Below are 288,358 nucleotides of genomic sequence, written 5' to 3'. Positions count from 1 at the left end.
GAACCAACTCAGTAATGGCGATCTTGAATTTGGGTATCAGGAAGCTACATCAGGAAGCTACGTGAAAACTTAAAAGATGCCCAACCCAAGTTTGGAGAGGAAAGAGTCTAAGGATACATATTGAATGCCACAGAGTAGACCTAAGGGAATTTTATACAAATCCTGAAAAGCAAATATTTCTCCTATTTTCTAGTCAAATGTATATTTTAAGGAAAAAGAAATACTAACAAAATCTGCTATAAATCTGATATCTTTTTTTCTTCCCTTTTCTTTTCTTTTGGTCTTGAGAATGAGAGGGTTTCTTTAAGACTAAAAAAAACAAACCAAACTATAATAAGGCACCTGTGGAAAATAATTTATAGAACAATACATAGAAGCAGGAGAGTTTTCCAAGGAGAGGGGAGTAGTCAAGAAGGAAATGAAGTTAAAAGGAGTTCTTCCCAGGAGACCAGTTAAGTAAGAATGGTAAGTGTGTCACAAAATCAGTCATATTGTGATTCTGCTTTGGGGATCTCATCCATTCATTCATTTTTCCTTTATTTATTCATCAAGTGCTTAGGTAATGTGCTGGGCACTTGGAATGTAATAAAGGGAAAGACACAGTGTCTGCCCTGCAAGAACTCATCATCGAGTGGAAAGACAGCCAGGGTCTGAGCTAGCGCTGTACCTGACTGAGGGCTCGCTGTGTGCCAGGCACTGTGCTGAGCACACCAGCCCCATGAGACAGGTACCATTATTATCCCTGTATCACAGATGAAGAAACTAAGACTTTGGGAGAGTCCATAACTTACCCAAGTGCTATGATCTGAATGTTTCTGTCCCCCCCCACAAATTGATATGTTGAAAATCTAACCCTCATTATGACGGTATTAGGAGGCAGGGCCTGTGGTTAGAATCAGATTAATGTCCTTATACAAAGATCACAGAGAAATCCCTCGCTTCTTCCTCTGCCATATGAGGTTATAGGCAAGAAGAAACAATCTGTGAGGAAGTAGATCCTCACCGGACAGTGAATCTGCCGACGCCTTGATCTTGGACTTCTCAGCCTTCAGAATTGTAAGAAATAAATTTCTGCTGTTTATAAGCTCCCCAGTTTATGGTATTCTGTTAGAACAGCCAAAACAAACTAAGGCGCCAAGGCTACCCAGCTAGAAAGTAGCAAGTCTGGCTTTCAAACCCAGGTCAGTCTTCCTCCAGAGCCAGCATCCTCCAGCCCAGTCCTACACTACACCCTGATGCAATGTGCGGAGTGGGAATGGAGACAGGTGCAAAGTACTGTGGTCTCTGCTACTCACGGACATATCCATACTCATGAAGATGCACCTGTGAAACTGCAACCAGAGTACATTCCAAAAGCTGGAAATAAATGGATGGGTATCGGGCATCTCACCGGAGCTCAAAAGAACTAGGTCCTCTTCTGTGGATTCAAGGCCATGGCCTCTGGCTTCAGCAGAATCTGAAGTTGGTGTGTGTAAAACTACCCAGGATGTGGTATACTGCAACTAGACTATGGCCACAGTGGGACCAACATAAAACACTTCAGCTGCTTCAGATTCTCTGCTGAGCTCCGAAAAGAAACACACACACACAGACACACACACACACACACACACACACACACACACACACACACACCCTCCATTGCCACAGCAATTCCCCCAGAGAGGAGTTTATTCAAAAAGTACCCTCTTCTTCCCACCAAAACAGAAACAATATTTTAAACATGTTTGAAAACTAAAAATAAATAGAATGAGGGGGAAAAAAACCCTCTTCCTGAAAGTTAAGACCCCAGGAGACTGGGGGAAGAAGACTCTGAATAGTTCGGTGGCTGTTTGGTCCTCCTGGGCTGACTGAGCAGCTGCCAAACTCAGAGCACCCAAGAGGAGCCTAAGGGCCACAGCCACAAAGAACTGTAAAGCTTCGGGGGCCCTGGGAGGATGCTTCAAGCTCGGTGGGACCACAGCCCCGCCTGCTCTAATGCCAGCCTGAGGCCCTCATGGGAGACCTGTTTTGAATCATAACACCAGTGTAGAAGAGGTTTTGCTTCTTTACTTTATGGCATCTTCTCATCTTTTTCTGTTAGTTTTAACCTAGTAAGACATAAAACCTTCAGTGTCCTATGAGGAGAAGACTTGCCTTCGAACAAGGGCAAAGGAAAGATTTTTGGCTGCAGTAAGGTGCTAGAAATACCTATCCCACCAGCATTACCTCCTTTTCTCAAGGCCACATTAAGGATTGCCTCCTAGGCATTATGCGAGGAAACTTGTCTTATTTAAGCCTCACAGGTCTTGAGATATTTTTAATCATTTTTAGAGGAGAAAAACAGTGGTGAGGCTCTGGACAACACTAAATCATTTGCTGAGTATCACACAACTAGTCACTGGGGCCAGACCTAAAGGTCTAACTGACACCAATGACCAGGAAGAGGATCCTTTCTGTGGAAAGCGAGCAGTGAGAAGAAATCCTAAAGAAAAGATGAAAAATTAACATCTTTATTGTTGGTTTGTTTAATTACCTATTTATTTGAATAGGAATTACATGCACAAGGAAAACCTTTTAAGCTTTATAAAAAGGCATACAACTGAGTGAACTGATGAGGATGATTATAATTTTTATGACTTTCTGTTTGAATAAAAAAAATAAAATCCCACAAGGACTCAGAGGCAAAAATTATACAAATCAATTTTCACTGCAAAGTAAAGGAGCTGTTACAGTGGAGGATTCCTGGACTGAATGTCAATATTATGACATAGTATGAGTGTGTTTCGTGTTTGGTAATTGCAATCATTGTTGCTTTTGTTGTGGTCATCCATTTACAATGCTTGGTGTCAGTTTATTTATCTCTTGTGAAAATAAAATACAGTGTGTGTGTGTGAAAAAAAATAACAGGGAAGAGTGTCAGAGCAGCAAAAAAAAAAGATTGCATTTCCCTTTTTATATTTTCTTTTTGAGATTTTTTTCAGGTTATATGATATATTCGTCTTTTATTCTTCCCTTGCTTCACAGTTGGAGTATAAGACTTAATCATCCACAAAGGAATTTGTGATCTTTTGATTAAAAACCTTATGAAAACAAAACAAAACAAAAGGCATAGAGTGAAAAGTAATACTCTTTCCCTCTCAGTTCTCTCTCAGCTCCCCGCTTCCTTCATCAGAGTCAACTGCTGATAATAAATCAAGATAGGTTACACATACACAAACATACACACGTGTACATACACCCCCCCTTTCTTTTTTACATTAATGGCAGCATTGTCCAACCCTTCTTAGATACCTAGTATATCTTGGAAATTTTCCATATTAGTACATATAGACCTGCCTCATTCTTTTAACAATTGTTAAAAGAATCTATTGTATGTATGTGCGATAATTTAACTAGCTCCCTATTAAATGGACATTTAGATTGCTTCGAATCTCTTGCTATTGTAAACAATGCTGTATAAATATATATTCGCCCTTGAACACATATGCTGCTATACTTTGGGGATACATGGTAAGAGGCAAAATTCCTCAGTCAAGAGTATCTGCATTTTAAATCTTGGTAGATAGAATCAAATCGCCTCCAAAACAGTGTGCACCAATTTACAGTCTTTAAAATACATACTCATGTCTGCTCCCCCACTGTCTCCAAAACAGTGTTCCATTCTGTGCTGAAAAGAAAAGCACCCATATGTTCACTTGCTCCTTTGAAAATCACATACTGCCTTCCAAGTGAATAGGGGAAACCTATTTGTTCAGGCCTGGGCATTAGATTCCCGGAATAAAAGAAGATTTTTCGAGCCCCTTAAACTGCAAAAGATGTTAACTAAAAGCATCTGGTCCTTACCTAGATGATGCTGGCAAAGTAGGAAAATCCCTGAAAATAAGCAATTGGCTGTGACAAATCGGCTCAATCCACCAGGGTACTGTCAGAGCCACACACATCACCTCTGGGTATCCCAGTAACCCCACCAGCCTGCTGCCTAAAAAGGCCAGGGTGAGCTGTGAGCCAGGAAGAGGATGCCTGCCACAAGCAGGAGCATTCAAAATCTACTCTTTGCCCCTGTTTCTTGGGGGAAAAGAGCACGAGGGAGGGACAATACACCAGAAACATAAGACTAAAGAGAGGCTGGCGAGTATTAAACAGCTTCCTAACTACTGAAATGTGGGGGAAATGGATAAATATAGTAAAAACCCTATAGTTTATTTTCCAATATAAAAATTTTCTAGAGTGAATAAACCCCTAATGGATTTGCAACACTAATATCTCCATCCAATGGTGCAATCCAATCAAAACTATAGGATCCGGGCAGGAATCCTGGGCTTCAAAGGCTGAGAGAATGAGCCACACACTTTCCCTTTGTCTTAATTTTACTTATTTGAATCTGCTAAAAGTCTGGGTTCGATGTCCTTTCAGGATGCATTACAAAATGTTTCTCTGCTACTTGGCAATCACCTTGCTGAAGTGTTGATTGTCAACACCTGGGGAACAGATCCTGCTGGCACCATGGCCTGGAGAGGACAGAGAGGAAGGGCAGCGGCTTAGATGAGTATTGAGGGTAAACTGACATGGGAGGAACTTTATCTCTAGAGGAGGTGATGAGGTCTCAAGAGTGGTCATATAAACGACCATTTGTAGCTTGTCTTGATTTGAGCTTTTGCACAGATATTACACGAACAAGTAAATATGTACTGCTAACACCACCTGCCAAAGATTTTTAAACCAGGTGGTTGTCCAATAGAGCTGAATATTTTAACCATCTAGGGAAGGAGCCCCCCAGCAAGCAACAGAATGCCTTCTAACTATTACTTGTGCTTTTTCCCAATTAGCAACTAACAGCATACTGTCATGGAGGCATTGTTGGGAGTTGTTTGCCCAGTGCAGATGTATGCAGATACTTAAATGTAGGTTTCTAGGCTTGATACATATTATTATAGAAATTTCAAGGCTGAAGAAAACTATTTCAGATGGACCTGTTTCAGTCCATCGGATATGAAGTAATCTCTAGGTCAGCTTCACAGGCAGTTGGAGGCTGCTGGATAGAATTTGCTGTTGCCCAGCCCGCATCCTGTCAGCAATACATACAAGTTAACCTGATTTGCCATTGTTGGCTCTACTCCTCTGAAATCTCTCCAAATCAGTCACTAATTCACTTTCAAGTATCATCCATCACCACTCAGATGAGCTTCACTCCGTCCTCATTGATTGAGTTTGATTGATTGATTCCCTTATTATTCTGTCAACTAGACAGAAAAAAAATAATTTGGAACATCCATCTTCAAATTGCATTCCAGGTATCATTTAGCTCAACATGGGTTTCTATGATTATCTCTCGTCCTCCATTCTGCTGAGCCTTTTCTCTATTATGTACCTCTGGTATAGAGAAAGTTTCCATGAGCAAGAATGAACAAGCATCTAAGAAAAACAGAAAGATGAAGAAAATGTAGAATCCTGAAAAAAAGAAATAATTAAGTTGAAGTTCAAATTTTACCTAAGAAGACTGGTCTTCCAAGTTTTAGGTGGAATATGTTTTGTTTTGTTTTTTTAAATGCACATACACTCTTAGCTCTCCTATGTTATATACCTTGAGATGACTCTGGGAAAATGTAAGTGAACCTCTGATAATAAAGCAATTCAATACCTAAATTGAATCTATCAAAATGTTATGCTTAAGGATTTCTGCCCACCAACACTTAGCGAAAACTATCGATTATAGTAGTCATATGAAAGCTAAGCATGTAACTACTTAGCAAGTCGTTCTACGTTCCTACAAACAGGAAATCCACAGGTCACCTAGAATCTATCCCTGCCCACCAACAAACAGCCTTTAGAGGTGCTATTTTTGCCTGCATGTCCTTTAAATTAAATTCTGTTTCAGAGAGGTTTTAATCAAAACAGATAGTAGGAATGTTTACTAAAATGAAAAGTAGACCTCAATCAAATATGTCTGCACTAAACCTCACAAATTATACGAATTTGGTTGATTTAAGTAGTGATAACTCTTGGGGTAAATTGATGAGTGACTTGAAGAGATTGCAAAAGGGTAGGGCTAACCATCTCTTGTAGAAATTTCCTCAGAGGTCAATTCATCCATCAGGGTCCTCCTACTGTTTTACCTAGACTCATACAGGTAGGTAGGTGCAGAGCCAAGACAAAAACTCAGGCCTTCTAACTCCCAGTTTATCTGTGGCAAACTAATGGGGCTAAAGGAACCATTTTATAGGACTCTGGACAGTTTTCATTAATTCAAATTAGATAATTAATGCAATTTTTAATAGACTCTATTTTTTGGAACTTATTTATTCCTTCCTTCATTCATTTCCTCTGTTTTCCCACCTTGGTCTAAAAAGTGATCTGAGGTTGTTTACAGAGGCACATGCCATGCAACAGGGTAAAGCATGCATGTCAATCTAAGAGAAAACACATTTTCTAACACTTTGGGAATATTCACTTGGCACAGGAAAACACACTCCCATTATAAGACATTCTGACAATAGTTTTACTAAGTAAGAATAATCTGCTGGCACTATTCACAATAGCTAAGACATGGAAACAACCTAAATGTCCATCCACAGATGAATGGATAAAGAAGATGTGGTACATAGGTACAGTGTAATACTCCTCAGCCACAAAAAAGGAATGAAATAATGTCATTTGCAGCAACATGGATGGAACTAGAAATTACCATACTAAGCGAGGTCAGAAAGAGAAAGACAAACACCATATGATATCACTTACATGTGGAATCTAATACAAATGAAACAGAAACAGACTCACGGACATAGAGAACAGGCTTGTGGTTGCCAAGGGGGAGGGGGTTGGGGGAGGGAGGGAGAGGTTGGGGTCAGCAGATGTGACCTATAGTATAGAGAATGGATAAACAACAAGGTGCTACTGTATAGCAAAGAGAACTGTACTCGATGTCCTGCAATAAACCGTAATGGAAAAGAATATAAAAGAAAAAAAGAATAATCTGCTAGTTCGTGAGGCTTTATCATCCTATTTTGTGATGAGATTTTTGAGTTCTTTTTTATTACTATATTCCTGACTCTCATTTCAGTTTCTACATAAGGTTGAAATCCAGACACATTACTAACACAAAAGCATACTATAGATGAGTTCTAGCCAAGATATGAATGTTAAATGCATAAGTAGCTTCTGCAATAAAAAGTCAGTAGCTGACCCAAGACCCCTGCCTGATCCAGGACAGGCTCTGACCTTCAAGCTGCCCAGTCAATAAGTGACTGCTCTGAAGGGTTCCAGAAGCCCTGGAGGGGTCTGGCACATCTTACATCTAGTTAAGTTCATGAAACTACACTTATTAGGAATGTGGCTTTGTTTAAAACTTGTTATAATTTAGGAATGCAACAGCATATTTGTTCCTCAGTCTTTGACTTTCTTCTGATGAGCTCACTTCTTAACCTTAGAAGACCAAAAGAACAGTATTTATCCTTAGAAGACCAAAAGAACAGTATTTATCCTGCCAGTAGATGAAATTGGTGCCACTGACAGCCATGTGAATAATGTTTATAATTTGGGATCACAATTTTGTTTTCATATTAAATGCCTCAATTTAAAATTATAAATGCTCATTCCGTGTTCAAGACTTAGTTCATATACCACCTCCACTGAAGCCCCTAGGCAGATTTAGCTGCATGTTTTTTGTTTCTCTATTATTCTATTCTCCACACTACATTGTAATCACGTAATTTATTTGTCTGCCTTGCTTCCCTGACTATAAATTTCTGAAAGGCAGGAGACAGGGCTATTTGCCTTTTTTTTTGATAGACAGTAGACACCCAGTAAGTATCTAATGGAAAAACAACTATCACCATTTTGATAAAAATCTATACAGTGCTTTAAGCTGTTTTCTTTAAATTGGACTATGGTAGGATCAGGAGATAATTCCATCAGAATCTGAGGATTTCTTCTGGTGTAAGTCCAGGCTTTGGAATCTAGCTTCAAGGTCAGAGAAGAAGGCAGCTGGAATAGGGGAGAAAGATTAAAAATCAAAGTGTTCAGTGTCTCCTCATTTCCTTATGCCTTTTGTCTTCCTCATCGGTTTCTTGAAGCAATACAGAGTAGTGTGGTAGACATCTGCTGTTTTTGTCCACTCTGCTTCCTTTCTTCCTTCTTCCGGTAATAGCATCCTGATTTTGCTTTGGAGGAACTGCTCCATCAAATACAGGCAAGTATGATTGCAAATTTACATGCCCTGCCCTCTAGCTAAGGGTTGGGTACCTGGCACAAGCAAAGCTTATCAGATTCCCCTCTCTGGAATATGAACAGGGACGAGAGCAGCAGTCCCTGCTTTCCAGACTCCCAGGGGCCATAATTCCTGGCCCTTCTAAGCCTCTTGCCCTGACTTTCCTTTTGCTTGTTTGAGCGTCCCTGCTTCCAATAAATTACTTCTCTGATTCAAGCGGCCAGCAGTGACTTCTGTGATACCAGCCAACAATGGTAACTGACAGAAACAGTGAATTGAAGATTAAAATTCTATCTGATTTATCCAAAAATCTAGCAAGAAGGAATAACCCTGGATCTCTCCAATCTATCCCCAGATTCAGTTTACCTCACCCACAGTCCAGGTAAGTAATCTGAGAAATCCAAATCCTCCTTTCAAATATGCATCCTGTTCCTAAAGTAACCCAGTTTTCCTATCCACTCCCCAGGGAAGCCCCAGTATACCATGTTCAGTGAAGCAACCCAGGGGGCTTGAAGACCCCTGAAGTCCTCAGCCCTAACCTGCCAGTGTCCTGCTTAACCACCCACCCACTTTGCCACAAAAACATAGGCACTGTTTCATTATTATGAGATTTCCAAGTCAGCCATATGTCATTAGCACACTCCCAGTTAGTTGTTTCACGGCTGGTTCACCAGCAATCACAAATGGGGAGCCTAATTATATGACTTCTTATTTAACACATTTATAGTTCTGACTCTGTACCAGGCATTATTCAAAGTGCTTCACACGTTTTAGCTCATTTAATCCTTACCAACAACCCTCATGAGATAAGAACAAATAGGAAAATGAGGCATAAAGATCTTTAGTAGATTGCCCCAAGTCTCAAAGCCCATAAAGATCAAAATTAGGATTTGAATGCAGGCAGTCTGGCTCTGAGTCTGTGCTCTGAACCACCGAGCCATGGTTTGGGGATGATGAGTTTATTACACGGCCAATTAAAGGGAAAGGCTAATCATATTTTAATCTGCAGCAGCTGACAGGGTACATTGACATGGAAATAAGATTAGTCTCCACATGTCAAAAACCTAAAAATATCAAGTCAATTTAGCCTGCCCTCCAGGCCTCCTTCTTTCTTAAACTCCATGGAAACAAGCCAAAACAATTCTACAGCAGTTTCCATTCACATTGAGAAAATTCTAATACCTTGGGTGGAAGGTACCTTTCTTCTTTAATTGGCCTGAAACAGACATGTTAATTTTCTAGAAAGTTTGGAATGTAAATCTAGTACTAAACTTTCCTCCTTGTTGTAGCCGCCCGTTTCACCACCTCTGGGGTGGTAGGGAGTTGCTACACAATCACTCTTGTGCCCCATGACTGACTTTCTAACCTCTCTCTTTGGTTCAGGAAAACAGAGGAAGTGACAGATCTGCCCACGGGCATGGATGGTACACTGAGGTCTAGTGGTCAAATCCCTCCCGGACATGAGGCCCCTCCTCTCTCCAGCAGATTGTTAAACCATTTATAAACCATGCTGTAGGTGATTTTTACCATCTTCTTGGTATTTCAAATTGCAATTAAACCTTATTGTAGTCATGATAGTCTTATTGGATTATATATATAGTCACTTTTCGTGAAATTTTAAAAGCTTTCTAGAAGAGTATCTAAGACAAGAATTTGCATATTGAGTATCTCAATTTACCCGTGAAGCCCTAACTCCAATAACTTGTCCCACTGATTACTGCAGTCTAAATAGAGTAGGTTCCACGAACATTAAACACCCTGTGCTATGCAGAACACTCTTGACATAATGACATATAAACAAAGTGTCAGTATAAATTTTCTAATTTTCTTAAATCAGGGTGAAATATAACTGAAGGTTAATAGTGGGTATCTGTAGGAAGTGAAATTATAAGTGAATTCTTACTTCTTATACTTTTTTGATTTTACATATCATCTACAAAAAAACATATATTTCTTTTATAAATAAAGCAGTGTTAGCAAGAATATTAAGCTTTATCTATACATTTATTATGCTTGTAGTATCACGGTCATACTGTGATAGTTACTTTTTTCTAATTTGTCATCAATAAGAAAGTCAAATGTCAAAGACAAAAATCTTTGTCTTATTGTAATCAATAAGAAAGTCAAACACTCTGCTCTTTATTTTAAAAGTAATCAAGAAATATGTAAAATTTTACTACAATAAGTAAAAAACTAATTTTCATCCTAATTCCATAGTTATATTCAGACAATAAGAGAAAAGAATCATTTTTACCTAGGAAGGCAGTCTGGTGTCAGAGGGCCTAGAGTGTGAATGATAGATCTGCCTCTGACTGCCCAGGGATGGTTACATCACTTCCTGTGTCTCAGTGTTCTCAACTGCAACACGGAGATAATAATGTCTAGGTCACAGGGCTCTGAAGGCACCCAGGATAGGTTGTGGCACAGAACAGCCATCCAATAAATGTCCATTTACTCATTCAAAAAGCTTACTACAGGCCTTCTCTGTGTTAGCACTTGAAAAGAAGAGGAAAAAATAAAATAGAAAATAAAGACTTAGTGTCTTCCCTCAAAGGGCTTCTGATCCAGAGAAGCAGATAAGGAATCGAACATTTATGATGCAATAGGGAAGAATTTGAAGTCCTAGGAATATTTATTAAATATTTTAAAATTCTAACAAAAAATTTCTACCATGGAGTTCCTGTTTCTCCAGGTTACAGAAACTGAATCTCAGTCAAATTGGGATTCTGCCATTTCTCAGGGACGGGTTGGGAGGGTGTGAACATCAGGTCCAGGTATTTACTGAGCTGTCCTCCAACTGGTCTTCAGGAGTTGGTCCATGTAGGACACTGCTGATTCTGTCCATGTTCTCTATCTAAAGTACCTTGGGGCCCAAACCTCTTTAACTCCCTTGCCCCTTTACAGTACATGGGACAATTTGGTGTTTCCCATACCACACTGGGTCCCAGGAAATGTAGCAGGGCCATCCTCAGTCCTTCACCACCTGCATGCTCCTCTCAGAGCACAGGATGTCAGCCTCTGCTCCCACGCCACGCCACACTCTACGGAACCTCTGCGAGCTCCCTCAGTCCTGTGTACCTGGGTACTCTGTGCCGCCATGTCCACTCTGGGTTCTTCCCACCTTGCTGAGCTCTATCCAGGAAAGGAAACATGGGTTCCCTCTGGGCTCAGATTCTGCACATCTCTGGGGGATCTCTGCCACTCTCCTTACTCCTGTGCTGAGCTCAGGTAAAGGACCAAGAGGACCAGGCAAAGAGCCTTGCACCTTTGTCAGAGGCCCACAGTGTCTATAAACCCCTTGCTTCCTCCAGTCCAGAGAGCTTTCTCTCTTATTCTGGAGCATGGGAGCTTTACTTGCTCAGCATGTCTTCTTGTGGTGATTGGTTTATCTATGTACATGTACCTTCTCACTCCCTGAAGGGGCCAGACTTTTGAATGTTAAAATCCAAGAAAAGACTGTGTCATTTCATCCTCCTTCATGCATCAAAGATGAAATATCAAAGCTGAGTCTGGGGTGACAAATAAAAGTTATCGGGTAATAGTTTAAAACTCTTATCCCACCACATAACACAGGGGCCAAAATAGTTCAAAGGGAGAGAGATCCTAACTGAGCTGGGGTAACCAGGAAAGGCTTCACCTTGAAAGCGCAGCCAGAGCTAAGTCTATGTGGATGAGTCAGGGCTCAGCTACACAGTCAGACGAGGGGGGAAGGTCATTCCGCATAGAGGGAACAACATGTGCAAAGTGACACTGTTACATGAGTCAGGATTTAATTTTATCTCTCACAATTGCCTTTGTCATATAAATCATATCTCATTTTGAGAATGGAATAAGCACAGACAAAATTGTTTGAGCTGGAAGTTACTTTAGGAATCATCTAATCTAATCCTTGCATACAACTGACAAGAACATTGAGGCCCAAAATGATGACTTTTAATCCAATGTTCAAAAACAAATGAGACTAAGGGATGAGGGGAAGATGGCGGAAGAGTAAGATGCGGAGATCACCTTCCTCCCCACAGATACACCAGAAATACATCTACACGTGGAACAACTCCTACAGAACACCCACTGAACGCTGGCAGAAGACCTCAGACCTCCCAAAAGGCAAGAAACTCCCCCACGTACTTGGGTAGGGCAAAGAAAACAGAATAAACAGAGACAAAGAATAGGGACAGGACCTGCACCAGTGGGAGGGAGCTGTGAAGGAGGAAAGGTTTCCACACACTAGAAGCCCCTTTGCGGGCGCAGACTGCAGGTGGCGGAGGGGGTAAGCTTCGGAGCCGCAGAGGAGAGCACAGCAACAGGGGTGCGGAGGGCAAAGAGGGGAGGTTCCCGCACAGAGGATCGGTGCCGACCGGCACTCACCAGGCCGAGAGGCTTGTCTGCCCACCCGCCGGGACGGGCGGGGGCTGGGAGCTGAGGCTCGGGCTTCTGAGGTCAAATCCCAGGGACAGGATGGGGTTGGCGGCGTGAACACAGTCTGCCGGGGGTTAGTGCACCACGGCTAGCCGGGAGGGAGTCCGTTGAAAAGTCTGGACCTGCCGAAGAGGCAGGAGACTTTTTATTCCCTCTTTGTTTCCTGGTGCTCGAGGAGAGGGGATTAAGAGCGCTGCTTAAAGGAGCTCCAGAGACGGGCGCGAGCCACGGCTAAAAGCGCGGACCCCAGAGATGGGCATAAAACGCTAAGGCTGCTGCTGCCGCCACCAAGAAGCCTCTGTGCGAGCACAGGTCACTATCCACACCCCACTACCGCGGAGCCTGTGCAGCCCGCCACTGCCAGGGTCCCGGGATACAGGGACAACTTCCCCGGGAGAACGCACAGCGCGCCTCAGGCTGCTGCAACGTCCCGCCAGCCTCTACCGCCGCAGGCCCGCCCCACACTCCGTGCCCCTCCCTCTGCCCCGGCCTGAGTGACACAGAGTCCCCGAAGCAGCTGCTCCTTTAACCTCGTCCTGTCTGAGGGAAGAACAGACGCCCTCCAGCGACCTACACGCAGAGGCGGGGCCAAATCCAAAGCTGAGCCCCGGGAGCTGTGAGAACAAAGAAGAGAAAGGGAAATCTCTCCAGGCAGCCTCAGAAGCAGCGGATTAAAGCTCCACAGTCAACTTGATGTACCCTGCATCTGTGGAATACCTGAATAGACAACGAATCATCCCAAATTGAGGAGGTGGACTTTGAGAGCAAAATTTATGATTTTTTCCCCTTTTTCTCTTTTTATGAGTCTGTATGTGTATGCTTCTGTGTGAGATTTTGTCTGCATAGCTTTGCTTCCACCATTTGTCCTAGGGTTCTATCGGTCCGATTTTTGTTTGTTTGTCTGTTTTGTTTTTTCTTAATAATTATTTTTTATTTTAATAACTTTACTATATTTTATCTTACTTTATTTTATTTTACTTTAACTTCTTTCTTTCTTTTTTTTACTTCCCTCCTTCCTTGCTTCCTTCCTCCCTCCCTCCCTCATTTCTTTCTTTCTTTCTATTTCTACTAATTCTTTCTTTCTACTTTTTCTGCCTTTTATTCTGAGCCGTGTGGATGAAAGGCTCTTGGTGCTGCAGCCAGGAGTCAGGGCTCTGCCTCGAAGGTAGGAGAGCCAACTTCAGGACACTGGTCAACAAGAGACCTCCCAGCTCCTCATAATATCAAACGGCAAAAATCTCCCAGAGATCTCCATCTCAACACCAGTGCCCAGCTTCACTCAACGACCAGCAAGCTACAGTGCTAGACACCCTATGCCAAACAACTAGCAAGACAGGAACACAAAACCAACCATTAGCAGAGAGGCTGCCTAAAATCATAATAAGGCCACAGACACCCCAAAACACACCACCAGACGTGAACCTGCCCACTAGAGAGACAAAATCCAGCCTCATCCACCACAACACAGGCACTGGTCCCCTCCACCAGAAAGCCTACACAACCCACTAAACCAACCTTAGCCATTGGGGACAGACACCAAAAACAACACGAACTACGAACCTGCGGCCTGCAGAAAGGAGACCCCAAACACAGTAAGATAAGCAAAATGAGAAGACAGAAAAAAACACAGCAGATGAAGGAGCAAGATAAAAACCCACCAGACCTAACAAATGAGAGGAAATAGTCAGTCTACCTGAAAAAGAATTCAGAATAATGATAGTAAAGAAGATACAAAATCTTGGAAAAGGATAGACAAAATGCAAGAAACATTTAACAAGGACCTAGAAGAACTAAAGATGAAACAAACAATGATGAACAACACAATAAATGAAATTAAAAATACTCTAGATGGGATCAATAGCAGAATAACTGAGGCAGAAGAACGGATAAGTGACCTGGAAGATAAAATAGTGGAAATAACTACTGCAGAGCAGAATAAAGAAAAAAGAATGAAAAGAACTGAGGACAGTCTCAGAGACCTCTGGGACAACATTAAATGCACCAACATTCAAATTATAGGGGTTCCAGAAGAAGAAGAGAAAAAGAAAGGGACTGAGAAAATATTTGAAGAGATTAAAGTTGAAAATTTCCCTAATATGGGAAAGGAAATAGTTAATCAAGTCCAGGAAGCACAGAGAGTCCCATACAGGATAAATCCAAGGAGAAACACACCAAGACACGTATTAATCAAACTGTCAAAAATTAAATACAAAGAAAACATATTAAAAGCAGCAAGGGAAAAACAACAAATAACACACAAGGGAATCCCCATAAGGTTAACAGCTGATCTTTCAGCAGAAACTCTGCAAGCCAGAAGGGACTGGCAGGACATATTTAAAGTGATGAAAGAGGAAAAGCTGCAACCAAGATTACTCTACCCAGCAAGGATCTCATTCAGATTTGATGGAGAAATTAAAACCTTTACAGACAAGCAAAAGCTGAGAGAGTTCAGCACCACCAAACCAGCTTTACAACAAATGCTAAAGGAACTTCTCTAGGCAAGAAACACAAGAGAAGGAAAAGACCTACAATAACAAACCCAAAACAAGAAAATGGGAATAGGAACATACATATCGATAATTACCTTAAATGTAAATTGAATAAATGCTCCCACCAAAAGACACAGATTGGCTGAATGGATACAAAAACAACACCCATATATATGCTGTCTACAAGAGACCCACTTCAGATCTAGAGACACATACAGACTGAAAGTAAGGTAATGGAAAAAGATATTCCATGCAAATGGAAACCAAAAGAAAGCTGGAGTAGCAATTCTCATATCAGACAAAATAGACTTTAAAATAAAGACTGTTAGAAGAGACAAAGAAAGACACTACATAATGATCAAGGGATCGATCCAAGAAGAAGATATAACAATTGTAAATATTTATGCACCCAACATAGGAGCACCTCAATACATAAGGCAAATACTAACAGCCATAAAAGGGGAAATCGACAGTAACACATTCATAGTAGGGGACTTAAACACCCCACTTTCATCAATGGACAGATCATGCAAAATGAAAATAAATAAGGAGACACAAGCTTTAAATGATACATTAAACAAGATGGACTTATTTGATATTTATTGGAAATTCCATCCAAAAACAACAGAATACACATTTTTCTCAAGTGCTCATGGAACATTCTCCAGAATAGATCATATCTTGGGTCCCAAATGAAGCCTTGGTAAATTTAAGAAAATTGAAATTGTATCAAGTATCTTTTCCGACCACAACGCTATGAGACTAGATATCAATTACAGGAAAAGATCTGTAAAAAATACAAACACATGGAGGCTAAACAATACACTACTTAATAATGAAGTGATCACTAAAGAAATCAAACAGGCAATAAAAAAATACCGAGAAACAAATGACAATGGAGACACGATGACCCAAAGCCTATGGGCTGCAGCAAAAGCAGTTCTAAGAGGGAAGTTTATAGCAATATAATCCTACCTTAAGAAACAGGAAACATCTCGAATAAACAACCTAACCTTGCACCTAAAGCAATTAGAGAAATAAGAACAAAAAACCCCCAAAGTCAGCAGAAGGAAAGAAATCATAAAGATCAGATCAGAAATAAATGAAAAAGAAATGAAGGAAAGGAAACAAAGACCAATAAAACTAAAAGCTGGTTCTTTGAGAAAATAAACAAAATTGATAAACCATTAGCCAGACTCATCAAGAAAAAAAGGGAGAAGACTCAAATCAATAGAATTGGAAATGAAAAAGGAGAAGTAAAAATTGACACTGCAGAAATAAAAAAGATCATGAGAGATTACTACAAGCAACTCTATGCCAATAAAATGGACAACCTGGAAGAAATGGACAAATTCTTAGAAAGGCACAACCTGCCAAGACTGAATCAGGAAGAAATAGAAAATATGAACAGACCAATCACAAGCACTGAAATTGAAACTGTGATTAAAAATCTTCCAACAAACAAAAGCCCAGGACCAGATGGCTTCACAGGCGAATTCTATCAAACATTTAGAGAAGAGCTAACACCTATCCTTCTCAAACTCTTCCAGACTATAGCAGAGGGAGGAACACTCCCAAACTCATTCTACGAGGTCTACCATCACCTTGATACCAAAACCAGACAAGGATGTCACAAAGAAAGAAAACTATAGGCCAATATCACTGATGAACATAGATGCAAAAATCCTCAACAAAATACTAGCAAACAGAATCCAACAGCACATTAAAAGGATCATACACCATGATCAAGTGGGGTTTATTCCAGGAATGCAAGGATTCTTCAATATACACAAATCAATCAGCATGATAAACCATATTAATAAATTGAAGGAGAAAAACCATATGATTATCTCAATAGATGCAGAGAAAGCTTTCAACAAAATTCAACACCCATTTATGATAAAAACCCTGCAGAAAGTAGGCATAGAGGGAACTTTCCTCAACATAATAAAGGCCATATATGGCAAACCCACAGCCAACGTCATCCTCAATGGTGAAAAACTGAAAGCATTTCCACTAAGATCAGGAACAAGACAAGGTTGCCCACTCTCACCACTCTTATTCAACATAGTTTTGGAAGTTTTAGCCACAGCAATCAGAGAAGAAAAGGAAATAAAAGGAATCGAAATTGGAATAGAAAAAGTAAAGCTGTCACTGTTTGCAGATGACATGATACTATACATAGAGAATACTAAAGATGCTACCAGAAAACTACTAGAGCTAATCAATGAATTTGGTAAAGTAGCAGGATACAAAATTAATGCACAGAAATCTCTGGCATTCCTATACACTAATGATATAAAATCTGAAAGTGAAATCAAGAAAACACTCCCATTTACCACTGCAACAAAAAGAATAAAATATCTAGGAATAAACCTACTGAAGGAGACAAAAGACCTGTATGCAGAAAATTATAAGACACTGATGAAAGACATTAAAGATGATAAAAATAGATGGAGAGATACACCATGTCCTTGGATTGGAAGAATCAACCTTGTGAAAATGACTCTACTACCCAAAGCAATCTACAGATTCAGTGCATCCCTATCAAACTACCACTGGCATGTTTCACAGAACTAGAGCAAAAAATTTCACAATTTGTATGGAAACACAAAAGACCCTGAATAGCCAAAGCAATCTTGAGAACGAAAAAAGGAGCTGGAGGAATCAGGCTCCCTGACTTCAGACTATACTACAAAGCTACAGTAATCAAGACAGTATGGTACTGGCACAAAAACAGAAAGATAGATCAATGGAACAGGATAGAAAGCCCAGAGATAAACCCACGCACATATGGTCACCTTATCTTTGATAAAGGAGGCAGGAATGTACAGTGGAGAAAGGACAGCCTCTTCAATAAGTGGTGCTGGGAAAACTGGACAGGTACATATGAAAGTATGAGATTAGATCACTCTAATCTTTCTTCGGCTTTGTGACCGCCTGGAGGGGTGGGATAGGGAGGGTGGAAGGAGAGACTCAAGAGGGAAGAGATATGGGAACATGTGTATATGTATAACTGATTCACTTTGTTATAAAGCAGAAAGTAACACACCATTGTAAAGCAATTATACTCCAATAAAGATGTAAAAAAAAAAATGAGACTAAATTCAACCTCCCACCTACAGCAGGAACTCTTATTCTCAATTTACCTTCCCAACCATCTCCTTAGAACCAAAATTAAGCAACAGTTATGTCAATACTTATAACAAGCTTGGCAGTGAGTTCTCCTTTATCAGGGTTGGGAAAAAAAGTTATTCTCCAATAATAGTATTGATGCTTCTAAAAGATAACGTCCTGGATTCTAGAAAATTATCACAATAAGATAATTTATGAAGAACATATTATATGCTTATGTCAGAGTGCTATACTTATATTAGCACCCTTCATATTTATATCTCCAAAGCATGTACTATTATTTATACCAATATTTATACTAATGTTACAGATGAGGAAACTGAGGTAAAGAAAGTTAAGGAACTTGTCCCTAGGTTAGTAAGTGGTAGGCAGGTAGTGGATAGCAAAACTCTAATATCCATGCTTTTAACCACTACAATACCACATTTCTCTTCATGCTATTATTCAGCATGCAAATATATTATAAATATACTTGCACAAATGCACAAGTACACATATACAAGCCTTTTCACTGCAGTAGGGTTTGTTTTTTAAAAGACTAGAAATAACCTAAATACCTATTAGTAGGGAGCTAATTTAATAAATTACAGCATGTCTTCATCATATGGCCAGAAAAAAGAATGGGATAAAGCTGTATGTGCTGATATGGACCAATTTCCAAGAAACAAGACATAAGTTAAAAGTAAAAAATAAGAATAAAAACAAGGTATATATAGTATTTTCTATTTGGGTTTTTTTACGGGGGACTATATAAATAATATTTAAGTTTGATTATATAGGGAGTGTTTCCATAGGGCACTACCAAGAAATTAGTAGTGGTTGCCTCTGAGAAAAAGAGAGACAAAGGAACTGGGATTGTAGGATGGGAAGGAAATTTGTTTTTCACCACACACCTTTTGTAATGCTTGCATTTTTACCATGTGCAAATAAGATTTATTCAGATTCTATAAACTAATTGCATTTTTAAAATTATCAATAATGGAATTTTTTTAATCCTAAAATAACTATTCAAGCTTAAGTTTTTAAACACTCAAATTATCATGTTTGTATTTACCTACAAAACAGCTCTTTGAAAAGACCAGCGTTCTTAACTCCTTGCCAGGATATTGATTCATTTCTGACTCACAAAAGAAAAATAAAGAAATAACCAGATGTGTAACTAGCCTGATGCCAGTTGGTATGTGGGAGCTTAGGGCAAGGGATGTGGGTAGGGAATGAAGGGAAGGGAAGGGAAGGGAGAGAAGGGGAGGGGGAGGAGAGAAGTCACCAACAATGTAATTCCTAGTGCTGCTAAGATCGCTGCATTATGATGTTCCATCTCTATCGTCATGACAGAGACTCAAACTTCAGAATGCATGATTTACAAGACATAAAAATACCCTTCCAAATGGACTCTTAAAAAACCGCATGCCACCATCAATACCCACAAATCATGCTTAGAGACTGGCCCTCATGTAAGATGCTCCAACTTCTTTCTTTCCACACTGTTTTCTTGTTTGTTTATTTCATTTTGTTGCATATCTACTGACTAGATTTTTACAAGCTCAATAAGTGTTCATGAAATTTCACCTCTGTTTGTAACACCCATCAAATCCCCCTTACTTAAGAGGATATGTGCTTGGGTAGAGGTTGGAGTGCCCTGAGGGAGAAGGGGACTTCTCCCCTTCTGAATGCTTGTGTCCCCCCAAAATTCATGTATTGAAGTCCTAACCTCCGATGTGGTGATATTTGGAAATGGAGCCTGTGGGAGGTAATTAGGTTTAGATGAGGTCATAAGGGTGGAGCGATGTGATGGGATTAATGCCTGTATAATAAGAGCCACCCACCGGAGAGGTCTCTCTCTCTCTCTCTCTGAGGACACAGTGAGAAAGTGGAATAGTTTCTTCATGGTACAAATAGTTATTTCAGCTAAAATGTAGCACAATGGTTTCAGGCAAATCTCACATAAGAAGAAACTGTTCTATGTTTCTGGCCTGAAGATCACTGTTTTATTTTTTTTTAATTTTTTTAACATCTTTATTGGAGTGTAATTCCTTTACAATGTTGTGTTAGTTTCTGCTGTATAATAAAGTGAATCAGCTATATGTATACATATATGCCCTCCCTCTTGAGCCTCCCTCCCACCCTCCTATACAACCCCTCTAGGTGGTCACAAAGCACGGAGCTGATCTCCCTGTGTTATGCGGCTGCTTCCCACTAGCTATCTATTTTACATTTGGCAGTGTATATATGTCCATGCCACTCTCTCACTTCATCCCAGCTTACCCTTCCCCCTCCCCGTGTCCTCAAGTCCGTTCTCTACATCTGTGTTGAAGGTCACTTTAGAATAGACAATCAAGTGTCCAGAGATCAAAGTGTACTATTCCTCAGAGAGTCTATTAAACAGGAAAAAATAAGTTGTTGAACTGTCATAGACAATGCACATCCAAATAAATACAACTAGCAAAACATTTATACCATTTAGGGTAATTTAGTTAGGAGAAAGGAATTCAATACTAATAAAATAAATACCTACAAACATGAAGATGCTCAATGCAATGTTATCTATAATACACATCTATATTTCTAAAATATAAGCTATCTAAGGGGCCAATAGTAGAAGTCAGCAAATTAAGATAGATAATATGAAATATTATGCAATCATTTAAAATAGCAATTGTTAATATGATAAAAAATCGGAAATTTTAATGTTGAGAGACAGAATGTTACATTAAAAAAAGCATAATAGGGTTTCCCTGGTGGCGCAGTGGTTGAGAGTCCGCCTGCCGATGCAGGGGACACGGGTTCGTGCCCTGGTCCGGGAAGATCCCATATGCCGCCGGAGCGGCTGGGCCCGTGAGCCATGGCCGCTGAGCCTGCGCGTCCGGAGCCTGTGCTCCGCAACGGGAGAGGCCACAGCAGTGAGAGACCCGCGTAACGCAAAAAAAAGAAAAAAGCATAATATAAAATAGTGTGGTTATAAATATCATAAAACACATAGGCCTATGAAAAGAACTATAGAGACTATTATGCAAAAATATGTATCATTGAATGGGGAAATGTGATTATGAATTGCTTTTAAATGTGTGTTTATATTGTTGTTGACCTTTATTAAAAATCACAGGGATTTATGATTCAAAGGTTTGTAAGTGTAATCTAAATACAAAGGGAAAAATAGCCAACTTTCCAAAATACAACAAGCTTCAATTATTGAACTTGATATTTATCTCTTTCCATTTTCTTTGTTTTAAAGAATTCATTGAATATTCTTATGGTACAGCAAATTCTCATGACATGGCATATGCTTTCAACTACAGAGACTGACTTCCTAAAACCCTGCTCTAAATTCTGTAGCTACTAATTACTCAACTTCAGCAACCCATTATGGTAAGGATGGCTCCGAAGTTGTTTTCCTCACCAAAATGTTTGCTTTGATCATTGTCTTTTATTTACACAATGAGGGACTTGAGAGCCCAGGCCCAGAACCCAAGCCCCTTGTGTTATCATGAAATACCTCTTTATTCAGAAGGAAGATTATAAATTTCAGTCATTCTACTCCTTTTTAATATTTGCTTTTGTTGCCTAGAAGAAAGGAGAAGGATGTGTGTTTTCACTTAATATTTATGACTTTTCATCATATGTTCTTTAGAGCAATATGTCTAGAGCAGGGATACTGAATAACACTGAAGATAGAATCAGTTCCAAATAGAAAGGCGACAATTTGACAAAAAGTTCTTTAACATTTTTCTTTACATTTTTATTCTCAGCCTTTTGCCTCAGGGTTCAAATTGGTGGTTTCCAACTCTGAAAAAGTAATCCTTGAACAGCTGGGCCTATACTGAAAACAAACCAACCTGACCTAGGGCGTGGTTGCCCAAAAAGAGACAAGCTACCCAGCGGACAGTGGATATTCAGTGCTGAGCCGGGGAAGGAAAAGGGCGCCCAGACATCATCACTTCTTGCAAGACAGTTAAGGCAAGAAGCCAATTAGAGAAATAAGATGAAGTTCCAGTCCCCCTTAGCCTGTTTTCAACATAGATACTCAAAACAAGCAGATTTAATGTGACAAACTCCCAAAAGAGAAAAGGTTCTTTTTAAAATTTTTGTTCACATGGAAATGAGACGGTGTTTCATTCACCTTGAAGGGATCACTTAATCCATGAAATAAACATGCAGGCACTTGCCCAGAGAATAAAGCAATCTGGCAGTGGGCTTAAAAGCAATCCATCCAAAAAGCAATACCTCTCTGCCTCTTTCCTCCACATGGCTCAAAATCTTCCCCTTTTGCCTGGTGAAACTCAATACTTTGAAAACTCTATTTCTTCTTCTTTTCCATATTTTTTCTTCAGTTTGCGTTGAATGGGAATTGCTTTTATTCTCTTGACTTGGTCAATTAGTTGGCCTCTCGTGGAAGTAGAATGCATGCGAAACTGGAAATCTGAAAAATTGTGTTCAAGTCCCTAGTCAATCACTAACTATATAATTATTGACAAGCCAGATACTTCTTCAGACCTCTATTTCCTCTTCTGTAAGATAAGAAGGGTGGACTGCACAATTGCTAGGATACCATCAAACCCAAAATGTTCTGTAACTAAGAGGAAAAAATATAGATGGTGCCAAAAAATCCTGGAGGGAAAGAATACATCTTTAAAAGCAGACAAAAAGTACAGTAGAGGTGGGGAAAATCTTACATTACATCTTCACCTGGTTTGATTTCTCAGAATTGAATTATCTCATGGAAGGCACTACTCAGAGCTAAAAGACATATAGATCCAAACAAAACTCTAAAAATAAAAGATGAACCTATGTTAGGAAGAGTTGACTGGGAGCCAGTGAAGAAATTCCTGCCGGAAGAATTTCTTACATTCTTTAAGACCAAAGCAAACAAGTAGGAAGGAGAAATTTAGGTGCCCATTTCAGTGCAGTTTTTCTTCCTGGCAGATCACTTTTTAGGGATTAGCTTTCATTTCACCAGTTCTGCAGCCTGAAGGAAAAGTTATCCTGGGCCAATTTATTTTCTAAATCTGCATTGGTTTATCACCGTATAGGGCTAAATCATGAGCAAGTCAGAATTAAAGAATATGCAAACAAGATACAATGAGAGTAAGAATAAGCGTAATCCATAAATAATTCGCAAATCCCACACTATGAAACAGTTTCAGCTCCCTCCTTATTCACGAAACTTTTCCTCCTAGAAATGATAGTAAGTCACTAAATTTGCTGGTGTGACCTCTGTCTTTCTTTCTCCTCCATCTCAGAACCAAGGTACTAAAAGCTAAAATATGTCTTCTCACTAGCCATTTTGTATAGTAGTCAATTCTTTGGTAGCAAGCAATAGAAAATATCCATATTAGTCTGCTTGGGCTGCCACAATGAAATACCATTGACTGGGTGGCTTAAACAACAGGAATTTATTTCTCACAGTCTGGAGTCTGGGAAATCCAAGATCAAAGTGCTGGCCAATTCAGTTCCCAGATGAGGGCTCTCTTCCTGGCCTGCAGACAGTCACCTTCTCACTGTGTCCTCACATGGCAGAGAGAGAAAGGAAGCATGCTCTCAGGTGTCTCTTCTTATGAAGACACTAATCTCATCATGAGGGCCTCACCTTTATGACTTCCTCAAAACCTAATTATCTCCCAAAGGCCCCATCTCCAAACACGATCACATTGGAGGTCAGGGCATCAACATATGAATTTAGAGAGCACAATTCAGCTCAGAGAACTATATAACCTACAAAAGAAACGAGTTTCTTAAAGGATGTTGAATAGCTCACAGAATCAAAAAGAAATCTAGAGAACCAACAGGGTAGCTCATGGTGGGTAGGTAGCAGGAGTCAACAGTTAATTCATTCATGGTGTTAATACTAGAAGGAATTAGTTCCAACAAACTTTTCAATCTTTGAGTCTCTCCATGCAAGATTCAAACAAATCAAAGAGAATGTGATTATCCTAGCTTGAGTCCTGAGGCAGGGTAACTTGATTAATAGTTTTAAGGCCACATCACAGAATAGGGTGGGGGGAGGGGGGTAGGAACAGGGGGACTAATTCTCCAGAAAAGAGAGAAATGAACACAAGTAGCCAAAAAGCAACAAATATCCAGTGTTCTCTGTTAAGCAAAGACTTAGAAGAAACTTGGGTTTCAATGCTGGCTCAGCCACTCATTAACTGGTCATTTTAGGCAAATTTATTAGACTTTCTGAACCTCAGGTTTTGCATTGTTCGAATAGGAAAAGTAATATTTGTCTAATGGCAATAATGTGTTGACTAAATAAGTTATTCACAGAGCAACTAATGTGTCCTAAATCCTCAGTAAATGTTAGATCCCTCCCTTCTCTCTCTTAAATATGGCAAGACAGCTACTGAGTCACTGTGTATGTCCGTGCACACATAGGTTACTTTTAAAATACAAAATAAAATACAACTTGTGCTATGTGGACATGTTGTACTGCTACAAGTGTTCTGTATATTAGCCAACATCAAAGGGATAACAGACTTTGAGTCAGACTTAAATCCTCTAAGGTAAGAAGGTCAAGTTTTGACATTAGAGGCCCGGAGAATAAACAATCTCAGTGACAATACTGCTCATCATTTCTAAGAGCCAAAAATGAGCCTTCTGTTTGCTAAACACAAATGGACATGTTCCCCATTAGAGTCTCCTGCCAAGTGGCTCGGATATGGGATTTTAACTGAGATTTCTGGTCTTTGAACCCTTGAAATTATATGCAAAACTGAATGTGTGTGTGTGTATGTGTGTATAGGTTGAAAACCAAAGAGAGGGCAAATAAACCCCTAGGAGCCACTCCAAAGAGCAACAGCCACTTTCAAAACTCTCTTCCCTTAAAAGAGTGGATATATGTATACATATAACTGAGTCACTTTGCTGTACAGCAAGAAGCTAACACAACACTGTAAAGCAACTATACTCCAATGAAAATTAATTAAAAATAAAAACTAAAATTAAATAAAGCAGGATAAACTTCCCCCAAAAAAATAAATTAAAAATTGTAAAAAAAAATTCCCTTCCCTTTCAGATGGACTCAATATCCATCATCCTACAGTGTATCCTACTAACATCTACAATAAAAGTGTGTAACACACCAGAAAGTAAACAGCTATGCCAGGGATAAAGCTTATTAAGTTCAGCACTTTAGCACTGGAACTTTTTTCAACAAATATCTTCCCTGAAACCAAGTATGTAAAACAGATTTTCTAGACAAATAGGTTTTACAGGCAGTTTACATCTTCACTGATTTACAGAAAAGACTTCTCTTGTTTTGCAGAAAACCTGAAGCACCTGTGAGAGTCCCTAGAGTCACTTAGAAGACTGCTTACATTGCTGAAATACTGGTGAGCAGCCCTTTTGCAGATGCACGTTCTCCAAACTCAGCTGCAGCTTATCTCTAGCTGGCTTCCTTCCCCTTCCCCACAAAGGCTGTCTCAAAATTCTTCACTCAAGCCCTACCTACTCCCCACCCCCTCATTCCCTGGAGAGCATATGGACTCCTTCACCAAGAGGGTCAAGCCCAAACGTTGGAATTGCTGAGACTTCTTTCCTCTAATGCTCTATAGCCCCACTCATTCTAAGCTCCTTCTCTATTATCTTGGTGTTTTCTCCACTTTAGGCATTCAAATATCACCTTCATAATTTTTGCCATATAATATTTTTGCCACATCTATACTAGTATTACTTAATAGTGTTCTTTATATCAGTTCATTTTATTTACTTATATACATTTAAACTTTTTTCATTAATACTTTTTTACGGAAAACTTAAACATATACAGAAATAGAGAATAACATAAGGAGCCCCTATGTACTCATGAGCTTCAACAATTATCAATCCATAACCAGTCATTTCTCCATTTATACCAACCCGCGTCCCAAATATTTTGAATCAAATCCCAGTCATCATACCATTGCATCAATAAATACTTTAGTATTTGCCTCTGAAAGGTAAGGAATTTCTTTAGACATACTTTTTTCTAAAATTAGCAGATCAGTAAAAAGGGCAGGTGCAAAAGTACGTAGTCCAGAGAGAAAAAAAAGCATCCAAAGTGAGAGAAGGGACTAGAAATGAGAGAGATAGGCAGAGAAAAGTAGGGCAAAGGCTGGCCAGCAAAGACTCCAAAGACTGAGACCCGCCCCAGTGCCAGGAAAATGGTGGGTGTAGGTGAGGGTTCTGGTGCATGAAGTACTGGCAAATCTGGGGTAAATGGGAGTTCGATTGGCAGATGGGAAATATATCCAGGAATAAGGAGTTGGGGAACCAGTTCAGGCCTAGGGACTGATATGGGGTGCTAGATGAGTGACCCTGCAATTAAAGAAACACCAAAGAGAACAGAGAGGGGATGGAGACAGCAAAGGAGAAGAAAGTGGGAGCTGATAGAACAGTGAGGCTGGGAAAGGCACAGCTGGGGACTGAGATTAAAATGGGATACTAGTTTGAGGGAGGGTTTGTTATTAGGAAATGTACGGTAAGCTGGTCTTGAAAAGGGACACTGGGAGGGTTAAGAGAAGCACAGTTGAGGACTGGGTGGGGACAAAGGGACGAAAGCTGTATATTGGATAGGGGCTAAGGAGAGGTATAGGGTATGTGACTGTCCACCCTTAAATGGGTCATGATCTTGGCCTGAGGCAAAAGAACTTCTACACACCACCAATGAATTCCTATCTGTGAGACCCAGTGACCCTTAGCCCTCACTCTACTCTTTTCTCTGCAGCATTTCACTCTCTTGATCACCACCATCTCCTTCCTTTGCATCTTTGAGTTCTATGACCCTCTAATTTTCTGTCTTTAGATTCTCACTCTACCTCTCAAAATCCTTGAGTGGGTCTTCCTTCTCTTCTCTCTGCCCTTCAGAGGCAACGTTCACCAGGGTTATGTACCTCCCGATCAACCTTATCCATTCCCACATCTGTATATTGGTTCCCAAATATACATCTCTAGCTCTACCTACGATCGTGAACCTGGGATCCAAATTACTAATTGCCTATTGTATAACTGTCATCACACTGATGTGCTATGGATATCTTAAATTCCATGTGTTTGAGAACAAACTAAATTTTTTAGCCCCAGAAATCTATTCTTCCTTCCAGTTTCCTGACCTTAGTCACAGTATCTCTAATCACCCATTTGCTAAATGAGAAACCCTGGAGTCAGTTTTGAGTCCTTCCTCTCCTTCTCCACCTGGAGTAGCCATGTTTGTTGCCACCAGTATCTTGTGATCATCCATTCCAAATCTGAGAAATTCCTCAAACCCCCAAAGGCAGAAAAAGCAGAATGTCCCTTTCCCTGCCTCCCTTGCAGCCGGGATAGAAGCTTTTGACCCAGTGAGGAAACCAGAGCTGTACAGTATCACATTCATGAGGTTGAAGGTAGAGGTATGCAGTTTGGAACAAGCAGTCGTGGAGGTTCTGGTATCCCATGCCCAGCATCAGAGTTTACCTGTGGTGTGATACACAGTGCCCAGTGGTGCCAACAGTGGACTCTTCACTATAGGAACCCCATGGTGTGGTGTGACATGGTTCTTGGCTGCATGGCCCCCAATCCTGACTCTTTGGATCTCTTGGAAATCCTGTGACCTAGGAAATATCTTTCCATAATTCTTTTTCTACTTCAGTTAGCTGAGGGTATTCCTTTGCATGCAACTAAGAGTCCTGACACCTAAGTTGCTCCACTTTCCCAAAATCAGTGACTAAGCTTTATCTCCTAGACTTACAGAGTGTTAATCTAATGTTAAGTCCCTCCTTCCTATTCCCATTGCCTCTGTCTTGGTTCTGGCTTCATCAGCTACCTAGACTCCAGGCCCCCTTGCTTCAGCACACCTTGCAATATATATACCTTTGCTCACATCTCCTATGGAACTCATCACTCCATCATCTGTACCTTAAAGATACCTCCATTATAGCACCAACCCCACTCCTTTGGAGTCATTTGTTTAAATCATTGAATTAGTCTATCAGGCAGCTATTTAAAAACATACCACAGACTGGGCAGCTTATAAACAACAGAAATTTATTTCTCATAGTTCTGGTGGCTAGAACTCTGAGATCAAGGTGCCAGCATGGTTGGGCGAGGGCCCTCTTCTGGGTTGCAGGCTTCTTGTTATATCCTCACATGGGCCAAAGGCTGAAAGAGCTCTATGGATCTCTTTTAAAAGAGCTCTAATCCCATTCAGAGGATTGAAAATTTTAGAAAATACATGAACTCATGAACAAATTCTGTTTTTACTGTTTCCAATCCCTACCTTTTTTCATTTAGCAAAAGCCTACCTAGCTTTCAATATCCACCACAAATTGCACCCCTTTTACAAAGCCGTTCTTACTACCCCCAGTCAGAATTGATCATTCTTTCCTCTGGATTCCCAAAGCTCTTTGTTGATAGCTGATAAAGAACTCATCACAAGGCTCATGACTTGATTTATAGTTATTTACTTATTTATATGAGCATCTCTCTAATTAAACATATATTTATTGAGGACAAGGGCCTATAGTACTTTCCCTTATAATATGCATAGTACCCATAACGGTTAATTTTGTGTCAACTTGGCTAGGCCACGGTACACAGATTTTTGGTCAAACACTAATCTATATGTTGCTGTGAAAGTATTTTTTAGATGAGATTAGTATTTAAATCAGTAAATTTTGAGAAAGGCAAATTACTTTCCATAATTTAGATGGGTCTCATCCAATAAGTTGAAAATGTTGATAGAAAAAAGACTGACCTCCCCCAATGAAGAGGGAAGGCAGCCTCCAGACTGCCTCAGACTTGAGCTGCAACATCAGCTCTTCTCTGGGTCTCCAACCTGTCAGCCTACCCTGCATATTTTGGACCTGCCATTCTCCATAATCCAATTTCTTAAAATAAATCTAAATAGATTATGGCCAGATAGATAGATGGAAAGATAGACTGATCAATCTGTGAGTGTGTGTGTGAGAGAGAGAGAGGGAGAGACACTGAACAGGTTTGAACTGTGCAGGTCCATTTATATGTGGAGTTTTTTCAATAAATCCATACTACAGTACTACACTATCTGTAGTTGGTTAGATGTGGGACCTTGGATATAAAGAGCCAACTGTAAAGTTATACATGAATTTTCGACTGTGCAGGGGTCTGTGCTCCTACCCCCCCCCATGTTGTTCAAGGGTTAACTGTATAGATACATACATACATACATACATACATACATAAATAATCTACCTATATCTATATATATAAGTGCTATATCATATATAGGATATCCTATTAATTCTGTTTGTCTGAGAACCCTGGTGAATACAGTATTTCTCCAGTGTGTGTCCTCCCATGGTAAGTGTTCAGTAACTGCTCCATGAATGGGTGAGCTGGAAGTGAACAGATGAAGTGAATAAGAGAAAATGAAAACTGCTGAAGAATGTGAGGCAATTGAGCACGGCGACAAGGAGAGTGGGGAAAGTCCCGGTGGGCGGAACACCATCCTGAGGGTGAGGACTCACGAATCCCACCTCTTCTCCAGTTTTCCTAGGCAAGGCCCAGGGCAGACATTGCCTGTTCAGTAATAAAAGCAGTATGTGAGGCCAGAGATTCTTTTGGCTGAATCTCTAAGAGACCAGGGTTCAGATAGGGTAACAGTAAAGAAAGTCCCCAACAGTGAGTCAGTGCCCAGTAAACGCTGCTGCCTGACTAAAACAATGACACGATTCTTATCTAGGCTACACCTAAGTTCAGTGGCAGAGGCCAGCCATGGACCTCTGTCCTTTCGTACAGTGCTTCCCCTTTTGGCTCATCAAACCTGTTGTGATGCCTACATCTTCCTTCACACTTTCCCTGACAATGTTATTCCCAGAGCCCCTTATCTCTCAGCACCTTGTACCAGCTAGATGGCCTGTCAGCTCCTTTGAGTTTCCCAGCATTGCCCAGCCAGGACTGCGTTTAAAAGCCATCTCACTCTCTAGTCTCTGCAAATACAGGAACTGTGTAAGCAGGTTTTTTAAAGGGGAAACTATAAAATGTGGACAGTAAATTATATCGCTGTTTTCCCCTCCCATTGAAAAATGGCAGGCTGCTAAGTGGTTTGGAGCTCAGTCAGAATTTCAGATTAAAGGGAGTCGAATCTCAACCTCACATTACTTCTAGAGCATGAAAAAGAAAGCAGCTTAAATAGTCCCCATAACTGACAGGGGAAAAGGGGGGTGACAGTCATGATTGCTATTTTTGTATTTGTAGATGGATGGAAGGTCTCTGGAGCTTTTTTAAGCCCAAGTATGCCCATTTTAAAGCAAGCCAATTTAAGAAAATCCAGGGTAGCAAAGCAGATGAATTGGAACGTAGTTCTTCGTATCACAAAAGAATTCTTCACTCCAAAAGCAATTAAGACAATCTCTATGATTATTAATGGCTTAAAAGTCTACCACAAATGGGTCTCTAATGATCCATCAGCAAAGTATTTCCCTTACTGAAGGTCCTGGTAATTATTTAGAGACTATAATGAGCCATGTCCATGTTGCATTATTTAAAACCTGTATTTACTGGAAGCCTAAACTGAGCAAAGGGTTTCCTACACATACACAAATGGCCTCTCTTGTCAGATTGAATTGCAAAAGGAAAATTAAAAGTAAATAAAGAATGTAACCTTAAGAACGAGATTACTTGAGATTCAAAATAATATCGTTATGCACTCATTTTTACACAGCATTAACTTTAAACAAAAGATTGAGTACCTAATATTATAGAAGCCTTGATTACACTATTTGTTCATTCCACAGATATTTTGATTAACTAATACCTCTAAAGCAATGTGCTATTCCCTAAAGTGGATACAAAATGACGGTGATGTTTTCCCTCCAAGAAAGTTGAAGAAATATGCCATTCATATGAACCACTGAAGAAATAAGGTCAAAAATTATAGAGTGCCATGTGAAAGAAACAGATCGTAAGCAAAACAAGAATGGGGAGACCAATATGGGCTGAAGTGGTGAGAGATATGAAACTTGAGCTAGCTGCTGAAGAAGAGGTAGATGAGAGGAGGAAAGACAAGAATTTGCCGGCTCTCAGGCCCTATTGTTCAGGCTCTCCCTGTTCTCGGGATTCACACTGAAAGGGTAGACTACAACTCCACAGTGTCCAAGTGACATTCAAACCTGTTTTAATGATGAATCTAGGCTAGAACTCACAGAGCAGTTTTCCTTCTTCTCTCTTCATTAATCTGCCAGCACTAGCAGTTTTCTGCCACAAACGCTTAGCCAAGTGTTAACAGGAATGTAAGTGTTCCCACCTGTTCTCGTCCTCATTACACCCTTATGACGTGTTCTATCTCTATAATAGATATCCTTAATACAACCCCTGACTCCAATGAATTCCCCTCCAATGGTTGGAAATTTTGTCCATGACCATCCCAGGGACAATAGGTGCTATTTCATTACATTGTAGTAAGGTCAAAGACTTGGAGAAAGATCTGCAGGTTAATTGCCCTAGAATTAAACCTTTGAGTCCCACAGCAGGGACAGAGGTAAGAATCATCTGGCACAAAGAGAACTCCCTCTCTGGCACCAGGCCAAGGGACTGAAGTGTGTGTGTATACACACACACATACACACACACACATTCATATTTTATATATATATATATACACACACACACACACACACACACTATATATGTACTTTGCTATACATCTGAACCTAACACAACACTGGAAATCAACTATACATCAATAGAAAATTTAAAAATCCAGGGCTAGAGGGTAGAGGGCAATCCACTTCATATACCAAATATGCTAGTTATATTTCTAGATCATGACATCTTTTACTTCCATAGATGGAACTAAAATTTACACTTTACACTTTAAAAATTTCTTTCCCTTACTTTATCTCATGTTCTAAATGCTTTCAAATAAAAGATGCTTCAAAACTAGAAAGTATTAGTTTGCTTTATTGTGGTGTAACATATATACAATGTAGAGCCCAAGTCTTACGCATACCGCTCAATGAATGTAACCACCACTCAGGATCATGGTATATGTCATTTCCAGCTCAGAAGACTCTCTTCTGCTCCTCCTCTCAATAATTTTTTCCTTCATAGCGTTGAAGTTTTTTTAAATTACAATTAAAATTGGAAACAATAACTCTCAGCTATGCTCAATCCACTGATGTTTGGGGAAGCTGATTTGATTCACTGATGTGCTTTCAAAGTTCCAAGAAACAGTGATGGAAAAGAAAAAATAAATTACCTGTGTTCCTGGTTTACATCAAGAAAAAGTGTACTACCCCTCACATCCAACCCCCGCCTTTTGAAATCACTCATTAGGGATTTTTTAAAAAATATTTTTAGAAGAATATCATATCTAAGAAATATTGACAACAGGAATAACAAGTACCAGAAGACAATTACTAGCCTTTAAAAATTTTAAGTCAGAAATATATCCCAATATATAGCCATTACCAACATGTGAGGTCAGTGCAAAGAGGATAAAGGGAGTTGAGCAAAGGGGACACCTTGCCTGGCTATTTTTTGGTGATGTCTTTTCTAATTTTTATGCTTTAACTTTATCTCACTTAGCATGGAAATAAGATACCGGCATAGATGTCACTGAGGGCAAGAATCAGAAGCAAAAAGCAATTCCCAGAAAAGGGAATATCACACCTTCCTGAGAAAGTTAGACTGGGTTATTTCAGGAAACTATAGACCTACGACTATTTAAATAGCTAAGCAGGTGACTTTTTTCCCCTGTAGGCAACATAACACAAACCACAGACGAGAAATATCCTGGTGAAAATCAGGCAAAATGAAGAGAAGTTTCACAAATGCTATAAACTATAGACAGAACCGGGAGACTTCACCACAATAACTACCGCCATGGTCAGGGTTTGAAGCACATTCTGTAATTAGTGAAGGTTAAAGTTTTTCAATTTAATTATCATCTATTTACTGAAAGTACAAGACTGAAATCTTTATGAGAGCCGCAATTACATACTTCTGCCCATCTTTCAACAGCTGTCTGCAGTACTCTAATGCCAACTTTATTTACAACATGATATAACCGAAATTAGCTTTGAGTAAAGAAACTTAGATACAAGCTTAAGACTCTCCCTGGGCTTATGAGGGTCTGTATCTTTCTCCACTCCCGGACATAATCTCTATTCAACATTCACTACTGTCCATGGCAACAAGAGGCAAGGACACCAAGCCTGGCTTCCAATTACCACCTGGTTGATAGCATTAAGAAATACTAGAGTCAAAGCAGAAGAAACTATTGTCCCTCTGCTACCATTTTCTTTCTCATTCTCATGGTCAATAGGACACACAAATCTATGTCACTTAAAATTCTTTAACTGCTAATCCATCCCAAAGGAGTTAACAAGTTAAATTACTCCCTCTCTCCATCAGAGGATAAACCACAATGACCAGTAGACTAGCTTTCTTACAGGTAAACTTATGAATGGATCATGTACTGCTTGGGAGCCCCTTACACACAGTCTCACATACTCAGTTCAGATGTATTGGGAGCCTCCAGCAAACACTTACCATCTTGTGTTCCAAAAGCCTTTCGAACAGCATAGTATAGCAGAAGGCAGAATGATGAACCTCCAATTCCAACTTCAGTGCTAACTACCTGTATGAAATTAGCAACATATCTCACTTCTCTGTGCTTGGGAATGACATGTAGCCACCCCCCAGGTTGCTAAAAGGAGTAAATAAAGTAAGGCATGTAAAGTACCTACTGCAGCCCCCAACTAAATAAGACCACACATCAGGATTGTATATTGCAGTACAGTTGTGTGTACTTCATATAGAGTCTCTGATCTTTGCTGATCTACCCGAATAAGACATGGTATGACTTGTGTTCCCTGGGAAATGGACTCTGAGATGGCTGTTGCTATGCAGGAGAGTTCTTGAGAAATGCACTCAGGATCAACAATTACAGAGGAGTAAAGGAAATAGGAATGGGCATAGAGAGGAGTTGAACTATATTGCAGTTGTAACAAAGGACTCAGCTAATCCCACAGGGTTCTCTGGAGCTGGGATGGTCCTTCTGATTTGTACCACTTGAGTCAAGGGACTGAGTTTTATAACCCCACAGTGACGAGTCATTCAACACAGGCCATTTCCCAGGGAGAGGCATAATATCGAGGTGGCTCCCTTCAGCTGAAAGTAATGTCCAGACAGGGATTCAGCTGAGAACTATCAGCCCTCAACAGTCCAGCAACTGAGTGCCTCAGTTTTGAAGAGAAGAATCTCAGCAGTGCCCCACATCCACTACAGCCCAGTACTTGTGCCACTTGTATCCACTGGCTTCATATGATATGCTCTAGGGAAAATCCTCCAAGATTCTGATTGGTCTCTTTTTCTGAGGATGCTGAAAGAGGTTAGTGGGACAAACTCACTGCAGCTGGTCTTGAGGCTGTCATTGTATCCCTCCTCTATTACCCATTCTAGATTCTTCTTACCCTCAACTAGCAGCTCTTCTGGTGTAGGTTGTTTAATTTATGGGGTGACTCAGACCTCATCCCTGAAGGGACTGAGTTTCTAGTCATCATGGCTTTCTCAGGCCATGACTGATATATTTTTCCATTGACTATTTTTTTTTTTTTTTCCGGTACGCGGGCCTCTCACTGTTGTGGCCTCTCCCGTTGCGGAGCACAGGCTCTGGATGCACAGGCTTAGTGGTCATGGCTCACAGGCCCAGCCGCATCCCCTGCATCGGCAGGCAGACTCTCAACCACCACGCCACCAGGGAAGCCCTCCATTGACTTTTAAATTGGGCAACAAGTACTAAAAAATCCCCCAGTGGATCACCTAAGGGCCAAAGAGATTTTTCCAGACCTTACTAATGTAGCAGCAGGGTCAATTACTCCTGCCAGGAGGTCGACTCCTTTTTCATAACTGCTGGTCTCTTGGCCTGAGGAATCTGAAGTGATGGAGTTTCAGCATAGCTTAAAGCTTAACAGGATGTAATACTGTTCTTTGATGGAAGTGCTCCTCTTCTGGGAAACAGGACCTCTAAACCCATAAATCCCTGAGTTGTGCGGACAGGAAGCCCAAATTCCCCACTGAGTGGGCCACTGAGACAGGTGGTAAATGAGGCTGTTCCTACTTCCAATTGTTGGTCCCTGGGTCCATGTATTCTTCCTCTTAGACACATGAACTATATAACGATGGTTGACTGAGGGGACATACTGCACTTACACCCCATCTTTAAAGGTTATCATCTCTAAGCTGGCACCTCAATAGTGCTTTCACAAGGTCATTCTATCACTCTACTAAGCAAGCAGCTTCTTGATGGTGTGGTATTTAATAAGGTTAGAGAATCCTACGATCACGTATCCACTTCCACACATCCTTTGCTGTAGATAGGGTACCTTGGTTTAATACAGTGTCATGCAAATCCTCTGCTGGTGGACCAAACACTCCCTAGCTCCAGGATAGTGGTGTTCATTGACGTCCTGCAGGAAGGTAAGGCAAACCCACACCCAGAACCTATGCTGATTCCAGGGTGAAAAGAGTTCAATGTAATTAAGCTCTCACTAATTACTGGTAGGTATTCTTGAGGGATGGTGCCATACAGGGGACTCAGCATTGGTCTCTTATAAATTGAATGCTTTTGTCCCCCCAGTATGCATATGTTGAAACCCTACCCCCACCCACGTGATGATATTAGAAGGTTTGATGATACTAGGTACCTTTGAGAGGTAATTAGGATTAGATGAGGTCATGAGAGTGGAGCCCTCATGAATGGGATTAGTGCCCACATAAGATCCACAAGAGCACTTGCTTCCCTTCTCTGCTCCCCACCATGTAAGGATACAATGAGAAGCTGGCAGTCTGCAACCTGGGAGAGGGCCCTCACCAGAACTTGACTATGCTGACATCCTGATCTCAGACCGCCAACCTCCAGAACTGTGAGAAATAAATTTCTGTTGTTTATAAGTGACCAAGTCCATGGCACTTTGTTAAAACATCCTGAACTAAGACAGTATCTATTGCTGAAATTTGGCCATTCAGTAGCTGCAGTAACTAAATGAACGTTGTAAAGGAGAGCTCATACTGTTGGGCCCATGTGTAGCCTCCATCACAGCCATCATGGCTATTCCACTTATGTTCCTGTTATGTCAGCATTGAGATGACCAAAGACAGAGACTGGGTAACATCAGCTAAGTCATTTTGAGACTGGCTGAGGCCTGGGACCTGGGACCCTTTACTGGAGCACTTGCACCTGGACAAACGTCTCCTTGAGCAACAGAATACAAAGAAACTATAAGAGACTAAAAATAACTGCATGCATGTGCAGTTGGGGCAAATTATGAGCAATAAGGTAAGAAAAGGCCAAAACCCAACTGCCACTTCTGAGGTGCCAAGAGCAAAAGCAGGGTTCTGCGCATGATCCCTGCACACAGCGCCACCAAGGAGGTGCAAGCAACGGAACCTGTTTCTTGTTCTCACTCCCTCATGCTAGAGCATGAGTCCCAATAAAGCCTTGCCTGAATTTCTCATCTGGCCTCTTAGCAATTTCTGTTGATTAAAGAGTCCAAGGACCCAGGCTGGTAACAATTTGGTCTACTTGGTTGTTTAGTTGCCCTTCCACTATGGATGCTCTCTGGTGGAGATTAACATGTGATATAAATATCTTCACACTATGCCCACTCCCATGTGTCCATCTATATGCTCCTCTCCAGACCTCCTCATCCCCTATCTTCTAATCTTTCTCCTTCCAGTCCCCTAGCTAACCAGATAAACCATTTTCCACAGTCTATGAGTTTATAAATATTCTTACTTCAGGCTACTTCTCTTTCTACACACCATTGCCAGCCATCTGCACTAACCAAGGTCCAAAATCCCACTTTACAGCAGCTTCCTCAGAGCACTTCTGTTACCAAATCTCTTAGGTCTGTTTCCCTGGGAAACAGATTCTGAAGGAAATTTGAGTGCAGAAAGTTCATTGAGGAAGATCCTTGGATCCACGCCTTTGGGGGCGTAGCTGTGGACAGAGAGAAGAGTTGAACTTCAGTGCAGTCGCAACAAAGGATTCAGCTGTCACACTGTGAATCTCTGGAGCTGGGATGGCCCTTCCTCAAAGCAAAGAGACTGAGCCTTTAGTCCCCTGCCTGACCAGTCATTGTATGTAGGCTGCCCCTGGGAAGGTGGTACGATTTGCGTGAGATAAACCTTGGCCTGAGGGCAATTCCCAGAGAGGGATTTAGCTCAGGGCCCTCAGCTTCCAACTTTCCCAGTTACTAGGGGAATTAGTGACTTGGTTCTGAAGGGGAGATCTAGGTAGTACACCATAGCATCCACTATGTAGTATAAACCCTACAATACACATACACACCTTTATTTTTTTAATGAGACCTAGGATAAGGTCAAGTAACAATGCATTTTTTGCTAGATATTTCTAAGAAAAGTAATGCTCCCCACCCTTCAAAATGCGTAAGACTATTCTTTTACTACAAGGAAAGTACACAAATGATTTATAATAAATCAAGGACAAGGTCAAGAATTTAGATGCTCTTGACACAATGAAACCATAATATAACATCTAACATAGATAAATGTCAGATCAAAATATTTAATTGCACAAACATAGACCAAAGGAGACCTGATAGGATAACATTTCACACAGAAAATATGCAGGGGAGTTAGTTGCTCCCAAGCTTAATATGTGTCAAGAGTATAAGGGCAACTACCAAGAAAGCAAATGTATTTAGTCTCTATTAATAGAAATGTAGTTGCTAGCAGATGTTATGGTTCTGCTGTATGTTCCATAATGGACAACCACATCTGGAGAGATACTCAGTTCTCAACCTCACATTTTAAAAGACACAGTTCAAAACCAGACTGAGTCCTAAGAATAGCAATCAGAGGTCTGAAAATAATGCCCTATGGAGAAAAGCTGAAGGGTATGGGAGTGGTTATTCCAGAAAGAAGAGGCCTCCATGAGGAGGAAGGCAGTCGATTGAATATATTGGGTCTGGGTTTTTCCAGAAAGAAGGACTAGGATTTGTGGGTATAAATTACAGGGAACAGATGTCAACTCAATATAATGAAAAATTTTCAAGCAATTAGAACCGTTCAACACCAGAGCCAGCAGTGATTGGCCCTGCCCTGAAAGTATCCAAGTCAAGGCTCCCCTCAGGGATGCTGGGAGCCCCCCTACCCCACACCAAAACATACACTTTAAAATCTTATTTTTCTAAGGTCAGGGGTTAAGAACTATGACCATACCAGGCCAGAGAAGAAGTAAATTTCAAAAAAAAAGAGGCTAATTTTCCTTTACTCCTCCTTACACACACACACACACACACACACACACACACACACACACACACATATAACTCTTCCAAGCTCAGCAAGAGGGCAGGAATCCTGCTTCTATTATTCCCTTTGCCAAGAGAACAGAATCACGGATAAATAACATCTGAAAGATGAAATGGCTAACAGCTCACTAACAAACCAATATAACTCAGATGTTTTTTATCTCTTATCTAGATATGTCTATCCATACTCTTTCTTAAGAACTCCTCAATAAAACTAGTCATTGTGTGAACTCAAGTAAATTGTCACCTCCTTGGGGCCCAGTTCCCCATTTGGGAATAAATACAGGAGTTGGCACTAAGTAATGCCTCAATCTCTTTCAGCCCAAGAAGTCTCATAGCCCAAGGGAAGGAGTATTGTTTTTATTACGAATGACTTAAAAGTTATTAGTTATCCAGAAGCAACTTCTTTTTTTCTGGCTACACAAAGTAGTCATAGAAGATCTGTTTGTTGTTAAAATCTATGACTTAGTAAAACACCCGCAAAAGTGCAAAAGATAAAGAACTCCCAGGAAGAAAAATCTCTAGAATAATCAGAGATGTTTGTTTGGTTTGGTTTTTCACTCATTTTTATTTTTTCCTGTGAGTTCACAGAAAAGTTTCAAAAATCAACTGCTCTGGGCTTCCCTGGTGGCGCAGTGGTTGAGAGTCCGCCTGCCGATGCAGGGGACGCGGGTTCGTGCCCCGGTCCGGGAGGATCCCACATGCCGCGGAGCGGCTGGGCCCGTGAGCCATGGCCGCTGAGCCTGCGCGTCCGGAGCCTGTTCTCCGCAACGGGAGAGGCCGCAGCAGTGAGAGGCCCGCGTACAGCAAAAAAAAAAAAAAAAAAATCAACTGCTCTACATTAGGTATACGTGACTAGGGGAAGTCAGCTGACTTTAGGGACTCTGTGTGAAAAAGAATATCCACCTAAAAATGATGCTTTTTTTAATAAAAAGAGAGGACATTGGGAAACTTTTTTTTTTTTTTTTGGTAGAAAACATTGTAGAATACTATTAAGATAGGAACAGAACTGACTGGGATTTTTTTAAGGAACAGGTATGTTATGTTACACATGTGTTTCAGGAGATTTGTATAATATTTTAAAAGCTTATCATCTTATATTTGAATCAAAGTTCAACAAAAGAATTAAAATATATATTATATGACATTATTAAAATTATTTAAAATATAATCAAGGTATTATTAAATAACTTTTCATCTGAATCCAAAAAAGGGAATTCCCTGGTGGTCCAGTGGTTAGGACTCCACGCTTTCACTGCCTAGGGCCTGGGTTCGATCTCTGGTTGGGGAACTAAGATCCCACAAGCCATGCGGCACTGCCGAAAAAGGTAAAAAATGTATTTTATTTTCTTTCCATCTAGGAGCAGCATTCTAGATAGCAGAGTGAGGAGCTGACTAGAAGGCATACCTTGGATGGTAACAAAAGGCACATCCCTCCTTAAATATGTACCTCAAACCTAACACAGATCTGAAATATTTATATTTGCTATTACCGTGGGTTCTGGTACTCTGGTCACTGCTAAAATACACTATACTCTCTGAAAGAACAACACAACTTAGTAACATTTATTTTCGGATAATCAACAGATTAGTCATCTTAAATGCTAGTCACAAGCAGCATTAAAAGTAAGTGTAATCTTAATCTATATTAATAGAAGTGTAAGTTCATAATGAAGAAAATAAAACCCAGGGAAAGAAAATGTCAGTATAATCTGGGAGAGGGGTGGGAGTAAAGAAGGTGAAAGAAGGTCAGAAGGTGGAGGTGTCCAGATGGGAGGACCTAGTGAAGGAGCAGCAAAGTGGGAGAGGGTGTGGGAATTCTGGAGGTAGCACTGAGTTTCTGGGCCTTGGAGCTGAGGAAAAAGATGCGTGACTTGAAGGATGGGTCATGCACCCAAGTTTAAATGAGGAATTAGCTAATGTTTGTGAGGTGCTTTGCCCTTTACAAAGTACTTTCATATTGTTGATAGTATTTAATCTATCCACCATCTGAGTTAGCATCTATCTATTATTCTCATCTTAAAGATAGAAACCAAAGCTGAGATGAAATGATTTGCCCTGATTCACATGAGGTCTTTAAATTCCGATCTCACACACTCATCACACACCAGAGAGCAGCTTCAAGATGGTTTTTGGTTTATTTTACCAACTTTGCAGATATTAGATGGAAAATGGACTAGTTAAAAATAAATAGTACTGAATATACCACACTTTATACACTTCAAAGTGCATTCACATACAGTCTGTTGTTTAGTCCTCGGGAACTGTTATCTCCATTTTATAGATTTAGGAAATTGTGACATAGAATAACTCAAAATTCTATAAGAAAGCATTGATGTTGCACTACAAGTAAAGTCCACCAAGTCTGGCTTTTCCTATACTATCATGCTGGATCCCTTTTCTGGTGTGTGGCCTTTGCAAAGCTGATATCAGGATGAGTGAGACCATGATGAATGAGACTTATAGAAAAGAAGACTGGAAGGAGAAGCAAAATATTCACAGAAATCGAATAGGATTCCATATTCAGAAGTTACATTAAACTGGTTTGAAAAAACCTACAAGTTAAAATATTAATAGCAACAACAATAATAAGTGCTTTGGAAAGGAAAAAACAAGGTCTGTGCTAAAAATCACCACACAGGTCTCCTATAACTGTTGCCCACACCACCAAGAAATGCAATATGAAAGATCAATGTACATTAAAAATAAACCACAGGGCTTCCCTGGTGGCACAGTGGTTGGGAGTCCGCCTGCCGATGCAGAGGACACAGGTTTGTGCCCCGGTCCGGGCAGATCCCACATGCCGCGGAGCGACTAGGCCCGTGAGCCATGGCTACTGAGCCTGCGCTTCCGGAGCCTGTGCTCCGCAACGGTAGAGGCCACAACAGTGAGAGGCCCGCGTACCGCAAAAAATAATAATAATAATAAAATAAAATAAAAAAATAAACCACAACAACTGAATAGATAAGAGGCATGATGATCCCCATCTGAGCTGCCAAAATAATTGTGTCTAGTTTTTCTAAAGCTGTACTGCAGGGGGGAAGGCATCTTGATATCACAGATGGGGGAAATGATTTTACTGACTAAGCTCATCATATATGTGATAGACAATCAGTAGGTATTTTACTTTTATAGGGCAGTGGGTAAACATTCCCAGGAAAACTGAATAACATTTGAATAAGATTTCATTTATTGCAGCTGACATATTTCCTTTTTTGAGCTCCCTGTTTTGTACTATTTCATCTTCAATAACAGATGAAAATGTATTTGTGAAAAGTCGTAAGTGATACTAATATTCTGCTGATACTCTTCTTCAAGACGAAGACTGCTTATGTCATGTTGCAGTTGGTTTACTGATTTTAAAAACTGCAAAATAAAGACCTGAGAAATAATTAGCTCAGCAATTCCTGACCTCAATTTAGTAATGCAGTTTTCTACCCATCGCACACCAGGATATCTGCAATTATTCCAAAGCCTATTATGGATTTTTTCCAAAAGTCTCAAAATAAACCAAAAATAATAAGTTGAAAAACTTTTAGGAGATAAGGTGGCAAAAGAGCGTCACAAAATTGCATTACAGGTACTGAATACAAGTCTAAAAAGAAATCTGGAGATCAATTAGATCACAAGTCTAAAAAGAAGTCTGGAGCTGAATTAGATCAGTGGTTCTCAACCTTAGCTGAACAGTAGAATCCACTGGGAGTTTTTTTTTAAAACACCTCAGATGAATTACATCAGAATATTTGGGAGTAGGACATAGGTATGAGTATTTTTTTCAGGTTCCCCAGGAGATTTCAATGTACAGCCAAGGTTGGAAACAACTGGAATAGAACCATTAAAAGACTAAATCCTTCAAATGGTGCTATCTTCTGTTAGGCTTAAGCGGGGTGGTGGGGGGATTATGTTAAACAAAGTGAGAGCTGGCTGAATCACTGCCTAACTCCATGCCTAAGGCAAGTCTTCAATTCTATGAGTCTCCAGACTTCCTCAAAGGGCCTGCCACGAAGAAGAAACTAAATGAGAGAACTTCCTCAAAGGGCCTGCCACGAAGAAGAAACTAAATGAGAGAACACGTGAAAGCACCTAGCCCACTAGGTGAATAAATCAGCCCACTAGCACTGAATAAATCTCCCTTCCCTCCCCTTCCATCCCTCCAAGGGTTTTAGGTAAACACTACTTCTGACCAAATGGATTATAAACTAATAGATCTAAACACAGGGCACAACTGTTCCCAAAGAATTTTTCTTTTTTTAAATTTATTTCTTTTTATTTTTGGTTACGTTGAGTCTTTGTTGCTGCACGCAGGCTTTCCCTAGTTGTGCTGAGTGGGGGCTACTCTTCGTTGTGGTCACGGGCTTCTCTTGTTGCTGAGCATGGGCTCCAGGTAAGCGGGCTTCAGTAGTTGTGGCACACAGGCTCAGTAGTTGTGGCTCACGGGCTCTAGAGCGCAGGCTCGGTAGTTGTGGCGCATGGGCTTATTTGCTCTGCGGCATGGGGGATCCTCCCAGACGAGGGCTCGAACCCATGTCTCCTGTGTTGGCAGGCAGATTCTTAACCACTGTGCCACCAGGGAAGCCCCTCCCAAAGAACTTTTAGGCAAATACAACTACAGCCATTCTTTGGCCAATAATGGAAAAGAAATATGCAGAGTCTTCAATTCACTAATGAACCTCATGCCAAAAGCTCATCTAAAAATTGGTTGGTTGAAGCAAAAATGGGATGTCATATTTTGCCAGTTAGCTAAGCCAAAAGATTTGATAATCACCAGTGTTGGCAAGAATGTGGAAAAAGAAGGTTGTGGAAATGTAAATTAGTACAAACTTTTTTTGGAGAGCAATTTGACAGTATCTATCAAAAATTTAAATGTACATACCTTCCATCTAACTAATCTGTTTCTGGACATCTATCCTAGAGACATACCTGCACATGACTACACAAAGAGATATTATTATGTTTTTGTTTTTGTTTTTCTTTCACGGAATTTATGACTTTGTCAAATTCTTTCTTTGTAGTCCATCTTTGTACTAGAAGGTAAAGCCCTGTGGAAAGAGGTTCTTCAGCCTTGTTCACCAAGTGAGAAGGGCCGGGCTTGTCAACAGGGCCCATGTTATGCTAATATTTGCTGCCCACAATGTCATGCTGCTAGAAATACACATTTCTTTGGTTTCTGATGCACTATCTCAATCAATCGATTCATGGCTCATTTTATTTACTTTATTTTAAATGATATATAAACACTCATGAATACCCCATCGAACCTAAACAATGATATTAACAATAACTAATATCTATTTATATGCTCTCCCCATGACGTCCTCTGTGTGCCCTCCACCCTCACCGCTTCAGGGGTAACCAACCACTATCCTGAACCTTGTGTTTATTATTCCTTAGCTTGTTTTTCAATGTTACAAAAATGGTATTGTACTATATATAGTTTCCTGGGATTTTCTTTTTTCACTAACATTTTGTGACAGATTCATCCAAGTGTCATGTATATTTGTACTTTCATTCATTGCAAGTAAATATTACATTGTGAGAATTAACCACAATATATTTATCTATTCTCCTATAGTTGGCATTTTTGTGTTTCCATTTTGTGCACACTCTTCCTGACATTTTTATAGCACCAGGTCGACTTCTGGCAGGAAAGCTGGCTGACATCACACTAACCCTATCGCCTATAAGAATCACTGATGGGCTCCCCTAACAGGTTTAATTTTTCTCCCCACTCCCTCCCCCAACCAGACTGGTTCAAGAGAGGGAACCCATAAAACGGGCAACACTCCTTTTAAAAGGCAGCACTTGGCAGCAAACATTTATTGGTATAACTGGTCCCTTCCAGAACTATTCTGTTACCTCCAACCCCAGGCTGGCTGCTTACTTTGCCCACCTGCCAGAATTTTAAAGATATTTTAATTTGAAAGACAAATTCCTAAACAGTTTGATATCAATACTTTATTCCCATCTTTGCAGTCAACTGCAAAGAGAATTTTAGCTACTGTTATTAACTCCAACAGATATTCTTGTTTAGCACTAATACTTGACATCAAATGCCAAAAAATGCACAGAGGGGCTCCTTGACTGGTAAACACACACACGCACGCACACACACAAACACTAGCCTGAATAAAAAATCCAGTAACAGTAGCTACATATACCCCATTTTATTTCCTCTCACTAAGATATGACATACAAGATTTAAAGCAATTTAGGAAAAGAAGAAAGAATAACCTATGCATTGTCTTGTAACTATATATTTTTTAACTTAATTTAGAATAGTGCCCAAGTTGTTTGTAACGCCTGTATAAATACTGCTTTGGTCTCATCAGTATCTTATGATCTTTTCTGGTGTTCCCATTGTCCAAAGACCTCAAATTACAGAAATCATTTCTTTTTAATTAGGTTTTTATTTAATTTTTTATTTTTTGGCCATGCCACGCAGCATGCAGGATCCTAGTTCCCCAACCAGGGACTGAACCCGCGTCCCCTGCAGTGCAAGCACAGAGTCCCAACCACTGGACCACCAGGGAAGTCCCTAATTAGGTTTTCTTAAAGTTGCTGCCTCCACCCAGGAAAGTGAAAACAAGAGGGACCACCAACTAGGGACCATCAAACTAAAAATAGCCATGTAGATAACCACAGGCCTCACCCTGCACCTCTCTGTTCAGATTACAGGGGTTAAGTGTTAGGGTATGTGTTTTGCTAAAACCATGGCCTCAAATTCCTAAACACACACTCACCAGTCCTGCTCTCTACCATGGCCTACATTCTCTGGATCAAGGAACAACCGTCCACCTTGCCTCCCCGTCAGCTTCTGCACACACCCAGCCCTGCCCTTCCATAGCCCCTCAGCCCCGTCACTTCTGATAGCCTCTTCCTCAGTCCTGCATGGCTGCAACGGGGAACACTGGTGGAGGACATCCAGCCAGCAAGCTACCTTCAACCCCAGCAGGAACTGGAATGCTACTCAACAGTCCCTTCTGGAGCCCATTTGTGAGCAACTAACTGTTCCTGGCCCCCCAAACAGCTAAGTAAAACCAAGCCTTCCTAACCTTTTTGCCCTGTGGCCAGCGCCACTCTTCCCAAAGACTACTGAGATCATCAGTGTGAACTTCCTCAACATCTCACACCTCTCCAGCCCACGCTTTTACCTATTTTTATCCGTATCCATCTGTGCCAGCTTTCCTCTCATTCCAAAGGAAGTGGCCTCCCTTTTCTGGTTTCTGGCTAATTCCTTCACCTGTGCTGGCAAATTCTACCCCTCCCACATAGTGTAGAATCACCCTTATTCTTTCTCTCTCTAGTTTCGCTACTTTCCCACACACCCAAGAGTTCATTCTTAAAACCAACAAACAAAACTCCACCATCCCTATTTTTCCCTTTCCCCTCGCAAAAAGAACAGAGGACAATTCCAGCCCAGGTCCACTTCATACCTCCTGTCCACTCTTCCACAGACTGCAATCTGGATTCCAACCCTACCACTCCACTCAAGGGGCTCTGGCAAGACTGTAACACCACCCTCACACACACACACACACACACACACACACACACACACACACACACACACACACACACTCACTCACTCCCAGGTGCTAAATCAAATGCTTTTTTTCTTTCCGTGAAAACCTTAGCTGACCTCTTTGTGGCAGTTGACGGTATTAACCACTCCCTTCCTCCTGAAATTTTCTTATCTCTTGGCTTATAATTCTTGCTTCTCCTCTTAACATATATGACTATTGTTTCCTTTTCTCATTCCCCTTTTCTTGCCTCCTGTTCTGTTGCCGTCCTCTTAAAATGCTCATGTTCCCTATGGCCCTAACGTTGGCCTTCTACTCATTACTCTGAGCATATGTTCATTAGAAAGTTCCACCTCCCTAATATCCATTCTGAAGCCGCCACTCCTCACAGAGCTATAGACCCATACAGCCAGCTGTCCTCGGGGCATCTCAAGTGTAACAAGTCTCACACTGACATATTTCCCCTCATTCCCAACCTACCCACCCCCCAAACCAACAACCCAACCCTCCTGATTTCTCTTTCTAAGTGAATGCGAGCACCATCTGCCTAATTCCACCCAAGTGGGATCCCTGAGAAGTCTGATGGCAGCTCCTCCACGTTCGTTCAGTCAGTCCCTGAAGCTTATATAATCAACCTCCTTAACATCATTACCATCTACTCTCCCCTTCTTCATTCCCATTGTTTCTGCCTTAATTCAGACTCTTTTCATCATTAACATTAATAAGAACTACGTTTACTGAGAGTACTGTATGCTGAGAACTTCACATACATAATCCTCACAACGGAAAATAGGTATGGAGGTACTGTTACCCATATTTTTACAGATGAAAAAAACTGACATCCAGAAAAGAAAACCAGACTCCCAAGTTCACTCAGTCAAGAAGTGGTACAGCCAGGGTCTATCCAAATTTAAGTCTTCCTGGCTGCAAAGTTTGCATCCTCTCCTCCATTTTAGCAACCTCCTGTTGCAATAGCTTTCTAACTGGTTTCCCTATATTTTGTCTCACATGCCGAGTCTAACCCAATCTATCAGACAAAATAGGCTTTCCTTTTTTAAAAATCATTTTTATTGTGAAAATAATACACATTCAGAAAAAGTTCATAAAATAAGGATAGCTTAAATTATTATAAAGTCATCTTTCTAAAATGCAAATCTAATCTTATTCCTGACATTTTCCTAACCTTTTCAAAGTCTCCCCACTGCCCTTCGGGTAAAGTTAAACCTCAGCAAAGTGCAGAGGGTCCTCTGGCATGCAACCTCGGCCTGCACCTCTGCCTCATCTCCCGCCAGGCCACACGTCCCACCCTATGCTCCAGCCTCACAGACTGCATCTCCATGCTCTGGGCTTTGATCTGACGTGGCTCCCAGCTGAGCATCTGGGGTGTGTTCTTCTCCACTCCTTGCTATACCCCCTCCATTGGATACTTACTTCGCTTTTCGGGAACCATGTCTTACTGTTCTTTTCAGAAGATGCTGTGTCTAAAGAGAAAAGGACTCTTGGCATCACTGCGTGGACAAAGCAGTGCAGCTTATAAAAGACTCTGCTGTTCACATGGATCATCAAAACCAGTGAAATTCTAACATACTCAGGACATGTTTACTCTGTCCCCCCCAAAAAAAGTGGAGATTTGAGGCAATCATTGTTGGTCACTTATGGTGAGTTGGAGGAAGGACTCTACTTTGACTAAAGACTACACTTCAGTAATTTCCACTCATAGCCCCTCACCACCCCAAAACTCAGGTCAAAGCGGTTATAATGTTAATTATTATTGCCATTATTTTATGCAACCCATCTAGCTATATAAGCTAGAACCCTCAGACACATCCTTGACATTTCTCTCCTTGCCCCCTCAACCTATCACAATGTCCTATTTTGCTTCCTAAACCATCTTTCGAAACTGTCCACACCCGGTGATGCTGGTTATCTCCAGCATCACTTTCCTCATGCAAGCTACCCTTGTGTCTCAGCCGGAGCACCTGGTTAGCTTCTTAGCTGGTCCACAAAATACACTCTGGCCTCTTCTCATCCATTCTCCATTTTGGAGTTAATTTTGCAAAGCAAAAATATGATCATATCACCACCCCACCCTTTAATCCCTGCATGATTAAACTTTTTAATGTCTTTACTTATACAACAAAGCCAATGCTCTTTAATATTTCCAGCCTCTAGAACAAGATTTGGCATACAGTAGGCATTCAATACGTTTTAATTAAATGAATAAATGAATATAACCTTCATCTATATTCTTCCTTTCTCTAATTCAGAATTCCAGAACTGACTTTCTTTCAGATCTGTGTTCCCTCTAATCACTTGGCTTTTCCCTCTGTTTTTCACTGTCTGTCTTTCCTCCTTCTCCAAGTTAATTCCTACCTTCTTCCTTCATATCAGAATGTAACCATCATGTCTCCGGAGCAGCCTTCCCTAACCAACCTGTCTAGTCCAAAGTCCTCCATACAGGCTTTCATTGCATCATGAGCCTCTTCTCCACAGTGCTCATCACACTTGCAGTTTTATGTGTGCTTGTGTAATGACTTTACTGATGTCCACTGCCCTGCTAGCCTGTAGCACTATGAAGGCAGGACTGTGTCTGTTTTCCCTCATCAATATATCCCAGGTACTTAGCACAGTGTTTGACATTCAGGAGACATTCAATAAATAGTGAACTGATTAATAGACACATTATAAATTAATGTGCAGAGTGCCCACCCCTTTTACAATTGCATTTTAATATAGATCTGGAACCTAGAAGCTCATTTGCGAGTCAAATCACAGAAAACGGTTCTCTTTCTACTCTCTTTTCTTTGAAAGTCCTTAATGAAGTCAAAAGTACAACTTCTGAACTCCCAGGACACAATACTTTTAAATATTATTTCACTTGAATAGTTACAGGACAATTGTCCTTTTTTAAAAGATACTTTTCTGAGTTTTGAGATCCCAAAAATAAAGAAGGAGGCAAAATTTGCAATAATTAGCCTGAATAAAATAAAAATCTCTCTAACCTAAAGCAAGATCTTTCCTATTACCAATGAAGTATAAAATTTTTTCTGGACAAAAGAAACCTATTTAGGTTTAAATACAAATAAGGAGGCTCGATGCTTCTTGGGGTTTACTGGTGTGCATGCAGGATGTTTGTTTTTAAAGAAATCACAATGTTTTAAGCATCAATTCATGTAGTTTGTCATAGTCCTGACATTTCTAGCAAAACATTAAACCATTAAATCATACAGTTTTTAAAAGACTGATGCTAATATGTTTTTATAGGAACTATGTCTTATTAATCTTTTGGTAAGATGCTTTGCCAAAACGAAAAGAGGTCTTTTGCCACATGGCAGGCCAAAGGCAGTGCCATCCATTACAAATCCTGCCACTTGCACGGGAACGAATCATCGGAAACAGAGAAGTCCTAACACTCTTAGGGCATATCTTTCTTCTCTGAAATGGAGATTTGATGCCATCATTTTAATTTTTGGATAATTTATAGTGATGTGGAGATGGAGTATAGAGTCCTCTCTGGTTAAAGGCTACACCAGAGCTGTTCCCACCTCTGCCCCACAACTCAGGTGTAGAACTGAGTTAATAATACTCATGACACTCTGGCCTAATAGGTTGGTGCTATGTCCCTCCCTTGTATTTAATTCTTTTAGTCATGATTCCCTCAACCATTCCTCTCCCTATGGGAAGCGCTCACTCTAATACGTTTACTATCTAAGTCATTGGATATATATACGTATCTTTATAAAGTACAAACACTGGCCTACAAGGCTATCCATGATCTGGTGCCCACTAACTCTGACTTTGTCTCCTCCCATTCTCCCACATCTCATTCTACTTTAGCCACTCTGGCCTCCTAGCTATTTCTTGAACTTAACATGCACACCTCAGGGCCTTTGTCCTTGCTGTTTCTTCTGCCTGACACACTTATTGATCAATCCACATGGCTCACTCACTTCCTTCATGTGTTTGTCCAACTGTCGCTTTGTTTTTAAAAAGGCAGAGGGAGATCGTCCTATTTTAAAGAGTAATCCCCCTTATCACTTTCTGCCTCTGTACCTTGGTTTTACTCAGTTGTAGTTATTGCCACCTGAGATACTTTTTGTACCTATCTTTGCTTTTTGTCTTTCTCCTTCACTAGCATGAGAGGCAATAGGGCATCCTGGTTAAAAGGCAGACCCTAGAGATAGAGTTACTAGGCTTGCATTCTCACTCTACCACTTATTATGTGGTAGAGTGCACAGCAGGCAGCCCTATGCCTTAATTTCCTCTGCTCTAAAATGGGGATGCTGATAGTATTTACTTCATATGGTTACAATTTGATCTGCGACACAATCTACACTATTTAAGTATTACCTGCTATTACTATTTTACATTTATTTTTATTATTAGAATTAAGCTCCATGAAGGCAGGGACTCAGTTTTCTTTGTATTCCCGTTTACTCATTAAATAAATGCTATTTTGCATGTGCATAGTTTTTTAAAGAAAAAATTTTAGGTATAACATGCATATAGAGAAATGAACATGGTACATATACAGCTCAGTGAATTTTCACAAATAAACCCATGAAACTACCACACCTGTTAAGAAATAAAACATTACCAGCTCACCAGAAGCCCAGCCTAATAACTCTAACCTCTCCCAAAAGGAAACCACTATCTTGACTCCTATCATTATAGATTAATTTTGCCCATTTTTTAAATTTATATAAATAGAATCATATAGTTAGCACTCTATTGTAACAGACTTCTTTCATTAGTTGTAGCATGGAGCAGTCATTTATTCATTCTCATGACTGTATAGTATTCCAGTGAATACTGGATTCCATTACAGTCTTCCAATGTGGAAATACACCATCATTTATTTACCCATTCTCTAGTTGATGGACACTTGGGTGGCTGGTTTCCAGTTTGGGACTGTTATGAATGGTGTTGCTATGAATATTCTCAGACACGTCTGGTGCACATAGGCATTCATGTGTATATACCTAGAAGATGAGTTTACTGGGAAATAAGTCATGCTTTTGTTTAGCTCTAGTAGATCCTGCCCAAAAGTTTTCCCAAATGGTTTTACCAGCTTACACTCCTTATAGCATGAGGTCAAAGTTCCAGTGTTTATGTATTTTTAAGCAACATAAATATTATACAATAGATTTTATTCTCTTTCCCACTTTTTTCACTGAATACTACGCTTTTATGGTCTATATATGTTGCTGTACACTTATTCCCTCTAACTACTGCATAATATTTAGTATTATGCTTCCATCAATTGAATTCTTTTTCTGATTATTTGGAACGGTGCTTGTCAGTGTAGCAGGCTTTTGTCTGCCTGCCCAGTAACCATTCCCCTCTTCTTCCATCCTGACAACTAACTGTGCTCATTTACATAGACAAGTGCTCCAGCCCCAGCCCTCAGAGGTGACTCTTAGGTCATCCAAACAAATCCGGTACTTTTATTTCCCTTGTGACCCTCTTCTGGCCAATGAGACTTGAAGAGAAGTCTGTGCAGGATGGAACAGTGGGAAACAGGCTTCTTCTGCAAAGGTTCCTTACTTAGTTTTTCTACAGAAACACAAGGAAGATGTTCTCTTTTCTTACCTGGACATTGGTGTGAGATTGTGATAACCGGAACTGCTGCAGCCATCTTGTGACCAGGGAGGGAGCTGGATGAAAGATGAAAAAAAACTGAGTCAATCATTACAGCACTAAGCCAGGAGCCAGGCTACTTCCAGACTTGTTAGATGAGAAAATTATTTTAATTGGATTTTCTTACTTGCAACCCAAATGGTCCCATTACAACAATTAAAATATTAGCATTGGCTTGTTCTTTAAAAGTTATTTTGTATTTAAAGTAGATTCATATAACACTATATCTCAGCCCCTTTACTTTGGTTTATATAATTTCAGTTTGATGCCCTTTATTCACCATGAGTTTAATTTTATGACACTGATCACCTAGCAAACAGTATCTCTTTCAACTTATTGTTCAGCATATGCAACTTTTTCATTTATAATTTTAGAACATAGTTGACTTTGAACATAAGTAAGTAAGGAGCTCCCATAAGTAAGGAGCAGGGCTGGAATTTGAACCCAGACCCATGAATTTATAAAACACATGCTTTTAGCCACTTTGCTATACGATTCATCTAATTTTTTACTGTGATAACTACATGCATATTTAACACCAGATGAGAGATGCTGTAATAAAGTTTTAGCCGTTTAAAGTAAGCTAAAACAATAATTATAATATCTAACATTTATTGGGCACTTCCTGTGTGCTATGCAATCATTCTGAATGTTTTAAACATATTTACCAATTTACTCTTTGCCAGATTTATCTTTAGATAAATAATGAATTATTTGAGAATAAACAGAGCAGCCTCAAGGAAAAGTAGGACTCAAATAATATTCTGATCATATTTAACATAGAAATAAACTGGAGGACAATTATTGTTTCATTATATCACCTAGGAACTTTTTCTCTTGTAATGGACCAAAAAAGTCCCAAATCAAACTGACTTAATCCAAAAAGAGACTATTGACTTAAAAAGAGACTATTGACTTATGTGACTGGGAAATCTCCAGAGGCAGAACTCCTCTAAGTAGGGATGGATTCTGGGCTTCAAAATGTCCCACAGCTCATTTTTTCCATCTTTTCATTCTATCCCTATCAGCTACCCCCATTCTGTTGGCTTCTTTCTCAGACTCTAGTTGGTGGTTCCTGTCACCTCCAAGTACTTCCCTTCTGATGGCAAGATAAGAGGCAGCAGCTCCCACCTCACATATATTCAAGTTCAAAGCCAGAGCGACTTTTCTAACAGTCCTAGTATTACTCTGACTGCCCTGGCTTAAGTCACTGCCCACTGAAACTATCCTGTGGCAAAGGAGATGCAATTCCCTTACTTTTGGTTACAAGTAAGAAGATTTTGGTGAGGACAGGGAAACTCACTGATTGCCTTAGGCCAGAGTCCTGGCTCTACCTCTAGGACCAAAGGGTGAGGCTTCAGCCATATGAACTGGGAATAGGGGCAGAGAGGTGGGTCCTCAGAAGAAAATCAGTGAAATGAATGCTATTGCAGATGGTCCTCCAATGAACCACACCTCCTGTTTTTCACACCTTTTGTAGTCCCCTCCCTTCAAATCTGGGCCCTTTGACTAGATTTTTTTTTTTTAATAGACCCTTATTTTTAAGAAAAGCTTTAGATCTATAGAAAAAATAAGGTCATAGTACACACAGTTCTCACATTGCCCCTCACCGAATTTCTCCTATTATTAACATCTTATATTTTCATGGTATATTTGTTACAATTAATGAAAACTTATTAATACAGTATTATTAACTAAAGTCCATACTAATTTATTCAGATTTCCTTAGCTTCTGCCTAATGTCATTTTCTGTTCCAGGACTGCATCCAATATACCACATTACATTTTCTTGTCATTGTCTCCTTTGTTTCCTCTTGGTTGTGACAGTTTTTCAGAATTTGTTTTTGACGACCTTAACAGTTTTGAGGAATACAGATCAAGTATTTTGTAGGATGTCCTTCTATTGGAACTTGTCTGATGTTTTTCTCATAATTAGACTGGGGTTATAGGTTTTTGGAAGGAAGATTACAGGAGTAAAGTGTCATTTTTATCACAACATATCAAGGATACATATTGTCAACATGATTTATCACTGTTGATACTGACCTTGATCATAAGGCTGAGATACTCTTTCTTTCCCCTGTTCTATTCTGTGCTGTTTGGAAGGAAGTCAATAGGAGCAGCCCACACAAGGAGTAGGGATTCATGCTTCCCCTTTTTGAGGGTGGAATATCTACATACATAAATTATTTGGAGTGCCACTTCAAGGGAGATCTGTCTCTTCTCCCACATTTACTTATTTATTTATTTATTTAATCATTCATTTATATCAGTATGGACCCAATGGATCCCTATCTTATATTGTGCTTTGGTTGATAATCCAATATTATGTATTTATTTTATTGCTCAAATTGTTCCTGCTTTTGCTGTCGGGAGTTACATAGGTTGGCACCTGTGTATGACTAGCTTTCTACTAACTGAATGAAACAAAAGTGATGCTTCCAAAGCTGGGTTACCAAAAGCCTTGCAGCTTCTGCAAGAGTCCCTTGAACCTTTACTCTAGGAGAAACAGCCACCATGTAAAAATTCTAACTACCCTGAGATTGTATTACTATGAGGAATCCCAAGCTAGCCATGTGAAGAGGTCATGTGTTAACAGAAAGAGAGAGAGACCACCTTCTAGCTCTTCCAGCCATACTAGCCCAGGAGCCAAATATGTGAGTCAAGAAGCCATCTTAGATGTCCAAACCACTCAAGGCTTCAGATTACTCTAGCTCAGCCACCATCCGACTGCAACCACATGAGAGGCTCCAAGCAAGTATTCCAAGCTCAGCAGAGCCCAGTCAACCTACAGAACCGTCTGCGATATCAATGAATTGCTATTTTAAGTCACTAAATTTGGTGACTGTAGTAAAAGATTACTTAAACAGATGCAAAAATCTATCAGCTGTGGTATTAACTCTCAAACTAGAACAAGTTTTATTAAGCAGCATATGGTGATGATTTTCTTGTTTTATCACCCAGAAGAAATCATTTAACCAGACATATGTGACAAAAATGTTAATGGATCTTTTTCTTCTCAAATAAAGTTATTTACCTTCTGGGGCTCTTGAGGTAACATTTTGATCAGCAACATTGTTCCACAGAGATAGTTAGGCTTTCTCAAAATAGTAATCTCAGTTCAAAACCAGTAATATTAGTCTTGAATAACTCTGTTGCCTGCCTAACAATTAGTCACAGCAAAGTAGATTTTGGAATAGAATTTTCAGGTGGCAGAATCTTTAAGAATCCAGAAACCTGAAAGGTTTCCCAGTGTCATTGTGATATTTATATTGTCATATTTCTACATTTGAGACAATCTAAGTTCTACTGGCACCTTTACAGGGGCATTCTACCAGAGGGCAGAACATGTTGCTTTTCTACACGAACTATACATTTCCAGGAGTTAAGGTCGGGGGGCAGTGGAAGAGATGGGTACACAGTGAGGAAAGAAGCCAAAATTACACTTCCAGAAGAGACAAGTGTCAAGATTAGATTACCAGATACAAGGAGGCTGTCGCATCTCTTTTTTTTTCTTCAAGGGAAGATAGATTGGATTTCTATTTTATTCCTGGTTCCCCTCCTCTCTTTATTGATATTTTCTGTCTCTCATTGAGAACAGTTTGCTCTCATTTTATTTGCAAATATATTTAAGCTTCATTACTATGTATTCATTATATCTAAATTTGAAATAATTTGACTTGGCTTGGGTTTAAGTTTATCTTGAGATAATGAACCAAGTATTTGCCTAACAAATTAATAGAATAAACAAGGCTAAGAAGAGTTTATTTCAAAATAGTTAAGATCAAAGTATCTCTCGTCTTAAATATTAACTGTGTGTCTACAAATACATATTGCTAATCTGCAAACAAGTCTTACCTATGCACAGGAGATTCAACCTGGAAACACATATTAATTAGTTTAAGTTGCCAAAACAATAAAAATATATTTCTTTTAAAATATTCACCAAGAGGGACTTCCCTGGTGGTGCAGTGGTTAAGAATCTGCCTGCCAATGTAGGGGACACGGGTTCGATCCCTGGTCTGGGGAGATACCACATGCCACGGAGCAACTGGACCCGTGTGCCACAACTACTGAGCCTGTGCTCTAGAGCCCGTGAGCCACAACTACTGAGTCTGTGAGACACAACTAGCCCGTGCTCTGCAACAAGAGAAGTCACTGCAATGAGAAGTCTGCACACAGCAATGAACAGTAGCCCCCGCTCGATGAAACTAGAGAAAGCCTGCACACAGCAACAAAGACCCAACGCAGCCAAAAATAAATAAATAAATAAATAAATAAATAAATAAATAAATATTCACCAAGAAGGGCCACTGGAGTCTAGAGAAAGAAGCTTCCCTGAGACCAGAGACAGAGCCCTGAACATGAAGCCTGGGCCTTAGGAGGCATTTAATAAATGTGAACTGAATGAATAAATCAAAGGTTCAGACTTCAATAATTGAAGTTTAGGGATTTGTTTAACAGAGATGTCTCAAATGGCAGTTCATGGGCCAAATTCAGTCCACATTCTTGTCTGGTTTGTCTACATATTGTTATATTTTGTCCTATTAAAAAGGTAGTAAATTCATTTGGTTAAAAATGGTATATAGCAGCGGTCCCCAACCTTTTTGGCATCAGGGACCAGTTTCGTGGAAGACACTTTTTCCATGAACCTGGAGTGGGGGTGGGGGGGATGGTTCGGGATGATTCAAGCACATTACATTTATTGTGCACTTTATTTCTATTATTATTACACTGTAATATATAATGAAATAATTATACAACTCACCATAATGCAGAATCAGTGGGAGCCCTGAGCTTGTTTTCCTGCAACTAGATGGTCTCATCTGGGAGTGATGGGAGACAGTGACACCTGAAGTGTGTTGCTTATGTCCAGTCTACTCCATAAGATGCAGCTTATCGGTGAGTGCACTTGCCACTCACTGATAGGGTTTTGATATGAGTCTGCAAGCAACTGATTTATTATGGTCTCTGTGCAGTCAAACCTCTCTGCTAATGATAATTTGTATTTGCAGCCACTCCCCAGCGATAGTATCACCACCTTAGCTCCACCTCAGATCATCAGGCATTAGATTCTCATAAGGAGCACGCAACCTAGATCCCTCGCATGCGCAGTTCACAGTAGGGTTCATGCACCTATGAGAATCTAATGCCGCTGCTGATCTGACAGGAGGTGGAGCTCAGGCGGTAATGCAAGCGATGGGGAGCGGCTGTAAATACAGATGAAGTTTTGCTCACCCGCCCACCACTCACCTTCTGCTGTGTGGCCCAGTTCCTAACAGGCCACAGACTGGTACCAGTCCATGGCCCAGGGTTGGGGACCCCTGGTATATAGTTAAAGGTCTCACTCCCACCTTTGTGTCTTATCTACCCACCTGCCCCCAGATTCTCTCAAGGTAATCTCTTTTATTAGTTTCTTGTGTATTCTTCTAGAGTTTCTTTAGGGCAATGGTAAGAAAGTATGCATAGATAATCTTAATTTCCCCTTTTTTACACAAAGGTAGAATGTTATACATGATGTTTTTATCATCCTTTTTTCACTGAATTTAGACTTGGAGATCTTTTTCTCTATCACCCTAAACTAGTCAATTTCATTCACTGCTTTCGTGTCCAGCCATGGTAGGCATTTGAGTTATAGCTAGAGTAATACTACCAAAGGCAGAGTGGGAGAAGAGACTTGTTTTGCCCAATTTGTCACATCAGAGTAGCTGAGCAGGAGTGGGGAGGCCACTACATAGTAAGATTTCTTAAACATAGGAAGCTCATCCTCCTATATGTGAGTTACAATGAATGAATTACAAATACAACATCCACAGATTGTTAGCTGCCCCACTTCCCACCTAACACACACACACACACAAACACACACACACACACACACACACACACACACACACACAGACCTGGAAATGCTAAATCAGTGACAATGTCAGAATTCCTAAGTGATAAAATCTCAACACTTCCCTCCCTTTTCTCTAAGTGCCCAACCCCTCTATGCCAACTCCCCACAACACACTTTCCAGAGGTGAATTCACCAGATGTAGTGTTTCCCAGACTCAAGAATTTTAGGAGTCTTGTTAAAAATTTGGATTCCCAGCCCTATCCCTTGAATATTCTTATCAAGGTTCTGAATCTTTGCTTTTAGGGAAGAATATTTTAAGATGCTAAATACGTACTCATGCCTGTGTTGAAACAGTTTTCTTAGGGACTAGTCATTATAATTAGATCCTGAGTACCTTATTAGATGTCTTTTCTAATGGCTATTTTAAAGAAATCGTTTAGAGAAGAGCTTCTCACAGTTTTTCACTGTGCTAACATAAAAAGTTAATACTTGTTTGGCACACTGAAGGCCACTGTCAGCCAGAAGCAACAGATCCAGGGGTTTTAGAAGAATGGCAAGATAAAAAGTGGTACTTCATAGGAAATGCTTAGGAAATTTTGCTTTAGAGTATCTTGAGGGGAAGGAGAAAGGAAATTGGTATTTGTTTAGCTCTTGTATGCCTGGTGCTCTGCTTAAAACTAAGGCTTTTATCTTGCATATAATCTACTAAGCATAGACAGATGTGTAATACTTCCTTCATTTTAAAGAAAAACAAACTAAGACAGTTGGTTTTAGATCAAACCTCTTCCAAAGGTAGAGTAAAGAACTAGAATTTGAACTGACATTTCTGGCTCCCACGTCCAAAACTATTTTAACATTGCCTCAAATGGTAACCAGTACATATCTCAAAGATTAAGGAATGTTCAAGACAAACTTAAATGACACAACCTCTCCTGGATATATTTTGGCTTCAACCCTAGTTGCTGGTACTCATAGCACAATTCTCTTTGGGGTCGCCAGTCTCCAAGTTGGCTCCCAGTGGCCCCTAGGGACCCTGCCTTTTGGTATTCATGCTCTGGTATTCCTCCTCCCACATTCTATCAGGATTGGTCTGTATGACCAATAAAATACAGCAGACACAATGATATGTGACTTCAAATGTTAGGTCACTCACTCTGGGAGAATCTAGCTCCCATGAGGTGAGGATACTTGAGCAGTCTCATGGAGAGGCCCACATGGTGAGGAACTGCCAGCAGTCATGGGAATGAGCCATCTTGGAATCAGTTCTTTCAGTACCAGTCAGGCCTTCAGATGACTGCAGTCCCAGCTGATCTCTCTCACTTTTTTTTTTTTAACATCTTTATTGGAGTATAATTGCTTTACAATGGTGTGCTAGTTTCTGCTTTATAACAAAGTGAATCAGTTATACATATACATATGTTCCCATATCTCTTCCCTCTTGCGTCTCCCTCCCTCCCACCCTCCCTATCCCACCCCTCTAGGTGCTCACAAAGCACCGAGCTGATCTCCCTGTGCTATGCGGCTGCTTCCCACTAGCTATCTATTTTACATTTGGTAGTGTATATATGTCCATGTCACTCTCTCACTTTCTCACAGCTTCCCCTTCCCCCTCCCCATATCCTCAAGTCCATGCTCTAGTAGGTCTGTGTCTTTATTCCCGTCTTACCCCTAGGTTCTTCATGACCTTTTTTTTATTATTTTATTTTTTCTTAGATTCCATATATATGTGTTAGCATACAGTATTTGTTTTTCTCTTTCTGACTTACTTCACTGTGTATGACAGACTCTAGGCCCATCCACCTCACTACAAATAACTCAATTTCATTTCTTTTTATGCCAGCTGACCTCTTAATTGCAGCTTCATGAGACACCGTGAGTCAGAGCCCCCCAGCTAATCTGCTCCCAGATTCTGACTCACAGAAACTGTAAGATAATAACATGTTTATTGTTTTAAGCCACCAACTGTTGTAGTAACCTGTTATACGTCAATATATAACTAGTACAGGTTTCTATTACATAGATTGAAAAACAAAACACAGTAGATATTTGCCTCTGTTACACTGATATATTCCATAGCCACTTGAGGGGAGAAAAAAAAAGCAAGATTTTTGTCTCTAAATAAATAAATAAATGAAATATTTTAAAAATATTTTTGTTATACTTTCCAAACACTGTTAACCTTTTATTTTGCTTTATCAAGGACTGGTACTGAAAATAGAACAAAAACCGCAGGGCAAGGTCACTTCAGCTAAATAGTGAGGGTAAATATCTGCATGAATTTGATGTTTGAACCAGTATGACTGAAAAATAAAATAACCTACCAAGTGGGAGGGAGAAGTGGTTTTGTAAATCCAGCTCAGTGCTGTGCCAGACTCTGGCATACAGCTTCTGATGACAAACTATGTCTGCAGGCTAAAGACGTAGTACATGTTTGCTCACTGGTTTATCAACTAGAAAACAAGGACCATCTGTTAATTACCATCAGAAGACCTGGAGAGAGAAAATAAATGGAACTGAATTTTCCTCCGTCCAAGGTGGTTTTTTTTTTTCTTTTTCTTTCTTTCTTTTTTTTTTTTTTGTCATGATCTGGGAAAAGAAAGCTATAATTAGGTCTAAAGAAAGTTCATGTAAATCTGCGATAACTTCTTGATCATCCATATAAAAATGTTTCCAAGGAAGGAATTAATACCTAAGTGAAATATAGCAAACAGGTCATAATGACATGATAAATTTTCACTGTATTATGGGGATACCAAATATTACCATGATACATTTATTTTTGCCAAGTATATTTTGTAATTATTTTTATCCACTACCTATCAAAGCAATATGGTATAATAGGTTAATACTCTAACTCACAATTTCTAAACGAGAGAACTTGGACAGGCTAGATAAGTACAAAAGTGGTTTCTGTAAACAGTAGGGCTAAACCTGGGTAATATTATCTAGCTCTTGGCCACTTGTCTTTCATATGGCAAGTCACAGAATGGGGGTGGAGGATGAAGGGGAAAAGAGGTGGTGAAGAGAACCACTTAAAAATAACCTCTTCCCCCTTATCCTCATCCCCAGGCATCTGGTATTCGTAAGTTCTTTCCATCTTGCCCTAAATCTTTCAAGGGACTGCAAATACTGTTGTTTGTTGTATATACCTATGACCTAAAGCCAAACTGTCCGCAATCCCATCCTACCAATCATTAACCTAAATGAGCCTGACCCAGCATGGGCCTCCAGGTTACTGTCTAACAGGCAGGTCCATTGCCCTCTATCCAGTAAATCTCAGGCATATGAGAGAAGCAGTTTACCCAGGTCTATCTCTAACATCTGTAGGAATGGAGCAAGAACACAAATGGAGGGCCATATTTAAAAGTTACGGATCACGATAACAAAATTGTTATCTAAAATATGTCTTATCTTCCCATCTTGACTATCTTATAACAACAAAAAAATTTTAAGTATGTGCAAAGCTATGGGTTTTATATGACTGAAAATCAGCAAAATAACAAGCACTACTAAATGTAATTATTGCACCTGTCTAAGTGATAGTTGGATGAGTAATAAAGATATCTATAATTAATAAAATATTATATATTTATTCTATAAAATACATTTTTCTTGCCTTTGGCTCACCAAAATTATTAATTATGTTGTTAAATCAAGATTTTCAGGGAATTCCCTGGCAGTCCAGTGGTTAAGACTTTGTGCTTTCACTGCCAAGGGCCCTGGTTCAATCCCTGGTTGGGGAACTAAGATCCCGCAAGCCATGGCAAAACCAAAAAAAAAAAAAAAAAAAAAAAGATTCTCACGTAATTTGAGTTCTGAGAGGAAATGCCAAATAAATGACTTTCATGTGTTGAAATTATTACATAGTTTTTATTAATTTCCTTTGGAAAAACCTTAGCTGTGCTGAGATAGTGGCAAATGGAATTGTCAGTAAAATTTTTAAAGCAACGTTCAGTTCAGAAGTGACCATTTATTTCACATATCATGCTCAAACACTGTAATGGGTTTGCATATGATAAATTATCATCTCAAAATAAATTACAAAGTACTTTAATTTCATCATATAGGTTGCTATCACATTGTGATTTTTCAGGATCTCTTAAGACAAGATGTAGATTCATATAATAATTCTTAATTCTTCTGCTTTCATAGTTTTCAATTCTGGAATATTATAAAAAATTAAAAATAGCATTGTTCTTCAATTTGTTTAAATCTTTCTTTGGTCTCTAATGGTCAGAAAATAGCCTTTATAGAAGTTAGTTTGGGGATTTTTTTTTTTTTTGGTATGTGAATCTTCTTTGGAGTCATGTGAACATTTTTATTTCTTCATTTTAATTTTATAATTTTTTTTGGATTGTCACATTTGCTGTATATTGTACATGTAGTTTCTTTCTATTTATAAAAACCACTTCTTTAAATTTTAAGTTTTTTCAATCCTTTTAAAAGTAAGTAGCCAAATTTAGATTTTTTTTTCTTTAAACTTTTGCTAATATTATTAAAATAGCAAATAAATATGTGGATAGACCTACTCAAAATTAATTTCATTTTCTGCCAAAAATCACAATTCACTATTTGAGAAGTTTTCAGCTATTTCACTTGACTGTCCTAGTACATTTTGAATCTTGTTTAAATCTAACTGCTTTAGCAGCATTTGATCAGCACTCCCAGTGTTTATCCATGAGTACCTATTAGGTCAAATTCTGTTTTTCTCAAGATGTTCCACCTTTGGACAGACCCTGAAAATATTGTATATAATGTTTAAACTGTTCCAAAGAATTTCAACAATATCAACAGTATTGAGACCATGTCTCTTCGTAACAAATTCAAACCATGTACTGTAAATGGCATAAAGAATCCTTATGGATTTTTCACCAAAATCACTTTTGTTCTTATCAACCATGTTACTACCAGTATCATAGTTTTGCTCTCAACAATGTTTTAAATTAGAGCCTAAAATTGAAGTTGTTTTTTCAATTCTTCCTACAAGTAAAAAGCCGTACTTTTTACAACAGGTTTGAAACCAATGAAATATTCATTAGTTTAAACTTCCTTGCTTTCTTCTCCTGGTCACTCAACATATATGTAAATAAAGGTTATTTATGTAGTAATACTTTAGATCCTGGTACAACCAAGTTGAACTGAATAATTTTTCCTTTTTAAAATTTGGGAGATGACTTTTTATCTCACTTTATTATCTCTTAAATTAATAATTTCATTTTTAATTCCCCTTACTAGAGAATTATCATTTGCTTCATTATATTTTACCCATCTTAAGTTTTTGGTCATTCTTTCATCAAATTTCAAAATCATTTCTACATATCCTAGACACTTGCCATTATGTTCTATAAATATTTTGCTGTTCTTCCATGAAAGGCATCATTAAACTTGCCTGAATACTAGACACACAATTATTCTTTAAAGAAGATTATGCTCATGTACTAGTTTGACATTTACTTTTATTTGTGGAATATTATTGGTTGTTTGCTGGTTGTTTGATTACTTTTTCAGTTCTAGTAATTACATCTGTACTTTTCTGTGTGCAAAGGTCATTTCATAGTATTTTAATTGAGAATTTAAGTTTATTATCACAAATACATTCATTGGCTGAAGTCTATCATAAAGATTAGTTGTGAAATATGTTAACGGTGATAACAAAATAGTTTCTAAATAGAAACTATAAAAACCAGTTTCTACAACTTCCTTCTATTTGAAAGAAGTTTGGAATAAAATGAAATATAAAAATTCTGCCATGTTCATGTAATAGAAAATCGTAATCATTAATTTGAAACTGAATGTGTTTTACTAGCAATGTTCTCAAACTGTCAGAACGACATGGCGTCACCATTTCCAAGAACATCGTCCAGTCAAATGCTCTGGAGGATTTCTTCCTGTATTTGCTGATTTCAAGACCATTTGTTTCTCTAGCGTCTATAAGGTAGGCTAGAGTTACTTTTGTTGTTTCTGGGTTATGAAAGTGATATAAAATTGATTCTTTTTCATTCTCATTGTTTTAATTAGTAACTATATCTTCAATTAATGCAGAATATAAAGTTGAAAGAACTTTTTTATCTGACCTACTTACATTGTAGGTTTGATGAGAATAATGTTCTTGTTAATTTGCATTGTTTTGATCAGTAGTTAAATCCTAATTAAAAAAGAACTTGTAATCTCTTGTTTACAAATTCTATAAGGGTCATGCTCAACAGAAGTCTGCTCACTTCCATTGTTTCTATATTTTTATTTTAATTAAGTAGAACTCTTCTTTGAAAATTTTCTATTTCTTTTTTCTTTCTAGATTTTTTTCTTTTCTAATCTCTATTCTTGAATCCTTTATTTCTATCATAATTCCTTATTCTTCACCTGTCCTCATTTTCAATGATCTAAAAGATTTAAAAGTAAAATGTTATCGTATAAAGGGTATAAAATTTGGATATATTTTAATCAAAAATGTAAATTTAAAATTCAGAAAAATGAAAACTTTTCACGTGTTAACAGCTACTTTTCTTCTAAAATATACAAAATTATTAAAATTACAAGGTAAAATATAAACTATAATGAATATCAAATTATAAAGTGAAATTAAATAATGCTGGAATTTTTATTTTAAAATTTAATTAATCTTATTAAACATTTTTATAAAAATAAAACTATTTGCATTTCTAGCATTCAACATCCATCTAGTTGTCAATGTTAAGAACTGGTATCACACTTTAAGTATATTACATCTAGACACAGATGCTTACAAATTTAAGAGCTATATGATTGTTTAGTATTGCAAAATATTCCTCAGCCATCATATGCAATAATTTCAAATACTAAGAATATCTGGATAAGTCCAGAACCATGAATTGCTTTATGTGGAGAAAAGCAAGAAAATGGATACTCAGCACTAGTGGGAAATGAAACTTCATAATGCAAGCACCCATTGTATTCATGCTATGAGAAGGATTTGACAAGTTAATTAATCTATCTTTTCTCTTATTTAAGTGTTCTGCTCTTCAAATCCTCCCTGGATGGTTGAAGCTTTCTCCTTTTGTTATGGTGAGGGTAGCATAACCCATAATACTTCATAGCATTTGAATGCAACTGCTAATGAGTGTTAGGCACAAGCATGAATGTTTAGTGCCAGAAGTGCCTACTGGCACTTAATAATTTATAGTTTATGTGTTGTATACATTTGTGATTTGAGGGTCCTCTGAAGCACAGGGCCCAGAGCCTCTTTTTCCCAGTTCTAAGTATGGTACTGAGCTCATCTTTCTACATTTCCTCTCTTCCTTTCTTAGGCCACTGCGTCGGTGCACATCAAAATCACAGCCCCTACTCCCAGCCCAGTTTAAGGCCCTGACTAATTAATTTACTCTTTCAGCCATTCCATGATTTATTTAGAATTTGAACTGAAAAAGTTCTTCAGACTCTCACAAGTTGTACAACATTCTTTGTGAGAAGAGCAGAAGTCCCTCTAGTAAGGATGGGCTATCAAACTTTTGTACATGATGTTCCCTCACCTGAAACACTGTGCTCTCCTCTCCTCAGATATTTGACTCATTTAGATCGCAGCTCAATTGTAACTTCCACGAAAAAGCCTTCCTTGGCAGCCCCAATTAGTTCAAATCCCCTTTGGATATGTTTCCCTAGCATCTTGTTCTATGTAACAGAGAGAGGATTTTATATTTATTTCTGTAATTTGGTTAGCATTTGTCTCGCTCCATAGAGAGAACTGACACAAGGACCGTGTCTGAGTGTGTTTTGGCACACCATTACATCCCCAGAGCTTAGCCCATGTTGTACACGTAGAAGACACTGAAGATTTAATTAATTGGGAGCCATTTAGCTGCATCTTACATTCTGTTTTATTTCTTGCCTTTAGACATTAGTCAATCATGTGGCTAAAAACAAAATCTATTTGTCTTTTAGATCTCAGCTTAATAATGTCTTCTTGGGTAAGCTTTCCCACACCTAACTAATTCAAATCTCCTTGTTTTTTTATGTTGGAAAAAACTGTAAACTCCAATTGGCCTCCCGACATGATTTCACATCATGTGTTTACCCCTGAACACCTGTGCTCCAGTGAACTCTCCCCAAAGCTGTGAAAAATACTGTATTAAAAAGACTGGCTGTGTGGTGGGCAAAGTGCATTACAACACTCTTAGGAATATTTTCACTTGCTTAGCAAAACCTGAAGTTTGGCCACAGAGCATGGCCAATTTTAGCAATAGGTATATTTTCCCCAAATCAAATATTTTGAACACTGACTGACATGGGAACTAGGAAATACATTTTCTAACATGATCATATTTCTTTAGGTAGTTCAGGATTTATCCTCAGCATTCAGTTTTACCTGGACACCAAGCAGCCAGGGAAACACAAACAAATATTTCTGGAAAGTTTCTTGACTCCTTTTTTGCAAATTTTAACTTCATTACCATGAAATCATTTGTTTATTATAGAATGACTTTCATCCTGGTTCTGCTGAGAACTTGAAAAACTAGACAAACAAATGAATGATGGTAAAGTGTCTCTCTCCATTTTCTCACTACTCCCAATATTTAGTGGACACAGACCAAACTTTAATTTAGATCCCTGCCTCTTCTCCTTTCCTATACATGTCTGTAGGATATTTGGTCCCTGACTCTTTACACAATTTTCCTTGTACTTAAAAAAAAAAAAAAAGAAAGTAAAACTGGACTATAATAATTGGACACTGACATCACAATCCACAAAATAACTGTTGTTGAATTGAATCAGCAGTGAAAGTTCTTCACTAGATTTTTTTTTTTTCCCATTTGAGTCTTCATCTATTTTAAGCAATGGCATAATGGAAGTGGCAAATCAAGATGGACATAGTCAAAAGGGGTACCTCATTCTCATGAGTTATTGAGTGTCCATGTGGCCTGGGGGGACTGGCTAGGTTGTCTCAAACAGCTGAACTTTCTACCCAAAGTGACTGAAAGGTAGAGAAGGATTTTATTAAAATTAGTCAGTTGAGAGAAACATGGGAAAGCATCAGACTACACTCAAACTCAAATGATCAAGCTCTGGTTCATTGGCTCAATCAGAAGCTTTACTAAGTGAGACTCAGGAGCAAAATTTGTTAATGTGTTAAAAAATAAATTAGCAAAAAAATCTCATGCCAGGGCTTCCCTGGTGGCGCAGTGGTTGAGAGTCCACCTGCCGATGCAGGGGACACGGGTTCGTGCCCCGGTCCGGGAGGATCCCACGTGCCGCGGAGCGGCTGGGCCCCTGAGCCATGGCCGCTGAGCCTGCGCGTCCGGAGCCTATGCTCCGCGGCGGGAGAGGCCACAACAGGGAGAGGCCCGCGTACCGCAAAAAAAAAAAAAAAAAAAAAAAAAAAAAAAACCTCTCATGCCAGAAGGCCTGACCTCCATTTGGAATTATTCTGGCAAAAAAAGTGTACCATCAAGTTCTGAGAAAGCGTGTATTGCACACCCTAATTCTGTGGCCTTAGAAACAGGGGAGGGAAAAAGATCTACATTTTTTTCTACTCATACGAAAACAAGGCCAAAATTGCTTTGAGGTCGTCACTTCACACAAAATAGCATTAATCTTTTTTTTGAAATCAAGGTAATATGTTAGATGTAGGGAGCTTAGCTCATCTGTTTTTATCCGGCAATACAATGGAAATAGAGGTCCTAATAACTGTCTATTATCTTGCTTCTAGCTATAAGAGACATACATCAGTAGTTTTATCTGCTGTAAAAGAGCAGATGTTTCTCCTGAGATTCTACCTTCCCTTTAGAGCAAACAAAGCACTTTTCTTAGTGGTTGAGAAGAGTCAAGGAAGGAGTCCTACTGAAGCCTTGTCCAATACCCAGGAGCTCCAAATAGCACTGCCATATTTCCCACCTGGCCTCAACTGGGAAGTGAAAGATTATTAAAATGTTTCAGTCATTTTCAAGTGCTGGAATGTTTTAACTTTTTGCCTTTACAAAAGCATCATGTAAGTATGCTTTTCTTTCCTTTTCCCCCCTCCTTTGGATTAGTTGTTTCTCAGTTACTTTTTAACCATGGGTAAATAAAGAAATGACTGAACTTGTTAAGTGCTGGTCCTGATATAATATGAGTAGTAAATTGAAATCCTTTCCTTTAAAATAATAAAATAAACTTTGATGATATACTAGAGGTATAGATTGCTAAAAAATCACGAGGCAAATACCGGACAATCTTTCTGCAGTATTTTCAGTTAGTGTTAACTTTAGGGATTATGGTTTTAGTAAATACTTTGCCTCCAGTGGATGATAATAACTCTGTGGCTTTTGTTAGCTATTTCATTTCTTGGCTAAAATTACTCTGAAATAAAGGAAAGTCTGTGTTTATTTTGTAACGATTTCATTAGTGGGTTATATATTGCATTTTCTCATTGGTCAGTTTTATTAGGGGGAGACAGGAAAGTAATTTCCAAGAGATTTTTATCAAATATCCAGTTTCTAAGGTAAAGTTGGAAACAAAATTTCTTCTCCTTATCATGTTGCTTAAGTCTTATTTTTTATTCCTACCCTTTATTATTTAACTGGCCTGTTATACAAAATAGGATTGTAAGATTGTCTCATAACATTGCTATGTCCTTAAAAATTTCCATGACCCATATTTTGGATTATACCTTCAAGACTTTTAAATAGTGAATAATTTTATGCTTATCCAGGACCCAAACTTTCCATTACTGTTCCTGTTTTCTGTGTCCCAGTTCATAGGTTTTTAGCATAAAGCAGCCATAAGAAGAAAACATATTTCAGAGGTTCTGAAAGCAAGAGAGATTTGGAAACCTCAAATCCCCCCACTAGTCTTGAGCCTAGCTATAGTCTGATAGTATTAATTTGTTACTGGGCCAAGGTGAGAGGGGAGGCCCAAACAGCTTCCACAAGTGGTATTTCAAAGTAAAAAGTTAAGACTCTCATCAGCAAAGTGAAACCAAGAACATCATTTTCACCAAAACATAATGCCCTTCACCCTGACCCCACAAGAGTTATTTGTCAAGAGCCATCATAAAATCATCTAAATACTGACCCTTTAACCCATGTTTCACACAAATGATTAAACCATCATTTCCTACTTTATCTAGAGCACATCCTCCCCTCTGCTTACCACCATGGCTGCACAATCACATGGGAAGTAGTGTGGGAGATGCCTGGAGGGAAGAAAGGGCAAGAGATGATACCTGTTCTACCTCCTTCCCCCAGCTACCCTTGAACAGGTTGGGCTATATCTGAAAATTTTCCAGAGACTTCCTTCCACCATCACTATTGCCACATAGAGACTTGGTGATGGTTGGTCTGTGTGTCAACTCGGCTATGCTATAGTACAAAGTTATCTAATCAAACACTAATCTAGGTGTTGCTGTGAAAGTATTTTTGTAGATGTGGTTAATATCTACAATCAGTTGATTTTAAGTAAAGGAGATTATCCTCAATAATGTGAGTGGGCCTCATCAATCAGTTAGAAAGCCTTAAGAGCAAAAACTGAAGTTTCCGGTGGAAGAAAGAATTCTGTCTCAAGACTGAAACATCAACTCCTGACTGTGTTTCCAGCTGCCCTGCTTGTCTGCCCTACAGATTCAGGCTTATCAGTCCCCACAATCTCATAATTCCAATTAATTAATTAAACCCTGACTGGTACAGAACCTTATTCCATTCTTGCTCCTTTCTTATTGGGTTGTATATTGTGAATTAAGAGAAGGAGTCATGAACAGACAAGACTATTCATGTTGGAGAACTACAGTTCTAAAAACTATGCTTAATACTCGGGAGGATTCCTGGAGGAAACTAGAACAAAGCTTTCCCCCATGTTTGACTATGTATATGTGAGGTACTACTGCATTAGATGCCTTTCCTATACCTTTGTTTGCCTTGTTTTAAATATGTTATTGTATTTGCACTACAGGCAAGGTCTCACAATTCTGCCTCAATTTTTTGGCAAATGTTTACAATACAAATCAGTTATTTTTGTTATAAAAACCCATAATTCTTGACAGTATGACATATATTTTGGCATCTAAATATTTCATTTTAATAGTGTTTGGGTATAGATGTATTTGATCTAATTATATTTAATTAGATCATTCAAGTTAATTGAAAATCAGTCATTCTTTTAATATGAAAAGCCATTTCCTGGAAATTTTTGCACAAACTTCAAAAACTAACTGAATTGTGAAAGTGGAAAATACTGATCAACAGGGATCTTGTAAATAATACTAGCTTTAAACAACTGAAAGATAGGATTTTTTATGCACAAAGCTGGTTTCTTGTGGCATGCTTCTAGAACCCTAAATAGGGGGAGGCAGCTATGATTTTTTTTAATTATTGTTTTGTATGAAAAACTGTCATGTCAGCTAATCTTCCATCATAAAATGTTTAGGAACTTCAGAAAGTACACAGTTATACTGATAAAATTCTCTGCATTCATTCCATGATACTGAAGTTACTAATGATTCTTAGTTGAACAATCTCACTTGCTTCCCTGCTCTATACTGCATTATGAACATTCTAAATTTGCAATCATTTATAAAGAAACAGGAAAAAATACCAGATCCTACAAAATAGGATATGAAATTCTAATTTAATTAAAATTTAAATACATTTTAAAGTATAAAGTTCTGACTAATCTTAGAATCATCTAGGGTAACTGAATTAAATATCTCTCTTTTGAAAATAAATGTGAAACAAATGTAGTAACATACAAGACTAGAGGACTGATCTATTTACAACCATTTTACTTTTGAGATGTGTTGTAAATCTGCTCTTATTTTTATTGGCATTTAGTCTTCTTTGCTTTCAGAGCCATTTTAAAAAGAGAGAGAATATATACCTAATTTCTGAGCAGGTATTGGCTTATAATTGAGTCCAAAAAAAAAATCATATTATTTCTGATATGGGAGGCAACTTATCATGTCGTTAAGGCAACCAGACCTGATATAAATCCTAGCTCCACCACTTTCCAGCTGTGAGACTGCCAAATTAACTAGTCTAGGCTTCAGCTTCTTCATATGTAAAAATAAGGATAGTAATATCTTACTCGCCGAATCATTGTAATGACAAATAAATCTTTATACATATATATTTAAAAACAAGTAACTAGGGCTTCCCTGGTGGCGCAGTGGTTGAGAGTCCGCCTGCCGATGCAGGGGACACGGGTTCATGCCCCGGTCCGGGAGGATCCCACATGCCGCGGAGCAGCTAGGCCCATGAGCCATGGCCGCTGAGCCTGCGCACCCGGAGCCTGTGCTCCGCAACGGGAGAGGCGACAAGTGTGAGAGGCCCGCGTACCGCAAAAAAAAAAACAAAAAAACAAGTGACTATTCACACATACCCATTACATACATAAAGCATTTCACATGGTACTTGGCAAGTAGTATATGCTCAATAAATGGTAGATATCCTCCCAATTTAGAAATTGTCTGTACCCAAAATCATTAAAGTTCTATTCTGAGAAAATATATCTTCTTGTTCAATATATTTTAAAACTAAATAACATACAAAATGTGTGTTTAGCCTTAGTCATCACTGTGAAACATAAAACACAAAACTTTTTTGGTTATAAGCAACAGAAATGGACTAAAGTAGAAAATGAACTTCTGGAAGGTGTGATATACCCCCAGAAACCATGGAAAGATCAGGAATCAGGCAGTTCTGGAGGTCTAAACAGACTTTTCTTTTCCTCTTCAGGATTTTGCTGCTACAACAATTCTATTCCAATTGTTTCAGTCATTCTGTCACTCATGATTCAAATTCCTAACATCTAAGCACTCTAGACTGGTTGAAGCAAAATAGAACCTACACAGTCACATTTGCTTTGCTCCCCACGAGCAAAGTCCAACGGCTGTTCTATAGAAAGGACAAAGAGGTGCCAATGAGAAAACAAATGCCCTATATGTATAAAAGTATTGCCTTTTATTGTTTTTCAGAAATCACATGCCCTTATAGTTCACAATGATCACACATACTGGATAGATAATAAGGGTCAGAAACTATGTTATTTCTTTCTTCTTTTTTTTTTTTTTCGGTACGCGGGCCTCTCACTGCTGTGGCCTCTCCTGTTGTGGAGCATAGGCTCCGGACACGCAGGCTCAGCGGCCATGGCTCACGAGCCTAGCCGCTCCGCGGCATGTGGGATCTTCCCGGACCGGGACATGAACCCGTGTCCCCTGCAACAGCAGGCGGACTCTCAACCACTGCGCCACCAGGGAAGCCCCAGTTTTATTTTTCATTCATGCTATCTATCCATGTGACGTGGCAAGGGTTCTGCTCTTTGTAGAATGATGGAGCATCTGCTGTCTGAAACAAAAGTTAGTTGCCATGCAGGGAGAAGAGAAAGATGGCGACTTATGCCCTGACTCCTCCCTACAAGTCATGTGGCCATGACCTATTTCTTTTTGTTTTATTTTATTTTATTTTTGGCTGGGTTGGGTCTTCGTTGCTGCGTGTGGGCTTTCTCTAGTTGCGACGAGTGGGGCGTTGTGGAGCGCGGGCTTCTCATTGCAGTGGCTTCTCTTGTTGCGGAGCACAGGCTCTAGGCGAGCGGGCTTCAGTAGTTGTGGCACACGGGCTCAGTAGTTGTGGCTCGCGGGCTCTAGAGCGCAGGCTCAGAAGTTGTGGCGCATGGGCTTAATTGCTCAGCAGCATGTGGGATCTTCCCCGACCAGGGCTCGAACCCATGTACCCTGCACTGGCAGGCAGATTCTTAACCACTGCACCACCAGGGAAGCCCCATGACCTATTTCAAAGAAGAAAAATACAAACCTACCTTGTGCCCAAAGGAGGAGACCAGAATATTAGTGAATAGTCCTAGTGACTGTTAGGCACAAACACATAACTAGAAAGTTGGGGAGCAGGATTCAAACTCAGGCATCCTAAAAAAATGAGAGGTCTCTTAAGTTTTGTGTACCTACCAAGGAGAGTGAGTAGGAGAAGGCAGTCACATCCTTTAGAGAGTTCCATTCTCTCTTTGCAAAAGTTTTCTTTACCAGGTCTTGCTTAAATGCTATCACATTGGAGAAATTATAAAGTTTCAAGGCAGCCTTGCCCTTAGTACAAGTCATGCGGTTAGCAGTTACATTTTAATGCCAATGGAAAAAATGCAGAATAATCATTTTTATTTACTTTCTGGGGGTGAAATGCTCCTTTTGCATTGTCTAGGGATAACACAAATGGAACTCCTTTAGGAAAAGAAACTGGCTTTAGTATAATGAAGCATTCTATAACCTTGCATGATCAACAATAATAATCACTGACCTCCCTGGAGCATGTTTATGCTTACTTAATCTAAACAAGCTTCCTTATCAAGTAATTTGTGCTTGAAAGTAAGCAAATGAGGTTTGATTCCTTCTTTGTCTTTTGATAGTTGCATTGGATCTTACTGGTTTAGATTTCAAAATAGTTTTTCTGCACTTTTCCCTTGGTAGCCTCTATTGGGAGAAGATGAACATGCCCAAGTTTATACTTTACCGATTTGCAGAAGTGTGTTGGATGTTTACATATCTTCTGCATGACTCCAACGTAGGGAAATATTCTTTACAAATTTCTTGCAGAAGAAAAGAAAGATTAGCAAGGGGACTAAGTGCATAGATACCTACGTTTTCCACAGGGCAAAGTAAGGAAGGCTACACAGTACCAGCAACTAAATTACTTGGAGTAAACTTAAATAATTAACTTGGCTTTTATACTGACTTCAGGACTTTTCGAAACATGTATGTGGTTTTACTTTCTATATAAAATATATGTAGCCTAAATAAAATTTAACATAAATTTTTGTAAACTAGGAAAGTGAGACACATTCCACATTTTGTGGCTCAGCTTACATAGTCTGTGATCCATGTAAACAAATAAAATTAGTGCCTTAATCTCTAACCAGAGTCAAAAATTTAAGCTCTAGTCTAATTCTATTATGACTGAAGTAAATGCTAAGAGGGGACCTACTATTTTTATATCGTGTTTTCTTAGTATTTACAATAGCAACAAGCACACAGATCTTTTTTCTGGTGCCCCAAAGAAAAGATTTATTGACTCATAATAATAACATGAAGTGTTACATAACTACAAATTATTTTTAATATCAGCAACATCTTTAAGAACTATGAAAAAATGTGACCACAGTACATAAAAGTTAAGGAATTTATTACCACTGAAAATGGGTCAGTTAAGTTATAAAAAGTTCTGAGGAGGACCTCTTACTCTCTTATCAAAGGATTTACTTTGAGCCTAATTGACAGGAGATGAGAAAATGTTAAAGAAGGATCTTACTTAAGAGACAAAATACAGATAGAGAAAAAGAAAAACAAAAGAGTGTTGTCTTTTGGGACCTATCCCTTAATCAACCCTTAGGATCTGCTATTTGATAACATTTTGACCTTGGAATTAGTGCTTATCTACAGTAAGGAACATATTCCTCCCATTCCAACTATACTCATTAGGGAATTTAAAAGTTTTGAATTTTGCTTATCAATATTTGTCAGAGGGACTTCCCTCATGGCACAGTGGTTAAGAATCCGCCTGCCAATGCAGGGGACACGGGTTCAAGTCCTAGTCCGGGAAGATCCCACATGCTGTGGAGCAACTAAGGCCGTGTGCCACAACTACTGAGCCCGCGCACCTAGAGCCCATGCTCTGCAACAAGAGAAGCCACCTCAATGAGAAGCCCACACATTGCAACAAAGAGTAGCCCCCACTCGTTGCAACTAGAGAAAGCCAGCACACAGCGACAAAGACCCAATGCAGCCATAAATAAATAAATAAATAAATTTATTAAAACAAAAAATATTTGTCAGAGGTCCAGCCCTGGAAGAACTGTAACACAAACAGCTAAATCAAATCACCACCCAACTCTCAGAGAATATCACCTCTTGATCCCATTAAGGTTTTGCATTACCAAGGACACTCCCTAATAATTGATAAGACAGGGTGCAGCAATATTGACTAAAGTTCTAAGTTCCTAAAAGCTTGTAAGTTAAGAATTAAAAGAGAAGTTTAAGAGAAATTAAAGAGAAATTAAAGAGAAATTTAAAAAGAAGTAAAAGAAAAGTTAGAAAAGGAAAAATAACGATGGCCTCCAAATTTGAGACAGGACAAAAGCAAGAAGACAAATGACAGATGGCTGTGTGCAGGTGTGACAGAAATCATTTTGACAACAGAGCTGTGGGTCTTATGTACATGATACACATATAGGAAAGAGGAGATAAGTAAAATCTAGTGTCTGCCTTCAAAATGCTTATCAAGCTGGAGGGTACAAAATATAAAAGCTAGCGTGCTCTGGACTCAGGTTCAAATTCCTAATCTGCCATATACAAAGAATGAGTATAGCATTCTGGTTAGTGCTTGAGCTTTGGGTTTAGACAAATAGATCAGTCAGGTTTCAGTCAGAGAAACAGATGCAGTAGGAGATTTATATTAACAGATTTATTGCAAAGATTTGAGGACTGGCTAGGCAAGTCCACAGGGCAAACCATCAGGAAGGGCAGTCTAGACTCTCAGGCAGCTGAAGCTCCAGTCCACAGGCAGAATGTCTGGTTCAGGAAAGCTTCAGCTCTGCTCTTATGGCCTTTCACCTGGTTAAGTCAGACCCTCACAGATTCTCTAGGTCTCCCTTACCTTAAGTCATGTGATTATGGACTTTAATCACCTCTACAGAATACCTTCATAGCAACACCTAGACTGGTGTTTGAATGAGTATTACTGTGATGACCATAGCCTAGCTAAAGTGATACATTAAACTGACCATCAAAACAAACCTGGATTAAGTGCCTAATTACCACTTCCTAGCTACACGGCCTTGAGAAAGCTTCTAAATTTCTTTAAATCCTTATCTTATCATCTGTAAAGTATGGAGAGTTAAGAGTAACTACTCAGGGTTTCCCTGGTGGCACAGTGGTTAAGAATCCGCCTGCCAAAGCAGGCGACACGGGTTCGAGCCCTGGTCCAGGAAGATCCCATATGCTGTGGAGCAACTAAGCCCGTGTGCCACAACTAGTTAGTCTGCGCTCTAGAGCACACGCGCCACCGCTACTGAAGCCCGCGCGCCTAGAGCCCGTGCTCCGCAACGAGAGAGGCCACCGCAATGAGAAGCCCGCGCACCACAACGAAGAGCAGTCCCCGCTGGCTGCAACTAGAGAAAGCCCGCGGACAGCAACGAAGACCCAACGCAGCCAAAAATAAATAAATTAATAAATAAATCTATTTTAAAAAAAAAAGAGTAACTACTCACAGAATTGTTGTGAAGATTAAATAGGTCCATGTAAAGTAGGTCTAGCAATGTGCGTGGCGTATAGTAAATACTCAGAAAACTCACCCATCATCATTATCATCCTATCTGGGCGAATCAACCCCTGACTCTGAGTTTCAATTTACTCATTTGTGAAATCAGTATATTAACACCTACAATTCACAGAAGTGATATGAATGTTAAATGAATATATAGGAGGTGATTTTTTTTTAACTGTGCCAAAGGCAAATAAGCCACTTAGCAAATTGTAGAAACTTATACTCATTTTCCAAAACATGTTTTAGAAAACACAGTTTCTAAAAGTTCAACCAATAATTAGAATCACGGACTTTTAAAAATGAGGCCATTTTATAATGGTTTCTAACGTACCTTCAGTTTTATAAGTGGAATTTTCCCACAGTCCTATAGGTACAGTCAAATAACATCCAAATGCACACATGCACACATGCACACACACACACACACAAAATTTACGGATTACTTTTTTTTTTTTTTTTTTTTGCGGTACGCAGGCCTCTCACTGTTGTGGCCTCTCCCGTTGTGGAGCACAGGCTCCGGACGCGCAGGCTCAGCGGCCATGGCTCACGGGCCTAGCCGCTCTGCAGCATGTGGGATCTTCCCGGACTGGGGCACAAAGCCGTGTCCCCTGCATCGGCAGGTGGACTCTCAACCACTGTGCCACCAGGGAATCCTACGGATTACTTTTTTTTTTTAATTAATTAACTATTTATTTATTTATTTTGTCTGCACCAGGGCTTAGTTGCAGCACTCAGGATCTTCGTTGCAGCATGCGGATCTTCTAGTTGCGGCATGCGGACTTCGTAGCTGTGGCACGCAAACTCTTAGTTGCAGCATGTATGCGGGATCTAGTTCCCCAATCAGGGATCAAACCCTGGCCTCCTGCACTGGGAGTGTGGTGTCTTAGCCACTGGACCTCCAGGGAAGTCCCTGGACTACATTTTGAAAGATATTATCAAAACAGGACATGTGAGAAAAAATATTTTAGGCTATTATCGTAATATTAGCTTAATTATGCCTTTATTTTAAAAGCAATTTTACAGAAGTTATGGCTTAGCTGTATTACCCTAGAGTAAGTCCACATAAGTTAGAATCCTAGCTTTATTGCTTTCTAGCTGAGTGAACTCACGCAGGTCACTCAGCTTCCTTCCACATAAATCTCCTCATCTTTAAGATGAGGGTAGTAACAGTACCTCCTTCATAGGATGTTGTGAGGATTTAAAAAGCTGATACCTGTAAAGTGCTGAGAACTTTCTGGTATTTGATGTCAGTTCTCTGAAAAGATCATCTCATGTCCTCCTGGAAGGTCAATGGGATGGCTTCCTGTGTGAAATATTACACTCTTCCTCCAGATTAAAGAAAAAGGCTGTTAGATATTTACAATATCTCTTCCAAATTAAAATTTATTTGTTCCCTTACGAAGGACAATTGGCAGTAACTATCAAAATTCCATTTACATACATCTTCTTTTTCTGAGAATTTATCATACAGATATACTTGCATTGCAGTAAAAGATAGAAAACAAACCAAATGACCATCAGTAGGGGACTGGATTCTCTTTATTATGGTATACAGGCACCCTCCCACCTTTTTTTAAAATTTTATTGAAGTATAGTTGATTTACAACATTGCATTTAATTTCTGCTGTACAGCAAATTGACTCAGTTGTACATATATATATTTTTTTCCCATTATAGTTTATCACAGGATATTGAATATAGCTCCCTGTGCTATACAGTAGGACCTTGTTTATCCCTCCTATGTATAAGGCACACCTCTTTTTTACTGTGCTTCACGGGTATTGCATTTTTTACAAATTGTAGGTTTGTGGCAACCCTGCCGTAGAGCAAGTCTATTGGCACCATTTTTCCAACAGCATTTGCTCACTCTCTGTCTCAATGTCACACTTTGGTAATTCCCTCAATATTCCAAACTTTTAAGTTATTATTTTATTATTTATGGTGATCTATGATCAGTGATCTTTGATGTTACTACTATAATTGCTTTGGGGTGCCACAAACCACACCCACATAAGACAGCAAACTTAATGGATAAATGTGTGTGTTCTGATTGCTCCACTGACCAGCAGGTCTCACTCTCCTATGGCCTCCTTATTCCCTGAGACACAATGATATTGAAATTAGGCCAGTTAAGAACCATACAATGGCCTCTAAGTGTTCAAGTGAAAGAAAGTCACACCAGAGGCTCACTTTAAATCAAAAGCTAGAAATGATTAAGCTCAGTGAGGAAAGCATGCTGAAAACTGAGATATGCTAAAAGCTAGGCCTCTTGCGCCAAAGAGCCAAGTTGTGAATGCAAAGGAAAAGGTCTTGAAGGAAATGACAAGTGCTACTTCAGTGAACACACACATAATAAGAGAGCAAAACAGCCTTATTGCTGATGTGAGGACAGCTTTAGTAGTCTGGATAGAAGATCAAAACAGCCACAACATTCCCTTAAGTCAAACCCTAATCCAGAGCAAGTCCCTGTCTTCAATTCTGTGAAGGCTGCAAGAGGTGAGGAAGCTGCAGAAGCAAAGTTTCAGGCTAGCAGAGGTTGGTTCATGAGGTTTAAAAAAAGAAGTCATCTCCATAACATCAAAGTGCAAGGTGAAGCAGCAAGTGCTGATGTAGAAGCTGCAGGAGATTATCCAGAAGATCTAGCTAAGAACGTGAATGATGGTGGCTACACTAAACAACAGATTTTCAATGTAGACGAAACACCCTTCTATTGGAAAAAGATGTCCTGTAGGACTTTCATAGTCAGAGAGGAAAAGTCAATGCCTGGCTTTAGAGTTTCAAAGGACTCTCTTATTAGGGGACAAAGAAGCTGGTGACTTAAAGTTGAAGCCAATGTTAACTGACCCTTCCAAAGATCCTAGGGCCCTTAGGAATTATGCTAAATCTGCTCTACCTGTGCTCTATAAATGGAATAACAAAGTCTGGATGAAAGCACATGTGTTGACAACATGCTTTACTGAATAGTTTATGCCCACTGTTGAGACCTACTACTCAGAAAAAAAGATTCCTTTCAAAACATTACTGCTCATTGACATCTGGTCACCCAAGAACTCTGTTGGAGATGTACAACAAAATTCATGCTGTTTTCATGCCTGCTAATACAACATCCATTCTGCAGCCCATGGATCAAGAAGTAGTTTTGACTTTCAAGTCTTATTATTGAAGAACATTTTATAAGGCTACAGTTACCATAGATAGTAATTCATGGGATAAGTCAAAATATCAACATTAACAAGAGTTTGGAAGAGGTTGATTCCAACCTCCCTGAATGATTTTGAGGGGTTCAAGTCTTCAGTAGAGGAAGTAACTACAGATGTGGTGAAAACAGAGAACTAGGATTAGAAGTACAGCCTGATGATGTTACTGAATTGCTGCAATGTCATGAAAAAACTTGAACAAATGAGGAGTTGCTTCTTATGGATGAGCAAAGAAAGTGGTCTCTTGAGATGGAGTCTACTCCTGATAGAAGAAGATACTGTGAAAATTGTTGAAATGATAACAAAAGATTTAGAATATTACATAAACTTAGTTGATAAAGCAGTGGCATGGTTTGAGAGGATTAACTCCAATTTTTTTTTTTTTTTTTTTTTTTTTTTAGGTAAGAAGTGGATTTATTTAGAGAGAAACATGCTCCACAGACAGACTGTGGGCCATCTCAGAAGGCAAGAGCGGCATTGGGAGAAACACACTCCACAGACAGTGTGTGAGCCATCTCAGAAGGTGAGAAGAGCACCGGGGTATGGGGTTGTCAGTTTTTATAGGAGTGGGTAATTTCATAGGCTAATGAGTGGGAGGACTATTCCAGCTACTTTAGGAAAGGGTGGGGATTTCCAAGAATTGGGCCACCACCCACTTTTTGATCCTTATGGTCAGTCTTGGAACTGTCATGGTGCCTGTGGGAGTGTCATTTAGCTTACTGATGTGAGCGTATACTGAGGCTCAAGGTCTAGTGGAGGTCGACTTGTCCACCATCTTGGACCCATTTGATTCTAATTAGTTTGTCATGTCCTTGGGCTATGTCATTCTTTCAAAGGTTGTTCCCTGCCTCCTTCCCTCCTGTTTCATACCCCCCTCAGAGATTTTACTCCCATATTCTTATGAGAAGCAGAAAGGCGATGGTCTGTCTTCTGTAACTGTTTCAAGGCTGAGTAGGGTTGTCCACCCTGCCTGTCAGGGAGTAAAAATCTCTGGATGCCTGATCTAGGGGCCCTAAGGGCAGGGCAGCTCCTTGTTTTAAGTCAGTATGGGTTGGAATCCTCGCATAGCCATCATCGTGGTGTGGAACTGTTGTAATTGTTTCCATAGCCTTTCTATAATCTCTTTGATGATGAAGCACTTTTTGTAACAGCATCAGAGTACAAAAATATCTATAAATGACAAAAGACTTAAAAGGCATGGTTAAACGTCTGATTACAGTGTAACTGATAAAGAAACTTGGTTACAATAACCAAAATTATGAATGATTACATTTAATTCAACATACCAAATAATCCTAAGTATTTCTCTTTAAGATACCTCAGGGGACCTCTAAAGTACCCCAAAGTTAGCTGAAAATCAAAAGAAACTGAATTAAAATTTGATATATGGGAAGTCTGTCAAAAAGTTTTAAAACACTTGGTCAAATAAGATCATAGGTCACTATGAGACAATACTTATTCCTTAACCAAAGTTACAAAAGATCTCAAAAGCAAATAAAAGTCACTTAAAGGCAAAGAAACTCACACAATCTGTTGGAGGATTGACTCCAATTTTGAAAAAGTTCTACTGTGGGTAAAATGCTATAAAACAGCATTGTGTGCTACAGAGAAATTGCTCATGAAACAGAGCAACAATCAATGGGGCAAACTTCACTGTTGTCTTAAGAAACTGCCACAGCCACCCCAACCTTCAGCAACCAGCACCCCGATCAGTCAGCAGCCATCAACATCCCAGCAAGACCCTCTACCAGCAAAAAGATGATAACAGACTAAAGGCTCTGATGATGGTTAGCACTTTTTAGCAATACAGTATTTTTAAATCAAGGTATGTACCTTGTTTCTCTAGACATAATGCCATTGCACACTTAATAGACTACAGTATAGTGTAAACAAATTTTATACGCACTGGAGAACCAAAAAATTCATGTCATTTGCTTTATTGCAATATTCGCTTTATTGTAGTGGTCTGGAACCAAACCTACAATATGTCCAAGGTATGTCTGTCCAATGCAGCTGTAAAAAGGAATAAGGAAGCTTTCTATATACTGGTATGTAAATATACCCAAGATATATTAAATGAAAAAAGCAAAGCATAAAACAGTGTAAATGGGTGAGGATGGGGGCCAAGATTATAAAATTCATGTCTCTTTGTATTTACATAAAGAAACTCTAGAAGGATATAAAAGAAACCAAAAAAAATGGGCAATTTGTGGTGACAGGACGTTGATGGGACCTAGGTGAGTGGAGAACAGGGCTTGGAGCAAACATTTCACTGTACACTTTTTTATATTTTTACTTTTGAATTATGTGGGTATGCTTCCTATTTTAAAAATACATTTTGGGAGAAGTAAGTCAATGGTGCCTGTTGTATCAGTTTGTTGTCACAAAAGTGCTGTCACAGACCACGCCAAGACATAATAATCATTTATTCTTGAAGATCTACAGGTCGGCTGGGAGTCAGCTGATCCAAAATAAGCTCAATTGAGAGGCTCTGCTTCAGGCTTCAGTGCCCAGGATAGCCCTGATTCTCACTTGGATCTGTAAGTCTGCTCCCCGTATGTCTCATTCTCCTTGAACCAGCAGAAACAGAAGCACAAGATAACTGCTGGAAGTATGTAAAGCCTCTTAAGTCCTAGGCTGAAAAATGGCACAACTTCTGCCCATATGTCATGAGCCAAAGTAAGTCAAGTGTTGAGGAAGTACAGTTTGCCCACAACAAAGTCTTGACAACACTGTGGATGCAAGGAGGGGCCAATGATTCAATATATCACACCTGCTGATAACTATGGACATCCTAAAACTAGAACTGTGAATCACAGGCCTAAGGAGTAGCAAAGAGTGACATAACTTTGCTGAAGCTTGAACACTCTGTGAAAGTCAGTCACATTTTGTCTTGAAGATTTGTGTCATCCCCATCTATCTGGGTCACAAATGGAATGGAATGAAATGAAATGGAAGACAGACTTAGGAACTCACAGGACTAGAAGGGACTTTGGACCACACTTTACCCAACAACTTTCACAGATGAGGCAAATGAGGCCAGGATAAATTAAATAAAGTTAGGGTGCACAAGAAACTGTAAGATAAGTTGAGCAACAACAGGAAGCACTTAAAAAGAACTGTAAGCCCTAAAGCATAATTATTTATTTGGAATAAAGAGCGGTCATAAAAAGCTTAGGAGGTACATCAAAGATGCATAATAGGGCTTCCCTGGTGGTGCAGTGGTTGAGAGTCCGCCTGCCGATGCAGGGGACTCGGGTTTGTGCCCCGGTCTGGGAAGATCCCACATGCCGTGGAGCAACTAAGCCCGTGAGCCATGGCCGCTGAACCTGCACGTCTGGAGTCTGTGCTCCGCAACGGGAAAGGCCACAGCGGTGAGAGACCCGCGTACCGCATAAAAAAAAAAAAAAAAAGATGCATAATATAAGAGATCAATTGATTAAAGTCCAGGTGATTGGCTGACCGACGGAATAAAGCAGAATAAAGAGGGCGAACTACCGTGACATTAACTACAAACAGCACCCACAGTCACAAATATAAACAGATTTCATGCATACAAAGGAATTCTGATTTAGAGATAGATCTCAAACATACATGAATAATAACGTATATTACATATTTATTTTGAAATTTTTTATTACATTTTTTAAATTAAAAGATTTTAAGTGTACACAAAAAAGTAAGCCTTCTCTACCAAACACTGATTCCATCCTCTCCCTGCACCAGAGCAAAATACTGTTAGCTGTATCTTATGTGTTACTCCATAAATACACTATGCATTATAGGTTTATAGAGATAAATATAAAGACCTGGCATATTTCAATACTTATTTTCCCATAGGACTCTTAAAAGATAACAGGTATTTCTTTTTAACCAGCTAAAGTGTCAAATGGCATTAAAAACAATTTATAATTCACTAGGCCCACCAGCTTGAAAACTTATGCAATTCTTATATAATTCATCTTGATGTAAGGAAACTCAAAATATTTCATTTATATTAAAATGCAAAGGATATAGACTAGCCAACAATTTAGAAGAACAAAGTTGACAGAGTTACACCTGATTTTTCATACTCACAATATAGCTATAGTAATCAAGACAGTATGGTACAGTGTGGCATGGGCACAAGGACAGGCGAATAGGTTGATGGAACAGACTGTAACATATTCCTAGCAGATTCATCACATTAATAACTGTGATTGACCCGACAGTTCACTAAAGCCAATAAATTTTTTTCATATGGGTAACTATTTATCCATGCCAGCCTCATTTCGCCCAGCTGATGATTTGAAGCAAGTATGGGACTTTACATTTATCACTATTACACTTTGTTTTATTAGTTGTTACTCTTCTTTTTAGCCAAGATCTTTCTGGATTTTGAGTCTGTCATCTAACAGATTCTCTATCATCTCTTCATGCCTCTTACTGTCTGTGAATTTAGTAATCATGCTACTTAGCACTCTTTCAGTTATAATTAATAAAGATCCAATTAAAACTGACCTAAGCCAAAGAGGATATTTATTGGCTCACATGACCAAAATATCTGGTGTGGATTCAGATACAACTGTATCCAAGTAATCAAATATCACCTGAGTGCTCTCCCTCCCTCCACCTCTCAGCATTGCTTTCCTCTTTATGGCTAGAGCCTCTGTCCTAGTGATTTCAGCAAAAGACTTGGACCTATCTCCCATTGGCCTGTCTGAAATAAGTCACATGTCCTTTTCAGAACCAATCAGTGGAGTTAGGAGAATGTATTTCTCTGAATGTCCTGGTCTGAATAATCTGAATAACATACTCATGTCTGGAGCCATGAATGAGGTAAGCCTCCATCCAACCACATGGACTGGGGAGTGAGAATAGGGAAAGGTAATTTCCCAAAGAAAACAAAACGTTGTAACCAGGTTGTAGGGGAATGGACACCAGAGAAAGGAAAAATGAGATACTTACACTACAGCTGTCATTTAGGTTGTTGACAAAAAAAATGCTCAACATGGCCAAATGAAAGGATAAATAAGATACTTACAAACATAAAGATATTATCTCTAAAAATAATTTATTTTTATATTTGGTTTTAGAGTATGGTCCCAGGAAAAATGAATGAATGAGTGTTAGGTCTAAAGGAAGTAGGAGAATATCACCTCCACATGTTCAATAACTGCCTAAGGTTTAATTTCCTTAGTCTATTCATATTGAATCCCCAAACTGTAGAAGCTGGAGAAGGCCTGTGTCTTAGACAGCTGGGCTGCTATAACAAAATACCATAGACTGATCTGTGGCTTAAACAACAAACATTTATTTCACAGTTTTAGAGGCTAGGAAGCCCAAGATCGAGGTGTCAGCAGATTCAGTTCTTGGTGAGGGCAGTCCTGGCTTGTAGACAGCTGCCTTCTCATTGTGTGTCCACATGGTCTTTCCTCCATATGTGCTAGTGAGAGAGCTCTTGTGTCTTTTCTTATAAGGGCATTAATTCCGTCATGGGGGCACTACCCTTTTGACTTCATCTAAACCTAAATATTGCCCACAGGCCCCACCTCCAAATACTATCACATTGTGGGGTATGGCTTCAACACAAAAATTTTGAGGGAACACACACATTCAGTATATAACAACCAGCAAAAGAGCTGCAAACAAGTTCAAAAGTCAAGGGAATGACCAAAAGAATGAAGTTTATTTAACAATTATTCACACACTAAAAATCAACAGAACAGATGGTCAATTCAGTCTTGCACCCAGAAATGGTATTACTCTTAAGGAAGCTTAATCTGCACATACAGTGAGAAAAACATTCTCTGTAGCACTTCTAAGATTTCTCACTTGGATCAGGAACTAGTATAGAAGTCAATAAATCAAGGAAAAAGGCCTCAAAGGATTCTACAAATTAAACTATGTCCCATAGGCAGGAAGCCCAAGCAACAAGAGATTACAGAAAATGGAAGCAAACTGGTCAATTAATTAAAGAATATGACATTAAAACCATCTTTTACAATCCACAAGAATATCTGATAATTATGTGATTGAGGGAAACTGGAAGTGCAAGATATAAAATGGGTAATGCCAAATAGAGAAGAAAATTGCAGGTTATTATGCCAATTAGGGCTTTTAAAACATTTTTAAAGCTTAGATATTTAGCTATTGCAGGACTGTCATTTTCATTTGCTGGATCTACAGAGAGAAAACAAGGTTTGAGAGGAGCTTCCTGCAATATCTAGTTCTCAAAATATAAAAAGTGATTCTAAAAGTATAGAAAGTAGTAAGGAAATAAGTACACCTGCCTTAAAACTTGCTAGAGAGCCCAATGTAGGCACTGTAAGCTCACCATGGTTTTGCTTCAAAGTCAATCTTACTGTGCTGGGGTTTATGCCTGCAAGTTTAGTGACTGTTCTGATGACAGCAACAGTAAACAGCACATATCTTTGGTGCCCTGGGACAGTTGCACTCCTGCTCCTGGCATCAGAATCTTGATTTCTAAGCCCCACTGTACCAGTAGATCAGCAGATAAGTCACATAATTCCTATGAATTCAGTCTACCATTTAGCCAAACACATGGAAAAGAACGGGGGAGCTAAACGCTCAACAACAGATAGAGCAATATTTGAAGATGTGTCCTAGCCACATACGCCCACTGACCACCCCACCCCCAACTCATCCTACACAGCTTCCAAGGTGATCTACTCTTAGTGATTTAGGATGATTAAACGGGAGAGAAGAAGTGAACTTAAATAGTCATAATCCAAAACTACAGTAATCCACTGATGAAAAAAAAATGTTAGTCACTTAATCTTAAACATGGAGTCATTCATTATTTAAAATATATGTTTCCATGAAGAAGAATAAACTGGTAATATTGAATGATTCAAAATAGAAGACATAGATGTATAAAAAATATTTATTAACAATAATGCAATATTTTATCTTAATTGTTCTGAAAATCAATCATAAAATTAATTTTATTTTCTGTATATCTGGATGTTCATTAATTTTATACTATATTTAATATGTGATATAGTGCATATTATATTGTACTCTTTTCTTTGTTTCATCTTTCTTGTTTCTCCAATTAAATTTTTTGAGACTTTATCTTTCAGAACAGATTGACATTTACAGGAAAATTGTGAAGACAGAGTTCCTATATACCCCACACCCAGTTTCCTCTAACATCTTTCAATGGTTTATTTCAGTTTGAACTGTTTTTATTTCCACTTGATTTTTAATCAATATAACTGATATACTTGATAATATAATCACAGGGTACTAAAAAGCTGATAATCAAATTCATCAGACCCTGCTCTATTCTTCCCCATGAATACCTATTTTCATCTGTATAGCTATTTCTCTAGTTATTTAACCTTTGTGCTTCTAAGTAACCTATTTATACTGAAATTCCTTAGTTCATCAATACTAGAAATTTTGACAATTTTTTCCAAATGCTTCAGCAGATTTATCACAGACCTATCAACATTATTTTCTGAGCAGTCTAGTGTTATCAGATAATCCATCCATTTCATTTCTTCCCTACTTCCATTAGGGAAGTCCTACCCTCTTGCTCCAGTCTGCAACTGGTGGCTCTCTAGGTTTGATGCAAAGCTGAGACTTCCTTCACCAATCTCCTGTGTTGGATCCCGCGTTTCTTGGGCATTGGGACTTTATCTTTCTTGGGTTGTGCCCTCATTTTGTTGGGATTGACCTTCCAGTCACTTCCTAAGAAAAGGCTCAAGGGAGGTTAATTTTTTAAAACTTCACTTATCTAAAATTGTCTTTACCTTTACAATTGATTGTTCAGCTGAATATAAAATTCTAGGGTGAAAATCAATTTTTCTCAGAATTCTAGTGGCATTGCTTCATTGTCATCTACCTTCCAAAATTTCTACTAAGATGTACTATGCCATTCTATTACCTATGACAAATGACCTGGTCTTCCAGCATTTTCTCTTTAATCATAGGGTGCTAAAATTTTATGAAGACTTGCTTTATAAGGGTCTCTTTTCATTCACTATTCTAGGCACTCAGTGGGCCTTTTCAAACGGAAGACTCAGGTTCTAGCATCTTATTCTCTGCTATCTTCTAAAATGGTGTTGAAATCTCTCATCTATTAATGACACCATTCCCACATTTTATCAGAAGTCATTTGAGGTAATATTTTAAGTATATAGTCAACTCAATTATAACTCTAATAGCATGTATATTGTCTTTGGAATAGGGTCTAAAATTTTGGAATGTATAGCACTTCAAGCCAAATAATAAAGCTACTGGAAGAAAACCCAGTCACCTGAGTTGAAGTTATCCAGTTTTCTCATCTGCCTTCACATGTAATTACCCACATAGGACTGACTAAATAAATTATTACACATTTAGATAGTAGAACATCATGTTTTTATTGTTGTAAACAATTTGAGAACAAGTTGGAGACATCGTGCCCTTTACCACTAAATATTTCAGTATGTATTTCCTAAGAACAAGTCACTCTATCACATAATGCTTCTAATTTATGGCCAGTAGATTGAGGGAACAAGATATGCTCTTGCTAAAATTAACCAGATGCATAGGAATTCTGTGTATAATGTATCTACACTGGACATAGTCCAAAGAGATTTAATGATAACAATACAGCAGGGCCTTTTTGTAATGATTTCACCTTTTCTTTCTTCCTGTGACAGAGGGCCCATGCCAAGCTCTAGAGGATAGCAACGTGGTATAACCAGCCAACATCGAACATGTTTTCTAAAGCCAAAATCAACTTACATTTTATTACTTGTCTTTGATATGCAAAGAATTCTAATGTGCTATATTTAAATGTTGGTTTGTTCTGTATGTATGCCACCCCTTCTTCTCACTCTATTTTAAAAGCTGGAGCTGTCCTAATTTATGAGTAAGAAAAAAAAAAAAGATTACTGTATTTGGACTTGCTATTTAAAACGCCTGAATGTAATTCTCTCCTTCATATGTGTTTTAGAATTTTCCCCCATCAGAAAGTTTATCAGGGTCAAGGTCTGAGAATTGAAAATGTCCTATACAAGGGAAATGTGGTTTACTTGAAGCTTATAACGGTGGTCACTTAAAAACTGTTTTCTAGTCTTTAGCAAGAATTTGAGACAAATTCCATTCAGAAAAATTATTTAATTCTAGGTAAACAAACACCATCAACAACATTTAACTTATCAAAGAGGAACCACTTCTTAAATGATCTCTCTTAACTAGGACACTTGTGATTTTTATTGTGAAATAAACACAGTCTATGCAAGCAATCACAATGAGAATATTTACAAAAACTTGATAAAATTAAAAAATTGATATTAAGAATTGACACTGAATGTTAATTCAGTGAAAAGGTATTATATTACCATAAGAAAGATTAAGAGAGAATGAGTTAAATAGATCCCTAGAATATTTGAGATGGTTACAAAGATAAATAAATGCAGCAATATTATTAATAGCAGCTCTGCATTTTTGTGGCAAATGAAAGCCAGTGCTCCTTTCACTTAGAAGTGTTTAATAACACCTTACCAAATGCAGTGGACATCTGTTGTTTGTGTCTGCCCAGCATCCACTAGGCACTTGCTCCTCTTTCACCCCATGTGGATCTGGAGACTCTCAATCAGAGGGCCTCACTCAGCTCTGGCTTCATGAGCTGGGACAGTTCCTAGGCTAGCAAATCTTTATACCCTCTTCTGTTGTTCACAGAGGTTAGTGCAAAGGGTGAGCATATGACTAACACAGGACCAACAGGGTATCCTGATGAAATACAGTATATGGGATCTCTCTCTCTCTGATCTCGACTTATAAAGACCAGATAAGTCTAGAGGTGCCAGTGGCCATCTTTAACTACCACACACACAGAATCTGTCTGAGAATGATGCCAATACCCCGAGGAATGCTGAATTGAGAGACAGAGGGCAAGAGAGCCAGGAATTCTGTTGAGTCTCTAGATAGAGCTGTGCTAAATTCAGTTCCACACCTGGACTTTCTGGTTAAAGAGCCAATAAATTCTCTTTTTTGCTTGAGTTCACTTGAGTTGGATTTCTGTCACTTGTAACAAAGCATCCTAATAGACCAAAGCAAGGCCTTTTCAAAACACAATGTATAATTAAGGTATATATAAGTACACTTGAACAACACTTGCTCCTACCAAATAAAGATTATAGAGTTAAATGAATGTAATGTAATGTTAGCTTAATTTTCTTATAACTTTGCAAACAGTTCCACTACTCGCATATAAGCAGCCCCAGACTGTCTATTGACAAGAAGAGTAAATGAAGCTTGTGGAGGTAAAGAGGGGAGAATCAGAGGGGAACTTAAGACAAAGGAGCACAGACTCCCCTGGTCTGAAAAGCTTCAAAAGTCATAGGCTCAGTGTCTTGTACATTACACGAAAGATTATTAGGTTATTTAGGTTCAAGTCTGAAGGTGCTGTAGTTATAAAAGGATGTTCAGAAAATGTATTAGAGAATGTGACTCAGAATCTGAAAGGCAAGTCTTGGGAATGGGGGCATGAAGTTGATTTCTAGCAGATTCATGTTCCTGCAATATATTAAAAACATACTTCTTAACAAAATGTCTTATACTGTAGGTTTGCTCTTTGGGAAAACCTGATACATAAAAAATAGCCTTTATAATTTTCAGTGCAATAAAGAGAACTGGATACCCAATATCTGCTAAGTTCCTTATATAGTCCCAAGTGTTATATATCTTTCTCTTTTACTTTTCTTCGGGAAATAAACATATCTTTTTCCCACAATGTGAAAAAAAAAATCTCATTGTCCAAAGTTTGATTGCAACTGTATAGGCAGGAATTCCTGTCACACATCTGACGTGTGAATTCTTTCCTGCAGAGCATGCTCTGTAACCTGATACTTGGGTCATCTTCCCTCTTGCTTCATTCTCCTCAGCTAACTCCCCAGTCAAAAGAATGTACTTCTAGACCCAGGGAATCATAGAACTAGCATAAAATGTGCAACATAATCTTTTAATGATTTGTTTTCACATCCCTCTCTATCTGGCATCTTTGTCTTACCTTTGCTTGATAGTGCCTAACAGTGCCTGGCTCAGAGTGAGTACTCAAAAACTGTTGACTGAACGAGCAGATAGAGCATCCCAAGGAAAAGACATTAGAAATGAGCTGCCACATTATAATGGAAGAAAAATTGATGGTCCGAGATGTTAAGTAATGTTCCAAGAACACAAAGCCATTAATGGAATCTCAGGACTAAGTTTTTTTGATCCCTAATTTTCATCCTCTAAACAAGAGTTTTCAGCCATTTTTTAATAATATGTACCTGGGAGACATGTTCTCAGGGCATAGCCTGGTACATGGTCAATTCTAAAATATCACTATAGTCCCCACTCTAAGCATATCAAGTGTTTTGTTTTTATTTTAATGATCACTAGCAAACATCATTATGTGAATTCTTTTTTTTTTTTTTTTTGTGGTACGCGGGCCTCTCACTGCTGTGGCCTCTTCCGTTGTGGAGCACAGGCTCCGGACGCGCAGGCTCAGCAGCCATGGCTCACTGGCCCAGCCGCTCCACGGCATGTGGGATCTTCCCGGACCGGGGCACGAACCCGTGTCCCCTGCATTGGCAGGCGGTCTCTCAACCACTGCGCCACCAGGGAAGCCCGTGAATTCTTAATAATTATAAAATTTTAGAGATATGCCTTAAAACAGACGGTGACAAACTAGTGTGTTCAGACAGCAAACAAGCTGAAACCATTAAACTAGACTAGACTAATATGTACAGGTCATTTTCCCTGAAGCCACCCACTTGATTTTATCGCAGAGTCATTCTTCTTTAAGTCACCAGATCTTGAGTTGGTGTGTCCCTCTGTTTTATGCTCCTTGGTTATGTACATATACCTCTCTAGACTGTACTTAAAGTTGGAAATTACATCATTCATTTTCTTATCACCAGTGCCTACCCCAAAGCCACACACTCAGTAGATGTCAGTTTATAAAACAAGTGAGGATATTCACATGCAAGATGATGAACTTAGACACTCACCTCACACCATACATGAAAATTAATTCAAATGGATCTTAGACTTAAATATAAGTGCTAAATAGAAGAAAATCTCTAAGGTATTAAATTAGGCAAAGATTTTTTTTTTTAGATAGACAACAAAAACACAAAAAAATTGATAAATTGGACCTCAACCAACTTTAAAACTTTTGCACTACAAAAGACATCATGAAGAAAATAAAAAGACAAGCTACAGACTGAGAAAATACTTGCAAACACATATCTGATGAAAGATTTACATCCAAAATATATAAAGAACTCCTACAACTCAATAATAAAAAGACAAATGACTTCCTTAAAAATGGGCAAAATAGGGGCTTCCCTGGTGGCGCAGTGGCTGAGAGTCCGCCTGCCGATGCAGGGGACACGGGTTCGTGCCCCGGTTCGGGAAGATCCCACATGCCGTGGAGCAGCTAGGCCCGTGAGCCATGGCCGCTGAGCCTGCGCGTCCGGAGCCTGTGCTCCACAACGGGAGAGGCCACAACAGTGAGAGGCCCGCGTACTGCAAAAACAACAAAAAAAAGGCAAAATATAAGAGCTGATATTTCACTAAAGAAGATATGCAAATAGATAATGGCTAATAAAGATTTGAAAAGATGTTCAACATCTTTAGTCATTGGGGAATGCAAATTAAAACAAGTATGAGATATCATTCACACCCACTGGAATGGTTATAATAAATAAGGCAGACAGTAACAATTGTTGGTGAGGTGTATAGAAATGGGACCCCCTCATACATTGTTACTGGGAATATAAAATATAAAAAACAGTTTAGGGGCTTCCCTGGTGGCGCAGTGGTTGAGAGTCCGCCTGCCGATGCAGGGGACACGGGTTCGTGCCCTGGTCCGGGAGGATCCCACATGCCGCGGAGCGGCTGGGCCCATGAGCCATGGCCGCTGAGTCTGCGCATCCGGAGCCTGTGCTCCGCAGCGGGAGAGGCCACAGCAGTGAGAGGCCCGCGTACCGCAAAAAAAAAAAAAAAAAAAAAACAGTTTAGCAGTTTCTCAAAGCTAAACATAAGACTACCAAAAGAACCAGCAATTCTACTTCTAGATACCTACACAAGAGAAATAAAAACATATGTCTCCACCAAGCCTGACATAGAAATGTTCCCAATAAACAGGTGACTAGATATACTAAATGTGGTATATCCATATAACAGAATCCCATTCAACAAGATAAAGGAAGGAACTATCAAGACAAGCTACATCACAGATGAACTCAAAAACAGTAGGCAGAGAAAAAGAAGCCAGATACAAGAGACCACATATTGTGTGATTCTATTTATATGAAGCATCCAGAAAAGGCAAATTTATAGACATAAAATAGATTAGTAGTTGCCTGGGCCAGAGAATGGGAATGGAGATAATTGCAAATGGGTATAAGGGATATTGTTGGGAGGATGAAAATGTTCAAAAACTGATTTATAATGATGGTTGCCCCATTTGGTAAAGTTACTAGTAATCATTGAATTATACACTTGAAATGGATGAACTTTATGATATGTAAAATATATATCTCTATATTGTTTTTGAAAAAGACAAGTGAATGGATCACTGCTCCACTTATATCCCTTGAAAAGATTGTTCTCTTCACTGTCATTCAGTATTCCATTATACGGATATACCACCAATTACTAGAAGCTCTCTACTCTTCTTATCTTTAAGATTCTTACCCTTCCCCACCCCCCCAACAAAACTCTCTCAAAATCCCTTAGTATATTTTAGCATACTTGCCCCAGTCCTTCCATTCACAGGGAAACATGTGTCCTTTGACAATGGCTCAGCCACATTTTTATAGAGCCTCTCTATTCAGTACAGGTCTCTGGCCCCCAGAATGCTGACAGTTGGACAGAAAAGATAGGATTCGCATAAACAACTATGAAATAGTGGTTCTGAGGATGGCAAGATCCTACTGGATGTGGATGGGAGAAAACTGAGAAAGTCTTTCTGCAAGAGGTGTCATCCAAACGAGACATTGCCTGACAGTCAGAACTCCCACACCTGGAAATGAGCAGTGCAAGACCTCCTTGACCAGGGCCAGTGGCTGAGTACCTCTCTTCTGAGTGCTGTGAGCTACAGATCTTTGTTCCTGATCTTCCTCTTTTATTGCCCAACCATGTTCACCTGCTGTTGGCTCTGTTATCATGCCTAACTACTCAAACTCAGGCAGACAAAGAGCAAATAACTGAGCTTTCATTTGAGCCCTGTGATTGTTATCTCCACATCCTCAGTACATAATTGTGTCTTAGAAGGTACTATTTCACAAATGCTGTTTTTCTCAAATTTAAGCTCCTGTCTCCTAAAAAAGGTGCCACAGAGGGGAGGGCTAGAAGAGCAAGAGAAGGGGAAGTCCTGCCAGAACACAAGCACTAAAGCTCTGGAAAAAGACACCTTCTTAAGTGATAAACATGTCAGAAGGGTACGCTTTCCCCTGATAAATGTGAATCAAAAATCAGTATGTAGTATCTTATGTTTGACCATTTACAGAAAATGAATCCTGGCTTTAGTGGGAAACTCAATGAACCAGAAGTTTGACCCTTAGAGAAGCTGCTGAATCACTGTATGGAAAAATATTACTTAATTTGCTTCTTTGGTTATAAAGAATTCTTAGATTTTGAACAAAACAGGTAAAGTGTCACTGTTTTCAATATTTCTGTCCTTTACTATTTATCATGCAATGAACAAATTCAGTTATTAAGCAAATGCAGAGTACGCACAATATACCAGACACTGGGCTAACATTGACGAATGAGATATATAAGGATGAAAGATGTGTAAGGATTTCAAGTATAGTTCAGTGTTTATAAAAGTATGGCCAGTGGACCGATTGCATCGGAATAACCTGAAGAGTTTTAAAAGGCAGATTCCTGGACCCCTCTCAGGCGAAATGAATCAGAATCTTTGTGAGTAGAGCACAGGAATACACATTTTAACAAGCTCTACAGGTAATCTTTTTTTTTTTTTGAAAGCCTAATTTTTAATGAAATGCAGTACTTTATATACAGCACTGTAGAACTCAATAGTAATAACAATCAGACATGTGCCATAATAACAAGGTACTTATCACAAAATAAGAATCATTGCTGTGCTCCTAGAGAGACCCACATCACAAACAAACGTAACACAGTAGAATAAGGATGTCTCCATTAGGTTCATTGGTAATTATGTGCCAGAGTGCTCTTGTATAATATTTTCAGTCATGATAATTTTTACATATAATCTTCTAGAATAAACAGTCTCTAAAGAAACCACTATAAAATTATTGATATCATGAAAATAATGATCACTATTAAAGGAGGACACAAAGGAGGATGAAATTGATCCACCAGAGCCAGGAAAAGTATCATAGAGGAAATACTTGAGTTGGGTCTTACAGCTAGAACTTTAAGCTGGGTCAACCAGTTTTGAACCTTTGTCTTAGTCAGGATTCTCTAAGCATCACACTCAAGAACTGGATGAATCAAGTTGTTGTTGCCACTGCTGATCCTAAAAAGACTTGGCTTCTACCATCCACTCTGGAACCAGTAGAATGATGCCTTGTGACCAGGCTGTTTCCTCCCTTAGCTCACTTTTGAGTCAAGGTCTTCCTTGATGCAGCAAACTGGTATCATTCAAGCCACATATCTAGACACTAGCTACAGGGGAGAATGGGAAATGTACCTTTTTAATTTTGTTTTTATGCGACCTTGGGAAGGTGAAATTCACAATGGAGGGAGATATCAAAACATGGAGTGGATGGTCAAGAGATTTTGAGCTGCTATGAATGTCATATGTCTACCACAGAGTCTAACTCCAGAATCTAGGGTTTTAGCCACTCTGCTATACTGCTTCGTACTGTGGCCAGGGGTAAGCAGTACTCTTATTGCCCAGATCTGAGTCTTGCATAGAATGTAGGAGGTTGTCTTAATCTGTTCCAGTTGCTATAACAAAAATACCATAAACTGGGTGATTTACTAACAACAGACATACTACTTCTCACATTTCTGGATGCTAAGCCCAATATGAAGGCCCCAGCAGATTTGGTGTCTAGTGAGGGCCCACTTCTTGTTTCATAGACTGTCTTTTTCCCTGCATCCTCACACGGCTAAGGGATCTCTCTGTGGTCTCCTTCATAAAGGCACTAATCCCATTCAAGAGGGCTCTGCCCTCATGAACTAGTCATCTCCCAAAAGCCTCATCTCCCAATACTTTCACCTGGGGGATTAGGATTTCAATGTATGAATTTTGGAGAGGCATAAACATTCAATCAATTGCAGAAGTGTTTGGAATAGGAAGGGATGAGCACTTCACAGCAGATAGTCTAACCCCCAAAAAGACTTAATATAACTATTTCCAAAGTCCCCTCTCCTTTAATAATACCTAAGCAATCTGAACTGGCACAGTAAATGGGAATGCAAAAATCCTCCCCTTTGCTAACGACCTAAGACCACAAGAAGTAACTGAATCTGTTGATCAATTGCTTCAGAAATTAATAATCGAGTGTCATGTATGCCAAGACCCAAATACTCATTTTCCACCTACAAATTTTAGCATCACTCAGGTGGAAAATACTAAATAATTCAATAGGTCAACTAATGTAATTATCTGAGGTTATACCTTGAAGATAACTTGGCAGCCTTATCAGGCTGCAGACCAGCTCAAGGTAAAACATTGTACATGATTCATATTAAAGTTCTATAGAAGCATCAGGTAACTATTGATGCTTAACAATGGAACTTGTCTTTTCTGCTTGTGATATAAAATTTAGGAATTCAACACCATGCTTGTCTAAACATTTAAGCATATAAAACCCTATGTGGGGTGGGATGAGTTCCACTGGGGTGGGTGTTCTATTCTTATAAAATTGTCGACACCTACAAGCTTCATTTTTAGATCATACCTCACTCCTTCTCCATGCGCTTAAACCACACCTCCTTTGTTCTTGAGCTCATATCAATTGTCTTGCTCAGGTTACTGACATCCAAAAAGCTGTTCCAAGGGGTTGAACAATGGGAAGCTCTGTACTTTACTTTTGCTTCCAGAAAAAAAAAAAGGTTTCTTCATGGTCATTATAAGAATCAACCGTATGAAGAATATTTCTAACTTTTTAAAGTCCTTTAGAAAATATTGCCCAGTGTGGTACTTAACGTTCTTATGTGAAGATTCTCACATAAAATTACTCTCCCGATTGTAAAAATGTGTAGTCTTCTGACAGGCAAATACTCTTCCATTTATGACATAATGAAAGGTATATAGAACATGCAGTTTTCATTTTTTTATTATCTACCAGGAACCTTGAAGCTAAATTTAATGCTCAATTGCAATAATTACCTTTAGCTGTTTTGGGGGTTTTTTTGGTATAATTAATTTTTTCCTTTATTATTTGGTTCATATTCTCTTACTAGCGTGTTATTAATTTCAAAGTCTCAAGTTATTTTTTTCAGTTTATATTTCTATTGGTTAAATTTAACATAAAATTCACTCCCTTTAAATGTACAGTTTGATAAGTTTTCACAATTGCATATAATCAATTGCAGATTATTACCACAATCAAGTTATAGAACATTTCTGATACCGATCAGGGTTCTTGGCCTTTCCCAATCAACAGAAATTGATAAGAGGTGAGACAAGAAACTCAGACAAGGCTTTACTGGGGCCCCTGCTGTAGCAGAGGGTAGCGAAAGCAAGTAACACGTTCCTTTGCTAGCTCCCCATGGTGGGTGCAAGCTGGTTCCTTATATGGGGTGAGGATAGGGGTATGTCCAGGGGTCAGGCCAGAAGGGCTGGCTTAGGTTTGCCCACTTCTTTGCTGGTGTTGAGTGCAGGGGGCAGGCACAGTACCCTACTTTTGCTCCCGACACCCTGTTTTTGCTGCCAGTTCTTCAGTAGTGGCAGTTGGATTTGTGGGGGCTTTTTGTATCTTGTTGTCCATAATTTGCCCCAACTGCACATGCATGCAGTTATTTTTAGTCCCTTATAGTTTCTTTATACATTGTTGCTGGAGGAGACGTTTGTCCAGGTGCAAGCTCTGCAGCAAAGGGTCCCAGGTCCCAGTATGTCTCGTTTCCAGCACCCAAAAAAATTTCGTCTCTGCAGTTGATCCCTTCCCTTGACAACCAGCCTCAGGCAACCACTGATCTATTTTCCGTCACTACAGTTTTACCTCTTCTAGAATTTCATATGAGTGGGATCATACAGAATATAATTTTGTGACTTCTTTCACTTAGCTTAAGATTTTTGAAATACACCCATGTTATTATTATTATTATTATTATTTTGCGGTACACGGGCCTCTCACTGTTGTGGCCTCTCCCGTTGCGGAGCACAGGCTCCGGAAGCGCAGGCCCAGCGGCCATGGCTCACAGGCCCAGCCGCTCCGCGGCACGTGGGATCTTCCCGGACCCGGGCACAAACCCGGGTCCCCTGCATCGGCAGGCGGACTCTCAACCACTGCGCCACCAGGGAAGCCCCATCCATGTTATTTTGTACCAATATTCCATTCCATTTTTAATTACCAAATAGAATTTCATAGTATGGTTATACTACAACTTGTTTATCCATTAACTAGTTGATGGACAATTGGATTGTTTCATTTGAGACTATTATGAGTACTGGGGTTATAAACATTCACATACTCTCACGGTTTTTGTATGGACATATGTTTTCATTTCTCATGGGTAAGTACCTAGGAAGTAGGACTGCTGGGTCCTATGGTAAGTAAATGCTTATTGTATAAGGCAATGTCAAATTGTTTTCCAAAGTAGCTGAGCCACTTTGCAATCCCACGAGCGATGTATGAGAGTTCCAATTACTCCACATCTTTATCAACACTTGATATTGACAGGCTTTTTAATTTTAGTCATTCTATCAAATGTGTAGTAATTTGCTTTTCCCTGATGACTAGTGATGCTGAGTATCTTTACATGTGCTTATTGGTCATATTCTTACATTCTTTTTTGAAGTATCTGTTCAAATCCTTTGCCTATTTGTATTAGGTTGGTTTTTTTTTCTTATTATTGGTTATAAGAGGTTTTTTTATATATTCTGAATTCAAGCATTTTGTCAGATATATGTTTTGCAAATACCTCCTACCAGTCTGTGATGCCTTTTCATTTTCTTAACTGCATCATTCATGGAACAAAAGTTTTAAATTTTCATAAAGTCAATTGCTTCCTTTTATGATTCTGATTTCTTGTGATCTATTTGAGAACTCTGATTAACCCAAGCTTTTTCAACCTCTGTACTATTGACATTTTGGACCAGATAATTCTTTGTTGTGTGGTTGTCCTGTGCGTCATAGGACATTTATCAGCATGTCTGGCCTCTACTCATTAAATACCAATAGCATGCTCCCCACCCTAATTGTGACAATCAAAAATGTCTCCAGACATTGCCAAATGTCCCTTGAAGGACAAGTTGCCCCTGGTTGAGAACCACTGGCCTAACCCAATGTCACAAAGATTTTCTACTATTTTTTTAGAGGTTTTACAGCTTTAGCTCTTACATTTAGGCTTACAATTCATGTCAAGTTAATTCCTGTGTAAGGTTAATGTAAGAATCAAAATTCCTTTTTTCCAGACAGATATTCAATTGTTCTAGCACCATTTGTTAAAAAGATTATCCTTTTCCCCATTGGACTACCTTGGCACATTATTCAAAACTCATTTGATCTTATAATGGAGATCTATTACTGAGCTCTCTGTTCTGTTTCATTTCCGTATGTCTATCCTTATGCCAATACCACACAGTCTTGATTATTGTAGCTTTATAATAAATCATGAAATTATGTAGTCTAAATACCTCATTCTTCTTTTTTAAAAAAGTTTTGGCTAATCTAGGTCCTTTGCCTTTCCATGCATCTTAAAACAAGCTTGTCAATTTCTTTTTTTCTTTAATAAACTTTTTATTTTAGATTTGCAGAAAAGTTGCAAAGGTAGTATGGAGAGCTCCCATATATCTCTCACCCAGCTTCTGTTTCCAGATGTTACCATCTTACATTACTGTGGTACATCTGTCAAAGCTAAGAAACCAACATTGGTACATTGCTATTAACTAAACTAAACTCTTTATTTCGATTTCACTGATTTTTCTATGAATATCCTCTTTCTGTTCCAGGATCCAATCTAGAATACCACATTGCTTTCAGTCATCACATTTCCCCTCTCTCTTTTTCTCAGACTTTCCTTGTTTTTCACACATGATCTTAATGGTCTTGAGGAGTACTGGTCAGGTATTCTGTAAAATGTCCCCCAGGGCTTCCCTGGTGGCACAGTGGTTGAGAGTCCCCCTGCCGATGCAGGGGACAGGGGTTCGTGCCCCGGTCCTGGAAGATCCCACATGCCGCGGAGCGGCTGGGCCCGTGAGCCATGGCCACTGAGCCTGTGCGTCCAGAGCCTGTTCTCTGCAACGGGAGAGGCCACAACAGTGAGAGGCCCACGTACTGCAAAAAAAAAAAAAAAAAAAAGTCCCCCAATTTGGTTTATCTAATGATTTTCTCATGATTAGACTGGGGTTATGGGTTTTCAAAAAATGCCACAGAGGTTAAGTGTACTTCTCATCACATAATATCAGGGGAGACCTACTATCCACATGGCATCACTAATGATGTTAACCTTGAAGTCAATTTCCTTTTTAAAAGCCTGCTTTGATTATTTTTTATTTATTTATTTATTTATTTTATTTATTTATTTTTGGCTGCGTTGGGTCTTTGTTGCTGTGCGCGGGCTTTCTCTAGTTGTGGTGAGCGGGAGCTACTCTTCGTTGCAGTGCATGGGCTTCTCATTGTGGTAGCTTCTCTTGCTGCAGAGCATGGGCTCTAGGTGCCCGGGCTCTGGAGCACAGGCTCAGTAGTTGTGGTGCATGGGCTTAGTTGCTCCGTAGCATGTGGGATCTTCCCGGCAGGGCTCAAACCTGTATCGCCTGCATTGGCAGGTGGATTCTTAACCACTGTGCCACCAGAGAAGCTCACCTGCTTTGATTTTGATTCGGATTGCAATGACTCCACATGCCAATTTGGGGAGAGTTACCATCTTAACGACGTGGAGTTCTCCAACCCGTGGACATGGTTTATCTCTTTACTTATTTAGGTCTTCTTTAATTTCTCTCACCTCCTCTAAGAATGTATTTCTTACCAGGATCTGTCCGCTTCCGTTCATTGCCCTGTGCCTTCAAGTAGCTACATTATTATTATTATTATTACTCACATGTTCTAGAGTCTACCGTTGTTAACCAGAATAAGGTCAGTTCAGTAAGCTCTAACTCAGCCATTACTGAAAACAGAGCCCAACATTGCCTCAAATACTTTTTAAAGGTAGACAGGGAAAAGTGGACAGACAAATTTATATTATTATCCTTAAAATACCCTTATAATAGAGTCATAATCACAATCTGTGCTGACCCAACCTGCAATCTTAAAGTTCACCAACAATCAATAGATAGTTTGTGATCATGAAACAGACTTTTTCTCTGAGGCAAATGAATTTGACTATATGAAATTGATGGCTTTATACTTGGTTGAAATTTCAAATCCTAAAAGATCAAACATGGGAGAATAATATTAAAATCTTGGTAAAATTATTCAGTGCTGCCTACACTGTGGTAGAATGGGCATAACTCTGTAGAGTAATATATTTTTAATGGGAATACAGTCTGGTTAACTCTTTTGGAACACAAAAAGCATTAAAATTATTATCTTTGACCTAGTAATTCCACTTCTGACACTCCATCCAATGAAAACAATGTTAAATAGAGTCAGACGTAAGTGACCCTTATACAAATATTTTCGCTAAAACAGTTTTTTATAATGTAAAAAAAATGATACTACTTAAATGTCCAATAGGAAAAGAAATAATTATATTCACACAGCCATTTAATAATGATGTTTATGCAATTATTCTACAACAAAGGAGGCAAAAATATACAATGGAGAAAAGATAGTCTCTTCAACAAGTGTGCTAGGAAAACTGGACAGCTACATGTAAAACAATGAGATTAGAACATTTCCTCACAGCATGTACAAAAATAAACTCAAAATGGATTAAACACCTAAACGTAAGACCTGAAACCATGAAACTCCTAGAAGAGAACATGAGCAGAACACTCTTTGACATAAATCATAGCAATATTTTTTTGGATCTGTCTTCTAAGGCAAAAGAAATAAAAGCAAAAATAAACAAATGGGACCTAATTAAACTTAAAAGCTTTTGCACAGCAAAAGAAACTGCTGACAAAATGAAAAGACAACCTACAGAATGGGAGAAAATATCTGCAAATGATATAACTGACAAGGGGTTAATATCCAAAATACATAAACAACTCATACAACTCAATATGAAAAAAACAAACAACCCAATCAAAAAATGAGCAGAAGACCTGAATAGACATTTTTCCAAATAAGATGTACAGATGGCTAATAGGCACACAAAAAGATGCTCAACATTACTAATTATTAGAAAATGCAAATCAAAACAACAATATCACCTCATACCTGTCAGAATGGCAATCATTGAAAAGTCTACAAAAAACAAATGTTGGAAAGGATGTGGAGAAAAGGGGACACTTGGACACTGTTGATGGGAATGTAAATTGGTGCAGCCACTATGGAAAACAGTATGGGGGTTCTAAAAACTAAAAATAGAATTACCATATGACCCAGCAATTCCACTCCTGGGTATAGATCCAGAAAAAAAAAAAACATTAATTCAAAAAGATACATGCACCCCAATGTTCACAGCAGCATTATTTGCAACAGCCATGATACAGAAGCAGCCCATGTGCCCGTCAACAGACAAATGGATAAAGGAGATGTGGTATATAAATATACAATGGAATATTAGCCATAAAAAAGAATGAAATTCTACCATTTGCCACAATGTGGATGGACCTAGAGAATATCATGCTTATTTAGTGCAATAAGTCAGAAAGAGAAAGACAGATATTATATCACTTATATGTGGAATCTAAAAACTAATAAATGAATGTATATGCAAAACAGAAACAGACTCAACAGGTATGGAGAACAAATGAGTGGTTACCAGTGGGGAGAGGAAAGAGGATGGGGCAAATTAGGGGTATGGGATTAAAAGATACAAACTACTATGTATAAGATAGATAAGAAACAAGGATATATTGTATAGCACAAGGAATTATAACCCTTAACCTGTAATAACTTTAAATGGAGTATAATCTATAAAAATATTGAATCACTATGCTGTACACCTGAAATTAATACAGTATTATAGATCAACTATACTTCAAAAATAAATTAATTAATTAAATAAAAATGATTTTATGAAAAGCTTTCAGTATTATAATATTAAGCATATGTATATGCTATATGAGTTCAACTCTATTTTTTTTTAAGCATAGAACAAAAGACTAGAAGTTAATATGCCATAATTTTAATGGTGGATAGTGAGACTGTAGTTTTCTTCTTCTTCTTCCTATTTGCTTTTTTTTAATAGTGAGGCAAGAAAACAACAAAAATTTTTTCAATTTAAAAAAAATTTACCTTATTATTGAATTTCTGAGCTGGAAAAAACTTTAGAAAACTAGTTGACCCCCTGTACTTCATAGATAAGAAAATTTCCTTATCAATAGGAGGCACAGAGAGTTAAAAATATTTGTCTAAGTACACAAAGTGAGTTGGTAGTACTCTAAAACTGATTGTCTCCTGACTCTTTGGATATGATATCACATTCTGGTCATTTTTGTTGTGTCCCAGCCTCCATTTCTAGGGTTAAGGGGATGGCATGGTTCACAAGAGCAATATTTAATTAAAACAATTTAAAATTTATTAAATAAAACACCCCAAACAAGGTTAATTTTAATATAAATGCTCTAGAACCTGGGAAATGGAAGGAATTTTAGAGTTGTTTTTCCAATGACTATTTCAAATGCTAAGTAAAAGTGGAGTTTTATCCTAGAAAGCTTTTTAGTTTTGAGATTTAAGATGCCTAATAAAGAACCTATATTATATTTATTTCTTAAAAGCTCATCATTCCCTTGTTAGAGTTACTACTGTTTGTTTGCAATTGCCCAAACAGAAATGACAGGGTACAATGTGATCTTATAAATCAGGACTTTCTGTTATGAACTGGTTCACCTTTACTGTTCAGCTCTCATGAACTAAATGATACTGGGCCAGAATTACTAATAATTATCTACTAAATCATACACTGGACATAACAACTTTTAACTTGGTTTCAAATATCCCAAACAATTTTTCCTGAAGTCTTTCTAAATATAAAAACTAAATTTTAGTTTAACATTTCATACCATTGGAAGATAATCCAAAGGGAATGTATAAGGTTAGTAGAGTGTTTATCTTATCAAAAGTTGTCTGGTCTCTTTGGGTTACTGTTTGGATTCCAGCTAATCAGGCCTATTTACTAGTTTAAGAACTTTCAGCAATTAACAGTATTCAAACAGCACCTATCTGCTATGTTATTTCAGCTGGGAAAACAGCTATATGAACCAATACAGTTTCCTTACTAAAATTAAGTGATAACACCTTCCACTCACTGAGGAGTTAGTTTTTAAGTATGTCACACCGTCACACTGCATAACGAAACCAAAGAGTGTGAAATATCTCAATAATAAAAAACCCAAAAGACATGCCATGTTTTCAGATTTTAAAAAATAATAAAGTAATTTTGCCAACAAAAACATCGTTGCAGGAAGACAAAACAAATACAAAGTGAATTTAAGAGGTAGGCTGTGGTCCCTTTGCCTTCAAGAACCACTACTTTCCTTGTTTGTAAGACTGCTTGGTTTTATTAGCAATTTTTAACAGACAGTAGCTCAAATCAACAATTCATTTGCTCTTCAGACTTTGACACTTCCCCAGCTGCTAGGCCTGTGCTTAACTAAACAAGTACAGTAGAACAAGTAGAACATTTATGTAACACAGAAACTATAAATGTTCTTTGAGAAACAAAGAGGCCTACTCATTCTAGAAGATATGACAAAGGGCTAAGAGCATTACATTTTCAAACAGATTTAGAACTCCTGTGAGGAATATATCTCTTAAACTTGTTGTAGTTAAAAGCATCATATCACTTGTTTATTGAAAATAAAATATCCTTTCTTTTCTCTAAATAATTTTTTTAAATTAACTTAGCATCTATCTGGTGTTAGACACTGTACTAAGAACTTTACACGTATTCTTTCATTTAATCCTTGAAACAATCCCATGAGGTGTAGATACTAACATTTATCTTAATTTTGTAAATGGAGAAACTGAGACTTAAGGTCACTCAGCTATGAAATACTGGAACATGGTTTGAACTCATGAGGTCTGACTTCAGAGCCTGCGCTCTTATCCACTGTGGGCAAATCAAAATGACACTAAAGAATTTTTAGAATAGAAGATATATCAAAATACCTGAAATAAACATTACTGATAATAAAATCATAAAACACATCCTACCTATGGCCTTTCTTTTCCTGCTGACAGATATTTAGTGACTTCCCTTACCAGTGCTAATTCTTTCTTCCCCCTCTGCCCCTTCTTCTTCCATAACACACATGCATGCATGCACACACTCACACATTTACACACACACACACACACTCACACACACAGCTTCACTAATAGTACCTGTGGTACTTAAAAATAGGGCAGGAAAAAGTTAATGTTCTACTTCAAAAAATGGACTCAATGCTAAGTGGGCCTCAGAGCTTATGGGGTAGGGAGAGGAAGAGAGATCCTTATTTGAACAATCGATTAGCTGTTCCCACTTGTTTGTTTACTTCTAGGTAAACTCATTTACAGGTATATAGGAACAGGAAAAAAAGTCTCCACAGAACAGCTGGTTCCTGGATTGCCTTCACTTCTCTGTTCAAGCCAGAAGGCCTGCTGTTTACCTGACAGAAACAAATGTAGTGGGTTTTCCAGAACAGAATTAAAAATGAATTTTCTCGGGCTTCCCTGGTGGCGCAGTGGTTGAGAGTCCGCCTGCCGATGCAGGGGACATGGGTTCGTGCCCCGGTCCGGGAGGATCCCACATGCCACGGAGCGGCTGAGCCCGTGAACCATGGCCGCTGAGCCTGCACGTCCGGAGCCTGTGCTCCACAACAGGAGAGGCCACAACAGTGAGAGGCCCGCGTACCACAAGAAAAAAAAAAAAAAAAAAAAGGCTATAAATGATTATGCTTAGTGAGGAAGGCATGTTGCAAGCTGAGATATGCTGAAAGCTAGGCCTTTTGTGCCAAACAGCCAAGTTGTGAATGCAAACGAAAAGTTCTTTAAGGAAATTAAAAATGCTACTCCAAGGAACACACAAATGATAAGAAAGCAAAACAACATTTTGCTGATATGGAGACAGCTTTAGTAGTCTGGATAGGTTAAACCAGCCACAACATTCCCTTAAGCCATCGGTCCCCAACGTTTTTGGCACCCGGGACCAGTTTCGTGGAAGACAATTTTTCCACGCATGGAGGTGGCGGGGTGGTGGCGGCCGGGGCGGAGTGTGATGGTTCGGTAATGCGAGCGATGGGGAGCGGCAGATGAAGCTTTGCTTGCTCACCCACTGCTCACCTCCTGCTGTGCGGCCCATTTCTAACAGGCCGTGGACCAGTAACAGTCCATGGCCCGGGGCTTGGGGACCCCTGCCTTAAGCCAAACCTTAACCGTAAGTTAGCAAGGCCCTAACTCTCTTCAATTCTGTGAAGGCTGCAAGAGGTGAGGAAGCTGCAGAAGCAAAGTTTCAGGCTAGCAGAGGTTGGTTCATGAGGTTTAAAAAAAGAAGTCATCTCCATAACATCAAAGTGCAAGGTGAAGCAGCAAGTGCTGATGTAGAAGCTGCAGGAGATTATCCAGAAGATCTAGCTAAGAACATGAATGATGGTGGCTACACTAAACAACAGATTTTCAATGTAGACGAAACACCCTTCTATTGGAAAAAGATGTCCTGTAGGACTTTCATAGTCAGAGAGGAAAAGTCAATGCCTGGCTTTAGAGTTTCAAAGGACTCTCTTATTAGGGGCCAAAGAAGCTGGTGGCTTGAAGTTGAAGCCAATGTTTACTTATCATTCTAAAAATCCTAGGGCCCTTAAGAATTATGCTAAATCTGCTCTACCTGTGCTCTATAAAGGGAACAACAAAGCCTGGATGAAAGTATATTTGTTGACAACATGGTTTATTGAATATTTTATGTCCACTTTGAGGCCTACTACTCAGAAAATAAAAGATTCCTTTCAAAATATTACTCTTCATTGACATCTGGTCACCCAAGAACTCTGATGGAGGTGTACTATGAAATTCATGTTGTCTTCATGCTTGTTAATACATCCATTCTTCAGCCCATGGATCAAGAAGTAGTTTTGACTTTCAAGTCTTTATTATTTAAGAACATTTTATAAGGCTACAGTTACCATAGATAGTGATTCCTGTGATTAATCCGGGCAAAGTAAACTGAAAACCTTATGGAAAGGATTCACCATTCTAGGTGCCATTAAGAACATTAGTAATTAATGGGAAAAGTCAAAATATCAACTTAATAGGAGTTTGGAAGAAGTTGATTCCAACCTCCATAAATGATTTTGAGGGGTTCAAGACTTCAGTGCAGAAAGTAACTGCAGATGTGGTGAAAATAGTAAGAGAACTAGGATTAGAATTAGAGCCTGAAGATGTGACTGAATTGTTGCAGTCTCATTAAAAAAAACTTGAACAGATGAGGAGTTGCTTCTTATGGATGAGCAAAGAAAGTGGTTTCTTTTTTTTTGGTATTTTGGCCACTCTGTGCAGCATGTGGAATGGTTCTCTGACCAGGGGTCAAATCCAGGCCTCCACAGTGAAAGCACTGAATCCTAACCACTAGGCCTCCAGGGAACTTCTCCAAGAACGTAGTTTCTTGAGATGGATTCTACTCCTGGTAGAAGTAGGTTCTGTGGTAGAAGCAGGTCCTGGTAGAATAAGATGCTGAGAAAATTGCTGAAATGACAACAAAGAATTTAAAATATTACATAAACTTAGTTGATAAATTAGAGGCAGGTTTGAGAGGATTGACTCCAATTTTGAAAAAGTTCCACTGTGGGTAAAATGCTATTGAACAGCATTGCAATCTATAGAGAACTCATTTGTGAAAGGAAGAGTCAATTGATGTGGCAAACTTCATTGCTGTCTTACCTTAAGACAGGCATCAATATCAAGGTAAGACCCTCCACCAGCAAAAAGATTACAACTTGCTGAAGGCTCAGATGATGGTTAGTATTTTTTAGAAATACAGTATTTTTATTTTTATTATTTTTTAAAATAAATTTATTTATTTATTTATTTTTGGCTGTGTTGTCTTCATTGTTGCGCATGGACTTTCTCTAGTTGCAGCAAGTGGGGGCTGCTCTTTGTTGCAGTGCACGGGCTTCTCGTTGCTGTGCCTTCTCTTGTTGCAGAGCACGGGCTCTAGGCGCATGGGCTTCAGTAGTTGTGGCTCGCAGGCTCAGTAGTTATGGCTCGCGGGCTCTAGAGCTCAGACTCAGTAGCTGTGGTGCACGGGCTTAGTTGCTCCACGGCATGTGGGATCTTCTCAGACCAGGGCTTGAACCCATGTCCCCTGCATTGGCAGGCGGATTCTTAACCACTGAGCCACCAGGGAAATCCAGAGATATAGTATTTTTAAATTAAGGTATGTACCCTGACTTTTTAGACATAATGCTATTGCACACTTAATAGCCTACAATATAGTGTAAACACAACGTTTACATGCACTGGGAAATCAAAAAATTCGTGTGACTCGCTTTATTGTGGTATTCTCTTCATTGTGGTGAAATCTCTTAGGCATGCCTGTATTTTTTGTTTCAGGGGTTGTAAAGGCTTGAAAGTGATAAAATAAGAAGAGAAAATGAGAATATTGACCAAAAGTGGAACAGAGGAATTTATACCATACTCATACGTACTCCAAGTTTCCTAATAAGCACTGGAAACCTGCATTTATCCTAGTCTTGGGCTAGGAGACCACTAAATTGCGTTCTGGGGGTTGAAAAGAAAGTCAACAATGCAAAGGAAACCGCCACAAAAATAGAAAATGCTGCCGTAAACATTACCTTTCAGACTAGCCAAGTATGCCTCTCTCTCCTACAATAAAGAAATAACAAATAAAAATAATTTGTGGTTTAAATTATCCTTAGGAATGGTGTGTGGCTATAAAATGCACCATGGAAATCATCTCTTCATTCAGGAACTCAGCACAGCTGTGCCAATAAGGAGGCTGTGTATGTTCTGAAGCTAACTGAAATTGTGTTCAAGAATCTGCCTTTAGAACTAACAGCTCTGAAAGCAATGAGCAAAAAAATCTCAAGGATTATTGTAGCAAATGGCTTCAAATAGAAACATCTAGTCTGTTGGCAAGTGCCTTTTAGAAGGCAGGACTTGAATTCTCTTGAGACAAAAACACCAATCATTACTGTGGCCTGCTGCTTACAAAAGTTACAAAACATAGGTTTTTTGAGCTACAGCTGCAGATTCAAAAATTAGTCCCAGTAGATTTTGCTTTAGTAATATAAAAAGTAAAACACCCCAAAGAGAGCAGAAAGAATTAGCTAAGGATGTTAGAGATGTGAAAGAAGATAATGGTAGAAAAAAGCCACTTCAAACATCTCCAGACTTGAATTATAACCCAAGGTTTCTTTTGAATCTTACACCTACCTCACTCCCTGTCCCCACTCCAGGCCTTTCCCCCCACTTTCTTAATAGTAATATATGCCCAAGGCTTAAAAATAACACAAAAGTATGTAAGATAAAGTGTTAAAATCTTATAACCGCTATCTACCCTCAATCCTATTCCAAATACCTAGAACTTTTAAAAAATCATTGTCTAGCTCATAAAAGGTTAAAGGAACACTGTGTCCAGTGTGTAGCGAGTCTGTTTCTCCAGCCTCAGATTTTCTATTAGGGGCCAGTTGCATAAGCTAGAAAACAGGAGACAGAGAATCGAAAGATGGAGGCTCTACTCCTCACTTCTTCCCAACCATTTTTACACCTTTGAGCAAAGCACTTCCCTCCCTGGGATGCTTTTCCTTGTCTGGAAAATAAGGAAAGTGAAAACACTGGTTCTTGGTTCACTCTGAATTCAAACCTTCTGTACCAGCACTGTCTAACAGAAACACAAATGAGCTACAAATGTGAGCCAAGTTAGTAATTTTAATTTTTTTAATAACCACATTTAAAAAATAAAAAGAAACAGGTGAAGGTAATTTTAATAATTTCATCCCAATACAGTCAAAATATTATCATCTCAACATGTAATCAATATTAAAACATTAAAATTTTAACAATAATATTAACAGTTTACATTCTATTTTTCAAACTTAGTCTTCAAAATCTAGTGTGTATTTGACAAAAGACATCTCCATTCAGATTAGCTACATTTCAAGTGCTCAGAAGCCACATGTGGATAATTGCTACTGTTTGAGCAGCACAGTTGTATATCAGTGCTGGACGTTATTTGAAAAAAGCTCTATTTCAGTGAGTAGCTCACTTCTGCATCTCTATACTTGATTGCCGCTGTTGCCAACAAAACATTATTATTGATTATCATTTGTTGGCAATATCTAATTATCAACGAAAAAGTATTCAACCTACCTAGACTACAGATAGAGTTTCAGTATCAGAGCTTTGACTAATTCTAGTGCTGTTTCCCTATAATACATTTCGTCTTCAAGGGAATTTTTCTTGTCTGGTTAAGTCATTCCTATTGAATTTTAGATCACTTACCCTGAGCTTCACAGAACAATTAGGATACAGTATCATTGTTAATTAACAATTTGAAAAGTACCCTATGCTTTTAAAAGCAGATTAAATCACTCACTTGTATCCTATCAATAATGTTCTCCACCTCTCAATCCTCTTACTAAAAAAAAAAAAAAACCTAACATATTATAAAGCATATAGCATTACCAAGCAATGAAAGTCTAGCAAGTGAAATATCACTTAAACATTGTACTGTTTATTAATAAATTCAACAAATAACACTTGATTACCTTCCATAGGCCAAGACCTGTGCTTGGTTTTGAGGATTCCTACCTTGGTGGTTTAATTTCAAAGATTCCATCAGAGTAGTCCATTATCAGAGGCTTTGGAATTTATGTATTGGGGTAAGAGTGTAAGTTTGTATTCTATGGTATCTTTTCCTACAGACAAGCCTTCCACCACTCCCACCCCGCCCCCAGCCAAGTCAGACACATTTTTAAATAGAACCCTTTCTATCTCTCCAAGTCTATTCTGCCTATAAAACAAAATATGCTGAAATATACTATATACCACCTTGGGTGTGTGCTATAAATTTAAAAGTACTACATATTCATTGTAAAAGAAAATATTCAAACAACTCAGAAGTATATAAAGTAAAAAGTGAAAATTCTCCCCTCTCTTAATGCATTATTCCCAGGTGCACCCCTCAGAGGTGACCACATAGAGAATTTTACGAATATCATCCCAGAACTCTCCAAGCATATATAAATATGTATACACATATGTATACACAGAAATGTACATATGCAACTTTTGAGAAAGTATTTTTAAAGTAACACATGATTATGAAGAAAATGCCAATAATACAGAAGCATATAAAAATGGAGTGATCATATGCACATAGAATATTTGAGGGAGAATTTTAAAACAAAGTAACACATGATTATGGAGAAAATGCAAATTATGGTAAAAAGCAAGTTGTAAAATACAAAGTAAAAATTTCCCTATCACACAGTCCCACTACCCAAATATGGGAATAAAAAATGCCCATAGTTCTTTCCGTGTGTGTTTCCTTTGTGAAATTTTCTATGAATACACAACAATACACATACATATACACACACATATGCATATATATGCCCAATATACACTTGAATATATATAAAATATATATATGCTTAATGTAGATATGAAATAGGTTCTTATTGTGAAATCAGTATATACATAGATAAGTATACAAAACAACAAAGTGAACCCCCTTGCAATCACCACCCAGATGGAAAAGGCAAAACATTGCCAGCCTCTTAGAGGCCCTCTTTATGACTCTTAATCACTACCCTCTCCCACCCTCCATTTCAAAGACTTCCACTATCCTGACTTTTAGGGTAATCAATTCCTTGTTTTTCTTTTTAATTTTACCACCTAAGCACACATCATTAAGGACTATAACTTTTCCTATTTTCAGATTTTTAAATAAATGAAGTCATACCATATGTATTCTTTTGTGTCTTGTTTCTTTTATTTGCAATATTTTTTTATTTTTAGCTTAATACATCTTGGGAATCTTAGTCAATATATAGAGAATTACCTCATCCTTTTAATTCCATGATATAGAATTGAACAAATGGCCTGATAAATACCATATTATTTTCACTGTTTTTGATCATTATGAATAACATTATAAATAACACGTTGGGCATTCACTTTCACAAATCAACTACTTTAACTCAAAAAGTAATCTTACTGCTAATATAAAATGAAATGAGGTGGCATGTTAATTATTTCAGAATTCTTGAACAAATTTCAGTTCCAATACAATAAAATTTGCACAAGGGATGATCCTGTCTTCTAAATTCTAGACTGCTTTCCAAAACTTAACATTTTGCTTAGAGCACATTGGTGTTGTGTTTTTCAAAGTATAGTCCTAAATTGCTATCACCACAGTTACTGAAGGATCTTATTAAAATGCACATTTCCCAGCATTCAATATCTTTGGAGATGGGCCTGATAAATTAGTTAAGATACAGTCTAAACTGCTATAACCAAGAGACTACAAAATATAGTGGTACCAACAAGACAGAAGTTTACGTCCTTCTCATTTAACAGTTCAGTACAGCACAGGCTGGTCAATGTGGAGAAGGCAGCTCTATTCCACAAAGCTGTCCAGAGAATCAAATTAATGCTGTCTTGTTACTCTGCCAATCTTTGGGACATGGCCTTGCTTGTATGGTAGAAGCTGGTGCCTGACCATGTCCATGGGCTATCACATTCTCATCAGAGGGAAGGGAAAAGCAAGGAAGTAGAGGGCAAGCAATTTGTCAGGAAGTGCAGAAGTTGTGCACATTCCATTCCCAGAAAAATATGGCCACAGCTAGTTACAAGGCAAGCTGGGAATAGCTGGCTTCTGGCTCTACTGGCCACGTGCCCTCCTAACACTGGAAGTGGCAGGGTTTAATTACTAAGAGGAAGAAGAGGATGGATATTGGGGGTGGGTGGGTGTGCAATTAGTCTCTGCAGCACCTGGAAATCTACTTTGTTAGGTGCTCCAAGTCCTCTGTCCTCAAGGTGTGACCGGTCACTGGGCTGGAGAAATGCTCTTTTATATTTGGTTTAAGGTCACTTCTCCCAAGTACCCCTGGAACTTCGTGAGCTATCTACACTTACTAAGAAAACCAGGAATCAGTTTTAAAAAAAATTTTAAAAAGCTAATATCAATAAAGTGCTAATTATATACCAAGAACTTTACATGAATTACTTCATGTAATCATTACAACAAGTTTAAGGTACTGTTTACTACCCCCCGATTACAGATAAGGAAACTATGACTTAGGGAATTTCCTTGACCAAGCTGTACAATTAGTCTATAATTAGTAAGGGTTGGGACTTGAACCCAGAGCCTATGTGCTTAACCTTAGTCTGTACAGTGAAGCATTACATTTAAAAGAACATCTATCCTTTAAAATCTATATATGTTCAATATAAAATTTACTGATGTTAATAGTTTTGACAGAAAGAAGCAAAATTTGGGGCAATTGTTGGGAGATGATACCCAAGGCTGGCCCAGTCCTAATATTAATGATACTATTAATTGACACTGAGCATTTATACTCTGTAAGGCACTGTTCTAAGTGCTTCACCCTTGCAATGACCCTGAGTTAGGGCCTCTAATCAATCATCTTCAGTTTACAGATAAGGAAACTGGGGCATAGAGATGTTACGTCACTTGGCCAAGGTAACACGGCTGATAAGAGTAATATGCTTAACCACTAGCCTATACCACCAACATGAAAAGAGAAGCAGGCATAGTCTCTTGGGACTGCTGATAATTATGAGTCATATTTACCAAAGTTCTGATACATATTATCTTTTTTACAGGGTATTTCTTAGGTAACAAGTTTTCTGTGGGAAGTTGGAGGCTGTCTGATACACAGATAAAGCAATTAGCAAGTCCTCTGAACATTATGACAAACATCTTACTTCATCATTATCAATTAATATTTATCAATTTCTATACTAAATCCTGGAGCTCAACTGGGTGTATCTGGTTCTTATTTTCATCATGGCCCCTTTAAGTAAAATGATTCTCCCAAATTTGCATTTGACTTTGGTCATGCAAGGCACACTCCAGGATGAGTGGATGGTACTAGGACAAGGAATGTTCTATTTCCCTCCAATGACCAGTGTTATTTTTGCTCCCTAAGCTTCATCTTACCTCACTGGTTCAGTGAACTTGGAACTGCCACCTCATGGTTTGCTGCATTCTAGAGCCAATTCTCACTATAAGAAAAGAATAGGCATTATGATTATATGAATTACTGAGAATTTCCAATGTACTGTATACACCTTTGGGGAGCATGAATTAAAGGGGTAGCATGAAGAAGTTTCTCTGTAGTGAGAGAACAGTTCCATATCTTGATTATGGCGGTAGGTACACAGATGTATACATGGAATGAAATTGCATCCCATACACACACACACAAACACACACACACACACAAACACACACACACGCAAATGTCTGCAAGTATAAAATGATGAAAATGGAATCAAGTCTGTAGTATAGTTAACATTATTATACAATGTCAATTTCCTGGTTTTGATATTATATTACAATCTTATTACCTATTGTATTACATACAAGATGTCACCCCTGGGAGTTGGGTGAAGGGTACGTAGGAGTCTGTGAACTATTTTTTCAACTTCTTGTGAGTCTACAGTTATTTTCAAATAAAATGTTTTAATGGTGGGGGTGGAGAGGGTGGAAAAGTGGTTCCAAGACCAGCTCTGGCCATCAGCTGAGAACTTGGTAGAAAAACAGAATCTCAGGCCCTACCCCAGACCTACTAAATTAGAATCTGCATTTTAACAAGAACCTCAGATGATTCATATGTACATTAAAGTTGAGAAGCACTGCTATACAAGAAATAAAAGTCATATTCAAGTATTTCTCACTCTTTCAAAAAAGTTTCTTCATTTCAGTGTCAGAAAGGTTATTCCAGAGGTCCAGGCCTGCTTCACTGGTGTTCAACCAGTTTGGTCACACAGGGTACCAGCTCAGAAGACCCTCCTCCCTGCCATGAGATTTAATACTCTATGTTGAAATTCTTAATAATTTTATCTTTGCCTTTGTGTTTTTTAAGTGAAGTCCTATGAGACCACAGCCCATGCACTAGGAGCTTGGAGCCTCACCTTACCCACCAGCCCACTTCCCTGCCTCACTGAGATGGGTTCTCAGCTGCCCTGGCACTTTAGAACCCTCACCCCAACCCTTCTGGTCCTCACCCAGCTATTACTACTGAACTCCAGACCCAGCAGGGGTGTGAGCATAGATGGAAGGGCTGCATAGCTCCCTGAGACATCTCAGGGTGAGGCATGTGGCAGGCATCCCAGTCCCAAACTGGCAGTGCCACAGGGCGTTCACAATGTAACTGTGGGTGAAAGAGAGACTCTTACCCACCTCTGATCAAGGTATTTAGCAAGTTCCAGCACGGAGGTGGCACTACCCTCAGCGGTCCCCCGTCTGCCATGGATTCCCGTGGGCAGTAAGCCCAGGGGAAAGGGAGATATCTGGCAAGAATTCTCTGCCTCCTTCCAGGACATGGGTCTGTCCCATGGCTGGTGGAAGGGGGATGCCAGCAGCTGGTGGGTGGTATATGTGTTTAGTCACAGGATGGGACTCTTTCAGAATCTGCGCTTGCCAGGTTAAGCGTCCCTATGCCTGCAGATGTGAAACATGAAATAGCAAATAAAAACAACGTTACAAATTGGAAAGACTGTGGAAGAAAGAAAAAAGCTTTAGATTTTACTTTTCTTGCTTTTTGAACAGGGGCTCCACATTTTCATTTTGTACTAGGCCTGGCAAATTGTGTAATCAGTGCCGCAGAGGGATTAGGAATCAAAAAATGAACTTTCAGCACCTGCATGGTAAGTATCTGGGCCCAATGGTGAACTCTAATGGGTACCAAAAGCAGCCTTCATTGTAAGATGGCTCCAGGAATACTTTGGCAACATAAGGTGTGCTTGTCCCTCTCTTTAAAGAAGACTTTACAAAACGGAAAACATCAGCCAGCACCAAGAATCGTAAGCACAGCTCTCCCTATTCTTTCTGTGTATGCCTACTTCTGCCCAGGCACGCTTCCATATTTTCTAATTGTAAGAAAAGAAGACATAGTCAGCAGTAAATTTTCTTCCACTTTTAAAAATTAAAATTCCCAAGTGGAAGAATACAGAAAAAAAAAGTGGGATTTTGGAATAAGTCTGGGAAGAGAGAGAGAAAGAAAGGACTTAAGGTTTTAGAGACTATATTTATATGCCTATATGTTTAGTTCCTCCTTAATTCATTCAAAAACTAATTACTCATTGAGCCACGCCCTAAAAGATCACTAGTGAATTTAATTTCCTCTGAAGCATTTTTGGAATCCTGCACTTTTTCCGTAAATAAATTTAAATCCTTGCCTTTTTCAACTCTTCCCCATAATTTATTTATGAATAAAACAGTGATATTCAGAAATAAAACACATCATTTATTATTTATTGTCTTGTAGAAAGTTCTTAGTAATGGTTGTTTTAGGATATGGAACTACAGGTGATTTTAGTTTTCCTCTTACTATTTCCCCATTTGTCTGCAGTCAGTATTATAGAGGGCATTAGCAACATTACATGATAGGGCCATAATGCCTCTGATACTCATTATTCTTTGATACTAACTACTTGTTAGTATTTTGTTAATACTTGTTAGTATTTTTTTCAGAAATGTACTTTGATCTTTTGGATACAGCCATCCGTTCACTAACAGGAGTGATAAAGCTAAATATGAACTTCCCACATTCAAGGGGAGCTAATTCATTCAACAGCCCAATTGAGTCACCACCTGATAACCCAATTTATTACAACATATCAGACTCCAAACACCCAATTAATTAACTCCTCTGCTCTACATGAGCATACATATCCTGACTCTGTTAACTGAATCATGAAGTTTGGTTTTTTTTAAACCAGTGATTTCCATATTATGTTGTAGGGCAGTGAGTCAAAGCAGCCTAAAAACTCTTTATTATATTTTCAATTGAAAAACTGCCTGTCTTAGAATTATGGGGAAACTACCATAATAAAGTATATTCAGTATGTACTAACTAAACAATTGTAACTATTAATTTGTCCTACTTTCAACAGCTTTCAAATAACTTCTGTCTTCCCACAGTATTATTTAGATAGAACTTAAACTGTAAAATGAAAGGACAGGAAGCACAAGCATTTAAGATGGTAACACTGCTAATGAGGCTAGACTTTGAGAATAATCCAGTCTGGTGGTCCTCAATCCTCACTGCACCTTAGAGTCCCTTAAAGTTTTTTAAATATACAGATGCCTGAGCCCAACCCCAGATCAATTAAATCAGACTCTTAGAGAGGGGCTTAGGCATGGCAATCTATTTTATATACTAGTCACCATTCTGAATGCTTTTACACAATCATTTAATACTGCACCTCATAACATAGGTACAATTTATCATCATCTCCACTTTACTTGTGAGGAATTGAGGTTTAAGGAGGTAAACTGAAGTAAGCGACAGATCTAGGATCATTCCAGGCTGCATCACAACCTGAGTTATGCTATGAATTTCGCAACCCTTCAAGCTATCTTCCCAAAGACTAGAACGCTGCCATATAATTCTTACCCAGGATATATATACTCAGAAGAAACAGTCAGAAATGAATAAATGTATAAAATGCAGACTGACTTTAGGGAGAGCAAAAAGCACCAGTAGATTAGAGGCGATGACATAAATTTTGTAAAAGACACCTTGAAACAATGAAAATTAGGACAGCATAGTCTGGCTGGTGGTGATCAGGATAATGCTATCATTTACTGAGTGCAATTTTAGAGAAAAGAAAACTAAGGCAGAGAGAGGATAAGTAACTTGCCGAGGACCACAACTAGTAAGTGACAGGGCAAGGATCTAAACTGAGGAAACATGGCAGCCAAACCCAGGCAACCGGAAAACAGGGAATGAGAAAAACAAGCCAACTTAGTGATGAAGCTCACAAATATTTATTTAGGCCAACTGTGCAAAATGAAGCCTTCTTTCTCAAGAAGCTAAACTTGATTATTAATATAATTTCATGTTGAATAACAATGCATGAGTAAAATAGAAACTTCTCCCTTAAGAGGCTGACAATTAAGTGGGAGAGTTAAAGTAGAGCAAGATGAGGTTCAAAAATTAGGTAAGAGGGCTTCCCTGGTGGCGCAGTGGTTGAGAGTCCGCCTGCCGATGCAGGGGACACGGGTTCGTGCCCCGGTCCGGGAGGATCCCACGTGCCTCAGAGCGGCTGGGCCAGTGAGCCATGGCCGCTGAGCCTGCGTGTCCGGAGCCTGTTCTCCGCAACGGGAGAGGCCACAGCAGTGAGAGGCCCACGTACCGCAAAAAAAAAAAAAAAAAAAAATTAGGTAAGAGACAGGATTGGATGTTCTTTAAAGTACCTTCCAACTCTGGAAGACTCTATGAATCGCTCTTCTTTTTTTTGCAGTATGCGGGCCTCTCACTGCTGTGGCCTCTCCCGTTGCGGAGCACAGGCTCCGGACACGCAGGCTCAGCGGCCATGGCTCACGGGCCCAGCCGCTCCGAGGCACGTGGGATCCTCCCGGACCGGGGCACGAACCCGTGTCCCCTGCATCGGCAGGCGGACTCTCAACCACTGCGCCACCAGGGAAGCCCTATGAATCTCTTTTTTGCCTTACCAAAGTTGTGCTTTGAAAAGTTTCAGAAGGTACTACATAAACCACAAGCATGGGGCTTCCAAGGAGGAGAAAGAACCTCTGGCTTGGGTGTTATCATTCTGCAATCTGCAGAACTTTGTCTGAATTTGAACACCAAGTCAACAAATCTGATTCTTTTTGTTACATACAGGAAGAACCAATTTACATCATTATCATATTTATTTGTGCAGTTGCATTGTGTCCAGAAACTAGAAATTCTCCATCTTACTTAACTATCGTTAAAGGGAGGGGAAAATCCTAACCAAAATATATTCAAGCTGTTGGTGTGAGCAGATAGAAAGGATGCAGTGCTAGGTCTACAAAATACCTTGTGGAGAAGCTGGATTTTGATTGCTTGTGTTTGATGGGATTTTCAAATTACCTTCAAAAGTAGGTCATAAGTGCCTGCCTGAATTAGAGGAAGACTCTCTAGGGACTCCTGCTGTGTTTTAAGAAATCTCCTTTGGAGCACAGGCAGCCTTGTCCCCAGAAAGGAATATATGCAACAATGTCTATCTTGTCTCTAACATGACCAGAAAGGGTAGAGGCACAGGATTTAACACCCTCTGGCTATTGTCCAGGGACCAATTACTATATTCACAGCTAACTTAATGGGATCCTGAGCAACATCATTAAGGGCACAGTAGGCAATAAATGATTATTAAGAACCTTGTGAAATTCCCTAGGTAGCTATGCCTGGTCTACCTCTCTTATCTAATACCATCTGCGGATGCACAGATGACCTGGAAATGGAAGTTGTGTAACTAATAACTTCAAATTGAAAGAAATCTAATATAAGCTTCTGTATACTGCTCATTGCATGTTACATCTTAGTTCACACCTAGGCAATCCAAACTAGTATGGCTAACCGCTTTGGAACTCTGAAGATCAATCATTAGGTTTCATAACACCTACTTGTTCTAAGTGAAATAGTATTTTAAAAATTAAGTTGAGTGACAACAGTTTTTGTTAGGAGAATTTTGTAACTTCTTGAGAGATGACTCAGGGTGCCGAACAGAGTGAGGTTGTTAAAATGCAGATTCTTGGCCACTCCCCAGACCTGCTAAATCCAAACCTTCAGGGCTGGAGTCTAGGGACCTAAATTTTTAACAAGCTCCCCAGGGGATCCTTATATACTGCAAAGTTTGAGAACTTCTGCCCTAGGGTATCACTAAACCAAAGCTAAATATCACTTCTTACTACCAAATGCTATAAAATGTTGAACTTTTAGCACAACTTTAATTGGCTATAGAGAATCAGCACTTCTTAGTATTAGAAAAATTCCAGTCACAATTTGACTTTCTCATATTTAGGGGCATGATTCAGCAGGTAGCAAAGATGCCATCAGCATCCCTATAGAAATCTGGCCCATCCTGTAGAAGTCTGCTGCAAACAGGCTCCCTCCCCACCTCTTGACTGGTACTATGATCAGTATGACCCAAACTTCATCACTGTCTTTTTCCTTCATCATCATGCTCTCTCTGTTTCTCTAAAGTAAGGACAATGTTAATTTGGGGTATCACATAAAAGCCAGTACACTTTTCCCTTAATGATATTTAAAAGTTTTTCTTATATTGTTCTTTTCAGTATATTTACTGACTGAATGGCACAAAAACTTGTCCCTATGGTGGCAAAATCCTTTGCCCTCCTAACAAATATTCTGCTTTTAAATAATATTCATAAGTCTATCTGAGCTAACAAAATGACAAAAAACTCAAACAAACCAAAAAACCCAGGATTTTGGGTTCAGCAGCCTAAGAGAAAGACCATGTCCACAAGATATATGAAGCTATCCCCTCAGGCACATGAGAATTATTTCACCAAATTCAACATGTAATCCTATCGTGGGCAGAGAATTCTTTGCCTTTTGGAGAATATCAGAAGCCTGAAAACTTATAAAACTATTAAAGAATTGGTAACATGCAAGAACCTTTTATTACAGAAGTTTCCGTGTTCGTTTGTTTTTCAGGAAGAAATACAGCAAGTACAAACACTTGATGAAAACAACATTTATCTACCTAACTGAGCTCACACAGAAACTAGAAATTGAAACGTACCTGTCAAAAAAAAAAAAAGTTCAATTGCTTAGGCACTAGAAATCAAACCTCTTTCATAAAGAAAATTCTCCCAATCAGACACCATTCAGCATGGCTCTATTAGCGTCACTTCTCAAAAGGCAGAAATCTTAAATGATATGAATCATAACAGCTGGCTTCCACCAACTGCCACTCCACCAGACAGGAAGCTGGTTGTCAATTGGGTGGTAGGGTGTCACTGTCCAGGCAGCTCAGCCTGGGTGGTGGTAGGGCCCGTGAGAGGAGGGGAAGCCCATCTAGGGAAGTTTTGCAGGTAGTAGCTTAGTAAATGGTTCTTTCGCAAATTTTTGCATTTAGACTGTGATGCAGAGAAAGCTCTAGTTAAATGTCATAGTCCACTGGGGTCTTTTTCTATCCAGGGAAGGAATATAAAAAGTATGGCTACTGCCCATGCTGAATTTATAATCAATATATAAACTGAATGAAGACAGAAGACATTGAAATTGTTGAGAAATAATCCATTTGCTTAGATAATAAGATTTAAAAGGAAATTGACTAGAATGCTATAGAGAATTTGTTTCTTCATAGCAGAGGTGTTTAAAGTTAATTCTGTAAAGCTACAATAATCATGACAATGTATAGTATTGGGAAAAGGATAGACACATAGATCAATAAAGAGTCCAGAAATAGACTGACATCAATGCTATGGCCAACTGATTCTTGACATAGGTGCAAAGGCATTTCAATGGAGAAAAGACCACCTTTTTAAGAAATGGTGTAAATCTATTATGTGGGAAAAGAAAATGAACCTAGACACTTATCTCACATCTTTTACAAAAATTAACTCAAAATGGGCCACAGACTTAAACGTAAATGTAAGACATTTAGGGGAAACATATGGAAAATTTTCATGGCTTTGAGATAGGCAGAGAGTTCTTAGATTTAACACTAAGAGTATTGTCTTTTAAAAAAATTGATAAATTGGACTTCATCAAAATTAAAAACCTTTTTTGCTCTGCAAAATGATACATTTTGCTCTGCAAAAGATACTTTAAGAGAATTAAAAAACAAACCAGAGACTGGGGGAAAATATTTGCAAATCACATACCTGACAAAGAACTTATATCCAGATTACACAAAGAATTTTCAAACCTCAACAATATGAAGACAAACAACCCAATTTTAAACACTGGCAAAAGATCTGAAAAGATCCTTCAAAAAAGAAGATATAAGAATGGCAAATAAGCACATGAAAAGGTACCCTACATCATTAGTCGTTAGGGAAATTCAAATTAAAACCACAATGAGACACTAATATGCATCCTCTGGAATGACTAAAATTAAAAACAAAAAGTTGACAACACAAAGTGTTGGTAAGTACATAGAGAAGCCCAAACTCCAAAATAAATAAATAAATAAAAAGGAAATGGGATAGCCACTTTGGAAAATAGTTTGGCAGTTTATTATAAAGTTAAATACACACTTACTATATGCGGTTAATCCCACTCTTAGGTATTTGCCCAAAGGGGTAAAACTCATGTTCACATAAAAACCACTTGTGAATGTTTATAGCAGTTTTATTCAGAATCACCAAAAATTAGACAGAATGCAAATATCCTTCAACTGATAACCAAACTGTGATGCATCCATAATGGAATACTATTTTGCAATAAAAAGAAACTACAGATATATTCATCCACATGGATGAATCTCAAATGCATTATGCTAAGTGGAAGAAGCCAGATCAAAAAGCCTACATACTGTATGATTCCATTTATGTGACATTCTGAAAAAGCAAAACTGTAGGAATAGAGAACTGATCAGTGGTTGTCAGGGGTTAAGAGGGAGGGGAGAAGGGTCTGACTACAAAGGAACAGCATGAGGGAGTTTGTTGGGAGTAATAGAACTATTCTGTTTGTCTAAAACAAAAGTAAATTTTACTGTACGTAAATTAAAAATAAATTTTAAAGAGTTTATTCTGAGCTAACACTTGAATATTTTACAGCAAACCTTCTGGAATTGCCATTGCAAACCAAGACATGCTTCAGATTTTCTATTTTTAAAGTAAATTTCCAATGCCATGCTCTGTTTTGGAAAACAGTCAAAAATAACATTCAATTGATCTATTCAAACCGATATGCTTAGAGTGAGTGTGTAAAAAACAGGTTAATTTTAAAACCACAAGACAGAAACATTTTTTTTTAAAGATTCAGGAAACTAAAAATGAAGCAAAGATACTGATCAATTCAAAATCTACATAGGATAGACCTCTTCCTCTATGCAGAATACAAGAAATGTCAACATTTGACAAAGCTAAATCATGCTGCTTGGCTTTCTATACTATTGAAGTTTAATACAATCTGCTGATGCCAGTACAATTTTTTTTACCACGGGTCAGAGTTACAATAGATCATTAACATTCTGGACTGTTGTTTTTAAGAAATGTGACTATCCCTGTTAGAGACTAATACTTTTATTTTAAATTGAGATATATAAATGATATACAACATTGTGTGAGCTTAAGGTGTACAACATATTGATTTTGATACATTTATATTACAATATGAGGCTAATACTCTTGCAGGTAAATCAAATCATACTTTATACTTTTAATATTTTTTATGTTGGATCAGTTGAAAAATATATTTTTTTAAGATTTTTATTATTTTTTTTTTTATTTATTTTTGGCTGTGTTGGGTCTTTGTTGCTGCGTGCAGGCTTTCTCTAGTTGCGGTGAGCAGGGGCTACTCTTCCTTGAGGAGCACGAGCTTCTCATTGAGATGGCTTCTCTTGTTGCAGAGCAAAGGCTCTAAGCACGCGGGCTTCAGTAGTTGTGGCATGCAGGCTCAGTAGTTGTGGCACATGGGCTTAGTAGCTCCGCGACATGCGGTATCTTCCTGGACCAGGGCTCGAATCCGCATCCCCTGCATTGGCAGGCAGACTCCCAACCACTGTGCCACCAGGAAGTCCCTCAGTTGAGAAATATTGAAGCGAACTATCACAATTCAAATAACCAGAGTATTTAAATTACCTAAAATAATTTTACACATAAGAGAAGTGATTTATTCAAGGCAAAGATAGAGAATCAAGAGGTACAGATTCAGAAACAGAGAGCAGCTCTCCTCATTCTCAGTTAATGGCACTGCTTCCAAGACCAGATTACAGATTGATTGATTGATTAGCTGCGTTGGGTCTTAGTTGTGGCACGTGGATCTTTCGTTGTAGTGCATGGGCTTCTCTCTAGTCCTGGTATGCACACGGGCTTCAGTAGTTGTGGCATGAGGGCTCCAGAGCGCATGGGCTCTGTAGCTGTGGCATGCGGGCTTAGTTGCCCCGCGGCACGTGGGATCTTAGTTCCCTGACCAGGGATCAAACCAGCATCCCCTGAATTGCAAGACAGATTCTTAACCACTGGACCACCAGGGAAGTCCCCAGATTACAGATTATAAGCACATTTCTGTTAATTAGTCACCATTAAAATTAATTTGCTATAACAATTTGAAGGGGGCAGTACTATGCAACCATATCAGCCCTTGGAGAAAAATGTATTCCTTTCCTTTTCCAGGCTTATAATATTCCCTACAATTGAACTGAAGTTTTTAATCCACTCAGGATGGACAATAGTCAATGTACAGCCATGAAACTTTATTCAGTAAATATGTGACTACTACCGGTAGCAACAATCTCTTACTCTTAAATACTTTTTGCAAATAATCACTTTTTTTTGAATTTTATTTTATTGATTCTTTTATGTAGCAGGTTCTTATTAGTTATCCATTTTATACATATTAGTGTATACATGTCAATCCAAATCTCCCAATTCATCACCCCCCCTCCCCCTGCCACTTTCCCCCCTTGGTTAGGAATTAGTGCCTGAATGGTGCTTCTCATCTAATATCCCTTATTCTCATATCTTACATCCCCTGTTAAGACTATACTGCCCTGTTTTGAATTCTGTAAATATTCTAACCTATAAGGATCATGTTGGTTCTTAAATTTCCAAAATCCAAAGCAACAGCAAAAGCCATGACAGATCAAAAGGTCAAAGATGATAAATATGATACTTGAATAAACTGCTGACTGAAAACAAAATGGGATCAGGGCAAATGCAATTCTAATTCTCTAAGTAGAAACAGAAAAGCTTCTGTGTTCATATGTGTGATATATATATTTTCTACTTTATAAAGTGAGTGGTATTTTGCTTTTGGAACTAGTGATATCATTGGGGATTGTGCTTTTGACCAAAGACTCATTATCAAATAAATCATAGATATGAACAATATGCAATAAAAGCAAAGATATAACAAGTATAAATCCTTATAATTTAAAATTATAAGACAAGCATTTTCTTTTTTTTTTTTTTCTTGTTGGCTGTGCCATGCAGCTTGCAGGATCTCAGTTCCCTAACCAGGGACTGAACCTGCACCCTAGGCAGTAAAAGCCCAGAGTCCTAACCACTGGACCATCAGGGAATTCCCAAGATGAGCATTTTAAATGGGCACCTGTGCACACATTTGTTATACCAAGGGTTCCAATATATCACAAATTATCTATGCCACACATAAAAATAGAATTAGCTTTCATAAATCTCACTAAAGTCAATATGCTAGCTATAATAAACCAAAGCTAAATGAAACATTTTATTTACCTTCTAACTATTTAACAGAATATTTGGTGTTTGTGTGGAAGGGGTGATTCAAATGAACTTAAGTCCTTCTTTCAAGACAAACAACAATATAAAATAGATAACTAATAAGAACCTGCTGTATAAAAAAATAAATTAAATTAAATTAAAAAACTAAAAAAAAAAGACCAACAACAAAACCAACCCCCAAGCTGCCCCCCAAAGTAGAACCAACCATTTCCTTTTTATTAATTTTACTGTGACAACCTGACACATTCAGTGTAATTCCTCAGACCTTAGAGCCATGTTCAAAGACAGAAGTGATAGATTTGGAAAAGGAAATTTTAGGTTCTGACTAAGCTCGGTCACTTACCAATTGGGTGATCACAGCCTCTCTGAGCCTCAGTTACTTTAAAGGTAAAATTAGTATAAAACAATGACTATCTCACAGAGTACAAAGAAAATTCAAAGAGATAATATAACTTAATTGTTTTTAAAATGCAAAGTCCCATCAGGAATTCAAGCTATTATTAATTATCAATATTGTTCTAGATGTTGATGGCATTTGGTCCACTATTAGTATGTTTTAAAGTGAAAAGCTAAACAGTCATTTTGCCCCATCTAATCTTCCTACTTCCTCAGTTTATTCAGAAATGCATGTGCTCCTTTTCAGTACAAAACAGCATGGAAACAGTTAAGAGTTGTGAGGTCACTCTTTACCATGCTTCTCATTCTCAGAGCTTATTTGACACCTTTCAGGGCACTTTGCACTATGCTGAAAAGCCACAAAAACAATTATCATGTGGGAGAAAGGGACATTTTGGTCACTATATTGTGCAATTCTGTGGACAGGACATTTTTCTCAGTCGGTACAGAGGGAAAGAGTTTTATTGGTGTGCAGGAGAATTAAACCAAAGTCATTTTGCTTTCAAAAGACATACAACTTCCTAGAGACTGCTCTTCAAGTGGGAAAGGCAAGGAACAAAGAGGGAGAGAAGCCCAGAAAAGTGTCAGTCAAGACTGGGTATCTCTGTCTTAGGAAGCCAGAGCTGTATTTTCCATATAGCTGAGAGAATGAGAGAGAACCCCGCCCACCCCACCTTCTACACAGCACCACCCACAGAAAGAAGGAATTTGAACTGGAGGGGAGGAAGTGAGAGGGGGTTGGGGGCAGGGGGATACTTACTCCCAGATTACAATTTTTTAAAAGAACCAGAGGGTCCTAGGAGGAGGAAAGGACTTTGGAGACTAAGAGACTGCAGAGAGAGTAGTCTAGAGCTGGGATAGCTTCCCCCAAGATTGGGAAGGGGAAGAGGCTGCCAATCCCAGGAAGGGTTCGGCCCAAGTCCACTGTCTTTTCAGCTCCCCAGGAAAGGACATGCCTGGAGAGGAGAGTTGGACCTAGTACCCCAGTTCCCAGATGAGCTATACCTCTCAGGAAATCACATAGACCACCATCATAAATGTTTCAGTGCTAAGTAGTGACTAGGGAAAGTTTCAGCCTTCCTTCTCATAATCCCTATCAACGCCACCCTCAACGCAATGGCCATATAAACACACAATCTAAAGTAAAACCAGTATGTTTGCTATGTAAACCCAGTTTTAATTCACATCCCCTGGTTCCTTCCATCCAGATTGCACCCAATCTTAAACCCTTCCTAAAGGGAAATTCTTGAGCTTCTAATGGATTATACCAGCACCAATGGACATAGACCAGAGAGCCTTCCCCATATATTCTGGGACCTCTGTAACACCTGTAGATTTATTGTTCTACCACACAGAGAGATGGGGGGCTCAGAACCACATTTACCAATAATGATGATGATGATGATGATAAATAATGCAATATGACATTTCTTACACTTGAGTGGAATGCAGTAAAAACAATCACACATGACACAATTGCTCAGCTTAAAATTTGTGTTTAGGCAACAAATATTTATGTCCCTTCTGTAGGTATTTCACTTTTATTCTCTATGAACATTTAGTGAAGTTCCTTTAAAACCATCAAGCTCCTACTTCAGCTGTGTCCAAGGAAAGGAGATTTTCTGCTTCTCAGCTGTAACTCCATAACGTCTGTGTTCTCTTTTCATAACAGAAGCCACTGCCTTGTATTAAGACATTAGTAGAAACTATTTTATAAGTGGCTTTAAGAAATAACTCACAAAACTACTAAGACGTGTATAAGACAGAATGGCCTTCAGCACTGAAAAGCACTAAAGCAGAGACTGAAAACTAGAAAGCTGTGGCCTAACTCAGGCCAAGAGACTTTTTGAACGTCCACAAAACATTTATTGACATTTTTAGTAAGGTGCCAACAAATAAACTCAGAAAGCCCATGTAAAAATCTTCGATTTACAGCTTTTCTTGAAAAATTAGAAGATCGGACAACACTGGGTCCCTGCAGGTTCACCTGGCAACAATCAGCCAAACCAGAAAATCACTGAGCCCTTTAAACACCCCCAGCTCACCACAGTCCAGCACCTTCAGTCCCTGCGGCAAACTGGCCACTTCACTCATTTCGGGTACCTAATGGTCCCTGAAGTCATCTGAACTGGTGACCTCAGTTCCAAAGGATAAGTAAGCAATGCTCATTAAATACGTGGCAACCCAGAGTGAAGGGTGGCCCAGCACTTGAAGACCAGCGATGGCCTTGATATTCACACAACCTCTGTCTGCACCGCACACTAGACATCAGAGATGGAGCAAGTCCTGAACAAGGTTACTTCCTTTTCACTTTTTTCTTCCACTGAATTAGCATATAAGACGGATTTCTTCTCAGTTATTAAGTCCAAACAATAGCTACGCAGTGTATATAGTGACTATAATGACACTTAAAAAGCTGATTCAGACCCTGCCTCTCCTGGTTGTAATGAGTTAAGCAGGTTGCTTTTTTTTTTTTTTTTTTTTTTTTTGCGGTACGCGGGCCTCTCACTGTTGTGGCCTCTCCAGTTGCGCAGCACAGGCTCCGGACGCGCAGGCTCAGCGGCCACGGCTCACGGGCTTAGCCGCCCCGCGGCATGTGGGATCTTCCCGGACCAAGGCACGAACCATGTCCTCTTAATCGGCAGGTGGACACTCAACCATTGCGCCACCAGGGAAGCCCCTAGGCAGGTTGCTTTTAAATTAAATGTCTCAGTCTCCTCATTCGTAAAATGAATGAGTTTAGCTAGAATGATCATTAAGATCACTTTTAGTTGGCCTCTCCCCATCTATACCACCTCTACTTATCTAGAATCTATCTACTCAACCCTCAAAAAATGTTCAAGTTCCACACCACCACAAAACTTCTGCAGACTTCTCCTTTCTTTGAAGTTTTAAGCTCATAAACACTACCACCCAAATTAGCACTTACTAATTCTCTAATCACTTTGAGTTTGTTGGTTCATTCCCCATATTCAAACAGAAGATCTCTTTAAATAAGAGACTACACTGTTTATTTTTTAAATCTTCCACAGCATTTTACATTTATTTAGCAATCAATAATTGTTAATTAAACTGAATAATGATACAGAAAATATCTATAAAGTGGCAAACTTCCCAAAGAGCAACTTTCACCAGCCTCCTGAGAAGGAATTAACCTTATCAGCGTCACAACTTGCCCATTTGATTCAGGCAGGCATAATGTGTACTATGCAATGAAGAGACACACAACTAGATTACCCTATTGTTTTTTTTTTAAGATGTTGGAGATAGGAGTTTATTAATTTATTTATTTTTGCTGTGTTGGGTCTTTGTTTCTGTGCGAGGGCTTTCTCTAGTTGTGGCAAGCGGGGGCCACTCTTCATCGCAGTGAGCGGGCCTTTCACTATCGTGGCCTGTCTTGTTGCGGAGCACAGGCTCCAGACGCGCAGGCTCAATAGTTGTGGCTCACGGGCTCAGTTGCTCCGCGGCATGCGGGATCCTCCCAGAGCAGGGCTCGAACCCATGTCCCCTGCATCGGCAGGCAGACTCCCAACCACCGCGCCACCAGGGAAGCCCCTACCCTATTGTCTTGTACATGTTCATTGCTTCCTTCCATAGTCAAAATGCTCAAAAGAGGAAAAATACAAACAATAACTCACTACAATAATATACTGTATTACTCACTGAAAGATTAGGTTACTCACTAAAATACAGCATGAGAAAAATTTTCCTACCACAACTAAGAAAAGAAAATCAATTTCTATTAAGGGGCTGTGGGTCAGACATTTAAAAACTACAGTGAAAACCACCCTTGCTCCTCCCCCACCCCTTGGATGTCATCAGAAGTTCTGAGTAAGAGGAGGCCAAGTTAAGATGCCATGTGGGCGGGGATTTACCCACCTTCACCAGAAAAGCAATGGTATACAGGTTTTACTTGTTCTGGTCAAACTCTCCTCCCCACCCCGAAATAATTAAAACTTTAGATATGTGGTCAGTCAGTCCTTCCCTATCAAAGAGCAAAGCAAACAGGAAAAAAGAATAATTCAAGTATAAGACTTTAAAAAAAATTTTGTGATTGCCTTAATTTATTCAATGAATTTAAGATAATTAACACTAGTAAACTAAATTAACAAGTGTTAATCACGCCTTAACAGCTAGCCAAATCTAGTGGATTGAAGTTAAATCAATTTTAAAAATGTTCTCCTGTGATGTAACAACACTTAATACAGATGTTTCCACTTAACCCATATTCTGTGGAAGGAGAATTCGTTCTGTAATTTGTATTATACACATACAATGCTTGAGGGTCTGAATCAAGAGTTGGTGTACATGTAGGCTAGAGGATTTATTAAGGAGAGGGGGTGAATCATGAAAACAATCCCACTTGGACCTTTCTGGAAAATCATAGCCCTATCCAATTAAAAAGTATGGGAAATACTGATTAAATGCCTATAATTTTTCTGGGGAATCCCTGTAAAACGCAACAAGGTTTTACAATCTGAGGGAAACAAAAATCGTCTCAAATTTAAAAATAATAATCATTTTTAAAAACTGCCTTGCTACAGTTTCAAGCCTTTGAACGGTTTGTTTATATCTGGTGGTGCTGATCACCCTGTTAACTCATCCTCTCTGACGGGAAGCCTGTCAGTCCCTCCACACACAGCCTGAAGAGGGCTCCTGATTAGGCTTCCTCCTTTAGCCACGCCTACACATGGAGCATCGCGAGGAACGGAAAGTATGCCCAGCCTCCGCAGCCCCTCACACACCCATCTCCTACGGTTAACATCAATAGCTTAAACTCTAGGTTTTCCCACATCCCTGTCAAATGAAATGGACAGAACCCAAACGAACCGGAGAATGATGTCGCTGTTTCTCTTAATTTAGGTCAAGGACGCTTACAGTCTTCTCCTGCCCTTTGAAAGGAAAATCCTAACTGCCGCTCCAAGTCCCATAGAAAGGCACAACCCTGTTCCTATGGCGAACTCTAAAGGAACGGAATACCGTTTCTCTGGGATCACAACAGGGCATGGCGTGGGAAAAACCTTTAAATTCCGTTTTCTTTAGTACTATGCCCACCACACCAAAGGGATTTAACCTTTAGGCATGGTGTTGTACATAAGATGCTCCACACAATCTAGCAGAAACTCTTAAAACCAAGGGCCAACTCACTAATTTCAAATTTAGGGTGAAATGACGGAGAAGGGCACCCTCCCCCATTTCGGTCTCACAGCAATAGCAATGAGTTTTGAGGAGAGACTCTCCAGTGACTCAGCCTACAGCGACCTCCCTCACACGCACACATCCTACTCCACAAACTAACGCAGCCGTCGGGGGACGAAGTCCTTACTTGGCCTCACATTCGGGGTGGGAATCCTCCTCTCCAAGGACCACCAGCGCAGGAAGAGACTCCCCCCTACACTCCGGCTCTCTACTACTATACCCCCAAGGGGCGGGGCTTCGACCCCAGGTAACCAGACCAGGCAATCTGGACACCCAATTAGCAGGGGATCCCCCAAACCAGCCTGGCCAATAGCGGCCAGTGGGCCAAGACGACCAGACGTGACGTCAGGTGCGATTAAGTTGGCGCGTCACCTCGACGTCAGCCTCTTACCTCTCGGACGTCCCGTCCCGGGAGCAAACTCCAGCGACTTTGGGCTCCGCCCCCGTGAGAGTGGAGGGCGGCCAATGAGGACGGCTCTGAGGGGACCGGGGCCAATGAGACGAGCCCGGGGCGGGGCACGAGGCCGGAGGGTGGGGCGGGTGGCGGCGGTGGCAGCCCGAGGTCTGGCTGCGCGCAGTATATGACAGTACGTCAGCAGCGGGATGGCCGTAGCTGTGGCGGCGGCTGCAGAAGCCCGAGCAGCCGCGGCCGCAGTGGAGGCTAGAGCCCGAGCGGCGTCGGCGGCGGCACCCCGGGGAGTTTAAGATGGCGGCAGGGGGGGCGGCGGGCCTGCGGGAGGAGCAGCGCTATGGGCTGTCGTGCGGGAGGCTGGGACAGGACAACACCACCGTACTGCATGTGAAGCTCACCGAGACGGCGATCCGCGCGCTCGAGACCTACCAGAGCCACGAGGTGAGCTGGGCAGGTGGCCGGGCTCGGGAAGGAAGAGGGCGTCCCTCGCCGCCCCGCCGCGCCTCTCCCTGCCACCGGCACCTGGCTTGAGGCCGGTGGAGCAGGGGCTCGCCGTCAGCGCCCACGGCGGCAGGGCTGGGCAGGACCGGGCAGGGTCGCTGACGCCGCCGTCCCGGGCCAGCTGGGCGCTTGGGCGTTGGGAGGCGGGCGGGCGGGCGGCCCCTGGCGGCGGGGCCGAGGCAGCCGCAGCCCTGGCTCGGCTGCGCAGCCGCTGCGGGACTTTCCGACGGCGCCCGGGTTTTCTAGCCTTTTCTGTCCCAGTGAGGGAGAAAGGCAACAGGGAGACGAGTGAGATGGCTCTTCTGCCCACGGCGTGTCGGGGGGGTGGGGAGGGGTCAGAGGGCAGCGTCCGGGTAACGAACCCGAGAGGACCGGCGGGCACTAATCGTCCGCGTTTTGGGGGTACCACCGCGGACCAGCAGAGACCGGGACACAGGCGCTCCGCGTATGAAGGTGCGATACACATTGTACTCGCAAGAACTTGGGGATACAGGCGCTGAGCTTATGGGGGCGGGGGGCACACCGTGTACTCGGAAAGGCTGAGGCACAGACAGTCCGCGTATGAGGGAGGAGGGGGACACACCTTACACTTCCAGAGACTCGGGCACACGGGCGCTTCGCGTTCCCAGAGACACAACACCGCGTAGCGAGAGCCACACACAGCCAGCGCTCACCCGGGAGCAGAGACATCGGTTACTGAGGAGAGAGAGTCTCCGTGGCTCCTCATACGCGACAGACGCGTCGCTCGCGTCTGAGGCGGATTCACAGACTTGGAAACTTGGATCGAGGGTCCGGGGCGGGGGCGGGGGCGGGGATACACTGCGTCCCGGGCAGACTCGGGTTTCTCACCCCGCACCGCGTCCCGGAGAGAGATCCATGGACACACAGAACTCGAGCACAGCGAAGGCTCACGTACTCGGCAGTTGGAGGACAAATCCAGGGACGCGTTTTCACGTTTAAAAAAAAAAAAAAAAAGTGAGGGATAGAGTGGGAGGCATAGCGAAGAAACGCCGCAACCGGAGTGCCTAGGGAAGCCGTTTATGGAGATGCAGTACTGTGAATGAGTGAGGGAGACAGTGGACGCATCGCATAAGGGGAGGGATATACCATATGAGGGACCGGTAACAGTCACTCTGAGAAGAGAGACCGTCCGTGGAGCAGAGAACCCACAGGGTATCCCGACAAATAGCCAAGTCCATGTCAAGGAAACACGCTCCGATTAACTGATCTCATAAAGCAGGGCCAGAGGGATACCCAGACACGCTCATAGTTATTCAGATAAAAGTGGAGAAAGGAATTAACATCTGTTGAGCTCCCACTAGTGCCAGGCCCTTTAAATGCTTGGAAGGAAGGCCCAGAGTTGGAGGCAAAACCGCAGGAGAGGTGTGAACCTGGGCCAAGGGAGACTTACCTTCAGGGGGCCCCTACATAAGCATGCACACAGGAGGAGGCACACAGTTGTGCACAGCTTGAGGAGTACATGAGCTCACATGATAGTGTACATGTAAACAGCAGGAGAGACTCAGAAATGAGCATGCCCTCAGGATGGCACTCACAGAATTGAGTGGACACATGGATGTACATTCCAGGACATATGAGTTACCCACCAGAGAAGCATAGGCGAAAAACACTCAGACTCGGGGGTGGAGGGAGGAGTGCATGCACAGGGAGAAAGATACTTTTCCTACACACCATGAAGTCTCAGGGAAAGAGGGTCTCATGTATGACTGGGAAGTCACACAGCAATAGGAATGCGAGGAACTACAAGAAATAAAAACTGCATGTGTCAGTAGCTACTCGCAGACAGGTGCATCTGCAGGGAAGAGACCAGCACCAGCATGGAGTGGGAGGCCCATCTGGGGGAAGCCAGATAGGCAGGCAGAGGGACACAGGGGCAGACACTGGAGAGAAACTCAGCCCTGCAAGATGGAGAGATAAGCTTGCCTGTTCCAAGAGGAGGGTGTGGGAAGGAATGACAGTGGGAAGAAGGTAGGTCAGGGTATGTAAAGAGAAAAACACCGGAGAGGAAGAGGCCAGCAGGAGGAGGCCAACCTCCAGTCAGAAACAGACCCAGGGAGCAGATAAAGACTGACACACAGGGGTGGGGAGAGGCATCTCTGGGGACAGTAGGTCAACCAGCCACCTTGGGGGGACAACTGGCATACTGTACAGCTGATCACAACAAGATTGACAGACACTGACCCGGAAGAGGTGGGTGAGGAGGCCCGCACAGGGAAGGGATGGTACCCAGGGAGAGAGAGGTGGCAGAGAAGCCCCCAGTGCTCACTGAGAATGCTGTTTGTTTTTCTCCCTTCATTTCTGCCTCCTGCACCTTAGTGTTTACGTGCTTGGGATTAAAGTTGGAATGCTTGGATTCTAAAAGCTCCACATATATACCACTGTCTTAAGAAACAGCAGATCAAAAATTCTTCCTCTTCCAACCCACCACTTAGTTCTTGATTTTTTTTAAGTTATATTTATTTATTTTTACAGTCAAAGGTACCAAAGTCAATGGCTTTCCTTGCTCCTGACTACTTCTATTGCCTATTAATATCATTACCATCTGTTTCCATCTCTGTGCATGCAAATTAATGTATCTAGTCAATCTGTACAGAGGCAGAGAAGGGAAAGGGAGAAGACTTTTCCAACTCCCTCTACCCTTCTGAGTTGGACCCAGGTAGATTGAGACAATCCGTGGATTCCTTTTCTTCTAAAAGTTGGTAGTAGAAGCAGTACTATGCAGGGAGAGGAGGAAGAAATAAGCTGACTTGGCCGTTGCAGTTGGACACTGCCTTGTTTCTGACTTAACCAGTTCCTGTCCCCAGGCCTCACTGTCACTTTGGCCACAGAAACACTTCTTAAGGGGCTTGGAAAAGCAGGATTTGGGGTGAGACTGTTAACTTCAGACAGCTGAAAAGTGGGAAGAGACAGAAGAAAAAGAAATGAGGTACTGTTGGAACTTACTACAGTATCCTCTGGTGTGTTCAGCCAAGTCTCCCACAATGTGTCCTCAGTGTCCCACCTCCTGACTAGGGCCAGACCACGGCTCCCCCATCAACACGGTAAAGTTGCCAGCAGTGGGCATATGGCCGAGCTTTTCTCCTCCAGTAGAAGGATACATACTTGGTCTTTTACGCTTTCACTTTCCACCCTTATCAAATTAGGGCTCCTAACTTTAAATTGTAGCTGCGTTTGGAAAAATGTTGGAATGCATTGGCTAGTCAGGGAGAAGTTTCTATTCTCTCCTGGGGAGGGGGGCAGGATGGCTTTAACTTCTCATATAAAATTGCTCCTACCATTCCTGTGCTTAGATAGGAAGGTGCTTGATGCTTGACAAGTGGCCTCCAAGTGGCTTTGGCCCATGCAATGTTACGACTGTTATGCCTCCTCTTCTGATGACTTTCTAAGAGCCAGAAATTTCAACAGGTTAATTTCCTAAATTAAGCATCAGAGAGTTATTTTTATCTAGATTATTTTGTCCATTGGATTTACTGTCCTAAATTAATCCACTTGACCTAAGACTTCAGGGAGGTAAATTTAAGAATTTTAGGAAACTATGACTTAGGCTAAATACAGATGTTCTTTAGATATAATTGAGCAAGTATCTGAACTTATTAGAGTTCATGGAAACAATCTTTTAATTAGAAACAATTCCTCACTGTTTTGAAAGACAAACAAACCTAATTGACCTTCATTACTCAAGTTTTCTATTTTTAGAGAAGAAATGAGGAAAGCTAACTTGAGAACCTTTTAAACAGAGATTGGGGTGCGGGATAGAGACATTGTGATTCCAGGAATGGGAGTTATAGTTGGAGTAAATATCTTCTAAAAGTTGTTTTCCACTCAGTTTGAATACAGAGACAGTTTCAAGTTGATTATATATATAAAAAAGTGTTAACTGGAAAGTTATTTTCATGGTTTGCAGAATGAACTCAGAATACTTACACAGATATTTAGTATATATTGCAAAACTACTTTTTTTTTCCTATAGATAGGTTATTTTGAATGAAGGTACAGGTTACTAAATAAAAATCACATATTACAACTTTATAGTCATTCTAAACTGATGTCTGAATTTGTGGTCTATATAAGCCTCACATATTTTAAATGAGCATATGTTACTGTAATTACATATTTCTCCCAAATGTATCCTAAAACTATTTCAAATTAAACCTCAAAATTCTAAAATTTATTTTAGCCAATTCCTTCAGTAATTTGTAGCTGGCTTTATTTTGACATTTGAGTAACTCATTTGGTAGTAACAAAAATCTTATCAAAATTTTGTTTTCAGATTCTCTTATTGCTGAGCCTGTTGATTTTTTTTTAATGTTTACTCAAAGTTTCAAAGGTGGTGGCTCAAATAATACTGTCATGTTTATCCAACTATTACATAAAAAGTCTTGCATAGATGCATCTGGAAGCAGGGGCCATTCATTCTCTATGCCTGGAGATGAGAAAGGAGATGACTTTAAGAAGGATTCTGTTAACACATTCTCTTGCCAACTCCAATTATTGGCTTTAAATTTCCCTGCTTTGATTAGTGTCTTCTAGGAAAATGGTAGTGTTTTGAAAATTTGTACAAATATACTTACATTTAATTTTGCATGAGGAATTCAGTCTCTTTCAGTATTACTAGATACTGTTATTTCCAGTCAAAGCATAAAGTCTTATGTAAACCTCTAAAGTTACTGTTCTTCACAATAGCTCCCTTTAATGTGTTCCGTGATCTTATAAAATCACCGATCCCACAGGTCATGGAGTAGGAGATATCCTCTCCTTTCCGTTCTTTTTACCTCATGAACATATCAGCATTTGACTCATTGTGGTTTAAGGCACAAAAAGACTCATACCTTACTTTTTCCTATCTCTTCGTTTTTGTGCCTGCCCTCAAACAATTTTGAGTGTGTACATGTGTGTTCAATAATCTGCTTTTACAAATATAGAAGACCCTGTTCTCCTTAAGGCACCACTCAAGCATCCAGACCTGCCAGCACAGAGCTGCCACTGCTGCTGACATGTTTACTAAGTAAAACAATGAGGTTTGCCTTAGCAGATTCCTTTTGTTGCAGTGTTTAAATATAGCCAGTTTTAATTAAAATAAGTTAATCTTATTGACTTTAACTTAGACCCATCTTCAGGCTGAACTTGATATTAAAATGCTTTTTATCAAGTAAAGTCAAGTTTGTGCCCCATTTTGCAATAAGTGTTTGAAAAGTTTTTTCAGCTGATCAGGTGTTCAGTGCAAAGAAGGGTGCTCCTCCTAGTGAAAAGCAGTAGCCAGATTGCCTAAAGAGATAGACAGGGAACCTTGGCACCAGAACTGAGAGGAGAAAGAAAGAACATATGTGAAGGATTGGAACATGTTCAACAAAAGAATTTAAAAGGAAAGGGGTGTAAAATTCTCGGAATGATTTACAGGAAAGCTTATCAAGGACAGTCACCAGATCCAACTTTTCCATTTGCTCCATTTGCACTTGTGAAAAACTATGGAAGCTGTGCACATAGCGCTTATTAGGTAATTTGTGATAAAGCCGGCAAAGTGAGAAAAATGAGAATTTCAGGAGAACCACTGCTGGGTCATTTTTAACAACTTGCTGTGACTACAGAGAGGCTCAGGACCGTGGCACCAGAGTTCAGCCCAGTTATTTGCCAGTTTGAGTCAAATGTATTTGGAGTGTTTGAGAAGATGTCCCTAAAATGTGATGATATGGGCATTTCTTCATGTAAGGTGAGCTGAGTTTTAGAATAAAGAAAAGAGCATGTATATAACCACAGCACATTTGACTCTCCTGCATACCTCAGCTCCATAGGACATTTCCCATGACTTAATGCAAAAATCTAGAAAAGCAGGTCTGGAGTAGAATACAGTAAATTAATGACTGTGTCTCTACAGCCAAATTGAAGCTGAAAAACATGGCATAAATCAGGTCAGATTTATGGAGAATTGCTTTCTTTTCTTTCCCTCCCTCCCTTCCTTTCAATTTATCTACATATCTAACTATTTTGGTTGTGGCATTATGGCACTTTAGAGCCACGTTAAATCTTTAGGAAGAACTGGTTTAAGGGCTTCCACTAATATTTTGCCAGCAAAGGCCAAACCTGGAATCTCATGGCTAGCAATTTAATATAGGATATAAAAAGAGAGAATCTTATTAATTAGACTATATGCTCCGTAAAGATCCATGAATCAAATTAGCACCTTGAATTGAACTCAGTAGTCAGAGCATTTGCTACTAGTTCAATAATAACTAGGTTGTTAGACAAAGAGCATAAGTTTCTTTCTTGTTGGGGATCCTATATGTTATTGGTCTAAAAAACATCTTTGGGTTTTAGGATTTTAACAGGCAGAGACTAGATGGGGGGAATCACATCTCCAGCAGAAGGAATGGCACAGGAAAGGAAAGGACAGCAGTAGAAAAGCTAAGGCAGGCTTTGAGAATTGCAAGGAAGACCCTTGTTCCACTTAACCTCGAGTGTTGGAGAAAATATAGTTGGATTTAAGAGGAAAGGGAGACTGGAGCAGGTTGGAGTTTATTCTCTCAAAACTGGAGAGACACTGAGTAGAAATTTAAGGTGATTTGAGCTAATGCTTTAGGATTATACTGGCCTCAGTGTGCATGATGAGTATAAGATGAATCTGGAAGGCAGTAGACAAGTTAGGAGGAAGTATGTGGTCCAGGTCAGAGATGAGTGGGATCTAAACTGATGCTAGTGAGAGACAAGACATTACAGATGAATAGAATCTATAGAACTCAATAACAGATTTTAAAGGAACAGGGTTAAATGGAAATTTCTAGCCATCAGCACTAGGAGGGGTACCCTTAGTAAAAAAAAAGGGAAATCAGAAGCTATTGGGAGGGTGGGGTGGGGTGGGGGAGATAAAGTACCATTTTAGTGGACGTTCACTCAGTCTGTTGTTTGGTGACTAGACTTAGGTTTGATTAGATGTTTTATATTTGAGAAGTATATTTGGGTCTGAGGCTAGACTAGAACAATGCCATATTATTTACATGTCTCAAACTTTTCCATTTGGATGGAAATTTTGGGGATTGGTAATGTTTTGGGGGAAGTTGAAATTATTAGGTGGAAGAAATTTTGGTTTTGAACAGGGATTTTCAAATTTTGCTCGGATTTTTATAGGCTTCCCTTATCCAATAACGTTCTCTATAAATTGCACTTAAGACTGTCGTAGAGTACAGATGATATGAAAATTGAATTTGATTTTAACGTGAAGATCATACTTTCCATGGTTTCTGTCCCAAGTGATTATTGAAACATTAAGTAACTCTCTACAATGTGCCTGGATTTACATTTCAAGCATCATTTTTAAAAGATTCCTAAAGGCCTTGCAAGGGTCAGTGTTTTCACTTCCAGATTACTTTCATTTCTGTTTTGGTGTTTTGATTCTCTTTTTTTTGTTTGACAGTTTGTGAAAAACAAACCAAAAAATAATCATGAGTACATGAAACTTCTGTTATACATATACATTGTCATGGACTAGTTATGGGCACTTGGTTCATGGTCCATGGAGATAACCTTAGCTAGAAGACTTTTCCCATGAAGAGTGAGCTTGTTCAAGGGTGGAGCCAGGCATGAACTTTCAAATAAGATTCTTTGAGATACTTTAGGATCTAAATATGCTTACTTGTAAATTTACATGTTAGCAGATTTTTAAAAGACATTTACGTAGTATCATGGCTTTTGGTTTTCATTGTTGGAAACCATGATGCCTCAGATAGCCAGAAAACACATCCATGTGGTAAAAACTCAGTTGAGTGTCTTGAGATGTATTTTTCTTTAATAAAAGACTAAGAGGTAGGAACAGGAATTATACCTATAACTGTCAAATATGCATTTATTCATTTAGCCAGTGTTTGTTTATCTTCTGATATGTGCCAGGCATAGTACTAGGCACTGTATATATAAAGTTGAATAAGTCAGGGATGGTCCAGAAAGTGCTCGTACCTTAGTAGAAACAAGCAGATATAATACATACATACATACATACATACATACATACATACATACAATAAAGTCTCTGTGCAAGGGGACACCTAAAGAGAGGATTATGTTTGAGGATATGTCTGAGAAATAGTGTCTGCTTTTTCATCTCCCATCCTCTGTTCAGCCCACTCCAGCTGGGTTGTGTCCATCACATCCCTGAGATTGCACCTGACTAGGTCCCTTGTTGTCAAATCTAGTGGTCATCTCTCTGTTCCTGTCTTACCTGACCTCAGCATCATGCCATCCAGTTGACTACTCCTTCCTGCTAGAAACACTTTCCTGATTTTCCTCCCACTTCCCTGGCCATTCTTTGTCAGTCTCCTCTGCTGATTATCCGCTGCTTGACTGGCCTCTGAAAGTTGGAGATCCCAGTTCCCTTCTCTTTATCTATTCACTTCCCTAGGTGAGCTCATCTAGTCCTGTGGATTTAAATGTCATCTATATGTTAACGACCTCCAAATATTTATCTCCAGCTCTGACCTTCCTCCATTTCCAGGCACTAATTTTCAACACCTGATCTCTTTATCAAAGTTTAATAGGTTATCTAAACTTAACAGACCCAAACACAATTCCTTTTTTTTAAACATCTTTATTGGAGTATAATTGCTTTATAATGGTGTATTAGTTTCTGCTTTATAACAAAGTGAATCAGCTATGCATATACAAATATCCCCATATCTCCTCCCTCTTGCGTCTCCCTCTCACCCTCCCCCCACCCCACCCCTCTAAGTGGTCACAAAGCACCTAGCTGATCTCCCTGTGCTATGTGGCTGCTTCCCACTAGCTATCTATTTTACATTTGGTAGTGTATGTATGTCCATGCCACTCTCACTTCATCCCAGCTTACCCTTCCCCCTCCCCGTGTCCTCAAGTCCATTTTCTACATCTGCGTCTTTATTCCTGTCCTGCCCCTACGTTCTTCAGACCTTTTTTTTTTTTTTAGATTCCATATATATGTGTTAGCATACGGTATTTGTTTTTCTCTTTGACTTACTTCACTCTGTATGAGAGTCTCTAGGTCCATCCACCTCACTACAAATAACTCAATTTTGTTTCTTTTTATGGCTGAGTAATATTCCATTGTATATATGTACCACATCTTCTTTACGCATTCATCTGTCGATGGACACTTAGGTTGCTTCCATGTCCTGGCTATTGTAAATAGTGCTGCAGTGAACATTGTGGTACATGACTCTTTGAATTATGGTTTTCTCAGAGTATATGCCTGGTAGTGGGATTGCTGGTTCATATGGTAGTTCTATTCTTAGTTTTTTTTTGTTGTTTTTTTTTGGGTTTTTTTGTTTTTTTTTTTGTTTTTTTTTTTTAACATCTTTATTGGGGTATAATTGCTTTACAATGGTGTGTTAGTTTCTGCTTTATAACAAAGTGAATCAGTCATACATAAACATATGTTCCCATATGTCTTCCCTGTTGCGTCTCCCTCCCTCCCACCCTCCCCATCCCACCCCTCCAGGCTGTCACAAAGCACCGAGCCAATATCCCTGTGCCATGCGGCTGCTTCCCACTAGCTATCTACCTTACTGCGTTTGTTAGTGTGTATATGCCCATGACTCTCTCTCGCCCTGTCACAGCTCACCCTTCCCCCTCCCCATAACCTCAAGTCCGTTCTCTAAGAGGTCTGCGTCTTTATTCCTGCTTTACCCCTAGGTTCTTCATGACATTTTTTTCTTAAATTCCATATATATGTGTTAGCATACGGTATTTGTCTTTTTCTTTCTGACTTACTTCACTCTGTATGACAGACTCTATATTCTTAGTTTTTTAAGGAACCTCCATACTGATCTCCATAGTGGCTGTATCAATTTACATTCCCACCAACAATGCAAGAGGGTTCCCTTTTCTCCACACCCTCTCCAGCATTTATTGTTTGTAGATTTTTTGATGATGACCATTCTGACCGGTGTGAGGTGATACCTCATTGTATTTTTGATTTGCATTTCTCAAATGATTAGTGATGTTGAGCATTCTTTCATGTGTTTGTTGGCAATCTGTATATCTTCTTTGGAGAAATGTCTATTTAGGTCTTCTGCCCATTTTTGGATTGGGTTGTTTGTTTTTTTGATATTGAGCTGCATGAGCTGCTTGTAAATTTTGGAGATTAATCCTTTGTCAGTTGCTTCATTTACAAATATTTTCTCTCATTCTGAGGGTTGTCTTTTCATCTTGTTTATGTTTTCCTTTGCTGTGCAAAAGCTTTTAAGTTTTATTAGGTCCCATTTGTTTATTTTTATTTCCATTTCTCTAGGAGGTGGCTCAAAAAGGATCTTGCTGTGATTTATGTCATAGAGTGTTCTGCCTATGTTTTCCTCTAAGAGTTTTATAGTGTCTGGCCTTACATTTAAGTCTTTAATCCATTTTGAGTTTATTTTTGCCAAGCACAACTCTTGATTTCACCCTTCAAACCTACATCTTCATGAGTGTTCCCCATTTCAGTAAGTGGCAGTACTCATCACCAGTTGACTAGTAATTGACTAGTATTCCTTGATTTTATATCCTCTTTTCTTGGCTTAGTTGATCCATCAGCAAGTTCTGTCAGTCTTCAAAAATCTGAAATCTAACTTCATCCATCACCACGACTCCAGTCCCAGCCACCATTATCTCTCTTGAGGACCACTGCCATGGACTTCCATCTAGCCTCCAGGCTTCCACTCTTCCCCCAATAGTCCATTCTCCACACAGCAGCCAAAGCTATCTTTTTAAAACACTAAGTGTGTGTGATCATGTAGTTTCCAAGTTTCAAGCCTTCTAATGGCTCCCTTTGTTGTAGATGCTTCATTTTACAAATTTCTACTATTTTAAAAATAATACCCATCTTCCAATCCAAGTTTATTTTACTGTTTCTCCTTATACTTTACTAGAGATCATGATCCCAAAGAACAAATCTTCATTTGTATTTATAATTAGATTTGACATGTAAGCTTATTACACAATTATAAAGTCCACATTAAGCGCTCTCTTGGAAAAAAATGATGGGATATTATGCTTCAAATATTGTTATAAGGGTTTGTTCACAGTAAGTAACTTTTTAGGTGGTTGTTCAGTTTGGATTTTTGCCTTCCATATTCCTTTAAAGAGTTGTATGGAATAGTAACGTTTAAGACAATAATAATTTTTTTAAAATTTGGCCTGCAGCAGATAGCTACAGTTTTCCAGAAACTATCTTTAAAAACAAGGACTGTGTTAAATAAATTAGATTTTTGACTTCTCCCTACTGTTTCGAGAATCTCCTTTATATTTCATTCTTTTCTATGCTGTAAAGGCTAGAAAGAAATTATTCTTTATTCCAAATGCTCTTTAATCTGGTTCTTCCAAATCTGCAGAGAAGGAGTTTCTGCGATGTGTAAGGTTGGATTGACTGACAAAGCAAAATACTAGATTTTGTGAAACTTAATGGCTCCCTCTCTCTCTCTCCCCCGGGGGGTGGGGGAGCATCTAATAAAAGATTGGGGCAAAGAAGGAGATACCGTTTACTAAGGTATCTTTGGATTACCTCAAAATTTCACATTCATACTATCATTCTAAACATACTAAACATATTACCAGCTTTTGACAAGAGCTGGGTATATTTGATTTCAGGATTAACTGATTTCCTGTGCTACTGTCTGCTTATACTCCATCTTTTTTTTTTCTTCCTCTTCTTTCCCAGCTTAGATTTATTTTTATTACCGTGGTTAAAATATAATTATTGGATAGTCTTTGGTTTCTCTATCAGGTGATGTTTTAAAGAGCAGAATTAAATGACTTCTTAAATAAAAGAATTATAACCACAGTTCTTTAAATGGTATAGTACCTCTTTTAGGAAAGAAAGATCTATCTTAAATTGTATCCCAGGATAAGTCATAAATACTTTTTACTATTTACTTGCATAAGTGAAAAGAAATTCAAGTGCCTGATATTTTCCTTAAGTTGTAGTGCAAAACCAAAGAAGCGATCCCCAAAGAGCTATTGATTCTTACCAGTTCTTAATTCTGTAGCGGTCAGATATTTCACATTTTATATAACTGTTGTTAAGGAGGAGCAGGAGAGGCTAGCTGTGTAGAGTGCTTAGTTCTTAAAGGGAGATAGGCCAGGGTTTGAGCTCCAGGTCACTTATTAGCTGTGTAACCGTATGTGATTTCACAGGATTTACCTGTGGAATCCTGTGGAAATAATAGTATCTACTCCACAAGGGTGTTCTGAGAATTCCCACAGGTGATAGTAAAAGTGATTACACTGGCCTGACACATTTTAAGCGCTCAGTAAATAGTAACTAGGTGGCTATAATCATTTCGTAAAACAATCTCACTTAAAGCAGTCACCTGACCCATCACCATTTATAGACAGTTTTCTGGTTTTGACACAAAATTCCAAAATTATATTTGACTTTGGAAAATTTTTTTGCACTATCTTTAAATATTCTTTTTTTAAATTAATTTATTTTATTTTTGGCTGCCTTGGGTCTTCGCTGCTGCATGTGGGCTTTCTCTAGTTGTGGCAAGCGGGGGCTGATCTTCGTTGAGGTGCGTGGGCTTCTCATGGCGGTGGCTTCTCTTGTCGAGGAGCACAGGTTCTAGGCGTGCGGCCTTCAGTAGTTGTGGTGCACAGGCTTAGTTGCTCTGTGGCATGTGGGAATCTTCCCGGACCAGGGCTTGAACCCATGTCTCCTGCATTGGCAGGCGGATTCTTAACCACTGTGCCACACCAGGGAAGCCCTTTTTGCACTATCTTTAGCTTGACTTATAATGCAGCTTAGGTACACAAATAAAATGTGAAGTATTTAATAAATACCTATTGGTTAATTTTAAATAACTAAAGAGTTCACTTTAAGTTGAGTCAAAGCTCCATTATGGGTTCAGAAGGGAAGCTGAAGGTATTTCAAGTACATCTCTAACCTTAGAGAATAAACTTAGAAAGATCTCTATAATGTGTTTCTTAGAGAAATCACTCTTTTCTAGAACAGAATGCTATTTCTTATGGTTGTATGTTGACAAAACCAATAGTGGTTGATAGAATAAAAGTAACCATAGGTTTAATTTGGATGGATAAGCAATATGTAAATAATCAAGAGATGGTTATAACAACTTTTATAGGATAAGTAACTCTCTTTTATTTATCCCCAAAGAAACCTGAGCTTTGCTTCTTCCCTCCTACCCTAAAAGAATCGTGTCAGAAATTAATATTACTCAGCACAATTAAAATTACTTAGTAACATTACTTAGTAAATTACATATTACTTTTATAGTCCGTATATATTACAAGGCATAGTCCCTGGAAATAAGTGGACATAGATTTCTTTGGTCATAGAGCAGTTTTTATTGCAGTAGAATTGGCTTATTATAGTGGCAGATGTCAAGAACTAAACTTTTGAGCACTTTTATTCTAAGCTACACTTTTATTCTAAGCTTAAGAATGCCCTACATTCTCTGAGAAATACAGAGGGTTAATTCAAGGAAATCTAAAATCAGTGAACCAACCAAGAGTTTAACAGAATCTTTTGACTATAAAACATCACCTTGTTGAAAGCATTTATCAAAATGGTTTCCCTAGCCAGTTCCAGTCTGCATTGTTTCTTGGATGGATGAAGATACTAGATCACTATCTTATTTATAGCTCAAGTACTAGTCAGTTAAACCCTAGAGTTACTTGATTTTCAAAAGAGCCAGTTGGTGCAAATATTTAATTAAAGCTAAAAATCAAAAGTTGAAGTCCTATTGAACTTCCATATGTAATGGAACTGTACTTAGTAAGTTAAACATTATTCTAAAACATGCCATATCATATTTGGCCACCTGTAATTACATTATCTTTTAAAACTGGATTGCATTAAAAAATATACAGGGCTTCCCTGGTGGCACAGTGGTTGAGAGTCTGCCTGCCGATGCAGGGGACACGTGTTTGTGCCCCTGTCCGGGAGGATCCCACATGCCGCGGAGCGGCTGGGCCCGTGAGCCATGGCCGCTGAGCCCACGCGTCTGGAGAGGCCACAACAGTGAGAGGCCCGCGTACCGCAAAAAAAACCCCAAAAAACAATGAGTTGAGGTTATGTTTGTGCAGTTAAACTTAGACTAAAAAACATTTAGGTGAAAAACTAACATGCTTGAGACATTTGCTTATAGTGGTATTGACTTTATTTATTTTTTAAATGTTCAGTTTTTTTTAAGATTTATTTATTTATTATTTATTTATTTTTGGCTGCGTCAGGTCTCAGTTGTGGCATGCAGGATCTTTCGTTGCGGTACGCGGGATCTTTACTGTGGCACTCGGGCTTCTCTCTAGTTGTGGCCTGTGGGTTTTCTCTTCTCTAGTTGCGGCACGCAGGCTCCAGGGCACGTGGGCTCTGTAGTTTGCAGCGAGGGCTCTAGTTGAGGTGCATGAGGTCAGTAGTTGTGGCGCTCGGGCTTACTTGCCCCTCAGCATGTGGGATCTTAGTTCCCTGACCAGGGATCGAACCCACGTCCTCTGCATTGTAGATGGATTCTATAGCACTGGACTACCAGGTAAGTCCTGGTATTGACTTTTAGAACTTATTCCGGGTACCTTTCCCATTGACACAGTAGTCAGAAGCATAAAAAGTGGTATAGCATTCTAGCTGGCTCTCTTGTTGCATTTTTTAAAACGTTCAGGAACTGTAGCATAGTACCTAACATCTTGTCTAAAATTGGGATTAAAATCAATAAAGGATTTGAGGTTCTCTTATGTACTTTTCTCTTGTAGGTTGTTAGATATCTTAAAGTTTTTCAGCAACAGTAATCCTAGTTTATCCTGTTTGGATAAGCACCCACAACTACTCCATAGATGAGGGTTTTGTTTTTTTAATGAAAAATGTTAACACAAATATTTATATATGTTCCTTTACTATACATGGTCCTTACAGAAAAAAAAAAACAAAACTGTTTTTTTTAGTTTTTATTTAATCAGAAGCTGAACCTTGGAAATTATAATGATTTTATAAAATTCATTTTCTTTGGAAACAAAATGCCAGAAGAATTGAATGAGCATTTAAGTGCTTTTCATGTTCAGCCCTAGGAGGTAACCTGTTACAGAGGCAAGATAAGGAAAGGGTACTGTATTTGAAATTCAGAAGTCTGGATTTGAGGTCCAACTCTGCTAACCACTAGCTTGGTGATTCTGAGCAATGAACTTTGCCTGTTGGAGACTCGTTTATCTCCCTCTGAAATGGGGGATGATGATGTCTTCCTACCACCCACGGCTGGTTTTAGGAGGCCTCACTTGAGACTGTGGATATAAAAATACTCTGTACATTACAAAACTATGTAAACAAAAACAAGTTATCGTTTTTGTTGAGGAATCAAGCAATACAGATAGAACTCTAAGCATATCAGGAGGTTAGGTTCTAAATTCAGGTCATGAAGCAAAAGATTGGATAGAGCCCACGAGCCACAACTACTGAAGCCCGCATGCCTAGAGCCTGTGCTCTGCAACAAGTGAAGCCACCACAGTGAGAAGCCTGCACACTGCAATGAAGAGTAGCCCCTGCTCACCGCAACTAGAGAAAGCCCGTGTGCAGCAATAAAGACCCCATGCAGCCAAAACTAAATAAATAAATTTATATTTAAAAAAAATTACTCTTGAGAATCCGTAAGTTGATGTAAAGCATAGTGGTATTGTTTTGTCCATACAACCCAGAATAGTAATCTATAAAGTATATAATGCATATAGTTGTATACCGCATATATAAAGAGAACATAGCCAAAGTGATTTTATAATACTTTTTCTATCATAATGTAGATAAATACTTGTAAGTTAAATATGTGTTAGACTCTTTTGTATCATAACAACTAGGAGTAAGAAAACCTATGAAAGAAATACACCCCCAGTGTAGTGGTACGATAGACACAGGCATCTGGAAAAAACAATAGCTAATGGTAGCTAAAGTGGGCATAGTTCAGAGTTAGCAAAATGGTGGCAGCAGTGTTTTGTTTGGTGAGAAAAAGGTTTAACATTTTAAAATTTGAGTCCTTTCTCAGCTGGGCATTCATTCCCCAGGTACTCGCCACGGCCCTGTTGCTTTACACCCAGTCTCTTTCACATTTACCTGCATTGGGTCCTTAAACTCATTGAGTCTTTGATTTCTGATTTATCTAAAACAAGGCCTAGCTGAGGAAATTAATCTTAAGCTTGAATGTTAAGTGATTAGTATGGATTGGCAAAATAGTGTTTGGGAAGGTATGCCAGGTTGAAAGAACAGATAAATAGGAGGTAGAAATAGAGAGGAAATTGTTTATAAAACAAACAGACTGAAAAAGGTTAACACTGCTTAGCCACAGTTGGGAAGTGGAAGATGAAATTGGTTGGTCCTATAGTTGGACTGTCTGCTTTCTACGTGGAGGAGTTTGTTTTGCTTTGATAGAACCCACTGCAGGCTATGTTACATGCTGAGGGTGGTATCTGAGAAAGCTTCTGCTAGCTATTTGAATGAGTAGCCATTTGGAAGGAATTGAAGGAAGGGAGGAAGGCCTTTGTCTAGGTGCTTGGTGATAGGGACCTGAAACAGGCTAGGAGCTTTCAAAGTAAAGACTAAGCTTAATATGAGGGAGTCTGGGGCAGACAGGCCCCAGATGATGATTGAGAGCCCTGAGCCACCTTTGCTTCTTTTGTGCATATGTGCGCATGTACACCTGATATTCAAGCTTTCATCACATTTTATCATTCTTTCTTGGGAAGGTCTGCTCATTGCACCATCTCCTGTTTGCTCCAGACGAAGCCATACTAATTTAGGCCTTTATCACTAGAGTGTTCCTAAATAAAACATTTCCTGGAGCTGGTGTCTAATCCTTTTCCCTAGCCCCAGTTGATCTCTGTCTTTCTTACACATGACTGAAAGAGCTGCTTTCCGTGAAACACTTCATTCTTTCAGCAGCTCACTTTCTTATTCCAAAAGTCAGAAGAGCCTCCAGTTGTTTATCATGTCAAAGACAAGACTTAAAGGCCATCCCTAAAGGGGTAATGGAAGGGATTAGGATAGGGTTATTTCACAGGATGATGAACCTTTAGAAATTATGAGGTCTGAAATTTAAATTACTGTCCTATTTATTCTGTAGTGAATAGAAGCTAAAACTGAAGACAAATTTTGAGGTCAAGGATAGATTAGCCAGGGATCACCAGGTCCAATTCTCATCCTTTATGTTATGTTTCACGTGTGAAAAGACCTGCCGTCTGCCTGCACAGTACCCATTCCTGTCTCCTTGCTTTTTTGCTTAGGACACTCCATCTCCCTGGAGTTTGTCTTTTCAAAATTGCTACTCAAGAGCCATCTTTTCCATGAGCCTTTTCTCTTGTATCTCTTCTAACCCATACTTTTCTTCTTTGTGAGAATCCTTACTGCACCTCCCAGCAGTACTTAGCCTAGTACAATATTTAATCGTTTTCAAATGTTCTCCAACTAAAATGCGAACTCTGGCATAAAGGAGCAAGTGCCCATGGATCTACCATAACAGATGTGTGTGGAGCCCAAGATGGTAGAAGAAAAACAGTATGGCAAAACAGGAAGATTGAGTCCTAGATTCTGGTCCTAGCTTAGTTATTAATGGGACGCATGGCCCATTGTGGTTAAGGGTGGGGGGTGGGGGGTGGGGCTGGGCACCAACTGGAGTACCTCTGGACCTGGTATTCTGTGATTCTAGCAGTGTGCGATTGCCTAATAGAATGCGGTGAGGGGAGAGGGAGAAGAGGCTGTGCGTTAAACTTAAGGTTGTGAGCCTGGAGAACCAACAAGATAGAAGCACCCTTGCCAGAAAGTAGGAAAGAGGTGCCAGTTTGGCGAGGGGCGGAGGTGGTTTAGTGTTTGCCAATTTTACTGTCATTGAGAGTTTCTAATGCAGAATGTCCTAGGCTGTGATAAGTTGCAAGTTGCAGAGAGATGCCAAGTTGAGGAATAGGGAAGAGATTCAGAGTCATCACCAAATAGGCAAGGTGAGCCTCCAGGGGAGACTGGATCTAGAAAGAGGAAAGTGAAAGGCATGATCAAAGAGCTAGGAGGAGTGGTTTCTCCAGGTGACATCCAGTGAAGAAGTGAGCAATTTGAAAATTGAGGAAAGTTAGCATTTGTTTGGCCAAGAAGAATTGATGAACTTGATAGAGAAGTTCAAATTCCAGTGGTGAGCTGAAGATAACCTTCCTGCAAGGAGTCAGAGAGGAAAGTGTAACCAGCCTCAGAGGAGATGTTCAGTGTTTGTGATTTGAAGAGAGAGCAGGAGGCAGGGCTGATTGAAATATTCTGAAAGCTACAACCTCCACCTGTCTTACCTAAATTGTAGTGCCACCTACTTACACACAAAGCGGGCCTCCCCAGGGCTTCTGCACGCAAGCTACCATTACTTCAGGTAGAGGTTTAGCTATGGAAGGTAGGTTTGGGTGAGGTTTTCTCCCTCCAAGGAAATTCAAGTTAGCGTTAATCTATATTTTATATTTTCATAAAACACTGTGAATTAGAATGAATCACTATGAAAAATTGTTACCTACTTCTCCCACACCAAGAAATAAATTTTGTCACCCAGTAGTGCTTTGATTCTGCTGATAAGTCTAAAGTTAAATAATCTTTTTATGGTGGTAGAACAATGATAATAGTATCTATTATGTTTTCTTCAAGAAGATGTTTATCCATTTTTATAAATAATAATAGAATGGTTAATGCTACCACTTGATTTTATATTCAGATGATCTGTCTTTTAAAGTACTTATCCTTTCCTTATTTCTCTTTAGTTTATTGTAATCCTGATTAGTAAACTTTTAAATCTGTAGAGAAGTTTTGGGAAGTACCTGGTAAGTAGTAGTTAATGTACAGTGGCTGAGGGAGGGGCATATGGGTGCCTCTGTATTTTTCTTTAAGGTAGAGTTGAGACCAGAAACCACTGCTTTTGTTTTTGTGCATTGGGTTTGGATATGAGGGTATGAAGAATAGTTTACAGGCTGATGTGTTACTATTAAAATGTTACCCAAATCTGATTTCCCCATGAATTTCTGTTAGCAGTTTGGAAAAGCGTTCCAGTAGTGGTGAACCGGTCCCATACTGGTGACTTTAGGTACAGGAAATCATGCCTGAGACTCTGGTAGATATTTACAGTTTCAGCTTTTGTTCTAAATACACAACTCTATGAGAAAATATAAAAATTATGAACAGGACAAAGCTCATAATGAAACAAAACATTGTTCTAGAAATTATATTCTCCTGGTGAGAAGCTTGTGAGAAGATTGGTAACCTGTTTGACCCTCAACTAAAAACTAATCTCTGGTAAAATGTGAGAAAATGGAAACCACAGTTCATTCTCAAATATTTTAATTTTATATTTCTAGTGTCCTCTTAAGAGTTTTGCAAAGTTTCTTTGACTATCTCTTGCTTTCCCCTACCTTTTTAAAAAACATATCAAGAAACTAAGCCATAATACTTTTTCATGTAAAATTGAATTAGTACACTGATCATTTTTTGCCAAATCATGTCAGTCATTTTCAAAAACGTGATTAGCTACACTGCCAAAAGATACCTTCGGCTGTGTATTCAGAGAAATGTCAGCAGTGCAGTATCATTTATCAAGGCATCTTAATATAATGATATATAAACCTAAGTATGTAATGAAAAGGTTTTCACAGACTATAGCACTGACCAAGTGCATAGGTTTAGAGTTTAATCATTTAATTCCATGTCCCAGTAACCAAGGTTGACGTGTTTGTTTCTTATGTTTCTTTTAATAGAATTTAATTCCTTTTCGACCTTCAATTCAGTTCCAAGGGCTCCAAGGGGTGAGTACTCCTATTGTTTTAGCAAGAAAATCTAATCTTACACATTATTATATTTACGTCTTAAAATTTGTTTTCACCTGTGCCTCTTAATATAATGTCACTCTTATTTTGTGAACTTTGTAACTAAATGTAAATTTATGACACCTTTAAGACTTGAATTATCTTCTTGATTTAGTTAAGTAATTCAGGTATAGATATTGAGAGTAGTTTTTTCCAAGTCATAGATAATTGATTTTTTAACCTTTTTATTGAAGTGTAACATACATCATAGTATTATGAGATTATATTTTGTTTACCACAATTAAGTAACCATAAAGAATTATTAATTTCAGGCAAGTTATGATTATGTGATTGTTGTTAATATTAACAAACTTCTGCTGTCTATGGACTTTAATACTAGGAAATGAAATGTATATATAGAAAATTGAATTTTTCTAGTACACAGAATAAACAAAGTATTGTCTATTTTATTGCTGGATTTAAAAGTATAATAAATGATAACTCCTAATAAAATGCACCTATGAATTTTGTATTTGTAATAGATGATAAACTTTTCAGGAGTAGCGTCAATATTATTTCATAATTATTACTATTACTATTTAATATTAATTAAATAGACTCAGTCATTCCTTCATTTAAATTAATATGCATTTCTGAATTTGTCTCTATATACTGTCTACAGTATGGAGATTTGGAATATCTGTAAATGGATTTTAGAGCTCTAGAGAAAAGGCAGCCTGAGGGGGGAAGATCATATTCCTATTTATTATAAATCTATACACTTGTGAATTTTTGTTTATGTCACAAAATGTAAAAATTCAATGTGAATAAATACAGTCTTTCTAAACTTTATAACTTGAAAACATTTCAAGAGTCAGGAGATTAATTGTATCATTCAACACCAACTAAGAGTACTTCTAAATCTTGTGGAATGTTAACTTGAAGGAGATGTTTGTGTGTGGATGTCAGAGGTTTGCTTCTACATGATAGCTTTACAATGAAGTCCTTTTTTTTCTCTCCCCAGTAACTGAGTGTTCATGAATGGGATCCTAAATGGAACAAGCATTCTTCTGAATTTTGTTTCATAGCTTTTTAGATAGTCTCTAGCGCATGCTGATACTATTTTTGAGGTATTAGTGTCAGTTGTTTACGTGAGGCTTCTTGAATTTTCTTACAAATTTTAATGGCATCAACAATATCTGAAGGGATGTTCGAGAGGCAGGCCTGACTTCTTCAGCTCAGCAGGGCTACCCATTTCAGTAAAGGGTTATCTGGGAAGAGAGAGCAGTACCCAGAGGAGAAGAGTGGGGTTTGAGCTGCCTTTCCCTCACTAGCAGCTGACACCTTGTTTGGTGTCTGCTTCTTCCCTCTTCCCTTAATTCTTTCATTCTCCCAGTTGGGACGTGGAGGCCAGGGAAATGCAAGTGAAGGACATTTTCTTAGGAGGCAGTAGGCTAGACTGAATAATGAGGAACCAGTATGTGCAGGCTTCCAAGCTCTTGATGCAGAAACATGTAGCTTTTAGCAGTCTTAGAAGGAATATGATTTTCTGTAGCATACCAGTTACCCCCCAGGCCCTAGGTACCTTTACAAAGCAGGCAGTTTCTGTTTGAAACCTTGGACCTCCCTTTCTGAAATCTCCTACGTACCTCCCCCAAACTTTCCTATCTCTGTGTCCAAGCTTCCCCAGTTTATCTTTGCAAGCTCCATTCTCTCTTCCTACTCTATTCTTTGTTTGAATATAGTTCACTGATAAAAATAATTTAGATATAAATGACTGATAGGTGTAAATCTTAATGGGTGTTTGAATTTTAACAGATAAGCTTTTTAACCAAATGAATGGTTATTGGAGTTGGGAGAGTATGAATGCAGAGAGAGGAGGGAGTGCTGCAGGATGAGAGCTATAGGATACTTGGCCCTACCTTGCTTATTCTGCATTCTGTCTTCTCCATCCCCTCACCCCCCACCACAGTCCCCTTTTTATTATTCTAACTGGGAACAAAATATATGGACTCAGCATTGTTTCAGAGCCTGCAGCTGCATTCCATCCACCCCTCCCCTCCTTCTCTTTGCAGCGCTCTCACCAGCCCTTTGGGACTTAGTAAAAACAAAGAGTCATTACTGGGGAGAGAGTGGGTTGGCACAGCCCACAGGGAATACACAGAGCCACAAATGTGAGGGTCTACTGTACAGTGTTCCTCTGTTTTTCTTGAGAGCCACGATAATTTAACATTGCCGGTGCTGATTGCTTTAAAAACTATCTGAAGAAGTATACTTACAGAGTTTTCCTACATGGAAAATGTTTAGGACTTTAAATTGGAAGGTTTTAATTTAGATTTCCCACAAAAGAGTTTTTCTCAATGAGAAATTTTAGTTGTCTTTTAATATAGTGTTGCAGATACTTTGAAAGTTTCTCTAGAAAGAATGTGGCAAGTCTAACAAATTTACAGGTTTTACATCAAATGTGATTGAAAATATACATTAACTATCATGATAGTGTCCTATATAGACATATTTGAAATACAACTGAAATATTGTTAAAATATCATTTCAAAAGTGAACATTTAGTGTTAAGATTATTTCCTCTTTCCCTGATGCTAAGCACTGCGTGTTTATGCTGTTCTTTGTTACTAATTATAGGATTTTTCCCCCCTCTATAATGTCTTTAGAAGGTCAGAATTTGGGTCTTGGCTGGTCAACTTTTAAGCATATTTACTTTTGTGCCTGAACACGTTCTCTTTTTCTTTTTTTTATAAATTCATTTATTTTATTTATTTATTATTTTTGGCTGCGTTGGGTCTTTGTTGCTGTGTGCGGACTTTCTCTAGTTGCGGCGAGCGGGGCCTACTCTTTGTTGCGGTGTGCGGGCTTCTCATTGCGGTGGCTTCTCTTGTTGTGGAGCATGGGCTCTGGGTGCGCGGACTTCAGTAGTTGTGGCACGTGGGCTCAGTAGTTGTGGCACGCAGGCTCTAGAGTGCAGGCTCAGTAGTTGTGGCGCATAGGCTTAGTTGCTCTGCGGCATGTGGGATCTTCCCGGACAGGGCTCGAACCCTTGTCCCCTGCATTGGCAGGCGGATTCTTAACCACTGCACTACCAGGGAAGCCCTGAACACGTTCTCTTAAATTGAAGATTTCTTCTAAAAAAAAATGCAGACTGGACCATTAAAGTATAGCAATATGCTCTTAAAGAGTGAAAATTCTGAGAATCATTGATTACCTGGATTTTTATCATCACAGTTGGGCAGCAGCTTCTATAGCATAAAAAATGAAAATTTGTCTTTCACACTTCATCTCACCCTTTTCCCTTAGTGGAAAAGCATAGTCAGGAAATTGAATGGTCGTTGAAGGCATTTTATGGATTCTGAAAACATGAGGAAGTATCTATAGGAACAGTTAATTGTGTTTTCAAAACTGATGAATATCAGGAGCTGAATACATCAGCCAAAAATACCTTGTTGATTTTTAAGAGTATGGCTCAACCAATTATCCTTGCAGTTCTAATCCATACCTAGGATACTCATAACTAAAGGTGTACTAGGATTGTACATTTTTATAGACCATTCTAATTGAATAGAAAAGGTAGCTGGTAAGATTCACATGGCTACAGTATTGAGGTGTTCAAGTTATAACATTCAGAGGGGTGTAATGGTATAATGCACATGGTTTACAAAAGCTGCATCTTTATTGTTGAGCAAGCTTTATCCAAATCACGGTAGTTCTGTCTCATATTTCACTGGATACCGAAAATGTGGCAGGTGAAAATTTTCCAAAAATGTGTGTTTCAGTAAAATTTTAAAAACTAATTACTCTTGAGCTTCCCTGGTGGCGCAGTGGTTGAGAGTCCGCCTGCCGATGCAGGGGACATGGGTTCGTGCCCTGGTCCGGGAAGATCCCACATGCCGCGGAGCGGCTGGGCCCGTGAGCCATGGCCGCTGAGCCTGCGCGTCCGGAGGCTGTGCTCCACAACGGGAGAGGCCACAACAGTGAGAGGCCCGCGTACCGCAAAAAAAAAAAAACAAAAAAAAAAAAACTAATTACTCTTTATTTTTATGTTTGTTGAAAGTTTCTTATCTAAAGACACACAGCTGATGCAGACTCAGCTGTAACTACTGTCTAGGTCTTCACTCTGCCAGGGAAAATTCTCCCCACTATACCACACAGCTGTAAAAGGAGAAGTATTGGAAGTAAGTTAACTCAGTATTTTCAAGTAATGGCAGTTGTTACTGATGCAGTTATCTACTAACATAATTACTCAATAAACTATAAACAGGTGCCTAATCAGTGAGTGTGCTAATAGGTTTATTGTTCTGTTTGTTTCTTATTTATTGCACAAACATTCTTTTAGCCCTTACTGGTGCCAAGTACTTTGCTGAGTGCTTTGTGTGCAAAGATACAGGGATGGGTAAGACATGGGCTGTGCCCTCAGGGAACTCAGAATCTGACAAACATATATAGACTAATACTCAGGAAAGAATTAATAATGTAGGGCTTATCCAGAACCCTCCTTTCAGAACTTCTATAGATACAGGAGACTCTCAGAAACAAGGCTTATGTATTTCTGATTGGTATGAACCAGGGTTTTAAACAAAGGTTTCGGTAGATGCAAAATATTATATCCTGGAAATAGGTATGTAAAATTCCAGAAGGTCTGTTAAAATTTATGGACACACTCATACACAAAAAGGTAGATCTGTGATATGTTTATAATTCAGATAAAATCTGAAATGGCAAAGTTTTCAACAGCAAATAATGGCCACATCTGTAGGCCTGTGTCAGCCTTGCAGAGTGGACTTGCCTGTGGCATCAGCGACTCATGCAGGGAATGATTGTCCCAGGGCAGTGAGAAATAATGTTAACTTTGTCACAGTAAATAGGATTCCAGACCTCAGTATTAACTCAGTATTTGTTATGAGAATGTTGTTCCACAATTCTCTCTAATTTAATTGCTCACTTCAGACTCAGCAATCTCAGAGGCTTTAAAAAATAGAAGTTTGCTTTGCATATGTAATTTAGAAATTAACCTTAAGATGAGGACAGAAAATATTGTCTATAAGTACCATGTTATGTCTCCTGTGAAATACTGAGTAACACACATTTTTCTAAGAATGAGCAAGGAACAGCCAGTCAAGCAGCTTTTAAATGTACGCCTTCCAAAAAGGCACACTGACCTTCTGAAGATGAAATCAGCATTTAACTGCTAACTTTAAAGGCTTGAATAGTGTTAAAATTTTTGCAGTAGAGCCATTAACTCTAAAGAACAGAGTTGGATTTTCTTTTTTTTTTCTTAACTTCCAAACTTAGCAAAGCATTCAGAAATATTTTGTTAATTATTTATTTTCTTTTTGGGGGGCTGGAGAGAAGATTGGGTTTGAAAAACTAAATTATACAGTATTTGAAATTAGTAGCCAATTTCAACCCACCTGAAAATACTTCCCACAGACTACCCTTCTCTAATCTACTTGATACTCAGGAAGCAAAGATAACTATCTGCTTGAAACAGCAGCAGAGATAAAAATAAATCCCCAGCACTGTCATTCCTTCTTAGATGATATGCCTGCACTCTGCTTTCCCCTGCTGTTTTTGGTTTGGCTAGTCCACTGGTTTTGCCAACGGTTGTGTTTAGTCAGTCTGCTCAAAGGTTGCTGACTAACAGCTACCTTTATACACTCAGCTCTGAAAGTAGTTAATACTACAAAGGTGTTAAAATTAAATCCTTTTATGGCAGTTCTGTTTTAATTCTTTTAATATTACAGTGGTTAACATGTGTAGATAACATATTTGCATTGAATTATAACCCATTAACCACATGTTAATTTATTAAGGTATTAATACAATGGTAAATTACCCAATTTGAAAGAAATATTTAACTTTGATATATATCAAAGTTTATATAATTTTTTATGTATATAGTATAATATACAGTGTGTGTGTGTGTATATATATATATATGTAAAATATCATATTTGGCCAGTGGTATGGACTGACATTCTGGAAACTCCTATTATCTCAAACAATAACTGAATAATAGTTTGAAGCTATTGACCAACTTCTCTATTTTATGTTGCCACCCACCTCTGCTCTCCTTTTCTTTCTGGATAAGAATTACCTGTGGGGTTTCTAAATAAAAAAGAGTAGAGAGCTAAGTTCACAAATCATGGCCAGGTACCACTACAGACACCAGTGACATAAAGGAGACGTGCAGAATGGTGAGGGTGGGAGGGTGACTTTGACTGTATGGTTGTGTTGCCTGAGGAAGCTATCTCAGTGTATACCACACAGGCTCCAGTGTGGGCCACAGCAGGACAAGCGTCCCAAAGCACGATCATAAAGGAGTTGAAGACTAAATCATCCTGCTCTGTCCTTCACCAAACTGCAGTCACTTTGGAAAGCAGCCATTGGAACTATGATTGAAATCTGAATTTGCTACAAATACCATTAACTGCCTTCTTAGCGGTCAGTTAAGCTTAATATCTTCATTCAACAAGCATTTGTGAATATTTGCACTGTACCAAGCACCACGGTAGACAGTGTTTGGACAAAGGTAAATAGGACCTTGAAATTCCAGCTCTTGTTCCTGACACCATCTGTTTGTCAATAAAATCTGAATCTGATGGTTTTGCCTTTTTGTTTCCCACCAAAAACTGAAACTTGTGAAATTCAGTTGTTTATGTTACAGACATTGTCACTTAACAGCACTCACTTATTTAAGCTTGGAAAATAATAATCTTTAACCATTTTATAACACTTATGGTTCTTATAACTAACCCACCCCTAAATTTGAGCCACAAGCAGTATGTAAATATCTTTTGACTTCTTACTATGTGCAAGGCCTTATCCTTATAAGAGCTTTATTAAAGAGGTTATAAGTGCTCTATTAAAAAGAAAATTCAAAATTTAAAGCAGGAAAAACAATTTAGCAGAATATGTCCAAGCCGCAGATCTTACTTCAAACAATATTTAACACAACAAAATTACTATATGTTGTTGATTCCAAGGCTTGTTTTCTTTTTAACATTTAACGTCTTTGGAATTAGAATATATCTCATTATCAACAGCATCTTAGTACTGTGTCATAGTTTGTCAGCATTTTATATTATGCAATGGTACATAGTCATACAGTTGCTGGCAGCTTAACTACAGCAATGCAGTGGAAGTATTTAGAGAGTTTCTATATCCTGCAATAAGATTTTATCTAACTAGAATCTTTTCAAAAGTTTTCTTTCCTGACCCCACCCTTGACTGGTTTGCTTTTTAGCTCCATATGTTAGATAATCTGGAGAATTTATAGGGAAGGTAAATTTTTATAACTATTTTTGTGATTAAAACTGGAAGGAACAAGAGTATGAAATTAAAATGTTCTCAAATTTGTTTTTAGGCTAAAAACCTTATAAAAGTAATTTGTTTTGAAAACAAGTTTAGAAGAAAAGAGTTTTACTGACTTAAAAGACTTAAAAAGCTCATAGACATGCTTTGAGGCTAATGAATTTGCCCTTATCAGGCTAGGAATTTTCAAATCTAATTGGTCTTATACTTTGTACTGTATTTACCAGAAATGCACAGTCATCTATTATTTTGCTTATAGATTCCAACTTTTTTCAATAAGTATAACTAAAATTTACTGAATATTTATTATGTGCTAAGAATCCTATACTAAGCACTTTATATATATTATTCTCATTTAATCCTCACAGGGATGTCATGAAGCAGATATTCCTGTTCTGCTAGTGTGTTAACTATGGCTCTGAAGTTAAACCACTTGTAAAAGCTCACACAATTAGTGAGTAAAGGAACCAGCACACAAACCTGGGCATCTAGTTCCAGAGCCTGTTTTCATCACTACACTGATTTACCTGCCTATAATAAATGTTCAACGGGCATTTTATTCTGACATTCGTACGAACATTTGTTGAGTATCTCCCCAGCTAGCAAGAGGAAGCAGGACAGTCAGGGAGGTCTCAGAGAGGTGGTAAGCAAGTGTGGCAAAAGTTGCCACCTTCTTAAGGAGCTTGAATTTCACCTTGGAGATCAGTGCTTCTTATCTATAAAGTCTCCCTGGGGGTCTATGATGAGGTCTGGAAGTCTGGCTTTTAAAATTTTTCCCCCTAGATTTCATTATAATAGCTAGGTTCACTATAATTAAGAATATGATAAGAATATGCACTTATGTAGGTATGTACACATTCTCTTCTCAGGAGAAGGTTCATAATTTTCATCATTTTCTGAAGGGGACCACTGACTACAGTAGATTCTTTCAAACACATTTAGTAACAAGTCAGAGTAAGAAAAAACATTTTACATTGTGACCCTTTACAGATATCAGTGTACACATCACACAGCTAAAATAAAAGTTTCACAGCACAGTATTTATCCTTTGCCAGTATACTCTGACATTTTCTATTTCAATTTAAAAGAATCCTGATCACAATCCACTAAAATAACGTCATAACCTTCCAATGGGTCACAGTCTGTGCTTTAAAAAACACTACAGGAGATGACCATCTTTTTTTTTTTTAATTTTAGAAATTTTAGCCAGGGAGTCATGTGATCAGATTTGCATTTTAACGTGTTTATCCAGTAGCTACCTTAACTTAGTTATTCCTTCTGTATGGGGAGAAAGGAAATAGCGGAGTTGAGGATGGCACCATATTTATGATGAGCATTTGGTTGGATGGTGAGGCCATTATTCAAGATCTAAAACAGATGAAAGAACAGACTGAGGCAGAACTCATGGGGTGTTTAGTTTGGGACATGATGTCCATGAGGTGTTCAGATAATAACTCCATACCTTGTTCTATCAAGATGGAGCTGTCCAGGAGACATTGGTATTGGGGGATTTGGAACAAAAGGAGTTTCAAGAAACTGCTCCAAAGGACATTTTATAGTATTTAATTATACTTGGCAGTCCAGTAGTGAGAAGAAAAAAAGTGTATTTATAGTGGAATTCTGTTATAAAGCTCTATTTAAAGACTTCTAAGAATACTGGTTTAGTTGTGAATACTTATGAGTGTTGATACTTTTTACTTCTTAACATTTAGGAGATTTGAAGCCCTTTTTGCCAAATTTTGTTCACACTAGTTAAGAACAATAGCAGGCTAATAGAGATAAACAGTGGCATATTGATTTAGTGGAAGAGTACACAACAGTGAAAAGCAGTGACTTAGAGCTCTGTGCAATATGGCAGTGAAAACTCTGGGTAGAAGACTACATATGTATGGTATGACACCGTTTTTTATAAAATTTAACAACAGGCGAAGTCAAACAATATATTGTGTGGGTACACACGTAATAAAATTATTAAAAACAATAAAGGAATGATAATCACAAAAATTAGAATAGTTGTTATCTCTGGTAGAGAAAGGCAGGTAGAAGAGATAGGAGAGGAGCAATGGGTAGATATATTATTGCTAATGTTAAGTTGGACAGTGAATTCACAGGTGTTCACTATGTCGTCAAGCTTCATAACAGGCTATATTGATCTTGAAGAAATAAATGTTACATAAAGTTCTCGTTATCATTAACTTTAAATATAATAATATAAATATATATACTTGTATATTTATAATCTGTCATCTTCATGGATTAAATGAGAAAAACCAGAACATATTTCAATAGATGCCAAAATGGCATTTGATAAAAATTCAATATTAAATCTGGATTAAAACTTTAGTTAAGTAGGGAATAGAAAGAAGAATTCTTTCTTAACATGATGAAAATTATCTTTATCTAATAGCCAGTTAGCATACTTAATAATTAGACAACAGAAATATAAATATCCTTTTATTTATTTATTTGCTTGTTTGTTTGTTTTTATTTTTGGCTGTGTTGGGTCTTCGTTGCTGCACATGGGCTTTTTCTAGTTGAGGCAAGCGGGGGCTACTCTTTTTTGCAGTGCGCAGACTTCTCATTGTCGTGGCTTCTCTTGTTGCAGAGCGCGGGCTCTAGAGTGCAGGCTCAGTAGTTGTGGCACGTGGGCTTAGCTGCTCCGCGGCACGTGGGATCTTCCTGGGCCAGGGATCGAACCTGTGTCCCCTGCATTGGCAGGTGGATTCTTAACCACTGTGCCACCAGGGAAGCCCAGAAATATCCTTTTTAATGTTAGCAATAAAATACACATGGCCACTCTCATCTCTGTAGTTTAATATTGTTTGGAGAATGCTCATTAATGTAATGAAAAAGAAAATTAACTAAAAGCTATGGATAATAGATAAGTGGGGGCAAATTTGCCAGTATGTGCAGATAAACCAAGTGAAAAACTATAAAAACTTACAGTATTTCCTTCAGTAAGGTGGTCAGTTCAGAAATAACTGTTTAAAAACCACTGGCTTAATAGTGGTAGGGTGGAGTGAAGAGGAGTTTCTTTTAAAATGGGAGAAATAGCAGAATATTTATAAACTGATGGGAGTCATCCAGTAGAAAGCAAAAGTTGATATGAGAAAGAGCAAGACTTGCTGGAGCAATGTCCTCGAGTAGGTTGGAGAGATGGGGTCTAATTGCTCAGAGGAGAGATTGGCTTTAGATACGAGCAAAGGAAGTTCTTGTATGGTAGCTAGTGGGAAGGTATGTATATGGGTGCAGATTTTGAAATTCTTATTGTTTGTTAAACCATTTCTTTAGCCGTATCTCAAACCTAAAGTCAAAACACCTAGGCCAAAGTCTTATCTTAGAGGTTAGCAAAGTGGCACACAGAAAGTGCCCAATAAGTGATATATATAATTTTTAAAAATCACTGGCCTCCCTAAGCACTAGCAATTAGGAGTTTCAGTGTAAAAATGATCTCATCTATGGTAGCAACAAAAAATTATAAAATACCAAATATTAAGTGTAGTCAAGTTATTCCGTCTAAAGAGCTGTAATACTTTTCTGATGGGTATAAGAGAATATATAAGTGGTAAATGGCAAGACTATCCATGGATTTAGGTTGGAAACTTTTGCAGTTGTCATTTCTTCTTCCTAATTAATAATAAGATATTATATATACCATTATAATAATTTTAAAAATAAATACACAAACACAAATAGAAATCTGCAAAAGAAAATGAAATGCTATACACCAGAATGTCATTGCTTTACTAATTACCCTACTAATGAGATAGATTTGTTTATCTATATTTCCTAATTGTTCTATAAACATAAAAGAAATGTTTTGAGATGCCAAGTTTAAATATGTCAAGAATCTAGGAGAAAGGCTGAATATTCAAGGTTTCAAAACAGGTTGACAAAAAGAGAAAGCAGGTCTCAAAGTTATCTGTACCTAGACACCAGCTAAATATCTTTCTAGTCAACTACTTAATGAGTTGCTTTGTCATCTATCAGTGGAGAAAAAAAGTTTTCTCCCCTCTGTGATCTGTCTCCCCAGCGGAAGGAAGGTAAAGGCAGAGTTCCTGGTATTATCAAGAACATGGGAGAAGAGGCCACTTTCCTTTCTGAGTTAACAGTTGATATTTTGGAACAGTGGTCTTGTGAAGTGTCCTGGGAATGGGTCCAGTCTAGAAAGAATAGATTATGGGAATGAATAGTAGTAGTCAGTTGAATTTAAAAAGATAAGATTCCTAGGGAGCTTCAGGCAATAAAACTCAGAATGCAATAGAGAATGATTAAAGATAGCTAAATTGGGCTCACAGTGTTAGAGGGTTGGTACTTAATTAAGCAGCCATAAGAAGAGGGCAATCTTTTATAGAACTTAAAAAGTTGAGAGTGTCTAGTAATCACTCAGTAAGTTATATTGGGGATATCTTATTTTAGAGTGAGAATGTAAGGCATAGCCGTATTTATGAATATAGTAATATTCTACTAATCAATACTAAGAAATTCTTTCTTAATACTAATCTGAATGCATTTTAGTTTTCTCTTAATCTCATTGTATTAGTAATTCATTAAAGTCAGTTTTCACAGATTAGGAAGGAGGGACAGGAACTTGAGGTGTTCCATTTCCACTGAACAGTAAGATGATGCTGACATATTTCCACAGCTGTTTAAACGTTTTGTATTTGGCTGTAAAGAAAAACTTTCTACTAGGGATGCTTGGTGTTTTGTTTTACTTTTTCAGGAAGATAGTGTTCTGTTCCTTCCTTAGAGAACTTGAAAAATAAGATAATTGTGAATCCAGGATTAATTTTGGATAAAGTCTTAAACTTTACAATTTCAGAATCTGTAACATATATATATATATATATATATATACATATATATATATATATATAACTTTTTTCAAAAATATTTAAGGCGATTGAGTCATGAGGAGCCAAATGTCTCATGAAACCTAGTGATATGGTTATCTTTTTAAAGGGGCAATGCAATGAATTATTGCCAAGAGGATAAAATGTTTTGCTACCTTGTATAATTTCATTGTTCTAGAGGGACCCATGTTGTCTGCCTCCTAGCAGAATCAAATAACTATCTAGAAGATAATCAATCAACAGTTTTATGATATAAATTATTAAAATACAGTAATTACCTTAGTTGTTCATATGTAAAATATCTTCACCCTTCCTTTACCAACATGTCTCTTTCTCTGTTTGAAGGGATGGGTTTTCTGGCTTTGCTAATGGCCCAGGCATACCATCCTTAAAAATGAATCATTTTTGTCCTGTATTTCTTACAATAATAAATCAATTGATCTAAGAGACTTCACAGGCCCTCTTATTTACATCAGAACTAAGTCTCTTAGAAATGAGAATTGCAGTTTCTAATTTAGTTTTTGATCTACTGTGCATATCAATGTAAAATCAGAAATAGTTAAACTTCTTGAAGGCTTGAAGGAAATCAGCAAGTGAATTTGATGTATGAAAACTGAAAAGAAATAAATTTTCTATTGAAATGGATCCTACCTTAGGAACGTATTTTCAGGGTAGATGCTTGGAAAGAAATCTATAAAAATTAGAATACTATAGGTTTTATTCATTTTTCAAGACTATCTATAGCTTTGACACACACAAAAAAACCCCACAAACTTTAAAATATTGTTTGCATTTATGAAGAGTGAATGGCTCCATAAGAACTCTTAATTCTATTTTGTTTCTTTGTTGTGCTATAGCTACTGAAGGCAGCATATTTTTAAAGGATAGGGCACTTGGGAAGCAAGGAGTATTTGCTACCCTTCTAGAGTAGCAGCAGGCATCTGTAATTTTTCAGCCTTCCATGGACACCTGTTGTGGCTGATTCATTCTTGTACCTTATCTCTGTGTATGTTGAGTTTGGAACAATTAGAAATATTGCTAGTCTTTTGGATTGTTTGTTTTCTCAGATAGCTTCTTTGGCTTTTATTTAAGCTAACACGTAAGTTTTGACCTTGAAGGTTTCTAGCCCCTTACTTTTGTAAATACCAAGAATTCAGAATAAGTATATTATCAACTTTTTTGATTATCCACAGGGTGCTTATCAGTCCATTACCATTTTAAAATTACTTTAAAAATCAAATACATCATTATTTGCTGAGGAATACATCATTATTTGCAAGCACTTTAGATGAGTTCTCTCTTTAAACTCCAACAATCATATAGGGTGAATAATATCATTTTCCACATTTTACTGATAAGGAAACTGAGAATTAATGAGGTTAAGTTGTTTGCCCAAGGTAACAGATGGTAGATTCCAGAGCCAGCATTGGAAACTGGGCAGGATTGCTCCAGAGCCTGTAATCTAGAATACTAGATGTAGTCTGATTGCCCTGTTCCCTTGTCATCTGTGTGTAAAAGAGAAGTTCTCACTTTTTTCTTCTCAAACCATTGAGGTATACCCAACTTAGAACTGGAAATACAAAGGGATCCAATTGTAAAGAAAGCATTTTAAAAAGGAAAGGGAGGACTTCTCTGGTGGTGCAGTGTTTAAGAATCCGCCTGCCAATGCAGGTGACACGGGTTCAATCCCTGGTCCCGGAAGATCCCGGAAGATCCCACATGCCGCAGAGCAGCTAAGCCCGTGCACCACAACTACCAAGCCTGCTCTCTAGAGCCCATGAGCCACGACTACTGAAGCCTGCGTGCCTGCAGCCTGTGCTCTACAACAAGAGAAGCCACCGCAATGAGAAGCCCGCGCACCTCAATGAAGATCTAACATGGCCAAAAATAAATAAATAAAACAAATAACTTTTTTTTAAAAAAAATAAAATAAAATACAAAGGAAAGGGAATAAGGCAGAAGGACACCATTTCCTATCTTTGGTATCCTTCAAATATTTGGCACTAATTCCCATCAAGAAATGGCACATAAGACCTCATATTTATACACATTCTTTTGTAATTGTCATTTAAGATGTGACTAAAATGTAATTAATAAAATGATATCCCCTGACTATCATACATCTTGTTGCTCTTTCTCTTTCCTTAACATGCAGCCACGGTTTTGTGTCTTTGGTCCCCAGAGCCTGGGTTCTGTGATGTTACCACAGTGGCTGCCTCAGCAGTCCCAGTCCCAGTCCGCTCAACCAGAGCGGCTCTGACTCTATTTGTAATACATGGTGGGTTTCCCCATAAGATTTACTTTGAAAAAAGCATTCTGTAGCTTAAAAACTTTTTTTTAATATGTTGATGTTGAAAACAGAAAATTAAGAATTGAATTTATTTCCAAATCTATATGGAAATATTCTTCAGACTTAAATACAATTTATGTTATTGAACTTATAAGTTTTCATGGCAACATTGATTGAGTTGGAATGAAACCATGTGTTTTGCAAACTCTAAGGCCTGGGCCACTTTTACGAATTTATGTTAATCTTGAGTGTTCACATCTGTCAAGTACCAGTATTCCTTCCTAGGTTTAAACAGTCATTGCTGACTGCCATACATGACTTCTATTCCACCCATGTTTCACCAGCACTTCCTCCTGGCATATTACAGAAAGCTTTTCTCAAGACTCCAGTAGAACAAGGAGAGATTAGCAATGAATTTGGAAATTGACATTCATACTTAAGATTTTTTTTTTTCCTTGCAGAATTCAGGTTTGGACTTTGTTTCTGAGAAACAAACCATTTTTTTAAACAAAATTCTGCTTCCTACTTGACCAGGAGAATTGCTAAGTTTAGAATTATTTAGTGTGGTTTCCCTAAGTCCTTTAAAATGCAAAGTGGTTTTAAAGACGCTGGATCATATTTTCAATGGAATTTGGTAAGGCCAGAGTATTCTGTGAGTATTTTTATAAAGATGAAGATACTTTTAAAAAAAGAAAAATGTATAATATATAATAAATTTAAGTTCCACAAACCAGGCAACCACTTGACCTAGGTTTGTGGGCTAAACATAGCACAAGGAGGTAAAAAAACTTTTTCATTCTGATGTTTGTACCACACAGTGCATGCTGTTTGGGATTTTTTTTTTTTTCTTCCTTTCATTTTGCTATTTATTTTGCCTGCTCTGCAGAGCCCTGGTTTTCCTCTGATCTACTTCAGTTATATCTCTAATTTTTTAGTAGTCCTGGTGTATTCACTTCAGAGTGAATTTAATCTAAGTCCCAAGTTTCTTCAGATTAATCCAACAAATATTTATTAGGTATCTGTCATGTTCCAGATATGTATGAAAGTAAGACCATGGTCCTTGCCTCCAAAGAACTCATAGTCTAGTGGGGAGGAAGACACAAACAAGTACTTAGCATGCAGTAGAAGTGAGCCCAAGGTGCTTTGGGGACAGAAAAGGGAACCCATCTCACTGGGGAAGGGAAAGGCTCCTGAGCTGAGTATTAAACAAGGGATAAGCTAATGCAAGCCAAGACAAGAAGTGGAGACATCAAATACAAGGTGGAGAGTGAGGCCCAAGTCTATTGGGAAGGAACCACATGTGTCCTATGAAATCTTAACAAACTTCTCAGATTCTCTTGGTGGCTCTCTCACTTTTCTTCTAAAAGGTACTTCGGCATTTAGCTCAATTTTGCAGTCATTTTTAAATACAAATTTTCTGTTCTCTCACACTCCATAGTCTGTATACCTTTTCCCTGTTCTCTAGTATCTGCTATTTGCATCTTTCCCCTGCCACTAACTGTCATCCCCCCCTTTTTCCTGGAAATACCGAGCTACCAGCCAACTACACCCAGCCACCTGGGCCCTTTTAAATAATTTTTGGCTGTGAAGTTACAAAATGAGTCATAACAAAACTCATTTTGAAGCCCCTTTTTAGCTGGTGAAACCAGCATTGGTCAATTGTATTTTAGTGCACTTAGCTAGTATGGATTCAGTTACATTAAGGTACTCATCATCATATCCAAGAATAAATATACACACACATACATACACACATGAGTATATATACACATACATGTATATATGTATATGTGTATGCACACACACACTCAAACAACTCCATTCTTCCAGGGGAAAATGCCTTGGTATCATCCTTGATTTCTCTCTTTCTTTCATTCCTCACAGTCAGTATGTCTGTGTGCAAAATATATCCCGATTCCTCCACTTCTCCCCATCTCCTGTTCGAAGCCCTCATCATCTCGCTCCTGAATTTCTGTACATATATGCCACAATGGCAGGGATCTTTGTGGTTTTATTCATTAATGTGTCACAGAAACCTAGAATAGTGCCTGACACAGCAGGCAGTCAGTTAATATTTGTGGAATAAATGAATTAAATGAACAAATTAATCAATCAATGTCACCTTGGATGACATTGACATATGTTGGATATACCAACATTTAGAAGGTTGGTTTCATATTAAAGAGAACCATATTAAGAAAGCCAAAAATTACTCAAGGCAGTTTTTTTCAGTTTCAGTTATATAGCAGCTTGGGTGTATTTGACTTTTAAAAATTAGCACTTTACTCCTGTAAGGCGGTATTGCTTACTTGTAACCAATCAAAATTAGTTTTGAAATGTTGCCATCAATGATGTTATCCCCAAAACAGCCATAAATATAAAAGAATACATTTTGGATGAGAATGCAGTTCAAAGGAATGAGTTTTCTGATAAGACTATATCCTATGGAAGTAACAGAACCAAGAAGTCTCGTTACTGGCCTATACTGTACCCTTTCATCGAGAATTTTTTAATAAGTTCTATTACTGGATTTAAGGAGCTACATGAAGCTTAATAGGAAAAGCTATGCTACTTTACTTTTTTCCTTAATACTATACATCTTGCCAAAGAGGAAGAATGCAAGGAGATAAATGGACTTATTTTGTCCTGAATTATTCATATTAATTGGTACATGGCCTGCATTTTTTGGATAACTGCCGATAGTTCCCTTTGTGCAGATAAATTTAGCATTTTGCACTACTCTCAGTAAAGCCTCTATCATGTGGAAATTTCAGATGTTTATGATATATGTGGGATCTTCTCCACTCCCTGTCATTCCTTGTCAATAGGAATATTTATCTCTTACTGATTTCTCTAATACTTAAACTTGATCAATTGCCAGTGAAAGATACCCTCCCCTCCCCTCCCTAGTCCCCCACCTCCACCACAGCATTGGTTTCTACATCTGGACTGATCCAAGAGGGTTTTTTTTCCTTCCCTAAACCCATAATGTTAGGCCTAAACTCATAACCGCAGCTCTAGTTTGAAAAATAGGACTTGTGGCTTTCAGGTTGAGATTTCTATTTTCTGTTCTGATTCTAGGTTTATTCTGTCCCTAAACTCTGGAACCTGAACAGTACATGCAAATATCAATACATTTCTCTAGCTAAGCCGAATTTTCTAGATTATTAAGAAATTACAGGATTTTATTTTTCAGAAATTACAGATTAAAAGTCAGGAAAGGATTTGAGAACAATGGAGAATTCTAATGTTTAAGTGTTTGTAGCACTTTTTGTATCCAAACTAAGATATATAGTTTATCTATAGTAAAATAATAGATATTTTAGTCAAATAATATTAAGAGACAGGCTGGCCTCCTAAGATACTATAGGAATGGAAGAAGTGGGTTTTGAGGTCATAAAAATTGGGAAACCGCTATTCAGTATGAAAGAACCTACAGCAAAGTAAATGCTTTTGTTTAAGCTGGCATTTCCCAAACTTATTTGAGGATAGAACCCCTTTTTAATATAAGGAAACTTTTCAACATGCTTTATATTGGTGGAAAAAAAGCAGACACTTCAGTTCTAGTCCTGTCTGAGACTTTAATCACCATTTTTACTCATTCAGCAAGTACATATGGAGTGACTATGCCACACACTATTCAAGATGCTGGCAATACAGGGAACAAACCAGACAAAAGCCTCTGTCCTTCTAAGGATTATATTCTAGCCAGAAGAGAAAGACAACAAACAAAATCTGTAAGTAGTGCAGGTACTAAGTGTTTTAGACAAACATGGAGCCAGGGTCAGGAGGTCAGGAGTACAGGGGTTACAATTTTATATAGAGACGTAACCTTGAGCAAGTCACTTAACTTCTCTCTGTTTCAAATCTGTAAAATGAAGACATTCAGCTAGATGATCTCAAAGGCCCTGCCAGCAGGTCTGCTTTAAGGACCGAGAGTTGTCATGTCAAACTCTGTGGTATTGCTGGGTCATGAACATCCATTGAGCATTTGCAGTCACCTTAGTAGAAAAGGCTGGATATTAGAACTTATAGAATTGCTGTCAAATAAAAGCTTATGGAAGTTTAAATCATTTGTAATACCCACAAAAGAACAAAGTGTTTATATTAAATGAGGGAAAAAAAAACTTGATGGTCCTATTTTTTTTACATCTTTATTGGAGTATAATTGCTTTACAATGGTGTGTTAGTTTCTGCTTTATAACAAAATGAATCAGTTATACATATACATATGTTCCCATATCTCTTCCCTCTTGCGTCTCCCTCCCTCCCTCCCACCCTCTATCCTACCCCTCCAGGCGGTCACAAAGCACCGAGCTGATCTCCCTGTGCTATGCGGCTGCTTCCCACTAGCTATCTACCTTACATTTGGTAGTGTATATATGTCCATGCCTCTCTCTCGCTTTGTCACAGCTTACCCTTCCCCCTCCCCATATCCTCAAGTCCATTCTCTAGTAGGTCTGTGTCTTTATTCCTGTCTTACCCCTAGGTTCTTCATGACATTTTTTTTTCCTTAAATTCCATATGTATGTGTTAGCATACGGTATTTGTCTTTCTCTTTCTGACTTACTTCACTCTGTATGACAGACTCTAGGTCTATCCACCTCATTACAAATAGCTCAATTTCGTATCTTTTTATGGCTGAGTAATATTCCATTGTATATATGTGCCACATCTTCTTTATCCATTCATCCGATGATGGACATTTAGGTTGTTTCCATCTCCTGGCTATTGTAAATAGAGCTGCAATGAACATTTTGGTACATGACTCTTTTTGAATTATGGTTTTCTCAGGGTATATGCCCAGTAGTGGGATTGCTGGGTCATATGGTAGTTCTATTTGTAGTTTTTTAAGGAAACTCCATACTGTTCTCCATAGTGGCTGTACCAATTCACATTCCCACTAGCAGTGCAAGAGTGTTCCCTTTTCTCCACACCCTCTCCAGCATTTATTGTTTGTAGATTTTTTGATGATGGCCATTCTGACCGGTGTGAGATGATATCTCATTGTAGTTTTGATTTGCATTTCTCTAATGATTAATGATGTTGAGCATTCTTTCATGTGTTTGTTGGCAGTCTGTATATTTTCTTTGGAGAAATGTCTATTTAGGTCTTCTGCCCATTTCTGGATTGGGTTGTTTGTTTTTTTGTTATTGAGCTGCATGAGCTGCTTGTAAATTTTGGAGATTAATCCTTTGTCAGTTGCAAATATTTTCTCCCATTCTGAGGGTTATCTTTTGGTCTTGTTTATGGATTCCTTTGCTGTGCAAAAGCTTTGAAGTTTCATTTGGTCCCATTTGTTTATTTTTGTTTTTATTTCCGTTTCTCTAGGAGGTGGGTCAAAAAGGATCTTGCTGTGATTTATGTCATAGAGTGTTCTGCCTATGTTTTCCTCTAAGAGTTTGATAGTTTCTGGCCTTACATTTAGGTCTTTAATCCATTTTGAGCTTATTTTTGTGTATGGTGTTAGGGTGTGATCTAATCTCATACTTTTACATGTACCTGTCCAGTTTTCCCAGCACCACTTATTGAAGAGGCTGTCCTTTCTCCACTGTACATTCCTGCCTCCTTTATCAAAGATAAGGTGACCGTATGTGCATGGGTTTATCTCTGGGCTTTCTATCCTGTTCCATTGATCTTTCTGTTTTTGTGCCAGTACCATACTGTCTTGATTACTGTAGCTTTGTAGTATAGTCTGAAGTCAGGGAGCCTGATTCCTCCAGCTCCGTTTTTCGTTCTCAAGATTGCTTTGGCTATTTGGGGTCTTTTGTGTTTCCATACAGATTGTGAAATTTTTTGTTCTAGTTCTGTGAAAAATGCCAGTGGTAGTTTGATAGGGATTGCATTGAATCTGTAGATTGCTTTGGGTAGTAGAGTCATTTTCACAATGTTGATTCTTCCAATCCAAGAACATGGTGTATCTCTCCATCTATTTGTATCATCTTTAATTTCTTTCATCAGTTTCTTATAATTTTCTGCATACAGGTCTTTTGTCTCCTTCAGTAGGTTTATTCCTAGATATTTTATTCTTTTGTTGCAGTGGTAAATGGGAGTGTTTTCTTGATTTCACTTTCAGATTTTTCATCATTAGTGTATAGGAATGCCAGAGATTTCTGTGCATTAATTTTGTATCCTGCTACTTTACCAAATTCATTGATTAGCTCTAGTAGTTTTCTGGTAGCATCTTTAGGATTCTCTGTGCATAGTATCATGTCGTCTGCAAACAGTGACAGCTTTACTTCTTCTTTTCCGATTTGGATTCCTTTTCTTCTCTGATTGCTGTGGCTAAAACTTCCAAAACTATGTTGAATAAGAGTGGTGAGAGTGGGCAACCTTGTCTTCCTGATCTTAGTGGAAATGCTTTCAGTTTTTCACCATTGAGGACGATGTTGGCTGTGGGTTTGTCATATATGGCCTTTATTATGTTGAGGAAAGTTCCCTCTATGCCTACTTTCTGCAGGGTTTTTATCATAAATGGGTGTTGAATTTTGTCGAAAGCTTTCTCTGCTTGATGGTCCTATTTTTAATCTAGTGTGTACCTCAGTCCAGTGGAGCAACCTCTGCAGTAAAAGTACCAGTGGCTTTTAAGCAGATGTTAGCATGCCTCTGTGAGTAATTTGCAGCAGTGTGCACACTGCACTTCTGTCCTATATCCTTACGTAAATAGGAGGTCTGTGACTTGATATTGAAATGACCTTTCAGGAAGGATCCCAGTGCCACATGCCTGAACTTGTGTCTCAGAATAATTAGAAGCTTTGACTTACACATCTTGGTATACAGTGTTTATGTTAATTATAAATGTCTGAAAGTTTCCTGAAACTTTGTCTTCGTAGCTTTTTATCAAAGACAGACTGGAGTTTGGGAGGAGGGTTGTGGATTGTGGTCCTAAGCCTTTGAGTTTCAGGCTCTCATATTTGGAATGAAAATTAAAATCTACATTTCGAGTTGCCCAGAACATGGTAGTATATTTTTATATTTTTCATTGTGAATAGGAAACTGTTTAGAATCATAGTCTTTGATACTTTTAAAATAATATTTCATTCTTAAGATATTTAGCTAAAAGAATTTCCAGTAGACCATGGGTTGCTAAATATAAAGGTATTCCCACTGACTTATAGGAAAAGCTCAAAATATTATAATTAAAATTGAGAAGTTCCTATCGTACAAAGGGATGCTCCTCCACGATTGTTTCTAAATCAGACCTCAGAATTTCTTTTCCCATGGTGATTAGTCCTGTCTCCAGAAGCTGATCCTGTGCCCGCCAGTAACAGTCATTTCATTTTAACTCCCTCTCTTCATATTCCATATTCAAAGGCCAGTTTATAAGAAAATGCTTCGTAACCATTCTGGAAGAAACGATTGACTCCTATTTCACTATCTAGACAAGCTGTGGAATAGGTTCCTGTATATTAGAGAGAGGAGCAATAAGTATCCACAAGTTCCTCTGAAAGTCTAGTCTCTGAAGTGGGGACTCTGATCCCACTTTAGCTCTGACCCTCAGCAGTCCTACAGGCTTTGGTCCACTCAGAGGTCCCCATAGTTTAGTTCTGAAGCCCCCACTCCTTCACCCCTCCTGCCTGCCCTAATTGTCATACACAACCTGCTCTTTCCATTAAGGCTTTGCCCAAGGAGCCAAACTGTTAGGCCAGCTATAAACATGAGTACTTTTTGTACATACATTTCATTCTGAAGAGTATATTCAGATATTAATGCAAATAAAATTTGTATCTAATTTATACCATCTCCTTCAGGAAATTAGATATACTAAATCTATAGACCGTATAATTTAAGCTTTTGAAATTTTAAAGATATGAAGATTGCTAGGCAACATCTTGCTCTCAGATCTTTTACAGGAAAAGCCTGAGATTAGGTCAGGCTGTACCATCTGCATTGCTGTTGATCTGAAAACCACAGAGGAAAGGAGATGTAGAAACTTAGTTGTGGCAACTCAGAACTTCATGTTCTCATCATTCCTTAACCTCCAACCCCACCCCAGCTCCTCAGCTGGAGAAAAATACCATGATATGCATCAAGATTCACCTTTGGGTTCCATGATGAACATAATTTTCCCTGATGCCTGCTCCTGCCCCTATCTGCTCACTGCTCACGTACACACCACAGAGTGGGACAGTGGGTTGGAGAGACTTCTGAGAAGTCCTGCTGTCATTCTCCATGCTATTACCTCTTTTTTTCTTAAACGGGTACTTTTATTTCTTTAAAGATACCATTTCCCCCTCCACTTCTTCATTAATTTTCAGAAGTCAATAAAGTCAGAATTCCCTGACTTCTTTTCTACCTCTAGCTCTAATCCATAGTTTCTTAACTTTGGGCCTTACTGACATCTTAGACTGGGTAACTCTTTGTTGTGGGACTGTCCTGTGTACTGTAAAGTGTTGGGCACTGTCTCTGGCCTCCAGTAGACGCCAGTAGCACCCTCCCACACCACATGTCCCCGGGGGGCAAAACTGCCCCTTGTTGAAAACTGCTGTTCTAATCTATGTGGGATACAAACTTTCAAACACTTCAGTGGGTATATAGCATGGGTTGTGTATTTTTTTAAATTTTGTTTCTGTATGATCTGATTCTTTCCTGTTCTGTTCATTATGATATTTTTTAAATGACTATAGCTTTTTTCTATTCAAGATTCTTTTAAAGAATAAGAATATGAAAGTATTCTATGCCCACCATCAGGCCAAACCCTAATGCTTTGAGTGGTGTGCACAGTAATTAATTCATACAAGGTATTTTTGTTATTAAATCCTCCAAATTTACTCAAAGACATTCTGCGTGTGTGTGTTTAAAAATGAAAAAAATGTATAGGAAGATAATTTTTCACCTTTAGAAGTATAAATATTACTTAAGAGGAATCACAATTTAGATGATAAGAAAGGAAAAATCTACATTTAAATATTATAAAGGTTCGTTAAGAACTTTCCTGAATAAAATGCTCTGTTTAGTAGATGTCTGAGCTTAAGGACTCCAGTAATTAAGTTAAAAGTTTTCAGTGAAAGAATACCGAACATTTGTAGAATTTGAGTACAGACTCTAGTCACTCCTGCAAAATACAAAAAAACTATATGCTTCTACTCTTTTAAAATACAACTTAGAATCTCCCAAAACGGACAGTCTTTCATACTCTGATACGTAAAGTGCTCCTGCATTCCCAGACCTGAGCCGCACAGGAAGGAAGACCTTAGGCCTAAACTGAAGCCAGAGCCTGGCCTGGAGATGAGCCTACAACCACTGTGGAAAATCTCCCCAACCAGGTTCTGCAGATCTACAGGGACAGTTGAGGGGGAAGGTGAATGGAAGTTAAGTCAGTCATGGCTGAGGAAGGGATGTCATTCAAGTGTTCACACCTACATTACCTGTCTACCTCCTGTCCTAGACCTTAAGGAAGCTTTGGGCTACCGGGCACATCCCTTCTCTGACAGCAGAGCCCTGCTATTATTAGGAAAACAAAAGCAGACGTCAGTGAATGCTGTTACACCAGCCTGTGGACAGACTTGCTGTTCCCTTGCATCTCACACAAGCATTCCTTTGGCTCCTGCTCTGCTCCCTCTCTATAGGATTAAGAAGTAAAACGTTCCATTTCATTTCACCAGTGTGTGTTTGCTGACTAGGTGTTCAGTTTGCATGCCCAATAAGACAGCCTGATGAATACTTACAGAGTAAATTAAGACTTGTTCACAAAGTTCCAGCATTTTAGAACTAGGGGAAATTTGGGGAAATAAAAGAGTAACTTTAGGGCCCCCCAGAGATATAATTTATAGAGTGGATAATTAATGTAGAAGCTTGTTACTCTAGCAATTAGAACTAATTTAAAAAGGGAGTCAAAGATAGTTTAAATTCATGAGTGATGGAGGATCTATGGAGTATTATCTAATATTCAACATTTTTGGTGAAATTTAGGCTCTCGAACTCTACATGGGTCTTCTGAATGAATCTCCTTTGAAAAGATGTTTACCTTTGACTTCTTTCTTTTTTCTTCTCCTTGTTCGTTCATTCCTTCAACAAACATTTATTGCATGTCTGCTATGTACCAGACACTGCAAATTGTCTCCCTTCTTAGCTTTCTTCACTCTTTTAGGGGGAGGGGTGTGGGATGGAGTTGGTGGCTTTAAATTATTTTCTGTAGATAAAACATTAGGAGTCTTTTTAGAGTGAGCAAATCAGAGTTGCAGGATGTCCTCAGGGCCAAGTAGAGTTCATACACGCTTATGCTTACTAGCATATTCATGAGTGATATATATGTGTGTGTGTGTGTGTATATATATATATATATATATATATATATATATATATATATCTGGCAGCCAGTTAGCTCTGAGTCTTAATCTTCCATTGATGTAAAGGGCAGATTTGGAGGAGACAAAAGAGAATTAGAAAACACTTTCTCCCTCCTTGCTTGTCTACTGAATTGCCAAGACCATGTATTTGGAGGCTGGAGAGCAGGAAGTCATATTTTACTTTCTTTCCAATGCATCCTATTCATAATTATCATCTAACACCATGGTGGCCCCTGTAGACCCAAGGGAAGAAAGGTCTTGGGAGCTGGGAAGAGTGGAGCAGTTGAAAGACAGAAGTTTCCAGCTCATTTATTCACAAATGTTTATTAAGCTCCTCCTATGTGCCAGGAAAATGTACCCAGTACAGGGGTTCAGTAATCGAGAGCAACCCTGTCCCTTCACTTCTGGGGCTTCCCATCTAGCAGAGAAACCAGACCTTGAGCAAGAGCATAGGAAACATCCTCCTGTTCCACAGTGTTGCCTGGGGCTCAGCCTTGGAGTGCCCTGCAGAATAATCTCTGTAGGCTGCTGACCTTGTTCTGTAAACATGAGGATGAGTACAAGAATCATAGGGCAGGGAGAAGCACCCAGCTGCGTTTTGGTGTGAATGTAATTATAGTAGTCACCTTATGCTGCTAGTTATTCTTCAAAAATATTGCTCCAAGAAGTAAGAATTAAAATGAAATGCGTATGTAATAAGACAGCAAAAGATTGGGATATGGACTCTATCTCAAGACCATCTAAATATCTAGAAGCTATTTAGCAGCGGGTCATGTAGCCAAAGGCAGAACCTGTGTATCTCAAAAGAGGAAGAGCTTTTTAGCGAGTTCACTAATAACTCTTCATGTGAACTGTAACCGTTTTCTAGTTTGAAAAGAAGGGGGTTCCTCTTATAAACTAATTACTGAGCCGATATGATTACTGACACTTTAGGATAGAAAATGGAAATAAGAACGTGGTGAGTTAAAGCATGCTTGTCAGATTCCTTGAATGATTTGGTAATATAAATGCTATAAATTTAGATGCTCAAGAGGGCTTCGGTAAAAAATGAATGTCGCTTGAAAAACAGTTAAGTCAGTCATCAGATCATTCTATAGCAAATTTATAATTTGAAGTGTTTCTCTCTTTGTCCCCCTTTTAGCTTGTCAAAATCCCTAAAAATGATCCCCCCAACGAAGTGCATACCTTTAACTTCTATTTGTCAAATGTGGGTAAAGACAACCCTCAAGGCAGCTTTGACTGCATCCAGCAAACCTTCTCCAGGTAAGTGCGTTCCAAGGTATGCTGAAGGGAAAATGATTTTTCTTTGAGGGTTTTCTTTTTTAATTCTACAATAAAATACATGGTAGTCATTCCGTAAATATTTACTGACTTGAATGGTAGGGCTTATTTATTTATTTGAGAAATATTGAGCACATACTATGTGCTAGAAATTATATTTGTCACTGTAGGATACAATCACAAAAATTTTAAGATTTTTGCCCTTGAGGAATTTTTAAGGTATAGATTTTATACCTATAAAACATGGTTTATTTTGTTTATTTTAATTAAAGACAAGTTTGAGGGGTTTTTAAATTTTTATTCACTGAATATAAATAAGAGTGTTTATAGTATCCTCAGGACTCACACTCATAGATAAAGGAGGAAAATATACGTGTGTCTTATATATCCCCTTCCTCCTTCGCTGTGCAAGGCTTGTTTTAAGATAGGTTTTTAAAAATCTTTATTCTGCAGCAGAATGGAAACTAGAAATTAACCCCAGTATAGCAGTCATTTCTGATTTTCAGGGGAAAAAAGGAGGGAGGAAGACAAAAATACACACCCATAGCCCAGGGTACCCACTGGAACCCTTATCTACTTAGGTCCTCTGTAAACACTAAGCTACTTGTTACACTCTTCTTTGCTGTGGTTGTTTCTGATTAAAGAACGGCCCCTCATGGGAGTTTGTTCTGCCTGTGGATAAAGACAAGGCCTTAGAGCCCCCAACCTCCCGAGAAACACTGACATTGGCCGAAAGTTCCCCAAGGCCCCCAGGGCCATCCATCCCTATCTCTCCTCTGTGTCGTACTTGAAACTTTAAGTGTTTGCTGTGTGTGGGAGAAAGGAAGGGAAAGTTGTGTTCCAAGTAAGCAGGGAAGGCAGAGATACAAAATAAGACACTTCACTGAGAGAGGTCTAAATTTCTTCTCCCATTTAAGGCGACTAAATAACTTTTTGCTTTATCTTAATCTGCCATTTTCCCTGAGTATATGTTAATTTTGCTTTCTAAAAATTGCCTTCCCCCAAACTTACATTTTTTGGTATAAATTGCATGAGTTTTAGACTCTGTAGACTTTTCTGCACTGTCCACAGTGATAGCCACTGGCCACATGGGGCTATTTACATTTCAGTTGATAAAAATGAAATAAAATTTAGTTCTTCACTCATACTAACTACATATTATAGGCTAAATAACCACATGGCTAGTGGTTCTCATAGTGGACAGCACAAACACAGAACATTTTAAATTGCAGAAATTTCTGTGGGACAGCATTGTAATAGATCATAGAATCACCAAGTACAAGGGTCCTCGGTGATTGTGTGGTTCCACCCCTTCACTTCACAGGTTGCATAGGTGGTTGGTTAGTGACTGGGCTGAATGAGAACTGAGTTCTAACTCCTACTTCAGTGTTCTTTACATACCACAGGGCACACCGATTTCTAATAGTGCCATTACCTGTAACACTTGTCTTAAGAGAATTATTTTAGTACAGTGAGAACATTTTGACATCAAACTGAACTATGTCCCATTAGGAATTTCATTAAGGAACTTAATTCCCTCTTCAAAACCAGGCCTATCATAGGTAATATGGTTTCTCCGTTACATCACAGATACCCTGTGTGTTTATTTCTACCTTGTTTGGAGAAAGATTTAAGGTCACTTTATAAAACTATACATGATGTGCCAACAGAAAAGAAACAATTATTGTGAGAACATTGTCATAAAGACATTCGTATGATCCAAGTGTGGTATGAATATAAATTGAAATTTGCCATCATAAAAACAAAAGCACTCAGAGTTCCAGTTTTTATCCTGGCAAGAAAACCTTTTTATAATCTGGCTCCACCTTTTCTATTCAGTTTGATTTTTTATTTTCCATATATCTTGTCTCTCCTACAGTTGTGCAAGCTCCTTAAGGGCAGGGGCTTTCTTACACTCATTTTCCAGTCTTACAGTGTTGGCTGAGCTCCATAAATAGATGTTCAAAAAATATATATCAACTAGTCTCCTTTCTTATCTTTCTTTTTAAATCTCCTTGGGCCTCGCTTTTCTCATATGTAAGATGGTGGAAATCCCACACTCAAAAATTCCTTGAATCTGCCCATTCACAGGCCTAGTGAAAATACATAATACAGCTCTGTAAATAATGCATACTCAAGTATAGGAAACAGTGAGCTAGGCTAGAGAAGGACTGTAGGAACATTTATGCACATATGTCAAAGTATTTAAACTTTTAAGGTAACTAAGTTCAAAAGGGATGAGTGGAGAATTCTGGAGAGTACCTTCTTGCCCACAGGGTTTATAGCTGTATTTTGTTTTCATGTAAAGATCTGTTTCTTGACCTTGGATGGTGAAAACTGTATCTTCATTGTGATTGGCAATAGGTTCAGCTTATTCTCACTATGTAAATTACTTAGTAAATCATAAGGGGAGATGTTGAAATTCAAACTTCCTGCCACCAGACCTTCACACTGCAGACTTTTCTCTACTGCAGTCTTTTCTTCCTACTCATCCTCCCTCCCTACCCCTTCCTTTCTCTCCTTTCACTGGATTTTTCAGCTCAAGTAGTCCTCATTAAAAAAGACAATAAAAACAAAAACTGGGCTTCCCTGGTGGCGCAGTGGTTGAGGGTCCACCTGCCGATGCAGGGGACACGGGTTCGTGCCCCGGTCCGGGAAGATCCCACGTGCCACGGAGCGGCTGGGCCCATGAGCCATGGCCCCTGAGCCTGTGCGTCCAGAGCCTGTGCTCCGCAACAGGAGAGGCCACAACAGTGAGAGGCCCGCATACCGCAAAAACAAAAACCAAAAAAAACCCAAACCCGCCTCCCTTATACTCACTTCTGAACCCGAAGTCTGGCTTCAGTCCCCGCCATTCCACTGAAATATGCCTCTCGAAGAGAGCCTTTACCTCCTTGCCCATGAACCCAGGGGATGCTTATTGGTTCCTTATTATTCTGGACTTGTTGCCAACATTTCACACTGTGGACCACTCTCTGATTCTTGAAGTATTCTATTCCCATGGCTTCCATGACACACTGCTCTTCTAATTTCCCTCTACCTCTTTGGTCTCCTGTGGTCTTTTTATCTTCCTATTGATTATTTTAAATATTAGTGTTATTCACAGTCCATTCCCTCCTGAGACTGACTGCTCCTTACTTCTTCAAAGTCACCAACCAGGTCCAACACTGAATTCATTTTCTCTCTCCCATCCGTACTCCGGTGTCTCACATGGCAGCTCCACACACCTAGTAACTTGGGCACAGTCTTTAACGACCACCCACCCAACCCCCACCCCCGACCCCTGGCCATGGCTAATCTCTGACCAAATCCTGTCAATGCTGCCTCCTCACTATCTCTGGAATCTGTTTACTGTTCTGCATTCACACTGCCCTACCCTGGTTCAAGCCATTGCTTCTTGTCTGTAATCGTTCAGTAGCCTCTTAACTGGTCTGCTTTCACAAGAGTGCCCCCTTCCTTCCAATCTGTTCTTCATCCAGATTGATTTTTCTACGGAATAAATAAGACTATTTTCAGTCTCTGTTATTCTTGGGGAAAAGTCCAAAATTTATACTATGACCTCCAAAGCCCTGTGTGATGCACTTCTTATACCCTCTTTTCATCCTCACCTCTAATTGTTCTTGCCAGCTCCCTTTGGTCAAGCTGAAAACCTCCTCCGTGTTCCTCTGGGCCTGCACACATTGGTTATCCCTTTAGAACACTTTTGTCCTTCCCCCTTGTCTAGTTATCCCTCTAGATCAGCTCAATCACCACTTCCTCTAGGAAGCCTTTGCCTTGCCCACAAGTCCAGGTGAAGTACCTTCCTGGGGGTTCCCTGTTCCCTGTCACTTGTCACACTGCATCATAATTTCCAGTATGCTCATCCTTGTCGCCCATTAGACAGAGAGCTCCTTGAAGGAGGGACCACATCTGTCAGTCCTTGTCACAGCCCAGGTACCTCACACATTGCCAGGCACACAGTCTCTCTGCCCAATAAATATTTATGAGAAGAACGAACTGATTTTTTTAAAATAGCATTTGTACAGACAGTTATTAGCAACTTACAAAAATTTTATCAACCCTTATTTCTTAGCATCATAACAAAGCTACTTCCAATTAAGTTAAGAAATAGAATATCAGAGCTGTAGTGACATTTTCATTACTTCTACATTCTAGTCTGTTTTAAGGCCATAATAATTTCTTTTTAAAATACTAGCATAACTGTTATCATAATCCCCTAATATTAGCATAATACTTTGAATACAGAGCCGTCTTCCTGGCCAGTGTTAATATTCGTGATTGTGTAAATAAAAGGTTTCTTTTTTTAATATTTCTGCAAAAATCTCCTGTCCAGTATTTTTCAGTATTTGCTATATCAAAAGATCATCTTATAGAGATTTAACAATGGTAAATATAAAGTTACAATTTTTTAGGGTATTTGGGTGAATAGTAATAAATTAAACTATGATATTTGGCAGTACTTTAGCCTTAAACTTAATATCTTATTAAAAATAAAAGGCATTATTATGGTGGGTCTGTTTCATCTAGTCAGTTCTAAAGCATACATATTATGGTTCCATTAAAAGTAAACTTTTAACATTTCTCACATCAGTGGTAGATAATTCTTTTAAAAATGACAGTAGAACTACAGTGCCCATCAAGACTCTGGTCTTCATTCCAAGTACTGATTCTTTTTTTTTTTTTTTTTTTTCAACATTTCATGGATTTGGTCTCTGAGATCTCATTTCACCCATTCTATCCAGAATATGGAAAAAAAAAATGTGATATCAAATGAAGAGGAGAAACTTAAAAATTTTTAAGTAAGCTTTACATTTTAAAATGACTAATATTAGTTATTTTGAATTGCAAAGTTATTATTAAAGCTGCTGGTTTTAGGATTATACAATTTCTGCTTGCCTTTATTATGCAAAATGTGGGACATATCTAACAAGGCACCATCTTACCTGACAGCTCTGGAGCATCCCAGCTCAATTGCCTGGGATTTATACAAGATAAAATTACAGTGTGTGCAACAAATGACTCGTATCAGATGACACGAGAAAGAATGACCCAGGCAGAGGAGGAATCCCGCAACCGAAGCACAAAAGTTATCAAACCTGGTGGACCATATGTAGGTTTGTATAGATACCTTTCTCCTTCTTGCTGATTGATTGGAATCATTCAAGATCACTCTAGGTAAATATTGGTAATATTACTTAATGAAAACACAGAAATTAGTTTTCAGAACACTTTGAAAAACATGGTCAAAAGTCATTTATTCTCTTCATACTGCTGATAAATTGAAGAGATTGAAAAGTTTTATTTCTTTCATAAATCCCAGATCCTCTACTGGCCATTTGTTATTACTTTACAATCCTGGGATCTGCTCAAGTTACTTTATTATGTGAGATTGTGATAGTGGTACTGTTGTGTTTTCTTTGTCACTGGATGATGTAATTTCAGTGGTGGACAGTATAGTTCTTATTTTGTACTTCTGGAGAGTTATTTTTATAGTAAAATCTATTAGTAGAACTTATGAGTTTTCTATTAGCAGAATTTCAAAGGATCTTTGCACAACAAGGAGTTTTTATTGCAAAAGTATTAAAACGTGCTTATAGCAAAGCATTAGGGTGATGCCTCTTTGGTACCTCAGTTGTGATGTCATCTCAATTATGGATCCTCATCCTCATCTCTCCATTAATTAAGAACCTGCCCTACCCCCATCACCTTTATCATCAGCTCACTCAAATATCCATCAAATCGAGGGGAATTAAGACCAGACCCGCAAGTTGAGTCTCTCCTTTACGAGCAGTGACCCTGACAGTTTTAAAGAGTTAATTCACAGTGACTATTAACAGTAATAGAGTCACGCAGAGTGAAGATGAGCTCTATGAGGCCTCGGTCAGTTTAATAACACAAGTCACTGGATAGTAAATGATGAAAGGATATTAATTTGAAAATGTAAATGCTAACAAAAAGTCTCTTGAATAACCAGATCCCTTAATCAACATCTTTCCATGGTTTGGTATAATTCTACTTCTGTATTTTCCCATTGCTGACCCAGCTACAATACATTCAGCTTTGAGAAGCTCCACTAGTATCTTTAATAAGTATTTCTTTGGAACAGAGCCAGTGCTCCTGGGACTTGGTGCTTAGCTTAGATACATTTAGTTTGGTTTAACAACAATTCATGGCTTCCCCAGGTATCTGTACCCACGGGGCCCAGTTTCTGCCCAGTAACTTACTAGCAGTGAGATTTTTCATCTTCTCTTTCCTGCTGAATGAGGTAACAACTTCCAACCTCCTTTCTTTCTTTCTTTATTCTCATAGGTAACTTAATTAACTTTAGTAGGCTAAATCTCAAATTGTTTTAAAAATGTACAAGATCTGCTGCTCTTAAATTTAAGTGCACGCTATGAATTTGCCGTCCCTGTTGCTTTGAGAGTGTTTTTTAAGTCCAATACTACCAATTTATAAACAGTAAGACAAATTGGTATGTTTGACAAAGGAATAGAAGACTCCAGCAATCAAAATGATTCTTTTTTCTTCCCAATATAACTATCTGAAAACCTTCACCTTGATTTACTCCAAAGCTTGAAAATTAGCAATGATCACTGTACTTTTCCATTGAAAGATCCTTGGGCGTCCCCTATGTCCATGTGTTTTTGTTTGTTTTGATAGGGTCGGTACAGTTCATTCCCAGCTTACACAAGAGACTTTTCAACACCCAGAATTACACAGGCCATACATGCCCTGATGGTATGGGAATTTTGGAACTTGCAGGGTTTCGTATAGGCACTACAGATAATTTATATACATTTTTTAGAGTGACCACATAGAATTTGAGGTTATCTAAATTTAAATCTGAACCAGATTACATCTATGCCATTTTAAGAAGAGCACACATATGTTCCCCCCCTGCAGAGCCCCACAGTGACCTCTGCCAGACAAGTGCTCTGTTTAACCTTCTCCTCTGTGCTGTGTCCTCTGTGCCCTGGGCTACTCACCATCACAGCAGTGTTCTTCTCTGGTCTTAAATCTTGTCATTAACCTCCTCAGCCCTTTATTCTCTAGGTCAAGTAACCCCAGCTCCTTTTAACTTTCCTTAATATGGCCTGTATCCCGAGCCTTTAATTATTTTTATTGCTCTCCTCTGGACTGCCTCCAGTTCTTCACCTCAGAATTCCAAACTGCACACACTACTCCTAAGAAAAGACTAATCAATTCTGAATACAGTAGAGCAAAAGACTAGTATCTGGATTGGCTTTTCTGGTGTTTCTTTTTGATTTTTTTACTCTTCCTTGTTATGGCATGTTTTGATCTTTTTCTTCTAACTGTATCCATTGCCAGGCCTTTACCATGTTTCTTTCCTTCCAGGCAGTTTGTATCCTCCTGCTTTTTTCAGTATCTCAAAACTGACCCATTTAGTTCTTTAAAACGCTAGTCAGTCACCCTTCAATACTAATATTACTCAGCACTTCCTGAGTGCTTGCGATGCACAAGGCACTGGTTAGCACTTCACATGTAGTTATTCATCTAAATCTCACAATCACCTCATGAGCTGGGTTATGACTGCCTCTCCATTTTACATATCAAGTTGTTGGTATCAGCAAATAGCAAATGATAAGAGTTTGGCCTCATTAACAAGTTATGTTTCTTTCATAAGACAACAGGAGATACCTCTTTAGTTCTTAATTGAATATATCATATAAAATGATACCAAAAGCTGACCTCTGCCAGCTTAGAAGCCTTTGCAGAGCAAGGTTTCTTTTAATAGTGTCAGCCCGAGTAGAGGACAAATAGGAATAATGTTGGTCTCACTGTGGGGGGTATGGTGGCATCATCCAGTCCTCTGATAGTTGAATTAGGGCACAAGCCCAGTTTAAGGAAGGGAAGGCTGTGCTCTTAGGGGTCAGCTTGCCTAGGCAACCAGGAATGTGAGCTTCTGTGACCTTCTAGTGGGCTTGGGGTGGGGAATGGGGGAAGGCCTGTTTTGCCTGGAGAGGAGCACAGGAGAAGCTTTAACCTAGAAAACATTGTTATTATTTCTTCAGTAATATTTCCAGTTCTAGTTATGCCATTGATATCAATGATGAGCATTGTTGTGTTGTTATAATCCTTCCCCATTGTTTAAAAAAAAGAAAAAAGAAACTTATCACTTCTAGTTTACCAGTATCTTAAGTCTGCTCACTGACTCCTATCTAAATTCTGGAAATTTATTGAATTGTAAATTTTGGTTATTTTATATACCTAATATCTATTTAGGTATATAAAATAACCCAAACAACCTGATTTCTAGGATCCTTTTTCCAGTTTTCCCAACTTTTCCCCCCATCCTCCTTATTTTTGATGTTAGTACATGTTTGAGTGACCTTGGACAAATCAATTAACATCTGGAGACCTTAATTTTCTCAAATATTAAAATAAGGGGTTTGGGGCTTCCCCGGTGGCACAGTGGTTAAGAATCCACCTGCCAAGGCAGGGGATACAGGTTCGAGCCCTGGTCCGGGAAGATCCCACATGCCGCGGAGCAACTAAGCCCGTGCGCCACAACTACTAAAGCCCGTGCACCTAGAGTCCTTGCTCCGCAACAAGAGAAGTCACCGCAATGAGAAGCCGGCACCACAACGAAGAGTAGCCCCCGGTCACCACAACTAGAGAAAGCCTGCCTGCAACAACGAAGCCCCAACGCAGCCATAAATAAATAAATAAATAAACTTATAAAAAAATAAAAAATAAATAAGGGGTTTTGCACTTAGATAACATCTAAGGTCCTTTGTAGTTCTAGCAGTCTATGACTTGTTTATATATATTTTGATAGTAAACCTTTTGAAGAAGTGATCTCAAATGCTAAGTAGTGGAGATGGATTTCATTGCAGTGGATTATGTATTTAACCATGACAGAGTCACACCACTGTCAAGGTCCTGCCAGTGTTTTTAAAACCTTGGGTCAGTGTTGCCAGGGTTTTTAGTTAGGTTCCACAGAACAGAAAAACAGCTGCAGAAGACGGTTGCCGTCCCTGCTCTCTTTCTGATTGTCTGTTTTAACACCTTCCTTTCAGATTGTTTACTCAGAGTCATTAGACGGAGGGCTAAGTACTTTTACCATCTCATATTAAATGGAGAAGCTAGCAGTGGACTCCTTGTTATGAAACAAAACGGTTCAGATGTAGTCCCAGATTACCCAACTCTGTCCGACCCGCTGCTGCTGTTTATATAAGGAGCCCAGGGAATTGATTAGCAGTTGGGTCTGGGAAGAGAATTAGGTTCTCCCACAGGCTTTATTAAAAGGGCTTTTCTGAAGCAAATGTAAAAAATAAAAATAAAACCTTTCTTCTGCCCACTTTGAACCACATTTTCCTGCTCTTTTTTTGCTTTAGCATCTCAATTCTGTAACTGCTTAGAGTACTAATGTTTTCTTCATTTATAGCCTTTCTTACCTTAAATCAGAGGACTCCTTCCTGGTTGAATAGGCACAAATTGATGGGGAGGCAGGGAGCAAGTGATCTTTGTGCAAAACTCTGTGGCCCAGTGTGGCTGGATTCTTCTTTCATCATTTGAAAGAAATGGGTTACCCTACAACTTGCTGTTTAAAATGAGGTAAAGGTGAAGTGAGTGTTTTGTGGGTAGGAGATTCATGGACCAATGATAGCCTAGCATTAGGCCCCAGGTGAGACTCCAATGCTGTCACATCCCTGTCCAGATTCTAATTTCTTGTTAGCCATCATACTTTGACCCCTTTTAAGGGCAAAGTGAACCTTCCTTATTTGGTAGCCCTATGTCTACTTTGGGAGGGTGGGGTAAACTCAGGAGACCTAGGGGCTTTCCTGAGACTGTGGACCAGAGGTTGGTGAGACCTACAGAAGAGGTAGGGCAGCCTGCAACACAGTGATAGTCCTGTTTTTGTTTTTATTTGTATTTGCCTTCCTTGCTGGCCTGAATTCATTCTAAATGACCAGTCATGGTGTATGTGAGTTTAGTTAAAAACCATTCTCTGCTCATCCCGCTCCCTAGAGACGAGTGTGGGAGAGGGATCCATAGTCAGCTTGGTTTGGGGAAGTAGAAGTTAAACAGGTTTCAAGGGGGAGGGGAGTGTGGAATTGATAGCGTTTCCTAAACTTGTCTGACCTAACTCTATTCTTTCTTTCTTTCCAAAAATTCCTATTGAAATTTCAAGGAAGTAGTACTGTTTGCTAACACTATTGCAACTGAGAAGTGGTGGGTTGGAAGGTTTGCAATTGCCACTTTAGAAATTTCATTGTGTCTTCAGGCTCTGGCAGAAATACAGCACAGGCCACCTTGATTCTGCTCCTCTGCTGTCTTCTTGTTCACTTGCTGTCATTCACTTTGACACTTTGCTGGTCATTTCACTTTGCAAGTCATCAAAATCTAGGTCTGCTGATAGACAAAGCAGCCATAGCACTGCCTACAGGAAGCTTGCAGCCTAACATGAAGCAAGGGCAGACATTAGGCATTTGTTCATAAAACCTTTCCAACAAAGAAGTACAAGTAGGAAAACTTGGGTATTAATCGCAGAACCTTCCAAATGCTAAGTCAGCACTCTACTATTTGAGCTTATCCCATTGAAATCCTCAGTTTTCTCATCTGTGAAATAGGACCAAGGCCTACCTCATCAGGTTACTTTATGAGACTTTATATGTGTAAAGCTCTTAGCACGGTGTCCCTCCCCCATCCCATAATTGGTGCAAGGTAGATATTAGTTCCCTGCACATCTGACATTGATCTAACTATCTCTGAATTAAGAAAAATACAGAAAACAGATCTAAATCTATCTCCAAATCTCTAATTGTACCTTAATTTAATAGCTTTTCTTACCACTGGGCAGTGACCCTTTAATGTTGAGTTCCTTTGTTGTGCAGTATTTTGATCTGATATTTACAATTGGTTACGTCCAGATAGTAAAGAAATATAAGAGCCAGTGAGACCTTTCTTTCTCCTTTAGGTAGGATTGTATCAAACAAACAGCCCCTCTGGCCAGGCCTTGGGAACCCAGCATGGACAGAACTACTATTCAGTAAAGCTCCTGCCCCATTAAACTGTTTTCACCCAAGCCAACAGCGCTTTAGAGACTGCTTTTACTTATCCATTGTTTCTAATTGCTAGTATTGTCCCTAATGCAGTTGTTCCACCTTGTATGTCATTACCAATTCTTCCCCCTCTTTAACCAATGGGCATAGAGTTGGAAGCTTTAGTAGTGATGTATGAGATTTCACCTCAGAAATCATAAAGCGAGGGTCTAATACAGTTTCATTCTAATCTCTCTTTCTTCAGCAAGGAATGGTTACCAGGTATTGTCAGTGACCAGCCATGTACTGTTGGCTTCACACATCCATATAGTATTCAGGTCACTACAGCCCACAGTATTTTCTAGAAATAGCCACTTGCCAAACACTTGTCATTGTTAAGTTTGAGCAGAAAGTGTGTTAATTATGTGAATGGCACTGGCCTGTGCAGAAATGGTGTGAATGCCTGCTTTTAGCACTTTCCATTCCTCTAACTCACCTTGTAGTCTCAGCACCACAGAGGAGAGATCTGCTTGTCTGGCCCTCTTAGACTGTGTGGTTGGTTGGTTGGTTGATTGGTTTTGTTTTTGCTTTTTGACTCCTAGAGTATGTTATATCTGTTGAAAAGGAATATCACTCATGAATGCCCTGGTGAATGTTGACCCCAAATTATGCCTGACTCTCCTCTTTGTGGCTTCTGAATCTGTGAGATTAAGCTAATGACTGAGCTCAGCCAACAGTGTGTCCTTAGTGAGATAGACAGGTATTTTTCACATTTCACATATTCGTTGTACTCCTATCTGCCAACGAAATGACATACAATATGTAGGTTTAAGTTCTGTAAGTAGCACAGGTGAGTATGGAGATTACTTTATTTCCACTTAACATCAAATGCCTACAACCTTAAAATTTCCAGTGTGTTGCTATGGTGTGTGTCACTAATTATTATCCATGTGTATAGCTAAGTGGCCAAAATAGTTTTATAATACATATTTATTCCAATAAGTGCTTCTGTCAGAAAGTTCTGAATCTACATTTTAGCCCATTTATTCAGAATGCTTTCTGTTTGCATATCTTTTTAAAGTGAAAACTGAAATATGAAGTCTTTATTCCTTCCAGAATGAAGAGGTACCTAAATCAGAGTTGTGGAAATTGAGATGCTCATTATATTATCACCCGCAAATGTGTAACAATGTCATTTCTACTGGACTTTAGGGAAAAGAGTGCAAATTCGGAAAGCACCTCAAGCTGTTTCAGATGCAGTGCCTGAGAGGAAAAGATCAACCCCCATGAACCCTGCAAATACCATTCGAAAGACACATAGCAGCAGCAGTGTTTCCCAGCGGCCATATCGGGACAGGGTGATTCACTTACTGGCACTGAAGGCCTATAAGAAACCTGAGCTGCTAGCTCGACTGCAGAAAGACGGTGTCAATCAGAAAGACAAGAACTCCCTCGGAGCAATTCTGCAACAGGTGAGGACGGCTGGAGAGAGTTCCTTCTGCTTACCTTCTTGTTGGGGAGTTCATTTAAGAAGGCTTGTTGCCGTTATTGTTGTTATCATTATTACTGAGGTAGAGAAATTTCAGGATCGTTTTGATCAATGGTATATGAATATTAAGTTAAATCATCCTGACTTAAACATTTAATTAAAAACTAATTGAAATGTAGACATTTATACTAGGTTTTATAAGTTAGAGCCTTCTGAATTATCAAGTTTCGAGTCATTATCTTCATTTGGGTTAAACAAACTTTGCCCTGAAATTCCATTAAAAAAAAGTAAATGAAGTTTTGGTTATCTGCTTTTAGTCTTGAATCCGCTAAACTGTTGCCATAATTTTTATTGGTTTATGTAGGTGAAATTATACAATGTGTTTTTATCAGTCTTTGGTCGGTATAAGCTAGACTATTTTTACCTGCTAAATAGTTTTGGATGTGTCTTGCCCTGCATGCTGTTTTCGCCTGTAATACTCTGCCTTTTTCAACCATTGGGTATGCTGAAATCAGTCACCTGTCTTCATTAAAGGATATGAATATGTAAAGTATTAGCACTGATCAGTTACCGTATAATCACAAGCTTAAGTATAAAAATAAGTAATTTTGTTAAAATCAACAGTTCATCAGACTGTAGCTTCCTGTATTTTTTAGAACGACTTTGTGTCATAAATGTTGATTAGTATTCAAGTCCACCAGAAATGGAAGTCTGCTTTCTTTATTTTTTTCTAAAGCAGTAACATTTCCAAAGTTGTTCTTAAATTTTGTCATTAAAAAATAAAATAAAATAAACCTGCAGGTTTTCATGTATTATTCAAAGAATAACATTTTTAAGTCCTTTTCATCTGTTTTCTCTTATATTCAAGACATGATACCAAATGTCATGAAAGAGTAAAACCATAATCTCCAGTTCTGGGTTAACCAATCCCCAAGGTATCTTTGGCAATTTCAGGGATCTTATTAAGTCATTTGAGCACTATTTGGAAACACTTAATTTAAACCCATGTGTCACATAGCAGTTTTAAGAGCTCAAGAGACAGGATGAAAGAATGAATGAGGATGAGGGTATAGGTGTGTGTGTGTGTGTGTTCAGTTTTTTATTTGGGGAAGGGGGGAGGTTCAGGTTATAAGTCAAAATATTTGGTGACTGAATCTCCAGAAAGGTTGTAAATTACCTCCTAGGTTAGAGGATGAGAGGGCAAAATGATGGCAGAGGCAGTTCACCCAGAGGCTGCTACTGATGTATGTCAGTAGTCATGTGATCATGAATATGTGTATAGATATAATTTTTAAATGTAGGTATACTTAATTCCTGAGCAAGTGGGATATGAGTATCATTACTATTGTTTATTTGATAGAATCTAGAGCATAGTCTCATCCTAGCTCCATATTAGAATCCCTTAGAGAACTTTTTTAAAATGCCAGTTCCTGGATTTCGCCCCAGACCAACTAAATGGAGCAACTGAATGGATATTGAGCCATTGACTGAGATGGGGAGGGATGGAAAAGGAACAAGAGTATGCAGAGGAATCAGGAATCCTGTCTTACATACATACTATTTGGACGATGTCTATTAGACATATCCAAATGGAGATGGATATTCAGTAGGTAGTTATATATATATATAAGAGTCTGGTGTCCAGAGGACAGTTGAAGCTAGAGTTATAACTTAGGAGCTAGCAGAATATAGATTGTAAGATGGTTGTATTTATTCCACTTCGAGAAATCTGGTTGTATCTCATGTTAATTTATTTGCAAATTTGAATTTTAAGATAAACCTATCATTTTCTACTGTATATCAACATTAATGTTAGTATTCAGCTGAGCTGTGGGAAAAGCATAAACTATCATATTATATTTTATAGTACTTTTAGAAGACACAGAAAGAAGTGAAGTTATTAAAAAAGGACCATTCCAGTAGGGAATGAAAAGAATATCTTTCTGCCAGCATTGAAAATGACTCGTGGTTCGGCCCCTGAATCCATACATTCATGTTGTTAATGGAGCCTGAGCCTGGATACACAAAGAACCGTAGTTAAGGGATAAGAAAAGATTACACTTGCAAATAATAACAGTAATGTGGGGGTTATTTTCGTTTCTGTTTCCGTTTATTGGTTTGGGGGAATTTCAAGGACTTTGAAAGAGTGGTTCTTCAGGAGAACTGGCAGCTATAACGAGCAAGCTTAGCAAGCCAAGAAGATGACAGACAAGATTATCAGAATTGATACTGTTTATGGAGATAATTTCTGTTGATTACTGGATAGGAAAGTTTGTAAACCAACATATGGGCACTGTTTGGTTTCTACTTAATACAAGTGATCAAGGACTTGTAACTCAAAAGTAATGGAATTAATAGCCAGAAATAAATAATGAAGATGTTAAGAAAACTGTTTTGGATTCCTTTGACTAGAAAAAAAAATGATTAAAAGAAAAAATCTTCCTCCACTTTTTGCATAATGTAGGATTACTATTTAACAAATGCAGTGGCCATCCAGGAAAAAAATATTTAACTATGTATATAAAGTTTCATTTAATTCCCCAAATGAAGTCAAAAAGCATTTATTGAGATCTGGCATATGCAAAGCTAGCAGTCCCTTGGAGCCATTTGATATAGTTATTTTCAGTATAAATCCAAAAGGTTGCCTGTTTTAGGTTAAGAAATAGCAAAAAGAACTAATGCTCTCTTTTCACACCATGTACCAGGTAGCCAATCTGAATCCTAAGGACCTCTCATACACCTTAAAGGATTATGTTTTTAAAGAGCTCCAAAGAGATTGGCCTGGATATAATGAAATAGACAGACGGTCATTAGAGTCAGTGCTCTCGAGGTACGTTCTTATTTTTTTTTCCTTTAAAAATTATGCAAATAAGTAATTATTATAGTCATTGTTATTTTAGTATTGAGATGGGAAAAACGAAGCAAGGGTAGGCTTTCTATCATGAACATTTGAAAATTGTCCCCCTAACTGGAACATGTGTGTCCTTTCCAGAAAACTAAATCCATCTCAGAATGCTGCCAGCACCAGCCGTTCAGAATCTCCTGTATGTTCTAGTAGAGACGCTGCATCTTCTCCTCAGGTATTGCATAAAATTATATAATCATAGCCCTGAAATGGACTTTAGGGGACACCTTGTTCAGGTTTTCTGATTTATACGTGAGAGAAATGAGACCCAGAAAAGCCGCACAGCTTCCCTACCCAAAGTTCACGGCAGAGCTTACTCTAGAATTCAGGTCCCAGCTCCCAGCCCAGAACTCTTTTTCACCATATAACACTACATTAAGTCAAGGTACTTAATGTCTACTCTGATTTTCAATCCTTGAAGTTCACGTTTTGTTGTAAGATTATCTACTTTTCCATTTGATCACTAACTTATCCAGTCCCATATCCAGTCTTAGATTATATAGAAAATAGAAGATATTTAAATTTATCTGAAGCACGTTCTTGGGGAAAAATGTTTTTAAAATAAGCAAATAAAAAACTCTGCTATTTCCATATGTTTTCTTAAAGTACTTTTTGATTAGATCCCAATCAGGATATTCCAGTGCGACTCCATTCCAGCTTAGAGTTTCCCCCCAAAGATTCAGTTGGAAAAAGATGGGGAGATCCTGGGCGACATAAGAGGTCAAGCCCACCTGGTTCTCAGACAGCCTTGAACTCTCTCAGGTCTTTGAGACTGGCAGTGAGACAAACCGCTCTACCCCAGTGCTGTTGACAGAGTGCTCCTTTCTCTGGACCCCCCTCCCAAGGCTTAGGGAGACAGGACAGATGTGTTGAGAACAGTAAGCATGCCCTGGGCAAAAGGCTATTCACGTGTCAGAAAATGTTAGAAACCTATTGTGAGGAACAGAGGAGGAACAAAATAAAAGCAATTCTTTCCTTGCATGTATGTTGTCTACAGAAGCCTCAAATGCCAACTACTATAAAGCTACTTATACTCTGATCTAATTATGTACTAGGTGTGAGATCAGTGGCCCTAAATTCAACACAGAATAAATTAATGTGATGATTAACTATTATTTTCTTTCAAGCTGAAGTTTTAGCCACAGTATTACATTGGATGTATGCTTTGTACTTTTCAAATATCTGACTTTCCTTTTTATTTTAAATACTGTTATTGTTGTTGCTGGATTGGGCTAATATTAGCATGATTTTTGAAATTTTTTGAAATAGTAACTCCATATAATTTTTATGGACTAGTTATTCAGACTTATCTTCCAATTCAGTGAAAAGATATATTTAAGGGAGAAAAAATTGGATGGCATTTCAGCAATGATAGAGATATGTAGAGAAATTATTCTGAATGTGCTGGTTGTTGCCATCTTAAGACAGCCAAAATATGTATAACTGGAGCATGTTAGCACATTCGAAGAGATCAAGTAAGTGTAGGCTTATTGCCCTGTACTTAACCCTTGTTGGTTCTGACAACCAATAATGTTAAAAATTGCTTCTTCCTCTCACTGAATATAACTAGGTCAGCTGTGGCCAGCAGAGGAAGGAGGCCACCTCTATTTAATATACTCCTGAGTGGTATAATCCACATAAATTGGCCTAGTGTCTCAAGGAACTTAGGGTGGAGCTGTATGATCAGAAAGTATAAGTACTTCAAGAAACATATTTGCCAGATTCTGCTTTTTTACATTAGACATGAAAATTTATTGTAGATTGTTTGTGCTTAAGCTTGGGGGATGGTTAACACAGTGCTGGTAATGAATTTAAACTGGTTATAAATTTAAGTATGAATAAAATTACTCAGTTGTTCTTCTAGTAACGAGTGACACATGTATTGAATTTTAGTGCAAACTGGCTCATCTGTTTTCCCTGTTCCCCCCCCACCCCAGAAACGGCTTTTAGATTCAGATTTCATTGATCCTTTAATGAATAAAAAAGCTCGAATATCTCACCTGACAAATAGAGTGCCGCCAACATTAAATGGTCATTTGAATCCCACCAGTGAAAAATCTGCTGCAGGCCCCCCGCTGCCCCCTGCAGCCGCTGCCATCCCCACGCCTCCACCGCTGCCTTCAACCCACCTGCCTGTCTCCAATCCTCCTCAGACTGTAAATTCTCACTCCAATTCCCCTAGCACTCCAGAAGGCCGGGGGACTCAAGACCTACCTGTTGACAGTTTTAGTCAAAACGGTAGTATCTATGAGGACCAGCAAGACAAATATACCTCTAGGACTTCTCTGGAAACCTTACCACCTGGTTCAGTTCTACTAAAATGTCCAAAGCTTATGGAAGAAAACCATTCGTCTCACAAAAAATCCAAGAAGAAGTCTAAAAGACACAAGGAAAAGGACCAAATAAAAAAGCACGACATTGAGATGATTGAGGAAAAGGAAGAGGACCTTAAAAGAGAAGAGGAAATTGCCAAGCTGAACAACTCCAGTCCGGATTCCAATGAAGGTATTTTGCATTTGTAAAAACCAACTACATGGGTTAAATGAATGGGAAGAGCAGACTATCCTGAGTATGAGATTATGCTGCTTATAATTAGTAATGCTTTTTTATCAAATGACCTTCCGTTTAGTTATTAATCTTAGTATTGTCCTTTTGAGCAAATTTTTTTCTTGCATTTTACAGCAGTCATTTTCTGTCTCTTTTTAGCCAACTATTAAACATAGTTTCTATGTTTCTTAAGATGGTGACATTTGAAAATGACCCTGTCATCCTCCAAAGACCCCCTTTTAGAAGGTGAACTTTGTTGTGCTTTTCCAGAGCTGTCACAGTATTGTGCAACCTCAACATGACCTATTATATGCCATTCTTGAACTGATTTAACCAGACACACAATTAGCAATAAAAGTACTCAGGTCCTTCTCTACCAAGAAGCAGGGTCAACCCTGCTTTAATTAATAATAGCACAGGGGAAATGTCAAATTCTTTATAAAACAGGCGAGGTAAAATTATATATGCAGATCCATAACATCATCTTCATTCAGAGTGAAAGCAATTTGTCTTCTGCAAGGCTGTTGGTGATTAGCTTGATCGATCTTGGGTTTGTTTTTTTTTTTTTTTTTCAATTTTGAGAACACTGTTTTAGTTAGCAAACATCAACCATTATTAATAAATTTAACCATTTCAAGCTTTTGGAAGCTTTCAAAGCCAAATATCTAGAGACCCAAAGAAGCCTAAAATAATGCTTTACCTCTAAAGAAAAGCTAATCAGTAGAAAGACTGCTTACCTGAGGGTAGTGATCTTTAAAACCTAATGACACAATTAGATTTCTCTTATTTTATATATATAGAACTTAATGTCTTGCATACCAACATACAGAAGATTCAAAACCATCATTTAGGACTGCTGCCCATTTTAAACCCAGCATAACTAAGGTAAAATTTCCCAGGAAAATACAACTTCAGAAAAAGTACCTTAATGATTAGACTTTAAGGAATTTTATCTTTCTGTAATTTGCCCACAGTACTGAAAGTCTGTAATCCTTAGATTTAACTGACCATTTTTACCATAGGAGAGAAGCTTTGATTATGGAATAGTATGATGCAGTACCTTTATTGACCTGGATTGAGGATATTGCTTGTCAAAGCATATCTGTTGAAATATGTAGATCAGAATGGTAGTATATAGTGGCCCAAGAGGTAGGTGTAAGCTTTTTCCCTCAAACACTATCGTACTTGAATTTGCCAGATCAGGAAGAGAAAAAGAGATAATAAAACTTCATGTTCAGAGTTAGTAAGCCAGATTCCTGGGTATGCCCCACTCTCCACACTTCCCACCATCAGATGGTAATCCTGAGTCAGAGACTGGATCCCAGAATGTTGAGCACTATAGCAGAGTTCGAGTTTTCTCAGAGCTGGAAACCGAGAGAAGCAGGCCTAGTCTCTGAATCCTTCACTGAGGATGTAGTACCTTTCAAAGCCAATCGAGATTATCACAAACTGAGGATAGATTCAGACCTACATCCTCTGCTCTACTGCAATTTATCTGGTGTCTGTGGCAAAGGAGAAGCCAGGTGATGGGCACTTGATGCCTTTTCCTTTAAGGCTCAGGCTGTTGTAAAAACAAGCTTTTACCTAAGCCTGAATCAAATACACACACACACACACACGCACACACACGCACGCACGCACACGCACGCACACAAAATAAGCCCACAGAGTCTGCATAATTTGTTTAGTGCGCTTTGTCCTTTAAAATATTAAACCAAGAAATTATTAAATTCTCACTTGTTTTATATTGAACATGTATGTTTTGCTAGCAGGCAGGGTTTGGGTTCGAGTTATTAATTTAATTCTACTTTGAATGATAAAAAATTAACCTCATAAAAAAGTCTAAACATACCCTCTGGAAAATGGTACCTTCGAACAAATGGAATACTGAGGGGTTTTATACACTATCACAGTGCAGTCCTGAGCAACTGGCACTTTATTTTGTCCTCTTAAAAACAAATCTGTGCAGTATTATGAGGGTTAGAGATTAGAGGAGTAAAAATTGGTGTTCACTAATAACTTATTTTAAATTACTTTAAACTGATAGGAAAACTTCCTGCCCAATTCCACTGTCTTCATACAAAAAGAATAGCAGTAAAAATACAGCCATCGAAATAGTCTGCTACCTGACTTCACTATCTTATCTGCCTTGTTTGAATCCTATGAAAAGTAGATGTTGATGTAAAGTTTGTATCTCCCGTTGTCTGGCTGCATCTGCCACCACAATCTTTGAATTGCTGGGCAGATGCCACAACTGTTGTTGAAAGAATAGAAGATTGACCTTGGGTTAAGATGGAATTCCTTTATTGTGCAGACACTGCAGTAGCCAGGGTGCTTTCAATGCCTGGCGTTGGTTCTGCTGGCGCTAGTCATAGGGCCTCTATTGTTCTTGTTCAATTGTATTCCTTGCTCACTATTGCTTATTGAGATGGAAGAATAGAATTTGAGGAAAAGTGTTCCAGATGTTTCTGATCTATTTTAGAATTATAGGCATTTTGTAACCATACCCTTTGGTGAACGCTTGAATTTTTTTTCTCTGTAGGAGTTAAAGAGGATTGCACTGCCTCCACGGAAGCTTCTTCAACAGTTGAACTCCCAGATTATTTGATGTAAGTTCAGATGTCTGCTGATGGGAGAGAACTATTTAATTTTAGAAAGTTTGCAAATTCTTTTCTCATAATTTGCAAATCAGAAAAGTAGGAAGTTCCAGAAATAGAGTCCTGGAGCCACCCCTGCAACTGAAAGGCTGCCATTAAGCCTGCTCGTCCCCAGTCCACCCGTGTTGGCTTGAGCAGGTTGTGCCTTTCCCTGCTGTGAGCTCCGCTCGGTGGTCTTTAAGTATAGAGAAGCCTGTCCTTTGTTCCGGGGCCAGGCCAAGCGTTTGATTTTGGAAGATTTCAGGGATCTGACTCTTCAAAGTCAAACAGTTTATCAATGCACAGTCATTCACTTGGGCCCCCCAAAGGGACAGTTTATTAGTGATAAAGTACTTAAACCTCTGCAGTTAACACAAGTAGAGACAGATGGATTTTTATTTAAATAAAGCTTTGCCATCAAATTAACTTCAAGAGGAGCAGTAAAATTTGATCATTTCACTTTAATACCGGTTATAGTATTTTTCTTGTTATGACAACAAGTTGCTCAGTGCTAAGCTGGGGACTTTTTTGTAACTGGTTATCACAGAAATTATAACTTGGACACATAATTCTAGCTTTTTTACAGACTCAGAGGCTTCTGTAAGAAGAAAATAATTAAGTTGCAAAAGCCTGGAAAAATGGAGAGTGAAAGAGCAAACAGATTTGCCTACCAATAGCTTTGAAAATGAACAAATATACAAATAGCTTAAATGTAGACTGGAAATGGAATCTGGGCTGTATGAACATTTTTTTCTCTATCAGTAGCATCTCATGGTGGACAAAGTTAAACTATGAAGTTTAGCACTCCATGTCCCATGAAATGTTCATTTCCAGAGTAGAGAACATTTTATACTAAAAGTGTGTTACTTTTGCTTAACAGTAGTGGTGAAAGCTATATTTATTGGGGAATGATATAGCATGAAACCGTAATGCTGGTTATCATCTCTTAACTAAAAGGAACCCAAGAAACCATGCTGAGTACTCTCTCATCTGAGGTGGTGTATGGTTTTAGAGTTCTGTCGGGGAGCTTGGAAAAGCTGCTGCCACTACGTTGGCCCCGGAAGGGCTGGATGGGGGACAGTGCCTGGCTCCACTGACGTGGGCATTCACCTCTCCAAATGCGTTTCCTTAAAAGTCTTGTGAAAGTTGGCCCCCTCAAATAACAGCTGCAGTACTGTGCTCTCATTCTCTTATGACGGAATTTGAATTTCTCTTTTTTGTAATAATGCTGTATACTTGTTACATAGGACAAAATCATGTGGGGAGACTGAAAAATGATTCTAACCTTCCCCCCACGGATTCAGTGTTGCCGTGTTTTGTCAACTTAAGCAGTTAATTCTTTATTTAATAACTAGTTTTTAACGTACTGATCTACGGATGGTTGCTGCATCTGCCTCAGTGCATTTCTGTATGTTTGTCATTTTCTAGCTCTTTTAAAATCATGAAAGTACATAACCTATGTGATTGTTTGCTTAAGAGCAATTTATTTTAACAAAAGCTATCTTATATAAACATTGCAAATTTTCTTAAAATGATGAGAAAGCATGAATTTTCAGAAAAATCACTAAAAATACAGAACTTAAACTTGTTTCTTAAGAAAACCAAAAGGACATACTATAAAACCTTTAATGATCAACCTCTGAATAATTCATACTTAACCACAGTATTCCTAACTTTTATATAATAAGAATACTTCTGTTACTTGTGGTTGTGAATTATCCAAAGTATTTAACATTTTATTCCATCACTACATTAAGAGCCAGCTGTAGAACCATAACAATTTTTATTAAAAATAGTGACATGCTTTTCATTCAAATGCCAGTATAACCAAATAATCTTCTATAACAGCAACACAACTGTTGGCCAGTTTGGTACTTTTCCCTGAGAGAATTATTAAATAAAATGTGGAGGGTATGGCCTCAGGTGTGATTTTGAGAAAGTGGGATAAATATTTTATATAACAAATTGAACCTGAGTTTCACGATCAGTTTAGCCATTTTGCTTATGTATGCTTATCCCCAGGAACCTCTTTCTCCGCCCCCCCCACCCCCCACCCCGGGCTCTCTCTGGTCTGCAGTCAGGACAGCCCGTGTCTAGAGAGGCCTGTTTCACTGCTTGGCTGGTGGTTTTCCTTTTATAGCAAGGACACTAGCAGGGCAGCTTTAAATCAGCATACTACCACTGTCTCAGTTACACTTAGAAAATTAAACCTCCACACTGTCTAACTCAGCATGAATAAAAATATTAATGAGGACATTAAGGTTGCTCACTGCATCACTTTTCTCACATTTCCAACTAGGCATCTGTGCTACTGCATTTTAAATAAAACTGGTAAGAATGTCTAAAACCATTTTGGAGAGGACTGAACTCCCAAAGTTTTCCACAATGAAGAGTATGTGTATACCCACTGGAGCACCCTGAAGCTCCTGCCACCTGCCTGAAATTGCTTTGAAATCTCCATTTTTATCTCAAAAAGTGAAGGGAATTTTGCATTCCATGACAGGAGCACAGAGTACAAAAAGACCCAGGCCCAGAGCCACAAACAAATAATATTAACTTTGATATTAAAATGCTGTTTTGACTTACCACCACTGAATAAACTGACACTCTGGGAAGGTGGCCTTCATTCACTAGGTCCCGAGAGATACTCACACCCTGAAGTAAAACATTTGTGGCCTTTTTATTAAGAAAATAAACTAATACTATAAAACTGGCTTTCTGTTACACAGAGTATGACATTAAGTGTTTGAAAAGAACTAGAGAAATATACCTTTTTTTCCCCTTTTTTATTTTTTCTGGTCTCTCATTTTTAAAAAATGATAAAACAAAGCAGCAGGTCTACAAAGAGCTTTGACTTCAGCACTTAGTGACTGTGACATTCTCCCGGTTTCACATTACCCCTCCAATCCTTCTGTCCCCATGTGACTCGTAACAGATGGGTTGGCCTCTGCCGCTAGCATGGTAGTAAATTATTTGGGGTAGAGAAAGGTTTAGGAAGCTACATGTGTGTAAGTGTTGTCTTCTAGTTGCACTTTAATTCCATTTCCACCATGGTTTTTTTCACATTTATTCTTCTTCACTGAAGTTCTTAAACTCTCCTGTGGGATAATTTTACCAGGAAGGTCTTTGAAGGAGTGACAAGGCAGCAAGCAGTGGCAGAGCGGCATTCAGTCTAGGGAAACACGCATAGATATAGTTTCTAAATATTTGGTTTAAATCTCAGGCTTCTGCATCATGTTTATTCTGTAGCTCCTCTCCATTTATCGTTTGTCTTTTTTATTAGAAAATATATTGCTATTGTCTCCTATGAGCAACGCCAGAATTACAAGGATGACTTCAATGCTGAGTACGATGAGTATAGGGCCTTGCATGCCAGGATGGAGACGGTGGCTAGAAGATTTATCAAACTGGATGCACAGCGAAAGCGCCTTTCTCCAGGCTCAAAAGAGTATCAGGTAAACACATTTGTTCCTAGATGGACTGACTTCTGTATTTTACCTTCTTTCTTTCTCTGCCCTTCCCATCCTGAGCCACCCTCCTAGCCTTCAGAGCAAGTCCTCTCTCAGACCAGCCTCTCTGCAGCTTCTGGCCTTCATTTAGAATGAGCTAGGAAAATAAATATTGGAAATAGTTCCTGAAAATAAGTAAACATGATGAGCCTATATGTCCTCCAGTGAAAAAACTATATTTTCATACAATATGATATGTATAAAATGTATAATATATACTTACATACTTACTGTAATATAATATATAGTGTATTGAGAAAAATACAGACAACAAAATAGGAAAAACAAAAAGCAAGGTTTGGCATCAAAATATTTGACCGCATTGCCAACTCAACTTAGACTATAGCTCTTACATCTGGTGCTACTTCCCAAAATTACTATTTCGAGTAAATTTTTAAAAAAAATTTTTTTAAACCTCAGTCTGGCATAGAATATAAAGGGGGCTTAATACCACTCAGGCTTGGGGTTTAAGTGAAGAAAAGCATGGTGCTTCCAGCTTCCCGAGACTGCCATTTGTTAACAGGTATTAATCTCTTTTCACTTGCCTACATTAAGTGGTAATATTACTACAGCTGACAAAGAGCAGTAGAAGCCTGACCTGCCTACTGATTGTTCTTAGAGTTCTTAGCCAAAGGATTGATATAAATGGATGTTTCCCTCCTTGTGTATGACAGATAACTTTGTCACACTTCACAGCCGCAAATGGTGCCTCCTTCCTAGCCCACTGTTGTTCTGACAGGAACCTACATGAGAAAATGGGGTGGGTTTTCCCACAATGGGGAAACAGCCTGGGAGCATCCGTGCCCTAGAGATTCATTATGTCTTCTATTAGTGGGCCTTAATCTTTTAAACAAGCTGCCTAGAGTTATAGAAAACTTTGCCAGAGGAGTGAGTGGTTGGCAGTGCAAGAGGTCAGTGATATGGTTTTGGGTTTATTTTTTTCTATATAGTTATTTACCTGTATACCATGATTATACTTAAACTAAAATGTAATTCTAAGAATTGCTTAGTGGTTGGGAGCAGGCTCCGAAGCCAGACTGCTTGGATTTGATTCCCAGCTCTACTTGTGTGACCTTGGGCAGGCTACTTAACTTGACTGAAAATTCTCAAAATCCCCATCCATAAAGTGAGGTGATTATAGAGTTGTGCAGAATAACTGTTAGCATTTGGAAACTGCTTAGATCCATAGTGCAGGTTATGTAGTACATAAGGGTTAGCTCTCTTCCCCTACCACCCAATTTTCCTCCCGAGAGGCAATCAGTATTACTGGTTTCCATCGTATTCTTTCAGAGGTCTGTTTGACTATAAGATATATATACACAAGCAAATTCACAAATATACCATATGTAATTGAATCTAAGATGTCATCATTTATAAGATCCACCATTGTCTTACGTTCCAGTAAGTTAAGGTATGATACATTATTTATCAGATTTCATTAAAAATTCCTAGGATATAATATTCTATTTCTCCCTTATACACAAATGATACCAAACTTATAAATTGTTCTGTACTTTGCTTTTTTCACTAGACAATGTATATCTTAGAGAATTTTTTTATGTAAGCACATAAAGCACTTTCCCCTTTTTTAATGGCCTCTTAGTACTCCTTTGTATGGATTAATGGACATTTAGATTTTGTTTACTTTCTTTTGCTTTACAAACAGTGCTACAGTGAGTAACCCTGTACATGTGTCATTTCACAATTAAATCTGAAAGAAAAGTATAAGTGCTGAGTCAGTTTTGCATTTGCCATTTTAACGGCAGTTGCCAAATTGCCCTCCTTAAAGACTGTACCAATCTACAGTTCCATCATTAATATTTCCCACACCCTTGCCAATTGTGTGTTATCTGTTTACATTGCAAAGAAAAAAGTTCCCTTCTGATTTCTAATTATTAATTTTCTAGAGTGTTCATGAAGAAGTCTTACAAGAATATCAGAAGATAAAACAGGTAGGTATTATCACTGTTAGTTTTCTGACCTTTAGTTGAGAAGTGTTATGAATTCCACAGTCTTACTCCTCACTCTTTTTTTCATCCACAGTCTAGTCCCAATTACCATGAAGAAAAATACAGATGCGAGTATCTTCATAACAAGCTGGCTCACATCAAAAGACTAATAGGTGAATTTGACCAACAGCAAGCAGAGTCATGGCACTAGAGCTCTGCTTGGACCAGAAGATGTGAATAAACTTAAGCTTATTTATTTAAAATTCCAAATGAATTGCTCTCAAATTCTAAAAAATGAAACTTTGCCTGTTGGAAGTTTCAGTATTAGTAAACTTGAGTTACCTTCCCCCCCCCCGCCCCCCCGCCGCATTTTACTTTGTTTCCTTGCATTTTTGAAGCTGCTTTTTTCTGGTCCTTTTTTCCTACTTAAGACTTGTGTTTGTCAATAGAAATAATTTTTTTTGTAGATATTGGGGATCCAGTGTCTGTACTTCAAATCAATTTTTTTCCTTAAAAAACTGTGTTTGTCATTAGAAATGATTTTTTTTAGATATTGGGGATCTAGTGTCCACACTTCAGAGTTATGTGTGTTTAAAAAAAACAGTAATGTACAAGGTGAAATGCTTTTGGATAAACATAAGCCTATTTTCTGACCTTTCTTAATATGAACTCTTTGCCTTAAATGGTAGAACATTTAGAAATTTGCACAAAATACAAAAAAACTTAAAACATTGTTTTGGAGGGTTAAGAAATAGAAAGGTGTGTATGTGTATAGATCTATATACACATGTGTATATATAGTCTGACTTGATCTAGAACAGTAAATCTGCCCTGCAAATTAACCCCCCATTGCAATGGTTGCCTTAAGGTGTTTGCTAGTTGTGTACCTAGTGTGGTTAATCATTAGCTACACTGCTTCCCACTTGATTCGAGCAATGGGAAGCACATTGTGGCCTACCAGCGTCTGAAAGCGTGTGCTCGACCTGTATGTGTGCAGAGGTGGTGTGGATGTGAGCGTGCGTGAAGGAAAAAAGCTGCTACTCTCAGTAGGCCAAACGCTCAGGTGAAACAACTGATGAGTGTTACTGTAGGTTTTTTTTTCCTATCAAATTGCTACTTCTATCGTGGAAGACAAAAGCATTTCCATTTCAACAGTTTGTCAACTTTATTAATGTTGGGCAAAATTGATATGTTATGAAAATGAAACAGATCTATAGTTTGGGGCAAAATTATAAAATTAAACGTGTAGGTAACCTATTTATATACTGCTATAAAGTATTTTTTGAAGAGAGATATGCAAAGAAGCTATTACCTACATGAAATGTATATTTAAAGATTTTTTTTTTCATCCTGGGTGCCAGGAATATAAAAAAGAGTGGATATATTTAACCATAACATACTGTGATTCATCAAACAGCACAAACTTTCATTTCATGGAGTTTATCTGTTGACGTTGATTTAAACTATCATTTGTTTTATCATGTGGGAACATAAGTTATGTGGTCAAAAATATAAGGATTTTGAACTAATGTTGATTCAAGTTGTGTTGTCTTATCGTATTGTTTTTCAAAGTGCTGCCAGTTTAAAAGGGAAGCATTATGTTTACAAATATGTTTTGAAATGTTTGCCAAAATTTTGGTGGTATCTTTAATAAAGATGTTTGTCTCCAGCATCCAAAACAATAAAAAAATAAATAACTTTGTTGTGTATCACTGTAAACCAGAAAATGTTGGTGTCCAGAAAACCTGAGAGAGCGTGTAGATGAAACTTACTCTTCGGAGTTCTTCTAAAACATTAACAGGAAAGAGTAGGTAATATAGTAAAAGTATACAAAAGTATACTTTACAAAGACTGAAACAAGACCCTGTGCACTATAACTCTAACATTACCACAGCAATTTGATTTCTACGTAGCATGGACCTCCTGGGGAATTCGATTTTCTTTTAGCATTGAGATCCCTGGTGCTCTTCCTTTTACCTCAGAATTGGTACAATCATTACTAAGCGTTCACTGATATCAAACTTTCCGTTGGAAAAAAAAAAAAAGCAGTAAAGGAAACTTAATTGGGGATAAATTTGGTCCTCATATCATATGGTAGAGTCTCCTGAGGGATTTGTCTGTAGGTAATGACCTCATCGGTGTCATTTCTTAGACATCATGGCCTTTTAATCAAAGATAGTGTGCTGCTACTTGCTATGAGTGGTGGTTCTCAAAAGCAAGGTGCTTGGACCACTTGCATCACCCAAATTAGAATCTCTGGGGATAGGGCCCACATAGCCCCATTTTCATAAGTATCCTCCAAATGATTTTGCAAGCTAAAGTGTGAGAACAATTGGCTTGGAAGTAACAATAAACCTTTAGGTCTCTAAATCTCAGAGTCTTGAACTGAAGAGGTTCGGCTATTGGCTTTGGTTTTTAAGCCCCTCCCTGTCAGCAGGTGCAACTCACTTTTCCTCTCTACATCATTTGTGGCACCCTCTCAGTTGTTTCACTGCTAACGCTTATTTTAGAACTTGTTTACAAACAAGGCAAACCTTCCAGTTGGCTAATTGTTAGCCCTTGGAGCTCCTACCCATCTACATCAGCACATCTTCTGGTTTACAAATTGGGTAATAATGGAAGCTGGAGATGCTTCATGAAAATCCAGCATTGCACACCCGTAGACTCGACCACCTACCTATAAAAGCCTTAATTTAGATGTTTGTCGTGTACATTGGGCAGATCCTTGCAAAATGTGTATCTATCATCAGTTGCAAATTTGAGAGTTGTGAATCTCTGCCTCTGCTATTACCTAAGGCTGCATCTCTTTTAAAGATGGGCGTGAGCCTATTAAGATATTTATAATCATTCTTCATCTCCTACTGCAAGATTTTTAGATTCTCTCCAATAATTGCTGCAGGAATGGGTGGCCACTTAGTATCAGTTACTCTGGTAGAATTTATTTAGTTTTTTGTTTTTTGGGGGGTTTTTTGAGAGAAGTAGTAAGTGTAAAATAGCATTGTCAAGATGAGACAATGAGTTGTGTTATTATTTGCTCATCACATTTCATCTTAAGTAATTTGAAGCACTCTTGATGATTTTTACCAACAACCATAAATTAACTCCAGAATGAGCGAGCAGCTGATTTAATACAAACCCTAAATAACATTAACTAGATGTGGTTTTGTTTTATGTGAGGACTTCACTTCCTATCTCGTTGGTTATTTATTTCCCCTGGAATACTTTAGAGGGGTTAACTTTCAACTGTAAGTAGTGATAGATGTTCAGTACTTGCTCTCACAAAAGTAATTGGTGTGGTCAGTTGATATCATAGCTCCATGCATTGATTATAAAAATCCAGTATTAATTTTCCTTCATCTCTGATTGATCTTTTAACCTTAATAGTTTTCTTTTCCCTTAAAATATTTCACCTTATTCTGTAAAACAAATGCATATTTTCATGTTTGAAGCAAGGTGTTGAGATGAGGTTTAGACACAAATGGTCCATCAGTTCCGACACTCTGCTTGGTTGCCTTACCCCTTCCACTAGTGCGTCCTTTGTTTCTGGAACTTGGCTGAAACTCTTCAGCCAGTTCCTTGTCTTTCCAGCCGTGTGAGTGTTGAGTCACATATGAGTGGTTTTTGCCTTTACTACTTTTAAAGTTCTTACTGTTTATTACTTCCTAAGTGTTACTAAATCCTTTTATTCTATACCAGATGGGGAAAAATTATAGCCAGCTTTGAGAGGAATCTTTTGGGAAAAGATATTAACTGACACGACTAAATGAAGGCAACAGAAGATGTTATCAATGTTCTTTGTAACCTGACAACTGAACAAGGCTATGAGACTCATTTCAAAATATTTTGAAGTGTTAAAAATATATACATATATATCTATGCTGCTTCTCAGTTGTTCTACCCAAACCATGTTAACAAGGTAAAATGTCACAGAGACTTTTCAGTTAACTGAGCTCAGCAGCTGTGGTGGCCCCTATTGTTCTACACCAATTTCAGTTCAATAAAAATGTTAACTTTGCAATTCTGGTACTCGTTTTTCCTTTGTCTCATTTCAAGGCTCTTAATTTTGTCTTAGAAAAAAACATGCCACAACAAAGTTCTCTCTGATGCCTAATGTAAATGATCTTCCTGGGACAGAGCTATTACTTGTTGGTGACTCTAGGAAGTGGGAACACAGGGTATTTGCTCCAGGACCCCCTGCTGCCTGTTTTACAAGTGGAGGACATCCCCTCCAAAGGCAGTATCTCCTAGGGGAACAATAATCACAGCTACCATTTATTGAGGGTTTTCTGTGGGTTACACGCTTTGTATGTATTGTCCCATTTCTCCTCAGCACAACCCTGCTATCCTCATTTTATACGCAAGTAAACTGAGGCTTAGAGAAGTTAAGACACTTGCCCATCACACAGCTAGTAAACAGTGGAGACTGGGAAGCCTGACTCCAGTATCTGTTCTTAACCACTTTTCCATACTGCCACTCATATATTGGTACCTATTTAGGGTTAGGGTAACCATCACAAAGTGACAAGTCCAGTAACACCACACAGGGCTAGACTCTTGATTCAACGGAGACTAGAATGTGGGTGTTGGAGTGATACCTAATGGATCATTCTCAGTGAGTTGATTTTGTCAGAAATGATAAATTTGAAGGAATGCCAAAATACTTTTTGAGAAAACGTGTGTGTCCTTTATTTTCAAATGTGTGCTATCTTAACAGTGGGCTATTGGAAGGAGATCGGGGCAGTGCGGGTAGAGAGAAGAAGCAGGGTTACAGTCTTGGAATCACATCATTTTCTCTTCATATTAAAAGGCTGTCTCAGTAAAAGACTCCAGCTCTAAGGGGTATCCAGTGTGAATCAGACATAAGAACATTCTAGTTGGATCCTTAGCATGCAGTCTCTACAAGTTTTCCGAATGACTAATGGAGGAGGAAAGGAAGTGAGCCTCAAGTAAGCGCTAGTATTAAAAACCCAGAATGCTCAGTGCCAGCCATGATTCTGGTTGGGTTTATGAGGAGCCCCAGGAGTGAATGAGGTTCCCAATGTTGCAATTACTTCAGCAGCCCTCCCTCCCCCACTGGACATTTGACATTGTACTTGTCTTTTAACTCAACTTCTTTCCTCAGCTACAGGGTGAAAGTATGCCTTCTAACTGGGGTATGGAAGAGGCTCAATTATTGTTTGTAAAGCACTTGGGAGTTCTGAAGACCAGCAATCTGCTGAATGCAACAGGGACAGTTTGTTGGAGCACTATTTTTCTAGGTGAGGATGAGTCTGTTTTGATTGATTACAAAGGGGACAAAGGTTGAGAGAAGCTTAAGTCTTCGAGGTGGAGCGTTTGGGGTTTTATTGATGTAGACCTACACGTACCTGCCCCACTCGTTTTACCTTTCTGAGATTGGGGCCGGAGGCTGGCTGTGGCAATAGGTGGCTCTGATATTTTATGATTGCTTAATTCTCCAGTTGGGGTCAGATGATTCTGCTGTATGATGGTGGAGATGTGTTATTATTTACAACTCCTGCCTGTTTAATTCAGTGTGGTGGCCAGGCTGGTTTGTCTTGCTGTAATTAGATACTTGGGACAATCTGGGCATCTGGAGAAGGATGATAAGAATTCCTTATCTGGTCTGTGAAATACAGGAGAGTGCTTCCTGAAGCCTGAGCCCACATTATCGGCCACCATGTTTGAGAAATGACGGACTGCCTTTCTATACTTCGTGGACTCCAGGGGGCTTACAGAGTTCCACTGTGGTGCACATAGGCAGTCTCATCTCCTGCCACTCCCACTCCATGCCAGTCACAAGGGCCTGCCTTCAGGGTTTCCAGTACCCTTGCTCCGCCCACCCCCAGGCCTTACTTAGCGCTTGCAGTCCTTCTGCACCACCGGCTCTACCCTCCATCCCTCTCTCACTTAGCTAAGGCCTCCTCACCCTTAAGATCTCCCCCTTAAACATCACTTTCTCCAGGAAGCATTCTCTAACCTTTCAGACTAACTTGGGTCACCCTAGTATATGTTCTCTTTCATCTTATGCTTCTCCTTTGCGGCACTTATCACAATTATAATTAAATACTAATTGTATTATTAATTAAATAAGTTCCATGAGAGTAGAGACTGCCCTGTTCACTGGTGTGTCCCCAGCTCCTAGCCTGGTGCCTGGCATAGAGAAGGTGCTCAATAGTAATTTACTGAAAGAATGAATGAGGCAGGCTATCCATATATGTCATTTAAAATTAATGTGGCCAGAGGATTTGGATTACTGCGAAAGACTGCTGTATCATTCAGGTTTGTGTGCCTTGCCACTTTATCTTCCCGAAGTCATGATTAAGGAATGAGTTACTGATGGCAGATTGACTTTGGGAATCCCTTTGCCCTGACTAACTAACTGGACACCTTCAAAAGGTACAGCTCTTTCCAGCACTGGCATTCATACCTCTAGTCACCTCTGGAATATGAGCATCTACGTGGTCTATAATGGTTTGGAACATAAAATGAAATGGTTTAAAAACTTATTGTTTATCATAACTGACAGATAGGTTCTGGTTTCATTTCCCCACTGCTTAGGGACATGGTAGAGGATGGCAGTCTAAGCGTCTCTAGCCTGATGTTCCTTTAAATTTGACATGTGCTTTTCCTGACCTTTTTTTTAATGCCTAGCACTTCCATAACCTTCCAAGCAGTTGACATTTTGAAGATAATCAAAGGACTTTGGGATTCCTGCAGTGATAGAGCTAGCAGGGCCCGTCAACAGCACCTAGAACAAACAACTGTCTTCATTTCGTAGATGATGAAATGAAGATGTTTAAATGACAGCCACCAGAGCAGGAGGAGACCTCAGGAGCTTACACTCTTCCTAGGGAGGAGCTGAGAACAGCCCAGCAGCCACTGCTGGCAAGTGATACGAAGACAGGGAGGAGGGGGAAAGTGCCAAACTAGAGGCGTCACACCACCAGCCGTTCAGAGCACAGTCAGGCTGCAGAGCATGGACGAGCCTGCAAAGCCCTCCAGCCTCAGCTTCCCACCCTGAGTGGGGTAGTAACCTGCCTCAGATGGTTGTTGCGATCACATATATGTGGAGTGGTGCTTGACACCTAGTGAGTTTTCTATATGTATTTTTTTGCTGTTTATTTTCTAATTATTTCTTTCCATCTTTTATTTCGACTTGGAGAGTTTTGTAGCAATATACCTGACAAACAAACAGCCAGCCAGAAATGAAAACCCTATTAGATTTTCGCATAACCGTGATTGAGTCCCTGTGGTAGATAAACACAACCTCGAGCATTTCAAAGTCTCTGCTCCTGATTGCTCTGCAGAATGTTTTCTCTGTGAACTTTTCAAGCACCACATTATAGCTTCTCTTAACATCACCGCTACCAGTAACTTACAGTGCTGATGCATTTGTTCCAGACTAAAGCTTAACTTTTAATAGTCTCTCTATTAATTCTCTTTTCCACGTGTCTTCATAGGGGAGAGTTTTTAAAAGAGCCTTGTCTGTAAGTGCTTCTTGCCATCTAGTTACCAGAGGGGGTTGACAAGCTTCATTTCAGTTACGATGCTTTGGGGAAAAGTCTCCTGTGAAAATGACTCTCCCTCTTACACCTGTAAGCTTTCCCTTCTCCTCCCAAGGAATAGAGTTCATTTAAGGCAGCCTTGTCAAAGGGGTGCCAAGAGGGTCTCCAGGGCTCTCATGGCCACCTGAGCTACAGACTCTGCAGTTAAGAACAAGCGTGAGGGGGCACTAGGGACAGTGGGCAAAGCTCCTCCTGTCCCCGTTCTGCTCCCTTCCCCTCTCGGCCCCTGTTGACAAGCCTTTGTTGCTGCGGTAGCCAGTTATCACATCCCCACCTGCACTTCCCTTCTCTTAACTCACTGTTCTCACCTGAATGATCTATTATGGCCCCTCCCTTCTGTTAACCTGCACGTATTACCATTTCTTCTCTGTTTTTGGTTAACGATGAATTGGCTTATCAATAGTGAGAAGGCCAGTTCAGAACCAGGGACCTACAAGCAAGACATGCAAAGTCTGGAAGTAAAGTTGAAAATGCCTTGCAGCGTAGAGAGCCAAAAATGGAACATGGAGTCCTACACCCCGGGGCTGAGACCTGGTTCTGAGATTTACCAACCTGAGACCCAGGGCAATTTGCCCAAACTCCTGAATCTTCCTTCCATCACCACTGGTAGGTTGGGATAATATCTACACACCATGGTTATATTAGAATGAAACAGAAATTGTTGCATCCAACTAGAGGGACTGGGTAGGGCAATCTCACAAACCCACTTTCGTGGCTGTTTCTGTCCCCAGAGATGAGATCTCTGGCAAGTCTCACAATTCCTCTAGGACAGCTACTCTTAGATGGTTAAGTCCTGTGGTCACTTTTAGCATAGGTCTGATTTCAGGAACTAGTAAGTCCAGTCTGGTGTAATAGCCAAAACTCTGAAATGCATTTAAAATTAAATCTTCTCCCTTCTTCCAGCTTCGGGCTGATTTAGGCTGGAAGCCAAGTGCTTCTTGCCACCCTCCCCCCTCCTCCCACCTCTTGGCACCTCCCAGGGCTGAAGGAACAGAGGGCAGGGGGGAGGCATAAGGGGAAGGAAAAGGCCTATTTGACGGCGCCTCTGAAACCTGCCCTTGGCTGCTTTCTAGGCATTGTCAGAGCCCGTCCCCCTTGCCTGGGACAGCACCCTGCTGAGCTCTCCAGCCTCTCAGGGTGTTTTCAGGGCATCTCCAACAGCACACCCCCGACCTCTTCAGGCAGGAAACTAGCAGCTTAGAGCCCTTTTCTGAAGAACCAGGCCAGCATATGCCAACTAGAGGTGTTTGGTCTCTCATCACCCTCCCACCCCAGCCGCAAACAAAAGTAAGCACTTCAGGCCTGCTACCTATGCAGGTGTAGTGACCTCCAAATGCATCCTCCACTCTGGTGGAGGACTGGAGGTTTCTCAGACATAAATCAGTTTCCAGCCCCCTCTGTGACCCCTAAGCTTGCAGAGTCACAAAGCAGGTTTTCTTTTTCTTTTTGACTGTATAGAAGAATGATTACATGTAAAAAGCTGTACATATTTAACGTGCACAATTCAATGAGTCTGAGGATAAGTGTATACCGTGAACGCAGCAAGGCCACAAACGTACCCATCACCTCCCAAAGTTTCCTCTTGCCCCCGTTATTATCATTATTTGTGTGTGTGTACATGCACGGGATAAAAATATTTAACAGAAGATCTATCCTCTTAGCAAATTTTAAGTATACAGTATTGTTAGCTATAGGCACTGTGCTGTATAGTGGATCTCAGAACTTATTTCTCTTGCATAACTGAAACTGTGTTCCCTTCGACCATCACCTCCCCATCTCCACCTGACCCCCACCTCAGGCCCTGGTAATCACCGTTCTACTCTGCTCCTATGAGTTTGACTATTTTAGATTCTACACATAATTGAGAAAACATAGTATCTGTCTTTCTCTGTCTGGCTGATTTCATTTAGCATAATGTCCTCCAGGTCCATTCATGTTCTCACAAATGGAAGGATTTCTTTTTTAAGGCTGAATAATATTCCACTGTATGTATTTACCACATTGTCTCTACCCATTCATTCGTCTGTAAACATTTAGGTTGTTTCCATATCTCAGCGATTGTGAATAGTGTTGCAATGAACATGGGAGTACAGGTGTCTCTTTGTGAACTCAATTTCAATTCCTTTGGATAAACATCCAGAAGTGGGATTGCTGGATCATACGGTAGTTCTATTTTTAATTTTTTATGGAATTTCCACACTGTTCTCCACAGCGGCTGCACCAATTTGCATTCCTGCCAACAGTGCACCAGGTTCCCTTTTCTCTGCATCCTTGCCAACATCTAAGTGGTCTCCACGAAGCTGCTCTCATTAGCCTGTGGTGAGGGGAAGCACACTCTCAACGCTCCATAGAAACCCTCTGATTTCCCACATGAGCTGACTGCTCCACATCAAGCCCTTACGCCACTGTGGAGCCAGAAGCTAAGGAGAACGAAACCTCTACAAGCCCAGCATCTTGCTTTGGGGGTATGATGTTATGGGGGTAGATGCCATCTATTGTCTTGTGACTCCATCCAAAGCTGTCAGAAAGAGTCCTGTGTTAAACCCTGTCATATATGCTCTTGAGTTCCTCAGTCACAGCGTTCGTGCATTCATCCAATAGTTACGTGCACTAGGCATGGTGCTAGGTGGTGGGAATGTACCAGTGAACAGGACAAATGCGAATTACACAAATTATTTGATTCCAATTGTGGTAAATGCTGCAAAATAAATCTCTGAGAATGAATAATAAGGGGACATAGGGCAGTGAGGGAATGGGGCAAGGCCTCCCCGGGGAACTGGCATGGAAACTAATACTTGAAGGATGAGAGGAGTCAGAAGAGAGGGAAACATACCAGGAAGAGAGAACATGTCGGAAAGGCCCCAGAGGAAGGCCTTTAGCACTCACTGAATGCATGTTTATGCAAATCACTTCTCATTCACAAGAGCCATTTAAGGTCTGGCTTTTTTGGTGTTGAACTTGTTCCCTCAGGTGCTGCTTTGTCCTTGCTAAGCATTTCTGGGGAGATGAGGCCCAGAGGTGCCCTGACATGGTTCCCTCCTGAGAACCACTGGAGGCTATTGCCTATCAGATGCATTTGAGTACTTGAGGTTCTTTCCTGGTGGCCTTCTCATGTGGCTACTAAGTTCTGAGGAAAGTTTCCAAAATAGACCTCAGTTTAGTAGCCAGTGGCTCCCAAAGCGGTCCGTGAGTTTTCCCATGGGAAGGTCTGGACTGGGGAGGAACAGTGGCTGCTCTCCCAGGGGTCGGTGAGCCCACCGTCTCCCCGGAGGCCGGAGGCTGGTGCAGAGTGTGCACACGGGGCGCCACGACTGGCAGGTGCCCTCCAGCGCTGGAGGCATTTGGGGCTCTGGTGAGGAGCCTTGGCCACGTTGATAGAGCCCTATCAGCTAGAGGCAGGTTCTCTGAGGAAGAAAGAAACAACATCTGTACTATCAGAAGTGCCAACCCGTCACCTCTGTTGTCAGCAGCCAGGGGAACCATCCGTGTGGTGTGGCTCTAACAAGGGAATCAGTGGGCAAGCAGGAAACCAAAACAAGAGTGGTGAGAGAAGATGCCCAAAGGACAGGGAAGCTGAAAAAGTGCTTCCGGGAATAAAATGAGGTAAAGCAGGGAGGCGAGGTGGACGCCTCCTTAAAGACCACTTTACGATGTACAGTGCTTTGTGCCTTTGCTGAGCACTTTCTCAGCTGTTCACAATTGATCCTCCCTTTAAACCCTTTATAGCGTGGAGTGGGACATCCCACCGAGAACAGGCCAGAGGATGACGTGGTATCAGCTCTAGAACAAGAATACAAATCTTGTTGCCCTACTGCACCCCACTTCCTGTCAGTGTGCCTTTGCCCTCCCAGACTTGGCGCTGATCCCCAAAATTTACCTGGTGACAGAGGAGCCCCAGTAAGGCCTCCTCACAGCCCACTCGTGTTCTGCCTTCTTGAAACTGTTTTTCCTCTAAGTGTACTGAAGTGAACGAACCTCTTTTTACAGAAGGTAAGATATCCATTTCCTTAGCTGTGCTCTGGGCCAGCGACTCCTCGTTGCCTGGGCTCCTTCAACCAGGTAAATACCTCAGTCTGCTCTGAAAATGCCTTCTTCTCTGCTAACACCACCCTTGAGCTCGTGCCATTCCACAGATTTCTGATGGTGCTCCCAGGCTTCCTCCACTATTGCAACCATCCCCTCCGTCTGTATTCTGCCCAGAGATGGGGTGCACTGCATCAGAGCCGGACCAAGTGTCCACCTGAGTGGGAACAGAATCTTAAAGGACACTTCTAAGCAAATCAGTTTCACCAGATTATCTTTCTAAGTCACTGACCATGACTGTTACGGTCATTCGATGAAAAAATGAAAATTTGTCCTTTGACTTTTCTTTTGTTAAAAAAAAATTATATCTACTCTTGCAAAAATTTCAAACAGTACCTAGTAAATAAAGTAAAAAGTAGAAGACCCCTGTTCTCACTCACCTACCTTAGGCTCCAGAGGGAGCCACTAACGGTACATATGCATGCACAGTTTTTTCTTCTGTTCAAATAGGATATCAAACTATAGGTCTGCAACTTAATTTTTTTACTTAACAACATTGCTTGAACATTCCACGTGAGCCCCTGTTGACTTCTTTCATTCTTTTTAACAACGGCATGGTATTCCACTGTTTATATCATAATTTTATAATTTAATCACTCCTGATTGAGAGTCAGATTATTCCTAGTAAGGGAAAACTGAAATCATCACCAACAAAACCAAATAAATGCTGTTTGTTCAACTGAATGGTTTAACATTTTAGTCACTATCCCTGCTGACAATCCCTACCTTGCCTCACTCACTAAATCCTTTTAAAGCATGAGAAAAACACAAAATACAAAGACTGTTTACAGGATTTTCAGAAATAATTTACAAATGTAAAAATTTTAAATATTGTGCATCAGTTTCTAAAAGTGATCAAGGATATTTTGTTTCTTGAATTCAGCATCCTTTGATGCTATGAATGAGGAGAGAAGAAAAAAGGTTAATTTCCCTACTGAAAATTTTGGACTATTACATCATATTATATATTATATTGTATGTTTATTTTATATGTTTATATGTTTAGGATTTACAATAGTTACATTGTTCTTTAACCATAATTTTACGTGCATTTGGTTTAGCTCTATAGTAAACAAATTCTAGGCTCCACCTCATCCTTTAACACTATGCCTTCCCCTTTCCTGAGACTTAATTTTGATTCATCTTGTGGTTGACTAGACTTTGTTGTCCACTTTTTTCTCTAATTGAATACCTCTGTTGAGAAATCTGAGGTCAGCCTGCTCTTTTCCCCCTTATAGGAAATTTGCTTTTTCTGCGTAGATGCCTAGGAATTCTTACATTGTCCTTAAATTTCAGTAACTTGACTTACATGGCATTGTGTTATTCTGTGATCAGTTTTTCCCCCTGAAATCTCTTCATCTGCAGAGTCAGATCATACTTTTTATCAGTGGAGTTTAATTTTATTTTTGACGTTTTTATTTCCTGCTGCATTTGTTCTGTTCTCTACTTCAGGGATACCATTATCTCATATGCTGACTGGATGCTGTCTGTCTTTAATAACTGTCATCTTCTTTCTACTTAATTTCATTTATTTGAGTTTTCTTCATCCTGCAAATGCTATTTTAGTCTCTCTAGTCTGACCTCTGCTTTGCTGAATACGTTTTCAACATCTGTTCTAATGTGATTCTCATTTCTAGGATATTTTTATTATCTTCAATTTCTTTCATAACTCTCAGCTTACTTTAACTTCTTTTGCTTATTCTTCTTTGATCTCTTATATTTCATTTTCAAATTGTCTTTAAAAAGATGTATTTTTCTTTTATTTCTTTGGGAGTGGAGATAGATACACATCTGAGATGATTTGGTTTGCTGGAAGAATTCTTTTTTTTTTTTTTTTTTTTTGCGGTACGCGGGCCTCTCACTGTTGCAGCCTCTCCCGTTGCAGAGCACAGGCTCCGGACGTGCAGGCTCAGTGGCCACGGCTCACGGGCCTAGTCGCTGCGCGGCATGTGGGATCTTCCCAGACCAGGGCACGAACCCGTGTCCCCTGCATCGGCAGGCGGACTCTCAACCACTGCGCCACCAGGGAAGCCCTGGAATAATTCTTTTTAACACTAATCTTCATCTGCATTCTGATTGTTGAGTTTCTTGCCCCTTTTCGTTTTTTGTTTGTTTTTTAAATTTGCTTTTGGGTTATTAGTATGCCTAAGGCTACATGAAAACATAGACTCTGCTCTGAAGGGAATGCACTTGTCTCCTGGCTTGGAGAGGAGGGTAGTTATGGAGGGGAGTCGGTGGGTAAGCTAGGGCAGCTACAGGTTTCAGATTGGGTCTGATTCCTCAGTTTTTAGCCATATTCATCATATTCTCTTGAGTGAGTAGATCACCCAAGCACAATGTCAGTAAGGATCATGAGAGACTCTGGCTCTATCTTTTGTTTGGTTATTTCTGTTTATTTGTAGTTCCTTGTTTGAATCTGATCAACCACTGCAAATCTGGTTGCCATTACCACTTTTTCATCCTCTCTGCCTTGCCTCCTAAATAGGAATTCTATTTGGGGGAAAAATAAATATGTCTTGCTCAATAACGTCCTTCCATCTGTCTACCATCCTCTCTGCTCTACTATGTAGAACAATCCCCCAGAGGGTGCATTTCTCTTGTGTCCCAACCACACCTTCAGTCCTTGCTCTGAGTAAAAGAGTAGCACCTGGGCCCCTTATAGCACTCACTGTGAGAGAAATCTGAATGCTAATTGGAACCCAGAAGGTGTGTCTCAGCTTTCTATACCCTCCCTTGATTCGGTCCCGATTCACTATTTTGGGCAGATAATGTGATTTGAGATTTTAGCTATTTCCTAGTTTCATTGCACATGGACATTTTCTATCAAAATTTCATCGTTTTAAATTTCATCCCTTTTGTAGGTTTCATGGAAAGAGGTAAAGAATATATAACTTTACACTACCATCCTTTAGCTAGAACATTATTTTTTTCTTCAAACTCTTTAGTTAATAGGCTCCCTGGATTATAAGCATTTTGCTTCACTTAGTTTCATTCAAAAATTTTTATTGAGTAGATATTAGATGCAAAACAGTATGTAAGATGCTGCTTAAGGTATAAAAATGAGTAAGACTCCAAGACCTACTTTCAAAGAACATATAGTATAATGTGGGTAAGATGAGAAATCTATAAGCAACAATAGTGAGATGCATTAAATGGGGTCAGTGAATGACCACATTATGATGGTGATAATGATGATGAAAGGCCCTATGGAGAGTATGATCACACCTCTGAAAGGATGATAAAAGTTAAAAGGAAAGAGAAGAACTGGTGGGCAACATTCATCCTAAGTAACTTGAGGTAGGGTGTTATGATGACAAGACAATGGGCTTTACAATACAGACATGGGCTCACCTCTCAGATTGTACAATTACTTTACGCCCTCAGTGAAATCACTTCTCTCTGATCGTCAGTTTTGTCTTTGTTAAAATACTCAATGCTTCCAAACTGTTGTCAGAATCAAATGGAATAATGCATGCCAAGGTCCCTGCACAGTGCCTGGCTCATAGTAAGTGTTCCATAAATGTTTATTTTCTTTCTGAATTAACTCTGTTTATCATATTTCATCCTTTCATTGCCATATCTGTTCTGTCATATTAACTATTTAACACAGAGGAAGATTGTTTTTTTTAAAGCTGAGTGTTCTTATGCCCTTGTTAATTCCATCTGCTATATAATTGTATAACGCAACTATATCATTGCTCTGTTAACCTTATCTCTAAAAAGATCAAATGAGACAATCATGAAAGTGTTCCTCAAACTGTCAAGTAATAGCTGGTGTAAGGAAATGGTATTATCATAATGTACACTTTATCTTATATTCTGTCCTTTTAAAAGAAATCCCAACCCCTCCTTTGAATGGGACGTGCCTGTAACAGATTGGAACTGGGCTTACCCTGGTGTGTATTTAGACAATTTCTCTACCAATTCAAGGCCATATCTCTGAGAATATTTAGCATCTGCTTGAGGCTGGTTTAGAACCTCGCCAGTGTTTTCCATAGAGGTGCAATATTATACACATAAAAAAGAAAATAGGTCAAAATCTCCTGTAGTTGTGCTGCCTGGTTCCTCGGCTAAAGGTCATTCTTAATCCTCCTGCAGCTCCCAGAACACTGTGTGCAGTGTGTTTTTAAAAATATTCCAGGAAGGAAATGGCTTCTTGAAAGAAAAGCAGGGAACACGTTTTTATTGGGAGCAAAGGACCCCAAATGTTTCACAATTCCATTTAAGACACTGCAAAGATGAGTTCTAGGGAAACTTCATGGTGGTATTTTTCCTATAGTTAAATTTGGAGACCACATCCCTGGATAGAACCATGGCTGGGACTTTAACCATTATCCTTCTGTGAAAGGGGATGGAAAATGAGAGGATTCCAAGGGCCAGTGTCACCACACCCACATGCAGAGAATGGTATTAGCGTGGCTGGAGAGTTTCTGAGCTGAGACTACGCCACTTCTCAGAAACATAGAAACCCAAAGGAAGTCTGAGAATGCCACAGGGCACACTCAGACTGCTATGAAAGACATGCACTGAACAAAGGGCACAGATAACCGCGAGGCCAACCTGGAGGGCTGCCCCCTTGGCATTCCCACTTCTCAAGAGGAGCAGCAGCTGCTCCCAGACCTCTGCCTTCAGCCAACCAAGTCCATCTCCCAGAGACACTGGCAGTTCCTCCATCACCCAGAGTACTGTCCCCCAGTTAGATGATACGGTATTCAGAAACGCAGTTATTTTCAGAAGTAAATTTTTTGTTCTCTGAATATGATCTCATTTCCACATTTCCTAAACCTACCATACAACTTGAATTCCCTTTTTTCTATTCATAGCAGTTCCCTCATCCAGGTTTGACTCAACGTTTATCAAGGGATGTGCCGCAACCTCAGACATTTGTTTGGAAATACTGTGTGACTCAGGAACAAATGAGTAAGTAAACATGAGCACACAGGTATCATCCCTTTGATTTACTATCCTTTATTTTCTAAAAGGGATGCTTCTTTCTCCAGGTATTAGCCAATAAGACATACAAAAACAAAACTATATGTATCTACATACACAGACACACATAATACATGTATGTGTACATGTATGTATATACAATTTGGCTGATGCCAATACAATTTACTGCAAAAGTTGTACACATTAAAAGAAAAACATTGTAGCAACATCTCCTAAAAAAAAATGATGCCAAAATTAAAACCTATGTCACTGAAAGGTTAAAGTATATTACTTCTAAGATCTGTTAAATCCTTTTGCTTCCTGAAGCATACATTCTGTATCAGTATTGCTTCATTGTGGACATCAGTACCTTCTTTGCTTCCTTTAAGCCCCTAAAATAAAACTAGCTCCCCCAAACTAAAATAGTAGGTTTTGTTTTTGTTTTTACTCATGTGGGGGAGTGACTGAAAAAGTGTTCACTGTGAAATTAGTAAAAACACCTTGTTTGGCCCACACCGAGTGGCTGCCCCAGGCCTGGGACCTGGGGCCGAAATTGTACAAAACAGCCCCACCTGGGCTTATTTTGACGCCTGAGCCCAAACATTCCTCGCCTCTTTCTGTTCCTGTTCTCTGTCACATCTTAATGTGGGCCTTAGCTTACCTTTATCTTGCTGTTAGCCCACTGTTTTACTAGCCTTCTTGGCTTCCCTAAGGGCCCTGGAAACCCTCACATAAAGTCAAGATGACTCTAAAAGTTTATTTGGACATGTACTCTAAAACCTTGACCAGCTGTTGTAGGGATATCTGGTCACCTTAGCAAAAGCACAAAACAAGTATACATTGCCTCTAGTTCCCAAATGAATTTTACCTTTATTTCTTGCCATTAAACAGAAGAATGCCATTTGGAGCGAAGCTGTGAAAGTTGGGTTTATATGTAGATACACCAAGAAGATACAAGTAATGCTGTTCATCATAATCCATGTGCCTGTCCTTTGGACCAGAAGCAAAGAAGCCACCCTGGTGGGAGTGCTTACCTTGGGTCCACAGACACCCAGGGGGCTCTTAGATGGTATTCCGGGGATCTATATATTTGGATGGGAGAAAGACCCACTCATTTATTTTCACTAACCTGTAACTTAAAATTTAGTATTTCTTTCAATTATGAAGATAGGCAACAAAGCATATTAGTTACCTGTGACTTTGTCACCAACCATTGTTGTCAATACCTTGAAATACCATTAACATTCATCACTACTTTGAAGGTACAGTACTTACTAAACCCACCAATACATCTTATTTCATGTATTAAGAAGCAACTATGTTACTTTATCACTCATTTTTTATATGTTTGATAACTATTCTTCAGTATAATTGGTTTCCTTAGTATCCTATGAATTCTGTTTTATACTTTTAAGAACATCATTCTAAGAAGTGGTCCATAGGCCCTACCAGACTTCCAAAGGGGCTATGGCTTAAAATCAAAGATTGAGACTCTCTGCACTAGGGTTTCACAGACAAATGTGAATTGTTGATTTATGAATACATCAATCACAATTGAAACATGGTGGACGATAATGACCAATGTTTACGGAATTTGATTTAGGCATGGGCTTCTACCAGGTGTTCGACCCTCCTGGGTCAAGAAATTTCAATGAAAGGGTGAAGAGAAAGAGAACCTATTGTCAGCAAGCTTTCGGAACTGCAAGGCAAGCCATTGCGTAACTATAGGCTTGATTCACTGGTTAGCCTCCTTTATTCAGCTCGCTGAGATTACAATATTCCTGCCTCCAAGGGTGATTATAGGTTACTAGGCCTGCAGGTTCAAAACTGCCCTCTGCAGCTATTCGTAAATTCCTCTGACTCTTTATTCATTGTCTGTTGAGTTCCCTAGTCCTTTGCCCTAGAAGTTCTGGCTTATTACTCTGACTTACAGTTTTACTTAGAATTTTACAACGCAAGACGGTTCTTTGTCTTCAGCAGAAGTTGACTCCATATAGTCAGGTCCTACTGGACTTGAGAAGTTTCTTCCCTTAATTTCAGCTGATTCATATTCTCAATGGCTGACTCAGCATCATGACTCAATAATGACAATAGCATTCTAAACTGACGAAATTTGAAGAGAACCGTGGACAGAAATAGATGGGGAAAACATGTAAAACAAGTGACAGGAATAAAAGAAATACCAAATGAATGACTACCACTGTTCCTCTGTCTTGGAATAAAATAGAAACTTTACTAATAATAACACATAATTTGCATTTGAGTAGAGCTTTTATAGTCATTATTTTGTTCAATGTCCAAAACAACTCTGTAAACAGTTACAAAAACTGAATCTCAGAAAACCCATAGGCCCCAGACTAAAAAGTGGGGCACCAGCCAGGGAAGGGGGCTAAGCTTTCTACCCTTGGGGCATGGGCTTCTCCTCACAACACAAAATCTGAAGAGCCCAGAGCCCTTGAGGGTGCAGATCTAGGAAAACCAAGTAAATAAGACAAACAAGAACTGTGTGCTGATTGAAAACTAAATGACACTGGGGGGCGCAAAATTGTAAACATAGGCACAAATCCCACGTTTTCTTGAGAGAGTTCCTAATGTTTATAGTACTCGTTGAAGATGGAAAAGGACTGAGAAGCATTATTGGCCATTCTAAGGAAAAGAAAGAAATGATAATGTACATGGAAGATAGGATCCAGCAAAAGAAACTAGAGGTCAAAAACAATTGAGAATCTACTTTAAGTTATATTTCAATTTTTAACAAGTTTATTGCTGATATATTCATAGGTTTGGTTTATAATTATAACTGCATTACCCACTAAGCAGTATGATCTATGATACAAATAATAATGCCTTGAATTTTTAAAATATACTTCCTATATAGTTTTCTGAATAACATCTAACAAAAAATATTATGTGGCATTCTTTGATTTTATACAAAAATAAGGGAATAACTTCAGGTTTTGGTTATTTGTATCTTGTTTTTTAGTGATCTCTTCCCCAACTACAGGGAAACCTTAATGCTCATAAACAGAAAAGGGGGGAAAAAAAAAAGGATGGTGGGCCCTGGCTGGTTTCTAAGCATTTTGCATACAAGCCTACACAGGTTTCCAGATCCTGATTTGAATCTCAGGGGCCAGAGTTGTGTGTGTTCCACAAAAGGCCCTTTGAAAACATTCCTTTCCCTTCCTAGTCTGACAAAGCCCTAGAATGACTGACCTTTGAGGGACAGACGCATTGGTTTGGCCTGGCCTCTGCTCTCCCATGAAGGACTGTGAGCCGTGCTCATCTGCCTGGGATCTGCTGCCTACTTCCTCCATTATATTTAGCTCTTCAGTTATTTTCCTAATGAGCTGTCTGTTTGCCTCCAGCCTTCCAGCCAGAAAATGTGTGTAAATCATACACTAAGTACCCAGTGCTTGGGACCTACAAGGAACCGTTGTATACATTTTGAAACCCACCCACTCTAGAGTTCATGCTGGGTGTGTCTCTTTATTCTGTTTGCCCTGTGACTGGACAAGAACACTGCTCTCGAGCTGTCCCCAGCCTCGCACCTTCCTCCTCTCAAATGACCATCCCCACAGCCGCCCTTCCCCACCTCACTAGGAGTGCTAAGGTAGCTAACAGGCAGACCAAGGACGTGCAGCAACAGAGAGAGAAAGTAAAACTTTAAAATATTTTAATCAATCAGGTAGTTACCATAGGAGACTCTTTTACACTTATGTTGTGGCTTGGAGTAGTCTTTATTTTGAATTACGTGTGCTGAGGGAGAATGAATCTCAATATTTTTGATTTGTAGGGACCCTATAGCCATCATCAGGCCCTGCTTTCTCATGTCTGACAGATTGGTTTTTGCTTCCCCCACCCCCCAGTGAATTTCCACCCAAAGTTGATGTGACTCAGGGAGTTCAGTCCTGCTGGAAATCTGGGACTTGCTGAGCCTCGATCTGCCTTAATATGAACTGTTTACCTCCTCTGGTTCCACCTTTCCACCCCAAAAACCTAAGGAAATTGTAGAAACCCAGTACATTCAGTCTTCAAAGCCAAATGATATTTTTGGTGGTGGTTCACGATCTATTTTCATGGAGTTGATGAACACCACAATATACAAGGTTATCTCTTCACATATGTAAAACAGTGCATGACTCTTACCTCTCATGTCTCCTGAAAGACTTATGTGCATATTTTAATTAGGTCCCATAAGACCCACTACATGAAATGGAGATTGACATTTTTTTTTAATATCTTTATTGGAGTATAATTGCTTTACAATGTTGTGTTAGCTTCTGCTGTATAACAAAGTGAATCAGCTATACGTATACATATATCTGCATATCCTCTCCCTCTAGTGTCTCCCACCCTCTGTATCCCACCCCTCTAGGTGGTCACAAAGCACGAAGCTGATCTCCCTGTGCTATGCAGCTGCTTCCCACTAGCTATTTTACACTTGGTAGTGTATATATGTCCATGCCACTCTCTCACTTCGTCCCAGCTTACCCTTCCCCCTCCCTGTGTCCTCAAGTCCATTCTTTATGTCTGTGTCTTTATTCCTGTCCTGCCCCTAGGTTCTTCAGAACCACTTTTTTTTAGATTCCATATATATGTGTTCACATACGGTGTTTGTTTTTCTCTTTCTGACTTACTTCACTCTGTATGACAGACTCTAGGTCCATCCACCTCACTACAAATAACTCAATTTCATTTCTTTCTATGGCTGAGTAATATTCCATCGTATATATGTGCCACATCTTCTTTATCCATTCATCTGTCGATGGACACTTAGGTTGCTTCCATGTCCTGGCTATTGTAAATAGAGCTGCAGTGAACATTGTGGTACATGACTCTTTTTGAATTATGGTTTTCTCAGGGTATATGCCCAGTAGTGGGATTGCTGGGTCGTATGGTAGTTCTATTTTTAGTTTTTTAAGGAACCTCCATACTGTTCTCCATAGTAGCTGTATTAATTTACATTCCCACCAACAGTGCAAGAGGGTTCCCTTTTCTCTACACCCTCTCCAGCATTTATTGTTTGTAGATTTTTTGATGATGGCCATTCTGACCGGTGTGAAGTGATACCTCACTGTAGTTTTGATTTGCATTTCTCTAATGATTAGTGATGTTGAGCATCCTTTCATGTGTCTGTTGGCAATCTGTATACCTTCTTTGGAGAAATGATATTTTTTATTTTAAGACCTAGGAGGTGCTATGTAACCAAGCTCTCCCTAAACCTTGAAAACCAGTCTGCACACCAAGGTGGAAAAGCCCACCACCTCTATGTCCATGAGAGTGAACTCGGATGGGCAGCAGATGCTGTTCTTAAGTGGTTTTCTGCTCGACGCAACACCAAAGGGTGAAAGCAATCTAGAGAAGATCCAGGGTTGGGCTTCCCTGGTGGCGCAGTGGTTGAGAGTCCGCCTGCCAATGCAGGGGACACGGGTTCGTGCCCCGGTCCGGGAAGGTCCCACAAGCCGCGGAGCGGCTGGGCCCGTGAGCCATGGCCACTGAGCCTGCGCATCCGGAGCCTGTGCTCCGCAGCGGGAGAGGCCACAACAGTGAGAGGCCCGCGTACCGCAAAAAAAAAAAAAAAAAAAAAAAAAAAGATTCGGGGTGGATTTAGCAACTATTGGATATTGTAAAATATTGTGTGAGTGTTTGATTTTTAAAAAGCTTTGATATGTTGATGTATAAATCTGCACAAAAAGTAAACCAGGTGGAGAATGTACATCTTTCAGAGGACTCACAACAGCATTTCTTAAAAAAACAAACAAACCAAAAACCTCAGTACATTGTCCAGAGCATTTAAAGTATAGTGTAGATTTAAAATTTTAATTTAAGAATAGTTTTGAAAAAATAAAACTATATGCAGAAGACCTAATGATTTGATTTGCAGTGAGCATTTTAAAATTACATTTTCACACAACCGATCCATCCCCGGACCCCCAACACCCCACCTCTACCTATTCTTTCCCTTGTAACTTTATGTTGGGCAGAAATGAAGGGACAGAAGTTGCAAGGTCTACTTGATATTACGTGCCTACTTCTTCTCCTCCTGCCCTGACAGGAAGAAATCATGAGGCTGGGATTTGGTAAACATGAGGTTTTTGCTCAGTGCTCTGGGGAAGGTAAACCCAAGCTCTGGCAGAGGGGAAAATGCCTCCCGGCTTCCAAAACTGGACAGTCAGGCCTAGTTTGATCCACGGGATCCAGCTGCACCGAAGTAAGCCTGGGTGGCCACACTGTGGCCACATCAAAGCAGAACACCAAGCAATTTGGGGACATTTCCCCTGCAAGTTTTGGATGGAGATGCGAATGGGAGGAGAGGCTGTGACAGCCCCAGCCTCTTACCCTTCAGGTCCCGGTCGTCTCAGGACCTCCAGGATAGACTGCTCCCCTCTGTGGTTTGGGATTCGCTTGTTGAGACAAAGAGTGTGTTCAGCCTCACACACGAATGAAGAGCAAATGAAGAAGTAAGCCTCACTGACCACTGCTTCCCCAAGAGATCGCTCTCCCATGCCCCTCATGGAAAGCCCTCCACAGAAAAATCAATCTTCTGGTCTTTCAATCTGCCCCCTGTCCTAGTCAGAGGTTGCCAAGCATTACGGGGGGCTCCTATCACAAAGCAAACAAGGCCTGAGAGGCTGGAAGGAGAGAGAGAGCTGCTCTTTAAAAGCTTGTAAATGCTGTTATAGTTTTAAAACCACTTACTGAAGAGGTGAGTTATTTTCTCCTCCTCCTTCCCCAGAAGCACAGCCATTAAGGTTACCTGGAAACCTGTCCAGGAAGCATGTGGCAAATAGCAACCATGCAATAAAAACACCCGCATCTGTCATCTAATAGGAGATGGTATCGGCAAGGTCATATTTGGGTAGAGGAAGGAGAGGAAACCTAATTAGTTTGCAGGCCCTGGCTATTCGGAGGGACGGTTCACATGTGCACTTGGAAAGGGGGCTCTGTTCTTAGCTTGGCAGGGAGGGCACTTGACTTTGGTCTAAGTTGGAAACGAGAGAGATTTGAGATCAGATGCTCCTCATATGGAAGACTACCCTGTGGAACGAAGAAGCACAAGAAGAATAAAAAGGAGTTAGCAGACACTGCCTCCGCTCTGCAAGAACTTCCAATCTGTTGGAGATGTGATGGACGTGGAGAATGACCTGAGAACATTGCTTTTTAAGTTTCAAGAGCAAAATAATATAGTAGAAAGGGGTATCTACTGGGGGGACAAGAAGATTTCATAGTGAAGGTGATTTTGAATAGTCTTGAGTGACAGTGAGGACAGCAAAGAAGGTGGGAGAAGAGACGGGGAGGGTAGCTGCCATGGTATGTGAGCCAGGCACATGTGCTGAGGAGATGGAACAAAATCACTACAAGATGTGTTGAGAGAATGGAAAATGTATAGTGTTGTGGATCTAGATGTTTTTGTTCCCATGATTGTAGGGGTAAGAAGGGATGATGACTCCTCTGTCTCTTCATAACCTTAGCTCCAGACTCAAAAACACCCTTCACATTATGAATGCCATGAAAGCTCTTTTTCTGTTTTTGTCTCTTTTTTTTTTTTTTTTTGCTATTTCTAAAGAGCTTATTCCTAATGTGTATATCATTTCCAACCAACACCCTTTCTATGTCAGATGAGGTGATAAAAGTTGTAATTATAGAGAAGCAGAAAAGTGTGACTCAGCTATTTCCCCACGCGGTCTTGACCAAAGATGCAGGGCTTGGGGAACTACAGCTGGCATGAAAGAAGCAGCAGGGAGAGGAGACCACTGAAAAAATGGTGTGTCAGTACTTGCTGCATCCATCCCCTTTGCTTTACCCCAGAATATATCCTTTTTCTGATTCAGCATGAAGAACGGTAGCTAATGAAACTCTGTAATTCTGGAAGGTAAGCTATCTGAAAACTTGTGAAAAATCAGCTGAAACCAATAACGCGAGCTGTGGGACAATCCCTGGGCTTCCCAGTCAACAGTCATCAGCTCTATCAGGGACATCTGTACGAGTCACTAAAACATGGCCACAGTTACTTGGAAATGAGAAACCATGGAGAATCGGACACTAAAAATATCACCAGGAAATCTCCACAATGCAAACAATCCTCAGGAAGAGAAGACAGGTGCATGATAAAAGCCTGGCTGACATGCCACACTCCTCTCAAATTACAGAAAATCAATGCTGTCAACCTGAGAATATTGAGCAAGAGTCCAACCAGCCTCTCGGCCTATGCGTTTCACAAATGCCAGATGCATCAGGCACCATCACCCAGAAAAGAACACTCACCTGAGCGCTGGGGAATGCGGCGTGGGCTCGGCAAGCCTTCTCGAATTGTAGGGGGGCACCTGACCTCAGCTCCTCTGAAAATGGAACGAGGCACTTAGGCCAGCGCCTGGTCGTCCCAGCCACCTTGCAAAGGATAAGAGACAAAAGTTTAAAGGCATGAATTGGAAGACATAGTTGCACCTCTGACATACCATGGTCTCGGGAGGTTTATCTGAGCCCTCTAGGAGTTTCAGTTTCCCCATTTCCAAAATGATGTAGAATAGACAACGTGTGTGTGTGTGTGTGTGTGTGTGTGTGTGGCCTGACTGTTCTCTACTGCCCTGATGCATTGGGATCAATCATAATCTACTACTTAGCCAAGTGTCCGTCTGCATTTTTCCCTCTCACATAAAATACATATGTACAAACACACTCATAAAGAATGAGAATTCTTTCATTTTCTTCAATCCCAATATGTTTCTCTGAGTGAAGAAGAAAAGGGTAGAATTCCTATTACAAGCCAAGAATTGCTCCTAAGGTTGCGTACATTCATGAGAATATATTACCCATAGGAGCATCACTCTTCCTGTGTGCCCTGAGGGCTGGGCTTGGGGGTGAGTTTCGTTGGGTAAAGCTAAACTCTGCTGGACTTGGTTTTCCAAGTATTTGGGGTTATTTCTTTGTTTGCTCACTCACCTGAGACGTCCATATCCTTGTGTCTGAAAGGTGCTCTGTGTGTGTACTCATATCCCTCCCATCGGCTCCCACCCGATCCTACTAAAGCAAGAGGTGAGCAGGGCAGCTGGACACACCACCGCCTCCCACCCACCCGCCCGCCCGAGAGGTCTGGAAGGAAAAGGGAGCTCAAGAAAGGCCACAGACTGTTTCCTACCTTCTCTGGTCTCCAAAGATCCTTTTTCTCAGTAAAAACATAAAAGGCCCCCAAAATAATAATAATAGTATATACCAAGAAAAGCACAAAAAATTCAACCAGGCATAGAGATATCTGTAGGAGAACTTTTAGGAGACAATGAGATTTGAGGTTTCACAAGGTGAATAAGGGGATTGGATATCAATAGAAAAAAATCCTGGGGGGAACGATTAGCTAAAACTAGGAACGAGGATACAGGGAATTTCTTGGGGATGTATTTTCCCCCCAAATATAGCAAAATCCCTTACCCTGCTGGAGAGGCGGGTAAGGGAACCACCTTTGCAAGGCCCAGGGACGCTCCCTGATGTACCTTCAAGTCCAGGCCAGCGGCTGTTCCCAACCCTCTCCTGCCGATGAAAAGCTTTCCCGTGCCCCCAGCTCCTCCCAAGTTAAACCTCTTCAGGTGCTTCACCTGATGTAAATCCAGGGTATTATTCAGGCTTCTTCTTGTTCACCTGCTCAAACCCTTTCGAACCCTCCCAGGTCTGTTGTTTCTCTCCACTTTTAACTCCATCTTGTCTCTTTCCCCCAGTATCAAAATTCGGCCATAACCCTAAGAACAGATCAACTCCAGCTGTCTACATTTTCTCCTAGGTGTTGAAAAAAACCTCTGCGCCTGTGTCTCCTCACCTACGTGTCTTGCTCCCATGCCTGGTCCAGGCACCATTGTCCCCCTGAACAACCCCTCCTGGGCTTCCTGCCAGAAAATATTTTGCAAGTTTCACTTGAATTTGTACATGGCATACTTCTGAACATGTAAATAATATATAAGGCCAACCTATTTTTGGAGCTAAGAGCAACAAAAATCTCAAAACTACAATCTGCCCTAAGCTGGTTTTGCCCTTAAAAAAAAAAAAAGTTCTTATGAAATACCCGAATTTCTTCAGTTAATACAAATACAGACGGTGACCTAAAAGTTCAAGTAATGGCCCAAAGTGAGGGGAAGTGTAATGTTGATTCTGATTTACAGAAAGTGAATCTGACTCATGGCAAGGTCCTGCAATCTCACAAGAACTCATTCTGCCTGTAAATGCGCCGGAATCAATGGTGAGCAAATGTCAACTCTGGCAGAAGCACTTTGTTTTCCGTTGTGCGGAAACGCCAGATCCCCATGGTTTCTGACAAAGGCCCTCGTCAAGCCGGTGTGTCATCATTTGCGTCTGCCACGGCGGCAGCTCGACCTGCGCGAGGACCCACTTCCCAACTTCCCGGCATCTCTTTGGCTTCCTCGGAGCGAAGGCAGGCGGGCCAGGCCCACGCGGGAAGCAGCGCCACCTGCTGGAAGACGAGTGACGTAGCAGCGGACTGGAGTTGATGGAGGAGACCGAAAAGTCCTGTCCGTGCCATTGGCTTTGAGGCAACGGCCACGGCCAGGCCTGACTGGAAAAAGAAAAAAAAAAACACTAGCAGAAATATGCACCCTTTATCCAAACCAACCCTTAAGGCCACACGCCATCCCTTCCTCACCACAGATTGCGGGTGGTGTGTGTGCACACGTGTGGAGGTATAGCGAGATTGCATATTCCAGGAGTGTCTCTACCGACCTCCCAGAGGTAGGGAAAGTGATATCGTGGTCACCCTCCTTGCTGGATTTCTAAGCAACTCCACAGCTGACAGAAACGTTTACATACAATATCCCAGTTAATCTCCCACTACTCTGTACAAGGAGATGAAAGTCTCAACCTAATGGGCTGCCAGCTCCCTGGCTCTCCTAGAATTACTCATAACTTAACCACGTTTGAGGATGACAGCTAACTAACGAGCTTTTCCCCTTTTCAAAAGACTTTGCCCTCATGGAAACAAAGGCTGTCACAATCCCCCAGCCAGACAGAACTGGCTGTCAGCGTGCAAGAGATCAAGGGCGGACTCCGAGGTAAAGTAAACTGCAGCCAGCTGTGGGAAGGAGAAGTCTGCAATCAAACCTCAGCGGCTTCCAAGTGGCTGGTAGTGGGAAACTCACAGGAAACTCATGGCCTGTGCAGGTCTTTGCCAGTACCTCTTTGGCTCTTCAGAGCTGTACTCACTTATGTCACAATCATGAGGAAAACTTTCCCGGCCTAAGAGGTTACTGACCTAAACCCATGAGCATCTGTGGAAGCAGGAGGCCTGAAAGACAAAGCAAAGGTGTGTTGGATGAAGGGTGCTGCTACTTTGGCAACGTGGAAGTGTTTGCTGACAGTGCTAGGGACACCAGTGACACAACACGTGGATTCTTCGGCATTTTCCTGGCGATTGAATAAAAAGAACTACAGTGTCTTGAGAGCTTACTTAGGCCAGGCAGCAGGCTAAGTGCTTTACCTTGGTGGGGTTTGTTGTTTTCATGTGATCCTCACAAATGCTGTATAAGAGATGCACTATGATCAGCCCTGTTTTACAGATGAGGAAACTGAGGCCCAGAGAGGTTAAGAGGTCTGCCTCAGATTACACAACACAGAGGAGTCAAAGCCGGGCTCAAGCCCAGGTCCCTCTGGCCCAAAGACTGTGCTCCTATCGTTTACTCTACCGCCTCTCAGCTGTCAACGCCCTACTAGGCCCTGAACTAGAGTGTATTTTACTGTTCGTTTCAAGGCCAAAATGATTCATCAACCACATGACCACACCACTCATTTTCACTGACCCCCTGAGCGTGAAAGCAGGGCTTGAGGAAAGACCTTTCATCCACTTTGTTTTGAGCCAGGGCAACAGGCTGGGAATGGTTGGAACAAATAGTTCTGGGTCAGAGGTCAGGGGACAGACTGGACTCTGGCGGCGAAAACAAACAAGGCCTCTCAGGGGGACTCTTGGTGCCAGGAGGGGCCCCACGGGTGGAGCCTGCACAGGCATCTCTGGATGGGATGCACCCGGGTGTGAGGGGCGGGCCTGGCCCATTCTTAAGTGCGGGGCGGGGGTGAGGGATGAGGAAAGCGCTGTCCCGGAGACAGCGTCCACTTCTGGCACATACCAGGTGTGGAACATGTGACAGACGCAAGGAACCACGGACGGCGGCGCCATCTCTGAGGACTTCGGGGATTCCGCGCTTGCCACCGCGTTGTAGGAACGCGGCGCTGAGCTGTGGGCAGACGTGAGCGGTGAAGGAGGCCGTGCGGACGGGCTCCGGGGTCTTCAGATGCAGAGCGTCAGGGTTATATCACTTCCACCACCACCACAACAAAGTACTATTATGCTCATTAATCCTGGCGCACACTTTTACATGCCAGCTGGCAGAGGGACCTTGCCAGGCTTTCGCCCTCCGGTGAAAACTTTCCGGACAGCGTTCCACAGTTTGAAGTTTCCCGGAAAGCAGCTTGACCTGGTCGGGTAATCCGACGGGCATGTCCCTTACAGCCGTCCCACACGGCCCGAGTTCACTTCCACCAACGCCACTGCTCATCTCCCCACGAAGCCAACCAGTCCTAAAGGCGAAAGAAAATAGTGCCGGGTTTACATCTAAAGGCTCCGAGGGGCGAAGATGGATGGCAATGAAGGGGGAGTGGTGCTGGGGCGCAGTCCTTCCCGGAGAAGCAAGGAAGCGGAGAGCCGGCCAACCCCCTCTTCCCTGGCCTCCAGGGAAGGCCCATCCCCCGCTGCGGGTTCCGGGCAGCCACGAGGAAACTGGCGCTCAGCACGAGCCTCAGACGGAAGCCTTTTGTCTGGGAGGTGCTGGGGGACGCCACACAGCGCTGTTTCTTCCTAAACCTTTTCGTTGTTGTTGTGTTTGTTCTTCCTTGAATGTTATCTAGATCGTGGAAAGCCATTTCCACGAACCGATTTTTAAAGATCCCATACGATGAGGGAAGAACCCGTCCACAGTATTAACGCAGGGGAATGGTTACCTGCAGGCTGGTGCCTCCTATGGTGTTTGAGTTTATCGGCGTGCAGAGGCAGAGGGCAATACGGTAAAGGAAGGCTTGTTAGGCTCTGACGTGAAAAACAGAGAACAGCTGCGTGCTAACGTGTATTCTGGTTGGATCCGACAATACAAAAGAAAATGGGGAAACTAATCGGTGTGACTCAGTCACGGTGGATGCACGATCTTATGCATGGGTCAAAACCCATGGAACCGCACGGCACAGGGAGTGAACCCTAGTGTAAATGATGGACTTTAGTTAATAAGTGTTTCAAAATTGCTTCATCAATGGTAACAGCTGTGCCGACTAATGCAGAATGTTAGGAATAGGACAGGAAAGGAGGATAGAAGGAAAATACTTTTACTATCTGCTCAATTTTTCTGTAAACCTAAAACTGCCCTTTAAAAAATGAAATTTGTTACTTTCAGTAAGTGAAAATGAATAAGTAAATAAATAAATACCCAGAAGAAAATCAATCAAAATGTTAACAGTACTATTTTTTTAGAATTTATTTTTAAATAAATTTTATTTATTTATTTTTGGTTGCATTGGGTCTTCGTTGCTGCGTGTGAGCTTTTCTCTGGCTGCGGCAAGCGGGGGCTACTATTCCTTCAGGTGCACGGGCTTCTCATTGTGGTGGCTTCTCTTGTTGCGGAGCACGGGCTCTAGGCACGTGGGCTTCAGTAGCTGTGGCTCACGGGCTCTAAAGCGCAGGCTTCAGTAGTCGTGGCTCACGGGCTCTAGAACACAGGCTCAGTAGTTGTGGCGCACGGGCTTAGTTGCTCCGTGGCATGTGGGATATTCCCGAACCAGGGCTCGAACCCGTGTCCCCTGCATTGGCAGGCAGATTCGTAACCACTGCGCCACCAGGGAAGCCCACTAGTACTATTTTTGGATGATGAGATTATGAGTAACTTCTTTTGTGTTTTTACTTTTCAAATTTCCTACAATCTAATTTTGTCTATCTTTACATGTCACTTTATCAATCAGGTAAATGTACAGTTTTAAAATCTTGCCTGAGTGTTCTCTGAGGCAGAAACTGTATTTGCACAAAGTGGTCTGTTGTCTAGTTCTCTTTACACAGTAGGAAATTAAATTTTGTACCATTAGATATGTCTTCAACTCTTTCAGCCTTGTAGCCTGAAAACTTGCTGTTGCGTGGCTCAGGAGATTAAAGCAATAATTACGAGAGGGAGAAATCCAAGCCTTCAAGGAATAACTGGGTGGGTGACTGTAAACTGAAAATCTCTTCTTAAGTAGCCTGTGTGGCTATCTTGAGAAGCATCTATTAAATAGCTTCCATGAGCAGAGAGTGATGGGTGCTGATATAAAGCAAGATCCAATGATGTTGTGTAATTAAACAAGAAGCATTGATTCTACCGTGTAGAAGTTGCAGCAGTAGAGTTGCCCTGAGAATTGGGGACAGTTATGCCAGGAAAACTCTTAGCTGAGTTCCTGATTCTTGGCAAACTGGTCAATAAATGATTTCTGATATTTGAGAGCATTAGAAGAGTTTGTTATATCCTGGTTTTAGAGCTAATCCTTCATATTAGCGTTGTTTTGCAATCTACAATGCATCTTCGCATTGATCTCATTTACTGCTTTCATTTGTTTGCTTTTCATGTAACCTTATATGACTGAGCATCTTGAAGGCAGGACCACGTCTTATTTATTTTTGTATGCCCTGCTCCTATATATGCCTGCCCCATAGTTGGTTCTTATTGTGGATTAAAGATGGCTGCAAATTCTTTGACACTTCCGATCAAGAGACAGAGTCTAGGGCTGCCCTGGTGGCGCAGTGGTTGAGAGTCCGCCTGCCGATGCAGAGGACATGGGTTCGTGCCCCGGTCCGGGAAGATCCCACATGCCGCAGAGCGGCTGGGCCCGTGAGCCATGGCCGCTGGGCCTGCACATCTGGAGCCTGTGCTCCGCAACGGGAGAGGCCACAACAGTGAGAGGCCTGTGTGCCGCAAAAAATAAATAAATAGATTTTAAAAAAATAAAAATTAAAAAAAAACAGAGTCTATTTCTCCTCCTTTTGAATCTGGGCTAGGCTGAGACTGCTTTGACCAATTGAATACAGTGTAAGTGACATTATGACAGCTCCAGGTTCTTAAGGAGGACTTGGTCTCTCGGAGCCCTGAGTGTTCACGTAAGAAGTCCAGCTCTCTTGCTGGGGAGTCCATGCAGAGAGTCCACGTGGGGAGGGAGATGAGGCCAGCTGAGCCCAGCCTCCCAGCCATCCATCCCAAAGAGGCAGACAAATGGATGAAGCTATTCTGAAGGCTCCAGGTCTGACTGGCTACCCTGTGAATGTCCCAAAGGACCCTGATTGACTCCACATGGAGCAAAGAATCTCTCAGATAATCTAAGCCCTTCCTAAATTCCCAACTCACAAAATCATGAGATATATTAAAATGGTTGTTTCAGCCAGTGAGCTTTGGAGTAGTTTGTTATGAAACAATAGAAAAATAAATAGCTCTCAAGAAACATTTGCTGATGGATGGATGGATGACCTAGAAGGGCCATTGTCTTTCCTAGAGGAATGATGCTCAGAAGTAAAGCAACTTGCCAGAGCTACTGCAGTGGACATTTGTCATCCCTCTTCTCCCCCAGCACCTGAACCTCCTTCTCCTTTTGGAGAATTTCCAACCTCCTAAAATAGATCCATCTCGCATTAATAGAGGCTGAAAATGCCAAATACCCACTTTCTCAGTCTTCCTCAAAGCTAAAGTGCAGGCACGTGGTACAACGTCCTCCAACGGGACACTCTCGCCCCAGACCATGACTCAGAAGCTGGAAGAGTGAAGAAGCAAGGACTTCGCAGGCTCCATCCTAGGTAGATGGACCCTCCAGGGGCCCCGTGGCCACAGCTCCAGCAGCAGGGCCCTGTGTGCAGGCTCAGTGGTGGCAGTGGGGTGAACCGTGGTCCCTGTGCCCAGTCACAGCACTGTCTTCACGGTGTTGTTATGTGGGGCTGCTCCCTGCAAACCTGTCCTCTGTCCCTCCCAGGGGGGTGGCGACCTACTCACTGTTTTTGTAATAAACTCCTTTTCTGCTTACAGCCAGGAGCCCTGACTGATGGCCGCACACTCAGGGTTTCTCATTCTAGATCCTAAGCTTGATGTGAATACTGTTCAGCTGGTGTCCTCAGAGCACAGGGGGTTTGCAGGGGGAAAGCAGGAGGGCGAGAGAGCAGAGCGCAGAGCCCTCAGCGTCACCCCCCTTCTTCAGCCAGAACAGAACTACTTTGGTGTTTTTAATACTGTGATCCTCTTTAAATTTTCTTTGGAAAAATTGTTCTGTTCCTACAAAGTAAGTCTGAAAATGACCACAGACACATATAAAATGACAATGCATGCAATGGATTGTTTGGTGAAGAAAAATTAACAAAAGGAATGATCATTTGAATGTCTCAGTGAGCCCTTGAAACAGATCTTTGTTCCAGAGCAGATGTCTCCAGGCCTTTACCTCCTGGTAGAGAAGTGTGAAACAGGACATGGCGGAGGGGGTCACAGAGGCTGCCATCAGCATTCATCCAGATCTGGTTATGTGGAAGGTGTACAGATCGAGCCCCTGACCCCTTCCCTTCTGAGGTTCATTGTTATTTGAACACATCAGTGGGTCAGAGCAGCTGCCTAGGAGGCCAGCAGACAAGCCCGTGAGGGACAATGGAGTCTGGACTGGACCAGGACAGGGCCTTCTCGGGGAGGGCCTGTGTGTCGGGGTTAGAGCCAGTCTTCCTGAACTACAGGGATGCCTTGGGGGTAATGGCTGTGTGTGTGAATGTGTGTGTGTACGCCAAAGAGGTGTTGACAAAAAGCTGTGACATCAGTAAAAGGCTGGGGAGGAGGACCTTCTCCCCCACCCGCGCATCACTAACAGCCACTGCTGGACCGGTCACGGGCCGCAGGCAGGACAGTTTGTATCCCTGAGCCTCAACCATGCAGCACAGAGCAGGGCCTGGGTTCAGCTTCTGGCACGACCCACAGGGCCCCAGATCAGCACTGATGGGGCTCAGTGGAAATCAACTGAACCAAGTGGGCTTTGGGGTTCCTTGGACTCATTGCAAGACGGAGAACTTCGAGGGGAGGAAAGGACATTCTCTTGACAGTACTATGAGAGCTCAAGCCATTAACCTTAGGGAGAAGCACAATGTGGGAGGGTGGTTTGTTGTTAATGTTTAGAATCCATGTTTCCTTCCTGCTTCTACAGGTCCTTCAGTGTTGGTTTGGGGAAAGGAGCTGCAGCCATGCCAGTTGGAGAATTGGTGAAAGTAGAGATTCCAAGTGAATAATTCACTTCAGCTAAAAGGACAATGAGAAGAGGAGTAACTCACACGTGAAGCAGAGCTGGTTCCCGGCTTGTGATGGCCTGGACTGCTGGCCCTATTTGAGTGACCCTACTACCATCTTTGTCATGCCGTCCCCAGTGGTCTTTGACCTGACCTGCAGAAGCAGGTGCTCTGACGGCAGGGCAGTGGCATCTAGAGTCTTGACCTCAGGGTCCCCGTCCATTTCTGTGCTTAAAGTTTCTGCAGCACTTGGCAGTTGATTCAAAATTGCCCACGACCTTTCCTCATTGGCCAGTTCAAACATGTGCCACAACAGCCCAGGCAAGTAGGAAAGGAGGGTGGTGTCGGCTCTGGGCTGGCCTTCACCAGGAGAGCCTGGACTGGCTGCTTCCACTGCAGCAGTAACGGACCGGGTGGGCAGGGACAGGACCCGGAGCTTCCCGTTACACAGAACAGCAGGTCTAGGAAACAACAGGGCCTTGTTCTGTACCACTTACTGGGAAGTGTCCTCAATATCTCTTTGCTCTGAGAAATAGAGCCATTTCCTTTGTAACAAGGGCCCACACTTGTGTGCTGTGCTGGGAGTTTACAGGGCAAGGCCAAGGCTGTATACCTGTGGGCACGTGTGGGCACATGCTGAGCTTTGGAAACAGGCCTTACAGATGCTCATATACCAACAAACTACCTTTTAACCCTGTTTTCTTAAAGAGTTCAGTTATAATTTTCAAAAGTCCATAAGTTAGAATCACAATGAAGAGTCTTTCGAACGTCAGTGTCTGACCCTGAACTTAGACCTGAATATGTCAGCCTCTTTCCCACTGAAGAGGCTTAAAATCTTCCCAGCCATCTTTCTAGATGCCAAATGAGGCTTTCCTGAACACCATACCGTCACTTACAAACTTGGGTTAGAAACGTTCTATCAGCTGAACTCAATGACTCATGCATGTATGCTTCCAATAGAGACAGAATTAAAATATTTCAGGGACATGTTCTTATAATATATATGCAAGATACCAGTGAGTGAAGAAGATAATAGTAGCTATCACTTATCAGTGCTTTACATATACTAATTTATTTATGCCTGTCAACAAATAAAACAAAGACCACCAGAGCTAATAAATAATAAGTGAAGAGATGGATGGACAATGGATGAAGGAATGGATAGATGAATAGGTAAAAAGAAAAAGCTAAGTCTACTGACTTGCTAGATGAAGGAACACAAGCTAGTGATGAAGTAGTTCACTGAGAGGGAAAAAGAGTTTTTAAAGTGCTAGCCAGAAGCAGGTTTCATGTGGTTATTGCTAACTAAGGATTGAGATCCAGTACTCTAGATCTCTCTGGAGAGGACAGAATGGATCCACAGGTCTAAACACAGTTGGCTAAAGACATGGAAACAACCTAAATGTTCATTGACAGATGAATGGATAAAGATGTGGCGCATATATACAATGGAATACTACTCAGCCATAAAAGAGAATGAAATAATGCCATTTGTAGCAACACGGATGCAACTAGAGAGTATCATACTAAATGAAGTAAGTCAGACAGAGAAAGACAAATACCATGATAGCACTTATATGTGGAATCTATATAAAATATGACACAAATGAACCTATGTATGAAACAGAAACAGAATCACGGACATAGAGAACAGACTGGTGGTTGCCAAAGGGGACAGGGTTGGGGGCAAGATGGAGTGGGAGGTTGGGGTGAGCAGATGTGAGCTTTTATATATAGAATGGATAAACAACAAGGTCCTACTGTAGAGCACAGAGAACTATGTTCAATATCCTATGATAAACCATAATATAAAAGAATATATATATAAAAAAGAATGTATATATATATATATATATATATGTATAACTGAATCACTTTGCCATACAGCAGTAATTAACACAACATTGTAAATCAACTATACTTCAATAAAAGAAATAAACACAGTTGGCTAAACCAAACCTCACTGCTCACTGTTTAGGAAGAGTCTTCAGTTAGGACCATTGAGAGCCTGCTGTGCCAGGGTCTCTCCAATTTCATGGTCCTTTATCAGCTTCAGCTGGTCAGAGCCAGCTGTAAGAAACACATCTTCAGTTGTTATCTCTCCTAGGCAAGTGCTGCTGTACCAGAAAACTTTCCTCACATTCCTCACCATAGCCTCGCCTTACCAACTCCATCACTTTAAAATTTCACACCAGGAATATTTTATAATTGGAAATTAAGTGTACCTGTTTGTCATCTAGCCCTTTCCTTGCATCTTCAGACCCTTAGAAGGCTGTCACCTTAACCCCTTTAAAAGTGAACTGTATCCTGCAGTTAGGGAGAAAGAGTGGCATACTGAAAAAGCTGCGACAATGCATAATCTCCTGGTTGCAGGTCATGGGGCATTTGATCTTCATCCAAAGATGAATTACTGTGCTAAGCTTCAGGAACAAACTTTATAATAATGTAACAGAGCAACAAGGAGCCATCTGAGCAGTGAGTCTTAGGCAATAAGCACACACAGCAAAAAACCCTCAAAAACAGTAACACTACTACTTAATGTCCACTGAACTATAATTCTCCCCCTCTAAAATTGCCCTAATTTCTACCAAATATAGCCAAATTAAGACTGACTTATTTGCAAAATAAGTCTGGTTTCAATAAAGTTGGCCTGATCATTTACATAAATGTAATTGATCATACAGGCTCTTTTAAGTTGGCTCTGCTGGAACTTTTTATAAGAAATCTCAAACTGAACTTTTAAAAGGCCTCTCAAGTCCAGGAAAACCACACCAATCTGGTTTGCCATCAGATTCTGCTTGTGATATCTATAGATCTGGGTGGATTCCTCTCTTGAGTTCCCCAAAATATCGAGATTCCTGCACCTGGCAGGAGGCAGCCTTTCTTATTCACCTGATGCCAAGCCTGCTGGGAACATAAGAGTTTCCAATTTCTGGAGGAATCAGGTAGAGAGAAAAGATAAATGTTTCAATTCTACTTACAAAGGTATAATTTACCAAACTGCTGTAAGTCATAATTAGCTTGAGGAGAAAGGTTTCTTTATATCTGGAAAACACAGATTAAAACCAGTAATATTTCAGACAAAACCCAAAAATTATACCATATTCATCAGTTCACTCAGTCCTATGTGACTAATCCTTGATCTTAATCTTCTGTTAACAGTTTTGTGAAGCTATCAGGTTTTCCATTAGAATTCTTTAATTTCTTACCCAGTTCAGCAGTATGATCTGAAAGTTATCAGAAACCTGTACTTGTCAAAAAGTCATTTCTCTGACTCTTCTTGAAGATGAAGCATTTTTTGCAAAAGCATCAAAATAAAACAATAATGGTCCATAAATGACAAAACACTTTAAAAGGCACAGTTAAAGATCTGATTACAATGCAATTAACAAAGAAACTTGATTAATGCTGTGAATACAACATTTAAGATAATAACTAGAGTGCTTGCTTCAGCAGCATATATACTAAAATTGGAACGATACAGAGAAGATTAGCATGGCCCCTGTGCAAGGATGACACGCAAATTCATGAAGCATTCCATATTTTTGATATATGTATACATATAGCTGATTCACTTTGTTATATAGCAGAAACTAACACAACATTGTAAAGCAATTATACTCCAGTAAAGATGTTAAAAAAAGATAATAACTAGAATTATAACTGATAACATTTTACCAGGACATATCAGATTTTTAGAAATTCCATATAATTTCTAGAATATCTTTTTAATAATATTTACCCATACAATATAACCTAAGAAGGTTTATCGCCACTCATTTTTTTTTTTTTTTTCCGGTACGCGGGCCTCTCACCATTGTGGCCTCTCCTGTTGTGGAGCACAGGCTCCGGATGCGCAGGCTCAGCAGCCATGGCTCACGGGCCTAGCCGCTCTGCAGCACGTGGGATCTTCCCAGACCGGGGCACGAACCCGTGTCCCTTGCATCGGCGGGTGGACGCTCAACCACTGCGCCACCAGGGAAGCCCTATCGCCACTCATTTGACAATGCTTTCTATGTAATTTAACATAGCAAATAAGCCTAATTAGTTTATTATTCCTCTCTCTGCGATGCTTCAGGGGTCCTCTCTGAAGCATCCCCAAATTAGCTAGAGGTCAAAAGAACGTCAATTAGAATTTGATATTTGGAAATTTTGTCAAAATATCAAAAAGGTTTCAAAACACCTGATCAAATAGTATCATGGGTCACTGTAGAATAGTACTTATTCACTTAATCAAAGTGACCATAAAAGATTTCAAAAGAAAATTATAACAGATTACCAGTTAAAGAACTTATGGTTACCAGGGGGGAAGGGGGGGGATAAATTGGGAGATTGGGTTTAACATATACACACCACTATATATAAAACAGATAACTAATAAGGACCTACTGTATAGCCCAGGGAACTCTTCTCAATACTCTGTAATGGCCTATATGGGAAGAGAATCTAAAAAAGAGTGGATATATGTACATGTACAACTGATTCACTTTGCTGTATAGCAGAAACTAACACAACATTGTAAATCAACTATATGCCAATAAAAATTTTAATAAATAAAATCCTCCCCCCCCCAAAAAAAAGTCAATCAATATTTTAAGAAAACTTTGTCCTCTTAACAGAGAGAAAACCAAAGTCAGGTTTTGTACCACATTAACATTAAAATTTACTTAAATTTATTCTAACCTTAGCCCTGACTACACATAGTATTCCTTTCTAAAGATTCTTTTATTTCTCACAAACCTCCTACAACTTTCTATATCCATATTAATTTGTCCCTTATTTTCTTCCCCATTTAGAAATAACCAGCTTTAGGACAAAATTACTTTCTTTTCCCCTTAACAAAAAAACATTTCCATTCCTTACACCTTCTTTTTCCTTGGATACAAAGATATTTTACTTACTAATTTTTAGTAGTTTTCATTGCATATTTTAATTAGAATTCTTAACCTTAAAAAATCTTAGTTTCTAGCAAAAACTAAGTAAGCAATTATGAACTGTTTGTCTTATCAGCACATTCTGGTTGGCAAACTTATAACATTTCTATAACCTAATTTCTTTCCTCAGTGGGGTATAAGACATGTCCAAGGAACCCAAACATCTCAGTTTTTCTCTAATAAGACAAAAGTAGGTAAACTTAGACTTGTTTAGCAATTAATTTTCCAGTATCTTATTTGGAAATGATCTGAATATTCAATGAATTCCCATCATTTAACTTCATTTAGCAGTTTCAAGTTACCAAAAATCTAGAGAAAATATTTTAAGTAGACAGTCCTAAAACATAATTATTCCTAAAGAGTTCACCTAAAAACTCTTATCTCATTGACATTTAATTTACTTAAAAGTTTCATCTTATCAAGTTATATTTCTTGCTGACAAATTTTAATAACAGGAATAATAAGATCTTATTTGATTTCTAGTAAACCTAGGTACAAGTATTACACTTAAATGATGATGACTCTGTTGACCTTTCTTAATACTTAAAGGCCTTTTAAAGTAAATAGGGGAGGTCTGGGGAGTGGTAAAAGGATTGGTAGGCTGTGGATTGTTTCTCGATTTACATTTCTAGTCCTGTAAAGACTAGATTTGTAAAACAAGGATAGCTGTTTTTAATTCCTCAAAGAATTGGGTGACCCCCTTAATGTTATCAAAGGAATGACATACCAATTCACCTACGTTGGAATGCTTTACTTTCCCTCATTTTAGCTCAGAGGAGGTCCAAAAAAAAATTTTTTTTTTTCTATCATCAGGCTCTGAATATCAGCTAAATTTAGGAGTTTAGTCAGACTGGTGGCCCCTCATCTTGGTAATCCATTTACAAAAACTTTTGAGGATGCTCCCTGGGTTTAAGAAATTCTTTAATTATGGCCCTCAGTTTGGCCTTTGATCTGAATAGTTTCACCTACAGCCTCTCGCCTACAGCCTCAGGTGGTCCCATTTCTAAAGTAACCATTTAATAGTCTCTTCAGAGTAGAAAGGCAACCCAGACAGAGGATTACTAGGATGAGTACTCAAATAAAGGAGGACAGAGGGAAGCAGTAGTTATGTCATCCTTAAACTTTGTTTGTTTTAGGTACCTTTTATATCATTCATCTTTCATTAGCCTTCTACAACAAATCTTTCAATGAGGCTATTTTGGAATTTTGAAGCCTTTGGGGGCTTCTGCATACCAATTAAAATAGGTAAAGTATTTTAAGATGAGCGCTCTCTAAAATTTTAACAATTTAGAAGACTCCAACTCAAAGGGTCCAAGGAGCTAGCTCTGCAAATATTTTCTCTGGCTAATCTAATTTTAGAAAAGAGAAAAATTCTTACCACTCTTGCTTCCAGCAGACCCTGCAGGAAGGGAATCCAGGAGACTGACTGACATGATAAGAAATTGCTTTCTGCTGGCTTTCTCTGTGTGCACAAAATTCAGTTTTGGAGGGCCAAAACCCCATCTTGGCCATTTCAGGGCAGGATTTCTTTCAATTCTCAATTAAGTACTTGAAAGCATACATAAAACCAGCTGGTATCCCCAGAGTTGGCTGTCTGTTGGCCTTTGAGGCACAATTTCCCATTATCAATTCAGTAGTCTAATTCGGATATGAGATGTGATCGGAACAGCTTTCTGAGGACAGTGTGGTGGAGCGGATATGAGCTGCTTCTGAGTCTAGCTCCCCAGGGAGTTACCCTTGGGCCAGTTAGACTCTTCTAATGTCTCAGTTTCTCCCTGTGACAGTTTAAAAACGCCATGGGCGCTTACAGCACTAAATGATCAGTCCTTATATTGTGTGTCTCTGGAAGAGCGGTATTTACTTAATGGTTTTAGTGGGGTGCCGCTGTAGGACCACTACACATCACAAGGATTGATCCTCAGGCACTAGTTAGGTTCTAAGTCACCTGAGAACACCTTGTGGCTCGAAGCAGCAAATGTCCCTTGTTCTTTGGAGCTGAATAATTCAGTCTCTCACTTTACTAACAGAAGTTTTGTTCAGACCAAATTTACATATATTTTTTCTAATGTGTTTCTCATATAAATTGTAGCATTCTTTTGATACTTTCTACATCCTACATCCTTCTTTTAATATCTCTTAGCCAGTTCTATATATAAACCTATTTCTCTTTAATGGTTACATGGTATATTATTTCTGGATGTACCAACTTTTTTTTTAATCTTAAAAAGTATTTATTGATATCTCTCTGTAAGTGAATCAAGTGGGTGTAAAGCATTGGAAATCAGCTAAACCCCGTTATAAAAATAAATTACAAAACAAAACAAAGACAGTGAAAGAGAGAGAAATTCTTACAAAATTCGTTCAGGGGCTGAGATGCAACCTGGATTGACCACATCTAGACCCACAGCTGGATGAGACATAAGGCTGGACACTCTTGGGGCTGAGAGGTTTGGTGAGGTTGGGTGAGCAAATGCAGACCCTTTAAAGTAATACTGTGTGGTACCCATTCCATGGGTCCCAAATCTCCAGGTTCAGGGAAATCTCCCTGCAGCTAAAACATGCATGGGAAACCCAGAGGATGTGGATGTACCAATTTAAAAAAAATAGAAACTTAAACGGGATGGAAAACTTATAGATTTTTCCCAATCTCCTACATTTAGAGAACTCTATAACAATAGCTAGTATTCATTATGGTGACACAGACTTGTCTTTGGAATCATTTTTAAAAGACTAAAACTTATGTTCAGGATAATTTTGCTTTAAAGCATATTTTCAATGAAATTGTGGAGACCAAAGACCCCTGAATGCTCTTTATCTTACTATCCACCCTTTGGAAATATTCCTTATATTCATTCCTGACCAGCACTACTCTTTGCCCGCCACTAGGTGACGCTCCAACCACAATGTCTCTATGAGCCTCAGAAAACCTTCCTACACAGTCCTAGGTCAGGCCCCACGTTAGACAATGCCCTGTTGAATGAAATCACATTGCGTGAAGTTTGTTTATAAGCCCAGTGAAGTTTACACAGAACCCCAGAGTGAGGATGACAATTGTAAAGCCCTCTATTTAGGAAAGCAATGGTAAGGAAATGACTAAGGCAGGTGGGGTACTAGTGATAGGCCCAGCCTTTTTTTCCTCCTGGGGATGCCGTCATCACTGGTTGGCCCAGTGATGCTGAAAGGCGAGGCCACGACCCAGCTCACACAGGTATCTTCCAAGACCTTCCAACTACCACAGCCTGGCCAATGTGTGCACTAGGGTGAGAAGGTCTGGGAGAAGGATGACCGATGTGGGGGCCTTAGGTCTGCACCGGCCGTGCTCTGCCCTGGTGTGATGAGGCCAGACTTCCACAGTCTGTGAACAAAGCTTGTGTCCCCATTTCCTGGAGTTCTTTCGGTTACATTCGGCTTCCCAAGTGAGTTTTGAGTCACTTCCCAAAAGAAAGACATGGACATGTCAGCTTCAAAGGAAGACAAATCTCCACACCGAGGTCAGTTTAAAAGCATAGGCCAGAGTGTGTGATGTACTCACAAATGTGAAAGTGCCGCAGAAAAAGAAGAAATCTGTGTGGGCCAGGGTACTAGAAAGGTTTCATGGCAGAGGGGGCACTTAGAATGAGAGAGCTGCAATGTGTGCAGGGGGCTAGGCCCTTGGTGAACATGTGGCCACTACACAAGGCCCCTCAGAGTCCTAGAGGCTTGGGGAGGCACTGCAGGAGGCCAAACAAGGCGGGCTCCCAGCCCAGCACTCCCACCTCAGCCCAAGCAGCCCCAGTTTGGTGGGCTTCTGTACAAGCCATGTCAAACCAAGCCCCCCACTGCTTTTTTCTTTTCTTTAAGTTGGAATCACTGATCCAGTCCAAAAAGCACACTGGGGGCCATCCCAAAGTCACACACACAGTGGGGAACATTTTGGACATGCCGAAGAGGGGAGAACAGGGTGTCCACGTAGACAAGAAAGAACCACATCTCACCTGACCCACAGTTTAGAAAAGCACGTTTGTCAAACCATGTAAAACTAAAGGCAGTTTGTATTTGCCTCTCAGGTTCAATTAAGAGACATTTTCTCTTACCAGAGACACACATGGAGGCTCAGATGCAAAACACATTTAATACCTACTAAACCCCAAACCACACCCTTAGAACCTGAAAAGTAATTGAATCATCATTTCCATTGTCCAGATGTTTTTTTTTTTCTTTTCCATCTTTTTACTTACTGTCTTAAAGCTATTAGTTACTCTTTGTCAGGATGCAGTGAGGGACTTCCCTGGTGGCGCAGTGGTTGGGAGTCCGCCTGCCAATGCAGGGGACACGGGTCGGGAAGATCCCACATGCCGTGGAGCAACTAAGCCCGTGCTCTAGAGTCCACGAGCCACAACTACTGAGCCCACGAGCCACAACTACTGAAGCCTGTGTGCCTAGAGCCTGTGCTCCGCAATGAGAGAAGCCACTGCAATGAGAAGCCCGCGCACCGCAACAAAGAGTAGCTCCCGCTCACCGCAACTAGAGAAAGCCCACACACAGCAACGAAGACCCGATGCAGCCAAAAATTAATTAATTAATTAATTAAAAAAAAAAAAAGATGCCGTGAAGAAGGCAGCACTTCCTCCAGGGCTTAAATCTCTGGCTCTGAACCAGCCTTGGCAGGGGACACACTGGTAGACGTTTGACCAAAAAAAAAAAAAAAAAATATCTCGTAAAATACTCTCTCACCAACTTCTGTTTCCCCTTATTTTACAAGATGTGGAATTAATTTCAGACTAGCTTCAAGAGCTTGAGTCAAGACATGAGTTGGGAAAACCAAGGGTCAGCATGAAGAGATTAACTCTTAAAAAGTTAAGAGAAGTCTATAATGCAGGTCTAAAGGAAAAGGACGATGTTGCTTTTCTACTCCACTGGTGAAAACAGAAGGTGCCCCCTCAGTTTCCTGCTGTATTTCAGTGAAAGAAAACCCATCTCAAACCAACTTAAGCAAAAAAGAGAAATTACCAGCCCCGGCAATGGAAAAGTGCAGGGGCGGCTCCACACAATCAGAGGCAGGTGCTCAAATGGTGTCATCAGGCATTTATCTCTCCCTCTCTCGTCTCCACTTTATTCTGATGGCCTCCATCCTCACTCAGGCTCTCCTGGAGGGAAGGCAAAACTCCAAGAGTTGCAAGCAGACAAACTTAAAGCCCTCTAGGAAAAGAGCCCCTGTGTCCCAATGTGCCAGGTACCAGGAGTTGCATCTCATCGTCTTGGATTGTATCATGTGCCCCTCCTTGAACATACTGGCTTGGCTCTGATTGGTTAGCTTGTGTCACATGACCACCCCTGGCATTGGGATTTAAGAACTTACCAGAAGTCACCTCCTGCTAGAACTGAGTCTTAAAGGATGGAACCCAAATCAAGAATAGGGGAGGGGTGATTCCCCAAAAGGAAAAGATAGATTCTTTGCTGGAAGAAGGGATGTTGCCCTGGCAGAAACCACAGCTGTGTAGCCTCTTCAACGGCCCAGCTCTGCTGCTCTCTGTGTTGATCAGATAATGCACACCTGATGCCTTTGGTGGGCTGGAGAGCAGTTAAATAACAGAAACTATTGGCTAAGCTAGCTTGCCCATTCACTTATATGTTCATTAAGTAAATATTTATTTGTAGTAAGCCACAAACTTAGACCCAGCACAGGTAGGGAATGTTCCTGGGTAAACTGGCTTCCAGGAGCCACTATGTCAGGAAGCACCGCAGGCTTGCAGCTGGCTGGGCCCCCAGGGCCATATTTTGAGCCTTGTCTTGTTGTCAGCTACTTCTTCTGCCTTCCTGCGGGCCCCAGGATACAAGCCTTTTTTGTTTTTTTGTCTACTCTGTTTCCTGAGAGTTTCTCTACTCCCAACTTTGGCCTAGGACAGAGGACAGACTTGTCTTTCCAGCTACCTTTGACATTCTTGAAAACCAGGAAAAAGATTTTCTTCTTCACTAGAACTAGAGGTATACGGAGGACTGGGAAAACTTCAAAGATTCAGAAGTCTTACAGTTTTCTTATGGTCTTTATTCCTGGTCATCACCCGAAAAGGTTCCTAAACAGGGATTTCCTGAGCCTTCCTGACATTTCTGCCTTCTCTTTCTAGCATGAAATCAAACTCCCAGTATCCCTCTCCCACCCCTGTGGGTCAGCAGTACCAGCTACCACTTAGCAGCAGAGCTCGTACTCTGGGCCAGGCACCGTGGGGAACACTTCAGGAGAGCATCTCATGTAATCCTCGTCTCTCCTCTGAGAGAGGTTCCAACACCATCCAATCTAACACCGTCCACCAAAGAGGAAACCTGGGGCTGGAGAGATAAAGTCACTTGCCTTAATTCACATGGCCAGTCAGTGGCAGCCGAGGGACTGGAAGTAGGTCTTCCTGATCCTGAAGCCCTGCTCTCAACTTCTATACACTGTCCCCCCGTGGACCTCTGCTTCAGAAAGTCCTCTCCCAGCACGGAAGCCCAAAGGCACAGAATGACAAGAACAAACAAGGGTGTCCTGGAAGAATACTCTGCACCCCAGAGAGACATAGGAAGGCCATTGGCACCTCCAATGACCACAGGGCTGAGTGATTTCAATCTTGATGTCTGACAACGCATGCTCTCCAGCCAACATACAGAGGGGAAGCTATAATAGGGGTTTTCTTCATGCATTACCCCAACTGGTACATAGCCAGAATCACCTCTATCACCTATATTTTTAGTAGTTGAGTGTTTCTCAAATTTATTTCATCCATGTGCCCATCAGAGAGGTGAAAAATTCTTACTACCGCTACCCCAAATTCTGGTTTGGTCCCCAGTGGTCTCTCCCCTCCCATTCTATCTTTTGCATTTTCCTATGTCACCAACCAAAGAATTTGCCAAACGTCACTTCCTATAGATTGAATTGCAAAAGAAATCCCCTTTTAAAATTTTCCATATATAAAATTATTGTGCAATATTGAATATGATTTTCAGAATACACCCAGGCATATTTAACATCTCAGATGGCATGGGCTCCAACCAATCAGAACCACTGCTGGTCCTTACAGCACGCTGGCAAATTCTGGCAGAACATAACTGAAGCACGTCCTGCTGTTTCTGCTAGCTTGCCACAGAACTCCACTAGGTGAGAAGAAAACAAAAATGGAGATTGCATAATTCTCTTTCACCTTTCTTTTATGTAAATCTTTCTTCCTAACCAATTTCTTCTTGCACAAGTGGTGGAATTGTCAAAGATGAGTAACAATAGCCAGGTGTGTTACTGTGTCAGAACGAGGGCCTAAGGTCCATTAAGTTGCATCATCCGTTAAGTCCATTAAGGTGGCACCGCCCTACTGCTGGTCTCAATGTTCAACTACTAGGAGACTCAGCATCTGTCTACACAACCACCCACTTATTCTTCTCAAGGGAATTTCCATTTGCTTTGTAGGTCATGAGAGAGTGAAGTACTGGGTTTCATAATCCTCGAACATTGAGCCAGTCCTGGAAGATGGAACCACACCCAAACTTGAACATCCCTACGTTTGCCTATGTTAGGAGCATGGTGGCATGTCAGGGACTTACAGGATCTGTGCAAGCAAGGCTTACAGCGCAGAGCTGTCAGCGTGATGTCGAAAGTATGGAACTTTCTGCTCAGCCCAGCAAAACAGCAGCAGGGCCCAAAAGAGATGGAGCCAGAGTCAGGAGGAAGGTAAAAATTATCAGGGACGTCGAGCAGCCACTGAAAGGGCTTATTACTAAGGGCATGTGAAACACCCTCTGCTGCTCCCCAGAAATAAATGGAAGGTCTTTGCAAGGACTGCAGTTCTCCATTGGAAGATTCAGAGGAAGAAAACATCAACAGTGAAGCAGGTGCTATACTTCTGTTCACAAGAAAATTAGATTCAATTCAATCATATTTTCTGGGGGGCCTGTAAGTGATGCAGGGACGGTAAAGGTGAGTCTACCTTCTCAAGACCCTACTGCAGGCACATTGGGGAAGGTTAGTCAAGGGACTCCTGGGATTCAGAGGGGGGAGAAAATGAATGAACAGTCCTTGAGATCTCTTTAGGATCCCTCAAATCTCTAATTCTCAGGCTAGAGAAGCCCCAAAGTTTCCCAATATTAACATTCCCTGGCATTCTTTTTTTAATTTATTTGTTTTATTTATTATTTTTGGCCACGTTGGGTCTTTGTTGCTGCACATGGGCTTTCTCTAGTTGCGGCGAGCGGGGGCTACTCTTCGTTGCGGTGCGCGGTCTTCTCATTGCAGTGGCTTCTCTTGTTGCGGAGCATGGGCTGTAGGCACGCGGGCTTCAGTAGTTGTGGCTCACAGGCTCTAGAGCGCAGGCTCGGTAGTTGTGGCGCACGGGCTTAGTTGCTCCGCGGCATGCGGGATCTTCCCGGACCAGGGCTCGAACCCGTGTCCCCTGCATTGGCAGGTGGATTCTTAACCACTGCGCCACCAAGAAAGCCCCATTCGCTGGCATTTAATCTCTCTTGGTCCTCTGACTTCAGGTTTCTGAGTCCCCTCTGGGTGTCTCTGCAACACGGTGGACTCTGGATTCCCCTGAGTGCCCTGAGTTCTCTGAAAGAATACACTCACAGGACAAGGAGACTCATTGTAGCCGTCCTACTAGACTGAACCAACCCCAAACTCCAACCACAGGAAACCGGTTAAATGTATTAGAGTCCATTCATAAAATGGGATACTAAGTAGCATTATAAAGATGCTTTGGAGCTCCAAATACTCTAGATAAACTGTCATGTGACCAAAACAAAGGCAGAACAGTGAGCCGGTATGTTACTGCTTAAGAAAAAATATATAAACAACCATCCCCATAAACAAGAAACAGGGAACCAGGAACCAGGGAACTGTGGTTGCATTTGGAGAGAGGAATTTGAGGCCAGGAATAAGAGGAAGTGTCTCTTCATATGATTTTTTGTAACAGTGACCCAGAGTTACTTTAAAACATTTCTAAGAGGAAGTAGGGGGAGGAGAAGCCAGCCACCCAAAAGCATCCGAACAAGTTTCAACTTCACTGTAGGTGTCCTGGAGGAGTCAGGGGAGGTTTTTGTAGCCACACCCACAGAAAACTGTAGGGATTTCTGGTCCCCACGTCCCTTTTTAACACCTGCTGCCAGGAGCTCCTCTGCAGGCCTCCCCGATCACACCTTTGGCTCTGCTGGACCTGCTCATGCATTGTTGTTCTTTCTCCACACACCAAACTTCAATTCTACCCACTTCTTTAAAGCATTGGATGAAACTCCCTTCCTCAATGATCTACCAACAAATCTGTGTGTGGTGGGAATCACTCCACTGCCCTAGAGCATAAAAATTGCCATATTTCTTAATTCCTCTAATGAAATCTAACTCAGCCCTAGCCACGCTGGCCCTGCCCCTCCTTTGGGATCGGCAAAGAACTCTAGGGTTCTAAAGTTTCCAGGATCCAGGAACACTGGACAGGGGCCTTGGGTGCCTTATGGTAGCTGGCAAGCTGCCCAATGTCCAGCCCCTGGCTCCACCTGCAGGATCCTCTGGTGGCCTCCACCCCCTCCAGGCCAGGCCCCCAAGTCCTGACACTCAGTGCTCACTGACACGTGTCCACAGCCTCATTCGCTTGATTCAGCCCGGGTGTATCACAGCTTGGGGTGCTGGATGGCGAGAGGCGCACAGGTGCCTGCTACTCAAGACCCGCCACCCTCTTTCTACCATTGGAGCCAGGCCGTCCCCTTCCTCCCCTCAAAGCTCAGTCCCACACCCTCACTCCCTCCAGCTCCTCCTTACATTTCAAAACTAATTTTTGCATTCTAAAACACAAAAGAGCTGACACTGGCCCCTTCCCCATCCAAGACAAGGGAATCTGGGAACTCAGAACACAAAGCCCTGAGCATTTTTCCTGTTGAGGGGAGGGGAAGTTACCTGCACCAGAGAAAAATCCACATAGGAATTATCAACCTGCTACTCTATTATATTCTCCTCTCAATAAATCTTTGGGTTTTCTTTTTAAGGACCTTGATATTATAATTATATTTTATTTGGTTTGGTTTCTCTGAAGCAAAATATGAAGGAAAAGTGGGTTACAAAATAAGCTAAAAAGTGTGGAACGCATATTTCCTTTTGTTTTGTTTCCTTGTATTCGTTTGCAAATATTTTCTCCCATTCTGAGGGTTGTTCTTTCATCTTGTTTATAGTTTCCTTTGCTGTGCAAAAACTTTTAAGTTTCACCAGGTCCCATTTGTTTATCTTTGTTTTTATTTCCATTACTCTAGGAGGTGGGTCAAAAAAGATCTTGCTGTGATTTATGTCAGAGAGTGTTCTGTGTATATTCTCCTCTACGAGTTTTATAGTGTCTGGCCTTACATTTAGGTCTCTAATCTATTTTGAGTTTATTTTTGTGTATGGTGTTAGGGAGTGTTCTGATTTCATTCTTTTACATGTAGCTGTCCAGTTTTCCCAACACCACTTATTGAAGAGGCTGTCTTTTCTCCATTGTATATTGTTGCCTCCTTTGTCATAGATTAGTTGACCATAGGTGCATGGGTTTATCTCTGGGCTTTCTATCCTGTTCCATTGATCTATATTTCTGTTTTTCTGCCAGTACCATATTGTCTTGATTACTGTAGCTTTGTAGTATAGTCTGAAGTCAGGGAGTCTGATTCCTCAAGCTCTGTTTGTTGTTTCTTTTTCTCAACGTTGCTTTGGCTATTCAGGGTCTTTCGTGTCTCCATACAAATTTTAAGATTTTTTTCTTCTAGTTCTGTGCAAAATGCCATTGGTAATTGATAGGGATTGCATTGAATCTGTAGCTTGCTCTGGGTAGCATAGTCATTTTCACAATATTGATTCTTCCAATCCAAGAACATGGTATATCTCTCCATCTGTTTGTGTCATCTTTGATTTCTTTCATCAGTGTCTTATAGTTTTCTGAGTACAGGTCTTTTACCTCCTTAGGTCGGTTTATTCCTAGGTATTTTATTCTTTTTGTTGCAATGGTGAGTGGGACTGTTTCCTTAATTTCTCTTTCAGATTTTTCACCATTAGTGTATAGGAATGCAAGAGATTTCTGTGCATTAATTTTGTAAACTGCAACTTTACCAAATTCATTGATTACCTCTAGTAGTTTTCTGGTGGCATCTTTAGGATTTTCTATGTATAGTATCATGTCATCTGCAAACAGTGACAGTTTTACTTCTTTTCCAATTTTTTTTCTATTCATTTTATTTCTTTTTCTTCTCTGATTTCTGTGGGTAGGACTTCCAAAACTATGTTGAATAATAGTGGCAAGAGTGGACATCCTTGTCTTGTTCCTGATCTTAGAGGAAATGTTTTTCCCCATTGAGAATGATGTGTGCTGTGGGTTTGTCATATATGGCCTTTATTATGTTGAGGTAGGTTCCCTCTATGTCCACTTTCTGGAGAGTTTTTATCACAAATCGGTGTTGAATTTTGTCAAAAGCTTTTTCTGCATCTATTGAGATGATCCTATGGTTTTTCTTCTTCAATTTGTTAATATGGTGTATCACATTGTTTGATTTGTGTATATTGAAGAATCCTTGAATCCCTGGGATTAATCCCACTTGATCATGGTGTATGATCCTTTTACTGTGTTATTGGATTCTGTTGCTAGTATTTTGTTGAGGATTTTTGCATCTATATTCATCAGTGATATTGGTCTGTAATTTTCTTTTTTTGTAGTATCTTTGTCTGGTTTTGGTATCAGGATGATGGTGGCCTCGTAGAATGAGTTTGGGAGTGTTCCTTCCTCTGCAATATTTTGGAAGAGTTTGAGAAGGATGGGTGTTTAGCTCTTCTCTAAATGTTTGATAGAATTCACCTGTGAAGCCATCTGGTCCTGGGCTTTTGTTTGTTGAGAGATTTTTAATCACAGTTTCAATTTCATTACTTGTGATTGGTCTGTTCATATTTTCTATTTCTTCCTGGTTCAGTCTTGGAAGGTTATACCTTTCTAAGAATTTGTCCATGTCTTCCAGGTTGTCCATTTTATTGGCATATAGTTGCTTGTAATAGTCTTTTATGATGCTTTGTACTTCTGCAGTGTCTGTTGTAACTTCTCGTTTTTCATTTCTAATTTTAATGATTTGAGTCCTCTCCCTCTTTTTCTTGATGAATCTGGCTAAAGGTTTATCAATTTTGTTTATCTTCTCAAAGAACCAGCTTTTAGTTTTATTGATCTTTGTTACTGTTTTCGTTGTTCCTATTTCACTTATTTCTGCTCTGATCTTTATGATTTCTTTCCTTCTACTAACTTTGGGTTTTGTTTGTTCTTCTTTCTCTAGTTCCTGTAGGTGTAAGGTTAAATTGTTTATTTGAGATTTTTCTTGTTTCTTGAGGTAGGATTGTATTGCTATTAACTTCCCTCTTAGAATTTCTTTTGCTGCATCCCAAAGGTTTTTGATTATCGTGTTTTCATTGTCATTTGTCTCTAGGTATTTTCTGATTTCCTCAGTGATCTCTTGGTTATTTAGTAGTGTATTGTTTAGCCTCCATGTGTTTGTGTTTTTTATGGGTTTTTTTTCCCTGTAATTGATTTCTAATCTCATAACGTTGTGGTTGGAAAAGATGCTTGATATGATTTCAATTTTCTTAAATTTACCAAGGCTTGATTTGTGACCCAAAATGTGATCTATCCTGGAGAATGTTCCATGTGCACTTGAGAAGAAAGTGTAATCTACTGTTTTCAGATGGTATGTCCTGTAAATATCAATTGAATCTATCTGGTCTATTGTGTCATTTAAAGCTTGTGTTTCCTTACTTATCTTCTGTTTGGATGATCTGTCCATTGGTGTAAGTGAGGTGTTAAAGTCCCCCACTATTACTGTATTACTGTAGATTTCCTCTTTTATAGCTGTTAGCAGTTGCCTTATGTATTGAGGTGTTCCTATGTTGGATGTATATATATTTATAATTGTTATATCTTCTTCTTGGATTGATCCCTTGATCATTATGTAGTGTCCTTCCTTGTCTCTTGTAACAGTCTTTATTTTACAGTCTATTTTATCTGATATAAGTATTGCTACTCCAGCTTTCTTTTGATTTCCATTTGCATGGAATATCTTTTTCCATCTCCTCACTTGCAGTCTGTATGTGTCCCTAGGTCTGAAGTGGGTCTCTTGTAGACAGCATATATATGGGTCTTGTTTTTGTATCCATTCAGCAAGTCTGTGTCTTTTGGTTGGAGCATTTACTCTATTCACATTTAAGGTAATTATCAATATGTATGCTCGTATTACAATTTTCTTAATTGTTCTGGGTTTGCTTTTGCAGGTCCTTTTCTTCTCTTTTATTTCCCACTTAGAGAAGTTCCTTTAGCATTTGTTGTAGAGCTGGTTTGGTGGTGCTGCATTCTCATAACTTTTGCTTGTTTGTAAAGCTTTTGATTTCTCCATCAAATCTGAATAAGATCCTTGCTGGGTTGAGTAATCTTGGTTGTAGTTTCTTCCCTTTCATCACTTTAAGTATATCATGCCACTCCCTTCTGGCTTGCAGAGATTCTGCTGAGAAATCAGCTGTTAACCTTATGGGAGTTCCCTTGTATGTTATTTGTCATTTTTCCCTTGTTGCTTTTTTTTTTTTTTTTTTTTTTTTTTTGCGGTACGCGTGCCTCTCACTGCTGTGGCCTCTCCCGTTGCGGAGCACAGGCTCCAGACACGCAGGCTCAGCGGCCATGGCTCACGGGCCCAGCCGCTCCGGGGCATGTGGGACCTTCCCGGACCGGGGCACGAACCCGCGTCCCCTGCATCGGCAAGCGGACTCTCAACCACTGCGCCACCAGGGAAGCCCCCCTTGTTGCTTTTAATAATTTTTCTTTGTCTTTAATTTTTGTCAATTTCATTACAATGTCTCGGCATGTTTCTCCTTAGGTTTATCCTGCCTGGGACTCTCTGTGATTGCTGGACTTGGGTGGCTATTTCCTTTCCCATGTTAGGGAAGTTTTCGACTATAATCTCTTCAAATATTGTCTCGGGTCCTTTCTCTCTCTTCTCCTTCTGGGACCCCTACAATGCAAATGTTGTGTTTAATGTTGTCCCAGACGTCTCTTAGGCTGTCTTCATTTCTTTTCATTCTTTTTTCTTTATTCTGTTCCACAGCACTGATTTTCACCATTCTGCCTTGCAGGTCACTTATCCATTCTTCTGCCTAGTTATTCTGCTATTGATTCCTTCTAGTGTTATTTTTTATTTCAGTTATTGTATTGTTCATCTCTGTTTGTTTGTTCTTTAATTCTTCTAGGTCTTTGTTAAACATTCCTTGCATCTCCTTGATCCTTGCCTCCATTCGTTTTCCGAGGTCCTGGATCATGTTCACTATCATTATTCTGAATTTTTTTCTGGAAGGTTGCCTATCTCCACTTCATTTAGTTGTTTTTCTGGGGTTTTATCTTATTTATTCATCTGGGACATAGTCCTCTCCTTTTTTATTTTGTCTGTCTTTCTGTGATTGTGGTTTTTTGTTTCTTTGTTTGTTTTGATTTTTTTCATTGTGGAGCACAGGCTCTGGGCGTGCAGGCTCAGCGGCCATCGCTCACGGGCCCAGCCGCTCCACGGCATGTGGGATCTTCCCGGACCGGGGCACGAACCCATGTCCCCTGCATCGGCAGGCGGACTCTCAACCACTGCACCACCAGGGAAGCCCTGTGATTGTGGTTTTTGTTCTACAGGCTGCAGGATTGTAATTCTTCTTGCTTCTGCTGTCTGCCCTTTGGTGGATGAGGCTATCTCGACAGTTTCATTATCAGAAAATACCCTCAGTTTCTGATCATCTGCTATTTCTATCATATGCAGACTGGCCTTCACTGCCACCTGTCCCTACATGTTGGTCCACATCACAGGGCCAATGGGGCCGTCTCATGCCCTAGCACTCAGGCATCACCAGCCACATGGTGATAATCTGTCTCCTCCAAAAACAGTTGTGTTTTTAGTAATTCAGAGTCCAAAGGGGAAGCCCTACAATTCCATCTTCTCCTGGAAAGTGCAGAGAAATTACTCCTCAGCAGTCTGGATAAGGCCTCTCCCCTCCCTGCTACTCCATAGCTGCTGAGGGCTCACAATGTTTTGAGATGAACTTTCAAGCTCAGTCTCCTCACAGCTCTCTGGTGGTCCCCAAATCTGTAGAAATGAGGGGCTTGGGCCTAGCATGCTACCAAACTCTGTTCCCTTTCTCTTTTATGACCCTCTGTTGGGCAGCTCCCAGCAAGGCCATGCTTAGTAAACTGGGATGTGTCACCTCGCGTCTGTACCACCACACTCTGATTTTCTAATTGCCCAGGAAAGTATCAAGAGTTGATCACATAGTTGTTTTTTTTTTTTTTTTTTTTGCGGTACGCGGGGCCTCTCACTGTTGTGGCCTCTCCCGCTGTGGAGCACAGGCTCTGGACGCACAGGCTCAGTGGTCATAGCTCACGGGCCCAGCCACTCCACAGCATGTGGGATCCTCCCGGACCGGGGCACGAACCCGTGTCCCCTGCATCGGCAGGCGGACCCTCAACCACTGCGCCACCAGGGAAGCCCGATCACATAGTTTTAACTTTTGGTGTTTTTGCTTTTTTTTTTCTTATCTGAGTAATACATGAATACATCCTATTGTACAAGTTTCAAACAATTTAGAAGTCTACGGAGCAAAGCTGAAAACCGGCACCATCCTTCCCACAGCCAGTCTCCCCTCAGAGGCCACATGCCCACAGTTTGCTGCACAGTCTTCCAGCCCCCTTTCTGGACATATCCATCATAAACAGTACATGGATCCATGCACATATATCATTTTTTAAGATATAGATATTTTGCAACTTTTAAAATTTGATATATTTTTCACTTGGAAATCTTTCATGTTAGGATATGTAGATCTATCTCATTCATATACAAATACATGTATAATAAATACACATACATATAAATAATCTCATACCCCACATTTTACTTTTCTTTTTTTTTGAAGATGTTGGGGGTAGGAGTTTATTAATTAACGCTGTGTTGGGTCTTCGTTTCTGTGCGAGGGCTTTCTCTAGTTGTGACAAGCGGCGGGGGCCACTCTTCATTGCGGTGCGCAGGCCTCTCACTATCGCGGCCTCTCTTGTTGCGGAGCACAGGCTCCAGACGCACAGGCTCAGTAGTTGTGGCTCACGGGCCTAGTTGCTCCGCGGCATGTGGAATCCTCCCAGACCAGGGCTCAAACCCGTGCCCCCTGCATTAGCAGGCAGATTCTCAACCACTGCGCCACCAGGGAAGCCCCTACCCCACATTTTTATATTCATACAAAGGAGATTGTCCTATACACATGGTTCTGCACTTTGATTTTTAGACCCTAGAAACCTCAGCACATATAGATAGAGATAGAGAGATACCTTGTTATTATTAACAATTGCATCCTCTTCCATCATTTGGATGTGACCAAATTTATTAATCAGAAGCCCATTGAAGAACATTTGTCTATCTTTAATTGAACTCCATGCCTATGGAGGAATCATGAAACCTGAGAGTTGTTACATGGGGAAAGGATGCTGGGTAGAAAGAAACGAAAGGGAGGATTCCTGGGTGTGGAACAGCTAAGACACTGGTGTTTCCTCTTGATTCATCTCCTAACACTCTGGATTACCAGAGTTCAATAGTTACTGTCAGCCCAGAACTTTATTTTCCAGTTTCAGCTTCACTTAAGTTTTACCTCAAGCACTTCGGACAAGTTATTTCAAATGACAGCTCCGTATACGTGTGCCCAGCAATTGTCTCTGGGTGGGACAAGCTGTCTTTTTCCATTAAAGATGCTCTGTTCCTAAGTGACTCATTTCCTTTAGCATCTCAGCTCATGTATAAGGAATTTTTCTCAGAACGAGTTGTGCATGAATGTAGCTTCTACTTCTGTAAGAGGCAAGTGCTGTACAGCTGGTAATCTGAAGAGATTAATTTAATGTGTTGATGAACTGGTAGCTAATTGGCCTCAGTGGTTTGCTTCCCTCTAGTGTCGCCTCCCTGGTCAAACAGACCGCGTTTAGTTGTGGGGTCATTTTAGCCAAAGGAAAGTTGTGTTTCCCAAGAAAGGCTTGAAACTGCTGTTTGAAAATCGTTCATAGCTTTGTTTCAACATTTCTGACATTGCTGCTAATATTTAGTCATGCAGCCAAGCATCTACCGAGTGCACGCTTATGAGCCTGAATTTCCTGTCACTGAGCATAACTTTTAAAAAAATTATTGTTTTTTTAAATTTCTGCCACTGAATCAGTTTTCTTCTTCATTTTGACGTCAACCCCTCCTCACTCTGTTCTTTCACCATCTTTTCCTGGCTTCACTTGCCTCCTCTCCTTCCTGGAGCCCACCATTTGCTGTTTCAGCCATGTGTCAGTCTGGAGTCCCTTAGGCTTCTCACTGCCGCCACTTGGCTTGCCCATCCTCGGCCCCAGAACCACTCCCCAGGAGGCCCCCAACGCCAGCGTTCCCCTGAAGATGTGTCCCTCCTTCTGGCCAAGGTTAACCCCACTGCCTGGCCCTCAGTCCCCTTCCCTCAGCTCTGTCTCTGACCTTGCACTAGCAAGCATCCACTCTCTCACTATATTTTCCTCCCTCAACTTCCTGTAAAAAAAAAAAAAAAATACACAACGCTCCCTCCTATTAAAGATACTTTTTTCTCTGCCCTATTTCCTTAAGCTATTGCCCTATCACTTTTTCACTTCCCTTTCTCCTGGCAAAGCTCCTTTAAGGCTACTCTATACTGCTTTTCTCCATTCCCTTACTGCCCAATCACTGCTTTAAAAATTAAACATAAAAATGATACATGCATATGGCAAAGAGTCAATGAAGAAGGTATAACATGGAATAAAACGCTCCTTCTTGGGAGGAAGAAATGAATAAGCAGAGCACAGAGGATTCCTAGAGCAGTGAAACTACTCTGTAGGGTAGATACACGTCATTATACATTTGTCCAAACTTGTAAAACGCACAACAGCAAGAGAGAACCCTAATGTAAACTATGGGCTTTGTGTGATTATGATGTGTCAATGTGGGTTCATCAGTTGTAACACATGGGTGTGGGTGTTGATAATGGGGGAGGCTATGTACGTGTAGAGGCAGGAAGAATATGGGAAACCTCTGTACCTTCCTCTCAAATTTTTTGGTAAACTTAAAACTGCTCTAAAAAAACAAAGTCTATTAAAAAAAACAAAACTAAAAAGGTCCCATAACTAAAGTAGGATTCATAGTCACCCTGGGGGCAAAGGGCACATAAAACAGACTCCTTTTTTCCTTTATGGAAGGCTCAAGGGAACAACACTTATTCACATACCCACATATTGTACACACACACACACACGCCTCAAACTGCCTCACCCCTTCCCATATGTCAGCTCTGAAGACCTTTAGGCTGAAGGTTGAACATACCCTGTGTTAGCAGAAGTCCTACTCCCACCTGCAAATGGTGCTGGAGTAGTTGACTATCACGTCCCCTGTTGCATGTGGGGTGAGGCCCAGGGTGCCTAGGCCTTCCTATCAGTTCTTCATCGCAGCACAACAAATTACCTCAAAACTTATCTGCCTAAAACAACAGGCATTTATTATCTCACACAGTGTTTGAGGGTCAACAGTCCAGGGACAATTAGGTGGCTCAGGGTCTGTCAGAAGATTGCAGTCAAGCTGCTGGCTGAGGCTGCTGTCATCTAAAGCAGGGCTGGAGGACCCACTTCCAAGATGGCTCACTCAGTGGCTGTTGACTGGAGGCCTCAGTTCTTTGCCTCATGGACCTCTACATGGGGCTGCTTGAGTGTCCTCACACTGCGGCAGCTGTAAGGCAGAGTAACTGATCCAAGAAAGAGCAAGGAAGAAGCCACAGTGTCTTTTATGTCCTAACTCAAAAGTCATGCACATCATTTCACTCTATCCTGTTGGTACATACAGGTCAGCCCTATGCAGTGTGAGATGGAACTACACAGGACATGCGTTCCAGGAGGCCAGTGTCACCAGGGGCCAGCTTGGACGCCACCCTTCCACGGCGTTACCACCGCACTTCTGCCCGGGTCCGAGTGTCCCACCAGTCCTTGCTGGTTCTTGGCTGGCATCCTACTTCTTCTGGCAGGGTCAGCCTCAAACTGCCACCTGAATAGTGATCATTGTGACTTTAAATACTTTTATATTGTCTGAAACTCTTACAGGTAGAATGTGTTTTATATTTTAAAATATTTTCAAAATAAAATACTACCGACTTGATCAAGTTACCCTACCCTCCTCTGATTGCTAGTCATTTTCCTAAAGATAATTGAAGAAATTAATTAATCAATTGATTGATTAATAGGGTCCTGAGTTGCTTTTCAGAAAAACTATATTGCTTTTATATACGGTACTGTGTGTATATATATGCATATTATGCATTATATATATGATATATTTTATATACACACATCTGCACATATACATACTTTAAAATTTTATGCAAATGGAATTGCATGCTGTTCCGACCCTACTTTTTTAAAAAGTTCAGTAATATATCCTGGCACACGTATTTGGGAACAGTGGCTGCTCCTGGTGAGAGGATCTAAGCAGCTGGGAAATGGGGGTGAAGGAGCAACTTTGCTTTCACTGTCTACTAATACCATCTTGTATTATTAGAATTTTGTAATATGTCCTCATATTGCCTATTTAGATCACTTAAAATTATATATCTTGAAGACCTTTCCATATTAGGACATACATATATAACTCACGTTTTAATGACTTCAAAGTAATCGGTTATATAGGTTACCATGATTTGTCTAATTAATTCCTATTCATGAGTGTTTGGGTGGTTCTTAGGTTTTAGGGCTGTTGTTATTACCAACAATGCCACAAGGAAAATCCTCATACATACAACTTGTAATGCTTTGTTGACATTTCCTCTCTTCCTGCTTCCAGACTTCTCCTCTTGCACAGTCTGTACACACATGTCGTGATGGCTCCTTTTTGATTACTCATCCTTGCATGTTGAGTTTTTCTAGTTAAGCAGGACGGGCAGGTGGAGGGCTGTGTGCACTGCAGTCCCTCTTCTGTGCCCTGCCATTGGGACAGGCTGCTTCCAGCACGTGGCTTGTATGTGAGCGTCCAGATTCATTCTCATCTTCTGCTTCTCAGGAACAACCTGGGTGCAGAGTAGCCCCTACCATCCCCATACCCCGCTCCTGCTGGGGCAGAAAGGAATTTGGGTTTTACACCTCAGTGTGAGCCCGTTCCCTTAAAGAGGTGAACTTGGCCAAGTTTTTCTGAGATCTAAGGGTCCTGTCTCCACTTCTTCCACCATTCCTTTTCTATCTCACCGCTTTTGGCATGACTTCTGCCAATTTTGTGTCGTACACGTACATACCAACAAGCAAACAAAAAGCACCCCAAAGGTATGCAGGAAGTAGGTTTTCCTCTCATCCTTGAGATGCATTCAGTCCCCAAGTCACCCCCAAGAGTCAGTCTCTGCTCCCCATTTCTTGTGTGTCCCTCTAGAGATAGTCTATACATATTCAGATATATGAAGCTGCAAAAAACTAACCTGGGGTGTTTTTATTTTTCACTGACTGTGACTTCCTACTGTGCTCTGTCCAATCTCCCTTCTCTGCCGGGTGGGCAGAAGATGAACAGATCCCATAGCTTTCTGTTTGCCTTTAGTTATTAGGAGTCTCATCTAATCTAGTTTAAAATTCCAATCTCGGGCTTCCCTGGTGGCGCAGTGGTTGAGAGTCCGCCTGCCGATGCAAGGGACACGGGTTCGTACCCCGGTCCAGGAAGATCCCACATGCCGCGGAGCGGCTGGGCCCGTGAGCCATGGCCGCTGAGCCTGCGCGTCCGGAGCCTGTGCTCTGCAACGGGAGAGGCCGCAACAGTGATGGGCCCGCATACCGCAAAAAAAAAAAAAAAAAAAAAAAAAAATCCAATCTCATATCAGCTCAAACTCCACCCCCATTGCTGGCTGGGGGACCTGCAGCAGGCATATCTACTCCTTCACTCCTGACCCAGTCCAGCTCTTGGGGTGGACACGGGAGGGACATGATCGGCTCTATGAGATCTCTCCCCATCTTTTTTCAAGGCTGGGGACTGAGAGGGACAAGAGGGAAGGAAGGCAAATATCTCTTAGTGGCTTACATTGTGGTCCTCTCCCTGTGAATGGTCACAGCTCCCTGGCCACCACTAGCCCTTGGTGATGTGTTCTGAGTGGCTAGCATCCTAATACAGGCTCTTTGGGGCTCACAGGTAAGTTCTTCAGAGAGAGTTCCTCCCACACAGCTTCCCCAGTGTGGGAGATCCAGCTGCAGGTTAACTTCTTCCAACCTCCTCAGGTTCCTGCTGCTACAACAAGACGGCTCAGTGCTGTCACCCTTCCTGGTGTTCATTCACCCCAGGGGAAACTCACACATCTTCTTCGAGCCAGGCCCTGCCATCTCTCCCGAGGCTCTTCGCCCTCCTCGGTAGGCACCAAGGTACTGACAACCTGAGCAGCTGACCAACTGGCAAGTGAGGTACCAGTCTCCCTCGTTGCAGGTACATGCCAATCTTTAAGAATGCTTCTCCTGGAGCCCTTCTCACTTGGCCTGGAGGAGGAAAAGGAAAAACACCCAACATTCTTTTCTAGGCCCCCAGGGTCGGGGGAGGTGGTGGGGAGAGCATGCTGATCACAGGGTCAGCTCCGTCATCCTTTGGCAAGCCCTGAAAAGGAAGTCTCACCAGCTGTTGGTGGCTTTCTATAGGAGGTGCAGTATTTACCCTTCTTCATCCCCAGCTCTGGCCTTCCCAATTCTAGTGCAAAAAGAAAGTCTCACTCAACATACCATTTCTTTGTACATGATGATACATGTACTGTGATGATAGCGTACTGCTGCCATCCTGCTGCATCTTAATAAGAGACTGTCCCAAACCAGTTCACATGTGTCTGCCTCTTCATGGGACATTCCCTGGCTGTCCAGTGATTGAGACTTCGCCTTCCAATGCAGGGGGTGCGGGTTCGATCCCTGGTTGGGGAGCTAAGATCCCACATGCCTCACAGCCAAAAAACCAAAACATAAAACAGAAGCAATATTGTAACAAATTCTATAAAGATTTTAAAAATGGTCCATATCAAAAAAAAATCTTAAAAAAAAATTTCACAGTCTTCCATCATATTCCTATATTATTACTAAATTAGTGCCCACCAATGGGTATCCAAGTTGAGCACTCATCAGTGTTTTCTTTTGTACTGACATCAAGGGAATTAGCAAGAAATAAAACCAGCTTGTAGACTGTTCAGGGGAGTGGATGTGTATCAACAAGAGGTATCCAGATAAAAGTTAGACTAGAATTTACATGATAACAGGAATGTCTAATTTGCGTCATAGGGTGAGTTCACCATAGGTCCAGTTAAGCTTTCTGGGCTTTACCAGCTTTGTGGAATCAAGCTGAGCTTCAAGGAGCGAGTTGGCACTCAGGCCACCAGCTGCGGGAGAGACACGGCTAAGAGACTTCAATATGAAAGAAGAAGTGTGCTCAGGTGTGCTCTCAGAAAAGCCTGGCAATGTGATTTTATCTTCACTCCCATTTGGAACCACTATGTTCTTTGTCACAAGCAAAGCTGTGGTTGTCTCTCACATGACGTCCTTGCACACACCTGCTGCTTTCTTCCTCGTCCTGGCCCTATAATCCGCATGAAAGTATCAAATGTTCCCTCCTTCTTGAAAGCTGTGTTCGGGTGGGGCGTGGGCATTTGCTTCACAGCCAGGAGCAGGCTCCACCCTCCGTGGGAGATGCCCAGCGTTCCTTCCATTGAGTCCAGTCCCTGCCTGTTCCGCGGAGGGGCCCTAGGGCAGGCTGAACGAGCACGGCAGAAAAATGCCCTGGCGGGGATGCCAGCACGCGACAGGGCTAGTGTAGGTGGCCTTTGAGGCCCCTTCCAGACTGACGCTGGCCTTCCTCTAAGACCAGGGGCTTTGCTGGGCAGAGCAAAGCAGAGAGCGCCTGCTTTGGGCTCAGACACGCCTGGGCTTGAATCCCAAGTCTATCGCTGGAGGGCCCTGGACAGCCTCCAAACCTGCCAGGGGCTGCTTTCCTACCTGCAAACGGCAGGTATACAGAGGGGATACTTATCAGATAAATTATCATTTTGATAACCTGCCTTCGGAAAGGAGGAAGTGACAGATCTGAAACCGCTGAAAACATTTAGGCTTGGAAGGCATTGCGTCAAAAAAGTGGATACAACCATCTGTTCGACAGCGGAAGCTGTCATCCTTTATTTCAGTGTTTTCAGCTTCGTTTGACTAAACAAGATAAAGTCCCTGCTGGCGGCTCTCTGCTTCCAAGAAGTTTGTCCTGGGAGCTGGTGGTTGCCTCTCCCACGTTCGTGTTCCCCTTCCTCCTCCCAGCTTTGCCCAGGAGTTCAGTCCTCCCCAACATGGCTCCCTCCCTCAGGAGAGGCTAAACTGTCTCCACTCCAGGCATGGGCCTACTCTCTCCAAAAGTGTGGTCATTCCATGTGCTAATCTGTGTCAGGAATGAGCTTGTGAGGCAAAGCAGACCAACACCACCAGGTGAGGTTTGGGAAATCTTCAGAAGTGACCCTCTCTCACTTCCCCTGGACACTGTTGTTCACAGAGATGAGGGATTCCACCGCCAGGCTGAGGGTGAAGGCATCACGTGGACAAGGGCAGGGGAATGGAGCTGAGGCCTCTCAGCTCTGCCAGCCCCGAGGCTGCGCTACTTCAGACTTTCGTTTTTTTGAATATTATTATTTAAGCCAGTTTGAGTTGGGGTTTCTGTTCCTTACAGCCAAAGGCATCCTAGCACATACAGGAATGATGGACTAGTCCAGAAAATCCCTTCACCTCCGATGTAGCTACCTTGGGAAGGAGGCACCAGTGAAAAGCAGACCCCTGCTCTTGATGGTGAAAGGTGGGTGTTAGTCGATAAAATCAGAGTGCCACGTATGACAGAGAGTAAGGCGGGTCGATTATCCAACAGCTGTGCTGTCTCTTTGTGCTGGCCCAGAGAACTCAGGTATCAAGCACACATCAATGGGCTTAGGGGAGAGAGCCCCTAACCTTGGGGAGGGTACGTGAACCAGTTCCAGCCCAGGAAGTATAAGGGGAATGTGCTGAGGGGAAGGCATGGAGGAGAGATGCCCTACCTGTGTCACCCCCTGCCGGGGCCACCCTCTTCCTCCTACCTTTGAACACAGTTATGTGAGGACGGATGCTTGGACCAGCTGCAGCCAACCTGCAGCCATGAGGGGAGGACCACGACAATCTCAGATACCCCCACCCAGAGCCCTGGATCCCTGAGCCTCTGAGCCTGCCTCCTACCTCCAACTTCCTGATGGCCAAGAAAATCAACCCCCTAATGAAAACTGGTTTAAACTGGGTATTTTGTTTCTTTCTACCTAAAATATCCAAGCTGATAAACCCGGTTAGAGGCTGGGGCTATAAAAGCAGGAGTTATCATATTTTGCTTGTTTATACGATGCTCTGAAGTCTAAATCTATGTGCTTTCTCTCAGAGTACCCTAGAACCCCTTAGAGGGAATCCAAGTCACAGCCCAAGGGGAATCCTTCACCTTTCATCTTTCCCCAATCACAACCATCCCAAAGGAGACAGGCCAGATGCCCTGCGAAATATCCTACCTTGGCACCGAGAGTTGGGAAAAGAGAGAAACATAAAGCCACTTCCTTCCTGCTGTCCCTAATGAAGAGATTCCTAATAACCGGCTCAGTTTGGTTTGCCTGACACGATTCGGTTGAGGAGAGCTCAAGAGAAAGCCCTCCCATGAAGCCAATAGAAAGAGTAAGAGCTGCATGTGGTGAAACACTTGGAAAGGTAAAGGATACAGTCTTGAGCTCAAATGATAGCAAGAAACCTCAGTGGGTCCCAGGGACTCTCAAGGCACCAGTATCAGTGGGTGACATGCTATATCGAACTGAGCCTGGATCTTAGAAAAGGTGGCAACTTTTGGAGAGACTTCCCAAGTATATGGTGGAGCCTATTGCAAAGCAGCCTCTACTCCTGACCTCGGTTGAACTTCAAGTCCTTCAAGTCAGGGACCCTCTCCTTATTCCTCTAGTCAGTTTGGGATCCAAAGTATCTACCTTTCAAAGTCGCTGTGAGGATTAGAGATGATGTATGTAAAGCTCCTAGCACTGAGCCTGGCCCACAGTAGGTCCGAAGTACATGGGAGCTGTAGTGTTTCTGAGTTCAGCACCGAGCAGCCGCCCTCAGCGGTAGAAGGTGAGGGACCACAGTTAGAGTCAGCATCAGTGTCTCCTGAGGTCAAATTGGAGTTAGAGTCTACAGTGAGAGCCAGATTGGTGCTCTGTGGTCAAATCTAGAGAGATCCAGAGAGAGAGCATCAAACAAGATAGACTCTGAAAACGGGCACAGCCACACACCAGAATCTTCATGTGTCTGAGGCTGGAAAGGGTTGCTGGCAACGTGGTTCATTCACCTGAACTCCTGCAGGTGCACATAGACAGGGCCAAGGGCAGCCAAGATGAGTCTAGAGGTCTTGAGGGCAGCTCAGAACACCGGCAGCCCATCACCCACTGAGCTGCCCTTCTGCACATTCCAAGCCTTGTGGAAGCCAGGACCAGTCCCAGGGTGAGCCTTGAAGGACCCTAAATGTTTACCTGCTTCAAAGCATCCCTACCACTCCTTCTGTGGTCAAATTGCATTTAGCCACTCATTGTGCTAAATGGAAGATGTCACAACATGCTGAATTCATCAGACATTGAACTGCAAATCTCCTCATGCCTAAAATATATCTATTACTGCCCCTCACTGCCTATATGCAAAGTCCTTAGTCTTCAGTTTGGTAAAAGACACCCATGATCCGCCTGCTCTCCAGCTGTCTCTCTCCTCTCTCCCCACCTCGAACCCTTAATGCTCTATTCACACGTGACTACACTTAACACCAAGTGCCCTCTATGTCGTTCTTGCACTTCCTGTTCCCTCTGCCTGAAGTGCACTTCCCTACCTTGTAGACTCCAAAACATCTCCTCTCTCAAGATTCAGCCTAGCTCATCTTCGTCTACCTTTCCCTAAGCACCCTCCAGGCGGGAATGACCAGTCTCTTTTGGTCACCCTCATTCCCACACATACTTCTATTATACTACCTAGAATACTTTATAACACTGGGTTCACTTTCCATGTCTGTATCGTCTCCCCTAGACTCTAAAGTCCTAAGGGCTGGGGCTGCATGTGGTCTTTGCGTCTGGCCCAGAGGCGCTGATTCATGTTTGTAGAGTGGATGCATGGGTGGCTGGATAAGGACCAGTGCGCATCCGGCCTCTGGTAATACAGGGATGAAAGCTCTTTCCCTGCCCTCAGGGAGCTCACTGTAGATGACAGAAAGAGAGTAAAAAAGAACAATGAAATGGCATGAGTCAGAGTACAGCATGTTGTGTGAGCTCAGCTGAGGGGCACCCAACCCAGTGGGGAAAAGAGATCTGTGTTCGGGGGTACTACCTAGAGGAGTCAAGCCATGATCTGGGTCGTGTTGGACCAGCAGGAGTCCGCCACACAGAAATGGGGGCTGGGGCACCATGGACAGAGAGGGGAGCAGGTGCAAAGGCTCAGACTCGAGATAGCTGTGGGATAAAGGAGAAATGTGGGGCAAAGGCAGTGACATGGCTAAGGCAGGGAGGACCAATCACACAGGGCCATATTCCCACTAGGGAATCTGGAGTTTATCCTGGAGAAAAATGGAAGTTTCCTAAGAAAAAGAGAGAACGTGACAGGATGTACATACACAAAGATCATCCCAGCAGCCGTGTCAGGCCAGGCAATGAGGTCAAGGTGGAGATTCTAACAAGACCTAGCAAAGAACTGATGAGGGCTGGCCCAAGGCAGGGGCCGTCAGACTGGGGAGCTACTTAGGAGGCAAAATTGTTAGAGTTTGGTCACTCTGCATAAATAAAAAGCAGGGAGCAGGGGAAGAAGCAGCAGTCAAGATGCCTCCCAGGTTCCTGCCCTGGCTGATGGATAGATGACAGTACTCCCGGGAGGATAAGCCAGGAGGGAAGAGACCATTTTGGTCACGCAGAGGCTGAGACGCCTGAGGAACCCCAAGCGGGTCTTCTCAGTAGGCAATGAACTATCAATTCCTGAGGCTTAGGAAAGAGTCCTGGATGAGAAAAATAAATGTGGAGCTCATCAACAAAAAGATGACAGCCACCTATCTGGAGCCCTGTGTGCAGACAAAATCTTTCAAGGAGGGTGTACACAGAGTGAGAAGAGGACCAAGCCCCAGGATATACCCCATGTGCAGGCAAAACTGAGGAAGAGGCTGGGACAGAACACCCAGAGACACAGGAAGGAGAAAGAGATCAAGCTGCAGAGGACATTGGGAACAAGAGAGCTGGGGGGAGGAGGGGAAATGGAGAGACAGTGATCTACGGGGTCAAATCCTGCAAAGCGGGCAAGTAAGCAACAGAGCCTGAAAAATGCTCATTTGTGGCCAGATTGTCCCAGCCCTCAACAGCCTGCGGTACAAATGAGATCGCATTAATAGTAATAGCCCGTATTTCACATTTCACATGGGTCACTAGCTTGTTGCCAGCTATCTGCAGAGCAGGACCTCCGCTGCCTTGAAAAAAGTCCTTGCTTCCCAGTATTTCTGGGAGTGCCTGGGGGTGCACAAGCCCAAGAAGAGTCCTCACGTCTCTTCCACACACACCCCCTCTTGACGTCCACAGCACTCCAGGACGGCAGCCCCCATGGTGGCTGCCCACCCTGAAATACCCCCGAGATCCATGGGTTCCATCTCCTGACGTGCCAAAGCTATAAACTCATGATGTTAACGCAACAGAGTATTCTATGCTTTGAATTCTCCACTGAAGAGAAGCCACGGCATTTTCTGAAAAGTGGAGAAGACTCCCCCTCTTTGCCATCTGTTTTTGTTCCAAGTCTCATGAAAAGGCCTTCTTCAGCTGTGTCCCGTGGCCATCTGTCCTAAGGCTTCAGACACCAGTCCCTGGGCCTCAGCGGTAGGGCAGACAACAGAAGCCCTCTCCTCCTGCGCCCTGATCTCTGCCCGAGGTACCCAACCCTCCAGGGACCCTATGCAAACAGATCCTTTGGGAGTTTCACTCCACCAGTTTATCAGAAACTCCACACCCACACTTCTGGGTTAGTCTCAGGCAGGACACCTGGCTGCAACGTGATTTAGCAACGTGGTGGTCATGATTGACGTTGGCCGAAGGAGTTTCAGCAGAACGGTTGAGAAGGAGGTCAGACTGCACTGAGGTGAGGAGAGGATGGGAGGTGGGTCAAGTTCAGATGGCAAACATAACAGCAAGTCCTATGAGACTTGGCTTTTCGGGAAGGGCAGGAAAGCAGGGTCAAGGAGATGGAAGGTGGTGGTGGTGGTTTGTCACAAGGCAGAGACTTGACCAGAGTCACATGCTGAGGAAAAAGAGCCAGCAGAGCGGGAGAGGCTACGCCCAGACGCTGAGAAGAAAGCGGTTCAGAGGGAAGTGCCTGGCGCGAGGCGTGCTGCGGACCCTTGCGCGGGAGAGAAGAAGGCGGCCCTGAGGAGGCCCCGGGCTTCAGCGAGGGGCCCGGCCACAGGAGTCCGAGCGAAAGGACGAAACGAAGAGAGACGACAAGGACTCTGCCAGGAGCTTATTCGGGAGAAAATGAAGCTGCAAGTCCCAAGACTGAGTGGACCCGTCACCTCAGGCCTCCCGCCCCAGCACATTCTTTCTGGTGCCAGAGATCTCGTATCTCAGTGCCTCTCTGTGACTCAGAATCTGGGATTCTTGCTTTGCCATTTAATTTTAGTAATAATTAGAGCTGCTTCCAGGAGTCAATTTTCCTCCCTTCTCTCAATCATGCTATGCTTGGGATTCTGACGTGGCAATCAGTGAAGGTGTGCAGCTCCAGCTTGGGCCCTAGTTTCAGTGGAAAACCTCCTGGGGAAAAGGACAGTTCCCTTTTCAAGGAGGTGGTTTTCCTTTTTTCCTTGCTTTGTTTATTTAACTTACCGCACATGGAGGGGTCAGAACTGGCCCTAGAATAAAAGACTTCTCTCGCCCCACTCGGGAGCGTGGGCACCACAGGGAAGAGCATCAGGTCCTAAGCGTCTTACCACACTCAGGTGAATGTGAGAAGTGGGTTATTACACCCCTTAGACTCACAACAGTGAAAACCAAGGGTCACACACAGAGGGTCAAACAGAGAAAAAGACCTTCATTGGACCTGCAGTTTGAAATGTGGGTTTGTGTTGGAATTCACTTCCATGCTAAAGTGCAGTTCAAGGGTCACAAACTCAAATGCTTAGGGCCGCACAGCAGGTGTCTGGAAGGCGTGAGCCAGTCCGGCGGGGGGTGGGGCGGGCAGTGGCATACCTGAGCCGCTGTCTGCCCTACCCAAAGGACAACTCCTCAGCCCCGGCTGCTGCCACAAATGAAGACGACCTGACTTTTCAGAGAGAGGTCGCGGGTCTAGATTCTATTGTGAAATCTCCAGATGTTTAAAAGTGGGGAACTAATTCCACTAAACAGTGACCACAACAGACAGTGCAGGCCAAGCAAGACGGGGCACAGAGTCACCATCTGAATTTCACTCCTTCTAAAGAGATTTCAGCGCACTCTGTTTCTTGAATGATTCTGTTTGCATGTGTTTTTAGAAACTGTGTCTGAGACAACAAAGGTTTGACTCTGCCTTCTCCGCCCCCTCCCTGGGGCTGGGCTGCACACTTTCTGCTTCCCCGGAGAGTGACAAGGCTCTGTTCCCTTCCCAAGAGCAGGCGCTCCTGAAAGGGCTGAGGACAATGACACCCTGGACATAGCTACTGATGATGACATACCAGCGGGCGTTCCTCCGAAGCTCTAGCTGCTGAATCACTCCAGACTGAAACGACTTCAGGACTGGCCCTTTAAAAATCGAGCGCGCTACCGGGCAAACTCCTCCTCCAGGGAGGTTCCTTTAAATAAGAGCCAGCTGGCCAGGGCCCCGCTTTTCTCCCAAGCAATACCTGCAATCGAGGTTTCCTCCCCAGGAGATAGCAGCCTGTGAGCATGGCTCAAGCATTTGTGAACAGCAAAATCCAGCCTGGGAAGGTAGTTGTGTTCATCAAGCCCACCTGCCCCTACAGCAGTAGGGCCCAGGAGCTCCTCAGCCACTTGCCCTTCAAACAAGGACTTTTGGAATTTGTCGATGTCACAGCCCGCAGTGACACCAACGAGATTCAAGATTATTTGCAACAGCTCACCGGAGCCAGAACGGTGAGCCTGGGGTTTCCTTCTAAAAGGCTGGGGAGGAGGCTCCCAGATTCCTTTTTCTTGTCGGGGCTGTGAACGTGGTACGCCTGTGCCTTTCTCTAGGACACCGCTAAGGTTCTGTCTGTCACTCCAGGCGGCTGGAGGGCTGTGCAGGTTGGGGAGGGCGCCTGAGAGAGGACACTGCTTCCTTGAATGGACGGCTGGACTTCGGCCAACGGTGCTCAGATCAGAGGAGGGAGCACAGCTGACTGTGTTGGGCGTCAGGGGCAGCGGGCCCAGCAGCCGCCCAGGAGTCACTGAGGAACTATCTGGACTCTTTGTTTGAAGCACTGACAGTCTGCGCTTGCAGGGCTGGGGTGGAAGGAGGCATGCAGGGGCCATGTGTGATCGGTGCGTTTCTGTTGTTGCACAAGAATCGCGTGCACTCTGTGTGCACAGGGCCAAGTGGGATTTGCTGTCCTTCCATCTTTTCTCTAGGCTCTCTTTAACCTTCATCTAAATCGCTCATTCTTCCCTATCTTATCTAACTCCTCCCTCTGGAAAAATCTAACGGCTCATTAGTGCTCCTTAATCTAAATTATGGGATGTTTCCAGGCCTGTTAGGGAGTCCAGAAGCCAGAGTTCCGGATGGCTCTCACAATGGTTTGCTGTGTGATCCTGGTAAGTCACCAGCTCTGTGACTCTCAGGGACCTCCTGGCTGCAGCACCAGGCTGGAGGAGGTGACCGCTACATCCCTTCTTGCTATAAGTAGACAGTGGGACCCTAAGAACCGCTGTCCTTTACATGAACAGCCTTCCTCTTCCTCAGCACCCACGGCTTCCCAGTGAGAGAGCCAGCCGACCAGATCCCCAGCATCAGTTCAGGTGTTAAGTCCTGTCCCACCAGGTCACCCAAACTCCCTTTCAGGGCGCACATTCTAAGACACGGTGCTTGCAGAAGCACATATCCTAGCTCAGGTTTAGTTTGACTTACTGTGTTCTTTCTGGCTTCTCAGTGTAAAGCCTGGGAGGCTGTTCTGTTCTTCCCACCTCTCCAGTCAGAAATCAGCCTTCTGGTGCAGAAAGAGGCAAAACACGCTACCCCCATTGCTTCCAGGGCCCCTGCTGTGAGCTGAGGACCCTCGTCTCTGGAAGGAGGGAAAGGGCAGTGTAAGGACGCCTGTGGACCCTGCTGTGAGGCGTCCCTCTGGGCCAGCGGTTCCCAAATGTTGCTGCTCATTAGAATCACCTGAAGTGCTTTAAAAAAAAAAATTCCCAATGCCCAAGTCACACCGCATGCCAATTAAATCACAATATGGGAGGCGGCAGCTAGGCATCAGTAGTTTTAAAGATCCCTAGGACATGGATACACACATTGAGTTATAAGATGAATAAGTTCTGGGGATGTAACGTCCAGCATGGTGATTATAGTTAGTAATACTGTATCGTATGCTTGCAGTTTGCTACGAGATTAGATCTCAAGTGTTCTCACCACACACACGTGCAAATGGTAGCTGTGAGGTTATGGGTATGTTAATTAACTTGATTGCGGTAATCATTTCTTAATGTAGTATATGTGTATCAGACCATGACATTGTATACCTTAAATACACACATATTTATCTGCCAGTTATACCTCAAAAAATCTGGAAGTGAAAATAGAGTTTCTCTCCTGTCAAAAAAATCAAAAGGTAATTCTAATTTGCAACCAGGTTTGGGACCTACATCTTTCAGCCCGGCAGCACCTACTCTCTAGCAGGAAAAACAAACCACTTCACGCATTCATTCAACACCTGTTTTTTCAATTCATTTGTAAAGCAACACTTTTTCTTCTAGTGGTCTTTTGTTTTTGAATTTTTCAAAATACTTTTCACAGGTTCTTGAGTCCTGAATGACATTCCTCCAAGGGGAAAAACAAACCCTTTGAAGTTGTACACTTCATGATCCCGAACAGTGAAGGGTTTCTATTAGAAGAGACTGGAAACCTTGAGAGCTGTCGCTATCTTTGCTTATCCTGGGATGCCTGTGTGCTGTGCAAATAGTAGGAGCCCAGCAAGACTTGACTGATTACAGAGACGTAGGCCTTCTATCAGGCCATGTACTGGAGAAACTGGTTCTGGTTTCGCCATAGCCACAGCTCCTAGATCAGTGCGTTCACTTATTCCTTTTCCTGATGTTCTTTCTTTATGTAAATCCAAGTTTCTGACCTCTTTCATTTTCCTTTTCTCTGAAGAACGTCTTTGAATGTTCCTTACGAGGCAGATCTTTGGGCAACAAATTCCCTCAATTTTTGTTTGTTTGAGAAAGTCTTTTTCTCCTTTGGTTTTGAAGGATAATTTTGCTAGATACAACAAATATTTTTAAGCACCTACTACACTAGGCACTTTTCTGGACATTGGAAATACTGCCATGAACAGAACAAACAAAAATGACTGCCTTTGTGGAACTTACATTCTAGTAAATGCAATTAATAAAATAGTATGTTGGAAGGTGGTAAGTGATGTGTGCTATGGAGAAAAAAACAGACAGGAAAGGCAGGTGGGCTGTAGGCAGCAAGGTACGGTTTTAAATGGAGTCATCAGGGCCTCACTGATTTTAGTAGATCTCTAAAGGGAGTGAGGGAGCAAGGCATGCAGAAATGTAGGGGTAGGGCATTTCATGCAGTGGGAACAGCAAGTGCTAAGGTCCTGGGGTAGAAGTATGCCTGGCAAGGAGGCCTCCATGGGTGGAACATTATGAGTCAGGAGGAGATGAGGTCCGAGAGATCACGCGGTATAGGTTGGCGAGGCCTTTCAAGCTATCACACGGAGTGTGCTTGTGACGGGAGATGAGATGCCACTGAAGGGTTTTGAGCAGAGGAATAACCCTATCTGACTTGATTTTGAAAGGGTCGCTCCAGTGGCTGCGGGGAAAGAGACTACAGGAAGGCCAGGGTGAGGGTTGAAGCTGGGAGACCTCTGGAGGCTAGAGCAGTAATTCAGATGAGAAAAGATGGTGGCTTGTACCAGGGAGTAGCCAAGGAGGTGCTGCAGAGTGTTGGGAGCCTCTGAGTAACACCAGAGCGCAGGAGATGCCACCTAGCTGAAGCTGGGGCTGGAGAAAGCTCCGGGAGAGGAAGGGCCCCAGAATTCCCAAGCTTGCTTTTATGGTGGCAGTTCTCTGCTTCTTGGCAGTAACAGACTCAAGTTCCTCCGAAGAGGCGGATGGGCCAGGAGGGGAGGGCACGGAGGACGAGTCTCCCTTCCTCAGCTGCATCAACAGCTTCCTGTTTTGTCACCACAGCCTCCCACACTGTCCTGCTGCCAACTGATCACACTGACCACAGCCAACTGTTGCCTAGCCTAGAGGGTGGGTGTGAGGGCAACGGGGCCTTTCAGCTCTCAGGCAAGCCAGCTTGCGTGCCAGATGGTCTGCACAGAAGTCCGCCCTGATCATGTTTCAGGGCCTGCCTCAGGTGGCTGGGGGCTGCTGCAGAGCTGTGTGTTCCCAAAGCCTCAGTTACCGCAGGAGGAATGAACCACTATCAGTGCCAACCAGCGGTTTGCAGATGTGACCACTGAGAGTCAGCATCACCTGGGAACTTGCCAAAATGCAACTTCTTGAGCCCCAGCCCGGATCTCCTGTATCAGAAATGTGTGGGGAAGGAGCAGAAACCTATGTTTTAACAAGCCCTCTGCAGTTCTGATGCAGGGTTCAAGTTTGAGAACAGCTATCTGAGGAGAAGACTCCTTACTCCTCAGGGCCTTCTCTCCAAATAACTGAACTCTAACCCCCTGGGCCAGCACCCTGGCCAAAGGTGGAGATGTGGCAAGTGGCAAGAGGAGTGACCATTGCTCAATTCTTTCTGACAATAACAGAATTGACAGAAGTTCAAGAATGAATACATCTCGTCCTTATTGAAAGCTCAGATGAGTTTTACTCATTTAGGTAATGGCTTCAACAGAAGGAGCCCTGTATTAGAATTACATTAGGATTCTGTTTTATTTACCATTGCAACTGACCACAGCCAACTGTTCCTGGGGAGATAGAAGCCAAAAGGCCCCCAGCAATTTGAGAGGTGCTTTATTTTCCCTAAAATGGCCAGATCCAGGGGGCAAGTTAGGGTTCTGGCCTCATGTTTCTGCATATTCTTCCAGCTAGTAAAAAAGCAACGCTGCCTTGGTGGCGCTTCCACTTGCAAAGCCCCCACACAGGTGGGCAGTGCAGGCGGGACGGGCGTCACCTTGTGTGACTGAGGTGGACATTACCAGGCTTTCTCGCCAGAACACAGTCCTGTGTGCTCTTCCCCACTCTTGGGACATAGGAAATAGCCATGGCAATGGAGTGTAGGAGTCTTTCAATTGGGGGCCTTAATTTTTAAAGCCTGCTTCCACCCAGACCTCCTTCTTAATAAAAATAAGGTTAAGGACTTACCTGAAATAATCCTGCCCTTTTTCTCAACTCTCACACTTAAAAAAAAAAAGTCATCTGAACATGCACCCCAATGTTCATAGCAGCATTATTGACAGTTTCCAAGATATGGAAGTCACCTAAGTGTCCATCAACAGATGAATGGATAAAGAAGATGGGGTGTATATATATATATATATATATATAATGGAATATTAATTACTCAGCCATAAAAAAGAACGAAATAATGCCATTTGCAGCAACATGGATGGACCTAGAGGGTATTATGCTAAGTGAAATAAGTCAGACAGAGAAAGACACATACTGTATAATATCACTTATATGTGGAATCTGAAAAAATACAACAAATTAGTGAATATAACAAAAAAGAAGCAGACTCACAGATATAGAGAACAAATCAGTGGTTACCAGTGGAGAGAGGGAAGGGAAGAGGGGCAATACAGGGGTAGAAGATTAAGAGGTACAAACTATTATGTATAAAATAAGCGACAAGAATATGTTGTATAACACAAATAATATAGCCAATATTTTATAATAAGTGGAATATAATTTATAAAAATTTTGAATCACTGTGTTGTACACCTGAAACTTCTATTGTACATCAACTATACCTCAATTTAAAAATGCATCTGAATTACTATGCCTTCTGAGGAAAGTCAAAAGCTTTGAAAATATTCTTGCCACCTTCTGTCTTTCACCTCTCCTGCCCCTTCTGGTATGTTCCTAGTGTTCTGGGAGAGGACCTGCTTGCTCCTGACCACTCAGGGTACCCGCATTGTGGTTGTTTCTTCACTGCCAGTCAGCCTTTCTGTGACATCCCTGGCCTGGAATTTGCCTGAGCCACAGTGAAAAGACTTCCTCCTCTCTCCTCCTTCCAAGAGCCATCTAGAAACCTGGAACACGCCTTACCTAGCAGCAGGGAGGGAGCCTGAGGTTGACTCAAGATGAACATGTTCAGCAGGCAGAATGACTGTGTCAGCCTGGCTGACCCTGGGCCACCCACCCATGCCAGGTGTGAAACCAAAGCAGATGCATGTCCTTGCTCCCAGGGCTGCAGCACTTAAACATCTTATGATGGGCCAGGTATTAGAGAAGGAGATTCAGACACCACCACCCCTTCCCCAGCTGAGGACAGAGCTCACAGATGAGACAGACGACTCTAATAAACTGTGAGTCTAAACTCAGAGACAGAGAACTGATGCAAATACTTTTCCAGCTGTACTTAGAGACAGACTCCTTCCTGGTTGCCATGGGTCAGTTTAAGGGCTCAGGTGTGGTCCCAGCTGTAGAGAAACCAGAATTCAATCAGGGTGGCCCAGCTGCGGCCAACCAAAACTCTTTCCCTGAAACATAGAGTAAAATTTTTAAATCCCTTTGACAAGTTAGACAATCTCACACACACAGAACATTCTATTTGAAAAGCATCTTGGCGTAAGAAGGTTCTTCAATGAATAATTTTATGCGTATAATGAAGTTCTGCCCTGAAAGAGTATACATGAGGAGGTTGTGAAGTGAGTTGAAAAGCTTTGGATCATGGGAAATATTTAGAGGAAGGATAAAATGTCTAATCTAATAATGATGTTCTCTAAATGTCCTGGCTTGTTTGCTTTTTTAGGTACCTCGGGTCTTCATCGGTCAAGAGTGCATAGGTGGATGCAATGATCTAGTAAATATGCATGAGAAAGGGGAGCTGCTGACAAGGCTAAAGCAAATTGGAGCTCTACAATAATTATAGGTGAGTGACAGGTGGGACGCTGGGCCAGGAACACTGGGAGATGGTGGAATTGTACCGCCACGTTTTATTACAATCTAGGAAGGCACTCTGGATACGGAACGAATGATCGGGGTGATTTGAGGAACTGTGATGTCATGTATGAGTTTCCCATTTTACAAATGGGTTAATTTCATCAATGGGAGGAAAGCTTTTCACTCAACCTTCATTTAACAAATATTTATTTAGCACTTACTATGTGCCAGACACTGTACGAGGCACTGGGAATACAGAGATGAACAAAAAGATAATATGGAACTTATATTCTAGAGAGGTAGACCGATCCAAAACAAGTAAATAATTCCTGAAACAAATGAATAATTTGATAGAACATGGCAGGGGGATGGGGAGCAAATTAAGCTAATGTAGTAAGGGAAGGCCTTTTTCAGAGGGGCTGGTTGAGCTGAGACCTGATTGACAACAGGGAGATGGCCATGTACAGATGAAGCAGAAGGGCTTTTCGGGCAGAAGGAATAATAGCAAGTACAAAGGCCCTGAGGTGACAAGTATGGAATATTCAAGGAACTGAAAGCAAGACAGATCAGACTGAGTGAAGCGCAGAAAGAAGGAAAAGTAGTAACAAATGTGGGCAAGGACCAGAGCACACAGGCCATGGGAAGCAACCTAGATTATTCTAAGTGCAATGTGAAATCAAGGTAAGTTTTGCTTTACCTGTGTTCACCCTGCAAATCCATTCAATCTAACTGGCTTCCCAAATGACAAAACAGAGTTTTCTAAAATTGTAACTTAAAGGAGATCTTTGACTGAATGGAAAACCACAGGGTGACGAATTCTTCAGAAAGGAAGCAAGATACCTTTGGGGTCTGATGGACTCTCCTCCCCGCAGCTCTTGTTAGTGCAAGCTAGCTTCTAAGCAGGCCAATTGCACTGACTCACACGTGGAAAGATTCTGTTTTAGCCAAAGGAGAAAGGGGTTCAAATTAAAATGTTCTTTGAAGAGTATTTATTGCCCACTAATTAATAAATAACCCTTGAGCAATGAGTACGTATAATTTGTGGTGGTTACTCAGAATAGCAACAGGAAGTGACAAAACAAGGTCTGAAAAATGCAACTGAATCCCTTGAAATAAAATAGTCAATGTTATAAACTTTTAATCACAATTCTACAACATCATCCCCTCAAATAAACACTGTGTCTGTTTGGGTTAGCTTTCTGGCCTCACCCCATGCACAAAGCACTCAAAACCCAATTAACTGCTGTACCAAATGTTTCCTTTTCTGGAACACTCTTCAGCAATTTAGGCTTAGATGAGAATGAGAGAAAACTTACAACTTTCCTGGGAAGGTGGGAAACACCATTTCCCCAGCTACCTCTATGTTGGCATGGGCACTAGAGTCCGCCATATTCCCCAGGTCTCTTTATCTGCATTGTCCTTCAGTATATTATACTCTCAGTATTCTACTGGCAACTTGCATCTCAAGGCCATCTGTAACCGATTATGCTTAAACAGCAAGAGTAAATGTTCTGGTAATGAAAGGGAAATGAGAGGAATTGATCTTTTCCAAGAAAATCCAATTCTTTGTATTTTTTCCTAGCAGAGCAGACCCCAGGCTGATATCCCCCTTGAGAGCTGGATGGCATTGCAGATACTGACAGCACTTCCTGATGGATGGACCTGGGGCTACGTTTACCCAGCTACAGCAACTGTTTACTTAAAAGTTTGAAATATGTTAACGCAAATAAAGTGGGTGGGGGGCATTCTGGGGGCAAAAAACAGCTTTTTCTTCTTTTGACTCAGTATTAAAAGGGGACCAACTTGCCCAAAACAACAGGTCTGAGAAGTTCGATGGGTGTCTCAGGTTTCTTGTGGATTGGCCCTTTGGTTTCCAAAAAGACAAGATATGCTTAGGATTCACTCACTGACCCAAAAGATGTTCCTTCTCTTTGGCACATGGTCCTTACTACGTGTTCTCCACATGCTGGGGCTCCTCTACCTCAACACCAGTGTTTCTCAACCAAGTATATCCCAGACCTCCTGGGTTGAATCTATAGTTGGTTTTCTGCTACTGTCCAAAGATTATTTTGTTGAGTTTGACTTTATAGAATTTGTATTATGAAATCAATAGATATTCTGAATATGCTTTATCAAAGGGTATCTCCTTAGCCACCATCCCCACCCCACCTCCTACCCCCTCCTACTGTGAGAATCACTGCCGTGAACCAGTTTTCTGAACCGTGACAACTCATAGACCTCATAGGAAATATTCAACAATTCCGTGAAGGGTCTGAGCACGCAGTCTGAGAGACGCCACTGAAAAGTTAAGCACGGTTGGTCTTCATTTTGGGCCACAGGGATCAGAGGTATAAATGCAGATGCTACGATCACGTGGCAACACTCTGTTATGTAACAGGTTATCCAGGGAATCCTGAACAAGTGTGTATTAATTTGTTTATAAGCAAAAGTAAAACATAAGGGCTTCCCTGGTGGCGCAGTGGTTGAGTCCGCCTGCCGATGCAGGGGACACGGGTTCGTGCCCCGGTCCGGGAAGATCCCACATGCCACGGAGCGGCTAGGCCCGTGAGCCAAGACCACTGAGCCTGCGCGTCCGGAGCCTGTGCTCCTCAACGGGAGAGGCCACAACAGTGAGAGGCCCGCATACAGCAAAAAAAAAAAAAAAAAAAAGTAAAATAAAAAATTTTAAATGTTACATAGACAACTTGTATACCCACCTCCAAGAATATGTCTGTGAAAGTAGCCAAATTTGGGAAACTCTGTTCTAAATGATTTTCTCTCTCTCCTTTCTTTCCCCCTCACTCTATGAAAACTTAAGAATTCCTTATTGTGAAAGTTATTCTAGAATTGCAAGCTTAAGTTAATTTCCCTCTGTAGTCTCTGGTATGAATGGTTAATTTCTTCTCTAATAAAGAAGTACCCGTGGATCACACAGTGATTTTTGTCCAATTCTTTTCTAGTTCTCAAGACCTTAAGGAATGTGATTATTGCAGAATATACCAATTTAAAGTGTTTTCATGTTCAACCCCTGCAGGCGCATGCTATTGTCCTTCACTGAGTAGAAACGGTTGGTGTAATTTTGTAAATTTCATAATTTGACTATGTCAACACTAGCCTATTGAATAATGTTTAGGATTCAGTAATAGTCTTTTTCATACCACATTCCATTTTCCTATTTCTCTCCTAATACTCTCGTAGTCTTGGCTTCCTCTCCCTTCCCTTATGCACCCTAACCACTCCCTTCAACCAGATGGCTGTGGATGATCGAGTAGGTTACACACCGCACAACACTATGAATGCCACCTCTGGAGGCTGTGCAGTGTGCAAACTGCACCGTCCCTGATCACCTCCCGACCACTTGCCTGCTCTTTCTTTCACATTTCTATGTCCTTGCTCATTGTGTTCCTTCCTCCTGAGATACCCTTTCTTATCCTTTGTTCTTCTTTCAAACCCTGCCTTCACGGCCTGATTTACAGACTCTCCCCTCTGGACCTACCCTCTCCTCTCACTGCCTCTTGACTAAAAAAAGTCATTGCTCCTTCTTCTGTAATCTTAAAACATCAGGCTGTATTGTAGTTAATCATCTGTACTGGTCTCTCACCATATTCAGAAATACTCAAAGGCAGTAGCCTCGACGTAAAAACCTTCATATGCCCAGTTTCTAGCACAGAGGTTCTATTTTATCAAAGCAATACATGCATGTGGTTTAAAATGTCAAACAACACTACAACACTACTCAAACCCCAGTCCTGGCCACACATTTATCAGTTTCGTAGGTATTTAAGCTATTTAGAAATACTGTAAAATGTATTAGACATATATAAGAATATATAGAATGCATAGTTCTATTTAAATGAACACCCATGTAATCTGCTTCCAAAGTTAAGAAGTAAAGCACCCATATAACAGTGTGCTTCCAGAGTACTGATAAAGTACCTTAGAGGCCCAGGACTTCCCTGGCGGTCCAAGATTCCACATGCCAAAAGATTAAAAAAAAAAATGTACTGTAGAGGCCCATGTGCCCCCTCCCAATGTATCCCCTTCCTCCCTTCACAGAGATGATCTCTAGTTCATTTTGTTGTAATCATTCTGATCCTTTATAGTTCTACTTCCTACAATATCCCTCAGCAATACATTTTAGTTTTGAAAAGCAATAGCAAACACCAACCTAGCTGTGTAAGGAAAGGGCAATATTCTCACCATCAGATGAAGGGCCCCAGGAGAAGATAAGCTGAACAGAGGCTCTGAGTCATAGATTAGCTTCTGTTTCCCTGGGAGTTTACCAGAGGGGTATTCCCAAATGAGTCTTTGGAAACACTAGGCAACCCATGGCTGGGGAGGTTATTGTATGAACAGGTACTGGGCCTCCCCCAGAAATATGTAATGGAAATGGGCTGCTCTGCATTTTCGGCTTCCATGGCCAGCCTCCAGCTTTCAGGAACAGGTCCAAGCACACCACGTCCATAGCAGTGTGTCAAGCCCATACCACCTCAACTAGCCAAGGTTGTGTCATGGAGAACAGAAATGTCATCAACACAAGGCAAACTAAGTTCGGATAACAATCTGCTTCAGGCTCATTTAAGCATTCTCACCTCAAGTTAAAAAAAAAGACAACAGTTGAGCTCTCAACATGGGGCATTTCACTGCTCCAATCTGGACTGTTTGCTGTCCACGTCAGAGCACAGCTCTCTTCCTGGGATCTCCCTTCACTGTCATACTGGGGATTCCATTGCTCTCTATCCTGAGTTGGATCTCCTGTTTCCCACACCCCATAAGTATCTGTTATAGCTGAAGTGCTGTAACAAAAACATAATGACAGTAGCTTATTTCTCTCATAAGAGTTCAGAAGCAAGCAGGTGGCTTTGCTCTCTGAAATCACAATCAACCCAGGGGTTGTGTGCACCTCTTCTGCTCATATCCCATTGCCCAGAAGTTAGCTGTGGGTGACACTAGGCAGTGGTGTCCCTGCTGGCAAGCCCCTTGCCCAGCTAAAACTCAGGGAGGTGTACATTGAAAGAAAATAGGAGTTTGGGATTAACAGATACACCCTACTATACATAAAACACATAAACAACAAGGACCTACTGTATAGCAGAGGGAACTATACTCAATATCTTGTAATAACCTATAATGGAAAAGAATCTGAAAAAGAACATATATATGTATATAAACGAATGATTTTGCTGTATACCTGAAACTAACACAACATTATAAATCAATTTCAATAAAAAGTTGTTTGTTTTGAATAAATAAATGCTTAAAAAAAAGAAAGAAAGAAGGGGAGAATGGCTGTCAAAGGAAAATTAGCACATTGTATCTTTCTCTTTTTAGTCTTGTTCATTTTGGAGGACCATATATCCTCCATAAGTTTTAAGGAAAAGAGAATGGGAAGTAAACTTTTTGAAACGTTGCTTTTCTAAAACTATTTTTATTTGATTGATATTTGATTGATAGTTTACCTGGACAGAGCTTCTCGTTGGAAGTCATCTTCCTCTGGAAGTCTGAAGACACTGCTTATGGTCTTTGGCTTTCACTGTTGCTGTGAAGAAGTCTGAAGCCGTTCTCATTCTTGACGACCTGTTTGGTTTTCTTGTTTGTTTTATATTCTGGAAACTTAGAAAATCTTCCCTTTGAAATATCACAGTGATGTGCCTTGGGGAGGGTCTATTTTCATACATTTTAGTGGCTACTTGGAGGTTTGAAAGGCCCACTGGAGATTTTATTGGATTATTTTATGGATACTTTCCTCCCCTCCATTTTCCTTGTGTCCTCTTTCTGGAGCTCCTAGCAATCCGATACTGGCTTTCCTGGACTTGTCCTCTAGTTTTTGCTATATTTTCTCTCCTATTTTCTTTGTTTTATTCTGAGGGATTTACTCATTTTTCCCTCCTTGTTTTTCTATCAAGTTTTAAATTTCTGATAATGTTTTTAACTTTCAATAGCTCTTCAATACTATTTGAGTGTTTCTTTTTTTTCTAGAATTGTTTTTGCTTCATAAACGCAGTACCTTACCTTGCTGAGGTTATTGAGATTTTTAAAAACATTTTTACTGAGGTTTTTTTCCAACTGTGATTTTTTTCTTATTTCCAAGAATTTTTCCTTGTTCTCAGTTGTTTCCTTTTTAATATTTTTTTGTTCTTGTTTTATGGATGCAATCTTTTCTTTTCTCTCTCAAAGGATATTAATTATAGTTGGGGCTTTTTAAAAAAGCTGTCTTCTGATTCCAGCATTATCTCTGAGTTCCTATGTTCTGTTTCTGCTTCAATTTGAAGATCTTCCAATGTTCTGCATTGAACATTTGCAATTTGGCTGTGCGTAAATATTTAAGAATGAGGCACCAAAACCTGGTTGGAAGATTTGTGTGTGCATGAGTTGGGCTTGTCAACTTGCTGGGCTTCACCATAGAGCCTTTGTTCAAACGTCACCTTCTCAGCAAGTCCTCCCACATCACCCTATTTAAAATTTCACTTGGCATTCTCTATCCCTCTTCCTTGTTTTTTCTCTATAGCATTTATCACCTAATATGTTGTATAATTTGCTTATTTACTTTATTTACTATCTGTCTTCACCACTAACCCCTTGAGACCAGGAATTTGTGTCTGTTTATTTACTGCTGTATCTGCAGCCTCAAGAAGACTGCTTGCACACAGTAGGTACTTCATAAACATCTGTTAGGTGTTTGAATGAATGAATGAGTGAATGAATGAATGATTAGCTGCAGACCACCCAGCTGTTAGCTCCTGGACGTTTTTCTTTTCAGCTGTTCAGTTTCCCAGGTGGGGGTTGAGGCATGTCACCAGGTTCTGGCTGCCAAGCAGGGGAAAGGGATTTGGCAGCCCCCTGGTCAGTGTGCAGACTCTCATGTAATCTTCTGTTTTCTGTCTGTTCCTTGCTGAGTAATTCTGTGTGATATGCAGGAATAGAAAGCACTGTCATCCAAAGACCACCAAGAAGTTGGCACACGGCGTTGGCAGAGGGAAGCAACAAGAATAACCAGGCGAAAACTTCATAGCCAAAGCTCTATTCCTTTGGTTTACTTTAAAAAGCAAGTGATTCAATCTCCTGCATGTATCTCATTTTAATAACTGCCTTCAGTCTGCCCCTTCCAGCCTGGCCCCTGGAGTGGGACACCTGACAGCCATTCTTCCCAATTCAAGGTTGTCCAAAGAGATGGCCCTTAAGGGGAAACAACAGCCAGGGGTGATCAGTGTGGCCCAGATCACACTATTCATATCCCCAGTGGGTATCATTAGGCCATTATCTTGAAATTTGGTTGTAAGAGAAAGCCATGCTCCCTCATTCACTGCGCCATAACAATTTTTAGTGGGTCCTGGGAAATATTTTAAAGAATTGGGCTGAGATATTTTAACTAAAATCCCTTTGCTATATTAATAGTGATCTTTTCTTATTAAGTACATTGGACATTTGAAGGGGAAGAATTTAATCTTCCTAATTAGTGGAAGAGAATTCTGGCCTGGTCCCTTTAAGCATAAGTGATATTTAAACACGGGTCTATATTTACACATGATTTATGTTTCCTATCTGCAGGTGACTTTTCTGGTGAGCTATGCAGAGCTGAAGAGGGCAGGGATGAAGGGGTATCGCAGAGCCAGTGAAAGAGCAGAACTTTGCGTAACCTCTCGGGGGCCTCGCCTAGTACGCCTGGGATTTTATTCCTAGTGGCTCTTCCTGCTCGTTTGGGGTCCTCCGTCCCACCCAGCAGGGCTGGAGCCTCTGGATGCCTGTAGCTGAGCTTTCTCAGGAGAGAGCAGAGCAAATGCCTTCTTAGTTTTCTGTCGTGTGCCTTGTGAAACTTGGAATAGTCTGTACATAAAATTACAAGTTGTGGGGCTTCCCTGGTGGCGCAGTGGTTGAGAGTCCGCCTGCCGATGCAGGGGACACGGGTTCGTGCCCCGGTCCGGGAGGGTCCCACATGCCGCGGAGCGGCTGGGCCCGTGAGCCATGGCCGCTGAGCCTGCGCGTCCGGAGCCTGTGCTCCGCAATGGGAGAGGCCACAACAGTGAGAGGCCCGCGTACCGCAAAAAAAAAAAAAAAAAATTACAAGTTGTCTTTAAGGTGGGAAGGTGGGGATTTTGCACTTCCTTTCTTTATGATTCTTCCAAGTCATCCTGAGGGCTGAGGATGGATGACCTTTAACCTAATCTGCCCTGGGTTCTAACTCTGGTTCGACTATGGGGACCAGAGGACTCACTCTAGGAATGGAGGACTGACAGTTCCCCGGAAGACCAAATTAGCTCAGCTGGAACCTGTGGCCACCCAGGCTGCCCCCCCAACATCTAGAATGCAACCCCCCTGTGTGGCAAGAGTGGACGTGCAAAACTGACTCTAAGTGCCCTTAGCCCACTACTTGGAATATCCCAGTCACAAGCACAGTCGCTGAATGCTTGGAGAGTGCCAGAGAGGGCAAGAGAGTGCAAGGGAAGGAAAGGATGGGTCTCAGGCTGCCTCCAGAAAGGGAAGAATGTGGGTATGTGGGTGCTCCCAGATAGATAAACCACAGGTTAACCAGAGAGGAGCCCTGGTTCTTCTCTCCATCTAGGAAGCCCCAGGCAGGTAGCACTAGTGAGGGTACAGTGTGGCTTTAAGCCACTTTCCCTTTTTTCATAGTCTGATTCCATTTATTTTGTTGACATATATTAATATTCTTTTTCATATTCTTTTCTGGTTTATCACAGGATATTGAATATAGTTCCCTTTGCTATACAGTAGGATCTTGTCATTTATCCACCCTATATATACAGTTTGCATCTGCTAATGCCAAGCTCCCAATCCTTCCCTTCCTCGCCCCTCCTCTTAGGCCACTTTTGAGGCCAATTTACCCCAAACTCTTTGCATTCAGGTGAGGTCCAATGGCTGATGGACTGTCCTTAACCTAACTGAGAAATTCCCCTTGTCCAGATGAGGGATGGATCAACGGATGCAGAGTGTTCCCTTAAACACCCCTGAGCTGGTACAAGAAGGGACATCCCCCCTTTGTAAGATTTTGAGGAGTGAGGGATAAGCGTTTCTTACTAAAAGGATGGTCTTTGGTATGAGGACCCTTTCTCCACTGATTATTCTTTGACTGCAGGAGAGTGGACTCTGTGACCTGCAACCTGGGGAGGGGGTCTCAGGGTTACTGAGAGGGTCAGAGAATATACAGATACTCTGATTTTCCACGGGTACATATAAAGAGGTGCCGCTGCATGTATCTTTCACTGCATCTATATTTTCTAATATTTTAATAAAGGTGAATAATTGATTTACCCAGTTAAAAGGATTTTGGGGGGACTTCTCTGGCAGTCCAGTGGTTAAAACTCCATGCTTCCAAGGCAGGGGGCCCGGGTTCGATCCCTGGTTGGGGAACTAGGATCCCACAGACCACGTGGCATGGCCAAAAAAATAAAATAATAAAAATAAAAGGTTTTCTTGGTCTATTTCCTTACATGGCAGCAGCAGCAGGGAATAAAACATAAATTCATTTCAAGGATCACTGCGTGTACATATAATTATCTATTTAGAACATTTACTTTTTAAAAAAGCATCCTAACATTGATAATAGCTTTTGATTATTACTGTTGTCTCAGTCGATGGTTAAAGCACAATGACTACATGTGGAGAGGCTGTGGCCTGTCCCATTTTTTAATATTGAAAAAAAAGAGGGGTGTCTACAAGTTTGGAAATATTGGAGACTAGTTCCCTGTATCAGAGAGGGCTAACACTGGTCCTCCTCCGTCTTCCTACTTATACAGATCAAAATCTAGAAAACAGCTGCAGAGTAAAGGTAGTATCAAATAATGGTTAACTCATACCAAAATCAAGGTATGGGTTTTATCCCATGTTTCCTAGGCATTTTAAAGAGGCTATATAGTGTCCCCTTTGGTTGAAACAGGTGAATGTGAGTGTCTGCAGGGTACACTGACGGAAGAAGCTTGGAAAGACCCAGCTGCACACACTGGGTGCCAAGCACTTTCTAAGTTCTGACCATGTTTTCACTCATGTGATCCTCACAGCAGCCCTATAAGCCAACTAACATGCGTCATTGTCATTTCCATTCTACAGATGGCAAAACTAAGGCGCAGAGAGGTTAAGTTGCCCAGGAGCTCTCAGCAGAGCCAGGATTCGAGCCCAGCAGGGTTCCAGGAGCACACAGCACTGCTCTGCCTTTAACCAGGGCTTTCATTGTAAAGGGGACTGTGTTTCCTGGTTTAATGGAATGACCAAAGGAGGGCCTCCCTGGGCCTCTGGGTTCTGAGCCACAACTTCAAGGAACAACTTGATACTTCTCCAGCATGGACTGTGCTCGAGCTCAGTGTTCCTCAGAGTAGG

General features: G+C 40.4%; 2 protein-coding genes and 1 non-coding gene across 13 annotated transcripts; all 3 read left to right on the top strand.

Annotated features, from left to right (window-relative positions):
• The first annotated feature begins 130,752 nt into the window (after positions 1–130,752).
• Positions 130,753–265,486, top strand: ELL2 (elongation factor for RNA polymerase II 2). Of its 10 annotated transcripts, none has more exons than XR_009539537.1 (15): positions 130,753–131,029; positions 150,803–150,850; positions 176,747–176,868; positions 181,837–182,000; positions 189,105–189,364; positions 192,087–192,211; positions 192,374–192,461; positions 194,224–194,791; positions 197,376–197,442; positions 200,753–200,924; positions 202,886–202,930; positions 203,022–203,100; positions 208,050–208,185; positions 219,399–219,495; positions 265,450–265,486. XR_009539537.1 is itself a non-coding variant. In XM_060143293.1 (13 exons), exons 1-13 carry the CDS (start codon positions 130,883–130,885, stop codon positions 206,638–206,640), a joined length of 1,902 nt encoding a protein of 633 aa, XP_059999276.1. In that variant the 5' UTR covers positions 130,753–130,882; the 3' UTR covers positions 206,641–206,945. The 10 variants fall into 10 exon arrangements, 5 of the variants coding, with proteins under 5 accessions (XP_059999276.1, XP_059999275.1, XP_059999279.1 ...); XR_009539538.1 differs by lacking the exon at positions 265,450–265,486 and adding an exon at positions 220,399–220,678 and having other exon boundaries at positions 219,402–219,495; XR_009539536.1 differs by lacking the exon at positions 265,450–265,486 and adding an exon at positions 220,399–220,678.
• Positions 240,244–240,350, top strand: LOC132518975 (U6 spliceosomal RNA). Its single transcript, XR_009540081.1, has one exon. It is a non-coding gene; the product is annotated as a U6 spliceosomal RNA (small nuclear RNA).
• A 6,128-nt stretch (positions 265,487–271,614) lies between the features above and the next one.
• Positions 271,615–280,961, top strand: GLRX (glutaredoxin). 2 transcript variants are annotated; one of them, XM_060143289.1, is made up of 3 exons: positions 271,615–271,897; positions 277,899–278,018; positions 279,615–280,961. In XM_060143289.1, exons 1-2 carry the CDS (start codon positions 271,691–271,693, stop codon positions 278,010–278,012), a joined length of 321 nt encoding a protein of 106 aa, XP_059999272.1. In that variant the 5' UTR covers positions 271,615–271,690; the 3' UTR covers positions 278,013–278,018; positions 279,615–280,961. The 2 variants fall into 2 exon arrangements, with proteins under 2 accessions (XP_059999272.1, XP_059999273.1); XM_060143290.1 differs by having other exon boundaries at positions 279,612–280,961.
• Positions 280,962–288,358: the final 7,397 nt, after the last annotated feature.

Source organism: Lagenorhynchus albirostris, chromosome 3 (genome assembly GCF_949774975.1).
Source record: "Lagenorhynchus albirostris chromosome 3, mLagAlb1.1, whole genome shotgun sequence".
NCBI lineage: Eukaryota > Metazoa > Chordata > Mammalia > Artiodactyla > Delphinidae > Lagenorhynchus > Lagenorhynchus albirostris.
This window is presented reverse-complemented; position numbering and strand designations above follow the sequence as displayed.

Coding starts and splice junctions, on each gene's coding strand:
- ELL2 (XM_060143292.1), top strand. CDS start 130,883: ATGGCGGCAGGGGGGGCGGCGGGCCTGCGGGAGGAGCAGCGCTATGGG. Junction 182,001..189,104: donor ACCTGGTGGACCATATGTAG/GTTTGTATAGAT, acceptor ACTGGACTTTAG/GGAAAAGAGTGCAAATTCGG. Junction 197,443..200,752: donor GAACTCCCAGATTATTTGAT/GTAAGTTCAGAT, acceptor CTTTTTTATTAG/AAAATATATTGCTATTGTCT.
- GLRX (XM_060143289.1), top strand. CDS start 271,691: ATGGCTCAAGCATTTGTGAACAGCAAAATCCAGCCTGGGAAGGTAGTT. Junction 271,898..277,898: donor AGCTCACCGGAGCCAGAACG/GTGAGCCTGGGG, acceptor TTGCTTTTTTAG/GTACCTCGGGTCTTCATCGG.